At 38.8% G+C, this 272,500-nt stretch overlaps 17 protein-coding genes, 2 long non-coding RNA genes and 1 other non-coding gene across 23 annotated transcripts in view; 9 read left to right on the top strand and 11 right to left on the bottom strand.

Moving 5' to 3' along the window:
• Positions 1–16,551: 16,551 nt before the first annotated feature.
• Positions 16,552–28,804, top strand: LOC140952170 (eukaryotic translation initiation factor 3 subunit I-like). Its single transcript, XM_073401592.1, has 8 exons — positions 16,552–16,651; positions 18,728–18,908; positions 20,578–20,781; positions 21,440–21,567; positions 24,129–24,239; positions 25,227–25,316; positions 26,567–26,733; positions 28,696–28,804. Exons 1-8 carry the CDS (start codon positions 16,649–16,651, stop codon positions 28,775–28,777), a joined length of 966 nt encoding a protein of 321 aa, XP_073257693.1. The 5' UTR covers positions 16,552–16,648; the 3' UTR covers positions 28,778–28,804.
• Positions 28,805–47,919: 19,115 nt separating this feature from the next.
• On the top strand, positions 47,920–54,114 carry LOC140952846 (pinopsin-like). The gene is made up of 5 exons (XM_073402299.1): positions 47,920–48,001; positions 48,748–48,975; positions 49,951–50,190; positions 51,044–51,245; positions 53,656–54,114. The coding sequence occupies exons 2-5, from the start codon at positions 48,795–48,797 to the stop codon at positions 54,074–54,076; spliced, it is 1,044 nt and encodes a 347-aa protein (XP_073258400.1). The 5' UTR covers positions 47,920–48,001; positions 48,748–48,794; the 3' UTR covers positions 54,077–54,114.
• A 4,897-nt stretch (positions 54,115–59,011) lies between these two features.
• Positions 59,012–60,115, top strand: LOC140953300 (uncharacterized). The gene has a single exon (XM_073402795.1). It carries the CDS (start codon positions 59,012–59,014, stop codon positions 60,113–60,115), a length of 1,104 nt encoding a protein of 367 aa, XP_073258896.1.
• A 9,204-nt stretch (positions 60,116–69,319) lies between these two features.
• Positions 69,320–70,383, bottom strand: LOC140952653 (uncharacterized). The gene is made up of 2 exons (XR_012167374.1): positions 70,180–70,383; positions 69,320–69,465 (listed from the first exon to the last, which is right to left on the bottom strand). It is a non-coding gene; the product is annotated as an uncharacterized lncRNA (long non-coding RNA).
• Positions 70,384–85,726: 15,343 nt separating this feature from the next.
• LOC140951784 (flotillin-2a-like) lies at positions 85,727–89,076 on the top strand. The gene is made up of 4 exons (XM_073401133.1): positions 85,727–85,923; positions 87,390–87,483; positions 87,924–88,168; positions 88,571–89,076. The coding sequence occupies exons 1-4, from the start codon at positions 85,875–85,877 to the stop codon at positions 88,684–88,686; spliced, it is 504 nt and encodes a 167-aa protein (XP_073257234.1). The 5' UTR covers positions 85,727–85,874; the 3' UTR covers positions 88,687–89,076.
• Positions 89,077–91,490: 2,414 nt separating this feature from the next.
• On the top strand, positions 91,491–99,277 carry LOC140952335 (uncharacterized). Its single transcript, XM_073401755.1, has 7 exons — positions 91,491–91,573; positions 92,712–92,799; positions 93,707–93,775; positions 94,272–94,397; positions 95,996–96,135; positions 97,199–97,266; positions 98,342–99,277. The coding sequence occupies exons 1-7, from the start codon at positions 91,557–91,559 to the stop codon at positions 99,115–99,117; spliced, it is 1,284 nt and encodes a 427-aa protein (XP_073257856.1). The 5' UTR covers positions 91,491–91,556; the 3' UTR covers positions 99,118–99,277.
• Positions 99,278–100,097: 820 nt separating this feature from the next.
• LOC140952336 (serine racemase-like) lies at positions 100,098–105,533 on the bottom strand. The gene is made up of 6 exons (XM_073401756.1): positions 105,430–105,533; positions 105,079–105,259; positions 103,499–103,729; positions 102,813–102,935; positions 101,726–101,897; positions 100,098–100,540 (listed from the first exon to the last, which is right to left on the bottom strand). Exons 1-6 carry the CDS (start codon positions 105,504–105,506, stop codon positions 100,248–100,250), a joined length of 1,077 nt encoding a protein of 358 aa, XP_073257857.1. The 5' UTR covers positions 105,507–105,533; the 3' UTR covers positions 100,098–100,247.
• A 1,451-nt stretch (positions 105,534–106,984) lies between these two features.
• LOC140952505 (serine racemase-like) lies at positions 106,985–112,952 on the bottom strand. Its single transcript, XM_073401928.1, has 5 exons — positions 112,671–112,952; positions 109,880–110,113; positions 109,402–109,527; positions 108,645–108,816; positions 106,985–107,681 (listed from the first exon to the last, which is right to left on the bottom strand). The coding sequence occupies exons 1-5, from the start codon at positions 112,839–112,841 to the stop codon at positions 107,389–107,391; spliced, it is 996 nt and encodes a 331-aa protein (XP_073258029.1). The 5' UTR covers positions 112,842–112,952; the 3' UTR covers positions 106,985–107,388.
• Positions 108,182–108,254, top strand: Trnat-ggu (transfer RNA threonine (anticodon GGU)). The gene has a single exon. It is a non-coding gene; the product is annotated as a tRNA-Thr (tRNA).
• A 3,492-nt stretch (positions 112,953–116,444) lies between the features above and the next one.
• LOC140951615 (serine racemase-like) lies at positions 116,445–124,179 on the bottom strand. Of its 2 annotated transcripts, none has more exons than XM_073400904.1 (6): positions 124,064–124,179; positions 123,628–123,799; positions 121,083–121,316; positions 119,340–119,465; positions 118,042–118,213; positions 116,445–116,755 (listed from the first exon to the last, which is right to left on the bottom strand). In XM_073400904.1, the coding sequence occupies exons 2-6, from the start codon at positions 123,796–123,798 to the stop codon at positions 116,463–116,465; spliced, it is 996 nt and encodes a 331-aa protein (XP_073257005.1). In that variant the 5' UTR covers position 123,799; positions 124,064–124,179; the 3' UTR covers positions 116,445–116,462. The 2 variants fall into 2 exon arrangements, with proteins under 2 accessions (XP_073257005.1, XP_073257004.1); XM_073400903.1 differs by having other exon boundaries at positions 124,016–124,136.
• A 1,674-nt stretch (positions 124,180–125,853) lies between these two features.
• LOC140951614 (E3 ubiquitin-protein ligase BRE1B-like) lies at positions 125,854–146,401 on the top strand. The gene is made up of 21 exons (XM_073400902.1): positions 125,854–126,063; positions 128,521–128,688; positions 129,223–129,511; positions 130,375–130,514; positions 131,141–131,350; positions 132,466–132,591; positions 133,634–133,726; positions 134,438–134,518; positions 135,473–135,608; positions 136,254–136,297; positions 138,374–138,451; positions 139,870–140,081; positions 140,667–140,751; positions 140,841–141,023; positions 141,892–142,020; positions 142,457–142,606; positions 143,501–143,560; positions 143,695–143,766; positions 144,658–144,726; positions 144,833–144,934; positions 145,649–146,401. The coding sequence occupies exons 1-21, from the start codon at positions 125,962–125,964 to the stop codon at positions 145,820–145,822; spliced, it is 2,703 nt and encodes a 900-aa protein (XP_073257003.1). The 5' UTR covers positions 125,854–125,961; the 3' UTR covers positions 145,823–146,401.
• Positions 146,402–148,480: 2,079 nt separating this feature from the next.
• LOC140951855 (ARF GTPase-activating protein GIT2-like) lies at positions 148,481–167,468 on the top strand. Of its 2 annotated transcripts, XM_073401216.1 has the most exons (21): positions 148,481–148,669; positions 148,825–148,958; positions 150,866–150,978; positions 152,094–152,199; positions 152,873–152,959; positions 153,455–153,585; positions 154,658–154,752; positions 155,331–155,376; positions 155,747–155,798; positions 156,222–156,294; positions 156,729–156,826; positions 157,194–157,305; positions 158,213–158,325; positions 159,040–159,078; positions 159,452–159,535; positions 159,707–159,775; positions 160,517–160,621; positions 161,985–162,222; positions 163,008–163,197; positions 164,286–164,349; positions 165,409–167,468. In XM_073401216.1, exons 1-21 carry the CDS (start codon positions 148,609–148,611, stop codon positions 165,604–165,606), a joined length of 2,208 nt encoding a protein of 735 aa, XP_073257317.1. In that variant the 5' UTR covers positions 148,481–148,608; the 3' UTR covers positions 165,607–167,468. The 2 variants fall into 2 exon arrangements, with proteins under 2 accessions (XP_073257317.1, XP_073257318.1); XM_073401217.1 differs by lacking the exon at positions 164,286–164,349 and having other exon boundaries at positions 165,409–165,581.
• A 2,952-nt stretch (positions 167,469–170,420) lies between these two features.
• On the top strand, positions 170,421–184,526 carry LOC140951806 (ankyrin repeat domain-containing protein 13D-like). The gene is made up of 16 exons (XM_073401157.1): positions 170,421–170,600; positions 170,723–170,858; positions 171,689–171,813; positions 173,182–173,227; positions 173,872–173,925; positions 174,331–174,420; positions 174,807–174,876; positions 175,577–175,690; positions 176,203–176,348; positions 177,468–177,547; positions 178,085–178,184; positions 179,114–179,232; positions 179,460–179,538; positions 179,798–180,055; positions 180,593–180,734; positions 183,084–184,526. Exons 1-16 carry the CDS (start codon positions 170,457–170,459, stop codon positions 183,307–183,309), a joined length of 1,929 nt encoding a protein of 642 aa, XP_073257258.1. The 5' UTR covers positions 170,421–170,456; the 3' UTR covers positions 183,310–184,526.
• Positions 184,527–185,540: 1,014 nt separating this feature from the next.
• Positions 185,541–189,462, bottom strand: LOC140951799 (uncharacterized). The gene is made up of 2 exons (XR_012167318.1): positions 188,883–189,462; positions 185,541–188,744 (listed from the first exon to the last, which is right to left on the bottom strand). It is a non-coding gene; the product is annotated as an uncharacterized lncRNA (long non-coding RNA).
• Positions 189,463–206,184: 16,722 nt separating this feature from the next.
• Positions 206,185–210,860, bottom strand: LOC140952774 (uncharacterized). Its single transcript, XM_073402220.1, has 6 exons — positions 210,080–210,860; positions 209,786–209,881; positions 208,907–209,331; positions 208,364–208,523; positions 207,885–208,022; positions 206,185–207,267 (listed from the first exon to the last, which is right to left on the bottom strand). The coding sequence occupies exons 2-6, from the start codon at positions 209,835–209,837 to the stop codon at positions 207,131–207,133; spliced, it is 912 nt and encodes a 303-aa protein (XP_073258321.1). The 5' UTR covers positions 209,838–209,881; positions 210,080–210,860; the 3' UTR covers positions 206,185–207,130.
• A 3,158-nt stretch (positions 210,861–214,018) lies between these two features.
• LOC140953299 (uncharacterized) lies at positions 214,019–219,918 on the bottom strand. The gene is made up of 5 exons (XM_073402793.1): positions 219,515–219,918; positions 218,101–218,164; positions 217,360–217,492; positions 216,187–216,366; positions 214,019–214,514 (listed from the first exon to the last, which is right to left on the bottom strand). The coding sequence occupies exons 1-5, from the start codon at positions 219,916–219,918 to the stop codon at positions 214,438–214,440; spliced, it is 858 nt and encodes a 285-aa protein (XP_073258894.1). The 3' UTR covers positions 214,019–214,437.
• Positions 219,919–223,884: 3,966 nt separating this feature from the next.
• On the bottom strand, positions 223,885–234,006 carry LOC140952357 (uncharacterized). Its single transcript, XM_073401778.1, has 6 exons — positions 233,854–234,006; positions 229,121–229,505; positions 227,753–227,816; positions 227,023–227,155; positions 226,051–226,230; positions 223,885–224,395 (listed from the first exon to the last, which is right to left on the bottom strand). The coding sequence occupies exons 1-6, from the start codon at positions 233,912–233,914 to the stop codon at positions 224,319–224,321; spliced, it is 900 nt and encodes a 299-aa protein (XP_073257879.1). The 5' UTR covers positions 233,915–234,006; the 3' UTR covers positions 223,885–224,318.
• An 849-nt stretch (positions 234,007–234,855) lies between these two features.
• Positions 234,856–243,652, bottom strand: LOC140952290 (uncharacterized). The gene is made up of 6 exons (XM_073401717.1): positions 243,523–243,652; positions 240,114–240,498; positions 238,760–238,823; positions 238,032–238,164; positions 237,063–237,242; positions 234,856–235,317 (listed from the first exon to the last, which is right to left on the bottom strand). Exons 1-6 carry the CDS (start codon positions 243,581–243,583, stop codon positions 235,241–235,243), a joined length of 900 nt encoding a protein of 299 aa, XP_073257818.1. The 5' UTR covers positions 243,584–243,652; the 3' UTR covers positions 234,856–235,240.
• Positions 243,653–263,127: 19,475 nt separating this feature from the next.
• LOC140951936 (uncharacterized) lies at positions 263,128–269,078 on the bottom strand. 2 transcript variants are annotated; one of them, XM_073401315.1, is made up of 7 exons: positions 268,955–269,078; positions 267,010–267,119; positions 266,084–266,453; positions 265,439–265,502; positions 264,834–264,963; positions 264,309–264,485; positions 263,128–263,535 (listed from the first exon to the last, which is right to left on the bottom strand). In XM_073401315.1, the coding sequence occupies exons 2-7, from the start codon at positions 267,089–267,091 to the stop codon at positions 263,417–263,419; spliced, it is 942 nt and encodes a 313-aa protein (XP_073257416.1). In that variant the 5' UTR covers positions 267,092–267,119; positions 268,955–269,078; the 3' UTR covers positions 263,128–263,416. The 2 variants fall into 2 exon arrangements, with proteins under 2 accessions (XP_073257416.1, XP_073257417.1); XM_073401316.1 differs by lacking the exon at positions 268,955–269,078 and adding an exon at positions 268,541–268,745.
• A 2,866-nt stretch (positions 269,079–271,944) lies between these two features.
• Positions 271,945–272,500, bottom strand: part of LOC140952165 (uncharacterized) — a 15,107-nt gene continuing 14,551 nt past the window's right edge. The window contains exon 7 of the mRNA XM_073401588.1: positions 271,945–272,500. This exon is cut by the window's right edge and continues 1,128 nt beyond it. The gene's annotated coding sequence lies outside the window, so the exon portion shown is untranslated.

Here is a 272,500-nt window from a genome sequence, read left to right as displayed (position 1 = left end):
GACTGAAGTCATACGTGTGACTATAGAATTGGAAGTGCGCGCAGGGCGAGTTCATTTGACATCACATGGATGATATCGGACAAAAATTAATTGCATGACAACAAGTTCAATTACTACTTTATTACGGCCGTTTTGAATTTGCAGAATTCAGTCAGTAGCAATAGTCTATTAATACAGTTATTAGTTTGTTCAAAAGAGAAATCGGGAAAGCTTTTATTAATCTCCTTTTGTATGCAAAACCGACATGATGTGATTTAGAACAAATTGATGCGACTTAGAACAGAAAAGAATTTAGAACATGCATGATGCCATTTGGAACAGATGTGATTTAGAGCAAATTATAGTGTGATTCGTGAATAAGTCACACTGCTGAGAGCCAATCACATTGCCGCGATCACCAGCAAAGTGGATGTAATAAAGGATTTGATGAAGCCGAAACCAGTTGTAAAATTGAACACATTTTAGGCATCCAACTGCTGAATAATTATGAAAGTAATAGATATTTGCAGGAGCAACAGCTGTTTTATTCGGTTTCACTAGTCCACTTCCGGGCAAGTAGATTATTTATAGGCGAGTTCGTATCGTATAGGGAGCTCAAAGCGTAAAGCAATGTTGGGAGTTGAGGCATGTAGACGTTTGACCGGTTTCAGCAAGTCCCAACAACACGCAACGACATGCAAAAGGGTGTGTAAACGAACTCGACATGTAAAATCCAACAATGTCGGGAGTTTGGCCAACAATGCTGCTTCCGTTTGCACTGGGGTTTAAAACGGTATTTTCAAAACAGTTAGTAGTTACATGTAAGTTCTTTTCTGGAGGACTCTTGTAAATAAATACGTATACTCTCTTATAACTGGACAGCTGGAGTGGATCTGTTGTTTGTTAGGTGCGCAATGTCCAACTTTCTACTCTGTGCTTGGTTCTTAGTAATGCTTAGGAAAGCCACTTTTCTAGGTAAACTCGGTACACTAGCTCGGTACAGCCGGTTCACTGAATCTTACCAAACTAAAAAATCCCCTTGCCTGTAAAATTTTTGATACGACGATCTCCCTTATTCTAACATATAACAGTGATAAACATATAACAGGGGTGTGTTTGCCAAACCAGATTTGCCGGTACACTCGGTACAGCCGATACAGCCGGTAAAAGGGAGGAGGATTGTTTGGCATCGACAGTCTTTACTTCATACACTAACTGAAGATGGCATACAACACCTGTTCTGGTGACAGAGAAGATACGCACCAAGGGTAACAATCTGAGGAAAAGGGTCCAAAAAGTTGCTTGGCTGTAGAAAACTATGAAATTGAGTCTCATTGTGCTGCGGGAAATACTAACTAATGCAGACATGACAATTTTTCCATGAAAAAGTTCTTATTGTTCTCGCGAGCTGGCCAATCAGACAGCCGCTTTAGGATCAGGTGCAGGACGACCCATGTAATGCGTCAATAAAGCCGCCGCGAATTTACAAAAACAGCTTTTAAAATTTGAACCAATCAATAATCAAGAGAAGCCAGTGTCTTATTAATAATGTTATAAATGTCATTCGTTGACTTCAAGAAGCTCATGAGAACACTCCGTTTAAGGATTTTGTTTTCAAAATCATTTCAGGTAGAAAGCGCCAAAAACAAGAAAAATTCAAATGAGCTTCACTCTGTCAACTCGTGTGATAATGAATTAATGTTTGCTGAAACTGCAATATTTAATTTTGTTCTTTTAGTTTTGTTTATTTATTTGTTTGTTTGATATTCCTTAAAAGTTTGTTTGTTTGTTTGTTTTGTTATTATTGCTAGCCCTTTTTTGGATGCGCATTAGGCAGGTCTACATGTCATAAAATATATTAGGGGGCCGAGAGAATTCCATTCCACAGTTTTGGTACATAGGTTTGAACAACGACCTGTAACGTATGGATTTAAGTCGAAATTGCACGTAAGGTGTTTAAAATTCATATGACTTCGTGCTGTTGTAATAATGAAAAATTCAAAGCTTTCATGCTTCCTTTCTTTATCTCAGTGAGAAGTAATATTTACCATAGCAAAGTAAGTAAACTTTACCTCCGATGCGGAAAAAAATACACGACGAAAAAGGTAAGCTGTTTTGTCTGCGGTGCACAACTGAATCTAATTATTATGATGCCAGTTTTTTTTTTATCATTCTGTTTTGAAAGAAAATGATTAATTCTTTATTAGGGACGTCACAAATTCCAGCCTTAAACTCGACAGGAAATTTTAAATGGTACCTTAAATTTTTAGGTGGTGCCGGTGAGGGTTAACAATGGGTGGATTATAAAATCTGCTAATAAGGACACAGTGATATATTTTCGTTAACTAAGATTATAGATGTAGACCTGTTTCCATAATTAAACAATAGCAGTGGTTTTGGGTAATTAAAAAAAGACATATTCGTTGCCAATAAAGTTTTTAGTCATTTTGTGTCACGAGAGTGGGTTGCACGTACTGAACAGTGCGCAATTTTAAAAGTTCGAGCCTGAGGTGTCATCTGTATGTGACAGGGGTTCAAGTTTTGAGTGAACTTGCCTGCGAAACACAACTGATCGTCAATTTGCTACTGAGACACTACTGAACGCAGGCATTTATCAGCCATGCATAATCAAGGTATGGTCTTTTACTTACATGTCAACTTTTTCATGTTGAAACAGAGGTTTATAGAGTACATTAACGAGGGGAGAAGAAAAAAAGCTTAGTTTAATTGTCATGGAATGTGTATCTATTTATGTTTTCCCAACCTTACGACAGTAAACGTACGATAATTATTGTGCACGGAATGCTGACATCTTTCAATTTTGGAAGACGCAGCTGTGCGAAATACTGGATGCATGCACAGCGACAAACTTACGATGCTCGAAATCATTTTCTTTTATATTTCATCAGTCCAAAGAGAGATGGGGTAAATATTAAACAAAAATGGAAAATGGAAAGATTTCGTGAAGTTTTAATTTTTCTCTTGAATACGTTAGATGCCATTAGCAGGTTAAAAATCTGGGGAAAAACATCGAATAATCCTTCGCAACCTTTAAGACACTACACTCCACAGTTTTGACATTTTATTTAGTACCAACGAGGCACAGTATCTTGAATATAAAAAAAGGATATCAAATTTTTTTTACATCGCTGGGCCTCTGGTCAGCGTCGTTTTGCCTATAGAGGGTTTAAAATCTGGAATGGATTAAGCAAGCACCTCAGGACGTTAGTAGCTTAGACACTTTTAAACAGTGTGATTTTAGAGAATATTTAAGCGAATCATGTTAATATATTAATTAATTATTATACATTTATTATAGTAGGGAGCAACAATAAATGTCTGTATGTATATATAAAAATTGCGATTACATAATTTGTTTTTTGGCGGGGGGAGGGGCTTTTTTTGTCACATTAACTTTAAAATGCTACTCATAACCGATCGACAAGTCCACTGGTGCCAATATAGAGGGTCTTGGTTGACTGATGCCATTTAAGGAAACTTTTACGGCCGCCAAATATTTTCGTTTGGTCAATGAATTCACATTTACTCGCAATGTTTTTTTTTTTTTTTTTTTTTTCATTTTTGTGAATACTGACAAGAATTTTCGATTGCAACAAAAAACTGCATGAAAAATATTCAAACACACATCAGATTTACAAGGATATCTACGTACCGGTCTGGCTCTGCAACCCTTTTTTCCCTGGCGTTAGAGATGAACTACCAAATATCATCTCGTTCATGCATGAATGGAACATCGAAGTTAAAGCTAAAGAAATAAACAACCGATTAATCATCATCAGTGTTCACCGACTAGAAATCTGTGATGATATTTCCTTCATATTACGGACATAAAGAGTCTCTCGGGCTATAAAGACCAGTATAACCTGAACATCAGTTTTTGAAACGTGTGAGCAAGTGAGTCAAATCAGTTGCGGATTACCAACACCGCAGAGGTATAAAAAAGCCTGTTCACCATTGAGACGAATTCAGAGGGCCACGCTTAACCAGGCTTATAATTAAGCCCTTTATTATTTTCTGATAAAAGCCTGGTTTAACCCTTGGACGTACACGCAAACTCATACCCCCACAGTTGTACAACGGGGGGAGGTTGATGGAACCCCTTCCTTGGGTTTTTTATATGTTGCAGTATTTTGAAAATATTTTGCCTTCAGTGGAAAGCTTTTCATCTTCTCGCCTAGATGAGGGATATTTTATGGGTGGTGTCGCGGCTGCTAGCCTGTGACGTCACCAAACTGATATATGGTCGCCAACTTAGCCGCCATCTTGGCCCCAGAATTAGAAATTAGGCAAATTTTTTTGTGCTTGACATATCAAATAGCAAATCGATTAGTACTTTGTTTCATTTTATCCACAGGCTTTGCTTTTATTGTTGAAACAAGTTGAAAAACATGCATTTTCACTCAAAATTGTTCGATCACAAAATATACTTATTCGTTCTATCTCGTAGCCATAATATGTGATCATCACCAAACTTATCACAAAATGGGTGTGAAAGATAAACGAGCAGCTACTGACACCGTCAAGGGGTTGATGTTAGATCTTCAAGGTAGTTTCTCAGAGGTACGTCCGAGGGTTAATCGAGGTTTACAGAGTTTACGGGACCTACGTTTGTTTCTTCCTTAAATATTTACAGGCCGGCCTACTTACATAGCTAAACCTCTGTAAAACTTTTTTTTTCCAGCGCTAAATTCTCAAGCAATTAAAAGTAGGGCTCATTCCATCGAAGTGTTTTGATAAAGCAGAAATGAAAAAGTACGAAGTCAGTATGAAAACACCATCTACGCTTAATGATACAAGCGGTGCGACTCGCAAAAAAGAGGTAGAAAAGCTGGTCAAGGAATTTGGATCGTACACAACGCTACATGGCTTGCACTTCCTCTTCGAATCCTCTTCCGTAGTTCGTCGTATTTTGTGGTTAATGTTAATGGGGGTGTGCATGGTAATTTTAGCTTTTCAAGTCAGGCACAGCTACATTAAACTACGAAGATATGACAGCCTCATAACGAAAGACATCGAACGTTCAAACAGTTTGCTCTTCCCAGCGGTTACTATTTGTAATCAAAACATGTTTCTGAAGAGCAAAATACTTGGCACAGACGTACAGATATACCTGGATGAGATTGACGAACTGAAAGCCGAGAATCAGGCGAATATCATGACCCCCTTAAAAAATACATCGCGTCGGATAAGTTCTTCATTTAATATTCTTAAAGTTGCGGAAGAAGCAGGACATAATCTGACGGTCATGATGATCCTTTGCTCGTGGAGAGGACGCAAATGTGGACCGGAAAATTTTACTTCCTTTGTATCCGAAAGAGTAAGTATCAGTGGTTTCTAACTTTTCATTAGCTAGTGCATTTTCCTTATTTTTTTATCCTTTCACTCCCATAATGAGCATTTTTTGAATCCTTGATTAATTTTGAATTTGGTCACTAGTAGGAGTGTAAAGGTACGTGCAAACGGCCAACAATTTTGGGAGTTGTTGCGTCCGTGTTGGCAGTAGCGTGCAAACGCATCCAACAACACCCAACAATGTTGAAACCTGTAGTGCATCATGGGATAACCCATAAGACTTTGGAGACTAGGTGCCATGCCCGTGCGTGGTCACAACAATGCTGGAAGAGCTGTGCAAACGGATCTAACATTGTTGCGCTACGCTTCGGTGATTACGGAACAAAAGAAATGTTGTGACTTGTTTGCTCAAAATTTTGACCGGTTTCAAATTTTGCACAAAAACTCCCAACAACATGCAGCAGGGTCCAAACGGACGCAGCATGTAACACTCGGCAATGTTGGGAGTTGTTGGCCAACAATGCTGGGTCCGTTTTCACGCAGCAAGGGTCAGGAACAAAGCTGAACCTATTGTTTATTTATTTATTTATTTATTTATTTATTTATTTACTGTCTATATTGTGGGTTAGACAGTCGATTAAGCATGTATTGCTTTACGCTTCTCTCTTCTTCCAGTTTTGTTTGATTATACAAACTGAGCTCAGTGCTGAATCCAGACATTGACATAAGGGGGAGCCCGGTTATCCATACCCTGAGATAAGGAGAGGAGGGGGCGGTCTCCAAAATTTTTTTTTTTGGCCCTTCGGGCCTCAGTTTGGTCTAAAACTAAGGGGGGGCCCAGGTGCTCCCCTGAATTCACCACTGGAGCATGAGGTTCATAGTTTTATGAATATTTACATCTTTTGTTAATAATTTTTTAACATCTTTATTATAAACTTTTTCTCAAAGTCAGACAGAGTTCAGAGGCCTGTGTAGAAGCTTCCTCGCACTTAATGCCTTCCCAAATTCCCCCTCCCCAGAAAATTGTCTTCATTCGACCGGAAAATCAGTTGCTCAGCCTTTGCATCTTACATGATCTTTAAATAAACTGGACCTAGCACTGAAACTTCGAAATGGAACTTATCGATTCTGACTTGTTTTCTCTTTTCTCAGAGAGGTATGTGTTAAACTTTCAACTCGGGACAACCAGGCCATCCATTATTAAACGCCACTGCATCGGGAATAAGTCAGGCTTTGAGTCTAATACTAGATGTGCAACCCGAAGAATATTATGGCCCCTTTAGCTACGAAGCAACTGGTATCAAGCTTGTACTTCACGAGCAACATGAGTGGCCGCAGGTAGAAAACTTGGGAATTGACATCTCACCGGGCTACAACACAAATATCAGGATAAAACGAAACAAGGTGCCTGGTTTCTCTCCTCTTTACTTAAACCTTAAAGAAATGAAATACAAAGACATAACCTGTTCAGGCTAATTCTTTAAATAAAATCAGCCAGCTAACAGTATGTACGTAAGCAAACAAAATTAATTCCTTTTTTTCTGCGAAAAATATGTATGACAGTCTCTTAATATGGCTTAAAGGTCAGAGGCCTAAACCATAATTATAATAATAATATGATATCATAAAAAAAATAGTATTCGGAACTTTAAAACGGCGCGAAGTAATGTAGCACACATGAAGTATTGATACCAATGTAGAAGAAAACGCTCTAATTTTCCGAGAAACAAACTGATACAGTAGAACCTCCATACAAGGGACACCCTCGGGACCAAGGCAAGTGTTCTTTAAATAGAGTACCCAGCCTCGTCCCCAGGGCGCTTTTCCCTGGCTTTGAAGGTGGAGCAACCATTCAAAATGACAGATTGCCCGGCCGATGCCATGGCCCTTTCCCACCCCACCTCCAAAGCCAGGAAAAAAGCGCCCTCACTGGGAAACGAGGTTGTAGAGTCCCTTGAATGGAGGTTAAACCTGGGTCTCGGGACCCACAAAAAATGTCCTTTTCCCTTGGATAGAGGTGTTCCTTCGATAACAAATTAAATACAAAGATTCTTTGAACATTTCGGAACTAAATTGTGTGCCCCTTGAAGAGAGTTATCTGTTGAATAGAGGGTCCAAACAGAGGTGTCCCAAAGGAGAGGCTCCACTGTAATTTGCAAATAACATAAAGACACGTATGGTAAAAATCTCGGCCCCAGGGCTTCTCCTTTAAAAAAAAAAGTGGAGGTCCGGGGGACGAAAAGCCCCTGGAATCGCCTGGTCGCGTGTCCGCACGCACACCCTAAAATCTTTGGTTTAATAAACTACACCTGTGTGTTTAGCTCAATTATGCATAATCTCACAGCGTGCGATCGCAGGCGGTCATCTTTGACGAGTAACGAGCAGTTCTACAAGACTTTCTTGTTATAACAGACATGCCGTGGTAATTTTTTGTACATTGCCAGAAGCTTCCAAATTGTAATGGAAAATAAATGTCTCGATATGTCCAAATAGCAGCTCAGTAGAGTCGAACCTCTTGGTACGGACACCTCTATCTAATACGGACACCTCTCTACTATGGACAGTTTGCAATGTCCTGACAAAATTCTTATATATTTTCTTTAAAAATAACCTCTATAATACGGACTCTCTCTAACATGGACAACGGACACTAAATCTCGGCCCAGGGAGTAAATTCATACAAACTTAACCTCTTTATTAAGGACACCGGGGTGATTAAGTGAATCCCGAATCCCGATCAGGTGAATCATGCCGTCCTAGCTGATGAGCTATGCAACCTGATTTCAAAAGTCCAGTCGCTGTATATCAAACAACGATTTGCGAAAGGTGTACAGAGGAACATACATGTAACCGACTTTTTTTAAGGCTTAAATAACTACAGATAGCATAAAGATATTTTCTATTACATTTTGTACTCTAGTTACTGTTTACTGCACTAATTAATGCAAAATAGCGAAAGAACTTTTCAGATTTGTGCTTTTCGTTTCAACTTTTTACATGCAGCATTGCGCTGTGGCTCGTTTCGTTTTAAAACGTTGATTTGTCCACGATTATATAGTTGTACTTACTTTGTAGCTGATATATTTTGTATAATCATCATGTTGTCTACTGTACTGGAAGACAGTGTCTTTTACTGTGAATTGATAAATTTAAATGCAGTTTAAAGACGAGTGTGAGCCTGGTTTTATCAACTGAACACTTAAAACTGTAAGTGGAGTCATAATGCGGAAACTTCGCTCTGTTCCTTGTAGTGTCCGTATTCAGAGAGCTTCGACTGGATACGGTTTCTAACAGCTCCATTTTTGCATTATTTTGTTTGTTTGTTTGTTTGTTTTTTCAGTTTATCGCCCTTGAACCACCTTACCGCCCCCTTGTGGCACAAAAAAATTGATTACTTCAAATATCTACTCCTCCAGTCGGTGTTTAATGGAATGCAGCAGTAAACAGCTGATGGAAATATGTAACTGTAGCCGCCCAACATTGCCACTTGGAGGTAATAGCGGAGTGGAATTAATGGCGACTTCGCGCTCGCCAGAGGGCGGGCTAGCGTTTCTTCGCTTTCAAATTTAATTTAAAGCAATTCACGGGCTTGTCCCTATGACATTTTTGTGGTATACTGAGCTTTTGTTTTCGTCTTGATATAGCCATCATCAGGTAGCAATTCAACAACACTACACCTGCTGTAACAGTTCGAACTAATACTACCTTAAATGGGAGAGCTTTTATGAAAGCATCGCCCACGCTCTGGATCTCTCTTCCCAAAGAGCTTCGTGCAATCACGAAAAGGGGGAGATGTTGCGTGACATCCGAAAAAAATTGCTTCGAGGGAGACTAAGTCAAGAGGGATAAACATTACTCTGTAATTTCATCATTTACGCAATCTCCTGGAACATTTCATAATTTATCTAATAGATTTTATTTCATTTTACATGTAGCTAAGTTGGATGCCTCAGCGATATGCACCGCCCAGGACATAAAGAATTGTATTCTGCCCAACGCTGGTAAAGCTCTTTTTCGTTTGTCAAGAAAAACACATTGTGAGCCATTCACGTCCATTAACGATTTTCTTGCAATTTTTTGACAGGTCTTGTTGGCAGTAATGATTGTGACTGTCCAGCGGAATGTGAAAAAGTGTTATATTCGTCTTCTCACTCCACTGCATACTTCCCATCAGGTCATTACTGGGACTCTATTTTTCAAATTTTAAATACGAGTGCTAGCAATATCACCAAAGATATAAAGTCAGACCTCCAAGAGGCAATCAGGTTAGATGAATGTCTTATTGTCAATTTTAATCAGTTGTGAAACATGCAATTCGCATTCTCTTGAAATTTCCTCGAATAATACTCGGGAGCAATTATTCGAGGGAAGGCGATTATTTCAAATATTTCTCACTGGGAGTCGTGCCCTAAATATTTTCTTTTATTATCCCAATAAATCCAAAAATTATCACATCAAATAAACGGAACATGAGCTTTTAAAGTGTTCCAAATTTGGTTCCTTGATTAATTTTCAGAGCTTGAATCATCACTGATCAGTTTTGCTGGATCAGATTCCACTTCACCTTGACAGAGAGTTGATAAAAGAAACAGAAGATGGCGAGAGGGGTTGGGGGGGGGGGGGGGTGATTATTCGAGGGAGGAGATTAATCGAGGGACGGCTATTATTCGAGGAAATACGGTAGTATATCTGCCGGTCCTCGGTAAATAAACTAAGACGGAATTATCCGTTATGAAACCAATGAAGGCGTTATATTCATATTCATTTTTATATTCTTACTTTATCCTCAGGCAAGGGTTTCGTTTCTTCAAAGTTTTAATTTATGAAAGAATTTTATGAATCAATAATCAGAGCCATGCATCTCTAGTCTTAAAGTAATCAACCTGCAGTCATGTTTCATAACCCTATAATGACTGATTAATTTCGTGATCTGCTTGGCTTAACAGGAGGCGTTTATTGAGAGTGAACATTTTCTACAAAGATATGCTGACTGAAGTCACACGAACAAAACCAGCATACGAAATCTCCGACTTTGCATGTAGATTTAACCAATTCTCACAGCTTAATTTTCCTGTCTTTAAAACTTTCACGATTCGGCTCTATGGCAGGAAATATTTTTCTTGCTTTCTCACATATACGGCAGACCGCACCTTATACGGCAAAGTGCACTCTATTCGCTAAAAAAAAACAACGCTTAAGGAGCCACTCTTAAAGCTATAGCTTTTTTGCTTTTTCATGAAGACCATTCCACCTAATCTGGGCTGGTCCTGTCCACAGAAAATCTCCTCGTTTCTACTCACGAGGTGAGCTTACTAATTGTTTTCGACTGTCCACACTGAGCCAACGCACGAAAACGCACCCCTGCAGCCTCCACTTTTTATCACTTTAGATAGTGTGGACGTAAGGTTAACACATATAGCAATGAGTGACGGTTGTAAAATGTTAGTGTGGACGGGAATAAGACCATTGATTACCTCGTTGATAGAGTCAGGCTTGGTTTTTCTCCTCCGAGACCTTGGCTAGGATAAAAACCATCAAGAAAGAAAAGATTCCTTTGCCATATTTAGCAATTATTGAATTCGGCTTTCGTAGGATATGAAGAATTCTTCTTAACAAACCAATTCCACGACTAATTCGAATGTCTGTCTTTGATTGGATTTTTTTGTGCCCAATCAGAGGCCAGCATCTATCGCGCCGCTTTCGTGTTCTTCCTATACGAAGGAGTTTACCTGCAAACTCGACTGTTGGCCGCACATGTTTGGCTTGTGCAAGAGAGCTTTCTTGGAGAAGAGTTTTCAGTGAAGATAGGCCCCAAAGAACCACAGAAATTCCATAATTGGTAAAATTTCCGTATAAACTCTCATACATTTATGCATGCAGCAATTTCATACTGTTTCACACCAATTGACTATTTTCCAATTCCCCATAATACACTCTGTCTGCCCCCCAAATTTTGCATAACTTATTGTCTTAAAATGCTCTTGGGAAAATGCAATACTCCCAGGAGCATTTAAAAACAATGGTTTATGCAAAATTTGGGGGGCAAACAGAGTGTATTATGGGGAATTGGAAAATAGAGAATAGTTGATATAAATAGAGTGGAACCATGCATAGATAATAAATGTATGGATTTATACGGAAATCTTACCCCATAATTTACCATGTTAGCAAAACAAAACAAAAGGAACGAAAAATGCACCAGTTAAAGAAATCAGCCTGTGGACTGATCGAAGGTAAATTCGTAAACACCAGAGTACTTCTTGGCTTGTTCATGCAAAATCGTCAGCATGGTTATTTACGCCTTCCGGCATACTTGTCAGGCACGTGCAGGAGAAATTTTTCCGCCCTTTAAAGTTTGTAAATATGTTGTTAGAGTTTCTCCTCAGTGATATACAAGGGGATCCAATGACACAGGTGGAGTAAAATATGGGAGCTCATTTTCACCGAAAAACTCTTCTCGAATCCAAGAAAGCTCTCCTGTACGAGCCAGACCAAAAGATGGGAGACAATTTTTCACGGGCGTCGAGGAAACAGTCTAGTTTGCAGGTAAACTCTTCGTATATTAAGAAGATCACGAAAGCAGTGCGATAGATGCTGGCCTCTGACTGGGCACTAAACAATCACAGGCAACCATTAGAATAAGTCGTGGAACGGGTTCGTTAAGAGTAGTATCCCAGAGACTCTCTCACCCGTTCTTGAAAACTTTGGCCGCATTTTTTCCTGACCCAACTAACCGCCCTTTGGTCTCAGAGGATGAGTATACGTACATTTGTACTACCTAATACAACTCGTAACTAACTGAATATTTTTTTTTGTTTTACTTACTTCTCAGCTGACATGGGAGGTAGCATGGGATTGTTCCTTGGCTGCAGTTTGTTGACATTGTGTGAGTTCCTGGATTTCCTGATCATGGTTTGCATAAAATGTTTTACAAGGAAATCCAGTTCCCAAAACATGGAGTCCAGTGACAGCAATGGAATCTAAACGAAGTTTCTGACCAAAAGGGTTTTGTCAGTATTATAATTAGACGCCCCGGGAGGCCGTTCGTAACCGTTATGTAGTTTAAAAAAACTGCAATTCTTATTTGGTCTAACCTGTTCATAGACCCTCTATTTTCTCTTTAGGGATCGTCAAGCGCGCGTATACCCGCCTTAGTTCACACGCTCCGCGCTCACGTGTTCGTCGATTAGTCGAAGAAAAGAAAACAACGTCTGTGTACTATAATTCAGTCCAACGAAAATGCAGAGCTAGGAGGCGTCCACGCGGCTGGCATTGTATCTTTTTATCATCTAAGGGTGGCGTAATTGAACATATTTGTCGATTGGCTCCAAAGGAATAAGAAATAAACCCATAATATCCGAATTCGCGGTGAATTTTAAGAAATCTTTGGTTGGCACATAATCTCGGTAATGATGATATAATTTCTGTCTCTGCAAACATGTATGTTGGTTTTGCGACCTCCTCCAGGTCTGAAAACGGGTGTGGAAAATGATATTTTTGGTCTGAAATAGGGTCAGCAATTGGAGAACCGGGCAGCACAACCCCAACAAGAATTCTCATGAGTACCCACCCCCTGGGGGAGCTCCCGACAGTAATACACAATTGAAACAAAGTTAAAATTCTACTGTTGGCCAAGCGTTTAATCAGATGAACCCAGACTCGTTGAAATTTTATAGAGACCCGTGTAGATTCTACGGAAGAGAACGACTACGAGAGGATTTTCTCAGAACTAGGTAGTGGCCATGGGCGCGTGCATGAACCAGCGTCATCAATGATTTGGCGGGAAATGTGATAGACGTCGTCAGTCCGACTGTGGGTTTTAGCGTAATGTCTTATTGACGGAAACAAATGTTAACAGTTTGATCATTTTGCTCTCAGGATGGAGCTTAACCTTTTTCAAAGAAAAAAACAGTATGAACTTTTCTGCGGAAAAAGGTAAAATGAGGCTTTGCGAGGTGTCTAGTATTTCAGAATTTGGGAAAAGATTAAGGTGACTCGACCCAGTTTTTTGGGGGAGGTACCATCCTACTTTGAAGCTCTCTGGTATCCCCACCTTTACTTTTATCGTAAGTCTAACACATAGAATGGATAACATATAGATCAATCTACAATATAACATAAAATTTTTGGCGATCGGAGTAAATGTCACGTGGTTATAATGCCACGCCCCTTTGAGGTCTGAGTCGAAAATCTGCTCTTGCCGGCATTTTTTCGTGAAAATCTCTCGGCTATACATAGTGCGCATTGGTGCCTTGCGCTGAACAGAGTTTCACCAAAATCGCAAAGACCCAATTCGAGAAATTCAGCGGTTTCCAAATTTAGGTCGTAATTTATGCGAAAATGATAAGCAAACTTTACAAGGATTATATCTAATAAACTATGAGATTCATCTCTTTATTTTGGGCATCCTTATAACAGATGGGTCCTTGCAAGTCAGCAAAACAATTTAGGGCCTTGTAAATGCGCGCGATTTCGAGCAAAGCAAACATATAGAAATTGTAGTTTTCGCTATTTGTTGACATTTGTCAGCGTTTAAGAGTCAATCTCACGAAAAAATCATTTTCTTAAAAATTCGTAGTTTTTTTTCCTTCAAATTTTTTCAGGGCCACAACTGATTAACTAACTACCCGGACGCTGAATTTCATGGTCATTGAAAAACTGTGACATTACCTTCTATAAGCCCAAACTTGAGTAAACATTGAAGATTTTTAGCGTTTTGGCTGAGTTTGTGCTTTGGGAGTTGTCTATTGTTTCTAGTCTGTCATGATACAGCATTCTTGTTCAGCACGCGTGAAATGACCGCGCTTGGCTGACTTCCGAATGCTCACCTAGATATGATAATTTTGGTACAGTGATACATAGAGGTTAAACTCACAATTTTTAATCAATTCTCGTGCTTCTTGTGCCTTTGCAAAAAAATCAAGAAGTGCTACACACTAAAACTACTTACTATTAAAAAAAATATCATTTTTTCATAGGTTTAATGCAAGCCAATAATTAAAACAACTTTTGACGGGAATCCCTTCTATCTTCTTATACTAAATTATCATATCTCGGTGAGCATTCGGAAGTCAGCCAAGCGTGGTCATTGCACGCGCGCTGAACAAGAATGCTGTATAATGACAGACTAGAAACAATAGACAACTCCCAAAGCACAAACTCAGTCAAAACGCTAAAAATCTTCAATGTTTACTCAAGTTTGGGCTTATAGAAGGTAATGTCACAGTTTTTCAATGACCATGAAATTCAGAGTCCGGGTAGTTAGTTAATCAATTGTAGCCCTGAAAAAATTTGAAGGAAAAAAAACTACGAATTTTTAAGAAAATGATTTTTTTGTGAGAAGGACTCTTAAACGCTGACAAACGTCAACAAATAGCGAAAACTATAATTTGTATATGTTTGCTTTGCTCGAAATCGCGCGCATTTACAAGGCCCTAAATTGTTTTGCTGACTTGCAAGGACCCATCTGTTATAAGGATGCCCAAAATACAGAGATGAATCTCATAGTCTATTAGATATAATCCGTGTAAAGTTTGCTTATCATTTTCGCATAAATTATGAACTAAATTTGGAAACCGCTGAATTTCTCGAATTGGGTCTTTGCGATTTTGGTGAAACTCTGTCCAAGCGCAGGGCACTAATGCGCACTATGTGTAGCCGAGAGATTTTCACGAAAAAATGCCGCCAAGAGCAGGTTTTCGACTCAGACCTCAAAGGGGCGTGGCATTATAACCACGTGACATTTACTCCGATCGCCAAAAATTTTATGTTATATTGTAGATTGATCTATATGTTATCCATTCTATGTGTTAGACTTACGATAAAAGTAAAGGTGGGGATACCAGAGAGCTTCAAAGTAGGATGGTACCTCCCCAAAAAAACTGGGTCGAGTCACCTTAAGTCAAGCCCTTATAGTTGTCGAATCTAAAGATCTCATGAATATCTTAGGGAGAGGATGCACGTAAATAAATTTAATTCACTCTAGGATCTTCCTTTTAAAAAGATCATATCAGCAAAATAAAATTAATAACCTTGTGTTTATGTTTTGTGTTTTACTCTCTGTTGTCTGTTTTTCTCTTTATTGGAGTCGTTTAGAAGCCATTTTGGCGAATTCTAGAGTTCGACAGTACCTCGAAATAGAGTATGGGATGCCTGTGGGTTAATCAGTCTTATGCATATCATCGTTGGCTATATTTTCGTCTCGTTTCAGTTCGCTCAAAATGAATTGACTAATTGGCAGACTTTTGCTCTGCCTTGTAACCAAACAAAAGAAGTCGAACGTTTTAATTAGTGGTAGTCTTTTGCCTTTCACCTATGAATTTGCATTTATGTAAAATGTAATTATACAAAAAAATGAAATACCTGCAAAAAAACCTTTTTCTACGCTTTTGCTCATATCTCGTGGCTGCAAGACTGTTCATAGTCCACAGTTTTCTTTAAGGTGCAATTAAATTTTGTTTTGTTTTACTTAATTTAATTTTAGTTACTATTTAATATTAACGCGCGAGGTGGAGAGCCCGGAAAAGATGCAGATATATCGACGCGCATGGGGGAAATGGTTGTGCTCCTTCCAGTAACGCTGAAAACACATTACTGCGATTTAGCAAACACAACGTGAGGACAGTAATGACGGCGGTTGCAGATCCAAAAACCGGCTGCACTGATGGTGGAGAGACACACTTTCACTCCTCTCCGCGCGCTTTTACTTTAGAATTAATAATTTCCATGCTTGCGACCGAGTTCTCTCGCGATTTAGGGGAAAAGGAGGAGGGAAAAATGATGGGGGCGATAAAGGGAGTAAAGGGGTGATTTTTCCAGCTACCCGGCACCACCTCCGGTCCACTCGTTGGACTCTGCCCTAATAAACCATACTTTTGCAGCTCTCAGTAAAACTGAATCTCAGGGTTTGATATACGTGAAAACCGCCTGTTGCCAGTCTCTGCAGCAAGCTTTGATGACGACAGAAGCGGTTAAATTCGCGTATGCATACTCAGGGAGCCGGACTGGCGCGTCGAGAGTAGGCCATTTCCGAGTTCCAAAAAATCTCACTTTCAAAGTGAGGCTAAGTGCGAAGCCATTAATTTTTCAATATGATGCAAATAAAACTCATTTTCACAACAAAGGTTTCGCACCTAGTCTCGTTTTGAAAGTGAGATTTTTTGGAATATTATTTAGGTCTTGGTATACACTCTTAACATTACACGAGGTAGATACTCCATTTCAATCCGCTGACCAGCTGACTGGTTTGTTTGACGGCTCCAGTACGTCACCTTCAACGTGCTTTTTAGAACTTTTAAGTCCGAGGATTTGGCCTAGGTAAAATTTGGTTGCTTTTAGGGATTTTTATTACGGAACGATGGTGAGTAAAACTCTTATTGGACTATGATTTATCTTATAAAAGTAGATTTTTAGTACGTGGATGATTCTTTATTCGACTTAAGGCTGAAAATGAACGAAGCATCAAACGCACCGGTCATCGGTGCTTTGTACATTGTGTGTGTTGAAAGCTTCTTCGAACGAAATCTTCTTTTTCAAGCATTGTGCGCTTTTTCATGGTGTTACAATGAAACTAAAAGTCAAGATAGCAATTACACGTCCTTTTATGGCAGCAAGCGGCTCAGACTCAAAACGAAATTCAACTGTACCAGTTGTTATTTTTATTCGTTGTGTTTTTTAAGCAAGTGAAATGTTTTAATTTATTGAACATGATTACAAGTAAACGTCATAAGTTCAGAATACACTACCACTCAACCCCGCTGCTGAAAAATGGTGGTTGTACATGTACACGGTGAAATGAACTGCTGTACCCCCTTTCCCTTAAATTTATTCTCCTCGACTCTTGTTATCTTGGGGTTACTGATTGAAGGAAACCGAACCAAAAATCAATCAAACACAGTCAGTCAGATTGTTCTTCGATTGGTTCGGTACTTGAACATAATCAAACTGGACCTTTTCGGTGAGTTCAATAGTTATTTCAGAACTCAATTGAACCAATCGATCTCAATTGACCCGATTAGTTCGATTTTGTTCGGTAGAAAGACAAATGAAACGCATCCTGTTTCAATTGAATCAGAAAAATCTCCCTCTAGCATGCATGTAAAGCAGTTTGAAAAGTACACAAATATTTGAATTAACCCAGAATTAGCGAAAGTCTTTCTTGTTAAAGTGATTTAAAAACGGTAAATTCACAATTAATACTGGGAAACACGAACGACACAGTAAAACCATGTCTTTCCCAGGACAATGCCGACTGGGGATATTCTTAGGATACCAAAAAAGTCAAACCTTCTTCAATAAAGTTTCAATATTTAAAAAGGAACGGGGGTGCATATCATGAATTTATTTTGCATCTTTGAGAATTTTATGCGTCAAGAACACAGGATGCAGAGGTAACAAAATCACTGGAAATCATGCAATTTTATATGCTCTAAAAGGATCAAATGGGTATGAATGGATCAATCAATCAATAAACTTTATTTACCCTCGAATTTACAGTGTAGCACTCAAGTGCTAATATCTTCGAGCTAACTACATTAATAAATAATTATAATAAAAAATTACCGGTAATTCTATATAACAAATAAGATGACTAACTACCTAGACAACTAACTTGCAAATTATTATGATATAGAAAGGTTTGCAGTTCCTGCTCTTTTAAGTAAATTATTGTTTCCAGTAGATATCAGTCGTCAAAAAGAAGTAAAATCAGAAATAGTGCGGTAATGGTCTAGAAGAGAATTCCAAGATGTTGCTGCCAAGTAACTAAAGGAATTGATACCATAAGAAGCGGTCAATGGTTTGGGCAAACAGAGCATATTATGTCCTCTTAAAAAATAGGTGCTAGAGCATAAATGAAACATATCTTTTAAATATCTTGGATAATCAGAAAATGAAGACAAAAAGTCATTTAAAAATAGTAAGAATCATGTTTTGTAAACGCTTGTCCTTAAGATTTGCAGTTCCTACCTTTTGAAGTACATTATTGTACTCAGAGTTAAAATCCTTGAAAATAAATCGAAGAATGAGTTTGTTTAAATGGATGTAGGTACAATATTACTGTAAAATACATAGAGGATATTACACGGGGGCGCGAAGATATGAATTTTATTTTCGAGTGGCAAAACAATATTTTACGAACGAGCGCAGCAAGTGAGTAAAATATTGTTTTTGCCATGAGAAAGTAATATTCATATCTTCAAGCCACCGTGTAATGTTCTTTTTATTATATGGACAAAAAGACATCGATAAAAAAATAGAGGGAAATGGCCGAAATTACGTCATCGATAAACTCACATGTAAGATTATAGAAAATAAACCACTCGGGTCCTGGATGTAGTTTTTTATGAATTTTTTGAGTGGTATATTTTCCAGTAAAACAGTCATGTCTATATAATAAATCACAACACCCTGATTCTCTTGGTATTTTCTTGAGCAGAAGCCTCTTATGCTTCATGGACATGAGCGATCCATCACACAAATCAAGTACAACAGAGATGGTGACTTGCTGTTTTCCGCTGCAAAGGATACAAAACCAAATGTCTGGTACTCATTAAATGGAGAAAGACTCGGTACTTATAATGGCCATGGCGGTGCTGTTTGGTGCATTGATGTTGATTGTATCCTTGAGGAAATTACTTTGTAACAATAGCCATGGAAAGTCTAAATTTTCACTGCTTTTACTTGTACGTCTTCGTCAAGTTAGTTACAGATTGCAAGGGTGTGCAGGGGAAGGGTCCAGGGGGTCCAGACCCCCCTATCAGACCTGACGCTTGTTCAAGTTTGAAATTGTTACAATGTACATAGACAGGATCAGGTATCACTTTTTAACTTACTAGCTGATTTTTGTAATGAAGAGCGTGTTGCATTTGCCACCCACTGAACTAAATTCCAGGGGTATTCAAAAATGTAATTGTTTTTTGGTATCCTACTATGACCTTTTTTCCTCTGCTCTCAACAGCGACTGGCATTCATAGATTAAGAAACGCGTGGCCGTCTCTGTTTTCTCAGCTGGTCGACAATTATGGCGACAACTCAGCCAATAACCTCTTTCTACCAACCAGTCAATTCCAGTGAAATTGAAAATAAAATAGTTAATGCTGAAGAAGCTGAAGCCATGGAAGACGATGATAAGTTGTTTTATGCTTTTATTCCATTTCCTGAGAAATGTTAGTCACTATGGAGGGAGGAGGTGTGGGGTTGTGAGGGAGAAGTAATTTGCCACAAAAAAAGTTCAACAGTCCTTTCTGAACCAAACTTTGGACCGCCCCAATAAAAATTTCCTGGATCCGCCCCTGCCCAAGGAAGGATAGCTGTCAAGGAGCAAATAATTTTTGTCGCCTGACAGAAATTTGTAGGCCAGGCCTCCACGTGTTCTTGACAGCATTTTTGTAGTTTGGTGACAGTCAAGAAAAGTTTGGTTGGTGAAAAAAATTGTTTGCACTAGAAATGGCTTCCTGTTGACAGATTTTTTGCAAAACAATCAAAATCTTTTGTAGTGCAAAAAGGACCTACAGCGCATGAAATCTGTATGCAGTGTAGGTGTTTATGATGGCAGGTCAAAGACAAGCCATTAGATATATATATATATATATATCTAGCCCATGCACATTGGACACAAAACGTTTATTGTAAAGTTATGAAGTGTGAAATAAAACAATCAGAGAGATTTGTATCATTAATTAGTTGACCAGGAGTTTGTTTCTGAGGTAAATTCTAGTTGTTTTTCATTGGGGTTTAAAGAGGTGTACATGTGACCCATGTACTCAGGTCTATCGATTACTCATAACTTTGTTAATAAATTAAGTGAATTTTGCAACAACACATAAACACACAGGGTCCAGAGGAGTTTTGTGTGAATAAATGAATTACTTATTTTAAGTCTCACCTTGCAAAATGTCTATACCTGTCGCTTAGCATGATTAATTAGCCCAATGGGATCTTAATGAATCTACTGTAAACGATTTCTTCGCTTCTTATCTGACCAGATCAACTTTGTTGTTCGCCATTTTGAAAATGAATAACCGCAAGCCATATCCTCGCTGGCGCACGGAACGTCGCCCAAAGGGCGACCAAGGCACGAAGTGCCGAGTGTAAGCCGATCTTGCAAACCCTCAGTCTCTTGGTTTGCGGTCTATAGAATGTGTAACGAAACTGTAACGCGATCAAAATGACCCATTTTTTCAGAGGTTTTCGACGGGTTTTGATGTTCTTACAACAAACACATCTCCTCTGGACCCTGTGATAAACATGGCTGTACTTCCTTAACTTGTGACATCCTGTCCTCAGGGGAAACAAAGCATTTCATTTCAGGGTCAGCTGATAACAGCTTAAGATTCTGGGATTGTGAAACAGCCACAACGTTATCCAAATATGAAACAAAAACCGCTGTTAGGGCATGCGGCTTCTCTTTTTGTGGTAAACAAATAATGATGACAACTGACAGACAGATGGGCCATGAATGCATTCTCATGTTATACGATGTCAGAGAAGGTGAGCATGCTAATCTTGTACAGCAGGGTAAGTCCTGTTTAGTCATTAGTTGTACAATGCAACTATAATTTAGAAAATGTACAGTACCGCTCAAAAGTAAGTTACCAGTCACTTTTCATTTCCTGAGCGACAAGACCCTTGGATCGCGTGGCGTGAGAATCATTGAAGTAGCAATTTTTGGCATACATGTAACTTATTGACAACATGCCCGGCAAGAAACCAACTAATAATGTGTAGCATTGCCTTGAAAACTAAAGAAAACAGTGGGTAAATTTTGGATAAATTTAAGTTTTTATAGGTACTTATTGCACAATATTATGTTGTAACATGACCTCTTTAATTTTTTTTCATTTGGGGAATTTTGCCTCCCTTTGGTGGCATCATTGGTAAGCTGCTCACATACATGTAGCTTATGCACTGTATTGTTTCATGAAATCCAACCAATGTACGACTAGTTGTGACTTTTATTATTGTATGGAGATTCCTGGCAAACTTCGTAAATTTGCACAAAGGTGTACTCATTACCAAAAATATCAGGACCATTACTCTGTTTCTTACCATTTACCTTAGTGGTAGCAGTATACACGTTATAAGCACATGTACAGTGTACAACTGTACTTGAAACTATAACTAGGGTACGTGTACTTTTTGTCTGAAGGATCAAAAGAGCCTTATCTGAATATTCCAATTGAGGGACCAAAAGTATCTGCTGCTCTCTGGGGACCACTAGACCAGTATATAATCACAGGACATGAAAATGGAGATCTTTGTCAGTGGGATACGAAGGTAAGAATGCTACAAAAACTATGACTAAAATGGAGTGCTATCTCTACACTAGATATCACTGATTACAGTGTATTAGTTAGCGCCTCACTGTACTCATCGTAAAATACCAAAAAGTTGCACAAATAGCAATAACTGATGGTTACTGATGTGATTTATGAGAGCCACTTTCATAATAGCGCACATGAATCTGAGAATCCCTTTTAGTTCCAGTGTGAAAAAAAGGAATCACATCAGATCATGAATGTGGAAACTAAATTGAACAACACAGTAAATAAGACTCATATTTAATTCAATGTTTTTATTCACATTATTGCTTGGATATAATAAGCTTGTGAATTGTGAGGAGCAAGGAGAGGGCCATATTCTCAGGAAAATATACAATAAAAACAGTAATGCATGACATATTGTTGTTAAACAACGTTCAACCTGAAATGTATACTGTCATGACTGCATCAATCCGTGTTCATTGACCAAAGGCCATTGGGATGCAATAGGAAACATTAATTGTAACAAAAGCTTAGTTTACTACTGGAGTTTAACGCTTATTGAAGGTTTCAGATGACAAGTGAATTAACAAGCTTGGAAATATACTGTATAAAAATATAAAAACCAAGGCACACTGTATACGTAGTGTAACTTGAGTAAATTTAGTTTACATGGATTTCTAGACTTTGGCAGCTACATGTACAATGTTACACGGTGTCCAGTTCCTATTTTTTCCTATTTTTTGAGCCTATTCCTATTTTCTCCTATTTTAAACTAAAACCTCCTATTTTTCCTATTTTTTAGCTGGTAAAGCCAAAGTTTGTAACAAAATTTAAAATGGAATATGAATTATTATAGTTTTATGTGTTTTAGAGTGAGATTTATCATAGAGCAAGTAGTGTGTTCACTTTGATGTTCTAATATTAGCAAAAATAATGGTTACGTTATTATTTTACTTTTTGTATACTTTTCTAGTGCACTTACATGTGTTGTATGTAGCTTAAGTTGTTTTATAGTTCTCATGACTATTGAATAATATTGTGCATAGCCCTTTGAAACTGCATTCCACTATCTGACATGTTATAATTTATTTTTAAGTCTTGCTCGCTTTTATGTTCATCTTTTAAACTGAAAACAGGATCAAGTTGTCCTCTTATACACGGTAATTTTTAGGGAGTTATTATAACTCCAAAAGAGGAGTAAAAATTTTATGTACAGGATAACCCCTTTTTTGGGGTTACTTTAACTCCTCAATATTAAGTCCAAATCTGGGGTTGTTCTTACTCCTGAAAAAGAGTTCTTTAAACTCCCTTTTGGAGTTAAAATAACTCTGAAAAAAAATATCTCCACCATAAGAAGTTAAATTAACCCCACTGGAGGAGTTATTATAAGTCCTTGAAAATTACTTTGTAACACAGGCCAGATAAATCATCAGTCAGCTTCTTGTTTTTAAAAACCAATCACTAGCTGTATTCTGGATGCTATATGAAAAGAACAGACTCAAGTTTAGATTACGGCTCTACCTCTCTTGGTGACCGTTAACAGCTGTACCTAAGCAACTGACGAAGGATCCAATATTTTGGATGCAAAACCGGTCTTTTAGTCATAGCTAAGCAGGGAGTTACGTTCATCTTAGAATGTATATAACCATGACACACTTACAATCTGGTACCAAATAGATCAGAGTCATTTTGCGTACACCGTGGAAAGCCTGGTTGTGTCACTTAAAACTATGCGGTCTTTGACTCAAACAAGCATATTCTCAACCAGCTATCGATTGCAGATTAATGGAAGGAAAGCTTTCCATGGGACTTTTTAGTCCTAGTTCAATATCCTTCAATTACAACTCAATCGTGAGAAATTTCTATCCTAAGAAAATTTCACTCTTCAAAGCTTTTCAAAGATTGGCCGCCAACTTAGAGGAAATTTACATATGATCAGCTTTGATTATAGAACCACGCTCGACCTGTAGTCAAGCATATCATTTTACAGCATAACTGAGCCAATAAACTAAAAGTTACTGGTCATTTTCACTCTTCTAAATGTACCTGTAACACTAACACAGTCTGTATCTTACCAAAGACTCATGTGGCACTAATGTAAGCTGAGATCAGGCTCTAGTTTCATTTTCCTGGGTAAATAGATTTCTGGCGGGCAAGGCGAATCCAAAAGACTTACCTGTCTGTACTTGGATATTTATGTGTGCTTGCAAATCGAACAATGATTGCATCACTTGCATGTGCATTCACGTGATTACCGTGACATCAGACAGACCTTAAACTGAATACCAGGGCCTTCTCGGCCACATGCCTTGTATATTAGTTGGTACAACATGGGCATCCCAAGAATGTGGACAGATTTTGGAAACCTCACTTTTCAGTTTATAAAGTACTGCTGACCGAGAATAGTCTGTGGGCTCACTTTTGTTTGCTTGCAATAAATATTTTTTTATGAACAGTTATTTACTATGATTGATGTAGAGGTTGAATGTTGGCATAAACTTGCTTGAGCAATACTGTTAACTGCCTCTTACATGAGTATAAGCTCCCTTACTTGTGTATTTTTTCATTCCCCAGACAGGAAATAAGCTGTTGACTGTGCATGAGCACTCTAAACAGATTAATGATATTCAGATGTACAAAGATCAAACAATGTTTGTAACTGCTTCAAAAGATCATACAGCTAAGGTCAGTACAGTAGCAGCCACAGAGGTTCACTTTGTTCTGATATTTTGTAGCGGTGAAAGTTCCTCGTGAAAGGGAGCTACACTCTGGCCAAAATGAAGCACCTTCAGCTCTTGATTTTGGCTAACCATCAGGAGATGAGCCCCCTAGCCTCTCCCTTTGATTTGCTCATTTGTTTTACAGGGTTCGTACGTAGTCTTGAATTCTTGAAAAAGTCTAGAGTTTGCCCAGCAATTTTCCAGACCTGGAAAAAGTCTGGAAGAATAGTAAAGGTCTGGATTTTTTTTTTTTTCAAACCTACAATAAGTTACATGTACCTGTATTTGTCAACCTTGAGTCTTGAAAAAATTAATAATAGTATTGTTTTGGAAAAAGTCTGGAAAAAGTCTTGAATTTTGGATGCAAAAATCTGTATGAACCCTTTCATTAGGTTTTGGGTAGGGCATTTAGTAATTCTAAAGCTGTACACTGTAGGTCTTATGCCAAATTCCCCAATGATTTACTTAAGCAATAGACCACACTTTCTATGAGTTTACTGGCATGATAACCCATGCGGGATGTTGGGAGAACACAAGAAAAGCTTGTTCCTTGCATAAAGTCGTCTGATCAATGACTGTAAAAATTCCATACTGATGACTTGCCACTACCCAGCTCTGGGTAGTGCTGGATAGAAATGTCTTTTTCATTGCATGAAAGGGAGTCCTTTTATAATAGTGTGTCATAAAATTATTAATTTTTGGCATGTTTTTGCCTGGGTGTTTCATGACTTGATGACGGGAAAGTGCAACACAGTCCCTGTGAAATCATCTGGTTGTACCAAATTGCTTGGCCGACTTATTGTTCTGTCATTATTCTTGCCAACAGTAACAACGCTACAAGTAGACCTGGCACTCCCCACCAGTATTAGTTCCCTTTGTTTCTCAACCTTGCAAGGAGCAGATTCGTGAAAATAGCAGTGCTGACACTTGTACTCTTTCTCTACTTTTTAAGCTTTTTGACACAGATTCCCTGCGACTTATGAATACTTACAAAACAGAAAGACCTGTTAATTCAGCCTCGCTCTCTCCCATCAGAGAACATGTAAGTATAATAATTATTAATTGTTAAACTGTGCACTGTAATTTCCAATTCAAAACCAATGTGCCATTAGAATTATATTAACTCGATGTTTGCAATGTGCGCTGTACAGTGTACTGTCAACTGTCTCGTAAGTGACCACCCTTGGTGCACAACAAAGTAGTTAGGAAATGGTTGCTTATGAGAAGTGGTCGCTATGAGAGAGTTGACTGTAGCTGGTTTGCCTCTGAACATCCTGGCAGTGCTTGCAGAGTTTTTGCTCCCTTAGGGTGTTCTGGATGGCAAGCCAACATTTTTAACCCATCTACAGTCTCAGTCAAAATTGTTGGCACACTTTGCTGTCTTCTCACCCTCCCAATGTTGGAGTGCAAGATTTGGTCACTTGACTGCGATAAACAACATTGGGAGGACGAGGAGACGGGCCCGAAGTAAAAAACAGCATCGATTGGAAGTGTCCCCACTATTTTTGTCTGAGACTGTAGTTATCATTGAGGGTTGTTTGTGATGAGTTATCTAATGAAACAACCACCACACAGCCACACTGTGTTGAATGCAGCATTCAGTGTCAATATCTTTAGCTCATTAAATGTCGCTATAGCTTTGATTTGGTTGTCTGTTTTAGTGCAGTGTCCATTAGGGGTCAAATAAGGCCCGAGCCACACCCATGGTCTCCTTCAGGGGTTTAATTCTAATTTTCCAATGAAGAGCAAGATCACATTCAAATGGAAGTCCACTTTGCCCCTCTCCTCCCTCCCTCCCTCCCTCCCTCCCTCCCTCCCTTTCCCTGCCAACCATGTTCAGGGTTTGAAAAAGTCTTTAAATCTGCCCAGTAATATTATTTTCCAGACCTGGAATAAGTCTGGAAAATAGTGATAAACTCTGGAAAAAATGGTAATTAGAGGCAAAAAAGAGCTATAAACTTTTTATTACAACTGTGTATTCTATCCCGATGTACAAAATTGATCAGACAGTAATAATCATATGCATGTACATTGTACACGCAACCCTATTCTGCATGCTGTATGGCTGTTCCTATCATTGTTGGAGCATTGTACGCTAACCCCTCTCTCCTTCCCTTTCCAAATTGACTCTTAAAACCTGACATGTTAGCTCCCATGTTACCTAGGTGGGTATTAAACAAAGTTGCCTTGTCGATTCTGTGCTAAATTATTATTACGCTTTATAGAGAAATGAGGGTTCTTCAGTTTTCAAGACAAAATGGGTTTTGAAATAAATCTTGCTTGTTCTGATAGGTTGTGTTAGGAGGTGGCCAAGAGGCCATGGATGTGACAACTACGTCAGCAAGAATTGGGAAATTTGATGCTCGATTCTTCCACACGGTGTTTGAAGAGGAAATTGGGCGAGTGAAGGGGCATTTTGGTCCAATTAATAGCACTGCTTTTCATCCCGATGGGAAAAGGTAACCCTGAAATAGCTTTATATAATAGGACTTAGCCTGTAGCCTATAGCCTGTAGTTCGTATTGGTGATTTCAAAGTAACATTAAAGTTTTCGTTTAGAGACAAAAACAATGAAAAGCCTTGATGCTCTATCTAGGGAAGTAAAGGTATCATTATTTGAAACTGTAGAGAGACGTTAAAAGGGGACAGTGCCACAAAGCTCTAGTAGTAGTTGAATATCCCGTCAAAGCAAAATTAGTAAAGGAGACTGTTGGCCAGAACCTCTTTAGAACCTCTAATTTGAAAGGTTCTTGTTGGCCCAAAGCTCTATTGTTTCAGGGTTAGGTTTCATTGTTGCTGTTGTTTGGGGTAGGGCTATCTATTGTTTCCTAAACCAGTTCTATGAGCCGTTCTTAGAGCTTCCAGCCCACCCAAAGGAGACGGGTTATGAAAGGCGGCAAACATCAAAGACAAAAAACAACAGTGCTGCAGTTTATGTTGGAAGCTCCCTAACGGCGTGTACAATCCTTAGTTTTTTGCTCACAAATTGTGACGGCATAAGTTAATGTGACGTTGTCATCGGTAACTAAAATGAATCAAAAGAATGCTATTGAACCTTCAAGACTTCAAGTCCTCAAAAACATTTAACAATGGAGTCAGATGGGCGGGCGTCATGACCATAGCACTTTTTTTTACTATGGTCAAGGTTAGTGTCAGTGAATTCCAGACTTGTGCTATAAACTAGCCTGCGTAGCTGGCGGGAGTAGCGTGGGAGTGCTGTATTGTTTTGGTGGCTCTGCCGCCAAAAAAGTTCCCCGGGCACAAGAATCCCCTCAGCTATGCAGGCTAGCTCTAAACTCTTTAAGATGGGTAGAAACGAAGCCATCTCGTATTTGAGAAAAAGACAATCTCAAGCATGGTTGGTTTATTTCTGGAAGTAACATGGTATTGCTTTACAATGGTTTAAAAGTTATCTTTCTTGTCGAAAACAATTTGTGCAATAAAATGGTTACAACTGTTCATCATTAGATATTACTTGAGGAGTCCCTCAGGGCTATGTAATGTGTCAAAAAGTCTTAGAGCTGATATTATTTGCTGATGACACTAATATATATCTTCTATTCGCATATTGATGCTTCCTGTCTCGTGGAAGTTGTAAATTTAGAATTGATTTAGAAGTTATCATATTCAGACCAAGACAAAACAGGCAAACACTTGATGTAGCTTTTTATTTAATATTAGTATTTATTCGATTGATCGTGTTAAGGAAGCTACTTTTCTTGGTGTAATTTGGGATGAATATTTAATATGGAAATCGCATACAAATAATGTTGCAAGGAAAGTGTCTAAAGCATAGGTATAATTTATAAATCAAGTTTTAATAATTCCTCCTTACGGACACTTTATTATAGCCTTATCTAGCAAGTTTCCTTGATCATGAATCAAGCGCAGTTAACTGAATAATTCGGGAGACGTATTGTTGGATTGAAGTAATGACTCAGAACCTATTCAAAAAATACTTTTCCCGTGGGAAGAATTAACAGACATGGGTTGACAGTAGTGAGAACCCAGTGTCAGTTTGGTGGCCTTAGTAGATACAATTGTAGATAAATAAATGGGAACGGCAAAATTCTCATCTTTGATTTCTCCTAACCACGCCCAATCGTGTTTAGACATGATCCTGGAGATTTATTGTGAACGAAAACTGGAAGGGTGCAAATGAATTAATCACCCGTGTGTACCGGGTTCGTTTTCGTCCTACTGGCAGTTTGTTTCATGAATGTCCGGCCATTGAATTGAGCGCTTATATTTTTGTAATTTACTGACTGCGCATATCGACAGTAAGGGTACCAGCGATTGGCTGATCAAAGATGAATGCCTTAGCCGTGAGCGTGTTTGTTTTTCGGGTGTGTAACAGAGGCACAATGAGGTCGTTACTTTCATGTACTCACTGCTTGTTTTTGTTTTTTTTCTTTGTTGCAGTTACAGCAGTGGTGGCGAGGATGGTTATGTTCGTGTGCATGTGTTTGATCCTTCCTACTTTGAACTAGAATTTGAATATTAGCTTACATAAATTATCGCAAACCTCTCATCTTGTCCGGTCATTTTCTTGATGAAGAAGAGACTCTAAGGGCAGTTTACTGTGTGCACATCAACCCCCTCCCACTCTCAGAATTTTTAATTGGACATGAGTGCCTTAAACTTAACTGGTCTCGATATCGTATGAATAGCCATTCTGGACTTCCGCCTGTGAGGAATCAAACAGTTTCTATTTTCTGTATGCTGTGTTTCCCGAACCATGCTTCATTTTCATAGCAATCATCCCAAGAAGAAAGCAGCATATATGGCCCAACCTCGTACCCAGCCGTCTCTCTCTCGGTGTAAAGTTGCGCCTAAAGGAAGGCGGAAAGGAGAAAACATTTCTCTTTTTCTCCTTCCCGTGGTCCCTAGCGCTTCGTCACCAGTCACTCGTGTTTCGAGCTCGCCTTTGGTTTCGACCAAAGTGCGACAACGAAGCACCTGAGGAGTAGGTAGACGCGACCCTTTAGTCTTATAAGCGACTCGCGTACAAGCAGGAAAGCAGAAGCCATGGTTAGTTCAGTGAGATGTTGGCAAGCATATGTATGAGAAGGAAAAGTAAAAGATTGTAAATGACTTGCACCACTTCTGGGTCCTAAATCTTGCTTGTTTGTACACTAAACTCCAAACTTTAGTCTCTTCAGCGAAACCAGAAGCATAAAACCCTGAATCAGGGCTATATGCCTCTGGAGAAACCAAAAGTACCCTTAACGCTACCCTAAACATTAATATCGTCTGCCAATCCAGAATGTCACGTGTTCTACGTTAATTCGCTTGTGTAGTTGGAAGAGTCCATGTACCCGTGTCCCGCACCTGAGACTGCGTACTTACAGTTGATGTAGGGGCTCGGTTCGGAACCTCCGGTTGTTGCAGCGGTACCACTATATTGGGGGCTATTCTCCTTTTATTTCCCCCTCCCAGCATTTGATTGCGGGCTCTGATCTCTCTTGGCTGGAGGATCCTCTCGTTTCCATTGTGATTTCTCCGTCTGGCACTACCACTGAGCATGATCTTTACAGTCGATCTGAACCTTGAATTTAGAATTAAGTAAGCGAGTGGAGGACAAAGCACATTTGATTCGGCTAGCAGTTCCAATGCAAAGGCAGTAATGGTTGAATGGGGGTAATATCTCATCACCATAGCAGCAACATTTGTCACGTGATTTGGTAAATGGCTGGCAAAGAAATAGACAGTCAAGCCAATAACCATGTAGTTGATTTTTCTTCGATACAGAAGTTTGCGTCTGATAGCAATGTTTCTTGTACTCCGAGATCTTTGCCAGATTCTGCATTAACGAAAATAATAGGTGCAGTTTAATATCAATGAATTACCGATATATTTTTTCTGATTTGGAACATCATTCGTTTTGCTCAGCAAACTCAACTGGGTGTGTTCCGTCCAACAAGTCTAAGGACAAATTTTGGGGTGTTCACGCCTTGGTGTTGAGGAAACCATAGCTGGTTCGCTTTGTGTTGTGTTGTGCGTATTGTTGAGTGTCTTTTCAATCTTGTTTCACGCCATTTAGTGATTTTACCGTCCGCATAGGGAACTCAAGCAAGGACGTTTTTAACAGACGCACGTAAACCGGAAGTGGTTGATGTCGTGCACGTCAATACTGCGTTTCTTTAGTTCTCTAGTGGGTAATTAAAAAATCAAAACTCCCAAAAGTTTCTCCTTCAAAGGTATGTAGCCTGAAACAGTGATACTTTGCAGAAATACAGTGCAAATTCTTGTGACGTCACAAGTGATGACGTCACAAAATAGGCTTTTTGGTCGTGCACAGTACTAATCCAAAAAAATGAATTTGAAACAATAACGTAAGAAAATTCAATAATGAAAGGCTCCACTCAATATCTTCTATAGCTAAGAGATAGTGATAACATTCCATGCATATATATTTTTTTAAATGGAACAAATTTGTGGCCGATTTTTCGGCACTTTTTTTCCCAGCGTGCTAATTTCGAACTTGCGCTTCCTGTAGAAAAAGCATAACTGTAAGAAATACTTTACCTTAAAATGTTATATTGCATGGTTAGACAGAGCAACATTGGCAGTAGATATATTGCAAAACTACTGAAGGTATTGAAAAGGTATTCTTCAGAGAGCCAATTTAGATCACAGGTCAGATCGGATGCAGATATGCGATAGAGATCCCCAACAAAATACGATAGAGCGCCCACAAGGAGAGGATATATCCACAGTAGCAATAATAGGGCGATATTAGATCTCCTTGACACTGATTGAGGACGGCCGCCGCTACATCGAAGCATGAAGATTTCAGAGAGCACGTTCATCCCACACAAAGTTGACGAGTAAGCACAGCTGCCCCAGATGCCCACAAAAGCCGTCCACTTGCACGGGAATACCAGTGTATTATTGTTTGTTTCCCCTTTGAAGTCGATGCCCATTGAGACGGAATGGCCACAGGCTGTTAGAATTATCGAAACAATACAGATGTTGAGCATCATTGGGGCCAGAACTCTGCGGCGCATTGTAGGCCGAAACAAGGCGTAAATGGTGGAAAGGTGCAAGATTAACCCCAGTACAACAAAGGTCATAGAGATGTTAACTGATAGGACCAGTAAGGAACTGGATCGATAGCCATTGATCATTGCACTTGAGTTGTTCATTTTGAGTGCCAATCTACGAGAGTGAAAAAATGATGAGGAAAAAAATGCAAAATCAAAAGAAAAACAAAATAACCAAAAAAAGGGTTGCGTTGCTTGCATCAATTGAAATTTTCCGACCCGAAGTCCAGTTTTCCCACTATAACTACGGGTAACCCTGGCGTACAGTGAAAAACGTTGATGCGAAACTAAAATTACTTATATTTGAGAAATAATGTGATCAACATGTCACGAGCATGGGACAAAGAAAAAAATCTGAGTCCCCGACAAGAATTGAAGCTATGACCTTCAGTCACATGATATATATTTTTGTAAGGGGCTGTATCAAAGCTTTGGCAATCGCTATATATCTTCAAAGGATGCCATTTTAAGTATCGTAATTCTCTTCATAAGGCAATTATGTTATTACTGATTTTCATAAAAGCAATGCCTTAAGGTGATTCCCTGGTTTTGCACTGCGTATCTCTTACTGCGCATAACAAGATGGCCGCCGTAAAAAAAGCATGTGATGCAACATTATTAAAATGAAGTTGACTGAAGAGTAACGCTACTGGAATTTTTGCTTGCGGTTGTGTCTTGCCGAGGAAGGACTCAATATGTTGGGAATGTGCATAACGTAAGCAGTACGCGTGTTGCTGAGTTCGACTTCCTCACGGAGAACCTCGATAGTGGATGTTTAACTTGCGCTTACTCACTTTGATTTTCATTATCACATGGTGTCCTAAATGTGATATCTCGATGTAAATTCTGTAAAAACGGAGTTTTTAATACTTTCTTCCCCCATTCACAAACATTCTATTTCGAAACTCGCCCCAGTCCTCTCTCAAAAATCTGAGAAAATGCATTTGGTGCGCACTTTCTGCTGCTCTACCGCAAAAACGAGTACGGTGACCCCCATTTTATATTTCATGATTTAAATAAGGACAGTGCTTCCTTTCGATGACAAAAGAATTGGCACAAATCTATGTTCAGTCTTTTGGCAATTTTACTAAATTGTATGGATTGATCTATCACGGGTCGAATAGCGCGTGTCCAATTTAATTCTACTTTGGAGCGTAAAGTAAAAACAAGAGCATTAAAAGGCATTTTTCTGGTATGTAAGTGGATAAACAATACATTAAAGTCAAATTCTTTGCGATACCACATGCATCATCGAAAAAAATCTCTCCTTTTTGTCTAGTTTTGGGCTGCCCGTGGTTTTTGCCAAAGAATCCTAAATAGCCGTATTTGTCAGCATTGTGACGTCAAAACGAGCACGGTGACCCCCACTTTTTATTACTTTTTTATCATCTTCTTGACTTGTTACATCAGTGCACCAAGTTTCATCTACAATCTATGTTACGTTCTTTTACTAAGGAATCACCTTAAACTGAATTTAAGGTGTTGTAGTAAAACTACCCTTGGCCAGTGATTATTTCTCATGTAGATTAAGCAACTGATGCAGCTAATTAATGAAGTGGATAACTGACCCCCTTTATCAATAAGATCCCATATTTAATTCCTCAGTGTTTTACCCTGCACAGACAACTTATGGTGTTATCCTAAATTTGATGGAGAAGTTCTTTTTACAGGCTTGGATTTTTTCGGATAAGCTTTTCGTTTATGTTATCCGATGAAAGCAGTCACCGAAAAAGGAACGTAACTTCTTCAAAACTCTTTTACCGCGTAGAAATTTTTGCAACGAGACAGGTAGACAGGTGAAAACGCAAAGTTTGCGAAAACGATGACGTCACAGCCGTCTGACCTCGCGCAGAATGTATTTAAAAATGTTTCATCGCCACCTTTCCCTTCTTGAGACCTAAAGCGTATCAGTTTAGATTGTTTTCTTTAAGGGTTAAAAATGTTGAAGCTTGTCGTTTCAGAATACCACTTAGTAAGGGGAGCTTTATTTAACTGCCGGTCTCGATAATCAAATAATTAAACTACTCGACAGAGGACAACAAGCAATACACTCCAAGATTTGAGTTGGATTATTCTTACATAAACCTGATTGGCTACTCGGAGACAGCTTTATTGACCAAACATTGATCGCAGAGTGAAAAAACGTGGATTTTATTATCACTCAAAACCAATCAATGTGACCGAAATGTATACTCGACAGAAATGGATACTCGATGACGGGAGGAACGATTTGAATACGTGTGGATGTGAATTTTTTGCGCTTTCTAAAAGAATGGATACGTGAAGAGGGAGGCTTAGTTAACTTCTTTTTCGGATACTTTTATTTTTTAAGTCGAGGGAAAGGAACATTTTGTCAAACTGACGAAATATGTGCAAATGAGAGAGCCGGGGAGTAATCCAATTCATTGGCTTATCATGATTTGCCGTTATGTATTTACATCTACGTATTATAGTGATGTTCGAGAACATAATTATACGGGCTTTCGCTTGAATAATTATTCTTGAAGTAAAGTATGGCACTAGGCAGTTATACCTTTTTAGAAAAAAATAGGGTAAAAAATCTATTGAGTGGTATGCATGGTACGCACTGCTCCATTTTTTAACTATGGCTATACGTATCGACTAAGATTTAACCTTTCTGGTTGATTTTTAAAGCATACAAAAGAATTGCCCCTACCTACCTCTCTCATGTCCACAGAAACTTAGAGATGAATTCCAGTTTGTTGACGCTTATAAATCATGGTTGATTTGGCTTGTCACTTCCCAGTTCAGCTCTGTAGACATATTCACCTGTACAGACGTTCGGCTTGACTGATTGTTTGTATTAATATATGCTATACAATCTGCGTCACTCTGACGAAGACCTTCAGACTGACTTTAATATTCAGTTTTTAAGGGCACGCCCCGGATACATGCCTTGTTGTAGAAAAACAAAGACTCTCTTCTAGGTAGGTTAGACGAACACCGGCCTTGTAGGTGGAAGCGGCACACTCTAGTAATGAAAAGTAAGGTGCAGTTTAAGAAGAAAAACTGAAAGCAATTCACCTAGCGCACTGTTAAAGTAAGAGGATAAATGAAAATCACGTTTTTTTGTCCAACCGGAAACTAAGACTAGCAAAGCCAGCGGGAACCGATAAGAAACAACGCGTTTACTGGGCAAAACAACAACGCCGCACGTGAGAAATATAAGTCTTGGTGTGAGGAGAAAATAGGTTTCTAAAACCTACATAGGGCCGGGAGTGAGAGAGAGAGCAAACGAGTTGATATCTCCTAATTAGACCGTTATACGCCCAAAAATCGATCGGCTGTGAATTACACAAAATTAGACAAGTACGAGAGAGTAGGTTAGAAACCTTTTTTTTTTTTCCAGGAGTCGATCTGATTTTATCATTTAGTCTCCTATTCATAAATTCCTTTCAACGTTACGCAAGTAAAGTGCTCACTGGGAAAAAGGCAAGACGGGTTTCAAGAGAAAAATCTATACTAGTGCATATCCTTGGTATTTCTAAGGTTACGCAACAGTAACATCGTTCGCATTTCGAGCATGGCTTAACCTTACGGGGGAAATACATAATACATAGTGCATATATACATATTTTATTACATCAGCCCCACAGGCTTTTCAGAGTCAATGTTACAGTAATAATTTTAAAAACAGGAAGCTAAAAACACGAAAAATGATTAACGTACTAACTAAAGAAGGCGTCCAGAAGTGGTCGCCTAAGTTGACGCTTGTAGTCACTGATTCGCTTAGCTTGAGTGCTGGATGCAACTTATTCCAAAAGGACGTCGCTCTATATTCGAAGGACCTTTGGCCACTAGTAGTGCGGAAAAGTGGTATTCTTAACATTTCAGAGTCCCTGGTTGTCCTTGTCGAGCAAGGCGGCCGATGTCATACGAACTTCGATGTTAAGTATGCTGGAGCACATTCGTTGAGGCCTCAAATGTAATAAATGACCCTAAATGTAATAAAGGTTCGAAGTGTAATAAATTTTGGCCCTAAAGGTAATAAAAATCCTAACGGTAGTAGAATAACACTTGGCCGTCAACTTGATAAAGTCGCAGTGACTTTAATGTCATAGCCAGGCGATTTGCATTCTACGCCATGTTGAAGTCAGTTAATAATTCCACATTACCCATAATGCACGGTGTTTACCTTCCAGTATTTCGCGTATTGACCAGTACTTGTAGCTTTTCATGAGTATTATAGGTTTTCAAAGGAAACTGAAAACAAGAGTTAGGTATAAAATGTTTGCGGTAAACAATACGTAGTATTACTTAATTAGGCGATGTGAATATGGTGGATTAAACAAATTCTTAAATGATCATGATAAGTCTTGGTAAAATTTCTCTGAAACCAGATCAGAGTTCTAGACAAACCCAGCGGTGCCTGGCCTTGTTAAATCCTAGCCTGATATTAAGAAAAGACACTCAGCCTCGTCCCGTAACATTCGAAATATAAGGATTTGTATGAGGAAAAAGCTATCGTTTCTGTAACCTACAAAAATGAAAGGATTTCAATAAAAAAAAAAACAGCTTATATCTTACATAAAATGTGTGTTACGTCCTTCCTGTGCACTAAAATGCACTTTTTATTTAAGTGTCAATGTATTTAGCGCGAAAGCGCTAATTGGTGACACTATTTTTACGTCTCCTACTGGAGACGGGACCGCCTTTATACGTGGTCATCAGAGCCACGCAAAGGTCTAACCGCTTGCAGTACAAAGGCAGTACCTTCATTGCCCAGTTATTTTAAGACCCTGAGTGTTGGTCCCGGTCCCAGGAATCGAACCCGCGACCTTCCGCTCTGCAGTCAAGCGTTCTCCCTACTGAGCTAAGGTCTCTAGAGAGAGAAAACCGTTTACAGTACTAACCCATACTGAACGACCATAAATCGGCCCATGGACCACACAGGAGGGAGGTAACACACATTTTATGTAGGGTAAGCTAACTTTTATTGAAATCCTTTTATTTTCGTAGGGTTACAGAAACGATAGGTGTTTTCCCCATAAAAATCCCTATATTTCGAATGTTATGCAACAATGCCGATGCTTGCCGAGCTTGGGCTACCTTTGAACTAACCACTCAAGAAGTAGTGTGAAACACTCAACTTTGTGCAAGTCATATTTGTGCAAGTCAGACACCAAGTAGCCTGCGAAAACATCCGTTTCTCCACGCTAGTCACTGCTGGGGACGTTTCGCGCGGCGTTTCCTCCTAAATTATACATTGAAAACACTTTTTAGGCTATCCATAGTACTTTTAAATCTCTAGAAATGCTTTCTAAGCGGCACTATCAAATTTGTGTCTGTTTGGTCATCCTAGGGGAACTTGAATATCTTCGAAATTGCAAGGGGTTCAGTATTATATTCCCGAAATTTTTAGATGCAATTTAACCTATTAGGAAAGTGAGCTTTTTTACTCCTCTCTCCATCATATTTTTGAATCCGAAAATATAAGGTTTCCTTTTTTCTAAGAAAATAGCGTAACCTGGGGAGTGAAATGTGAAAAATTAAACTTCAGAAAATCGTAGGGAATTTATCAGATAAGCTTCGAAAATTGTACATGAATGGAAGGGTCATCAAGAAAGCTTTAGCCGTTCTTAAGTAATGGAAAATTCTAGGCAATATTTGCTTCTCCGAACAGATATTTTTACAGAAAACAGTCGTTGGGTGCCCCTGCCCCATGTCAAGCTTGGAGCGGGTTGTGCAGACCAATGGTTCTTAACAATATATGAGCATCTCTGACTAAAGGAAGTGTATTCATTCTTTCTCTTCTACTTCTACTTCATGTCGGATGAGACGGACAGACGGCTGAAAATGCCCCTTTTTGTTGCAGTTACTACAAATGGTGTCTCAGGCAGGGCAATACCTCCTGTCGTGGTTCTGGCTTTCGCTTACAAAAACAGGGCCGGTCATTCTGACTTGTAGGGCTCTTTCATAGATCCTCCGTTTCGGCTACGCGCAGTTTTCTTGTTTGTTGCTTGCTGCTTAAGTTAGATCACGGCTGACTAACATAATCAGCTTTCTTTTCCTTCAGTTTCTTTCCCACGGACAACGGTTCGGTTCTGTTTTGTTGCTGTGACCAATCTCGGCTTATGCGACAGCGTCCGCAAGAGTAAGGTTAGATTTAGCTTGTAAAGAGTCAGACGGTATATCATCGAGGACATCCAACAGTAATTCTGACTCTTATAGGTTCATCCTCTAGAGTTCCATACTCACAGTTTTCACCGATTCACCGGGGTTTTGTCTTCGTGGGTTGAACCGAGCTCGTTCGCGCGACGGACGTGCGCCGGGCTGAAGTTTTGAATAGCCTTGGGAGCTTGGTTTTGACTTCGTCTTAATGAGCAAGCGGTTCCTTCGTTTATGGCGTAACGTTTTGACGATGTCGTCCGAATGCGGTCCTCTATACATGGCGGCACGGCATAGAGAAATGCTCGGACCTTTGAATTTGACCCGGTTTGATTTGTTTTGAAGAGCTAAAGCGATCCGATAGCGCTAAAAGTCTCAAAGCCATTTCTGTCACATTGTCCGCTTGATTGGGATTGTTCGCTCCTTCGAATTTGCTTGGGAGCGGGAGAGGATCTACAGGCTGCAGCCCGTGCAAAAATTTAACCGAGATCTCGCCGAGATTGGCGAGATTACGGCGAGATTAATGAGATCTCGGCGAGATTTGTATTGTCGCAGAGATGTCGACGAGAGCTCGGCGAGATAAACGAGATCTCAAAGCCATTTCTGTCACATTGTCCGCTTGATTAGGATTGTTCGCTCCTTCGAACTTGCTTGGGAGCGGGAGAGGATCTACAGGCTGCATGCATAGGCAGATTTACAGGGAAGGCAGTTTTCAACTGCTGGAAGATCTTCGGTTGGTCTCCCATTCTGTTTAATGGTGTTAGATTGGTTAAAGCCACTGCTATCATGTAGTATCAGGCGAAGAGAAGAAAGGAGACTACACAAGGTTTATTCAAGATGGCCGAACAAGGATCCGAGCATGCAATGCAATGCCTAAAACAACACTGAAACTGACATTTTTTTTCTGGTGAGCAGTGGGCAGAGAGGAAGGGACAAGATTGCCAAATAGCTGCCTATAGATAAGCCACGTGGCGAAAAGCACCAAAAATGCTGTCTCTATATACCAAGTTTTAGACCACAGAGAACAGCTGACACAGATTTAATACTTGTATAAGGTGAAATTCTCAACGCAAAATGAGCTTTCAAACGATGGTTTTGGCGTTCATTGCGCAACAGATGCCTACAACATAGGGGGTGGAGAGAGGTTGCTGGGCACCACAAGATCTCTTGTCCCAGCTGCACCCCTAGGCGAGCAGCCTTACCTTGCCTTATTTATGACGACAAAATATAACTAAATGGATTTTTTCCCATTGTGCTGTTTTTTTTTGGCGGATGTTTTTTATTATTTTGTTATTACTTTATATACATACATTTTGCGCGTTTCCTTCAGTGCCGGCGCATGTACATGTAGTCCGATTGTAAGGCCACCCGCATAGGATTTTATATATGCAGAGTATGCATAATAGATTTCATCTGTTTTTCACAAGGCACAAAAGACAGGCGAAGAAAAGCAGATAAGAAGCGTATATATAAACCTCTATCCTTATTTTTTGTGGCATGACACGCTTCAACTTTCCCAGCTGTCACAATAAAATGTCGTCATGCTGGCCGACTAATCTATTGTCTCTAATAAATTAAACTTAAAGAAGACTTAATTCTATATATTAACTCAGAAGAACAATCCCTTAAGTTTGCTTACCTTAATTTTTGCTTTTAAGCTGTTTCTCCTTTTCAAAAGGTTCGGTAACGACTGCAGATATAAAATCCTGTAGTATTGCAAAAAATCATGCCTGTTGACTACAGGGAATCATTAAGAAAACAATTTAACCTGTGTAAGTAGTTATAAAACCCAACCTAATTTCATATGTTTTAATATTCATAGAGCTCTCTTTTGACTTAAATGCTTCCTTGAATTTTTATGAGTGTGAAATATGAATTCCATCCAAGTTGGCGCCCATGTTCTATGACACGTTGACCACAGCCAGTTTACACCGATCGAGGGGCTGTTTCGTAAAAAATTAATCGGTGAGTACTCTAAAATATATCACACTTTACGACGCTGTTCAATTTCATCTTGAAATAAAACGTAGTTACCACAGCGAAAAAGCCGATGGCTATAGTTCGGGATCATCTCTCGAGGGATATTTTGCCCCCACGACTGCGATTCTCTTAACCGTTTGTCACTAATTCAAAATCTGCATTCAGTTTTCTTATAAAGAAAACATATCCCAAAGAAATAAATAGAGAAAAAAAATTTTCATGCGAAGGCTAAAAAAAAACTTTCTAAAATATAAGTGTGCGAAAGATAGTGCTCTTTTTCCTAAGATTTATGAAGCCGAAAATGAGACTAATTTTGTCGGCTTTTCGGCACGATGAAAGCACTGAAGTCGAATTATGAGGATTTTAGTAAAAACGCAATTACTGCCCTTTTCCTGATAGTCATTCCTTTTCCTGTTTCCAGCTTCTTTAACATTAAAAAATCATTCGAAAGCATTTCGAAAGGTTTAACGTTTCTTCCGATTCTGGGGCGCTCGCCGACAAAGAAATAGATACGTTTTAAAAGTTTCCACGAGATTCTATTCCTCGAATGGTCTCCTTAAAGAATTTGATTCTAAATAAGTGAATTTTCGGCCAGTTTTACGAAGGCCACCTAGTTTTGTAATATTGTATGTAAAACGCCGTTCACAAACCACAAACAAAGCACTAAGCAGATTGTACTCAACTGACTTATCATCATGATTCTAAAAGCAATTTAGAAACCTTTTGCCAGTTTCTTCCGCCGCACAACGTTTTTACATCAAAAAGCCGTTCATGCCGCGTATCTGATATGGTCTGAATTAACCTCTTTGCTCATTTTAGTGAGTTGGTAGGAATTCAATTTTATTTTACTTTGTACTTCATCTTTTCTTGTACTGAGCCACAGGCTAAGTTTATTATTTATTTTTCAATATTTTTCAACAAGCCACGTATATGAGTCAAACTAAAATCATTAATTTTTGGCCGCTCCACTTCAGAAATCTATTTGGGCCTAAATGGAAAAAACACGTGGCGTTGCTGTCGTCGTTGGTTCATCTCTCTTCAGTTCGGTGTTTGTTCTACCTTGTCTTGAGGCTATGTTCTGGTAATGACGGAGAAATATTAAGTCTGGAAGAGTTAAACCAGTTTGAGTTTTTGTAGACGTACACTATTAGAAAAAAAGATCATTTAAGTGAGTAATGAATATCAGTCCCTCTTAAATAATAAATCCTTGGTTGTTATCAAAACATTCTTACTTGTTCTTCCTTGTCCTCAAATAATTTATTTCTATGAAGAATTATTACTTTAATTTTGGTCAACATGTTTATTATTGCCACAATAAAAGAGAAAGGCATTTTTTTTCTCATTTTCTTAAAGACTATGCTTCGTTTCCCTGCCGTATGCGTTTGCTTATAATCGCAAGTGAAACTTAAATGTGGCCGACTATTAACACCAATTTTAGTTAAAGGAAACTATTTGTAAATATGCTTTCAATGTACAAGTAAGAAATAAATATCTACATTTTCAAAAAAGTTTAACAAAACACTGTCTTTTTATCTGTCCTTTTTTTTATTAATACTGACAAACATTATTTCTTTATCAATTTTGTATCTTTTTGAAGTAGTGCCACTATTCGTTTGGCTTCGGGCATGCATAAACACACGTACACTTAAAAACGGAATCTAAGCTATTAAAATCTATCATAAGAGTTTTAGAACATATTACGAATATATTATATTTGGAAAAATTTCGGCTTCTTGTACCTTATGACAATAACCGTTGTAAAAGTTTTAAAGAATACATCTTTGAGTTTAGAAAAAGAAAAGTAAGGTAATGTTACCAAATTAAAATTCTTAATACAATGTACTTTTAGTATCTTAGTGTAACTTAGTACCTAAAAGTTAGCCAAGTAGTTTCAAGCCTGGGTCTAGGAGGTTTTCCTAGGAAAATGGTTTATATTGCTTTTAAAGAGGGTGTAAATGAATCTAAATTATTTAATGGTCATAGAAGGAGCTCATCGTCTTAAACAGCTTAAAATAGAAATCAAGTGAAGTTGCCAACAATTGTTAATGGAACCGAAAGCCGAAAGCTTAGTTGGAAGTGAAAACGATCCAAGAGAGATAGTACCTTAAGGTATATTGGGTTGGTGTCTGCAGTCGCCTTGCAGCAAAACGATGCGAAATGGTTGGTTGGTCAGATGGTTGATTGTTTTGAAGGTTGGGCTGTTGGATGGTTGGACAGTTGAATGATTGGATGGATGGATGGATGGATGGATGGATGGATGGTTGAATGGTTTGATAGTTGGATGGATGGACGGATGGATGGATTGAGGTTGAATGGATGGTTGGATGAATGAATGGATGGATAGATGGATGGATGGATGGATGGATGGATGGATGGATGGATGGATGGATGGATGGATGGATGAATGGATGGATGGATGGATGGATGGATGGATGTAGAGATGAACGGATGGATGGTAATGTGGTTGACGGTTGAAGAGATGGTTGGGCGGTTTGATTCTTAGATGGATGGATGATTGGTGACATGGTTAAATAGTTGGATGGATGTTTGGTGACATAATTGGATAGTTGGATGGATGGTTGATGAAACGTGGTTGGATAGATGGATGGATGGTTGGTGACATGGCTAGATGGATGGTTTTATGGTTGGATGGATGGTTGATGAGACGTGGTTAGATTGATGGATGGATGGTTGGTGACATAATTGGATAGCTGGATGGATGGTTGATGAAATCTGGTTGGATATTAAATGGACGGATGGTTGGGGAAATGGTTGGATGGATAATGAAAGGATGGTTGGTAAAATTAGTCGCTGGATGATTGATAGTGGATAATTGGGTTAGATGGTGGATGGGTGGATTAATGGGTTGATTTATTTATGGATGGGTGATTAGATTGATGGATGATTGGATACATGGTTGGATGGAATGGTTTGGATGGTTGGATGGCTGGCTGGATGAATGTGACAATCCACTTTCACGATCGGTGCGGCACAACTTCTCTCCGTTTCCGAAATCACCGCTCTTAAGTGTGAACAGAGGCTCAATCCGATATATATGGTTTTCATGTGGGCGCAAAAGTCATCCGCTATTGTGTGAACATAGCCTTAACCCTTGCTCTACAAACACACATGGCTGACAGGTACTTCAAATGATGTTCGGTTTGACAAATTATAAAAATGTAAATGACCACCACTATCTTTTGCAGGTTATAGCCTTTAGTTAAAAAGAAAAACAGATACATGGGATTAGGTTGAGGCGGAAACATATAGCGCATGAGGATGCTTTGGCATGCATCACGACATCATTGGCGACACATCACGTAATCAAAGCAACCAATCATCCCCAACCTTTTATGTGAAATAAGCAGCTCTCCTAACGGGTTCATTTTATATTTTTAAACAGTTTCATGCTTACAGTTTGACAGGTGATGGAACTCTGTCACCATATTTATCAAACTCTTAAATAGTGGGAACTGCCACCGAACTGAGTGAAACGTAAAACCAACAACTCAAAACATGAAAAGAGAAGGTATAACTAACACAGCAAATCAGGCAAAAGGAGATACAGGTGGACAATTTTCAAGAAGACTGAAACGGGTTGCAAGTGTGGTTTTTGAAAATTAGTTAACCCAACTGTTTTTCATCTTTCATTTTTTGTCGTCTGTAACGTTTGATATAATGCTTGGGAGACATGACCCGAAACTATGATTTTGTCATTCAAGTTCCATTGCGCATGCGAATAAGGATGGGTGTAACTGATAGGCCAGCATTACAAGCAATGCGGTGTACTAGCCAGTGCTGGCACAGTCCCTTAATTGACTAAGCGTTATTTCGACCACTTTTTCCTTTCTATACGTGTAGACTCGATATATGTAAGATGATAACTTCGATTCTTATTTTCGTCCAAAAGGAAGAGAAAAGGAGTGAGTATATCCCACTCGTTGAAGACTAGATATATACCGGACTGGTATTTCTGCATATGTATCTATTGAAATTAAAATCCTTCTACAGTGTGACAAGTTATTTAATACCGGTATAATTAAATTTTAAGTTCATTTTCATGCCAATAATCTAACCCCTATTATTAAAAACTGAATAATTGGATAATGCAATTCTAGAGCTCTGATTGGCTTAGCTGTCATTGTATATGAGCCATTATTCCACGCTCTCCAAATATGGTAATTGTACGCGTCCGCTCAAAATTAAAAACAAGCCGAGTATCGGTTGTTTTTACAAATAAAGTCGGGAAGAATTCTCGATATTTTGTGGGCGTTTTTAATGAGACAATTCTTCCAACGCCAACTCGTGGAATAATTGTTAAATATATCTTGTGCTCGTTTTTATACTACTGAAGCATTTTTTCCTGAAGATTTCGCAAGACTGTAAAAAGTCAATGCACACTTGCTTTGCTTAAAAAAATGCCCTTGAATACACGACCAGTGGTTCACCAGTACTAACTGCAAATTCACAACCTACTCTGCACTTCCTGCTCTGCATTCTTTTTCTGATCCGATCCGACAACGTTTTTCTCTTCTTCCTAGATACAGTATAAACAATATACACAAGTAAATTAACATCGCACCATGATTCCATTAACCGAATCAAATTAAAAAGCCTTCAAAGGGGAGTTATTCATTAAAGTACCATGCATGGGGCCAGCGCAGGAAAGAGGGCAAAACGGTTAACGCGTCTTAATTCTTTAAACATTGCCGCGCTAAATGATAACTTTAACAGCAAAATTTCGGATTCGGTTTGTTAATCGAAGCCTTAACCGTTTCATTACAGTCGAAAAGCAAAAATACTTACGGTAATGCCTTAATTTTGAACCCACCCGATTACCAACCATTTCGTATAGCATCAACCTATTTAATGTAAAAATTGATCAATACATTTCAGGGGCACCCAACTTCGTTTCCTCGTCCGAAATGCATTAAAAACACTTTTTAGGCTATCCAGAGTACTTTTAAGCCTCTAGAAATGCATTCCGGCTTTCCCTGCTAAAAATTCCGGGTAAGCGGCGCTACAAAATTTGTATCTGTTCGGTCATCCTAGGAGAACTCGAGTCTTTTCGAAATACAATTCAAGGGCTTTATGATTACATTTTCCAGAAAAATTTTAGATGCAATTTAACGTATTAGGACTGAAGTTTGGTTCCGAAAATTTTAGGTTCCTTTTTCCTACGAAAAATTGGCTAACCTGAGGAGTGAAATGGTGATGGGGTGATAAAAATGAACTTTAACAAATCGTAGGGAAATTATTTGATAAGCTTCGAAAATTGTACATGAATGGAACGGTCATCTAGAAATTTTTAGCCGTCCTCAAGTAATAGAAAATTCGACTAGGCAATATTATTTTGCTTCTCCGAACAGATATTTTACAACGAAACATGCAGTCGTTGGGTGCCCCAGCTGATATTTGGAGCCGGCAGTATGGTTTGGTTTGGTTTTCTCAATGCAATGTCTCCTAATTTCCTAGTTGACTTATAGTAGCTGGAATATATATAAGTAGTTTTGCCTTTTCATGAGCTGAAGCAATGCTTTACGATATAATCCTTGTCTTCCTCAGAAAACGTAAGGCTGCTAATCTCGACTGGTTGGTAATTCGGTGAGTTGAAAAAGATTTCTTTCATGCTGCCTTTAGGGGCATCCCACGACTGTTTTCTGTAAAATATCTGTTCAGAGAAGGAAATACTGGCTAGAATTTTCTTTTGCTTGAGGACGCCGCTAAAAATTTCTAGGTGAACGTTCAATCCATCTACAATTTTCGAAGCTTATCTAATAAATTCCCTACGATTTTCTTAAGCTTAATTTTTCGTATTTTACTAACCATAGGTTTTTTTAGGAAAAGGAAACCTAAAATTTTCGGATCGTCTAAAATGTGATGAAGAGTGGAATCAGAAACTAAAATTCTCACTTTCGTAAAACTTTAAATTGCACATAAAATTTTCAGAAAAGTAATACAGAGATAGACCCTGGTAATTTCGAAAAGCCTCAAGTTCCTCTAGGATGACCGAACAGATAAAACTTTTATAGGGCCGCTTAAAATGCATTTCTAGAGATCTAAAACACTCCGGATAGCCTAAAAAGTGTTTTCAACGTGTTTTGGGGAAAACGTCGTTGGAAGCCCCTGTGCCTTAGCTACTTGATTTAAGATTGCCTTAATCTTATAATAGAAGGCAATTTTTAATAACGGTGGTTGTTTTCATTTGTGAAATAAGATAGAAAACACATTGAACAACTGCAACATTATCGAGAAAAAACTAATGGCTGTTACGCTAATCAAAAAGGATTTCAGACAACTTGTCCTTTGTAACTAACCGTTTCTCAGCGTGCGTATTTCTGACTTTTTTACAAAAAAAAGCACTCGCTCCGCAGCCTAAAAATTACCCGTTTTCATTCTTATTAATTTATTCAAAGCACGCAGCTTTGAAAACATTCAGTGTTCACCTGCTGCAATCCTAATCACGCTTAAATAGATTTTCTAAAAAATATAATTTGTAACAAAACAAAGATAATACCGGATGAGTTATTTTCTTCCTTCCTTAAAAATCTCATTTCTTTGTTACGATCCCTTTGTTGTCTCAACTGGAGACGACTAGTGTCATTTTTTTCATCTGATTGAGACAAATAACGAGATAAACTGGGCTGAAATTCCGTCTGTTTCGTTGTGAACAAGAGGTCCTGCCTCAAGGCTATTAAAGTGCGTTCACTTTTGGACAAAGAAAAGGAAGAGATTCTGGGAAAATTACAGATTCTGAGACTGACATGTCTAAGTGCTTTTTTATTTTGCAGTTACCTCGATCGCTATCACTCTACTGAGAGCTATACGTCTGCATAACAGGGAAAAGTTTTGCGATGGAAAGCATTTACGAAAATTAGATCTGGGCATGAAGTAAAAGATGATGCGAATTTCACTTATTTTGATCAAAATAGCTCTCAAGATACTTCAGCGCTTGATAAGGCTGATGATTTTAGCGTGAGCATGTTTTGGCCACAGAGGAGGATTTTTAATTAGTAAATCTATTAATGAATAAAGTTTCTGCACAGTTTTTGTAGCTCATTTGAAGGCAAACAAGCTAGAGAAAGACTAAACTACAAATAAATGTTCTGAAAATTTTCAGCAGGGTGATTTACTGAGGGGTAATTACCGTTGAATACAAATACCCCACAGGCAAATATAAGAATTGTTACCCCAGCTCTTGCACGCGAAAAACATGAACAATTCTATTATCTTTCCTTTTTTGCCAGTTTGGTTTTTACGATCTATGTTCGTTGAACGACAATATCGTCATATCTTTTTTCATTCTATGTTTTAACCCTTTAAACCCTAATATCAAAATTTAAATCCTCATTTGTTGTCCCTATATGTTTTCAATAGAAGTTGTGGGGAGAACTTGTTGAAGTATCAATTAAATTCATCTTGTGTGATCCTGTCCTCAATTCTCATGACCACTGTGTTTTATAAAGCAGTGATAATACAAGGAGAAATTTGACACTGATCACTCTTAGGGCTAAAGGGTTAAAACTCATCACCCTTTTACTCTAAACCTTGAGCTTGGGCCACTCGCGCATTTTCAACTTATCTTGCAACGAACCTCAATTTCACATTTAAGGAACCGCCGCATACTAATGAGTAAAATCTTTTGTGAATCTGTTGGGATCACATGGATAGTTTGACTTTTCACACCGCCGTTTAAGTAGCTTCATGTCGTTTATACAAGGTGGTTTGCCGTCTGTTTCCTAGATGAAATCTTGTGCGGAAGGCTTGGATCTCTGCCGCCGGAATAAGTTCACGAATGCACGATATGTTGAATAGCCATTGGCTGTTTGAAATTTTAGCTTATTATCATTATAATAATAGTAATAATAATAACAAAAATGATAATTTTGAATAATAATAATAATAATAATAATAATAATAATAATAATAATAAATTATTGATTTATTATTGATCCAAGTGTAATATAAAATGAACGGCAGCGTGGATGATTTTCGAATTTGGGGTTTTTACATTTCTTAATTCGTCTGTTTTGAAACTCGAACAGGAAAATTGACCCTTTCATTAATTCCGCACCAATCCCGCTGAGCATCTCTATGTTTAAGAGTGGCAAATTTTGATTAAAAGCTTTCAAATCGGTTTGTGATCTGATTTTAGAAAAAGGAGATGGAGAAAAGTTCTTTACCGTAATTTGTCTGCCTTTACGATGGCAGGTAGTAGTGACAAAATGGTAATAAATAAGAAAACTAGGTTAGAAAAATTCCCTAGAAACACCGGCAGTCGTTTAACTTCATGGCAAAATATCGATAAGATACACTGAAAAGTTAAGGCATTACTTGAGAATAGAGAACCACCCAAAAGACAATTCTTTTTCCTGGTTACAGTATTTGTTTTCTTGTGCAGGATACAACGCTTTTTTAAAGTAATAAATAATATAACAAACAATGACAAGTTCTGACAAAAGGCGTCACATTTACCTACGATGCCCACACTGAACCTCGACAGTCAATTGCTGTATTCGATTCAAGGAATCCTAAAAATTAAGTGCAGTTCACTGATTAATTTAATTTTCAAGGTAAGTCTTGTAGGTAGATGTCATTTTATAGTACTTACAGTTCATCCAAATATTCTTCTACACTATCTGGTTCTAGGTTAGTATTCACCATTGGCCTCTTTGTTGCTTAAAATAAGTCTTTAAAATAGTCGTTTTCTTAATGGATCAGTTCTCCCAAAGGTGTTTATCTCCAGTTTTGTTCTATAAAACAACTCAAATGCACAATAGGCAGCGTATACTTTACAAAAGCAGGGGCCGATTTTAATTAATTTGAATCACAGTTTATAGGGGGATAAGTTAAATATGCTCTAAATGCCGTCTTTTCAAATTAGAAATAACTGTAGTCCTTGACATGATTTAGCTTGTTTCTGCGTTATTCTACTTTTCTATGATGCTTGTGAATTTGCAAAAATTAAAACACACACTGTTAAAAGTTATGCGATTCTTTGTAAGTGCCAGACGTCGTAAGTCATTGGGCATCTTTCTTTTGACAATTCTTTACATAGAGAACGGGTAGGCTTGTCTGGTTTAAGGTTATTAAATCTGCAAACGTTTGAAAATACGTGTTCGAAAAAAATAATCCAAGCCTTTCAAGTGTGCCTATTGTAATTCCGTTTTAATTTATTAACATTCATGTACTCTGCACGCTAAATGTCTATTCAAGTACGGTCCACAGCCTTTGAGTCCCTTTGGTCAAACTGATTCAGTTTGATGAACACTGATCACGACAAATTCTCCTGACCGTTGTATTCTCCTTCTTTTGCCAGAGTAAGTAAACTGACGGGACACCAGGAAACCAAAGCAGTTAAAAAACATGGCTATATCCTCTTATGAGCTTCATGGAGAGAGACCGCTTTATGCATATTATGGATCGTCTATGTTTATCATACTGACCTTGGGTCTCCTTGGCAACTCACTGACACTGATTATCTTGTTTCATCCTCACCACCGGAAAAAACGCATGACAAGTATGATGGTGAACTTGTGTGCCGCAGGTATTTCAATCAAGATATCAATTATCAAATAGAGTGCTAGATATATCTAGCCAGATTTATGAAAACCGCACTAGCTGGCTCCTCGAAGCCTCACAGCTTAAACAGACTCAACTAAAGTGTGCGAATATTCTCATGATGAATATTCTGGTCCGTTTTGAGACATGTTTTCAAAAATTCGGCTAGATATGAAAGAACAGACTGAGGGAATGCGGTATAGGCCGGCCCCTTAAGGCCTCGGTAGCTTTCTAACAAGAACTCTAACTATAGCCAGCCAAAACGAATCTACAGTGAAATTTGGCAGGATTTTTGCGACAATTCTTCGGTGGATTCTGGATTCCACGTCGTGGATTCCAGATTCCAGGAACTGTATTCCCGATTTTTTCAGTGGAACGTGGATTCCGGATTCCTGAATTCGGATTCCCTTACATTGGGCGAAACTGTGACAAAACACTAATGTCAGGGGCACCCAACGACAGTTTCCTCCTACATACATTGAAAACACTTTTTAAGCTATCCAGAGTACTTTTAGATCTTTAGAAATGCTTCATAAGCGCGCTATAAAATTTGTATCTGTTGTTTGGTCATCCTAGGGGAACTTGAGTCTTTTCGAAATTTCAAGGGCTTCAGTATTATTTTTCCGGAAAATTTTAGATGCATTTTAACGTATGTTACGAAAGAGAGAATTTTTCTGATTCCTCTCTTCAACACATTTTTGAATCAGAAAATTTTAGTGTCCTTTTTTCTACGAAAAGTAGCCTAACCTGGGGAGTGAAATGTTAAAAATGAAACTTGTACATGAATGGAACGGTCATCAAGAAATTTTTAGCCGTTCTCGAGTAATAGAAAATTCAAGGTAATATTTGTTTTCTCCGAACAGATATTTTAAAGAAAACAGTCGTTGGGTGCCCCTGTGATGTTAAAAGGTTGAACGTAAGGCTACCATTAACCTATTGAGGTACCTTTTATTATCTGCAGATCTTCTTGTGTGCCTACTAGGTTACACTGTAGCTGTCAGCTACAACACGGCAGATTTTGCCAACACTGGCGAAGCACCAGCGCTCTGCTTTTGGTTGGCCATTATAAACTGTGTCACGGGTCTGGCTTCCATCGCTTCCCTGACTACCATGGCAGTCCTGAGTTATCTGGGCATCGCGAGAAACGAGTTTTCACAGCAGAACAGAATGAGCCGTAAACTTGAGGCCTTACTTATTTCAGGTGGGTAAGAGGAGTTGTGATAGGAAATTTAGTCAAACGCAACCACCACGACCTATAGCCAGACTGCAAGCAGTCTCTTTTGCTCGAAAATCTGTGATCGAGGCCGAAATTTGAGTATGCGAGCGGCGAAGCCGCGAACAGCGAGTTGTGTGGGCGTCACCGCCGCTCGTATTAGACTCCTGCATATCGTGCTCGCTCACAGAATTTTGAGCAAAGGAGAGACTTCTTGCTTTCTAGGAACTAGCGAAAACTAAATGTAACGGCTTAAACCATTTATGAAAGGGTTAAAGAATAGAGCAAACACAAAAGATGCCAAAAAATGGGCAAAATTAAAGGCAATTAAAACGGATTACAACTTGGATTATTGAAAACTGCCCCGCTCGGCCCATTACAGTTTTTCGAAGTTTATCTCTCTTATTTGCAACTTTAAGAATAGAGCTTGGAGTACATAAGTATTGTCTGTCATGAGGCCATTATTTTGTCATCTACAAGAAATTTCCTTGCAAAACTAGTATCACAGCGAGCGCACTAGTGTGAGAAATAAGCGAAAAAAATAAAAAATAAAATCATTTTGCTGTGACACACCAAAATGAAAAAGAAAAACAGCGTCTCACCGAGCCTTAAGTATCACCAAGAGACATGCAGTACCCTGGACTTCGCTTGCTGGTAATCAAAAGTATTTCTAAGCGACATTCGAGCATTTATTGACCCTTTCAAAAACTTTCCCGCCAGGCCTTTTTCAGCACAATCGTGTTTTCATCGTTTTTAACTTAAGTCAGAAAAACGACCAAGAAGTACATACCGCAATTACAATATAGTAACACAATCTTTTTTAAATTTTTGGTTTTAAAAGGGACTTGGATATACGCGATCATGCTGACAATACCTCCAGCGTTTGGCTGGAACAGATTCATTCCCATTCCCTCGAGAATTAGCTGCCACCCAGATTGGTATTCGTCAAAACTGTCTGATCAGGCTTACATCATATACCTGACTCTGTTTGGCTTCTTTATCCCTCTGGTAGTCATCATTTTCAGCTTTACAGGAATTTACAGGTATTCAACTTTTTTGCTTGCTTTTTTACTTTAAATGCGTGTGGAATTTAATCAGTCTTACTAAACCTAGGAACTTGGCACAGTGAGGAAAAACTCATCCAAGTAACTGTGAGTTGAACCTTTTCCGGATCATTTTACGTTGCTCTGAAACTGCCCATCTACCCCTCCCATAAACCAACGTTAACACTTAGTTCTTACTTAGGGCAAAATGTTGGTTTAGGGGAGAGGTAGGTGGGCAGTTTCCCAGAAACGTAAAATGGGGCGAGTAAAACACCGAAAATATCGTTCCTCGTTGTTCCTCGGTCTTTCTTTGCTCCGAAACTACAAGGAAACGCTTGACACGCAGGCTAGAGAAGGACTACTTTCAACCCATTTTCCTCAAAATTCAACATTGTTGGGGGTAGTAGAGGGGAGGTCACTAGGTCTACTAATATCACTGGAGAGGTCCCAAGACTTTGACTTCCAGTTTAATTCCTTTCAGCGAGGTCTTACTAAAAAATTACAGGGTGTATGCAATCTGGTGTTTAGTTAAATCATTTGTTTCACTGTTACCTATCTGCCTGTTATTTCAGAGTGCGTACTGAAGTGTCAAAGCGACAGGGATAATCGAAAGGGGGCAAAAAATAAAATTAAAAAAAATCCCCAGGGCTTTTAACGAAACTTAACAAAAACACATGGACCAAAAAGTAATCACCAAAAGTCCCACGACGGATAACTGAGCCTTAAAAAGTTATCGTAAAGGAGTAAATGATAATTATAACACGCAAAGAAAACGAAATTTGAATCATTTCGGTTGTCCATTCATCATATCACATGAATTTTTCTTTTCCTCGTCTGGCAATCTAGAACTACGCGCAAGCAGTACGCACGAGGTACGACACCAATCTTCAGATTCTTTTGAATACCCAAAAAATCCTAACTGTTATGAAGGCACTCAAGAAAATGTTTGCCAAATGATCATACTTGGACTCGCCAATCCTTAGATTATCCCTGTCACTTTAACTCCGGAGCGGGGACTTGTGACGCGCCTCGTGGCGCTAAAGAGGAGGTGAGGCCTTAGCTTTAAGTTTGACTGCTTTCAAACTTTGCCTAACAACTCCCAGCAACACGCAACAACATGCAACAGTGTGGGCAAACAGACGCCACAAGTAACATCTAACAATGTTGCGTCCGTTTGCACGGGGCTTTACTCATATAAGACGTTACTGGCTCATTGAAATTGAGAAATTACTCAGTCAATCTCGCATAGAAATGATGTTGGTTTCAAGTAATATTCAAGAAAGAATTCCAAAAAGGTATCAATAAACTTTCATTTAATGATGATAAGGCTTTTTTCTATTATCTGTTTGTTTAGTTTCTTTTGATGCAACACTGGAAGTATTTGCTATGAATTTGACAGGAAACATCGGGTTCAGCTGCGCTGCAGTCAGCGTTAAGACACATAAATCACTACTTTCTATTTATCATTAAATAATAATGTTAACCCTAAAAGTATCGACCAAGTCTTATGTGTTTTGAAGCCTTTAGGGGAGAGCAACATTCTCTGTGATAGATACCAAGACTTGGCTGCAACAAGTACAAATTGATCGTTTCCAAACCCTCTGTGATGTTTCGAGATCCCACGGAAGTACTGGAGTAGAGCGAATTAAACGGGCTGTACAAATAGGTGCTGCTCTTGTAGATTTTGACTCGGTACTCATCTTTTAAAGACGTGAGACTCACTCCGGCCTACGAAGAGCCGTAACTTGTTATTTATTTGAAAATTTGTTTCATTTTTTTCTTTACATCTGGTTGCGGACGACAAGAGGAACCCGCAATCCTAATCGCCAGGTTGTTTTTACGCATGCAATCAATCAATCAATCAATCATTTATTTTAACACGTTGCGTCAAAGAGCTAAAAAAACTCGTTCAAAATACGAACGTGTATAAGTAAAATCTATAATAATCACAACTATATAATATTATTCAATTTTAAAAATAACTCAAAAAATAGATACATATAAAAAACTTGGTATTAAAAACATAAAAGATAAAAAGGTAAGACCGACTAAAAAGCCACATACTAAAAACGTGACTAGGAAAACTATAATACTCGTTCTAAAAACAGTTGAAAGCTACAATCGTGCACTATAAGACACGTGGCATGAATGTAGCCAGCATTCGTTTGGACTTCCACTAGAAAAGAATGGATTGCAAGAACGCAATTTGATCACTCGCGTTTGAACCTAGTCTATCACTCGTAATCTAATCACGCGTGTTTTGACTATCTATCACTTGAAACTTGCTCAAAGCAGAGTAGCGTTGGAGCAAAAGCGTTTTGACCTTCCATCAGTGTCGCGCGCACTCCGTAACTTTTAGTTATTACTAGGAAGTAGTTAAATAAGTACTACTTAAGTTTTATATTGTCAGGTATATCAAGAACACCTCCGTGCCTCAGGGAATGGCGGATGAATCGGCACAGGAAAGGCAAAGAAGAAGTATCAGGAAGACCCTCAAGATCGTTATTGCCATGACATTGGCTTTCTTCATCAGCTGGTTCCCATACGCTTTCTCCAGCTTGGTGGGTTCTGCACTTGGACACGAAAGTATCTCCCCCGCATATTCCATGATTCCAGAGCTGATGGCCAAAGCTTCCGTTGTCTACAACCCGATAATTTACGTGCTCCTCAACGCAAAGTTCCGGTTGACCTTGCTCAATATGCTCAGCTGCTCGTGGAATCGTGTTGGAGATAACAGCACTGACGATTCAGACCTTGATAACGGCTCCACATCGGGAGGACAGGAGATGTTCAGAAACGCAGTTGGTATGGGTCACGCAAGAGAGGCGTAGGAAGTAACAGGACCTGGAGTTGACAGGGCAGATTTTTTTTCTTTCTTAACTCTCGCACAAGCAAGCGATTTTAAGCCGGCTTTATTAGCGAGCGTGAGCACTGGCGAAGGCGGCGGTAGGAGGGACGCCCCTAAACAAGAGGTCTATGACGACTTTCTGTCTCGATTATATCACTACGTTTATACCACTATAACCATGGTTTTCAGGCCAGCACGGAAAATTATCTTAAAATGTCAAATTTAAAAAAAAATTCAGATTGTCACGGTTCGGAAAAATAAGAACAAAAACGTTAAATGGGTATAAGTACATTACTGGGAATAAAAAATGGCTATGAGGGTGGAAGTATGGGTTACTTTTTGAGATGCAGGGGTATAGAATGGTAAATTCGAGACTTCGCGAGACTGCGAAAATTTGGTTTCAAAATTTGAGATCGAGACTTTCCTTCGCGAGCCCGAGAGACAAAAACGCCAGTGGAAGCTGGCGGAGGCCCACCAATATACTGCTTTGTCTTGTTTTACTGTCTTAATCTACTGGTTCAGTTCGATAAACTTTACCCATGAACCCTGAAACATTCGACTCCTGAAGACCAAACGGAAAGAAAAAATAACAAATCCGAGACTCCGAGACCCGTCAGCAAAAAAATACGAGACTTTGAGATCCTATAAAACACGCTAACCTTCCTAGATTTCGAGATGGGGCCAAAATTTGCCGAGACCTACGTTTTTCGAGGTACCTTTCTATACTACGTGATGCTGAAGCCGTAATATAATAGCTTTATGATGAGATATAAATTATCTATACGTTATGTATTTTTCTTTTCTCTCCTGCTATTTAAAGAGTGTGAAATGTAACCACACTTGCAGAATTGAATGCAGTTTCTGGAGAACGTTAACCTGCATGCGCGGTAGTCATTATTTTTGTATTTAACTCACCGTGTATTTTAGCCGTTCCAAACAAAAAGAGCTGGAATAATTTATAGAATTCCGGAAAATAGTTTTTGCTGCCTTGACACTGTCATCACTGGAAATGTTAATGTCAAATAATCATTAGGTGAAATTGAAGTTACTGGTCTAAAGAGCAGCTCCCATGTTTCCGTTGAAAATAGAGTGGCAAAAAACTTTTAGCTAGAATTAGAGTGTTGATAAATTACTAAACAATGATTCGGAAATTAAAGGGGGGATTAAACTAATAAGAAACGGAGGTGAATAATTATTTAGTTCCCCACAGGGGAAAATTTCAGCTGTATGAAAACTGAGAAAACTGTTTAGGGTACTTTAAAATGTTATGAAATATATCCAAAACTCCAGCCATACTGCCACCCTCTACCCTGCGAAAATTGGTTTCTCCAGGCCGGACGCTACGCTACGAGCAACCGTTTGCCTCTTTGATCGAGCCGCCGTCCAGCACCAGGTAAAAGCTGTTTAAAACAAAGTTCAAGTGCATTTGCTTGTATACATGTAACTGCTGCCTTAACGCGAGCCTGCTGTGAATTTGCGCTCTTTCAGTCAGTTAACAACTTACTTTGTCCGCAAATGAAGGCGAACCCTCCAGGAGTTGAATTCCTAGGGACCATATCCAAGTTCGGGAAAAAGAAACATGCAAAATTTCGTCGTTGCTTGTTTACGTTCTTCGCAAAAGGCGAAATTAGGCATTTTCACGACGTAATTGTGCAAAACGGCAAAGAACTGTACAAAAAATGTGTGATTGGCGTGCAAAGTTGTTTTTTTGCTTGTTAAACCGATGGTTTTTTGTTTGTTTGTTTTAAAGTCCCTTATGTTTCCTACGAAACAAGAGGAAGTGATGTCATTTTACGTTTTGACGTAGGCGTCACGTGGACGCGCATGCTCGATAGAAAAGCAAAAGGTTGCTCGAAGAATTTGCTCGCAGTGGAGGGAAGCGTCCGGCTGGGGATACCACTGCTCGCAGGGTAGCCACCCCCTCACACGTGTGCAGAAGTGATACCCGGAAAGTTAAGGTTGCAAGATTGTTAAGATCAGCTCTTGAAAAAAATTTGGACTAGTTTGAGAGTTAGTAATATATCATAGTTAAATTAATGATGATGTTGTTGTTGTTGTTGATGATGATGATGATGAAGATGATGATGATGATGATGATGATGATGATGATGATGAGTAAAGGCGTTCTTTTTAACGATGTTCATGGATTTTATCCAACTGGTCTTTGTAAAACGTTTTAAAACAAAAGAAAATATGAAGCTTCCATTGTCAGTTAATTGTTCAGCATAACTGCAAGACTATTACAATGAGCTACTTCTGCAGGAGTTTTTTTCACTAAATGAAAATGACTACTGCTTCTTCTTCTTCTATTCTCTTAAAATTTACTACTAAGTTATTTTAAAATTGCTATCAACAAAAACATTAATCAGAAGTAGTAATAGTTACTTGATAAGACGCATCAAAGGAGTACGATCTTTGGTGTGTTCCTTTGTTTTGCATTATCATTAAATACCGAGTAAAGCTGTGTGCATGCTTGTAAAACACACACGATTGAAATAGTAAAGACTGGCTTGTTATCATTCCAGCCTCCATCCAGTTTTTTCCGTCAGTGAGAAGTTTTTGTCTTGTTCAGTTTCTTTATTCTTTCTGTTTATGTTTCTTTATGAACCAAAAGAAAGTGCGGACATTGTCTAGTTAGGCGATTTAACCGGATGACTCTTACGCATGCGTGAAAACCATATGGGATAGGGATTTATACTGTTCACACAACGGTGATTCGGCGCGGTTTCTGTAACTGGAGCGCCGCGCCGATCTTGGAATTGGATCGTCACATATCGGCCTAGCCTGAGAAAATAGTCGACACTATTCGCGATCCCACCACTGGTTTCCCTGCGAAATGATGTCTGGGAAACGAACGCAGAAATGTCCATACTTATGACGCGTCACAACCCAGATCTGACAAGTGCTTCGGATTGGCTGAAGCAAATTTCCCTGGCTACACGACCAATTAGAGGCACTACTCCGATCTGGGTAGTGGCAAGTTATCATTATGGAATTTCCGCGCTCGTTTCTCGAACGTCATTTCGCGGGGAAACCAAAGGTGGCCAGCTTTCTGTGTCAGTGTAACAGGGTGAACAGCTGCCTTTCCTTTAGTAGCTAAATGTAATTCTAGAAAAAGATGAGAGAGCAATTGCCTTTTGACCTTGAAAAAATGGTTTCCGTAAATGTTCTTTTTTTGTTTTATTAGCCGCCGTAAAGCCGGCAACAAACAAAGTTGGGTGAATACTGACTTCTCATTGGATAAGATTACGCAGGAATCACGCCAGACACGAGTTGCGTCATTTTCTGCAAACAAGTTTGCCTTGAGGCGGTAAAACTCGGAACATGTACAGATTTCGTTGCAAAAAGTAGAACAACTTTCTATTTCTGCAACAACTTTTCGGAACCTGCAACAACCTGATTTGTTGCACGACATGTTTGATTGTGGGTGGTAAAACGCGCTACATCGCTTTTCAACTCGTTTTACAGCAATGCTGCAAAACAAGTTGGAGGTTTTTGTTACCCGTACTTTAAGTCAAATGTCATTTTGAAAATTGAAGGGAGACGGGAACGTATTCTAGGGGGAAGGAAGGTTCACTTTTTTGCCAGTTCTTTGCAAATTAAAAGGAGCGGGTGTTTATTCCAGGGAGGGGTTTGTTAGGGCTTGGAGGTTATTCAATTGTAGAAAATACGATTGCTTAGCGATAAACGGTGACTGGGGACGGGTAAGAATGGGTTGTTACACGCGGCTTAATTATGTCTATGCTACCTTAGGGGTTTTGCAGTTGTAGCCTCGCTCACCTTAGCATTAAATTTGCCAAACTTTCGGTTCATTGCTTTACAATCGAGCTCCAGTTTTTTGCACTTCGTGAAACTTCGCCTACCGAAAGTATTACAGCACATTTCAACAGCAAATTATATTTGCCTTTCTAGCTTGTACTTCGGTCAATATTTCTGATCTTGCATTCACCCTGCTCCAGAGGTCTCATAAACCACGCGAACGCTTCCTAAGCTTCCTTTGCGCGTTGCGCTCCCTTACCGCTATCGCAGTTTCGCCGCGAACAAGTTATCAGAGGGAATAGGAATATATAATAAGAAAAAAAAACCTTTGGCATCCAAGCTATCTTGCATTTGGCCTGAGGCGCTATGTACAAAAAAGAGTCACGCGGCTCAAAGTTAAAATCAACATACCTGCGGCTGTGATGACTTTTAAATGACCAAAGTTGTTTATAATATAAGTGGACACAGCACTTAAGATTCTTCCACTTGCAACCAGATTGAAAATGAGTGGAATCAATTAACTCGGGAGTTTCGGGATATCAAATGAAATGCACTCCTGCATGATACCGTATGATATATTTTGTGTCACAAATAAGGATTTCACGATGGATTTAAACTTTAAAGTTCCGCCTGGCCTCATTCGCGTTTTTCAGCGAGTAATCTTATGTGGCCTGGAGAACGTACTATATCAGATTTTAGCATCAGAAATAAGATGTATAACTGAGATACAGAGATAACAGAAAAGAAGGGAAAGTTTTTAAACAGCCAATTCAAATCGCTTTCAAAAACTATCCATAGAATAAAAGGTTGACCAATGATCAAAGGAAGTCATCAACTTCTCATCGCTCTTCTTGGCGCACAGTGTTTTTTTGTTCTTTTTTTAGCAAATTATATAACGGGAAAACAGCTGAAGAACGACAAAAATTAATTGTTGTGTAATTACACGTAGTTGTGTTTCTTCTCCTGGCCTGGTAGCCATGGACACAAAAATGTCGTTAAAGGATATTTTAATGAATTAGTTTCCCATTTCCTGCGGCGTGCAGCACACGTCAATATCTATGCGTCTCGAAACTTCTTCTGTATATACACTCTCCTTCAGTGAAAGTCACAAACGTTGGGAACATGCAGCAATTAATTCCCTAAGACGACTTGATTGATAATGGCTGATGATTCGAACAAAAGAACAAGCGGCACATTGTCGCTTTTTCTTACTGTTCGTTTCGTTTCTGGAGTTTTCCTTGGAATACTGGCAACTCTTACGATCGTTGCAAACATCTCTCTTTTGGTAACGCTTTGGAACAAAAGGACACGAACCTTTAAGACGCCTGCGAACTTCTTTGTTCTTGGTATTGCTGTGGCTGACTTAATAACAGGAATGGTAGTCGAGCCGGCGTTTTCAATCTGTTATATGAGCAATGACTTGAACAAATGTAAGGTGGAAATCGTAGAAATAATTCAGTACCTACCGCGAATGTTCATCAACTGCTCGTTTCTGATTGTACTCCTTCAGTCTTGGAGCCATTTCCTCGCCATAATTCGTCCACACTTCTACAAACGTTTCCTGACCAAAATGCGGGTGATAGCAAAAGTAACTGGAGTATTTATGTACACGACAGGTTTTTCTTTTCTTCAGTTCGCGGGTATTTCTCATCACCTTCTTCTCATGATTGACGTTTATTTACACGCGACTTCCATTCCAGTGATCCTGATGGTGGCTTACGTATCCATGTTGGTTAATCTTCGCGCGCACATGCGCAGAAGGGATGCATTTTTTACACGTGGTCGATGTGACGTTGTCAGCGGTACTCTAGAAAATCCTACCAGCACGATTATTATAGAAGATAGCGTGGAACGTCAATTTATTCGCATGAATCTGTGCTTAACAGTAGTTTTGCTCACTTGCACGCTTCCCTCCATTGTTGTAATGCACATTGCTCTAAATGCGGCAGATGCCAGTTTTAAACAGCAAACAAATTTGGCCGTGGCGCAAAATATAGCTGAAGACATTTTATTTATCAAGTTTGCCCTAGATCCGTTCATTTTTACCTGGAATTTTCAGAAAATGGGAAACATGTGGAGGTCTATCTCTTTGAGCAGGAATTCAAGTCCAGCACTCACAAGACATAAAAGACTTGAAGCAACTTGCATTGAAGCAACCTCTTTCCCAGGTTCTCTCTCCTACCCGTCTCGCTCCGAAGGGCGGGTAGGAGAGACCCCTGGGAACGAGGTTGGCTTTGAAGACGAGTCTAAAGGATTTAAATAGCGTTTACCCCCGAGGAGGGAGGGGGTACTAAGCTATAGTACTAGGGTAGTATCCAACTTTTTACCTTCTAGGTCTATGATGAGGTTTCAGTATTGATCTTTTAGGCTATGTTCACACTATGCCGGATAACTTTTCGTGTCGGCACGAAATCGCCGTTCTCATGTGTGTACAGGAGCCCTATCCGGTAATGGTTTTCGCGCCGGCGCAAAAGCTATCCGTTATTGTACGATTGTACGCATGTGTGAACAAAGCCTTTGTTACTACTCAGATGGGGCGGCTTAATGCTCGGATGTAACTTTTCGTTATGTGCAATATATATTGAAAAATAACTGTTTTGATCCTAATAACGAGTCATTTTAAATGTGCCGGTGAATTTCCGGCTATAATTAACAACAAGGGTGAAAAAAAAAAACGGTTCACGACACTAATTCGCACTTTCCGAGAGATTTCATTACTTTCGCTTTTTTTACGTGATTGTGAGTGCCGGAATGAAGATGTTAGAAAAGAAATTAATGTCACTTCTGATTGTTTATTACATCATGTTTGAAGAAAGAAACAATTATAGTTTTTCGGTCTTGTAGTAAGACATGACGGGATGGGAAAAAGAGTGTTGGAAACCTAGAGACATTCCTCAGCCAGAAGTACATAGGAGGGAGACCAATAACATCTCAAAACCTTCAGAGACAGCTAAAAATGTAAACTGAAAGTTGGATCTAAACTTCTGATTTCTTATTGCAGTAATTACGAAGGTAACTGGGTGTCTAGGGTGTTGTTTATGGTAATTTTGTTGGATTGTTTGAAGGGATATGTATTCACAGCAGATCAGTTACCGCCTCCTGGATATACTGGAACTCGCTTTGAGGTCGTTAATGATGTTGCCGTTACTTTGGAACATCATTAGCCTTTGAAGGTGATGAAATATAATGCTTTTGGGAGAAAAAAGCTGAGACTGACACCTTTTAGGGACTTATTTACAGCTCTTTATTCATACAATGAGTGCAATATAGTAAACCATAATTCGTGTGAAAGTTTAAATAATAAATGACAATAAAACCTAATGTTACATGAATATTTTAACGCCATGAGGGAGCTCTGAGTTTGATGCAAATCCGATCCTTTTTGACCTCGTACTGAAAAACATATTTCAAGATCTCCTTCGTGTTTGTCATCATTATGTGTCGCGGTCTGTATTATAACGGTCGAATACTTTGTCATCTTCCCTTGAGTCTTTGGCCACCGCATTCACCTTACGAAAACGACCTTCCATGAACCGTTTGCGCTGAAGCATCAGTTTGTATGATGACGGCAAAGAATTCTGAAAGATAACAGTTAAAGGAATATTTTACTATTCAATTCCGCATTCAAACAGTCTGTACTTTTTTCATGATAAGATAATTTTCAGCAGTTTGCTGACCTAGGGTGAACATTTTCCCTTTTGTTGCAAAAAACGTTAACTACAGAACTTAGATAGCCTCTGTCCAGCCGCTGATTCTGATCCTTAACTAAACATTGAAAATCAAGTTGAAGTAGTTGCTATTATGGCTTTTGTGGGTGTAGAAAACTTAGCCAACAGCAAAAAACATTCTCACTGTTCAATGTGCGAAGTATTCAGTTCTTTGCCAGATGCCACCAGAAGTTCTAGGGATTCTATTCCCTTCAGTGTATAAGACCAAAACCGCAACATGTAGCGATTTTTTAAATTATTTTCTTGCATCATGGTAGGGGATTATTTTAAAGTTGACCATTATTAAGATAATAATGACCTCAAAACACAGAAATTGGGTATAACTCAATGGTGATTATTTCTTAGAATGACTCGTTATTTTTTAATTCAAAAGTTTATAATCAAAACACTCACAATCCCTATAAACACGGAGATATCCCGGTTTACTATTCCATTTTTTGTTGATTGACCAAATTCAGATGAATACAATTTCCTTCTTAATCAACAGATAAGGTTTCAATAGCTTTGATAACATCAAACTTAAACGTTTTTATATAATACTTAAAATTATGCCCTTATCGAAGAAGAGGTTCAGTTATGACACTGAATAAAGTGCATGAACATGAAAGACTTCAAGATTTATCTCCTTTATTAAAAAGATCAACATGAAGTTATTTAATTTCCTTACCGAGTCTGGCATTTGGTCACGGCCACCCAAGCGAAATCTGCGAGAGCCCGCACTGTATGTCAACTGACCCATGCTTTCTCCAAGAAACAGAACGACATACATAAGTACAACGAGACTTTTCATGGTTTTCATGGTCACTTACGACTGGAACTCTTCTATTAGCGAGTTGTGGAGTTCTGGCTGAAATTGTGGTCTTTTAATACTCCGCGGGCTTCTCTATTGTTAGTAAAAAATGCTGAATGCTGAATTGTCTTTTAATGACATCATAGCGATAAAACAAGGCATGCTTTTAGTTTTACTTCAGTCCCACTTACTATCGAACCTAATGGATGTGCTAATTAAAATGTTTTCAAAGAGATAATAACATAGAAGATACAATGATATTTTCTGGTGGAATTTGTTTTCCATCCTTTTCAGCTTTTTGTATACTATTTTGCACCTTTTGCAATTATAATTTTTACCTTGTAACACTTGGGCGACTGTGGTAAGTTCCCCAATGTAATTACCTTAAGTCCACCTTCCTATTCAATCACGAAATTCAAGGCAATTAAATAGAATAGAATACTACATCTTTTTTTTATTCTCCTAGAGGTTTGGAATTCTAATCTTTCTTTATTTCTTATTCTTTAGTGCACTTTTTTTTTTTTTTTTTTAGATCTTTAATTGTAAGGCGCATTTGAAAACTGTATAGTTGAATTTGCGCGGTATAAATAAATGTTATTATTATTACTTTGGATATCACTGACTTCAAAAATTTTTGTGAAAATCAGAGTGTTTACAAAAAACAACAACAACAAAAAAACAACTAGATCGGGGTGTACCACCCTACAAACGGTGTTGTAACTTTTCGTTGTAACTTGCGTCGTGAAAATCTATATATCCATCTTTTAATTTTCCAATTCTTAAACTTCCCATTTTCCTTTACTTTTTCCTTTAAATTTTCTGTTAAGTGACTACGAAGCTCTTTACTTTTCATGACAATAATATTTGATTTCTCTCAAGGGTTATTTAGAGTAAAGGTTTAAAAAAAAGTCTACTGTCTTGGAATACGTATAGCTAATTGCATGCCGCACAGGATTTTGAAGTTTCAATAAAATATTAATTTCACAGCTACTTTTCTAAAAGATGAGACGAAAGCCTGCTACTAAACAGTACATCAAGTATTTTGAATGGAAGGGTGAAAACGTTTCATGATATGCAGTAGAACAACTATAAACATATAGTGGTTTTAATTGTTATTTGATTATTTTAAAAAACCTAACCCACACAATTGATAAGTGCTAACAAATACTTTCTGTTTCATTTATTCTAATTTGCAGCATAGGTGGTTTTAATACTATAGACATCATTTGTCGCCTATTTTTGAATTTAATACAAAGCAAATCACGTTTTGGAAATGGAGAAAACTATTTGTATGAATTCTTTCAATAAAGACTGAATCTGAGTTGAGACAAGGAAGGCGGAGCCGGGAAACTGGGCCGGGTTTGAGTCCCCCTTTTCTTTACGAAAAAAATAGGAGACTTACTGAGAGGAGAGTCCCCTCAACCTCCCCATTTCACTGAAGTCACTAATTAGCATTCCCTCCCCCCCCCCCCCCGTCTTAATCCCTCTCGCGACGAACTTGGAAATATGTTGCGACGTTTTTAAGAGATCAAGTATCAAGTAATTTTGCTTGTTTCAATGCCATGATAATGATTTTACGAAATATACGGTACAGAATAGGTGACTGATTTGAGTGAAAAGAGGACGTTGACATGAACAAGACAAAGTGTCAGAAAAGCTTTTTAAAGATAATTCATGCACTTATGTCTTGCTTAAGTATCAAAGCTCGGACAAAGTAAACTTCCTAAGTTTTTGTTCGTTTGACCCATCAAAAGCTACTTCTTACAGTTAGTAGAAAATTTTCTCCGTCAGTGCTTAAAAACTCGACGATTTTAACGCAGAAAGTAAAACGGCGCCAGAAAAGACCGCGGTGGAGGCAGAACTGAAGATTATGTTTCCTGTGTTTCCGCGCATGAAAAGGAAAGAAGAAAGTGGTGATAAATAACAAGTTGGTTGAAAATCGTTATCTCAATAAGTGTATTATGGAAAATTTTTTTAAGTTCAGGGTCTTTTTGACAATTTTGAGCTTCCCCAAGGTCGGTTTTTGCAACGCATAAAATTGTCTAACTTGAGAAAACCTCAAAGTATTATTCGGTTAAAATACAAATCGAAAAACACAGAAGAGGATAATGTATTATAAAATATTGGGGATGGTATAGGATGGTTCATGTTGACAATGTCTTGAAGCAAAAAAATTTAGGCTGAATCTTTCGAGATGACGATAAGTGACGTTTGAGTGAGACATAATGATTCAATGGAGACTTCCGCATGGACCCCATTTTTTCTGCTTGAGTCATTAACTAATGTATAGCACGTTTAAATATACATTTTTTATTCACAAAAAATGCAATATACGATTTCCATCATTTTTCTGGGCACTCTTTTGTTTAACAAAAATGCATTGCAAGTAGTATATTATACCTGTGGCCTTCAAAACGACATTTGAACCTCTCTGTGGGTACCTGTAGACGTCGTTTTCTTCGCGCATTTTCCATCAAATCGTCAGGTTTTTAAACGAAGTCGTCGCATATCGAGAATTGTTTTGCGTGGTCAAACACTTCTAGCGAGCTCGAGCAACCTTCGACGACCACAACGGAAACGAGAAAATACTAATAAAAAAAATAGGTTCAGTAAGAAAAACAAAAACTCTGAATTTGCAGCACCCTTTTTGGCAGATTTCTTTACCGTTTAGCACGAATGAAGCAGTCGAACTTGATCGGAATGGCAATGTGATCGTCGCTTTAATCGATATCTCTAAGATCGCCGTTTGATTAATAGCGATCGTCTTGATTCCGTCGGAAATAATCAAACAGAGTCTCACGTTTCTCCCTACCTATAATTTTATTAGGCATAGGGAAGTCGCTACAAAGAGTAACAAATACTCTATATGCATGAAAAAGTTTTATCTGATTTTCAATGAGAAATATCAACCATTTCAGAAAAATAATCACGTGATATATCACGTGATAATTGAAAACTTTATAAATATGAGGCCATGAAGTCTTTGTGTCTGCCCGATATCGAACAAAATTAACGCCAGTATTTTTCTCAGGAACTCAGAGGAGAGTGAAAGTGTCAGGCTAGCAAAAGAAATGAAGACTGCAACGTAGAATGACTCTTAAATATGGGAATTGCGAAGTCATCCCTGATTTCCAAAACCTTAACTTAAAACAAGGAAGGTGGGTGGAGAAAATTAATCACCAGAGATCAGACCGCCTACTTACCCAATTCGACGCTATTAAAGTGCTTGACTACCTTTACCTTGAACTTCCTCGAAAACATATTTTCCGGCGCCAATAAAACTGTGTAAAGCACCCTTACAAAAACATATCGTTGCAAGTCAATGCAAGTTCAAAACTACCTTGCGTTTGACTTGACGCAACTCTTGCTTCCTTTGATATGGAAATTTCTCTTGGCATTACTTGAGTAGCGTATAATTTTTTTTCTAATCTTTTTTAACGAGATTTGTACAACTAATTACTCTCGCTTGGTTTCTGGGAAAGTTGAAGAATTTTACCTCCAACTGTAAGATATTGCAAAGAGAACAAAAACGTTTCCCCACAATTGTAAAGACGGCTATTCAGCGGTTTGTTTCTCAAAACTCATTTCGAAAAAAAGAAATGTCCAATTTGTGAGTCGGTGTAAATGGGTTTAACAATCATGGTTGATCTTTTTAGCTAAACGAGTTATTTGGAATATTTATTTGCAAAAAAAATATTTTGTAAGAATTATATGACAACAAAACCTTTTTCCACCCCAATTCTAATTGCTCTAATACAGAACTTGTTTGTTCGTTGTACAAATCTGATAAAACTAGGAAAATCTTTACTGTTTTCATTGCACAAGATTTTCACTGAGACTTATTTTGTATCTGATTATATTCTCGTTTTTGTTGTCGTTGTCGTTTGATGAAGCAAAAAATAGAAGACTTTTTTTTCAGGGAGAAAAAGCAGTGTCTCTATAGATACTCTTAAAAACAAAAAGCTCTCTTCAGTTATTAGGAAGACTATCATATACTTCCCCGTTTGCATTTTGTTTGTCCGAAGGCGGATCAAAATAGTTGGAATATTCCTTTTCTGGTCTCAATGCAGTGTAGGTGGAGTATACAGAAAAGGTAATGAGCTTTCGGTACACTGTGGGTACAAGATCTCAAACACAATTGCCAAAGCGACATGCGGCTGGCTCGGAAATTAATTTAAAGGGCGCGTTCACAACAAAAAGTTAATGGATCTGATAGATATCACCGCCCTGTTGGCGGTTGTGTAGAATCGTGTAGGATGTCATCATTAATTCATTAATACCTCTGTTTTGGTGATATTTGCTAACCGTTGCCTCTAGTCATCTCAAAGATCGCGGCTATGTGAATCCCGGTCAAGGCTAATTTTTTTTATCCTGACTTTGGTCGATAATAACATTTACGTCAGTGAATTGACTTTTTATTAATCATATATTCACAGTCGAAAGGTAGCTTTCAGTGCTACATTTGAATAAAAGAATTAGCTTACCGTGATAAAAGTATTTTAAAAGTTCCTGCGTCGGCAGGGAATAAACCTAGTCAGAACAATATAAGGTTAATCAGCTGACCTGATAACCCTTGGATATCCAGGCGGAATTCTCAGAACATGGGTTTCAAAACTAAAAGATTGCAAGCGCTTATTCTTGGTACGCTTGAGCCAGGGACGGCCGACTTGAAGAGCGACCGCTGAGTTATTCAATCTTCAGTTCTTTTAATACCTTTTTATATATAAATTTCCTCAAGCGCGACTCATGCAGGGGCACCTAACTGACTTACTCAATAGTCTTATTTTTTTAACAGTGAATGATAACTATCTTGCATCTTACACCCGGAAAAGCTAACATTCTTGGAAAATATACGCCCTGGGTATTTTTCATTAGATGAAATATTAATTAACACCATTTAAGAAATTTCCTTTAATCCCCTGCCTTAATCTGTACATCTTGAAAAGGCCTGAAAAAGCGGTATTTTCAAAGGATTTTGGTGCGGTGACACATAGTTTGTCATGATTTAGACTTGAACTTCATTGTACAAATTATGATCATTTATTGATTTAAATTTAAAACTGGCTCCTTTTTATCACCCAACTGAAAAATTCGCGGTTAACCCAAATTTTCTTAATTTTTAGATTTATTAGTCATTGCTAAAATCCACCTCCATGCATATTTCGAACCCTTCCAAATAAAAAAAGCTCTCGTGATGATGGTCAGCGAGTTTTAAAAGTTCAAAACAAAATGAGTGAGCTAGACCTCAACCAGTAATGCTAACAGTTGACTTCAAAGCATAATGAAATGTGGCGATACAACCTTACTATTGGACTTGCTGTATTTTGGGGGTTCTTTAGACTGTTGTCAGTTGTTAATGTTGTTGTTGTTGTTGTTTTGTGATGGTCGTTCAATGAAATCTCGCTAAATCCTGGAGATCGACTGCAAATAAACTAAGTCAACTGCAATGCGTGGTTTGTCTTGCCCAATTGCGAAATATAATAGTACAGTGCGAACTACACCCGAAATGATGCTGCTGAATATCAAATGTCTATTGGTTATAAGAAATATTAAAACCGGGTAAGCCGGCACGTGATGGCCGAGTTGTTTTCCCTCATGACGTATTCAAAGGACATTTCAAACACAAGCGTTCAATGGTACGTGATCCCGATAAGTTACTGAACTGTTATTCAACATCAAAGCAAAACCAATTAGCTGTTCAGTGATATTTGTGCGCCCTTGCTTAGTACCGAGTGCCCGGCGTAAGTAAAGTTTCTAAAGAGACTTACAATGACGTTGATTCTAAATTCAAGTTAAAGTCAAGCTGATAATTTTTAAATTAGAAAATGAGAAGACAAAACTGAATGTCCACCAAAATAATTCATACGGCATGCTTAATTTTGCAGTAATGTAGGAGCTGCTCGTAATGTGTTTCCTCACTGGTGGCAGAAAACAATAATTGAACACATCTTCATTGTTTATCATTATTTCCCATTGTTTCACGATTAGGGTATCGCCCTAATTTTGTGTAGACCGTGAACTGTAGACGACAATGAAAACGGAGGATCTTGTGCTACAAATTGACGTTTACAGTTTGCTGTTCAGCGTTTGCCGTAAACGTGTTTCTAAATCTCTCTATCATTCTCTTCCGCAGCTTTGAAGATTTCCTCCAAATAGATGTGGGAGGGGGCGAAGATTGTTTTTGTTAGCTCATGCTTAGCGTTCATGTGTCTCGTTCTCGCTCTGTGCATAACCTGATTAGTCCTAAAATGATTCTTGTTGTTCATTCATATTAGAACTCATACCAATCTTTAAAGTTTCTTGTTGTTTATTTGCATTTATCTAACTTTTATTTTCTAGTTGTTAACTTTTTATGCCTTTCTATCTGGGGCAGAACACTTTGGAAAAGTGGGTTCATCTTTGGACAGAATTGAACTGCCAGAGTGAGGGAAGGACGGACAACCAGAAAGTAATATGGGGGCGAGGTACAAAAAAAAATCATGCAAAGGAAAATTAACTGAAGAAATAAGAGAAACGTTAGCAAATAAAGTGGTTGCAGCCCAAAACTTCCCCACTTCAACCACGCCACAATTTTTCAAATGGAAGGCTACTAAAGTCGATTAGTTTTTTTAAGCAAATATTGTTTCGAGATGCAGTGATTAGTTGTCTTGTATGATTATAAATTTCATTACAAAAATTTCAATTCGTAGTTGCCTACACATTTTTTTCTTATTATTAATAATAATGTCTTTGCTTGAAAAGGGACAATCTTTATTTGGAGAGCAATCCAAATTCTAAAACGAAGATGTTTTATTACATATTATTATTTTTACTATATTTTCATTTTACATCTTTTGTTATTAACCAAACAACATTGGCGATATCACTACTCAAATCTTGTAGTTTGGATCATCATAAATTATGTACTCAGATCTTACAAGTTTTTTTTTTTTTAGTTCTCTGGATCTGATTTATTCTAAACGCTTAGGTTACATGAATGCCAACTGAGTTTTCGTCGAGTTTCTTCCGTCTTAAATACGCCGCTTGGTCCGAATGAAGCGTCTTTGCCCTTTGGATAATCGATCGGTGGATTAAAGCCTCTCTTTCAACTTCCTTCTAAAAACAAATCACACTTGTTAAAAAAACCCTGAAAATCTCAAAGATTTGACAAAATAGCCCGATCGAGAGAGCCACTGTCTCATGGCAAGGACATTTTTTCTTAACTGTACCACAAAACAGCTGCTTAGATCTTACTAAAAATATGTTAAACTATTTCAATCAATATTTTCTTTAATGTCACCACAACTGGGCGGGAAAGAGATATCAGAAATATAAAAGATTTGTGCAATTGATAATACCTTCAAAAGCGAAGAAAATTACGTGTAAATACAAGATTACGGCTTACAAAAAGAGTCAGTTCAAACTTTAAGAGGCAAAAAGTACCTAATACTATAAAATAGACTTTATCATACAGCAATTCATGAAATTAAACACCGGCGGAAATTGCAGTGAATAAAGATCACCATTTTTACACCTAGCGGAACCACTGACTTCCATTTCGGATGTTCTGTTTGGATGTCTAAAGGGAAGCCTGTTCTTTGTAACGATTTGTCAGGCAGACTACGAGCAGCGAAACTTGGACGCAAAAAAGTTTCGCCACAAAATTTTTCTACGTTTTACAACTCTGTGCGTTGCATCCTAGATAACTCTCGTGAAAGCGAAATCTGTAGGTTAACAGTTGAATGTATATTGTTGTTTTTTCAATGTTGGGGACCAAGACCTGTGCTCCGCGTTTAAAAACAACAAGCATTAAGTAGCGATAAAACTTACTTCGTTGGACGATCTTTTTCCGCCATTCCTAATATCTGACCACATAAGCTGTCCTTCTGAATTACAAATTGTACCAAGCAGATAAAGTAATGCCAGTTGGAGAAAAAGCAGGGGTAAACCTTTCATTTTAATTCCTTCTTGTCGTTGGAAATGTATGAAAGCACTCAAAAACCATCCAGTCGGCCAATAGTAGCTTGTAGAAACTTCAGAGTGCAATGAGAAAATATTTTAATTACAGCTCCTTTTTATATCACGTGTAACAAAAGTCCCACCCCCGGTGACGTACTTTACAGTGATAAAGGGCGAAACGTTTGTCCCTTTAGGAAAACAATTTGTCTGTTTGTGGGGGCGACCTAATTTAGATTCACATTCAAAGATTTGACTGGCAAGGTAGGAAACTAAAATTTTTGCAATTGGGTTAAAGGTGAGCATTAAATTCTAGACTAGTTACATTAAATGAACGTCAACTCCCCAAGATTACCTGACAGAAAACTCTGTTACGTCTTCAAGGGAATATGTTTTCAACTTATTTTGGCCGCATGAAATTAGAGGTTAATGGATATACACTTCCTATTTCCACAATGTTTGCATCCGCGCTTAAAATGATAGGTTATTTTTCTTTTGACCCAAAATTTGTTTCCTTTAAAAGCGTGTTTTTCGCCACTTTAAACCGGTGACAAAAAAAGGGGTGACGCAATTTTTTAAAATTTTTCAGTAAACGTTTCCAGCCTTTTTTTTTTTAGAAGGAACTGTATGTTCCTGAATGTTTTTTATGCATTTCATAAGCAAGTAAAAGGAAGCTTGGGTATCAAAAATATTGTACAAGGGCGCAAATGAAAACTAAAAATAAACTCAATTAAACATATATATTGAAAGGCTGATACCCAGTCAGTATTGCCACTCCATCTCAGTTTAATTTCAATGTTTTATGGGAGAATCTATTTGTTATAATATATTTTATTTTATCGTTTTTAAAGACAGTTAGCCACATGATGCATTAGGATTTACGAGAAGGAAATCGAAAGGAGAGAACGAAATATACGTACATCGTTAAAGAATGACTACTGACGAAAGAGCGTCAAGGTGATTTATCATTTGTATGGAAAGATTCTTCCGTTTATGCTTTCAGCAAATGAGTTCCGTTTTCGTACTAGAACATCCCCAAAATAACATAAGGAAGAATTAACATTATGTTTTGGATTTTTATTGAGTTTTGTATAGAATAAATGGTCGTTATGACTGCTTCTCTATGTACTCTAAAAGGATATGTAGCACACATTCTACTACTTTATTTGCCGAGTTTTTAGGTTTAATGGCCACCTGAATTTCTCAACCTTTCATTTAAGGTCTTGTCCTCTTTGGTTAATTAATTAGCTGACCCCGCGTGCAGTCTACTTTTTAGTATCCCGCCTGTAATCACACTTCGAAGAATTATCCTATTCAGGGAAACTGCACTGGTCTAAACAAAAATTACTCCGTCTGTTTGATTATCTGTAGTAAAATCGCTAATATTGCCACAGTGTCAACAACTGTTTCTTATTTCCTATTAAAAGAAACGGACATTTTCTACAATCACGTAATTCGTCGCCTTTTCTAGACGCAGTTTTTTAGATATGATTCTCCGCACGTACCTCAGGGACCGAGTAGGGGAGGGGCCAAGGGCCGTCTAGTCCCTCCTCCCCCCACTCCCTTGCTTCATTTTTCTGCGAAATAAAACATTGTGATTTTCTAAAGTTCTTTCGCTGAGGTATGTGTTCATTTTTTTAGCCTTCTTTTCTGTTCACCACAGAGAAAAAATAGAGAAGTGTAGGAAAAAGATGTACTGATTTTTGTGTTTGAGGCGATGGATTGTGCTGGAGTTTTCCGTGCGAATAAGTTTCACCAGACAAATTATTTTTTTGTTCGAAACTTTACACATAAAACTCAGGAGACATATCTGTTTGACGCAAGTGGTTATTTTATCATCTACCAGCAATTTCTTTGCTACCATTGCCTCACTTTGCAATAACGTCACAACCTCAAGTAAAAAAAATGTGACTAACGTTTACGTTTTTCTCCTCTGTCATTACCATGTCATTACCCCAACGGACCACTCACAAAACACGGGCTTTTTTCAGCGGGTTTAAAAGGTCACGTCTGTAAGTTGTAATGGGTTGATTTCGATTGATTTTGTTCATTTCTGTTTCGTGGTAATCGACAACTTTCTTTCTCGGAATTTATTGTTATTTTCCTGTCATCCGATTGGTCAACTTTGTCTTGGTAGCCCCGGTTATAGCAGTCGCACTGTAATGTGTCTGTGTAACAAAATTCGAGAATGTCCTTACGCATCATCTTGTTTTGTGGCTAATAAAATTAGACCTTATCTTTCGGCCTTTTAGTTCTCCGCAAAAAGAGGTCTTTAGAAGCTTAAAACGGATGGAAACTTTCTAAATTTTCCCAAACAACTAAATAATTTTCTTCTTCAAACATCTGTTCATCGTAGCCGAGAGTAATTTTCCGTTATGGATAGAAAAGCAACAAATATTAACCATTGAACTGTTAACCCCAAAGTTTCTCCACTCCGGTCATTGAGACTCTCTTAAACGAGCACTGCCAAGAGGGTGATCGGCTCCTGCTCCAGAATCTGACTACAATCACTGAACATGAACAGTTCTTTTTCAAATCAAGAAAACAGACTCGAACTAGCTTGCCAACAAACTCTCGGGGGAGAGGGCCAGGGGAGGGGGGGGGAAGGGCTCCCAAACCTCCTTCTGTCCCCGAGAGTATCTCGATCTTAAAAATATGTTATGTTGTCAACCAAGCTGCACATGAATTGTGTGGGCTTAAGAACAATATCTGCGATGGATATGACTTTGTGTCGGCTTAAAATAGAGAGAGATTTGTACGCATTTGCTGATGCATTACGGCAGGTGACCGGAATGCGTAGAAGCTGCTCCAGCATTGACTGACTGATCAGTTCCAAAAAAATTCCAAGCGTCCACGAATGGCGCCCGTCTGTCGGCCACACAGACACACACACACACAAAAAAAAAAGAAAAAAAGCACTTCAGGAGGTATGTTAAGTTACTTGGTGGTTAGATAATACTTCAATACAAAATGAGTTTTTGCCTCATAAATTTTCTTTCAAACTTTCATTGTATAACATTTTGAAAGAATAACAGGCACGCCTCGTCATTACCATTAGTGCTGATTTATTGAGATTAGACATCATGTACGGATTTTTCGATTCCTTTGACGTCAACAAAGCTGTCCTGCAATTTCCTGAAAACCTAAGCTTTCCTGGTCGTTTATAAATAGGCTGGTGGCTCCATTGTGGATCAACTTTATGAATTATGGCCTGCCCCTTTTATGGAAGAAAAGTGCACGTGCGACAATCCCGGAAGGTAATATGGGATATGATCAATACGCTGTTCCTGACAATGCAGCTGTCGAATCTTCTATAATAAATTGTTGCTTTTCTTTAGCATTCGCAAATATACGTCTATGGCCTCTCGTGACCGTGCCATTCGTTCAAATTTTTTGAAGAACAGTGAACTCAAAACCACCCACAATACCTTTCGGGATTGTCGTGTGCACTTTTTTCGAGAACCTTTCTCGACATAGCTGTAATTAATGGCTTATGACTTAAAAGTAACACTCCTAGGGCCGTCGAAATTTAGAAGCATGGTTTTCCATCAAGAGAGATTGATTTCCTAATTCTCTCTTGTTTTTCGTACAAATACTTCAGTGCAAATTTTTTAAATTTTTAAAGCTTCGTAAAATTTCTCCCTCTCACTCTCTTCGGTTGATTTTTACACTCTTTTCCTGTTTTCTTACAGCAATACAGGAATTCTGCTCATTTCACAACCTAGCCAATATTTAATTCAGTCCAAAATGGCTTAATAGGGCCGTCATCGGTTCAGAAATGTCCGAGAATTTTTAGATGATTTCAGCTGTGATTTTTCGAATGTTTTTTTAAGAATGGAAATTAGACGGGGATATTTAAAACAATGGTAAACTGGGAAATGTCAGTTTCAGTTTCAGTTTAAGTTTATTATTTTGCCATAAGGATGTACAAAAGACAAAATAATCTAAATATTTAAAAACCTAATGGCGAAGAAGCCCAAGGAAGCCAAATTATTACGACAAAATATTAACAGAATTATACATGCAAAAATCAATGACAGAACTACAGTAAATCTTAAAATATATTAGATAATCATATTATTCAAAGTTAGGCTAAAAAAGCAGAGGTAAAGAAAAAGAAAATAAATATTTATGATAAGAGGAATGCTTTTAGCTTACAGCAAAAGGAAGCGGTTCTTTCTGCATTTCGAATTTCAAAACTAAGAGAGTTGAAAAATTTAGGACATTAGAAACTGATAGAGAACTTTCTTATATTAGTCCTGCAATGTGGTAAATAAAAAAGCTCCGAACGTCTAGTGCCATAAGAATGCGGCTGGCTTATCACCAAAAACACATTACTGATACATAAATTTTCCTATTTGAAGTTTGTAGATACTCTCAAGATTCAGAATTCCTAAATTTTTGAATAAAGGGTCAGTGTGAACATTGAAAGCACTCCTCAACATTATTCTTACAACCTGTTTTTATATGAAATTAAGACGGAATATCCACCAGGAAATTGAGTAATTTTGATTTTCAGTGGACAAATTCTTGTACCAGAATAATTTAAAGAACATTGTATTCTTTTTACAATTTTTCAAGGGCTAAAGATGTAATAAATCATCTGTAGTAACACCAAAGAAAATTTCGCATGGAAGTCCGAGAAAATGACTGTCAAATTTCACGAGAATTGTGATTACACAGACAAAATTCTGAACATTTCATGTGTAAGATGTAATTCTGTGAAATTTAACATTCATTTTCTTGGGCTTCCATGAGAAATTTTCTTTGGTGTTACTTACAGATGATTTATTACAGCTTTAGCCCTTTCAGCCCTTTAGACACTTTCCTTGCAACATTATGTCTATGTGATTTCCATGTTAAGGTGGCCCGAACTTATATTTATATGCGCGTTGGTTATGTTTTTGAATCGCGTTTTTCGATAGGAAAGATTTAACCGATTTCTATGATGTTTGGCATCCTTAATAAAGAATGGTCGAACTTTAAGAAAATGTTATTTATCTTCTTGAAGGTATAAAAAGGTTTCAGATATCGGTATATATTTAAAACCGCATTTTTACAAAAAATGTCAATAATTTAGAAACCCTATGATAGATTTTTCTCTAACCTCAGCAAATAAGCCTAAGAGCTCTCTAGTTTTATATCTGCAAATTTGAAGTCAATCGTGACCGCAGATATATAATAAGAGTAACAGGCGACCTAACATAGAGCCCTGAGAGACTCCGCAAGTAATATCTAATGTAACCATTGTATTGCACAAATTTTTAACGTTTTCGACATAAAAGGTATCTTTTAAACCATTGTAAAGCAATAGCACGTACTCCATAATGTTCTAATTTGTCGAGCAAAATGTCATGATTTACTGTATCAAAGGCCTTGGATAGAAGTTACCTTCTTACTAGTATCAAGTACATTTGACCGTCAAATAGCGTATGTGTGTGAATTGACCAGATGGCGGAATTTCATATTGTACTCACTTTAATTTAGTGACGATATAAAATTAGTGACACTTAATTTTGGTGCATTTTAATTTAGCGATTTTAAGAAAAATCGCTAAATTCGCTAATTTAAAGTGTCGCCAAAATTTCCTGTAATAATGTAATTCAATCTCAAGCAGCCAATTGTAAATTGCCTATACGTAGTGAGATTTACAATTGTACAATCAAAAACAAAAATAAAGTTTCCATTATTATTTACATCGTTTTGCCTCGGGAGGACATCGAAAGATTAAAGAGGTTATGATGCTAATAAAAACTACCAGAGAAAGTGTCAAATTTATCGGAAGTAAAGTCTATTCAAGAGAGCTTTATAAATATGGCATAGTTATAATAGTTATCATTATGATATTATTAAAAATAGTAATAATATAATCGTAATAATAATAACAATCATAATCATAATTGCGTCTATAACAAAATGCTCGAATCTGATTGGTTTTTAAAAGCCCTTGATTTATTGCTTAATTTGGCTGCTCAACGGCACGAGAACACTCCAATTTGACCTGTCCGTTGATCAGTAGAGGCTGTTTGTAATCGTTCATGTGAAATCGGACAGTTAATCAGCCTATGAAAATCGAGCATCAAATTTTGCTAGCGAATAAGGTTTAACAAATTAGTCCATGCTAGCATATCAAAACTAATATTAAAAAGAAAACTTCAGTAAGACTGTTTCCAGCTTCAGTTTGAAACATTTGATTTTAAAAAAATGCAAATTAAAATGAGTTCATGCAATCGAGGCTTTGGAAGCTGTAAGCTGATGTAATAGGAATTTTGAATTAATTGGTCATAGGTCCTTGAGCCGTATCATTCAGAGTCTGAGAAAGACGAGTAAGACAAATTCATTTTTTCAGCCAGTCGAAAGTATAATTCTCGTCCCCTGAGTCTGTTTTTACTTTTAGTTAAGGTGCGGTGATACGGGCAGAAAATTTATGCAACTTTCCGCTTAACATTGTTGGAAATCAGTGTACCTCGTACAACTCGTTGCGAACAACCTGGCCCTCAACAATATATCTTTGTTTCAACTTGCAGTGTTTGTTACGCAAAGTCGAACTATATTAAGGGCTCTTCTACCTTATGCAAAAAATTAACTGCAACAACATCGTTCCTCGACAAGTTGAGAGCGCGGGTAGTAAAACAATAAACAGCGCTGTACAACTCGTAAGACTATAATGGTTATGCTGAGAGAAACGTTGCACCAAATTACCGCACCTCTAAGAGTGCCCTGCAACTGAGAATTGGTTCAAAAGCCCTCATCCTATAACCAGCCTCTCGCTAAGGTCTGTCGACACGATGCTTGGCTGTTCCCCGTTGAAACACTAAAGATGTACACTCATATTTTCGAAGTCGATTGACTAAAGAATAAAAATGTGCTATTTTCATTTTCTGAAAAGCCAGCTAAAAAACCAATAAACATAAATAAACTGGCGGAAGAGTTACCTCAGTACAGTGAGTGTGTAGGACTAATACTCGGGGTCTAGCATGCGAACATGCCCTCCGTTAGAAGGGGAAGGAGGGGTCCTAACCTCCCGCTTCCCACACCTTGCTTCTTCATTTCTCGCCCCTTTTTTCTTAGCTTCATCGCTTTAGCCCTTTTCCAATCGCGAAATATTAAGCATTTTCAAGAGCCATAAGGGCTCTTGGTATTTTGCATAATTCTCTGTCTATTTCTCCCGCTTCCCACTCTTTTAAAAATCCTTCCTCCCGCTTCCCGTACCCCACCCACCCCCTATTCTCCCGGTGCTCCCACCCCGCTGTCCTCTCCTGTCCTTTACATCCTCATATTTCTCTCTCTTGAAAAAAGGGCGCCTCATCTCAGGACACTCAGGGTCTGTATAATGACTAAGGAAGAAAGTAATAACTTTGTGCTGCAAACTGCCAGACCCGCCTTTGCCTTGGCTCGAATGAGCGTGATCAGTTAAACTGAGGTGGCAGGCTCCTCTTTAGAGGGTGAGGTAAAACATTTAAATAGTTTTCGCTGCATTCAACTAATAAACTGACAACGAAATAAAGTCGTTTTTATTATTCAGCTTGTTATGGATATTTTTAACTTCAATATAATCTGAGTTCTGGATTAGACACTCTCATGGAGCTGGCTTAGGTGAGAGATTGGAGGAGTTTTGTGATGAACATTAGCCGTCTTCGTGTGGCTTCGTCCGTCTCCTGTTCGCTGTGTTTGGCACTCTGGTGTTGATTTTTACAATCTCCAGCTGGAATGGCCCTTTTTCTTGTATAACTCTAAAAGATTAAATCATAAAATTCAAGTTCGGCAAATAAAATACTCAATGGGCTGTCCTGGCTGTAACAGATGACTCATATTTTAAGTAAAATGAGTTAACTGGCCAATGGGCCCTTTTCAGGTTAACATTTACTGAACACTTATATTGTTGGGCTGCAAATGACACAATGGGGCAAGAAGAACAGAACAGATAGAGAGAGAGCATCAATTGAAATGCTAATTTTCGTCTTTTTTTAAAGTCGCACAGCGACATCAATTGCGTCCTCTCAAAGTGTTTTTCTACCGTGTGACAGCGTGAAACTACAAAGGGCACATTTATTCTGCGAGCAGGCTCACTTCTGCGAATTCGAGGAATTGAATCCCCATACTGCATTTTGTGCATTTTGTTTACCCTCCCCGCCCTCCACCCCCCACCCCGAAAAAAAAAATTGCGTAAGTTTGCAGTTCTCCCAGGAAAATCAAACCCATAGCTCGTGCAAAATTCGGGGGGTGGGGGCGGGGGTAAACAGAGTGTTAAGGATTCGTAAATAGAGAATTTGCTTCTCAAGTTGACCTTATAAGGGATGACGTTTTAATCTTGCGACAGATAAGGCAAACATAAAATACAATTTCTTTAACGGATTACACCGATGAAATTAATTCTCAGTAATTTTTAAAGCTAGATTACGTTCTCGTTGTTTGTAGCCCAATCCATTTAGACAGATTCTAAACGCTAAGCGGGCACTTTTAATCCCCAAGTTCTCTTTATTTGTACTTGTACTGTATTATATTTTCCTTTTTAGAAAAAAGTATTGTTGCAACTTTATAAGGGCTCCCTCATATTTTTAAATATGCAAAACCCGTTATAGATCACAAGATCCATATAAGTAAATATATTGTACTAACAAGTGCTTAATTATGCTAAGTTCACGAGTAACACGTCAATCTTGAGTGGAGCCAAAATAATGGCGGGAAAGCGCTTCTTTAGATGCGAGTATACCGGACCCAGGGAATTGATTGGCCCGCACTTAAACAGACCGTTGTGTACTGCGTTTCGTTTTCACACGCAAAACCCGATCATAAGCCAAAAAAAGATTTACCGTTTTTCCGGCGAGTCGATACTGAATAGTTTGGTTGGTCACGTGATCGTATCAACGACAGTCTTCCCGCGTCATATAAAACATTATAAAACTAGACACATTCTTTCCCTATAAAACACAGAAGGATTTGTATCTTAGTCGGCTGGTCCGAACTAGGGCATTTTCTTTTATAATTACTGTTAAACTGAAAATTCGAATCTAATAGAATGTTTTACGTTTAAGCTGAAATCAAAAACAATTCTGACACGAACGACAGCCAAATCAAAAACAAGAATACTTCAACCATGTACGCCCTCTTTGGAAGAAGAAAAACAAGATCGGGAGAAGAAAAAGAGCATTCGCATATGCAGTTAGTATGCACATGTTGTCAAATGGTTTTTTCAAGAGACTGTGCCTCACAACATTTATTAGCGCTTTAAATTCCATTACTTCGTCACTTTTGAAATTCGAGCAGAAAAATATACTAACTTCTTTCATTTCTCAACAGGTCAGCTACAGGAACACGAATCATCAGCACCATTAATGAAAATAATTTGCTGAACAGTCCCATTTTATAAGTGACATAGTTTGATTGAAATCTTAAATTCCATACTGCCGTCTTGATAATCTGGCTGCCGGTCTCAGTCATGTAAGTCTTTGTAGAGACCCACGCCAAGAGTTTCGCTCTTGGTTTCGGCCAGCAGAAGAACTATTATGTTACCGTTGTTAGTCGATGAAAAAAAACATTGATACCCAGGACACTGTCTCAAGGAATTAGTCTGACATACTACTTGGTACAATACTTACGTTAAGTACTGAGCGTCCGGGCTTTTTTGGCAGTCTACCTCTATTCGACGGACGATTGAATTTCTTCCAGTTATAAGTAAGTTGTCCTTCTACTTGGTGGGTCTTCGCAATAAAGCATATAATTGTTGCCAGAAGAGCAAATAGGAGAAAACGAGTCATTGTCCGCTATTAAAATGACTGAACCCAGAGCAACGTAGTGTAATTCACTTGAAAAATGAATGACTTAAAACTGCGCAGCTTTTATAACACCTCAAACAATACTACGCATCGTGATGCGGCAGTTAGCATGCAAATTTAATATGTTTCGATAAGAACAATGACCTAGCGCCTCGGAAGTTGTATCTCTCCAGCTTGCTTTCTTTGGTTACACAGGGTCACTGCAACAAGTAGAAGGGACGAACGCCTTATTGACTGCGTGTTAAAGATTCTAAATAAGTGTAAACGCACTAACTAGTCCGTTTATCCTAAAAAGCGGCTTTTTAATCTCATGTCAATATTTTCAGGCCCGGTCGTTAATTTATGTCAGTTCTTGGAATTATGAATGTGGGTTGAAACGGTAGCTGTTAGAGAAGTGACAGCTCCCTAATCTACTGATAGGAAAAAGATTTTGTGTAATAATACTGCTAGTAACATGAACAGACCGAATGATTGAGAATTCGACGATCTAAGGAAGTGAGTAGATATAGTTGAGTGCCTTATATATATATATGAGTACAACAGACTGGTACTGTTGGATTCCCTTGAAATTAATATTTTCTTTGTTTGCGTGATACCATTAAAATAGTCAAACGTATTTGCACATTAATCTAATTGCTTCCTAGATGAGCTACTTAGAGGAGTAGATAAACTGAAAGGAGTGATAGTTATCTTTAAACTGTTGGTTTTTCACTTAAGGTAATCAGTACGCATTAGCTAAACAGGTGCCAACACTAACTTTATTACCCTAACGTGAACTATTCTACCGTTAATGCTTCAATAAGTATTTTAAAGATGAAGTTCTACTACGAGGACAAACAGATGCTCAAAAGCTACCTTTTTGTTAACTCCATCGACGATTTTCACAGACATCAGTTAAACTGAATCTGGAAGCTTAAATATGAGAATTTAAGCATTAGAAATTCAAATATTTCACTCGGAAGCTTAGTATTTTGCTATCTATTAAGGCTAGCAAAACGGATGTTAGAATGTTTTCTTTGGACTATACATATTCTTCCATTTATGTGTCTGTTTTGAATAATCTTTTAAGATAACCTCCGTTAATTTGTTATTTAATTTTACTGTCATCTTCAAAACGCTCGTCTTACGACTCTATTAGTATTGGTAAAAATACCTCTCCCCCAACATTCGACAAACAAGAAACATTCTTTATAGTAAATGAAAAAAAAAGCATCTTTTCTGGAGCAATGGAAAATAACTAACTTTTTTAACAATAACAAGGCAGCAGAGGCCATTTTTTGAATCTCCTTTGTTCTGTAAAGAGTACCAGAGGCAAAATATGGTACCAGAAGTAATTTTTAAACACCTTTATTTTGTATCGTCTTTTTGTGTTCTTATTAAAGTGGATCTGTTTAAAACGCGTACATCTATCTCAACTTACAGAGATCTTGTGTGGGTGATTACCCAATCACCATCTACTTGACATTAATTAATTGGAAAATAAAGCTTTAAGCAAGTAGACATTTTTTTTTCAACAAAATAAAAAAATAGGCCTTATCTGTTAGAATTGCAAACTTCGAAGTAGCTGTCTAGGATAAGATTTAATGTAACTTATCGCGTCGAGCTTTTCGTTCGGGACTAGTTTCTGTAATACTACCATTTTTGTATCTTAATTGTAAAATAAAAGTGAGTTTAGTTAAAGCTTGCAGTGCTCGGTTTTATTCTGTACTAGAAATACGCGTTTCGTAGTTCTCTTGGACGCGGAAAAAGGGCTGACAGTTGTGAATAAAGAGAAAAAACCCTAATACGAAGAATTTGTAGAGCCGCTTTTTTGGTCACTGTCTGGCGGAGAGAAGAACCAAAACTGCCCAAAACGTAGTTTTTACACGTCAAGTACTGGGCTTACTTTTGTTCCTCATGGTAACTTACAGCTTTCGAAGTTCGGGTGTTGTTGCTAGGCAACTGCAAGACACAAACACGATATTAAAGCAACCCGAGTTTTCACCTCGCTAAGCAATTAACGCGCGAAGCGAATTTCGACAATAATTCTATTCTATTGCAATATGTATCCTGGAAATAACATGATCCCAACAGTGGTATTAGTAATATCACCTTTCTACTCGCCTTTGCACAGTTAGTCTCACTTAATAGAGGCCGCTGTGGCTTATGTGGCTTTTACCTTTGGCGCGGGCCTCAGGTGGTGGAGGTCGTATTTGCCCTAAGCCAGTAATGATACTATTTTGTCTCGTGTTAAAGGCAACTTTGAGTGTCTCAAAGGTTATATCTTTGATACGAAGTACATCTTATCCCTCGTTAGGACTTTGTATTGCCTTTGCCATGCTTCGCTGTCTGATGCAGCAGGATCTGGAAGGGTATTCTTGGAACCCGGGATTTGACCGAAAAATAGAGCAAGATTCGTGAAAACGCAAAATTTCAGAAATTTATTGATGCGAACGGAATTTGGCCCTACTCGGGAGGTGGGATTCTCCAAAATCATGGCCTGGGATGCGCGCAGAACTGAGAAAGAAAACGGTATTCGGCATAAAAATGATGCGAGATTGTCGTGAAAAGGAGCGGGAATGTAGGGTCAGGAGCCCCCTTTCCAGTGTCTGATGCAGCCCAGCTTTGTCACACCTTAGCACAAAGTTGCAATTGATCAAAGGCAATTTTTCCCCGTACTATACTTGTACTAACATGAAAACTGTTTGTCAAAAAAGCTCTCTTTGGCTAAGGAAGGACAATGGAGGTAAAAAGTGGACTACAAAGGACACATCGCCTCAGTAAGGGAGTATAATCCAGTTTCCGAAATCCGGAAAATCTTTGCTTGTGAAATGGCATGTTTTTCATTTTTTTCGATTTTCACTGTTTTGGCGGGAAAATGGCGTCACAAGATTCACAGCAAAATAGAGAGGAGAAGTGTGACGTCACGTTACCATGGTAGCAAAATTTCTGGATCTCAACATTTTTTTCTTAATACGGACAGCCATTTGCGTTGTCGAACGATGTGAGAATAGTTTGAGTTACCGTTTTGTTCATGAGTGCAATCATCTACAGGAAAGTCATACGTGTCATTTTTTTTCGTTTTTTCTGCCATATTCGCAGGACCACGTTTTGATAAGATCCAGAAATTTTGCTACCATGACAACATGACGAAGCGACTTCTCCTCTCTATTTGAATTCCAACTAATGACGTAACAAATAGGTACGCTTTAAAGAGCACGACGGGATAGAAACTGAAGGTGAAAATTTTTTTCAAAAGCTCAGTTGGTTAAGTATTATTAAGCTTTGATTTTTGTACAAAAACAACATGCGATTGTTTAGCGCGTAATACAAAGTTCTCCCTTCCGCAAACTTCGAGCTCAAACGACTTAAAGCTATAAAAGTACTTGCTTGAGTGCAGTTTCAGATGTTCTGCTGCGAAGTGTCGTGACAGAGCGAAATCAGTACTTACGTTTGAACAAAACTGAATCAGCAAACACACAACATATATCAAGAATTTGATCGGTTTATATAACAGACAAACGGGCGCGGGTTTTGTTTGGTTCTGCGAACGTACCACGCAACAGATTTCAAGCTAAAGTTTCGTTCTCCATAACCTGGGACAAAAGAAACTGGGCTGCCGATTACGCAATCTGCGAACGATGTCTTTTTTCGTCTTTGGGTATTCTTTGGTGGCAAAAAGACGAGCCTATGTTGTAGGGAAACAGTTTTTTAAGGTCAAACGAGATCACATCATTCTACTTAAAAAAAAAGAGAATTGCACACTCTTAGGTAAAGTTGATAACGGGATAGATACAAAGACGTTTCATTAATGTCACACTCAGACATGAGTTTCAGTTGATGTTTGAAATGCAGAAACTTTGCTCATTTTAGCTGATTATGATGCGTATACCGTTGTATGTTTTTGAGATAACATCTTAATTACACAATACTCCCTCAAAAGCCAAATAAATATGCTTGTTATCACAAATAGTGGAGGCGGTATAATGCATTATTTCACCGGAAAGGCTTACTTGTGCTAAGTGCTTCGTTAATTTCAGTATCTCGAGGTTTGATAACTATGAGACGTTCTGTCGCAGATAATATTTCGTATTTTCATCCAGAATCTGAACTCATCCTCTTTCTACACAATAATAATTCAGCTTGAACCTTTGACAGGATAAAACTGAACAACTGCTTTAAAGCTACAGGTTACTGGAATTTTTTCCGTTTTAAAAGTTTAGTTTTAAGTTCTGTTTCGGTCTATTTGCGCTCAACGCAATTCTGCTTGGACGGAGAAAACATATGAACTTTATTATTTTGTACGAAATGAACATATCATATTGGCATTGACAACTGCTTGTAATGAATAAAATGCACAGGAAATCAAAAGTTACAGACTGGCTACACTCACAGGCGCGCTCTTGAAGTGAATTGGACGAGGGCACGTTCTTCCCTGCAGGGGCGTCGGATGTAACTCAGTGACTCATAGATTTGGCAACGTCTGCAAAATCTGAGGAAAAGGTTACATGGCTGAAAAATAATTCAAAATTACAATTAAATTTTTCGTTTTTTAATGTTTTATAAATTGAAATATAACCCTGAGTCTGAAGCTCATCAAAATGAAAAAGAAGAAGGAGTGTATGAGAGCGATAGATCCTACCAAACGCCAGCCTCTTAAAAGATGACGGTGATGAGCGACGTTTTGCTTTTTCGGTTAAAATTAAAAATTTCCTGTTATTTCGTCAGCTTGTATCAAACCAAACTATATGAAAAAATCACTCAAAATAGAAAAGTTATTTTAGTCATTGTTTACCGGAATAGAAATATAGCGTGTCACTTATGGAGCCTTATCGTCTGCGATGGAGCCTGGCAAGCAACCGACTCTTTTCGTTGGCTGATCAAGAGGCGAGAAAACAAATTGTCTTTTGAGTCTTCATTTGTATTTGCATTTTAAAGGAAGAGGAGGGGTGGCAATAAAACCTGAAGATTTAAGCCGGTAGACGTTTCATTTTGCTTCTACGGATGTTTAGTAAGAGACACGTCATGATCGCATGTCACAAAAATACATATATAGTAATAAAAAACAACAACAACAACAACACAGGGAAAATGTCACACCCAAAAAAAAATCGCTACCGAGACAAAATTTAAATTACAAAAACTCTGCTATCGAATCCACTCTCTAAGCCAAATGTTTTCTCGATTGTTTACGAAAGGGAATTGACAATGAGGCAACTTAAGCCGAGCTGGCAACTTGTAACTCTTCTGCACCATAAACTTAAATGTTCCAGGGGTCTCCATTTCTCTGTTTTTAAGAATTTGAAATAAGAATGCCAAAGAACTTGAAACGGGATTGTTGCCGTGTTATTTTTAGCGTATTGTATGTTTTTAAGGACTGACGGTTTACACGTACGTGAATGACCGGATTTACTTCAGAGAAAATTTTGACTGAAGTAAATTTTCCGCGGTCGAGAAAAGGTTAATAACTAATTTCCTTTCAAAATGTCACATTGCATTGTTGATTATTGTTGTCTTCTAAGTATGGACTGCTGTTTGTCTTAATTTGATATACCGGTCCGTAAAACCGGGGATGAACTAGTCTTTTAAGTAGCCCTTGACTCGTTCAGGAATGTCAGCTATTTCAAGGTATCACCTCGGACGTGATGACTTATAAAAGCGCATTGCATTCTCATATGATCCTAATTCTAAACGGATATTGTGATATTACCTCGAAGAACTCACCAAAAGCGCACAAACGTAGCAGTTTTTACCGTCTTCTAAGGCAAAATTATTGGTTTTTTAACAAGATATCGCTGAAGAATTCGGTGTACAATGGGTAATTGCCATATGGCGAGCGACAGAGAGGCAGTTGTCGTCTCAGGTGAGGCTTTTTATCCTCAGCTTGTTGTGTTTGCATTTTGAGAAGTCAACAAATATTCAATTCTAAATTTATTTCTTTTGGTACAAATAAATCTAAAGGTGTGCGGTTTGCTTAACTGATTAATGCCAATTCTAATATTAAATAACTACGATAATAAGCTGATACTTTTGAAAACAGGTTCAAGAGACTAAAGAATCCTAAGTGACGGAACCTTAGCTGCTCGGTTTCAAGATATTCAATTAAAGCGATTCGAGTTCCGCGATATAGTACATCGCTATTTTCTTGCTTTTGTGAGATCTTTTCGTCTCAGTTAGAACTTTTTATCAATTCCAACTATGTCTGAAATTTACATTACGAGGTCTACGAGCTGTGCTAGTACAAACCAATACAGTGTTATAGTTTTCCAGCGTTTTGGGGAACAAAAGACCTACCGTGACTTAGTGTTTGTCAATTGTCAGTGAACCCATTAACATTTAAAAAGGGGCAATAGGGCGTCGTTTGAACTGAAAACAAATAAAAATTTTTTCGAATTCGATCATGTATTAAGAATGTATGTTACGGACTAAGGGCACTTCCTTTAAGATCGTTTGAGTTTACTTAGTACGTTCCTTAGATAGATAATAAAGTTTCTTGAAATAGACTTTTGCATTCTTTACATATTTAGAGGCGATAAGTAAGTAGTACAAAGAGTGCATCAGCACAATATTGTAGCTATCGTTCTTTCAACATTGGCTTTAAGATACGCGGAGAAACCTCAGCATTGACAACATTTGTTGGATATTGTTATTAAAAGAACTTGAAAACATCTGTTGAAATAAATACTGAGTTTACACAAGGGAACAGGACCTTTATGTTCTCTTGATTGTACAATGTTCTTGTTCTGGATTTTAAGCGAATAGTTCATTTTCATTCCCTCCGTTTAGAATCACATATTTCAGATTCCTATATAAAAAGCTATATTAAAACATCTTTTGACCATAAAAAATCTGGATTCAGCGAAAAAAGGAGTTGTTCTTGCCAGATACTATCTAGCCTGCGAGCAAGCTCTCGGAGAGATACCGTGAGAAGTGACGCGCGAGCGTTACGCGAAAGGAGATGCGAGCGCGTTCTCTCGCGGCCCGTCACTTACCACTCGAAATAAAGAGGAACTTGCCCGCAGCGATGATACTTTCGCAAAAGACCCTCTGGTAAGCTGTTGCCCAGGAAAATGCTCCCAAGGGAACTGCGGAGAGAACCCTTCTTTCATTCCCCTTCTCCTGTCCCTGTCTTTTCAGGCTTTCTCGACTTTTCTCCCTCCCCTCCCCCTCCCCTCACGCCCAGATTGGTTCAGAGCCTTTTCAGAGGATGCCGTGTGCACCTTGGACCCAAGGGTCCTCTGATTTCAAGTCTGACGCTCCCAGTAATAATTTTCTGTGCTATAAACCTCTCCATTTCCTTTATTTCAAATTCATTTTTTTTCTTCACAGGAGGATGTTGTATTCCTAGGACTCAAAAATACAAGGCTGTTGCTGGAAAGTGGAAATGTTTATGGGCCTGGGCGGGTCTAAGTAAAGTCGAAAGGTATTGTATACGGGTCCTATAATACCCTCATAATAAGCAGAAAACCAGAATTCAAACAGTTACACTTTTTTTTTTCAATATCATCATGAATATTACACATTATAAATTGCTGTAAGGTATACCTCTCACAGAGCAGTCAAGTGTATAGCATTGGAATCGTTTTCAAAATTTAAATTCAATTTAATTTTACGTTCATTTCAGTTATCATGCATATGCCCTGCTAAAGTTTATAATTCTATTAATAGACAGTTGAGGTGAAGAATTGGGCTCCTTCGTTGTCTCTTGTATTCTAACTGAGGCGCCGGACCTCTTTGCAGGCTGACCAAATTCACATAGCTTGACTTATGAACAATCATGCCATCCTTGATACTACACACTAAACCGCCTTATAGCATATATATGTATTATTTCCTCTTTCACTTACAACATTATTTCCACAGGTTAACTTTGGACGTGTTAACATTTAAACACGTTTTCAAAAATGTGAGGACGGCGCAACGAAGACGTGTTTCTGTATCGATAATTGTCGATGTACAAATCATGCAGGATCTGCAACATTTTGCTCGAGCAAGCGATTATTTCCTGGGAAAAACAAAGGACGAAATAGGATCTGTTATTCTAAACGTGCTGGAGACGCATCTACAGGACATTTACGGAGAGTTGGCTGTAAAATGTATTAATGAAGGTACGAATAGAACATAATGAAATCAAAATGACCCTTTCATTCTCAAGAGTGCCCCAACAGAATAGTGACTACATTGCATTCATAGAAAATAGGGCCATTTGAGAGAACGGAGGAAACCCTGGAGTGGTACTCACACCACAAGATTTTGCCCAAGAGATAGAAACTAGAACTACGTTACAGAACAATTTAAAAAAGTAGGAATTGAAGTTAAGGCATCGGACTTTTGCGAACTTGCATCCAGCGGCAGCTTTTTTTATTGTCTTCCATTTTCGTTTCTTTTACTTACATCGCTGATCTAGCCTCATTAGATAGAGTTTATTCGTGTTAAAGCCACGACTGCAAACATTTTTGCTACAGTAGCGAAAGCTTCACATTCACAAATAAATTGCATTTTTTTTTCAGATGCCAATCACTTTGCGCCACGAGTACAAAAAGCAGCGACACCCGACATGTGGGACCTCGGAGTGTTGATTCATAACTTCTTCATTATAGATGTTACTCGGGAGGAGATGATATGAAAATAGCACTGAATCATTATTTGATGTATTGGGAAGAAGAAACTTATTTACGTTCAGTCAGTTTTCACTAATTTAAGCCTCGTTTACACTAATGCTTTTTCGTCTGAAAACGCATACATTTCGATGCGTTTAGGCCTTCTGTCGACACCAGTGCGCTGAGTGTTTTCATCGAAAACGCATCGATTTGAAAACACTCTTGAAAGTGGATCAAATGAAAACGCATACATATCTTATTAGTGTGGATGGTCGAACACGGTCGAAGACGTGCATCAAAATGAAAACGATGACCGAAAATATCGCTGGTGCGTGTGTTTGTAGCGTGCGCATAGAGTTCAACTTACGTCACGACGTGTAATTCTATTGTTTTCGAACGTTCTAGCCTGGACAGTAGAAAAGGCTTGAAATCGATAGTGTGGACCCGAATTGAATATGCGTTTACCAAAACAACGAAAACGCATGCTTTGAGAGCAGATTAGTGTGGACAGGGCCATGTGGTAAGATAGAAAGGTAGAGAGGTCAAACTGCACGACATTTCATTTCCAGCGATATGTAAAATAGTTACAAAGCCAGGAATCAAACCTGGCCATGTCTAAGCATTTCTACGCATGAATGAGCCTGTGATGTATGTGATCAACGGTGCAAGAAGTCGAGAAAAAAGTCGGGAGAAAAGTCGGGATTAAAAAGGGCGAAAAAAAACAAGAAAGGAAAAATCGAGCACAAAATTTGCGGGGCTCCGTATTAATGGGACTAAATAACCCATGCACCTTCTTGAATATCGCTACACCATTTTTCATCGCTGAAAAAAAGCGGTTTTCTTGTAGAGGAATACTAGGTTAAAAGGACGGTAGCCTCAGTTTAAACAGCAGCTCACGTATAATTATATTCGAACGTCATCTTGCATTTAGGACATCAAGTACAAATCGCCCGACGTACTACAAACCAGGTCTTTCAAAAAGATCATACAACCTTTATCCTGGATTTTTTACCATAATAATTAGCTCACTCTTGGTAAACGTCGAATCCATTATTGTGTTTTCCTTTATATTGGCCTTAAAATACAGTACTCCCGTCGATGTATATATGGAAACCAAAACGCTGACGTGCGTTTGACAAATATTTATTTTTGGCAATATGATATAACCTGTATATGTATATATTATGTATAAATTAAACCTGGAGAAAGTTATTTCTATACAAGACAATAATTTAAATATTATTATTATTACGGCAATAATCATCACGATACATGGTTGAATAAAATTCAAATGAAAAGCTTTATACAAGATCTTATCATTTTTGTGAAGAGTCATATTCTCCTGGCGCGTACTCCTAGAATTAACTTTGGTAACGTCTAATCAAGATCAGGGAGAGTGAGCTTCAGGTCTAATCACTAACTATGGTCTAATGAAGTCCTACGTTTGAGATATCAGAATAACATTGGTTAACTTTATAACTGAACTGAAAAGAAGAAGAAAGAAAAGGAAGAAAAAACGGGAATGCATAACAACAGGGCTTAAAAAAAAAGAAGAAAAAAAGTAAGATCCCATGCCTACATAGGCAGCCCAGGCTCAATGAGAGTTCGTCAGAATTTGATATTTATAGGAGAATGGGATGTATGAGAATAAACAAAATACGTTCTTAATTCCCTTTTTGAAAATATTTGAACAAAAAACTACTCACCTTTTTTTTTATCGTGAGTTTTACAGTCAGTTCGCTTCTAAAGTTTGAATCTAAAACACCGGAGGGTCAGTCAACAAAGATTTATACGGGGAGGCTCCGCCCCGAGGTCCAACAAGTTACCCTTTTATACACCATTTTTGAAAGAAAAGGTACCCCTTAATTCGTATACCGTCCATTGACAAATGGTACCCCTTTCACATACCTAGTTTAGAACTTTACACCCCTTTTAACGGCTGGAAATACACTGTCTTTAAAATGTCAAAAAATCACAAAACTAGAAAACTTTCTCGACCATATATTACTCTGTTGGCCCTTTCTGTAGCATTTTTACCGTGACAGACGAAATGACAAGTTTCCCTACCCTTTTATATAATTCAACTAGTGAAATCGCGACCCTTTCATATATCTGAACTCTGAAAAAGGTAAACCTTTCTGGCAGAGCCTCCCCGTATACGTTATAGTCCATTATAGGGAGTACCCTCCCCACCCCCCACACCCCGTCCCCCAGAGTCTAAAACTCACTAAAACGCACAAAACGGCTTCGAAATAGCCTGCGAACCGCAGATGTATTTCCGGTCGTCGCTTCTCTCCCTCCGAAATTATTTATCAGAATTATTTTTCGGAGGAGGAGAAGCGACGACCGGAAATACGTCTGCGGTTCGCAGGCTACTTCGAAATGGCTGTGCAAAAAAGGCGAACTGACGGTAAAACACAAACTAAAGAAGAGTCATTTCTATTTCGAATCTTTCAAAAAGAGGAATTTAGAACCTTTTACATTCTCTCATAAAATTCAAATTCCATTTACAGTTGTGGACTTAGTATCCTAGCCTTCGAGTGAATGTGAGTCTGACGATGACCTTGTTTTGATACAAACCTCCTTTGCTTTGTTATGGAAAGCATCCTTGAAAAATACTACAGTTGTTAGCATTAGAACAACTTGATTTACATAATGAAGCAAGAAGGTTTGTATCAAAACAAGGTCAACTCGAGCCTCGCTTCCACCTCGGCGTGATGCTGCAACGTCGTGTGTCATAAATAAGTGATTTATGTTTCGCGGCAAAGACCGCTGAATCAATATACTCGGAGAGCTCTCAAAGAAAGAGTCGACGAGTTGTAGAGTCGAGATAGGAAAGGTTTTAATAACAGTTGATAAGGGTAACCAACGAGGAGTTCAGGAAGTTGTGTGCGAGATGGGAGAACCCAAAAGGTTAGTATTTTAACAGACTGTCTTTCCTGCATGTTAGAGGTATAAAGAGAAACAAAAAAAGGTTATGTTCTGTAGCTCATTGTTGTCAGTTGTCCTTCGGTGTGAATACTCCTGGTAAGTGTGGCGGTAACGCAAGACATCCACGTTGTGAAATCTCGTGGCTTCTTTAGGATAAAATTCGAGGGCATGTGTTAAATTTGGACTAATGTTACTGCACTGATTGTCTAACCTGGCGCTTGCAAGCAATAGAAACTACTGTATTCATCCCCACAAAAAACTGCTATAAACAAAGAAGTATAATAATTTGGTAATCTTATACTTGTAATGTGCTGTAAGAATAAGTTATCAAATGCCATAGAGAAATGTCCTCAGGTTTGGTACCACCAATAGTGGTTAACCATCCTGCTAGGAGAGCCTTTCTTTCACTTCCTTGATTTTGGCGTACTTGAGAAAGACTCTGCTTGAATCAAGTACAATCATTGTTGAGCATGCGTTGGATGTTCCTATGCACTTGGTGTAGTGGGCTCAGTCATAACCATTGCTGTATCAATAAACGGATGCTACAGTCGAAAAAGCCACAAAGCAGTTTGACGAGAGAAAACAAGATTGACTAGCCCGGAAGTTTGGGCTGCGGCGACCTCAGTGGCTTGACGTGATTCAGGAAGAGCCTCCTTTTCAACCTTCTCTTTCAAGAAAACAAAAGGAGCCTGTGCTCACAGGATGGTGGCTAACAGGATAGCCAATTAAATTACCCTGATACAAATGGTGTCCTCAGAATTTACCCCTGCCTCATGTTACTTGAAACAAAATTTCATGACAAAAAAACTATGGTACATGCATGAAGTACCTGAAAATTATGTACTTTCAGCCTTAATTTCAGCATTCGTGTATTTTAAATACAGTCCACCTAGCCTGTTAGAGCAGACACCTTTTTCGGCTGTTGTTTCACTCAGTGGGTGAAAGTTTGAAATCAATGCTGGGGGAAATTAGTTGATGAAATGTGATATACTTTACCAGGTAAAGTATATTTTTAGAGCAAATGTCCTAAAAGAAACCAAGAAAGATGTGATGAAAGCAGGCTTGTATGTTATACTTTAGGTGTACTTGATTCAATTATTTATTTCACTTTGACTTCCAGGTATGGGCTCATAATTCCAAGCAAAAAGTCTGGGAACAAACCCATAAAGAAGCTAGCAGTCTTTGGGAATGACTCTAGTGATGATGAGGTATGCTTTTTGACACTTACGTAGCTTTTTTGTAACTAACAGAGTTGTGTAACAACATATACGCCAATATGTTGCTTTGGTTACCGTGCTATAAACCATAGACTGTATCCCTGTTTGGGAAAATAATAACACATGCAGCCTATCATATTCTCACAATAGACCTTATTCACGATACCCACCATCTTTGCAGGCAGTCTTTAGGATCGATGGGATAAAAGCAATGTTACATGGTATTTCAAGGGGCAAATAAGTGATAAAATTTGTAATCGTTGTAGTAATCCCTGTCGAGTTTATATATTCTATCTTTATATGAGGCAATGATTTAATAGTCATGCAAAATGTCCAGTTCATTTTTTGACAAGATTTACATCGTTGTTTGCTATAAGGACATTTACAGTCGCTTCTGCATCCAAAAAAGTAACAATGGTGACTTCCACCCATAATTTACCATTATCATCTTAAAGATGAAAAGTTCTTAATTTTCTGTTGTCTAGAATAGACAAACTCAACCATGATTTCTTGCATTCACAAATTTTTTCCCTTGTTTGTCCCCTGAGTAAAACAGGAAATTGCTTTTATCCCATCCACGTGCACAGATCGTGGATATCATGAATGAGGTCAATTACTAAAATGCTTGTGGTACTCTAATATTTCAACCACGGCCTAGGAAACCTAGACAAATTTGGAGTTTAGTGTAAATTCAGAAAGAACTTCTACAGTAGTTATTGCTCCGAACAGCCGAAAAAAGCGTACTTTTAAGTTTACATGTATTATTTTTTGTTCAAAAATATATTTCTCTGTTTCTTATTAGCTTAATAGCCTCCTAATTTTGCGCCTCCTTCTTGGATTAGTTGAACTGAAATGTTAATGTAAATATATAATTAACTGTTACGAATAATTTCCATAGGATAGCGCTCACAAAGAAGTGAATTTATCGCTAATTCAAGAGGCTCAAAAGAAGAAGCAAATGAAGCAGGTAAAGAATATATAATTGCATTCTGTTCATCTTAATGTTATTGCTAATTACTGTAAAATCCCAGTTATTTGGTTTGAAAGCAATGTATACAAGTTTTAAATAGTTTTAATACAGCAAAAAATGATCCTCTGCTTGGCTGTATTATTAATATTAAGGTGAAATTTGATTTTTTTTTCTAATTTTAAGTTTAAATCATCGTTTTCTCTTAAAAGTGTTAAATAAAATAAGATTTATTTTGAAGATTAAATTTGGCCACATCAGTGTAACATATCTCTATAATAAAGAGCAACTTAGGGGAGGGAGGGGGGCTTACAGTGTGACTACTCAAACTGGGACACTTGAAAGAAGTAATAGTTGCACTGTAAAAGACAATGGGGACTTAATAACTGTCTTCCCCTAAAATTGGGGAGGTGGGGTGCGTATCAGAGGGCTTAAAACTTGGATTTTATGCTATTACTCCTTGGAAATTGAATACATTGTTTTTCTTTGACATTAGACACAGATTGAAATCCAAAAAGCACTACGTGAAGATCCAACTGTATATGAGTACGATGCTGTTTATGATGAGATGGAAGAGAAGAAGAAAGCTGCTAACGTAAAAGTTCCAGAGAAAAACAGAAAGGTACACATGTTTATTTATTAAGCCCCAAGGCTTATATTTTTCAAAGACCCTTTTAGAGGGGCTTATCTACGGAGGGAAATTTGCGTTTCAAAACTGATTGGGCTAGCCTTATAGTTGGAAGGAAATACTGTTTTTGCTTTGTATTACTGTGTATTTGAAGGCAATTTTCCAAGTACAAACCCCAGGGGGGCTTATATTTGGAGGAGCGATTTAACGGAGGGTTTTTGCGTTACCGGTTTGGGGGGCTTATATTTGGAGGGGCTTATACTTGGAGGAGCTTATTTTGGGAATTTTACGGTATTTAATCGCGTTTACCATGATTATAATGCTAAAATAAGACTAGGAAAAAAAAATACATTTGAACAAGTCACAAAAACGAGAGACGAAGATGTGGGACACACAACAGACCGAGGCTCAAATTAAGACAGTGTTAAGCAATACGTTTAAAGTAACTAAATTGAATGAGCTTTGTGCGGCACTTGGGAATTAGTAAGTCTTGATCAGAGCTGTTGCGAGTGAGACGAATGCCTGTAGGCTTGACGTAATCATCTACATGGGTAAACGTGTAGTGGCCAGCGCGACAAAAAAATTAAGTCTTTCACTTCATGCCAGTATGTTAACGGTAGCAGATTGAGGCGAGAAAGGCGCTTGTGATAAGAAATATCCTCTTGCCACTGCGTGTTTAAGATGAATTTTGATGCCCTGCGTTGAAGACTCTCTATTTTTGTTATACTACATATCGTACTGGGAGCCCATACCTCGCAAGCATAGCCATGATATCTTACAAACGTGAGATATAGTAATCTCCTATGGTCTGTAATGAATGACATAACACTATTGCCGCGCAAAGATGCGAGCATCCTATTGGCCTTAGCTAAGATAGTGTTAATGTGAGTGTCCCATTTGAGGTCCGGCGAGATATTCACTCCGAGGTCTTTTACTTGAGTGACGTGTTTAAGTGAGTTGTTGTTGTGCATGTGCATGCATGAGGAAAATTTCATGAGGAGAAGCCAAAGAAAATCCAGTGTGGTGACATGTTTGGAACATGGTCTGATGGAAAACGTCTATTTTCTTCCTGAATGTCTCCTTTTAACTTAAAAGAGCCGTGTCACGAAAGTTATCGAATTTCAAGCAGTGGGAACTGCCACCACTATAAAGTGCCCATTGTAGAGAGGTGTAAACAAGAGTCAATGTATGGACTGTCCGCATAAAAAGTGGCCGTTGTAGAGAGCTGGCTGTTAGTGGAAGTTCGACTTAAAAAAAATTTGAGTGGTGTGAGATCTTTCGTTAGTATACAGCTGTTTCGAGCCAAAGGTTGTCGGAAAAAGTGCACGCGACAATCCCGAAGGGTATTGTGGGTGGTTTTCAGTTCACTGTTTTTCAAAGAAATTTCAAAGAATGGCAAGAAAGGCCACCTTTGTTTGCGAGTGCTAAAGGAAAGCAACAAAAGTAGGTTCGAGACCTGCAATGTCAGGAACAAGTGTATTGATCATATTCCATATTACCTTTCCTGATTGTCGCGTGCACAGTTTTTGCGACAACCTTTCTCGAAATAGCTGTAAAAATCGTTAACCTTTTGGAAATTTGCAAAACTGTAGCCAAAGTACATAGAGGGTCTGCTGAAGTCTGCTGCAGCCCGGAAAAGAGAGTATGAGCGCACAGTGGAACGACAAGTACAGAAGGAAAGAGAAAACGAAGAGGGACAATTTAACGACAAAGAAGCTTTTGTTACTGAGGCGTATCCTTTTTTTTAAAACGTTACTTACTGGCTTAGGCTACAAGCAGTGTCTTTTCTTTTGTTGTTTTCACCTCGGTAAGTTACCCTGCGAACAGAGTCTCCTTCGATCTTCCTGCTAGCAGGGTACTAGTAAGACTGTTTACAGTCCTATTTTTCTGTAAGATCGTCGAGATCGAGCGCTTTGCGTTACGGGCTGCCATCTTTCATGAGTGTCAAAACTACTTAGGGGGCAGGGGGCGGTTTGGGAGGAGCTATTTTCTCGCCTGCCTCCCCTTAGAGCTATAATCCCCGACGCCCGCTGTCTCGGTACATTTGAAAATCAAGATGGCCGACATTAACGGTAAGACGCGCTATATCTCAACGATCTCACGAAAAAATAGGGGACTGTGAACAGTCTAGCAGGATACGGTAATTTGGATAAATTGCAAAGTTCTTATCGTTAATTGTAGTTCACACGTTTGCGTTCTCGAGTATGATGCAAGAAAAGCTTCGGTAAAACGGACAACCCAAATTTAAACGTGCAACTTGTTTTGCAATATTGCTGTAAAACATTGCTGAAAAACGAGTTAAAAAGTTATGTTGCGTGTTTTACCAACCACGTTCAAACCTGTCTTGCAACAAATAGGGTTCGGACGGTCAAATGTACTTAGCATCATTAGCCCTAGTCACTGAGACTGTAAGCCTGCCTTGATTAATATCCGTAAGGCGACTTTTTATGTTGAAGATTTGCAAAGGAACGAGGGAAAAAATATCGGCTCTATTTTGTTTTTCCTTTGCCCCGGCCTATTACTCCCGCGCGCCTCAGTCTAACATCTTTCACCGCCGAAAAAAGGGAAATTGCGACTGGGCACGAGCATGAGCCAACTTAACCAACATCAAACTTCTGCCGGTCAGCCGGTATTGTTCCTTGAATGTGAAGCCTGAAGGAAACTGCACACTTGACGCCTTGTCTTCATTTGAGTTTTTTCAACGGCGTTAATGAAGGCCAAGAAATTGCAAGGAATTTATAACACTCACCTTTCTTTGTTCTCGGTTGTTTTATTCTTGACGCAATTTACTTCAGATTCCGTAAGAAAATGCAGGAACAGGCAGAGGAGGAAGAGAGACTCAAACGACAAGAGGCCATTGATGGTGAGCCTAAGTATTGATGGAAAGCGAAGCATTTTAGTGGATAATTGGGTCGGACTTTTGATCTGGAGGTCGGCCCGGTTCATGCCGATTGTTCATGTAGTATTGACACGAGATACCGTAAAATTCCGAAAATAAGCCCCTCCATGTATAAGCCCCTCCAAATATAAGCCCCCCAAACCGGTGACGCAAAAAACCCTCCGTTAAATCGCCCCTCCAAATATAAGCCCCCCGAGGGCTTGTACTTGGAATATTTCCCTCAAATACAAAGTAAAACAAAGCAAAAACGGTAAATTTACCTTCAACTGTGAGGCTAGCCCAATTGATTATGAGACGCAAATTTCCCTCCATAGATAAGCCCCTCCGAATATAAGCCCCTCCAAAAATAAGCCCCTCAAAAAGGGCCTTTGAAAAATATAAGCCCCGGGGCTTATTTTCGGGGCCCCGGGGCTTATTTTTCTCATTGCCGTCGCCATCGTCGTTGCTTAAGATCTAGAAACGTCATACTACCGAAAAGAAGCTCCCTTCACATGGGCGTCGTGACTCGAGGTGTGCCTTTAAATAACAGCTACTAAGAAAAACTAGAGAGGATGTGCAGGTGTTCGCTTTGACCTCCAGCTCAGCCACGTTTTGTTTACTTTTGTTATTTCCACTTCTGTTTCGCCCAAAGAATGAATTAGAAGGAAACATTATTATGGCCTTTGAGCTTGCGGCATATGACTCTTCGCTTCTCGCGGTCTCAAATGAAGACCTATTCTTGACCCCAGTGCCTTTCAGCCTGCCCTCTATGCGCAAAAGAGCTCTGGGGCCGACATTAAGCTCGTAGGGTAATGATTTTCTGCCACTACATAACAAAAAGTGCATATGGAAGGTCCCACGGAGACCAATCGTCAAACTTTATTTTTTAGTCATGCACAATTAGTTTCATCCTTTGGCGTGTTTTCGCAATTATAAAGAAGTTGCACTACACCCATTTCTACATTTGGCTTTTATATTTGTTGTTGATACCACGGATAGAGCTGTTCCGTGGAAACCAATTAGTCCCTGTCTTAATTTGTTGTTGTTGTTGTTGTTGTAGCTGCCAATGATGTGACGAAGCAGAAGGATTTAAGCCTATTTTATCGGAATCTTTTAAACCGGAACGTTTCACTGGGAGGCTCATTTACCGCCGACAATGCGACAAAAACAGTTTCACATGAGGAGAAAAATAACAGAGGCAAATCAAAACTCAAGGAAGGAGAGGCGACTCAAGACACATTTGATGATAAACAATCTGAAAAGCATAAAAATAAAGATGACAAAAGGCATTCAACAAGTGAGGAAAGCTCTCGTGGAAGTAAAGGACGCCCGAGTAGTCCCAGACATTCAAGACATCAAGATCATGGTAGGCGGAAACGAAGAGATAGTGAAAGCGACGAAGATGGACGAAAACAATCGTCAGATTCGCCCGAAAGGGAACGACGGCGACACAGTGACAAGGAACGGCATGATAAAGAACATCGTAAAAAGTCGAGTCATTCCGAAAGACACCGATCAAGCTACGATGATAATCGACACTCAGATCATAGTCGAACCAGCCACGATGATCGACGAGAGAGAGATCGTAAACGCGATCGTGGTGAACGGGATCGCAAAGAAATAGACTCGGCGGAAAAAACTGACAAAGAAAGCGGTAACGTCGACCAAAAACCTAAAGAATCAAAAGAAAAGGTGAAAGAAGAAACTGTTGGCAAATTCGCTAAACGAAGTACAGATGAGACTGTTATGTCTGCTAAAGAGAGATATCTCGCACGCAAACGTGCGCGTGACGCTGAAAAGACTACTATGCGAAATGACGACAGCGACATAGAATAAACTGTTGTCAAATACTTAATTTTATTTCTCGCCATACGAGTAAGGATGGACAAGGGACTAGATTTAAGAAGTCGCCACTGTAGAAAGAAAACACAACTTTTAAAAAGTTTCAAACTTGTTTTCCACCATTGGCTGTGTTTCTAGAGTCTGAGAACTAGCTGATAAAAAAAGTAGAACTGAATGAGATACGTATACATGTATACATTTGCGATGATATAATAATCCTCTTTACGTAGTCTTCATCCCTTCTTAAAGGTTTCAAATCAGCAGGTTATTTGAAAAGGTAAATTCCTTACCCGTTGGAAGGAACAATTTTCATCCTAAAATTTAATCTTGTTTAATATTTAAGTGGAAATTATCAATGGTTGTGAACAAAGCTACTTATAGAAGAATGCTTTAGATGAAAGACATTCACTTTTTCTCAATATTTGTTAGTTTTATTTTAATTAAATACCCTCGAAAGCAGGGTGCACAGAAAATCATTTTTACAGCTTGCCATTCGGGCAAGCTGAAGCTAGCATTTACTAGCTCAGGCGTCATTTCAACTAGCCCCAAAACCTTTTTGACTAGCAGAATTGACTTCACAGTTCTTCTTATTCGAATTCCTCAAAAAAGGTCACTTGCCCGTCGGGAAGTTAAAAACAGCATTCACTAGCCCGATAGCAAAATCCACAAGCCCCGGGTTATTGGACACTACTTTCTTTGCACACTGCTTGAAAGTCTCTTCGGGGAAACCGCTTACATGCGGAATGCTCCAGTACTTGGTCCTAACTGAACAAGACAATAATTCATATAAAAACTCTATTTTAATCTACTATATGAAGGAAACCTGAAAGTGTGCACTGAACCTCGCATGTGAACCTCCATAAAATAGACATTTTTCCACAAATGACAGTTCTAGCTAAACTATTTAAAATTCCTACCTCTAGAAAAGGAAACTTTCTAATGTAACTTTCTAAGTCTCTGTCCTTTGCCTTGGTGTCTATATTCATTGGATATTGTAATGTAAGCAAGATAGTTAAATGGAATCTTAAATACCTAAAGAAAAAGGTTTCATTTTGTGCATTAGTGACTTTTGCAAATGAGAGCTAGGATGAAGAAAATTTCTGTGGAAAAGCGCAAGCTAAAGGCTATTTTTTCCATGGTAAATTATCAAGGTCCACATTTCCACCACACAGTATAACAGCGACATTTTTAAGATCCTGTGCAGGAATTTGTTGGAATTTCTCTGTTAATACTGCTGCCACGCCCACTGCAGCAGAGGGCTCAATTAACAGTTTCATTCGTTCCCAGACCAGCCTCATTGCTGAGATTATTTCTTCTTCTGTTACAGTTATGACATCAGTCAGATTGTCTCTTATGATTGGCCACGTCAAGTGACCTACACTTGTTCTCAATCCATCAGCTATTGTGTCAGGAGGTCCTGTTGAGGATAAAGTTTTACATGTTTCTTTAACGTTCAAGGTCTAATTGAATTGAAGATATTCTTCACACTGTTTTTCAATATGTTTACTGCGCTTTTCACAAACATGCGAACTCTAAAGTTCAAAAGCCGCCTTCACAATTGCGTTTTTCGCTGCTGTCAATCATAATTACGATCACAAGCAATGAAACTTGAAACACACAAAACGGATCAAAATCCATTAATCACAAATCAGAAAACACATCCTTTTGAACCTGTTAAAGTATAGTTTTGTTTCCTAAGAGGTCCGTTAAGATGATTGATGGCAGCGAAGAATGCAATCGTCAGTTGACTTTTAAATTTCAGAATTCGCATGTTTTTGAAAAGATCAGTAAAATAGTAGTCATGTGGAGAATTTCCTTAAAGATCAATACCTTTTCCATGATTAAGATTTAACAGTCTGAATATAGGGTAGGGGGAAGAGGTAAGGCATCTTTTTGTTGTTGTTGTTGTTGTTTTAAAATAGAAGACCTTACTTTGGAGGTGACTGCAGGTCAGTGACTGGTGTTTACCATAAACTGCCAGTTATAAGCCCTAAGCTTATACGTATCTTTATAAGGGGTTTTACGAGGGCTTATATCTCAGGGGAACTTAAAACTAGAATAGAACAAGCGCTTTGAAGCAAGTTATAACAGTGCTAATCAAAATACATTGGTTTTTAATTATAAGCTACAAAATCTCAAAATAAACTGAATATATATTTTAACCCTTTAAACCCTAAGATCAAAATTTGAATCCTCATTTGCTGCCCCTATTCATTTGCTACAGAAGTAGTGGGGAGAAGTTGATAAATATCAAGCAAATTCATCTTGTGTGATCATGTCCGTAATTCTCATGACCACTCTGTTTTACAAAGCTTTGATGTTACAAGGAGAAATTTGATGCTGATCACCCTTAGGGCTTAAAGGGTTAATACACTTGGAGGGCGGCTTAAAATCAGATGTATTTTTTGGTTTATGGTACATAGGCCTTGAGTTAGGGGAGCTTAGAAGTTGGGGAGCTTATAACCAGCATTTTTACAGTATAGGTACTGCTTTGCTTTAAACTGACTGAATAGATCACACTTCTGCCTCTTAGAAACTCTAACTTCCTAATAAAATTATTTATTGCAGGTTATTGCTGCTACAGGTGGTTCTAAGCACACACCTGGAAGAGGAATCCTTTTCTTGGCTGCAAATGACTTTGCACAATCATCTGCATTGAGAGGCTCAGCACCATAAATCTTAATGTCAGGCTTCAGTGCTTTGGCAGCAACACATATCCCACTGAGCATTCCACCACCACTAACAGGAACCACGATGGCATCCAAGTTTTGAACCTGCCATGAGAACTTGTGATATCAAATCAGAAGACCATGCACACAGTTGCCTGACAAGAAAAGCTAAATTCTTAGAAATAAGTACCATAACGTACGATTTTCCAATGGATACATGATGTACAACGGGGTTGTAAACAAAGAATTTGGAGTCTTTAGGCACATGCATGTATACATGTATCCACATTTAACAAATCGACAACAATTTTCCATGGTCTGTACTCTTATCAACCATAGAAATGACGTTAACATGTTTAAAACGTCTGTGGAACCATGAGCCATAGGCGAGTGGTTTTACTGCAAAGTTTTAAACATTTTGACATCATTTTTTGATAGTATACACCGTGGAAAATTGTTGCCGATTTGTTTTTACCATAACATTTGATAGTTTTTTATGTCCATTTCTGTTGAAGTTTCTCGGAAAATTGCAGGTACTTGGAAGAGAAAGACAAATTGCGCAACCAACACATAATGTCCATGGTCTGTACTCTTTCCAAACATAGCTCTTGACCAATCAGCGCATGAGAAATCTCTCAGTTATTGTGAAAAAAAGATTACTCCTTCAAGTAACCTCTGATGGAAATTCATACAACACAAAAATTAGAATAAGTTCTCAGTTACTGTAACAGCGGACTCCCTATTATTTGCACCACCTGGGGAAAAGCCAATTATTGATTGAAATTATCAGGAGGTTTGAAAATTCAAGGCTAAAATTACAATGTTTGACTGGTGAAGGGAATTTACATTTGGTTCGAATTATCAGGAATTTTTCAAAAACCAAGGGCCTGAGAAATCGAGATTCTACAGATGTAAGAAAGTACCCGTACATAATTTAAAAATTATAAAGAAATGGTGGCAGCTCAGCCACTGCAGTTATAATTTAGCTAAGGCTATAGAAGCTTGATTGAAGGTTCAAACCTGATCTAGTAGTTCCACAGCAATGGTTCCCTGGCCAGCAATGATGTGAGGATGGTCAAATGGTGGAATGAGGAATGAATTAGCTGTCTCCTTTACAATTTTCTCTGCAGTTGATGCCCTATCCTGCGAATATAAAACAAAAGGCTTCAGCTATTTCATTTTACCACAAGAGACTATCTAATAATGGCATATATGTACCTTTAAAAAGTAGATTCACTCCTGACTATGGTTTTGGATTAATTAAGAAGAGACATTTCATGCATGTGAGATATTTCAACTCACATAAGCTACTAGCTTTCTGTTAACCATAATTTGTTTTGTATAGTTGACCAGTCTGCAAGGTGACTTAATTGATCAAATTACTGTTTAATCCATAACCTTTCCCCTCATGCACCTTCCTTAACCCTTCTCCCCACAAAAATTAACACTGGGGCAGTACAGACTACAATCACACATAGTGTCTATAAGTGGAGGGAGAAGAGAAAAAGAAGGAAAAGTGGTGGATTCTCTCAGCTTCAACCCCATTACCAGGAAAAGAACTCGTTATTATAAGCCATACACAGCAATGAACACCTCTTTAAGATAGACATCTCTGAAAAACAGACATTAATAATTGGTCTCCCCTGTGCATGTTCTCCCACCCTTTTTAATTAACTCTAACTAAAACTACAAATAAGAAGCAACACCTCAGCAGAGTTTCCGCAATCAACAATTGTTGCTCCATAGCCCCGAACAGCAGCTTTCTTCACTAGTGGTGCATTTAATGGCATTGCAATGTAAGCCTCAAGTCCCATAGTTTTTGCTGAAAGTGCAAGAGCTTGTGCATGATTGCCACTGCTATGAGTGACAAGAACAGGTTTATGGCCTTCAGGCAGTGAATCCAACAACTGAAGGACAGCATTCATTGCTCCTCTTATCTGGAGTGACAAAAATGTGGCAATGTTTATTTATTATTTATTTATTTGCTGATAAGGTACATACATGTAAATATAACATAAATGGAAAACAATACGACACAAAATCCCCTTCAGGGTTAAGCAAAAGCCAACCCAAAGCCAATCCCACGCCCCCCACCCCCCCCCCCCAAAAAAAAAATATATATATATATAATATTATTAAAAAGAATTTTGATCACTGATCCTAACTGAAGAAACCGATAATACAAATATGAGAGCAAATATGACAAATTTCACTTTCACATGGTGAATGTGTAGAAAAAATTTGAAGCTTCTTTGAAATGTTTGGTGGTGGAGTATAAAAGCCTAACCTTACAGTCCAATTTTTTTAAGTGCTCACCAACTATTTAGCAGCCAGTTACCATATAGTCCTGCAAGTATTGTCAGTAAAAGAAAAAATCACTGTAAACTCCAGAGGTCATAGAATTGCCTATACTCCAGTGGCATAAATACAAGGGCACCCAATGACTATTTTCTGTAAAATATCTGTTTAGAGAAGCAGGTATTGGCTAGAATTTTCTATTACTTGAGGACGGCTAATATTTCCTAGATGACTGTTGCACTCATGTACAATTTTTGAAGCTTTTCTAATAAATTCCCTACGATTTTCTGAAGTTTAATTTTCACATTTCACTTCCCAAGTTTGGCTATTTTTTTTGTAGAGAAAAGGAAAAATAAAACTTTCACACTGAAAAATGCTATGGAGAGAGAAATCAGAAAATGTCCCACTTTTGTAATACGTTAAATTGCATCTAAAATTTTTGGAAAAATAGTACCGAAGCCCTTGTAATTTTGAAAAGACTCAAGTTCCCCTAGGATGACCGAACAGATACAAATTCTATAGCTCCACTAATGCATTACTAGACATCTAAAAATACTCTGGATAGCCTAAAAAGTGTTATTAATGTATTTAGGGGGAAACCGTCGTTGGGGCCGGATACCCCTCTAATCAGGAATCATTTGGAAAACTAGAACCATAAGCTTTTCTTTTTTCTCTAGGCATCCCAGATTTCTATGATGGTTGGATTTAATCTGTGAATTTTAAATCCCCAATCCTCCAGGATTTTCCAAACATCCTGAAATGATTCAATAATTTATTTTCCACTCTCTTGAGATCTACAGTAATACTGTTCAGCATCACCTCCACCAGACCTGGGGCTTAATAGCTTATCTTAAAATCTCGCCTACCGTGTTGGTTTGGGGGGGGGGGGTGGGGTGTAGGTGAGCAGGGATATTATGTGGAATGCCATTAGACTTGCAGTTCATTTCCAGTACTTCCTGTAGATATGTAACTCACTTCAGAGTCTAACCTTGAAAGCACCAACTTTTTGGAAGAGATCGCATTTGAAATGCAGTGATCTTCCAGCCATACTGTCAAGAGTTGAGCAGGTCATTACAGGTGTTTTGTGTATATACGGTGCAATTCTTTGAGCTGCATCTTGCACATCCTGAATGGTTATTACAGCATCACTGGTTGAAGGTGAAGCCATTCTGCAAAATTCAAAAGATATGAATCATTCCAGAGTACAAAAATATTGCAAAGTTTGTATCTACTTTTTAAGGCTCAATCAAATCCAACTTCACAATTAAAGCTGTGGACTAGCCCTCGATTCCTGCAAACTTCTATAAGGCATCGAGGGTTACAAGAAATCGCTTGCTACCTGCCTAAATCTTGAACACATGAGTACGCCCTTCGAACTCTGGTTAGATTTCTAAGGACGATTACCGTCAGTACCATTCATACATTCGAATAACTCTCCTCGAGCTAAAGTCGTGGTAACGATTCACCTTCCATTCTGCTATACGAAGTAACAGTTGAAAGATTGAAAATCCACTGAAAAGAAATACCGTGGGCTTTTTATCACAGTCGAAATTTTTGACCGCGCGACTGGGCTGCGGGACTGGGTTCTTTTTCACTATATGTTCGGTATTAAAGTTCGTTTGTAGTCTTTAAATATAATGATTCGTACCTTTTTGGGGGTGAGAGAAGATCGAGGGTAGGTTGAGGCGCGCGGGGACTCATGGAGACCCCATGGAAGGGACGAAGAACAATAAAAAAATTTTCCTTCGTCCCTTTCCATCAGTCCTCGCGCGCCTAAACCTAGTAACAACCTTCTCTCACCCCCAAAACACATAAATAGCAAGTGGGTACGAGTCTGGTCTTTACAGCGGGGATTCGGGATTTTGACAAAAAAAATGTTGGCGGGGGGGAGGTGGGATTCGGGACTGAAAGTATACACGGCATGTGGGATGCCGAAAATAACCGTAGGGGTTACTGCCTTGCGTGTCTCCCTCGGGCGCGCCCGTTCTCTCCTTCACCCACTACTTCCAAGCGCCTGCTACGCAGGCTACTAGAATGCGAGCACTCTCTCTTTTGCTCGAAAATCTGTGAGCGGATGCACGGCTTTTAGCGTTTACGATGTCGTTCGGGTCGCTTGTTATTCGAGTAGTTACCGGTAGTTTGTTTTATATAACTCGGGGTAGAACCATTGCCTTCTGTCAAAGAAGGTTTATTCCCTGGATATCGTAGATCAAGAGTACGAGTGGTTTGCTGACTCAAGGTAGAGTTTAGGTTATTGGGTTCCAGGGAGCTTTCTCAGACGCCAGATCGATTTTTGTTACAGTGCTCCAAGGATCGATCCTCAGACCTCTTTTATTTGTGCTTCATGTGAACGATTTACCCACCGTTACTCGCAATTTTAATACGCTTTTGTATGCTGATGGCACTGTCTTAGTCTATTGTACAACACCCACACATTTACTAGAACATTTGAAGTACAGTAATTTAAATTTTAATTTAAATTTTAAATGAACCTGCTTTCACCCAAGTTAGCAAAAACAAGTTCTTGCATAAATGGTAATTTTTAGGACAGAATTTAGGCTATTTAAGTTCTTAGGTTCTTATTTTCTGAAGAAAAAATTAAGGTAGTTAATAGTATTTAGTGGTATGCAGCTTACTCCTTATATAACATCTGTATACCATTACATTGCAGTTAGTGCAGGGGTGATAAAACACCTATGCCTCCAAAGAGGATCCTGAATGTTCACTTATCGTTTCCCCAGGTATACAGAATCTTTAAAAGAAAAAAATGAGAACCTGATTCCAATTTTAGGTTAAATAGGTTCTTTTATAGTAGAGGATCGAGGGCTAACTGCCAAATTTTAGCCTTACAGGTTCTTAAAAACCAAGTTCTTCCAGTCTTCGCGAGTTTTTTTCTGTGTGCCTGAGAAAAACACGACTTAGTTAAAAGGTAAACCAGACGTTCTTCCACGCGAAACGTCCCAAGCGGCGAAGAGCGAGGAGAAACGGATGTTTTCGCAGGCTACTGGCTAGGATCGCATAAAACAAACAAATAATAACGACCTTCATTCAAGAAACTTGTCATAGAACTAGGAACGATAGCTTAGCTGTGAAAAAAAATTGTGTTCCCTGAATTCGTATATTTATAGCTGAAAATATGTTGTCTCCAAACTCATGCTTTCCTTTAAAACATTATCGATAAGATCAAATATTAAAACTGAGTATTAAAGATTATTTCATAAAATCGAGAGCTTTAGTGTTCTTTAAAAATAATGACAGCTAATATAAACCACTTTCTCTTGTGGATAGTTGAAAGCTGTTATTTTTTCCAGGGCAGATTGTCCAAATCTACATTTCCACCACACAGAATAATCCCAACATTCTTCAGATCTTGCGCAGGAAGAGCTTGAAATTTTTCCGATAATACCGCTGTCACGCCTACAGCAGCAGACGACTCAATCATTAGTTTCATTCGTTCCCAGACCAGCCTCCATGCAGAAATTATTTCTTCCTCTGTTACGGTTATGACGTCAGTCACGTTGTCTCGTATGATTGGCCAGGTCGTTTTAGCAATGCAGGTATCTAGGCCATCAGCAATAGTGTTAGAAGTAGCTGAGAAGAAGTCAGAAACAATGTTTTAGTCTCCGTCCACAATAATGCACCATTTTCCACCATTGACACCTTGCTATGTTCACGTGTTAGCAATGTAACATCAGTGAAGAATGATCATCGCAGTAAATTTTCCAATTCAAGCAATTGGAAAGAAGAAGCCTGAAAAAAATCAGGGCTTCAACGGGATTCGAAGCCGTGACCTCCGCGCTACCGGTGCGTTGCTCTACCAACTGAGCTATGAAGCCACACATTGGGAGCGAGGTCAATTTATTGAGTTCATATCTCCCGTGAGGAGTGAAATGATGTGAAGTATATATGAAATAATTCATTTTGAACTGCGGTTGTAGATGAAAGTGAAGAATGATCATCGCAGTAAATTTTCCAATTTAAGCAATTGGAAAGAAGAAGCCTGAAAAATGAATTATTTCATATATACTTCACATCATTTCACTCCTTACGGGAGATATGAACTCAATAAATTGACCTCGCTCCCAATGTGTGGCTTTATAGCTCAGTTGGTAGAGCAACGCACCGGTAACGCGGAGGTCACGGGTTCGAATCCCGTTGAAGCCCTGATTTTTTTTCAGGCTTCTTCTTTCCAATTGCTTAAATTGGAAAATTTACTGCGATGATCATTCTTCACTTTCATCTACAACCGCAGTTCAAAATGAATTATTTCATATATACTTCACATCAATGTAACATCATGACAATGTTCGATGTTCAAACTGAATAGTCTGAATAGTTGATTGTCACCGCATGCATTTTGTAATTGAAACGATGATTAAACAGATTTCAAAAGAGAAATGTCCTTAGATAGTGATTGTGATTTCCCATAGACTTCTTCAACTTCATATTTTTTTATTAACCTGACATACTTTTAACTACTTGCACATAAATTGAACTCAATCATTTTCCACTGCATAATGAACATTTGTTCATGTAGGTACATTTTCAACTTACTTGTAAGAGGAATCCTCTCTTTTGCAACAAACGACCTTGCACAGTCATCTGCATTTAAAGGCTCAGCAGCATAGATCTTGATGTCAGACTTTATTGCTTTGGCTGCAATACAAATCCCACTGATCATTCCACCACCGCCGACAGGAACCACAATTGCATCTAAGTCTGGGACCTGTGGACAATGCAAATACGGAAGCCCCCTGACAAATATGATTATTTCGCCGTTTCTGGATTAGCTCAAATCCATAGCTAATTACTCAAAAAATGGTGCTTATTACAATATTTGGAAGATGCGAGCAATATGCCACTGATTCGATGATATATTTGCTTGGAAAGGAAGATGAACGATGGTATATTTGCTTCGGAATTGTGTTCACGGCTATTCGAAGACGAAGTAGCTGAATTTCTGATTAACACTGCCGGAAGAATAAATGCATGCAAGAATAAGTAAAAAACATATTGCTAGATGGATGTTATCTACTTTTTGAGGAGCATCCGCAATGAAGAAAAATCATCTGTTGAAACCTCGATCTGCATAATTCTACCCATCATACTTATTGTTAAAGCGCCCAGCCTCTCCCTTAAAGATAAATAGAAGACTACTCAAGTTAAGAAGGGTTTTGTAGATTTCTTTTTACTGGCTTTGAGTTTCCAAGTTTATCGTTAATTGCTTTTATCACAAGTATATAATCGGGGGCGTCACGTTTAGCCTTGGCTTATTCTATACATTAGACTGATATTTAAAAAAGCTAGCTACCTGCTCCAGAAATTCAACAGCAATTGAACCCTGGCCTGCTATAATGTGAGGGTGATCAGATGAGGGAATAAGATATGCATTTGGGCCATGGTCTGCGATGAGTTTCTTGGTAGCTGCACACCTGGCCTGATATAAGGGAGACAAATCATTACTTGACAAACTGAATAATAACATCAACTGATCCGTGACTATAACTATAATCACCACTCTCGGGGTGATAGCTACATACGATGACTCAATCCTCGACCAATCAGAGCACACAAACCTTTATAATCACTTGAGTAATTATAATTTAGCTTGATATTAGCTGATATTGCTATCAATGCATATTATATAAGGAAGTATTCTGTAACTTAGTCAAAGTTCAGTAGATTTGTGAATCTCTTTGTAAATCCCTAACGATAACAGTTAATTATTAACAGCTAGAATATAAACATAGCTCCGTCTGGGTTAAATTTACACTTTACATTTCAAATACCTCATAGGTATTAATGAAACAATCAATAATAGTTGCTCCATATCCTCTGATAGCAGCTTTCTTCATCTTTGGTGCCCCTGACGGCATGACAATGTAAGCATCAAGTCCCATTTTCTTTGCAGTTAGTGCAAGAGCTTGACCATGATTTCCACTGCTTGCAGTGACAAGAGTAGGTTTCTGATTCCCTGGCAGAGAATTCAATAACTGAAGAACAGCATTTGTTGCTCCTCTGATCTAAACAAACAAATAAATATAATAATTTCTAATTAATTCTGTAAATAATAAAAATAATTGTTAAAATAGCCTTTTGTAAAATAATTTATCATTTTCTTACAGAGAATCAATATGGAGTAGAACTTCTTATAAATTCAAAGTAATATGATTGTAATAATAATAATACACTTTGTTTAAAGAGGGGAGCACTGAAATAGTTAGAATAACTAATAGAATTAACATAATAGTCTTAATATATAAGACGTTTGACAAGAATTTATTCTGAGAAAACAAGTTTACCACTGTCTTTACGACAAACGGACGCAGTGAAATCTTTCAAACATATGCAACTTTTGAGTTAACAGCAGACTCTTGATCATTTCATTATTTAATTGGTTTGATAATTTTAGATTAGATTATATAATTATATCTTTTATTTCTATATAGTTTAGTATCATCTATTTAGATTATGTAGCTATATCTGGCATTTTATATGGTTAAGTATTATCCATTTATTTATTTATTTATTTTTAGTATTTTCGAGTTTGTTGGTCTTTATCTTGCCTCTTATATATCTCATTAAAACCTTCTAGGTTTGCTAAATTGTTGTTCTTCAAGCAATGTCTTCTACAGGAAAAAAGAAATTTAACTCGAATTATTGTTTTCATCCTCTGGATTTGTATTTCAACGAGATTAGACATCAGACATATTTTACTTCACTCAGAGAAATGCGAGTTTATGTGGATATTTCATTAATCACTTGATCATCATCGGCTGCTAGAAAGTACATTAGTGATGGTCACAGAGTGATCATGTGGGTAAACTGCAACATAATACATCTCTATGGTACTGTCAACTCTGATCCTTATCGCTGTTCAGTGATGGCTGTCGCAACATGACCGAATTTCATCTTTTTGAAATCTTTTTTTAATAACTCATATGCATAAAAATGTTATTTTCAGGTTAATACTAGAGTGTTAATACCAATTGCTGAATACACTTGCATTATCCTCTAGAAATATGCCAAGAATGTGATGCAAATTGAAAACACGTGTTAGAGGATCCATTTCTGATGTAGACTACGAGTAGTCCCCCATTTTTCCTCAGGGATACTAGAGCGAGCGAAACGCGAGCGCGCGTGAGAATCACTCCACGCGAGCAAAGGCGACACCCGGCGGGGGGAGAGTAAACCTTTTCTCTCTCCCCGCCGCATGAAACTTATGCGGGCATAATGTATCTAACCCTAAAACCAGCTCTTTTTGGCACTCAACACAATTCTTCACTTACCACACTACCCTTCCTTCTCCTTCACAATTCAGCTATTTCGTTCCTCCTCAAATTTTATAATTTTCTCTTTTATATGTTACATAGCGAACTGCGTTGTTGCAGTTAATTTCCACCTTAGCAAATGCCACAACTTTTTTTACCGGTAATTTAAAAAAAATTAGAAGATATAAAATAAAAAGTGAAATTTATAGCAGATCGTCGTTTTTCTTGATTGTATAGCGTATTGTTAAATTGTTGTTATCACTCGCGATCGTTAGCTATCATTATTTTGTAATATGATAGTAATTAAAAACCCGGAATAGCGAACTACTCCCATGGACCCGAATCGAGTCCAATTTATCAAGCCGTAGTGCAGCCATAAAAAATTTCTACACCGAGGTCAATTGACTATTTTCCAATTGCCCATAATACACTCTGTTTGCCCCCCAAATTTTGCATAACTTATTGTCTTAAAATGCTCTTGGGAAAATGCAATACTCCCAGGAGCATTTAAAAACAATGGTTTATGCAGAATTTGGGGGCAAACAGAGTGTATTATGAGCAATTGGAAAATAGAGAATGGGCCATTTGCACGATGACGTCTTTTTACTACTAAGACCAGAATTCATTTCGTTTTTCCTGTCCTTTCATATAACAAAAGCCTTAATTTGCACAAGAAAGCAATACCCTGAAGGATTCCGGTCGTAGTAGTAAAATGATGCCATCGTGCAAATGGCCTATTACTGAGCTATGTGGCCTTACTCACATATCCTTCAAAATGTCAGGCTTGGACACCAGTTTATCATGTTTCAAAACGAGATATGAAACCGAGTATTTTAGACTTAGTGAGACATTAACTGAGATTTTATTGGAAGTAGCCTGTAAACAGGACTTAGAAGAAACTAGAAAAGCATTCCCCTGGTCGTTTTCATTCTTTCCACTGATGCTTGAGCTGTTATTAAAATACTGAGTTATTCCTTTAGTATCTGATATCTGTCCCTGGACCACAGGTGCCCGTACAATCTAAGTGTAATTGTTTATTGTAATTTGTTTACCCACGAAACACGTAGGCGTTCTTACGAACTCGTTTAAACGTGTCTGTGAGGGGCAGATCGAATTGAAATTTGGAAGTGTTGGCCGGTTCTTGCCGGCAGAGGGGAAAACTGGAGTATCTGAAAAAAAAAACCTCTCGGAGCAAGGGAGAGAACCAATATAAGGTATCGACTCCAGGATTGGAATGCGGGCCACATTGATTGGACTGTTGGAGGTGAGTGCTCTCACCAATGCGACAGCCTTGCTCCCTAAAACTTACCTTGAAGGAACCAGTTTTTTGGAAGAGTTCGCATTTGAAATGAAGCGTCCTTCCAGCCATGCTGTCAAGAGTTGAACAGGTCATTACGGGCGTCCTTTTTATGTACTGTGCGATTCTATGGGTTGCATCTAGCACTTTATCCAAGTCCACCACAATATCACTGGACGCCATCCTTTAATTTGAGTTGGGCATTCAAAATTTATTCGAATTTTTGAACGCTCTTGTGCGCCATCGATATCAATTAATCCTTGATTCAAGTATACAAAGGGGTGATTCGCTTGTTTGATGTACCGAAACAGAGCTTGGAATTTTGCGCTCTGTGAAAGCCAGGGTTAAACGCCAAGGATCGCAGAGGTGCGCATTAACAAGATCATCCGCTACATAGAGATATACATGTATACGATATCATTTGCCTTCATTTGCATTCATCCATTTTCATTGTTAAGCAAGAAAAATTTGAAGAGATGAAAAATCTTCGTAGTGCGCATGTTTTGACTAAAAATTGTTATTACAAGATTCTTCAGCTTGAAAAGTATTAATACGTGAAGGAAAATATCGTTAAAACAATTTGACTCATTTTACTTGCTGTTGCACTCCTTGGTATCGATACCGACCAAATGACATCCTCGTGAAATGAGACTGACTTGCTACCAATTCAGTGTCTTTCTTTCTGTCACATCAGCCAGTTGTGCTGTTTGCTACGCTACCGATGCATATTTGAAGTGAGTCGTTTTAAGCGTTCTTGCCGACTATCTTAGTAACTTATTTCACTACCCATAGTTTAGCTTTTAAGTCTATTCGATGATGGATAGAAAGTTTTTCCTGACATGAATTCGGAACAAGGAATATGTCCCATTTTGGTGCATCTCTGCGGTAAAACCTCTCTTGCTAATTAAGTATTTTCATTTGAATTAGTGTTTTCAGAAGAAAAAAACCTATTGTTATAAATTCTGCTCTCTGAGTTTTCCCATTACCTCCGTAGTTAATTTATGGAAAAGTTTTAGCCAATCATTCTTCGATAAAAGGCTTCATACCTCTTTGACGAAATCGGAAACATGCCAGGATTTTCAAATAAATTGTACTACTTTCCTTTCAGTTCTGTTTTTTATGAAAAGTTTTTATACGAGCAGATACCTTCGCTTAGAGTTGTTATATTGCTCCTCTTGTTTTGTGTTGGCTAGATGACAGATTAACGTAACAACCAGTTTGACAACGAGCATATGTCGAAGGTTTCATGAAAATCATTTTTTTAACCAATAAATGAAGACTTATGACAGCATTCATTCACCTTCATCCCCCTTCATCTACCCAATTAGCTTTCATTCACCTATATCCGCCTAATCTACACCCACTAACCTTCATTCATCTCCGTTCGCCTTCATATATATTCAACAACCATCATTTACCTCCATCCACCCTCATCTACCCTGATTAACCTTCATTTACCGTCATCCAGCTTTATATACCCCCTTAGCCCTCATTTAACTTCATTCACCTACATCTAACCCCATGAGTCTTCATTAAATACTGTTCAATACCTTCATCTACCCCAGTAACATTCATTCACCTTCATCCGCCTTCGATACCCGCATTAGCTTGACCAACCTTTCATTCAACTTCCGCAGTAGATATCTACATCATCCACCCACATCCGCTTTCATCTACCTTTTGCTTTTATCTACCTTCACTAACCTTCATCCACCTTCACCTGATCCCTTTTAGCTTTCATTTACCTTTATCCACCTTCATCTAACGTTGTTAGCCGTCATTTAACTTCATTTACCTCATCTACCCCCATTAGCCTTTATTTATCTACATTCATCTTCATCTACCCCCACCAACCTTAAGTTGCCTTCATTCACCTTCATTCTCCCCCATTAGCCTTCATTTAAGTTCATCGATGCCTTCGTCTTCCCCATTAGTTTTCATTTACCTTCATCCGCCTCGATCAAATTGCTCCTGTTTAAGACATTTTAAGACAAGGATCTTGGTTGCTGGTTTGACAGAAGCCTGCGAGCAGGTTCTCTTGTGCGAGTTCGTGGACGCTAGTGTCAACAAGGTTTACAATTACATTATGCGGCCTCTCATAGCTATGTGGTTGCGCAGACGATCGTCCAAACGTCGGAAGAACGAAAGTTTGGTTGCCGAGCTTTTGATTTGTTATAATATTGTGTTTAAGATACACAGATACAGACACATTTCATCACCGATAATAAACAAAAACCTCCGCAATTTCCCCTTTGTTATATTTATCAGGTTGATTCTCGTGTAACTCCGTTTAAATATTCCTACATTTTTATCGTTAACTCATTCCCTTTTTTTATTTACCTTATATACCACCTTCCTTCGTACTATGCTATGTTCAAGTGATAACAATGTGAAAATCACAACAATGTTTCAGTTTTCAATAATGTCTATCGTTGCATTCCGAACTCGCAAAAGTGAGCCAGTTTGACAGCAAACTTTATGGCTACTCATATCAACAAGGTTTGTGGGATACAAAGCATTATGCGGCCTCACAACGAAGATTGAATTTGGCGACAAAGAAAACAAAGTGGATTACTATGATTACTCTAACCTAATGATAACAGAACTTTAAAAGCGAATTGCAGGGGCGGACGGAGGATTTTGTGATAGAGGGGGCCTAGAGATATAGTATACAGTTGCAATGTGGTCGAGGTAGCGCCCATCAGGACTGGGAACGACGCACTTTTCTAGGGAGGTTCGGGTGCATGCTCCTCCGGGAAAATTTTTGAGATTGAAGTTCTCTAAGTTGCAATCTAGTACATTCTGGACGCTTAAATTTAGCAAATGTCTGGATTCCATATTGAACATATAATGCTGAAATATTAAATAAACCACAAAAGGGGGGCCGGGTCGCCCTAGGCCCACCCCTAAATCCGCCCTTGAATATTGTACCACACAAATTCAAGAATAGTTCACCATTTGTAGAAAGAATAGGTCACTAGTTGTGGGGCGGAGAAGGCCATGTGGTTTGACACATAAATAGACTGGAAAATTACAAATTAAAAAGCAGAAAAATTGAGATCAGAAGCCGGATCATTGACACAGAACTGACTCTGTAGAAAAATATACCGAACAGCAAACTGATCCGATCCTTAAGACTTCTAACTGTAGACTGTTCACAGTCCCCTATTTTTCCGTGAGATCGTCAAGATATAGCGCGTCTTACCATTAATGGCGGCTATCTTGATTTTCAAATGTATCTAGGGGGCGGGCGTCGGGCATTATAGCTCTAGTTTTGACAATCACGCAAGATGGCAGCCCGCAACGCAAAGCGCTCGATCTCGACGATCTTACGGTAAAACAGGGGACTGTGAACAGTCTATTCTAACTGAAATACTGCACTGCACTTCTTCTCTTTTCCGAAAGAATTAGTTTGATATCATATTATTTATGTCGGTCGGGAAAATTAAGTAAGCCATCTTGAAAACTTACAGTAATTATATGAGGAAATATCCAACTCAGTTAAAAGGTAACTGGCTAGTGTTAGACATGTCAAGTTTATTTTCTGTTTGAGATAACACAAATAAAAAAACAACAACGACTCTCATTATAGAAATTTGCCAAAAAAACTAGGAACGATATAATAGTTCATCTGTCAATAATAATAGTAATAATAACTTATGTGTTTTCTGAAACCGTGTATATACCGCGAAAAAATATACTCTCTTGTGAAGATCTAAAACTTTCATAAAATCAAGACTTTTTGTGTTCTCTAAACAGTTCGACATCTAACTCACTTTCTTTCAAGTGGATAAATGAAAGCTGCTATTTTTTCCAGGGCAGATTTTCCAAATCTACATTTCCACCACACAGAATAATCCCAACATTCTTCAGATCTTCGGAAGTAAGGGCTTGAAATTTCTCTGATAATACCGCTGCCACGCCTACAGCAGCAGACGACTCAATCATCAGTTTCATTCGTTCCCAGACCAGCCTCCATGCAGAGATTATTTCTTCCTCCGTTACGGTTATGACGTCAGTCACGTTGTCTCGTATGATAGGCCAAGTTTTTTTGCCCAAGCCTATTCTAAGGCCATCAGCAATAGTGTTGGGAGAAGCTGAGAGGAACAAGGAAACAGCTGTTTAGACTTCGTCCACAACAATTCGTTTTTCCAATTTGAGAACATGACACATTTTCCGGCGTTTTTCAGGCGAGCGAAGACTAGCGCGAGGGGGGACGTGGAGGGGGAGACAAGCAGGGCGGGGGACGTCCTGTACATATTTCTTTCGTGGTTTACCCCACCGCGCTTATCTCCTTTCCTCTGTCCGCGCCGTGCTGAAAGCACGCCACGCGCTTGCCTTTTCTTCCTTGACAAACGCAAAAAATAACGCCTGTTTTGTATGCTAACGTCCGAGCTTACTGTTCACATGTTAAAAATGTATTGTAAAGAGGGCACGTCTGTTTTCTCTCTCATCCACGACTCTTCACTCTTCTCTTCATACAGGTTACGAAAAAGGGATTACAGCTAACGGATTTCTGGCCTTTGAGAAACTGTCTACACTGTACTACGTCGGATAAATTTTAAACCGTGACTTTATTCTTACGGTTAGGACGACCGTTCATACAAATCCGAGCTCAAACTTTCCGAAAACACTCTTTGAAGTGGATATATTTGAAAACGCAACTTTGTGTTTAGTGTGGACATCACAACAATATTCAAGTGGGGGTTAATTATGTTCATCATTGTAATCATTGTATTCCACAATTTTGAAACCATAAATCGACAGCAGCACCCAAAGAAAGTTGTGTCCGATAGACCGGGGTTAGGGGATTTTACTATCAGGCTAGTCAATTCTTTTCTTAAATTGCCCATTGGGAAAGTTAATTTTGGGGTGGAATTCAAATTATATAAGAACTGTAAGCAATCCTGCTCATCAAAAAGTTTTTGTGGGCTACTTGTGATGACTTTTGGGCTAGTACAAGTTAGCTACATGCAGCTTGTCCGAACGGCAAGCTGTTAACTGACTATCTTTGCCTCCTGGAAAGGTCCTTAGATTGTAATAACTCCCCTCCAATTCTCATACACTTCTTCCCCTCCATATTTTACCAACGTTCACAACTATACATACCGGTAATAATAGCATTCTTTCACAGTTCAGTTGAATGGATTTCAAAAAGCGCTCAACGCTAATTCAGCAGAGGACCAAAGATAAATCCATTGAATGTAGATCAGACTGCAGAAGATATTCTTTCGTTTAATGCAGTAGTTCTGTTTCGTATGGTCAAAAGATTACCACACTCGTCGGGCAATTTATTTGAACCAATGACCCGTACATTTCAAAACTTGCGGTTATAAGCATTTAACACTGTTGCTTTGTACATAAAGGCACATTTTCAACTTACTTGTAAGAGGAATCCTCTCTTTTGCAACAAAGGACCTTGCACAGTCATCTGCATTTAAAGGCTCAGCAGCATAGATCTTGATATCAGGCTTTATCGCTTTGGCTGCGATACAAATCCCACTGAGCATTCCACCACCGCCGACAGGAACCACAATTGCATCCAAGTCTGGGACCTGTAGACAAAATAAAAATACATGTAAGAATGACTAGCAACAGGAAGACTTGATGCTGCATAAGGATTCTTACTTCAGTTTTGGTCTTGACTTTATCACAGTGCATCAACATACATCACTAGTAAGCTACGGAACCACGATGGTAGACTGCGAGCAGTCTCTCTTTTTCTTCAGATTTAGTAAGGGGAGTGCACGCGCGCGCGAGCGGCGAAGTAGCGAGACGAGCGAAACGAGGGCGGTAGCCCGAGAAGAAAGAGAGTGCCTCTCCCATCTCGCGCCATCAGTCACGCGCGTGACCATTTGCGTGTCTCGCGTTTTGCTCGACGGACTACAGGAAAAAGAGAGACTACTCGTAGTCTACCACGATGGTGACAAAATCAATAAATGATGTTGGTCAACGCGGGTACTTAATTTCGCGATTCAGGCGAGAAAGTATTTCGCGGGGTTTTATTTTTGCGATTTTAAATATGAAGAAAGGGCATTAAATTTTGCGAATCAAGCGTTCTCAACTTCATTTTGATGTTTTTAAAAAGTCTAAACCTTTTATTAGATAGACTAGAACAAGCAATGTGTGCAATCTTTGCAAATTAACATTATTTCATAATTGAAGACACAAAATGGAATTTACCAGTGAAACCAGTTCGCAATATATATATCCTGTATATGATGTTGCTATTTAACAATTACTCCTCGAGCCCGAATGGGCTGTGAGTCAATAGCCCATGAGGTCGTAGGCCGAATGGGCTATTGACTCAGAGGCCATGAGGGCGAGAGGAATAATTGTTTCAGTAAAATCCAATTAGTTGGTAAAAAATATTGAGAATAAAAAATTCTAGCTAGGTAAAAGCTAGACTTTTTTGCCGCTAAAAAGCCCGTGCTTTTCGCTACTAGTGGGCTATAACATATAGCCTAGTAGTAGCTCAACCAATCAGAGCGCAGCCTTGATAATAGACCAGTAGTTGGATTTTACTAATACATGTTTACCTCAATTTGAAATTTATATATGGGTATTATTTCTCGAGGATTTATTTTCACAGGTCTTAAATTTCGCGATTTTTTTTACAATCCCTAAAAACGTTAAATTAAGTTCCAATAAGGTATATAGATATATAAAAAAGCTAGCTACCTGCTCCAGAAATTCAACAGCAATTGAACCCTGGCCTGCTATAATGTGAGGGTGATCAGATGAGGGAATAAGATATGCATGTGGGCCATGATCTGCAATGAGTTTCTTGGTAGCTGCATCTCTTGCCTGATATTGATACAAATCATTACTTGAAAAAACACCAACAAATAAACTACAAATCGTTACATTGATTTTTATCACAAATGGGGAACAAAAACATTGCCAGTACACCGTGGACATTTTAAATAACCCATACATGGCCATGCTTTTAATTCTGTGCCTTCAAAATAATCTTCTTCCCTAAATATTGTTATCAGAAAGACTTGAATTTATCAGGACTATAGAATGTGTGGTTCCAGGCTCTTCCTAAGGGGAGAGGGTCTTAAAAGCAAACCTTTGAAACAGACAATAGGAACCTCAACCATGAAATTTTCAGAGGGGTGGGGGTCGGGGCTCAAACAAAAAATTTTCCATGAGAGGAGTATGGATATTATCTAGACAAATACATTAGGGCCATTTATACGAGGGAAAATAACACGCGAACTGTACCATTTATACGAGGATGTCTTATCTAAGACGAGAACAGCTCATATAAATGGTTCGCGTCTTATTTCTGTTCTTGACTCGTTTTCATGTGAATGTTGCCCGTAGCAACGTCAATCCAACGTGGCGCGCCAAAAATTAATGCATGCGTACTATGGGTTTGCGTCTTATGTAAGACGCGAAGGTCATTTATACGAAGTTTTTCTCGTCTTAGCTAAGACGCGTCTTATCTAAGAACAGGTGTTAAGGGCCATTCTAAAATAAGACGCGTCTTAGCTAAGCCGCGTCTTATTTTAGACGAAATGTGCCGCTTATACAAAAAGTTCGCGTCTTATTTAAGATGCGTCCTATGTAAGACGCATCTTATTTTTCCTCATATAAATGGCCCTAATGTTTTACAGTGGAAACTTGATATGACGAAGGGCCAAGGGACTGGCAAAATTAGTTTGCTATAACGAGGTAATTCATTATAACAAGGTTCTATTACTGGGGTAAAGAAAATCATTCGTTATACAGAGGACTCTGTTGTATAGAGGTTCGTTATGTCAAGGTTTCACTGTACCAGTGAATGATAGAGGAACTTTGTGTACTGGAGCAAAATGAATACTGCTTGGTGAAAGATTGTTATTGGCTGTCCAGGGATTAAAAACATGGTTTTGTTCATCAACCAACCAGGGACAACTTTAGCAACCTGACCATTTTCAACTGACACGGAAAGAAAGAACAGTCAGACATTCCCTTATTGACATTGCATTTACACGAAGATTGCAACAGTGACAGAAAGTAAAATTTTGGTATCTTCAAAGTACAGCTGTAGCTGATGTACAGTATATATCAGCCTCTATCATATTACTTCACCATAAATACAATATTTTTATATACCGCTGAACTGAAAGTTCAGTAGATATGTGAATCTGTTTGAAATGATTTAAAGCTTATAATTTCAAGACACAGGATATATGATGATGTATACTGTATGTTACCGGTCAAATTTGATCTCAGATTAAAATTTTTTCACCCAGATTTATTCTCAATTTTCTTTTTCTTCCAGAAGGGTTAAGAGACAAAGGAAATAAAACTAATAATCAATCTAGGTTAAGTCAAAATTAACCTGAAATCAAATTTGCCTGATCTGTAATATATATACAGAGCTCTAGTTTTAGCCTATTGGGTCAAATTTACAGATTATGTCTTAAATACCTCATACGCATTAGGGCCACAATCAATAATAGTTGCTCCATATCCTCTAACAGCATCTTTCTTTACTTGAGGTGCATTGGATGGCATTGCAATGTAAGCATCAAGTCCCATTTTCTTTGCAGTTAGTGCAAGAGCTTGTGCATGATTGCCACTGCTTGCAGTGACAACTATAGGTTTCTGATTCCCTGGCAGTGAACTCATTAACTGAAGAACAGCATTTGTTGCTCCTCTGATCTAAAAAATTAAATGGTAAAATAATGTGATTAATTCTGTAAATACCCAGGCCTGCCAACCCCTTATAAAGGAAAATCTGGAGACTCGTGAAAAGAAATCCAGAGTGAGATTCTATTTTTTCCCGATTTATGGTCATTGTTGTATAAACAAGATGCTGCTTTTGTTGATGATTCTACTGAGAGGTAATCACTAGTATGAAACTTATTCCAGACAAGCCAACTTTTCATGGCCAAAAATGCCAGACAAAAAGTGCAGCCATCAAGGTTCAAAGAGGCACTAACATTCCTTATTAAATTTCCATAGTTTTCATTTCAGAATGATTTTTCTCCAAAAGTTGTGAGATTGTAAGTCTTATTGTGAGGCTGTGAGAAAAGTAAAAAAATTGTGAGACTCATGGCAGAATTGCAAGAGTTAGGAGGTCTGAAATACTGGTTAGGCAGTAATTCACCATTTTTACAAAGACCATTTTTTATGCACCTTGTTTATCCCCCACCACCACCCCCCCCCCCAAAAAAAAAGTTTTTCAGAACAACTATCTTCAATTTCTCTTGGGACGACTGTAGTACCCAGGAGAGATTCGAAACAATGGTTATGCAAAATTTTGGGGGTAAAGAACGGGCATAATGATGGTACTAATCAAGCAAGGTCCATGATTTACGAACAAGAAATAAACAGGTTTGTTGACAATGGACAGAGGATCGATATGTTATGGCAGAACTTGTTATCACCACAAAGTAAAAGATGATGTTAACAGTAAAAGAACTTTGACAAGATTAAAAAGAGAAGTTCTCATTAAAACTTGCAGATTTCAGATTCATGTCTGTATGTGTATAATTTTGTGTGGGAATGAGCAGTCAATTCACACGTGAAATAAGATCCAAGTAAGTAATACAATTTTTGTCTGCCCAGTTTTCTTAAATTAATATTATATAAGTCTTTGTAGCCATGTTACCTGTTCAAAGATTTTCCAATCTGGCCAATGCAATACCAAGAGGTCATTGTGAAAAATTCACTGCTGAATTCAGGAATGTAGATTTGAATTTGATACTAACTGCAGCAGCAACATACTGAGCTGGGCTGGCATGACTTCAGTGTGAACAGACAAGCGCAGTAATTTCTTTTCTATTAAGCTATAACTAAAGTTGACTTCAGTTGAACTTCACTTTTTAGATCATTGTTTTCTAGCTTGAGATTGCTTTCAATTTGTAGGTTGTCACTTTCTAGGTAGTTGTTCTCTAGGTCGTCGTTTTCTAGGTTGTCACTTTCTAGGTCGTCATTTTCTAGGTCGTAAAGTGGGGTTCCACCAAAACATATTTTGATCAGCATTGCTATAGCTTGTTTTGATGCGCTTTTTCTATTCCAGTTACCATAAAATTCAGAAAATAAGCCCCAGGGCTTATATTTTTCAAAGGCCCTTTTCGAGGGGCTTATTTTTGGAGGGACTTTTATTCAGAGGGACTTATCTATGGAGGAGAATTTGCGTTTCAAAACCGACTGGGTTAGTCTCATAGTTGGAAGTAAGTTTACCATTTTTGCTTTGTTTTACTTTATATTTGAGGGCAAATTTCCAAGTACAAGCCCCTGGGGGGCTTATATTTGGAGGGGTGATTTAACGGAGGGTTTTTTGCATTACTGGATTGGGGGACTTATATTTGGAGGGGCTTATGCATGGAAGGGCTTATTTTCAGAATTTTACGGTATAAACCCACTCTTTTAAGCCCCTCCATTTATAAGCCCTAGCTCCTGAATACAGTGGATCCCTGTATCAACAGGGGGGCCGTATTACGAGGGTGGGGTCAAATTACATGACTAAAGGGCCACAAAGACAAATACACCATACATTCGTCCACACTTCTTGAACAACTGTTCTCTTTGTTAACAAAAAACCTAGCCTCCCACGCAAGCGTTCTTAGGGGTTCGTCACACGTTCCTGCCCCCGCAAACGGAATGTAGATATTGTGTACAGTAATTGTAAAAATTGCATGACACTTTCCTTTTGTGCATAAAACACTTTTAAAAATTAGCGGCAGTTGTCGTATCTGATATCTGTCTGTGGATCGGGACGTACATTCCATTTTTATTCCGATCCCACCCTATGGATGAGTATCCCTGGCAGACAACTTGTAGAAATCCGTTTTGAAAGGGACCAACAAAAAATGAGGGGGGTGGGAAAGGTTTTTTCACAGGGTTCCGACAAAACCGTGAGGTGGTAGAAATCTGCTCATCCATAGGGTGGGTGGGGGGAGGGGGGGGGTTTGGCAAAAAAATGGAACAGCCCATCAGACAAGCACCCATACAATCAAGAACTAACCTTGAAAGATCCAGTTTTTTGGAAGAGCTCGCATTTGAAATGTAAAGATCTTCCAGCCATGCTGTCAAGAGTTGAACAGGTCATCACAGGCGTTCTATTTATGTACTGTGCGACTCTTTTGGCAGCTTCTTGCACTTCATCCAAGTCCACCTCAATATCACTGGACGCCATCCTTCATGAAATTTGAATTGAGAATTCAAAATCTTGAGGGTTTACCTCAAAGTAAAAACCTGTGGAGTTTCTCTTTGTTTTCTAGCTATTATTTTCCTTGGCCCTATTGTGTTAACTTCTCAGTGGCGACTTTCATGAGTTTCACAGGTTTTTACACCGAGGATGAGCAAAAATTGATTAGAATTTTTGTATGCTATTGTAGGCCATCAATACCAACCTAGCCTTCATTCAGGCATTCAAATGGCGATTCGTTTGTTTACTGTACCTGCACACAGCTTAAAATTTCCTATGAAAGCCAAAGATCCTCGAAACGCCAACCAACTAGAACGCTAACCAACCAGAACAGACAAGAACAGGAAACGACTCTGTGACCCCCTTCCGCAATATCATTTTTATCGTGTCAGCGGTTGCTCGCATGATGTAATTCGAATTGACCCGAGGTCGCCTTCGTGATGGAGGTCTAAAATTACAACGTAGCATTTGCAAAATACCTCTAATCCCGAGAAAGTAACTGAAAACGTGGTCCAGGAGCCCATGCGTGGTCTCTTTGCTCGAGGTCTAGAGAAAATGCTTTAACGACTGGTTTTCTGCCTATTTTAGAGCGCACAAAACACAACGGCAGGACTTTTCCGCAGGTGGCGGGTGGCAGGTGGCAGGTGGCAGGTGGCGGGTGACGGGTGACAGGTGGCGGGTGGCGGGTGGCGGGTGGCAGGTAGCGGGTGGTGGGTAACGGGTGGCGGGTGGCGTGTGACGGGTGACGGGTGGCTAGTGACTGGTGGGAAAGAAATACTACAACTTAAAAACGAAAATAAGAGATCAAAAGTGGCAGACACGTTTTTTTAGAATAACTAAATTTTTGCTAATTTGGTTAACGTTTCCCGACTTTTAGTTTAAAATTTACAAAATGTTCATGTCGAGAAAACAAGGAGATATAATCTTTGCGTCATCTTTCCTATAACGAGACTACAGCAGATAATGACACCAAAGCTGTAAACGTTGATGGGTACCAGTGAAGGAGCTGTCAGCATGTTGGGGATGGACAAATGATAATTTGATGGACATTATATTAAAACTCAGCCCTGTCCTGGATAAAAACATCCATCAATTCATGAAAAGCGCGCTGGTGCTGATTGAAAACTGGTTAACTTTTACTAATGCGAGTGACCGCTGACATGAAAAAAAGATATTGCGGTAGGGGGAGCAATAACATACGGAGTGCTTGCACACTAGCCTGAATTTCATCCGATTACTTCGCGTCGTTATTACCTTATTATAGGAAATTAACGCTCCATGAAATTAAGGTATTGGAAATTAACGCGACGTAAATTAATGCGAATTTAATGGAGGTAGAGTTTCATAATAAAGGAAATTAACGCGATTATGACACAGTTGGTGGTGACAACTGGAACAAATTTATTTCAACACTGGTGCAAAAAAATTCAAAACTGAACAAAACTGAGCTGACATCACTTTTGACAGCGACAACGATGAAGATGAACTCGAAATATTGTAAACCTTCGCCTTAGCTTTTGTGAAAGATGAAAAATAAAGAGTAAATGGAAAGAAAGAAAGCTTGTAGTAAAATGTCAAGTTAGGTGTCAAGAATGTCCGGACAGGTTCCAAAATTGGGGTTAAAATACTGGAAATTAAGAGCGCGGAAATTAACGCTGCACTTAATGAACGTCGCGGAAATTAACGCTCAACAAAATAAACGCGACTTCTGAATTATAACGATTCGCGTTAATTTCATGGAGCGTTAATTTCCTATAATAAGGTACTCCCTCAGTAACTAGACTACGAGTAGTCCCCTATTTTTCCTCAGGGATAGTAGAGCGAGCGAAACGCGATCGCGCGTGAAAATCACCCCACGCGAGAAAAGGCGACACGCGGCGGCGTGTCGTCTTTTCTCTACTCAGTAACTTGAGAGGAGAAAAACGACTCGAAGCAATCGGATGAATTTCAGGCTACTTGGACACAAGTGATCCAAGTATTTGACGTACCTACCCTCTGGCAATAGTTAACCGCCGACTTAATACCGTGGGCTCATAATATGAAACATGTGTTGTCAAAATGGCGGCGTCCATAAGGCCTTTTCATTGGAAAAGAAAAAATGATGTACAAATCAGATGAAAAAACCTTCTGAATATACATAACGTAAATAATATGAAACGATCTCAGCCAGAGACGTCAGGGGGTCCCCCGGCGAAGAAACATGTGTCCACAAAAATTATTCCAGCGGAAAACATTGGAGCTGTTGCAAATGAGGTGAGTTGACACAAGAAACCGCTATGATCACTGGTTTGTTAAGACTAAATATACTTTTTCAAGTTCGTAAATGCACCTTTAAAGCTCTGTTACTTGTTACGTGTTAGCTATACAGTAGTAACATATTTTTGAATGAGTTGAGATTAACCAACAATAATTCAATTTCAGCAATTTTTGCAGGTTTGAATAATTCCAGGCGTAGTTAATCGATGGAAATCAATCTATATAATCGATATCAATCGATATAATCCGCCGATTGTTATCAATTGATATCGGAAATCAAAGTCAAAGAAAAAAAAATTTATTAATCATTATCAATTAAAGAAAATCAATAACAACCCATAATAAACATTAGTATATACTAAAACAGTGGATAGTGTTTTTCGCGCGCTCTGATTGGCTACTCAATCAGTGAATATCCTGCACTATTCACTGATTCACCTCCAGTTCCTCCGAGCGAGCAACGCCAAACTCGCGTAAGTTGCGAGCAAAATGCCTTCCCGGTTTGCTGCCGTAAACAAACAAAGAAATTTCACAACTAATCAAGCAAGCTGTTTCCGAAATACACGAAGACGGTGACGAAGTTCGGATTAGAAGTTTTAACAGGTAAAGCTTTGTCTTTTCGACACGAATTTATCGATAAAACCGGTGAAAAAGTTTTTGTTTACAAATGCAAATTAAGTTTAAATCTTGCCTACTTTATTTAGTTGAGTTGTTCATAAATAAGCTTAAAACTGAATTTAATAATCTTTTTTTATAGAATGATTTTAAATACAAAAAGAATTCACAACTCTTTTTGAAGAAATTTCCCCGCAAGAGCTAAACAAATGCCTTCAAAAGTTTTAATTGTCGGCAAGAAAAAGCGACGGCCGCAGCCGCCCGGTCATTAGGCGCCAAAATTGTAATCGTTGGCAACAGTATTTGAGTTAAAAATCGTCATTTTTGAGCTCAATTATCTCACGGTTTTAGTATATACTAAAACAATTATTCACCTCAGTGTCGGTGGCTAGTCGTGGATATTTACCTCACTGCTTCGCAGTTCGGTAAATATCCAGGACTAGCCACCTCCACTTCGGTGAATAATTGTTATATATTATTGGATGAGATTTTTGTGATATTTGGAATAATCAAGGTGGAGGTTAGTGTAATCAGTTGAGCCGAGGGCTGAGTTTGATAACACTCACCAAGACCTTGATTATTTAGGATATCACAAAAACCGAATCTAATAATAATTAACAATTATTGTTTTATTGTACATTGTTTTGAAGAAAATATTGACAAACACGCAAGGAACCTGGATTGATTTTGTTATTGGAAATCATGCATTGCACAAATGCAACCTACAGCTTAGTCAGTTATCTGCTAGCAGATGACTAACTGATCTGTAGGTTGCGCTGATTTCCAAAATTAGCTGTAGGTTCTTAGCCAATGAAAAGACAGATAGTGAGTTCAATGAATAATAATAAAAGTAATCATCGATAACAAGCAATAATCCTGGGGAGTATATGGTTCAGACATTCTGAGCAAGATGATGCCATTCGGGAAACAACACCAATAAGAGCAGCTTTAGTTTAACACATCATGCTACTCCTGGCATAGTCTTCATCGTGTTCCATTTGTTGTTTCTTTGGTTTACTGATTGCTGATTATTGTTTTGCTACTGGATTATTCTCTTTTTCTTGTTGATTTTAGGATTTATCCTAACATTCCTTTCATTACGTGACTCATTGAAATCACAAGAACACTGATAACTGATTTAGTATTTTATCAATTTAAAGAACTACATACTATTGTGACTCAATAATGGCTCAGTCAATTCCAAGTGTGTCCATTATCCCCCCCCCCTCTTCCTCCCCCCTTCCCCTGGGCATTTGTCAGGCATTAATTTTGTCATCTTGTTGGTGCTTGCAGTAGGGATTTGTCAGAAAACCTATACCTTTAATACTTACGCTTTAAAAAGATATGTGTGGTTTTCACTACATCACTCCACTACCCCACAGTATTTTTTGCATCTGTCACGCCATCATGATCAGTTCACATATGGAGGAGAAAAGAAATCATTTATTTATGATGGTTAATTAACCAGTAAAGAGACATTTAAACTCATTGGCAAAAAATATTATTGAAACTTTCATTCAGTAAAAAATGCACCTACCAGACAGTATTTCTCACCTTTTCATCTGTAAGTTTGTACAGGATGACCATCTAGAAAGAGTGATGTCATATTAAAACTACAGTATATTATTTTGGTGGTGTTATCAATGGTAAACATTCCATGAGATATACTGTATAATTTATGGGACCTTTTCTATGGAAACAAACTGTTGAAGTCACTGGCCCTACAGGAGTGGAAAGCAAGATTTTAGCAGTCTCTACCGACCATGAAAATTGCCAATCTTAATACTGTTACTTATTAGTTGATGTTATTTTTTGTTTTTGTTATTTTCCTTTAAATAGGATGAACTGGACTTGAAGGTTCTACAGTTTCAAAATAAAAAGCTTGGTGAAAGACTAGAGGAATTAAAGGTAGAGGAAGAGAAGTTAAAAGATCAAGTGGAAAAACTTAAGAAACAACGAGAGTCTGATATGAACATCATCTCGGTTATCAACAGACACTGGATGCAGGTATAAGTTTTCCTTTTTAAAAGAATAATTAATTTTGTGAAGGATCATAAAGCTCCTACTTGTACATATATCTTGCTATAATAAAAATTAACAAATAAGGGCCTATTAACATACCAGTACTCAAAAGTACATTGTAAGCTAACTGCATCAAAGTTTTCATGAATGACTTAAGGGTAAGAAAGTAAAATCCTTGAAGATGGGTTACCATATCAGAGAATTCAGGTAAGATTTGAAGTACAGCTGTATCAGCTAATAATCCTCATTTTGAGGGGTTGCTGTATTGGTAAATAAATAAATAAATAAATAGATGTAGACATTTTGTTTCAGTATAGACTGTATCAGCAATGCTGGGAGGAATCTTTCTTTAGTTACTTCACTTAAAGAAAAGACGTAGCTAGGATTGCTGTGAGCAAAGAAGGTGATGCTTTTCAGCAGCTGCTTTTTGAATGCACTGTACAGCCATTATGATAGTTGTTTCATTTACTTTGCTGATTTTACATGTTGGTATTGTGGATAATAATGTCTTTTTTTCAGCTTGATGAAGACATTAAAACTATACTACAAAGATATGAGGGAATTGGTGAAGAGGACTCTGAACAGACTTCCAACGAGGCTACTCTGTCATATTTAGACTACCTTGCAAATCTGGACTCAGACCAAGTTAGAGAAGAAGTGGCCAAGAGATCTACTGCAACAAAAGAACACACCAGGAAACTGTTAAGCTATGTAGAAAAGTCTGGACCTTTTGTAACTACTCCTGCACCGAAAGTCATCAAAGAGCTGTCAAATGATGAGATTGATGTAGTAGGAGAAGAGAGCAAAGGTAATGTAAATGTTACAGTATTGGTCATTTGCTGAACATGCATGATGTTGGTGTTCCTAAGATGGAATTTGTGCTTATCCCAGAGATGCCAATGTCTGGAAACCTAGCAAGGCAGTGCTTTAAAAGAATTGGTGGGAGCCCAGTGCTTGGAACCTGTGAAAGTCAGGAAGCCCAGCATTATGAGTTTTTGGAAAAGGCTAAGATTACTATGAAACCCAAGAACAAATGTTAGGCACCAGGGGCCACTAGAGCACAGCTCTTTCTACAGTAAAATCAAAAGATTGTCTCTTTTGCAGTACCCACCCCCATTATCAACCCAATGTGCCCTTGATCCACACAAATGGACCCAGTTAGCTTTAAATCGTAACGTGGATATGGCTGCAGATATTATACCTGGCCTTACGTGGAGTGCAGACCGACAGTTGCCTCCAATGGTATACATGTAATGACAGAAATAATCAAAAGTCACTTCCATGTCTATAATGACAAAACTAGTCCTTGTCAGTGATTAAAGGCATTTGAAAGTGCCCTCAGAAACCATCTTACATTGTACTAGTAACTTAAAAATCTAAAGCATTGTGGGGAAATTTGGGGCTAATTTCCAGACTACACCACAGAAGAACTAAAACAACATTTCACCAGAGAGATGTACCATAACGATCAACATGGAAGACCAGGAGATTCAGAGCCACTTTGAGCACCTAATTTTTTACATCCCTTCAATAATCATTAGTAATCAAGACAGTTTTGGTATTGTCGTTAGATTCATCAGTTTCAAAAATCTCTTGTTGCCTTTTGTGGGGCTTAAAAGGGCATACACCTGCATCTATTGTAGCTAATAACCAAAATTCATCTTCCAATAGAAGAGGAACAACAGCAACAAGAACTTACTCAAAAAACAAGTGCTGATGAACAGGAAAAACCTGATCTAGAAGCCGACAATAAACAACTTAGAGAGCTTGTCACTTCACTTCATCAAAAACAGCAAACCACATCCCTAGAGGTAATCTGTAACTGTTAATCCCCATTTACACCCCCACCACTTTTATTTTATTCTTTCTTGTAGGTATGATTGTTGTCGTCTCTGATTTTAAAGTTTCTTGATTAAATGCACACGTGTAACTGCCTGTAACAGTAATTTCTGTCCAAAAAAAAGACATCTAGCTTTTTATGTAATTAAAAGCATTTTGCTGCCCATATTGTGGAACATTTATTTTATTTATACTAAAGAACACTTTTAAGCGTTATTTAAAAGCATGTTTAGGTTTGGTTTAGATAAGATTCAGGAAAACACATTCGTTATTCTGATATTATTGTTGAGTTACCAAGTAAGGTCAGATATTGACTGTAAAAATTATTAAATAATAGCCAAGTCTGTAAGAGTACAAAGTATGAAATTAATATTATTTCATTCCGTTTGGACATGTATAAAGAGCTTGTGACTGTTTTTATGTGCCATATGTACACATGTAGGAAAGATCCACTGGGCATGGTAGCTCCATGAAGGATTGTGTGTGGATTAGACAGAAAGTTCTAAAGTTTTTATGCAGATTCCCACTAGATATTTTTGCATTTAATAAGTTACATTACATTTTGGTAAAAACGACTACCATTTACATGTATTTGTAGTTTTCAGAAATCCGAGATAAATATGCTTTAGCACAAAAGGAGATTTCCCAGCTAAACACTGAACTTCAGGATGCTTTATATGAGCTTCAAAAAGCCAATCACCGGGTTGACAATTTGGTGAAGAGGCTTAATGAACTGGAAGACGTGAATAAGAGACTGCGTGATGGAAATACAGCACCAGGAGAACAAGGGGACAGTGGGCCAGCTCAGGTAAAGTCAAAATAGTGTATGGTGCCAAACCAAACTTTGCCTTCAGGGGCAGATCCAGGATTATTTAATGGGAGGTGGATGATACCAATAAATTGGCCATCAAACTATACTGAATTTATTTTAAGTTATCTTTCGTTTGTCCCAAAACATGGCGATTTAGGAAGGGTGAAGGCTGGTTGGCTTCACAAGGTTTTTGAGACCCGCATGTTTCTTTATTTTTTAGGGACCCATGTATTTCTGTTTGTTTTTCCATGTATTATATTTTAATTGGTGAGCTGTTCTAAAGGGAGGTAGCTAGCCACCCAACCCACTCTCCCTGGATTCACCCATGGCCTACGTTTACCTACCTCTGCCTACAGCACATACAGTCAACTCTTGCCTTGTGGACACCTTGTTATAACGGACACCCGGATAATACGGACAGCAGCTAAATCCCAGGCAAAAATAAATTGCAGATATTTGACTGTAATAAACTCCCACTGTTGTGCACTGTCATGAATGAGGACACTAACTCATGTCCCTACAGTGTCCGTGGTAACAAGAGTTGACTGTACATTTAATTGTAAAGTTAGGTTTATGCTGCTGGTGTTGAATATAACAAAGTGCACAGCATGAGGGTGTCAGCACATGTATGTTGTAGTCTAATCCAGAAGTGCAAGCAGTGTTTTCTCAATTTAACATTACAGCAGCTGCATGTCTCACATCTGTATGTATATTTGCAGGAATGAGAAAGTGCTATCCTTACATGGCCAATTCACATGGCCCCCCAAATACATCTAGTAAATGTCATACAATTTCTTCCTCTATAAAACAGGCATCTCTGTAATGTGAACACATGGCTTTGTCCCTTAAGTGTTTTTAAATTGACATTACTTGGGGTAGACTTGTGTTCTTAATCTTTTCATCTTTTTGTGAATTGTCAGCGCGCACTTGACAGTGGGGCCTTTCATGTCTCCTATTCCACTGCCATCACCATGTGCTGTAAATGTGTAGTATGCACTTCTGTCATGTATATCTATAATTATCGTGTCCTGTTTAAAAAAATGATGATGATTAAAAGTTACTGGTGTATTTGTAACCCATATAACACCTGTTGCTTATAACCCTAACCACAGAATGATGAAGCATCTACTGAACTGGAGGATTTACAAGAATTATCCAAGACTAGGTTGGAAGAGTTGGAAAAACTCAATGACAATTATATCACTTCCCAACAGGAGCTGGAAAAGCTCAAGCTTGAGGTCAGTATGAGCAGCATGGTATGTCTGTTTTTAAACTGATTTGTTTGAATTGGTTGATTCTTCATGGTAAGAAATGCCTTGTTGTCACTGATTACTTTAAACCTGCATGGTTAGAGTTGTAGTGTGAGTGGGTAAAGGGCATTCAGAGCTGACAGTTAGGGCCTGGGGCTAGGATTGTTCCCTAACTATACCTAATTACTGTAAATTTGCACTTATAAAATCGTCTTTCTTCCCCACAAGACTTGGTACAAAATGGGGATACAAATTATTATCCTGTGATAAATTTTTGTCTCTGAAATTTTCTTACATGGAAGTAGGAGGAGGACGTTGGGGGACTGTCAACACCGCAATACCACAGCAAAAGATAGCAAATACCGCATCACCTCAAAAAAAGTTGAGGAAACACCAACATAGCACTTTGATTTTAGTCCTATGATTAATCTATTCTATTAATCTCCATGTAATTGGGGAAGGAGGATCTCGGAGCTGGTTTTGATTTAGTAGAGTCTCAAACTGACCTCAAGATTCTAAGAACTCTATTTCACTAATGCAGGTACAAAGAATGCATGGTGGCATGTTACGAACTTACCAAGTAGAATTTGTCTTTATGACAGTAGTTTGGATCCCCGACCTTTTTCCCTCTTCATAAAAGAGGTGACACAGCCGGTTATGCACTCTTTTGTAAGTTCAATGACCTTGATGTTGCAGCCATTGACAACACGTTTACAGGATGAACTAACCATTAAAAACATAGAGTAAATGGGAGTTTTTAATTCAAGTCTCATTGATCTTAATGTTCCTTGTTTAGTAACTATGGCCAAATAATAAACCACAGCACTGCAAAGGGTCCACAAGTTATTTTGTTTCACTGAGTACCGTTGGTATAAAATCAGAAACACTGCACACCGGTTTGAGATGACCGCAACACTGCAAGATGGTATTTTATTCAAATTAGCTACACTGCAACACTACGAATCCCCATTTTACAAAGAGGAAATGCTGGAATAATAATGTGATATATTTTTTTTCTTTTCTGCTTCAGATAACCAACATTCCTGAAAGTGCAGTTCTTCAATCTGCTCCTTACAAATGCTTACAGTCACAATTCTCTGTTTTGTATGGAGAAGTTACCCAGGTTGGTCAGAAGAACTATTAAATGAACCGATGCTTTGCAGTGTGATAGACATGGAGTGGGGTGCCCGCTTACATGATGAGCACAAAGTGGTGACATGCAGAAGGCCCCCAACTGAATTTTCAATATTTCTTCCTAAGAGAAAAACAAGCAAAAATTTGTTGTAGCAAACAGCGTCATCAAAAACTCAAATACCAGCATTACAGGGGTGCTGTCTTTAGGTTTGCCTACAGTTTTCAACGTATGTTGTTAAATCAGCAAGAGTGTCAAGTTTTCCAAACTGCTTCAAACACTCTCCTGCATGTAGATCTCTTCATTCTTTGGGGTTTGAATAATTTGGAAAAGAGAATTATAGCTAATAATTTTGCAATGTTTTCATCTTGTCTGGTTTTGAGACTCTCATAAAGTATATTACTTGCAGCATGCAAAGAAAGCAGTGTCCCATAGCCCGGGACTAGTGGATTTTACTATCTGGCTAGTGAATTCTGTTCTTAACTTGCCCAACGGGAAAGCGAAGCTTTTTGAGGAATTCAAATTACATAAGAACTGTGTAATTAATCCTGCTCATCAAAAAGTTGTTGGGGCTAGTGAAATGAATTTTGGGCGAGGACATGCTAGCTGCAATTTGCCCAAATGGCAAGCTGTAAAACTGACTTTCTCTGCACCCTGACTTGGGTATATTTTTCTTGATTTATTGTGTTTATGTTTCTGTAGCTTCGCCAACAGCTTGATGATACTCGGCGTGCTCTCAGCTCAACTAAAACACAGCATGTCCTCCAGCTGGAGCAAATTGAGGTACCTTCATTAACAATTTTTTTTTATCTCTTTTTCTTGTAAGATCACTGATCCATACTACAGTAGTTAAAAGAATACATACATGTAAGTTCAACAGGTTCCCTAATGCCCAGGAGCTGAAACAGCAAAGTCCAGTGATCCTGAGGCGATATACCAGCCCAACTCCACCAAAACGTTTAAAGTGACTTTAAGTAATTTATTGGCCTCTCTTCAAATACCTGACAAGAAATAATCCACATCAAAAGATCTATGGATTGGCACCCAAGCAACCATTTTCACAGATCAGTTTTAACTTGGGACTAGCCGACTGAGGGATGTTTTATTGAATCTAGAGCGGCATGGTGATTGAAGGAAACTCTTTGAAAGTGTACAAGCTTGTTCAACATGCTCAGTGAATCCTGTCTTAAGAGTATTCCTATGTCACCCTTGCTGGCTGTGCTTTTTAGATGTGAAAAAGAAAATCAGGGCTTCAACGGAATTGTCTCCGGCTAAAGTGAGTCGTAATCTTTCCTTTCTGAAGGAAAGTCAAGGACTCATTGATGCTATGTCTGCTTTATATGAGTGAGGTCTGTATTTGAGCCAAGTGGTTCATCACGTCGGAGCTTAACTCAGTTTCTCTAGAATAAAGTGACCAGGGATTTTTCTATTCTGCCCTGGACGTGATGCGAGTACATCGCAGAGTTACAGTGCATGAGAAAAGTCCTGTTGGTTAGTCCAGGACAAGTAGATTTTCTTCAGGCCATATTTTTACTAAGTCATAAACTAAGACAAGGAAGCAATGGTCCCAGGCAAGCTATTCCTTTTTTTTAGCTATTGGTTAATTCCTGCACTAGATTTGACAGTACCTGTTTTTAAACCTGTATGGTGTGGGGTGCACGTTATACAGGTTTTAACGTAACCTCACGTAAAGGTTCTCCATATCCCCACCTCACAGACCACTGTTTTTTTTGTCAGTCAAACAATGTTACAATGCAGAAGAAGTACAAAGCGGAGATAAGTGAACTCCATGATGCCCTGCTACAAGTGAAAAGAGACTACGACCTGCTGCGAATGGAGTTTGAGCAAAATCTCAAGGCAAATGAACAAACAGGTTTGTCTCTTTTTATTTAACTCTTGAAATTTTATCTTGCTGTTTTGATGGAGTACCATAAAATTGGAAAATAAGCCCCTGGACTATTGTCTTTCTAGATGACTTTATTTAGGGGCTTTGATATTTTCGAAGGGGCCTTATAACAGGAGGTAAATTGTCTTTCAAAAACTGGGTTGGTCGAAAAGTGGAGGAAAGTTTGAGTAAAAAAGTCTTTTATGTACAAAATGTGCTAATATTTCGAATGTGATACGTAATATTGAATTTCCATGTATGACGGTTCCAATGTCAAACAAAACCACGAAGACCCATATTTGAAATGTAATACAGCATATATTGGAGATGTCTGGCTATTAAGGAGTCATAGTTCCTACTGGTATATTTGCACTTGAGGGTCATTTCCAAACGTTAGACCCTGTAGAGAAGGTTGTTAATGGAGGACCTATTTCCGGCAATTTGCAGCTATTAAATCTTCGTAATCCCTCCTAATATCAATGAAAGGCCGGGGGCAAAAAGAGCTTAAATTTCAAGATGAATTTTCGTACGTGGATTCTAGCACTACATGTGACTGTCGGTTCACTCAAAAAACGAACGCATTGGTCAGAGAGGGGTTGAGTTGCATTCATAGCTGCATGTTTTTGGTTACAGGTCCAATGACAAAAGAGATGAGCCACATGCTTAGCAGCTTACAGGTAAATTATTGCAGGGAAACAAAAATGTCAGGCGTTTCGATACAAGTCGTTCGTTACGAACTCAAGCAGTGAAATTGCACAAGAATTTTGACCACTTCAGGTATAGTTTGTGCGTGAAAAAGAAAAAAAAAACATTTGGGGTGTATATTTTTCCTTCTTTAAGCCAAGTACTTGAAACTATTCATTTACACCTCGACTAAATAAACTTGTATCGAAACGACCGGTAACAAAAATATACAGTGCAAAAGGGCTATCATTAAGATTTCAAGTTCAGTGCCGGATACAGACCTTGAGATAAGTAGGGGTGAGGGGGGAACACCAAATTTTTCGGCCCTTTGGGCCTCAGTTTGGTCCCGAAGTAGGGGACGGGGGCGGGCTCCTCGCCTGGATCCCCCACTGAAGTTGGCATATGCAGTTAGTAGGCTGGGAATTTAAGAGCTGGAAAGTTCTCTTCGGTTCTATTCTCCTTTTGTTTCCAAGGAAACCAACCGGGGTTATGCTCCTAGTACTGTTGAGGACGCGAATACATAGCCTGCATAGCAAGCGTTTCCAATCGAGTTATTGCGCGAAAGTTAGAGGGGTAATTACTTTCTTTTGCTCTCGTCCCAACTTGTCTCGACGAACTCGTACGGAAACGCTTGCTACGCAGGCTAGCGAATACAAGACCACGACTTTCTACTTCTCTTTTAAAACTTGGACTCGTAAGGGCTTTAGGATTGAAAAATTCACCAACATTTGACAAAATGGAACGACATGGAATGGAATGAGAGTGATGAATTTTTAAACAGAGTGAACTCACTTTGTAGGGGACGTCTTGGCTATCGTCGTCGTAGTCAAAAAACAATTGGTTTTATGAGAAAAACAACAGGCCTGCACGTGCATCGCGCTTTTTAGTACATTTCTTTGTCGTCCACAGCACGACTACTACGTGAAACTTCATAATGCGACGTTTAATGCAGGAGGTGAACATACGACGACGAATTTTCCTTTCTTTTCTAATACCTGGATAAAGTCCTTAAGAATTCAACTCCAGGAAAAATCGCCTTGATTTGTCAAATTGAGTGGGTCCACGTAGACGCGACAAAGTTTGATAGGATACAAATTCATTTGTTTAGCGAGGTTTTCTCTGCCGTCTTCGTCGTCGTTACTTAAGCTCCCTACGTGTTGTGCTGAAAGTTGCTGAAAAGTGGTTCGAAATATTCATCCCCAAACAGTCCCATGGTGCAATTCAAGACAACACTGGCTCGAGCCAGTCTCTCACACGGAAGACCTTAGATAACAATTGACTATTTTCGAATTCCCCATAATACACTCTGTCTGCCCCCCAAATTTTGCATAACTTATTGTCTTAAAATGCTCCTGGGAAAATGCAATACTCCCAGGAGCATTTAAAAACAATGGTTTATGCAAAATTTGGGGGGCAAACAGAGTGTATTATGGGGAATTCGAAAATAGTCAATAGGGCCATTTATACGAGGAAAAATAAGACGCGTCTTACATAAGACGCGAACTGTACCATTTATACGAGCATGTCTTATCTAATAAGACGCGTCTTATCTAAGCCGCGTCTTATTTTAGACGAAATGTGCCGTTTATACGGAAAGTTCGCGTCCTATTTAAGACGCGTCTTTGTATGTAAGACGCGTCTTATTTTTCCTCGTATAAATGGCCCTAATGACCTCAACCAGGTTGGGCGTCCAGCGGTGTTAGTAAAAACAAGGGTTTGGGTGGGGTGCTCAGTCTCGCGGGCTCATAAAACCTGGTCTCGGTCATTTTTATTTAAGGATTTTCCTCTCACACAACCTCAAAGTGACCAACAGGCCATTTCTGAGTTGCCTCAAGCCTCTGTTTCAAATCGAGGCTAAGTGCCAAGCTATTGATACGAAAATGATTTTTTATTCTCTTGCAAATAAAACTCATTTTCACAAGAAAGGTTTTGCACTTAGCCTCGTTTTGAACGTGAGTTTTTGGACTGACTGGAAATGGAATGGCCAATTAAATCTTTCTCATTCACTACCGAGCTTAAAATTCATCGTCTTTCTCTATTGTTCACCATATGTGATCATTATTTTTCAGAGTCACAATCAGCAACTTAAGACTGAAGTGTCGAGATATAAAAGAAAATTCAGTGAAGCTCAGGTTCAAGCCACTAAGGTAAAGCAAGAGACTATAAAGGGGACAGAGAGGCCATCCCCCATATACACCCTATTCCATAGGTAATTCGTCTCGAGTTATTTTTAACACCACAGATCTCAAGGGGGATTAGACAACAGCCAATCACATAGCGCGAATGTGTTCCGCGTGGATGACCCACGCTGAGAGCCACGCGTCCTTCACGAAATGACGCAGAACAAAATGGGGGAAGACGCGGAGAGCGATTTTGCTACTCCTTTTGTCGACGAAAACGACTACAGCGAGATTTCTACGAAAGCTGTGTCAGCGAAACCGAAATTAAAAAAGAATCGCCCTTCCTCTCTTGTATAGAGCTAACAGTAGAGCAGGGAAATCCTTAACACACTGAATATTCTCTCAGGATCATTTGTAATTTACAGTTTGAAGAGAGCAATTTCTGGTTTGATGTTTATTTTTTTCAGTCTTTATAGCGATTATTCCTACCCACCTACTTTGTCAACTGTAGGCGAACCCTCCTAAAGCTGAATTTCAAGGGACCATATTCAAGCTCAGAAAGAGAAATAAAATTTCGTCGTTGCTTATTTACGTCCTCCATAAAACGCGAAATTAGGCATTTTCACGTCGTAGTCGTGCAAAAACGGTAAAGAAATGAACAAAAAAGTGTGTTGCACGTGCGAAGTTGTTGTTTTGCTAATTAAACCTATTGTTTTTTTGACGTTCTAGTTGTCGTCTGCGTCGTTGGATCTTAAACTCCCTAAATTGTACAAACGACCGGTTTCAATAGACCGGCGAAATTTCTCATTTTATTAAAGCACTGAGGTTACGACAACTTCGAGTTAAACTGATTTCACTGGTTGTCAAAGAGTCCAGCGATTCCTTTTTCCCAGATGAGCGCCGACTCATCTCGCTTCAATATTCAGCAATGCTCTCGATCTTTTTACGCTTTCATTGCCTCTCGCCCGACATGTTTTGCACGGCGTTTGGTCATGCGAAACCTCCACGAAACATCCACGCCTCGCGCGAGGTAACTTTATCCCGATTCTAAAAATAACTCGAGACGAATTACCTATGGAATAGGGTGTATATGGGGGATGGCCTCTCTGTCCCCTTTATAGTCTCTTGGGTAAAGATAACTGTAGATAGTGATCTTGTTTTTCTTTTTTAGGTAAAACAAAGATTTGCCTTTATCAAACTATTAAAGGCAAGATTTAAAATGGTACTACTCAAACAGAGAAGTGTTACCCTGTTGAAGCGCGTGAGCGCAACACGCGAAGAGGACGGGAGGCTCCTTTTCTTTTGTCCCCTCGTGCTTGCGTCCTCAAAATTTCTCCCTTGCGCGACCCCTGGTATACAGCAACCACGTAAAGGCTGTGGAACGATTCAGCTTGTGGCCAAAAATCAGTGTTTCTGATGTGCGGGTTTTACTGTATTTGCTTTAGCTATCCGAAGAGCTAAAACTTGCGAAAGAATCGCCGAAACCGTCATCCGAGGCTGAGAAGCAGGAAGACGATGAACAGGCTAAAGAACAAACAGCGACAAAGGCAACTGCTAAACCAGAAGAAGAGGGCGAGATAGATGATGGTGAGGAAACAGCAGCCTCAAGCAGTAAATCCTCTGAAGCAGAGCTAAAGGAACTACGAGCTAGTTTGAAGTGAGTGTTCCGTTAGTCTACTGTGGGAGCAGGGGTGGGGAGCAAGGAATGGCGCAGTGGTGAGAGCACTCGCCTCCACCAATGTGGTCTGGGTTCTAATCCCGGCGTCGCGCCACATGCGGGTTGAGTTTGTTATTGGTTCTCTCTCTTGCTCCGAGATGTTTTTCTCCGGGTACGCCGGTTTTCCACCCCTCAGATATCATAAGAGTACAATTTTCCATTGTTTTTAGCCTGGTAAGCGACCAAGCTCCCATAGGTGACCACTTACTCTCCGCCTTTTGAGTCGTCGGTTACGGGAGGTTCGACCGTATCAGAAGCATATGCTTATATATATGGGTTACATGCTTCTGGCCGTATATATATGTAGACTGAGAAAGGTTTGAACCCAGACTTATAGCCAAAATTTTGCAATAGAAAAACTGGAGGTTACTCGAGGGCGACGGTTTATATTGAGCTCGCATTTCACCTGGTTTTACCCTTGAGAATTTATAATTATAAAAGTAAGTTCCCTATGAATAACAAGTTGTTGCAGGATATGAAAAGTTATTTATTTATTTTTTATTTTTTTTTGCACAATTTTGGCAGAAAATCTGAAGAAAGCCAAAAAGAGATGAAGATTTTATTAGACGTGTATAAAGGCGCTGCAAAAGATCTCCGTGATAAAGTTGAGGTAAAGATCAGATAGATGAATTGTGGTAAGTATTTTTATGAACAGAGTCACGATTTTCTCTTTTTTTTTTTCCTTTGTGTGCCGTTTAGCTGATATCCGCGGAGAAAAAGCTGAAAGAGGAAATAGAAGAGCAGAAGGTTCGAATAGAGAATCTTGAAAAGGAGTTAGAAAAGTATAAAGGTGCTTTAGCTGACGAAGAAGCCATAAAGAGGCTGAAGATGGCAGATGAAACAATCGAGCAACTACAAAAAAATTTGGCGGCAACGAAACAGGTGACATATAACCACTTGTTTTCTTTCAAGAAAAATTAATTTTCCCTCAAAACCAGTCGCACCTTACGATGACACGGTCAGATGGTCTTGTCACGTTACTGCTTCTTTGTCCGAACTTTTAAATTGAAGTTGTTCGAGTTGTTAGCGCGTAGGATTTCTCATGGTTCGCTGTTAAACCTTGTCATCGCGCTGTGACCGGAGACGTAGTCAGTGAACTATAGTATGCCCCAAGACAGAAACTTTGCTTTAATTTCTATTTCTACACTCAAGTCAGTGTATCAGAAGGTACCGCCAAAATAATGCTTGGACTGACCCTTTGATGTACTCGCATTTCATCCGCGGGGATTGCTAATACTCTTGGTGCCTTATGCTTCTTAGCGTCCCACGCAGACATTCTTAGGGGTTTGTCTCGCGTTCCTTGTGGGGCAGGAACGCGTGACGAACCCCTAAGAGCGTCTGCGTGGGAGGCTAAATGATACTTTAACTGTTAAACTTTGTGGCCGTGTGGCGCACGGGTCCCTTGGCTCCTCGTGTTCATTTAGCACACACCATAAAATTATTTAGAGTCGTGAAAGAAAAACCCCAACTGGAAGATCTTTTGCCGACACAATGCACGTATTGCCCTCAGCATGACTGCCTGGAAGATAAAAGTATGAGTGCACGCTTATCCTGCGAGCAAGCTCGACATCTGGGGGGTTGCAATAAGTCACGCGAGTGCCTAGTGCAGGCTCTACATTTGTCACTAGACATGTTGTGGTCAAGATGATGGTTTTCCCATCCAAACAGTGGATTTTTTTCTTGCCTAATCTAGAAAAACTGCAGCTAACTGAATGGAGGATAACAATATTGTTGCTGTTTCCTTCTACAGGAAGAAGATGCCGTGTTGGCGGAAATGGAGTTTACAGGTCAGGCGTTTGAGGAGATGCAAGAACAGAACGTTCGGCTTCTACAGCAGCTACGAGAAAAAGACGACGCCAACCTGAAACTCATGTCGGAGGTAAGATAAACACGTCGCCAACCTGAAGTTCTCGTGTAAGGTAATTCTAAGCGAATAATAATAATGATTCCAATCATATCGATTACTTGGAATTGCCCGAAGAGAAACCAATAGTACTTTTGCATGTGATTTGTTGTGCTAACAACTATCTTGACTAGCTCCGCAAGCTAAATTTCGTCCAGCAGTGAGGGCCCAGTTGTTCGCGCTGAAACGAGGTTAAATTTTATCCAGGTTTTTTTTGTATGCAAAAAGAATTAAATTGAATTTGCTATTTAAGCTTTCATATCTGAATTCAAATTTCGCGCTAACCCTGGGTTATCTTCACCCATCTTTGACCAATCTGCGGCCCAGATGTTTTTTTTTTTTTTTTGTCTCACGCTAGTGACATGACAAAATTTTCCCATTTTCAGCTTCCTTGTTGTTTATTTTCTTTTAGCGAATAAAAGGGAATCAGATCCAAAAGCAACTGCGCGAAGAGATGGACGTGTTATCTGATCACGTGACTTCTCTCAACGCACACCGTGAGACGCAGACTCAGTATGTGAGGAAACTGGAGGAAAGGGAAAAGGCATTACAAAATGCAGCGGTAAGGAGTTATGATTAAAAGATTAAAGAGACTATGTTTAATCGGAGTCCGGCATTTAATCGAGAAAATACGGCATTGCTGTTTTTGGTCAATTCTGTGCTGAAGTTATAAATGACCCATACACAAAACGCTCCTGTAGAAGAAAGATATCAAGCAAATTTCATCAGGGAGCACCAACCATGATTTTTGGAGGCATATCATTGAAACTTCCAAAAATTTCAATCCATGTCCATCCTTGCGTTCCGACGACACGAAACAGTTTAATGTTTGAATAGAGTCTAAAATAAAAAAAACTGGACGATTATTTTTGGAGTTAAATTTATGCAAAGGCACTTTAACGGAGATTTTGTTAGCTCTGTGTCCTGCGTCCCTGACGCATAAAAATCCCCAAAGACGCAGAGATAGACTGATCGGCCTGAAGATGTTTTTTGTAGAATATTCTGTTTGTGTGATTTCTGTGGCTGTTCTTGTTGCTGTTCGGCGCATATTTCTTTTAGTCTTTGTTATGCTTGACAATAGAAGGAGTATTTTTTCTTTCAGTAAACTGCAATACAGCGTTTCGGAGTTTGTCCTTAGATTGACTTTTTGGTTACATAAAGAGCCAGGGACTCGTGTTTTTGAACGGGGACTCAATGGCCCTGAACTGAGACTCATCTAGAAGAAGAGTCCAGGACTAACCATAACTATTTGTAACAAAATCACTGCTTTAAAGCTTAAAGGTAGCAACTAGCGTGACATAGCTCTTTTAAGCGATTAAGGTAACAATGTTCAACAACAACAGCACAATAGGCTTATTATAAGCCAAAGACACGTTGCTTTGGTGTATTTGTGCCATTGAATCCATTGTATCTTCGATGTAAACCCGATTGAATTCTCCTTTGTTTCCGTTACTAGACGTCAGTGGAGAAAGAACTCAACTTGAGGCAGCAAGCAATGGAGCTGCACAAACGAAAGGTCTGTAATAGCATTGGTTGTGTGTTGTATAATAAGCTGAATATTTTAACAGTTTGTCGGTTAGTACATGACCAACTGTCCTACAATTTCAGCATTTTTTGTCAGTTTATAACGACCTCTTTTGTATCTGACAGGCGATAGAAAGTGCACAGGCCGCCCAGGACATCAAAATTCGGTTCGACTCGTTTCAACAGCAGTTTCAAGAGGTGAGATTCGCGTATGAAGTCTTTTCTCGCCACTGCGACGTGGATACCCTTTTGAACACGACACTGATGTTAGCCATTTTTAAGTTGCGCGGAATGAGACTTAGTTTGCGTTGTGTTGCATTATGGGATTCTTTTGTGACTTGAGTTTTAACACTCTTGCCCTCGCTTTAGGCCCCAGGCCCCAGTTGTTTAAAAGCTATCCACCGGATAAATCCCAGTCCACGGTATAATGCAATCGGTTTCTCTAATTCTTATCCGCAGGATAGTATGTTATCAGGGGCTAGTTGTTCAAAAGGGGGATAGCGCTATTCACTGGATATATCACTATCCGCTAGATGGCGCATTTGGTTTCCCTTATACGTATCGAGTGGATAGTGATTTATCCGGTGGATAGCGTTAGCCATCTTTTAAAACATCCGAGGCCAGCTGGCCCAAGTTTTTCAAAAGGTGGATAACTTTCTCCACTGGACAAATCTCTATCCACTGTATAGTACAATTGGTTTCCCTAATACTTATCCGCTGGATAGTGATTTTTCCTTTAGATTGCGCTATCCAACTTTTGAACAACTGGGGCCTCGGGCAATAGATTCGAATTTTTGAAAATAACCCGGTGAAGAAATCCTTTCGGCAAACTAACAAATAAATTCAAAATGTCACAACCTGATACCAGATTCTCCATATACAAAAACCTAGAAAAAAAAATTGAGTTCCAAGTGGGATCGAAACCACGGCCTTCCCCTCTCTAGTCGGATGTTCTATTAACTGACCTACTGAGGACTCTGTGGTGAGCTATTTTGCTTTGCAAAGTGATTCTTCCTTTTGGTTGCACATGACTTCAATAAGAAATCGCCCGACTTGAATTTCCTTCAAATTATGTCTCTCTTGTTTCAGGCCCAAGAAAGCTTATCCGAGCAAACCCGTGCATCGGAGGAGGAAGCATTCAAATCCCGCAGAGTTCAGGTTATATTGAGTGACAGCTTCTTTTCTTGTGTAACGTCTTTAATCACGTTTGGGGCTCCTCTGCTTTATATCTTTTTGACGCTTCTTATTCAATCTTCTATTTTAGGAGGAATGCGCAAGCCTCAGGCGCAAATTGGAAAAGGAGAAGAAAAACGTTTTGTATGGTGCGGCAGATGAAATTCTTTTGGAGGAAATTAAACAATATAAGGTAATGCTCAAGAAATGATTTTTCTCTCTTAATGTCCTGTTACAAGAGCTACGGGAGAGAGAACAGGTTCCACCCAGTGACGTTCAAGAAGGAATTTAGAGGCGCTATCCACCCTTCAAAAGTAATAGTCTTATTTTGCTCGCTTAGTGATTCGCTGAAAAGAACTCGCACCTCTTTCTCTAAACCAATTAAAATTAATCCTAAAAAAGACAATTTCTATTAGTTTTCTCGCAAACATTTTTCCCGTAAATTTGTTTTCAATTTGCAGTGATTTGCGATGAGTTTCGAAACTAATAGTCTTATTTTTCTCTGTTTGTGGTTCGCTGATAGACCTCGCGCTTCTTTCTTTAAACCAATCAAAATGATTGATCGTAAAAATGTGTTTTCAATTTTTATAGCGATTTTCAGATGAGTTTCGAAAGTAATAGTCTTATTTTGCTCGCTTTGTGATTTGCTGAAAGACCTCGCGCTTCTTTGTCTCAACCAATGAAAATTAAAACCAAAAAAAAAAATTGTCACTTGTTCGCGAGCATTTTTCCCGCGCTTGGAGCCGGCCAGCCCACATTGTGCTTGACATGACATCTGACTGGTTTATTTGAATGTCTGCACGTATTGCAATTGGCCACACTGGTTTCCATGGTTCTGGGTTGGCAACTAATTCTTAAGTTTGCTCGAAAGCGTTCTAATCATCTTATTTTGTTTTTATACTTTCAGGCAAAACTGACTTGTCCGTGCTGTAACACAAGGAAGAAGGACGCCATCTTGACTAAGTGTTTTCATGTGTTTTGTTTTGAGTGTCTAAAGACCAGATACGACACAAGGCAAAGGAAATGTCCCAAGTGTAACGCCACTTTTGGCAACAATGACTTTCATAAGATATACCTCTAAAATAGTAGAAGGCGGCAAAAAGGCTATGGGAGGCTGGCTAAATTTAGCCTCATTGGCAGGTTACTCGGCGACATAGCTTGGAGAAGGACTGGGAGGAGAAAGACGAGGAGCACTGGGAAAAGAAAGTGCGGAGAAAGTTGGACACTTCATGTGGCTTGCATGATGTAGTATTCCGTATCGTTTTTATGTAGCACTGAGCTACACCAAAAGAGAAATTCATTTGTAAGGTAGAGAACAGATTATAGGGGATAGAGCTCTGGACATTGCAAAGGATAGCCATTTGAGGACTAGCAATGTAGTTCACCTCTCGATCGGCCTTCGTTATCGTACATAACGTAACCTTGTGACTTTCTAAGAGTTTTTTACTTACTATGTAGATGCTCTCACTGAGAAGTGTCATTAAGCTTGAATAGCAGCAACGGCTCGTGTAAAGCAACAGAGTTCAAGAAGTACAGAATTAATATGTTTGTAAATAAATAAGTCTTTCTGAATAAGCAGCTTGTAAAATAATGTGTGAGTGGCCTGTGTAATCACCAATTTCCTTGTCCCTGTATGGCGTCTTCCCGGGCCTTCTCGGTCAATGCATTTTGGTGACGTAGCAGAAACGAACAGCAGTAAGACACAAACTCGCTAGGAACACCTGACCCGAAACTTTTAGTGAGGCTAGGACCAGGCGAGCAATTAACCTAGTCCCTTGGGTCCCCCGTACTCGGCCCCTGGAAGAGTGAACCCCCTCTCTCGCTCCGGGCGCCGAGTAGGAGATCAGAGGACCCTGGGATCGGACCCTAAAACCATAGCTACACTTGTAAATTAAACTTGTAAAAGTTTTATTTAATTGGCCCAAGGACTTCTGCATACGAACTGGAGAAGACCGGTTATTTCGATTGCAACCTTGCATTTTATCGGTCAAAATAAGAGTAGACTACGTTTCATTTAGCTGTCAGGGAAGACAAAGTCGCCGTCGTGTCTTTACGTCCTTCATAAATCGTCCCATAAGGAAATTTCACCTCTTGGGCGTGCAGAGACTGCAAAGATCAGAAATGCACCAAAAATCGCACCTGCAATATTTTTGTTTTGTTCATTTAAAAACTTATTGATTTTTTGAAGTTCTCGTTGCTGCCGCTGTCGTCGTTGCCGAAGTTCCCAACTTATTTTGTGACTAATCAGTACCAGACCACAAACACAATAAAAATAAAGAAACAGGTATTATGCCGAAGAGTGGCGCGCTTTTCGTAACTTAATTAGGTGGCAGGCCGGATTGGTAAACAACGCAAAACAGTTCGGTCGTCCAAGATCTTTTTCGCTGGGTAACGTATTCCTCGAAAAAGCGGGTCTCTCTAATAGGCACTCCCCATTTCCCCTTTGCAATAAGCTCCCCCGAAATTCTCCCACTTTCATTTCCGTTAGGTTTCCTAGTTATCTAGGGCGCTTTCCATCCAACCAAAGACTTAGTGGTCACCTTAGAAAAGCGAACAAATATCGTATCTTTCTGTCTCAGCCCAGATCAGGGTGATTGATCTGTTTAACCAAATGAATACAATACGATATTGGACGATGCAGACTCTGCGAATCGAAATAACTTTGTCCCATCTCAGAGCTTTACATGATGCTCTTCGCGAAACGTTTCTCAAGGTGACCAAAAACAAAATGTTAACTGCTAAACGTCACCGAAGCCAGCTTTAGGCGCGCACTAATTTCAAATAAATGTCTCTTGTTTTGAATAGAGAATTGTGGGTAGGATCGAAAAAAATGCAAAACGCGGCAAGAATCTGCAGCCGAAATGTGTTGATTTCCACGACTTTAAGCAAGAGAAGTATCCTCTCTTGCCTCAATATCAGTTCTGTATTGTCGTATTAATGCTATTAAATTTTCCCTTACTCGGAGTAAAATCCCGGGGGGGTACTCCCCCAGTTTAAGGGCTTAATGGGGACGTGCGGCCCCCCGTACCCCCCCGTACCCCCCCCCCCCCCCCGGGAGTAAAATTTACTAATTGTGAAGAAAACTTTTTTTCCGACCACTTCCTGATCGTTGACCCAGAAAGCTCGTCAGTCGGGCTTGGCAGTTCGACAATTCTGGAAGTTTAGCGATTGCACTCACAATGTGATCACTAATATCCCTAGCTTGGGACCAGGCTCCGCATTAAGGGAAAAAGAAGAAAAAATCGGCGTGGGCGAAAGAAACAATCAGCGAGCGAAGCGAGCCTGAGAGGTAGTCTGGTGAGGGGAAAGGGTGGCCTTTCCCCCTCCCCAACTGCACCGCTGGGCTTGCTTCGCTCGCTGATATTTTTCCTGTTTGACCCCGTTTTTTGCCTTTTTCTCCCCACTGCAGAGCCTGGTCCCAGGCTATAATAATCCTGGATGATAGATCGGGAGCTAAAAGAAGAAGAAAAACCTCGAATCGCGTTTCATCAAGAAATAATGGCTTTGTGGTTACGTGACGTGCCTGAAAATTGGGCAGATGTAAATAATCTCTGTTCTCGCGCCACGAATGGTCAACCTCTTTTCCTGTACATGTTGTTTCCATGTTTTACCGCACCCTTGACAGAGAAATAGCTTTGTCGGAAATTCCTCGGCTGACAGGAACCCACCCGAACGGAAACCGAACTTTAACGAGCTTAAGGGATGCTGCGCATATCCATTTCTGGCAACTGACCATTGTTACGCGGGCGTAATACTGTATGAAGAAAGAGGGAAGTGGGAAATGTGAAGGATTTGTTTGCATTCATGGAACAATATTTGTTGAGTTAGCAAGGCTGCATAGTTTCTGGCACCTTTATGGCTTGAATTATGTCTTCGAGGATGAAGCTACGTCCAACGACAGATTTTTGCGCGGATTGTAGCGCTCCAGGTGAGGAAGTTAGCAAGATATTGAGTTGAGTCATAACCCGCCATAGCGCGGTAACATGACAGTAACTTTTTGTTGATGACAGGTAACATGGATCCTTGTAGAAATCTGCCTTTAATGAGTTTAGAACTAACTGTTGATCACTGGTCTTTGAATAGGTCCAGAATGGGCATCGGTGAATCGCGGAGTATTGATTTGCGACGAATGTTGCAGTGTACATCGAAGTCTGGGCCGGCATATTTCTCAAGTGAAGCATCTTCGACATTCGTCTTGGAGTCCAACTTTACAAGCGGTACGTATATGTAATGATAAAAATGCTGCTGTCTTAAGGTACAATCCGACCTCGTGATCTTATTTAGATGCTAGATGTTGGAGCGTGTACAGTGTATTGTTGTTATTGACGCGGGAGTTTCGAGAGAGAATGGTTTCGATCAAGTAAGATGGACATCGTTGCAAACATTCACGTCTGTAATTGATTTATTGTAAAGCTTGATTTGAAGGTTACTTAACATAGAAAACTATACTGGTAAAAGTAACGTAGCTTTTCTCCAAAGTCTACTACCCCTATTATAGTTTGTTGACTAAGGGATTCAGTTCCGAAGTGTCAAAATAATGTTCCACAGACACTTCCCCTTGTATACAATAACATAACTTATCATTCTCACCGTGGGGAAATTAATCACTGCTTGAATTCTCAAATCTTTCCTAACAATGAACAGTACATACAGAAATTTACTCTTCTGTAGGATTTCTTTTGTTTTTCTTTGAACTACTGAGACCCTTTTTTAAGAGCGTACAAAAAAAATATTATTACACTACTAGATCACTGGAAAACAAATCTTAGTAAATTCTGCCAAAAAGATAAGGCATACCAATCATCCCCAAACTCGAAAGCAAATGGTCACAATTCTATTTAAGTTTTGCTTAACATGAAATTAAAGTGACAAAAACTGGATCCTGATACTTTGTAGCCATTAATTTCCTAGTGTTTTAATGGTTCAGTGGACACGGCTTATCATGGTTTGAAATAACTGTAGCTAAAATGAACATCTGAAAGGTTTCTTATCCTGTGTGAATATAAGCTTGTTATAGGCAGGTGTTTTGTGTTTTAATTAAAACAAAATCTTTCAGAAAACCTGAAGCATGTTTTCTTGTTATCAAATTTATTTTTGTTTACAATTGACATGGATTTCAAAATTAAATTCTACCATTGGAAATTATACTTTTCTCTATTAACACTTTAAATGAGTCCCTTTCCTTTTTTGTTTTTTTCATAATAACATTGGAAGGTATATATATATTATACTAAGTACCTCCTCTTCCTTAGCTTTTTGGGGGTTTCCTGTAAAACGTGAGGATTAATATATGCAAAGAATGCTGATTGATGCTAAAAATACAAAAACAGATTATAATTCTTTGTCAAAAATTGAATGATCTTTCAATTAATTTAATTGAAAGTATTGTAAAATGATAATGGATATGATGCAAAAAGGCAGCAAGGTAGGGAAGTAGGGATCAAAAGATTAATTATTTTGAAATATAGCCCTATATTGCAAATGTGTGGCATCGTTACATAATCTCATGTGATTGTATGGTATATTGGTACATTGCATCTGCCAGGGGCTTCATTTTAGCGGAGGTTTAAGGTCGCAGAGGACACCTTGGGCTCACTGTTAAACATTTATTTAAAGTATATGAACAAGGAACACAGACTTCTTTTGACAGGTTTACAAGATATTCTGGTGGGTGTCCAGGGTTTCTAGAGACTACTCGTTGATTAGCAAAAATTTAACCCAGAAATCCCTGCTAGTAACAGAAAAATCAAAGTATTTTAAAGGAGGATATTAATTGTGTCCTATTTTTTTCTCAATACTTTATTGGATGGAAACAAACTAATGCTAATAGAGCTAAAATTCTTTACTTGGTCACTCATAGTTTTTCAGGGTCCCTGAAATTAAAATTTTCCCCAGGGAAACCACCCTGATTCCTCTAATAGTGGGATAACCCACTTCCAAACCTAGCCTCACTTGTGATTGCCTTTTAATAATCTAATATCTTTTTGCCTGCTTAAATTTTTTCCCTCTTAAAATAATCCTGGGCTCTTCAGGTAATTGAGTAGTCAAGGATTTTTTTGTTTCACTGACAGAGAATGTGACATTTAAATTCTCCTTAATAATAATTACTACCTTTGTGCAACAGATGGTTAGGCAGCTTGTTACAAATGGAGCAAACTCAATATGGGAACATTCACTGTTAGATCCAAATCAAATGAAGAGTGGATTAAGGAAACCAAACCAAAAAGATCGTGTGCAGTGAGTATGCTACTTGTATTAAACTCACTGAAATCACCTAAGGGACACTGCAATCCATGTACAGCCTGTAACATACTGAAAGAAATAACACGTTTCTTGAGATACATGTGTACATGTACTTCAAACCGCCATTATAAAGTCTGCACGGCAACAGAGCCAAGATAGTGTTGGCTTTACTTTTTGATGTCTTTATACTTGTATATTCAGAGGAGTTGTTTAGGAGAGATTCTGCTGTATTAATAATCTATTGTTTAGACCTAGTATATGTCTTGTTAACTCATCAAAAATTTCTTTGGTGTTGCTAAATTTTATTTTGTAAAAGCAATCAACCAACTTATCTATTGGTTTACCAATGTAATAAGCCAACATAGAATGGGGCGGGGGGGGAGGCTTGAAAAACTTGCAAATCACGAAGGTTTGTCTACTGTGTAATCGACCCTTCCATGGTTTTTCTCAAGTTTTGATTTATAAAGACCAGTTAGTGAATATCCATTAGCAATCCTGGAAAAAGCGCCTTAAAATTAGGAAACATACCAATTTTATAGGTGATACATTAAAAGTGAGCGAAGTTATTGCTCCCCAAAGTAATATGAAAATTTTATAGTAACGTTGTTTTGTATGGTGGGGGGGCGGGGGACAAAATTACCCCCCACCATACAAACATCTGTAAAATTTGGCGACCACATTCAAACTTGGTACATCTTTAATAATATTAAGGCGTTCATTTTAGCCATGTTGATGGATTTTTGCTAGCTGGTCCCAGTCAAAAGTTGGAAAAACCATGGAAGGGTTTATTATGACGAGGATTATTCTTCGATTATTATTGCTATCCTTTGAAAAGATCCACTATAAGCATTTCACACAGAAAAATATTTTTTAGAAATGGCCCTAAGAAATGACTTTAGAAGCCAATACATATCTACGTACATACATAACTTTATTTTTTTTCTTCAGATTTTAGAGTAGCCTAAAGGCTAGTATCTCCAATGAATTACACTCACAACATCATATTAACATGATAACACAAACTGGTGGTAAAAGTAAATGTCCAATTTATGAAACTATGGTAAAATGTTGTGAATGTCTTTCAGTCTTTATTATTCTTCAATTTCTAGTCCCACTAAAGCAACCTTCATCAAAGCCAAGTACCAAAGACTTGCATTTGTTCCTCGTCTTCCATGTAAAGATGATGATACAATCACAGTTGCAGACCTCAGCCAGGTAGAATCTTGATTTTTTTTCTTTATTATAATAAATAGAACATTACATGGCTGCTTGGAGATACAAAATTTCTCCCAATCTTGCGTTGAAAATATTTCACTTGTTTGTTGTGCTCACTCACTTCACTGCTTGTGAACTACATTTTTGACGCCACTTGAATAGAAATTTCCTATCTCTGCACAGCTATGCACAGGTAAATGGAGTCTTGAAAACAAAGGCTGCTCAGACACCCAAAAAGACAGAAAGCTCAGAAACTTCAGATAATTATCATTTGAAAGTTTTAGAAGCCATAACTAATGGTGAGAAGCAGTGAAAGAAATAGTGTGGGTTCTTCTAAGACAGACAAGGTCAAGTTACAGCTACAGGGGTGACAAGCAAAGTCCAGTATTAACTTTTTTGTAACACAAACTACCTCAGAGTTAACTTTTTTTCTAATAACCTCTATATGAGATGGATGAGGCCAGATTAAACCTAGCATGTCTTCCTTCTTTTGTATAATTACACAATAGTGGAAGCTAATAACATACAATGAGCAGAGCCAGTTTTTATTATAAATACAGTTAAACCTGTATTTAGCAGACCCCATGTGGGACGGACTGCTTCGTACAGGTTTCATTGCATGTGACAATACTAGTCTTGTTGATAAGTGATACCTTTTATGTTTCCATTTTAGCAACTTCACTCGAGTGTAAGGACTGGGAATCTTGAGACATGTTTGAGACTTCTCTCTTTAGGGGCAAGAGCAAACTATTTTCATCCTGTAAGTGATAAGAAATCTTGTTAAATGAGTCAAGAGTTAAGAATTCCAATCTTGGAATGTGGAAGATGTTTAACGTCATGAAAATGAATCCAGTGGTTGCTTGAATTCGTGAGTCACAGCAGAAAATGGCCACCATTCTCAATTTTTATCCCCAGTTTTCACAGGATACCCAACAGGAAACAAAATTAGGAAGTGGTCTGTTGACCAATTTTACTCTGTTGAGCTGCTGGCTTCTTTTTGGCTTTTTGTGTTGACAACATTGTTGATTGTTTATTCACCATTTTTTTTAAATTCTGATCAGAATAAAAATTTTCAAATCAAAAACAATAATAATTAATAGTAAATAAATGAATAAATCAGGCAACCTTTACCATAAGGTTATTTAGACAATGAATTGTACATGTAAGTCAGGTTGACTTACCTGTTATTTACTGTTAAGATTAATTAGCACTGAAGTCACTTTGATGATATGCCTTGGCTGTTGTTTTCTGTCAGGAAAGAAATAATACTCCTCTTCATGTAGCAGCTAATGCAGGGCAAGCGCTTCAAGTTGAGCTTCTGATCGTACATGGTGCTGATCCCACTAAACCAGACCTGAATGGGAAAACCCCTGTGGATTGTGCTATGTAAGTGATCAACTTTAAATCTTCAGTAAAGGTCATCTTTATCACGCATGACTAGGATAGGCTTTGAGATCCAGGGCTAACATTAGTAGCGGGCAGCCGGTTTTTTGTAGCAGGCTACTGCAGTAAAAACAGCCAGCTACTCTAAGTTTGAAAATGAGTCAATATACATGTATATGTTGTGATTCAATTTTATCCTTGGGTTGATTTTAATTTTCTTTTGTTTCAAACTCATTATAATACATTATCATACCCAAAGACAAAGGAAAATAAATTTAAACCAAGGACAAAATTAAACCACAACATATACACAATGTAGGAAGAATTCAAGGCTGTTCTCTAAGACAAATTGAAGGGAGACCATTGCTCTGACTCAATGAAATCCAGGGTGCCCAGTTTGTGATTTCTATGAAAAAACTTAGATTTCCTTGTCATCTTAAAGCAAAAGTAAAGCACTATGGCTCAATGGGCACTGCTACATGTAGAGCACAGCCCTTGATTTGTGGGATAAGTAAATAGCTACTTTCCCTGAGAGACCAGCTACTCAAGATCTGAATGACAGCCCTGAAGATCTATGCATTTTTTTAAATACATAAGTTTTAAGATTTCCAAATTCATGTGGGAATATTCTTCATGAATTTTGTCCAAAAGAAAATATTACAATGTACCTTTTCAGTAAGGCACATGCATGTGCGTTACATACATGAATACAAGTTGTAACATTTTAACTGTCTTAGAGACCTCCATTCTCCATAGAAATGTGAAAAGTTGCAAACTACATGTACAGTGTAAGAGGACCTGAAGAAAATAATTTCATTCTCAGATCATGCAAAAAACTGGTCAAACTTGATGTGAATTTATTGTAAATTTCTTAGTTTCCTTTTGTAAATAAAATTCCATGCATGTACCTTATGAAGTTCTCTATTAATAATAATAATAATAATAATAATAATAATAATAATAATAATAAAAACATCAAAGGTAAGAAATTGAGTATTTTATAGATGACTGTGTAAGTCTATTTTCCTGAACATTGCAGACTTATAATCTCATGTGAACAATGTTATTTCTGCAGGGAGGCTGGCTATACAAATATTGCCCAGCGACTTATTGAAGTTCAGTTTGAACTCACAGACAGACTTACTTATTATTTATGTGGCAGACGACCTGGTAAGTGCTTTTTTCTGCTTTAATTCAGCTGTCATTTAAGTGTGCAGTGTACAACATCAATCCCTTCAACATTATCATCATCGTCATCATCATCACAATCATTGTAGCTTATAAAAATAATTATTATCATTATCATTTTCAATGTCTTGAGAGAATTTAAACCAGTAACTAAAGGTAATCATTGATTTTGGATACACGTTCATCACTTACGGCCAAGACACCCTTGATAAAATTAGTAGGGGCACCTAATTTGCAGTTGCTCAGGATAGCTCGAAAATTTCTGCCTTAGTGACACAGGAACACCTGATTAAGATGCTTTCTGACAAATGCGGTGAATGAATGAATGAATGATTGAGTGAGTGAGTGACTGATTGATTGAATGATTGAATGATTGAATGAATAAATGAATGTTTCCTTTTGTCTTGGACCATGATGATAGTCTGAAAAAAAGGAAAATTGCCACAATGAAAATCAGTACTTGTTTAAATGTGCATAACTTGTAATCTTCTGGGTGTTTTGAATGTACAATGTGCATGAAAGTTATTGTTTAAATCACGTCTTTAAATTTGTAATTTCAGACCATCAAAATGGAGTTCACTACCTTATTCCCACGATGGCAGAAAGGTACATCATTTTTGTTTCACAGAAGGACACCTTGACCTTGTTATACAAGCATGACTTTCAGACCAGTTCGAGTATAGTCTTGTCCCAGTGCTCTCATCTCTTTGTGGTTGTTATTTTACCCCTTTAAGGCCCAAAATCCACATACAAATTCTCCAGATTAGTCTCTATACATTTCCATAGTTGATCATTTTATTAATTCTCATAACCTTTTGTCTTGATTGTGTATTGGTATTGCTGAGAGGAAATTTATGTTGGTCACTCTTGGGACGGTGTCTGAAATGCACACCAGTTAATAACTTAAATAGTTTAAGAATAGTTATTCCATATCAGTGTTATGTTGTAACCATGAAATGTTTTGCTTTGCTTACAGTTGTCTGGATTTATCAGATGATGCACAAAAAGCTAAACTAAAACTACAAGCTGTAAGTTGTTTGAGGAGTATTTTTAAGCTTTTTGATGTGCATCTAGTAATTATTATTAGTCTCACTTGCTTTAGCTGCGAGACATTAAAAATGCAAGCATATTTTTGTGTGTGCACGCCAAAAGGGGGTCCCAGGTGTTCCTAGTGGAGTCCGTGGAACCTTGGGATAAGAATGGTTGCATGACAAAAGCCATGCATAGAAAGCTTACGAAATATTAATGCAAAAGATGTTGAGCTTTTCCAGAACGGGACAGTTCATGATTTCTATCACTTGAAAGCATTGATTACTTTGGAACAAGTGATTACTTCAGTGGTTGAAAAAAAGAAGAATCTTAATGAGCAAAATGATTTCCACCACATGCTTTTTTAACTTGTCAAGACAAAACTAACTTGTAATACTTGTTGACTTCTTCTTTATGAACAGTTGAGTCACCATCTGTTTGAAGAATTAGCTTCTGATGTGTATGATGAAGTAGACAGAAGAGAGTGTGATTCAGGTACACTTAACATGTACTTCATATCCTTGAATAATAGCTGTTGCTTGACTAATTGCCTGCCTCAAATAATTCTCCCCCTTTGATGGAAATTATTTAAAATAATTGTCTCCCTCAATTAATCAACCCCCCACCCCACCTCTCTCATCACTTAAAAACAGGGTTCGCACTCACTTTGAAAGTCCTTGAAATTTAAAATAAAAATTCAAGGCCTTGAAAGTCCTTGAAAATTACAGTTGGTGCTGGAAAGTCCTTGAATTTCGGTGCTAACTTTATCCAACCCAGCAAGCACTGAAAGACCTTCAGGATAATATTGCTCATGTTGCGGAGGAAATAAGAAAGACTTATACTCTAGCTTTATAAAAAACAACATTATTTTGTCTTTTTTTGTAAGCTTGCTAATTTATTTTGTCCTCTTTCTGTTCATTTGTCATTAGTTTGGCTAGCAACACAGAATCAAAGTGCTCTTTTAAGTGACACCACTACAGTACCCTTCCTTCCAGTTAATCCATCATTTTCTTCAACAAGAAATCAGGTAGGCAACCCATTGCAACTATTATTATATGATTATTATTAACAAGTGTTCATTCTTTGTGTTGATTCAGTCCAGCATTGTTGAGTCTTGCTGACACTGCAAGGATTTATTAGAACATGGTGACCAGACAAGGGAGCGTTAGTCTTCAATGTCTTAATAAATTCCAAAAGTAACTATCAGCTTTTATTTAGGTGTGGTACTTCACCAGGACACAGGGTTCACTAATTACTTTTACTGAAAAAGATGCATGAGAAGATCATTTTAATAGTTAGCTAAAGTAGGGGATTGTACACATGACTTGCAGTTATGTCATATTGGTGTACTTTCTATGTTTATTTATTATTTCTTTATTTCTTTTCATTAACAGGGTAGACAAAAGTTAGCATTGTTTAATGCCAAGGAGTTTGCAACATTAATCGTTGATATATTGAATGATGCAAGGCGGCGGGAACAAGACTCCAATCCTGATCTTACACAAGGTATGGAAATCTTACTTTCTCAATGATAACTGTCCATTGTACTGCACAGCAGAGAGGGGTTATTTTGTATGGTGGTTTGCCTCCGATAAAAAGCCTATCTACCACCTCATAGAGTTGTTCTGCTATATGCAGAGGGCAATACATTGACTTTAATATTGTCTTGTCTCATCTTGTTGTCTATTAAGTCTATTAAGAGAAATTATGTTTGGGACTTTGGTAAAGTAACCTCTGAACCCTTTAAGCCCCAATATCCACATGCAAAATCTCCAAACTGATCCCTATACATTTCCTTCAAGAATTTGTTGAGAGAATTTGCTAAAAGATTTCTCTTTGGTGATCATTTTATTAATTCTCATAATTTTATCTCTTGACAATGTATAAATATTGTTAGGAGAAAATTGATGTTGGTCACTATTGGCACTTAAAGGGTTAATACAGGTTTGACTGTATACTGTGGTTTCTATTGACCTATTCTTACTTTTATTGGCTGTACTCTTAGAGTGGTTTTCGTTTGAGTGTCGTAAAACCAAAACCAAAGTAATTACTCTGGCCAATCACATAGGACACAGACAATACATTGAACCAATCAAAACTCGAAGTAATTACATGTGGCTGACGCAAAGCGCGGGAAAATGCATGCGAGCGCGTCACAATTGGCTTTGGTTTTACTTCTGATTGGATGAAAAGGTGGCGCGAATCTTTTAAGCCAATCGCATCGTGTAGAAAGTGCAAAACCAATTACTTTTCGACACTCAAATGAAAACCACTCTAACTAACAAAATTGCAAATACACTTTATCAAAATTTTTATCCCCTTTATAAAATTGTAAATAATCAAGCAATTCAGCCTGCTGGCTGCAATTTGATTATTTCAATAAACCTATCTATCTGTCTACGTACCTTTACAGGTTTTGTTGAATCACATTCACATATTTTCCCCATTGAAGAAGGTGAATATGACCATGAATATGATGAAGTACCATCAGATGAGGAAACTGCAGACAAAGATTCAACACCAGAGGTTTGTTGAATTCTGTTGTTTATTTGTAACTTGCAGTTTTTATGATGTCATTAAGTTTGTGCTTTATTTTGCTCTATTTTTAATCAAAAATAGTGATTTTCTCAATAATAATATTGTAAACAATGGTGAATTCATATATCTCTAACAGTCAAGGCAGGTCAAGCCTACCCCCCAAAATTCTATTGATGAATTGATTATTTGAAAAATGAATCCGTTAGTTGTTCCCGTAACTAGTGTCAAATTCAAATCAGCATTCCTGCATGCGCAATGGGCAGTGAATATTTTATGAGAACTTCTCTGTATTTGGTCGGATTGAAAATCTTTGAATGGATAAAATTGCTTCAAAGATATTTACATCAATTTAGGGAAACTGAGCTGGTAGAAATTTTGCAACTGCCTTGTGTGTGATTTCACAGCTCATTACTAATGCAAAAATGCAGAGATGAATCTGAAATCTACAACTACCAGCAGATTCAACTTTGGAATAATAGTGGTTGTGACGTATGCACCTCACATATGAATTCAATACTCATTTTGTATGCAAGAATGAAGGAATGAACCTGACATTGGCAATGAGTGATGGATTCAATTTTCAAATGATGTTTAAATCCATTGAAAGAAGCTATTGCAGTAATACCCTTGACCTGGCTTGACTGTAAAAGGACTTGCGATTTGTTTTACTAGTATTGGTTATGATTCTATTTATTTTTTTAGACCCCATCACAAATAACTTCAAAAATTCAGATTGAAAAGGTGAGTATGGCCTCATTCATGTTCTGTGAAAATCTAGGACTTTTTTGCATACAAGTCGCCTTGCCCTGTTCTTAATTAAATAATAATAAATTATTTAATATTATATTTTGATGATTCTCTGCACAATGAGATACTTTTCCTTTGCAAGTAATGTACAAAAATCAGCTTAATTATTTTCCACATTTTCCTGACTTGTACTAAAGAGCAAGGATTTTTTGGTATTTTCTTCGTGTTTTTTTTTTTGTTGTTGTTGTTTTTCAACTTTTGATTAGATGCAGACATTGTTCTAAATATTTGAACTCAACGGAAATATTTGTGGAAATGAATAATTTCTGAAACGTCCTCTGTGTAAATTCGCTTCTCTCTGCTTCAGGGAACTACCACAAGCTTTCTAGAGGAAGACTCCGTACCCATGGAACGTCATATGAAAGTGGAAACTGCCTTAGCTACGGCTAATGTAAGTTTTATGATTATTCCTGTTGACAGCAATCAGATTGTAGCTGTTTCAGGTGGGAGGGGCACGAATTTTTGGACTGGGTTTTTAAAACGAAATGTGGATGAAAGGAAATTTGAAATATGATTGTATGTAGAGTGCAATGTTTTGATAAAGTCTTTGTTGTCTTTACAGGCCCGTGTACAGCAGCTCCTTCAAATCAATGCTAATCAAGTTAATGAAATTCAGAATCTTCAATCAGTGGTTAGTAGCAACTTCCAGCAGTGCTGGTCACTGTTCACTTTCACTGTTTTGTCCAAACGTCAATGATTTTCCGTGTCAGTCTTGTTTAGGATGTCGCTCACTTGGACCCTGTTATTTGATGGCTGATTGGAACTTGCGTACGAGTTGTTTCCATTTCAGCCAAGTGGAAGAGGCACAGGAGATGCGCGAAGGCATGGAAGAAAAAGGAGTGCGACGCGTCTCTTCCTCGCGCGTCCCTGTTTCCGTTACCTTTTTGTCTAGCGGAAGAAGCGCGGGAGACGCGCGAAGGCATGGAAGGAAAAGGACTTCCTCGCGCGTCTTCTGTTTCCATTACCTTTTAGCCAAGCGAAAGAGGTGCAAGAGACGCGCGAATGCTTGGAAGGAAAAGGAGTCCCACGCGTCTCTTCCTCACGCGTCTCCTGTTTTCGTTACCTTTTAGCCAAACGGAAGAGGCGTAGGAGACGCGCGAAGGCATGGAAGGAAAAGGAGTCCTACGCGTCTCTTCCTCGCGCGTCTTCTGTTTCCATTTCCTTTTAGCCAAGCGGAAAAGGCACAGGAGACGTGCGAAGGCATGGGAGGAAAAGAAGTCCCACGCGTCTCTTCCTCGCGCGTCTCCTGTTTCCACTTCCTTTTAGTCAAGCAGGAAACGACTGCCACGCCAGCTAGGCTTATTGTATTGTGTCTTTGTGTTTTTGTTCTTTTTAGTCTTAAGTGCCTGATTGTTTCTTAATTCTCGGTTAGGTTCATAAGCTACAGGATGAAAATAAGGCACTGAAAAGTCAGCTGGGAATTCCAAATGGCGGAAGTCTCACTGCCATCAGTGATGATAATGTATTCACCCCTAAGGTACGTTAATACATTTACTGCTGAGGTAATGACTCGTAGCCCGGGCTGCCTGTCTGGCTGGCATTTAAGGTGACTAAGTCACGAGCAGGTCAATTCTTTACTATCGTCATTCATTAGTACCTCTGCCAATACATAAAATGCTGCTGTAGAGTTATGAAGAAGGTAGCAAACAAATTTCATCAGGGCCGAGCAATGTCCATTATCTTTTTGGTGAGTTTGCGGCATGGCTTTAAAAGGTGAAAAAAAATGCCCTTTAGGCCATTTTCGAGTTCCAAAGACCCTACTTTCAAAACGAGGTTAAGTGCCAAACCTTTCTTGTGAAAATGAGTTTTATTTGGATGAGAATAAAATATCATTTTCATATCATTGACTTTGCATTTTGCCACGCTTTAAAGCAAGGGCTTTGCGCAACTGGGAAATGGCCTCTTTTGCTCCCTGAGAATTCATCTTCTGGAAACTTCGCCTACATTTGCATGTTAATCACGATGAAGGTAAAACAATGCCAAGGCACTCTGTATGTGCCTTTTTTTGCTGCCGTCTGCTTTCAGTGTGCAAAGAAAGTAGTGTATGATAGCCTGGGGCTAGTGGAATTTGATATCGGACTAGTGAATTCTGTCCTTAAACGACGGGCGAGTGTAGTTTTTTGGGGTAATTCTTACACAAAACCTGTACTCGGATCCGAGTCAAGTATCCCCTGAATAGAGGTTGGGCAAGGGTTTGTTAATAAATAACCAGCAAATAAAATAATTTTTTTACAAATTCTGCTTCGGAATCGTCTTCAGTCATTATTTCAAGCACTTAGATAATGTATGAACAATCGACGTTGCGACATTGTGAGTAGGATTTCTACAAATACAGTCCATCGATTTAAGTGGGATAGTTCAGAATGTTAAAGTTCACATTATTGTGATAAGTGTACACATAAAGTTATCAACCCTCTTTATGATCAGTCACGTTTTGAGTGCGTAGGTGTCCCCTGAATGGAGGTTAAACCCAGGTTTCGGGACCCAGAAAAAGTGTCCTTTCCCCTGAATAGAGATGTCCCTTCAATAGGGGTGACAGATTCAGAGATTATGTGAACACTTTTCCGGGATCACATTCTCTATCCCCTGAATGGAGGTGTCTCTTGAATAGAGGTGTCCCAAAGGAGAGGACCCACTGTAGTTTAAATGACTTTTGGGCCAGTATATGATAGCTAACGTTTGCCCGAATGGCAAGCTACAAAACTGACTTTCTTTGGACCCTGAGCCTTTCTGATGGCTCTAACTCTCTGATGCTCAACACCACAGAAACTTGTTACAAACGGCAGAGGATCGACTGCGTGGAAATATCGTTGTTTTATGATTTAACCTGTTTATTACAGGAAGAAAGTGACGACGAAGATGATAAAGTGGATATCGAGGATATTACACCATATGAAGCCCCGGGCTCTCTGCTAAGAAAACGCACTACTCAGCCCACCGCCACGGGGCATTCTCACAGTACAACTAGAAGCAAAATTGTCAATCCTTACGACAATGTGGCAGACTCGCCAGAAGAACAAGAAGAACGCAGATATCTTAATGTTGATGAGATGCGAGAACACGAGCGAATGAGTTCCTGTAAGTTTAGTCAGTTGGGTCATTTACTATACACTGAGGAACACAATTTTTAAGGGGCTAAGTTCCACAAGAACGAGCATTATTCCTGGGTTAACTATGAACAGGGTCTATGGGTTCTCTTGGTAACAAACCTTGTTTCTGCTAACCGTTCGTCAATTAACACGGCCCATAAATTAAAATTGGCAAAGCCACAGTCTTGTGTAGACAGTGACAATATATGTATGTATCTATGTATGTATGTATATGTAACAAAGACCAACTTGTACCACGCAACCAAGTGTTCATTGGCTTTTTATTAACTAGCCTGCGAAGGAAGCGTTTCTAATCGAGTTATTGGCCAAAAGTTGGAGGGAGAACAAAAACAACTCGTTCCAACTTTCTCGAAGAAATCGCGCGGAAACGCTTGCTACGTTGGCTAGTTGTTAACCGTTGATAAATCCTTACCAAAATAAGAAGAGCCATTTGCTTTTCTTTCATAAGATTTTTTTTTGGACATTTTTATCGTAATAGCCCACGTTTGATATATTAGAATTCAAACATTACTTACTTTCTATATTTGGTTCGGTTTTCTTTATTCTCAAGTCTCTTTTGGGAATTGCGAGACAATTGAGTCTTGAAAATTTTGCAATTTTGACCCTAAAGTCTCAGAGTCACGTTAGAATTTTAATATATCGAATGTTGGCTATTTAGGACATAGTCAACTTGAGTCTCACGTTTGCCGTTTGCCGTAAACGTGATTCTGAGTCAGCTCTCAAAGACTGTTTATTTTTACTTTGATTTTATAGCGGACAGTCCTTTTGATGATCCGCTAGATCAGAAAGCTGTAAAACTGATTCATGCGGTCGATGACTTGGTAAACCAAGCAACGCAAAATTCCAGACAGCCATCACAAGAGGATGTAGTGCGGTGTACAGAACAGATCACCAAGAAAATTCAAGAACTATTGCTGTCCGCACAAGCTGGGAGACATAGCTGGTAAACACACTGCTAAGTTAACAGGCGCTTCCGCCGCCATGTGTGAAAGCTTAGTTTATGAACGCTCCCGAAGGGTGTTGCTTGAACGGGGAAAAGGGGCTGGAGAACGAGTGCGGGGAATGGGAAAGAAAAAAATGGGAACAAACCAGAGAATTGGAAATGAAGTTACTGAAAGGGCTAGGGTTCAAGTTAGGTTTTTTTTTCCCAATTTCCATTTGTCCGTTCCCCGCTCCCCATTCCCCGTTCCCTGGCCCCGTTCCCCGTTCCACGTTTCCCGCTCCCCGTTCCCCGTTCCTCGTTCCTCGTTTTGGTAACCTCCCTCCCGGAGTGTCTTTAGCTCCAGGCTTGTCGCTTTTACTCTCTGTCCATGACCCGCAGAGGTAGCTGTTACTTGGTTACACTATGCAAGACGCCCTTGCTCATTAGAGTGGTTTTCGTTTGAGTGTCGTAAAACCAAAACCAAAGTAATTACTCTGGCCAATCACATAGGACACAGACAATACATTGAACCAATCAAAACTCGAAGTAATTACATGTGGCTGACGCAAAGCGCGGGAAAATGCATGCGAGCGCGTCACAATTGGCTTTGGTTTTACTTCTGATTGGATGAAAAGGTGGCGCGAATCTTTTAAGCCAATCGCATCGTGTAGAAAGTGCAAAACCAATTACTTTTCGACACTCAAATGAAAACCGCTCTAATACAGTGGTTTTTCACGAGTGTATGTTTTATATCCCCAATGAAGGTCTCAGGGGAATTTGACCCCCAGTCTTTTCATATGCACGTGAATAAGACAAAACTTGAAAGAAACAGTTTTCTGGAACATTATCACATGACCTTTATTGGGAAAACAAACACAAGCTAAAGAGGTCTATTGTCGCTTTATCTTGATAGTGTTACGCTTTGTGATTGGCTGAAAAATCTCGCGCCACTTTCTAAATAAACCAATGATGACAATCAAAGACAGTGACGTTTTCCCGCGCCAGTTCTGATTGGTTCATTAGATTGACTGTCTTTTTTATATGGGAGTAGCTGCCTTTGTTCTGTGTTCCTTTTTTAGGATCGCTAATTGACTTTGTTTTTCTTTTAGTTTTATTCCATGTTCCAGTAATATTTTCACTGCTGTTAATGATATGGCGACCTTATTTCCGGAGGTAAAGACATGATTTATTTTCAGATGTACATGTAGTTTGAATTGTATGAACCGCTTAAATTGGGCGAACCCTCGCGTTATATGTGTGTTTTATAGTTATCTGTAGTTATTTGATTTTCTCAGTCTGCAAAGAAGGATTTAATCGCCCCATGTAAGGTAATCGATGAAGTCTTGGTTTCTGGATTCCGCGCCGCGGATTCTGGATCCAGGTGCTGGATTCCAGTCTTTGTCAGTAAAAATTGGGTCTGGATTTCAATCGTTAGTGGGATTCTGGTCCAAATACCAGGATCCAAGATTCTACAAACAAAATTTTCCTGGATTCCAGAATCTGGATTCCGTTACTTTGGCGAATGTAAGGTTAAACGCACACATCTGCGAATTATGTGTGAATTTGCATGAGGTCAAGTTTTTAATAGAACTGTTATTTTTTGTCTCCATGTGCGCTACTAAATCGTTCATACTAAATTATCTACCAGGTAATCAGTTGTAAATTTATGAACTACCCCTGACTTGGCTGTTCTTACATGTCTTGCATAGACATCTAGTCTTTGTCAGGAGCTCAAAACCCAGAGCTGGCAACTTTCATGTACTTGTGTCACGGCGTTTTGACCGACCAGTTTATTTTAAGAACGATTTTGGTGCGAATTTAGAATATCTTTCAACTCCCACAAACAGTCAGGAAAAAACTACAGACCTAAAGTTGTTTTTGTTTGTTTGCTTTTTATTTTTTTAACTTTTTAATCACGGTTAGTTTTCTTCTTTCATTAGTATTTTACACTTCGAATGCGCTCATAAACGGAGCGGAACGTCCATTTTGTTGGGAAAAGGGCTCTAAAATTTATTTAAAAATAAAGCGGTCCGAGAAAACGCCGTGGTATAGACCTAGTATAGGAGTTGTTCGCTCCTGCCTGTATGCAGACGTCTCCCATTTCCATTGTTGTATGCGGAATAGTGAGCAGCAAAGGAAATAGGGGGCCTCTGCGCAGACTAAGCGACATCTTATTTTCAGCAGCTGGGCACAGCATACCCAGGAATTTCTAACACAATTTCATTGTTTTAGGACCCGGATGTGGACAGTATGCGCGTGTCACTTCAGCTGATGAAGAGCAGCGCTGCCAGGCTTCAGGTGGAATGCAAGAGTGCTGTACTACCCGGCAATACTGTAGACATGGCATTTCTTACCCAACAGGTCATACAATGCGCTTATGACATCGCCAAAGCTGCTAAACAACTTGTTACCACATTCTCAGTTGAATAGAAACTGCTCTAGATCATTTTTCGAGCCTTGCCAAAGAGCGAATAGTGCTTTTTTACGGCAGGGCGACAAATAATTTTTCTGTTTTAAAAGGACACTTGTCCGACCAAGTGTACATGTTGGTCCCACAAACCGGGAACGTTGTCAAGCAAACATTGTTTTAAAGGGGCTGTGTCCGACCGTCCATTTCACTTGTTTTGTTAATAATGTCAATAGAGAGGAGAAGTGTGACGCTACGTTACTATGGTAGCAAAATTTCTTGATCACAACAATAGGGAGTTTTTGCATTAGCAAAAAAGCAATAGGTTTAGATTGGCAAAAGAACAACTTTTCACGCTTTTTTGTACATTTCTTAGCCTTTGCACTACTGTGACATGAAACTTCCTAACTTCACTTGCCCGCTTTATCGAGTTTTTTTCTAAACTTAAGTACGGTCCTTTGGGATTCAACCCCGAGAATTTCGCCGACATTTCAGTGACAACTTAAATGAAATTATACAAGATCGGTAAATTTTGAAACAGTGCGAATCCACTTTTTAAGTGACGTTTTGATTTGTTGTCATCCAGAAATTTTGCTACCATGGCAACGTGACGTAACGCTCCTGCGCTCTATTATGCCTGCTTCAAGTGTTCACTTGAGAAATGACTTGTGAATGACAAAATCACGGCGTCGTGTTAAACAAATAATTATGTCCTCAAGCGTTATATCGAACGTTGCAAATAACAAGTTTCGCTTAATCTGGAGGCAGTTCCCACTGTTCAAATACTGATAGATTCCGTAACACAGCTCCTTTAATTTCTCCAAGTATTGTGGCAGTCTTCAGCTTCAAAATGATAGTCTCCGTTATGTTAACTGTCCGGTCATCACTCCCTACCGTAGGCGGGATTTCTTCGGACATTGGCATATTTTTCTGACTCTGTCCGATGACCGACTGTTATTTGTAGTTCTGTCTTGCGGCGTTTATCGTCCGTTTTTTTCTCGACTTGCCTTTTTAGAACTGCTTATTACAGTTAAACCGTGCGGTCGAATGTTCTTTCGTTAGAAAAAAAGACATGCAAACCAGGTAAAGGAGCTACGTCATGGTTTAGGTATCTTGAAACTAATTCATATTGATCAGCTCCATCCTAAACTATTCTTAATCCTTTATAGACTAGTGTACTATTTCCTCTTTGATGCCGGTTTTGTAATGTCTGAATGGTAGATATGAAAAGTATCTTTGAAGCAATTGTTCTTGATTACAGTGGAACCTCGATATGGTAAAAGGCCAAGGGACTGTCTAGCGAGGTTTCGTTATATTCAGGTTATTTTCCATATATTTTACTATTACTGGGGTTAAGAAAATCGTTAGTTATACCGAGGACTTCGTTATGTACAGGTTCGTTACATCGAGGTTCCTTTGTACAAAGTATTAGTTATTTTATATCACCTGTGTTTCAAATTACGTCATGCCGGAGAGACCGTGGAAAGCATTATTAGGTGATGTACGTTTTAATAGGTTTACCCACATTGAGTGTCAAGCCACAAGATTGGGTAGTCTATTAGCTTTCTTTCCAAAAATCAGCATTATTCAGAATTTGTACTATAAAGCTAAGAGTTATTGCAGCCACAGTTATTAGAAACCACTGAGTTTCATTTCTACAAAATGTTACGTATTCCAATGATCCGCGAAAGGTCTTTTTTTTTGGTAAATTTTGAAATATTATGACATTCTCTTTTCTTTTCATTCAGTATTTTCCATTGATTCAGAAAGAAATTCAGATTTATAGACTATAAATTATATATATATATATTATATAAACATTCTTAAAATATATAATTGTAGCAATACTAGGTTCAAAAGTCTGATAAATGTTTCTTAAAATGTCTGCGCCGTTGTTCAATGCGTGTTTTACGTGATAGAGTGCCGTTTGGGTGGCCTTTAACGAAGTAATTTGATTGATTTAATGGGTAATCAACCCCGTCTTCAAATCCTTTCGCTAAGCCCTGGGGACAAGGTTGGTAAATGAATGGAACAATAGCCTTACAAGCCGGGGGGGGGGGGTTCTCCCGCGAATTTTGGATAGGGGTGTGTCGCGAAGGTTCGTGAACCCTAACCCTATTTAAGGACTAAGAAAGCGAAAAGTGATACCCTTTTTAAGGCCGAAAGCCGAAAAATTATTTTAAAAAATTATTAAAATTATTTTAAAAAATTATTAATAGAATGAAAAGGAAAACTTTATTTCTTCTCTGTAACATTGGATGTATAGCATCAAGCATAAAATACTGGAATCAGCCTAGTTTTTTTAAAAAAATGTTCATTTAGGCGGGTGTTTTCACACTCTAGTATTAGATAATACAATTAAGCTACCCTACCTAAGGACCACACCAGGGACACAGAAACAAAAAGGTCAAAACAGATACCCTATTTAAGGACCGTGAACCTCAAAAACCATACCCTATTCCGCGGCACGTACCTATATGGCCCATATATGGGAGTACCCCCACCCCCGGGCTTACAAGAGATATTTTTAGCGGGAAAATAAGCGCAGCGCGTTTTATTCATTCTTTCTAAACTGACAGATGACATGAACCGACAGATGACCATGAACAGGCCGAACAAACATCACTTATATAACGAGGTTTACATGTTATTGCCCTCTTATGCTAGTATCCGTGCTTCAAGCAAGAAGTTTGAAAAGAGATATCGTCAGGAGCCTATCAATATTGATGGACTCTTATTTCATCAAATAAAGCCACGAAATACTGTCTCGCAAAAATTGTGAAATTACATGTAATTAAAAGTAACATAAGGTAGAAAGCTGGCCCTCATGGAGGTTGGGCTATATACGCTCCTCTTCTAACTCTTATCTTTTAGACTAAAGAAGGTCTGTCCAGCTGCAGTTGATGAAATATATAGTAAACATGAAATCAAAATTACAAAATGTTCATTTTTGATTCCCAAAGGCTGCAATTTCTCCCTCGTTCTCCAGCCGACCTGTAGACAATTCCCAACACCATAAGGCGCTGCTATGCTCCTGATGATCCGAGAGGGAAAAAAGTTGGTGAGCGTTCTTCGATGATCTTTTAAGCACGTACGAAGTTGTCTGATACATACCCCAAAGGTGCACCTCAAGTTTCCTTCAGCCTTGCTAGTCTGCAGAACAGGCGGTATTTTTCTTCGCGTTTTTCAGTCCAGCGAAGGCAAGCGCGAAGCTTGTTCAGAAGATATAGACCGCCTGAGATCCTACATTGCAAGTGCTGGGGCGGTAGAGAATATTAATAATAACATAAACATCAGATGACCAAAAATACCGGGTAAAATTTGACCGGAAATAAATGTAGGACAATAAAAAATGGAAGTATAGGGTCACAGATTTTTGTTTTGTTTTGTTTTTTTTTCCCAGAAGGGGGACCATGTGTTTACCAGGTAAGGAAAAGGGGAGGGCCACGATAAAATGAAAAATCCCCCAGTCCTCTCCACCCCCATTTAAAAATCTACCTTTCCTAAGAATTTGAGCAGGCCCACTCCTTCCCCGACTTCGTATTTTCTCTCATTTTTTAACATTTTATTTTTCGTTTTCAGAGTTTACAAAATGCGAACAATTTTCACAGTTTCGGACGGAGGAAGAAAAGGGAGGCTCCCCCACCTCGTTTCGGTTGAAGTAGACAGAACGCTCGTAAGGTAAAAACATTTCAATAGTTTTTTTTATATTATTATAGTTTATAGTGAAACTTTTTCTGCTGTAAAATTTCTTGTACGCCTTGCTTATTCACCCGCTTTTTAAAATACTGATACAAACAAACAAACGTGCAAAGGCACTTTCACCTACCCGAAAGGATTTCGTTTATTTTGTGCATTGTTATATCAGAGCGTTATTTACTTGCAACAATGGGCTCTCCTTGATTCCTCAGAGAGGTGCTTTATCTGCCCTAGCACCAGTTTTTTTTATCAGTGAATTGAGCCGGTGAAGTGATCAAATGAAGAAAACTACAACTTGAGTACTACTGTTTAGCCGAAAAGACGTCTGCGCTTCGAGACCAGTGACAGAACTTTGATTCCTGTCGTCTCTTTAGAAGGTTAAGGCAATGTCTACACAATAAACCTGTTCAAATGACCCGGGGGGTACTCCTATGATGGCCTATACGGGGAGGCTCCGCCCGAAAAGGGTCCCTTTTTTAGGCCTCAGGTATTTGAAAGTGTAGGGATTTCACTAGTTGAAGTATTTTAAAGGGTAGGGAAATCTGTAATTTGGGTCTGTGAAAGGGCTAACAGATGAATTTTGTGGCTTTATAAAGTCAAGAAAACGTTTTATGTTAGTGATTTATTCCTATATAAAAGATAGTGTATTTACACGGGTTAAAAGGGATGCAAAGTAGTAAACAAGGTAAGTCAGCAATTTTTCTGGAAAGTACCTACCTTCCATTACTGTAGAAAACGAAAACCTATCCATGCGATCCCTACTATACGGCATAAGGGGGTATACGAAAGGGATACCTTTTTTCCTGAAAAATGGTATATAAAAGGGTAAGGGGTTGGACCTCGGGGCGGAGCCTCCCCGTATAAACATTTGTTGAGTACCCCCCCCCCCCCCCACCACTTCTGAGTCAAATGACTGCCACGAAGAGTAGCATAGAGACCTGTCCGATATGTGACGATCCACTTTCAAGATCGGCGCGACGCAGCCTCTCTCTTCTAAAGACACCGCTTCGAGACCACTGTTTTTATGTGTGAAGAGAAGCTCTACGCGGTACGATTTTCGTGCAAAAGCGGTACTTCCCCGTACGACCCCCGTACCCGAAACAGATGGCTCTTTGGAGGACTGGAACTATCAATTGTGGTCAGCGGATACGCAAAAAATGACAACAGCGCGAAAATGGCGGCCAGTGGAGGGAAGGACGTTTTGTCCGCATCTCCTCCCAAAATCAGTAGAGATAAAATCCTGTCAGATTTCCCATTACACTGGCACATTTGGCATAAAGATTCTGCTTCGCTTGAGGAGGAACTTGCATTAAATAAGGTTGGTTTTACGACTTTGAAACCGTAAGAGAAAATATGTACGTGAATTGAAAGTAGCGATGTGTCGTTTTTTTTAAATGCATCATCGTAGACAGGTTTTGATTGCTTGCGCTTTATCTACAGCATAGTAAAGAGTTGGTAGATCCTCGCGGTAGAACACCCCTTCATTTAGCGGTAACTCTGGGGTATTTGGACTGCGTGAAGAGTCTACTTCGAAGCGGGTGTGATGCAAACGTCATCAATAAAGATGGGTGGAATGGTAAGGTTTCTAAGCTCATGTCTCTTCGACAAGTTACATGACCATTTTTCTTTTAAGTGTTCTGCGTGCAGATTTTGCTTGGGGTATGACCAACGTTGGTAATAATCTGACGTATTCTGCGTCTTTCGCAAGGCAAGTTAACAGTGATAAAGAAGTGAAATTTCGTCAGTTCGGTGCAGTTTGTTTTTTTTAGCCAGCATGTTCAGTTGCTTTTATTTTAAAGTTAAAAAAACTCTTATGTAGCCATCACAGTTTTTTTTTTTATTGATTTATCAGTTTCAATGAGTAGCTTTCCACTTAATGACATCCTGCAAATGTCCAGCAGAAAAAAAAACCATGCAAATTATGTTTTATTACAGTTGAAAGGCTTCAGGAATATGTTCATTTGCCTTTACAATATTAAACCTGGCTTGCTTAGTTCCTCTATTTTTAGAGATATATAAACAAGGATATTTAAAGTTTCAGTCAGGGTTTGCACATACCTTGAAAGTCCTTGAAAGTCCTTGAAAGTCCGTGAATTTTAGAATAAAAATCCTGAAAAAAATCTTGAAAATTGCAGTTGGTGCTGGAAAGTCCTTGAATTTCAGTGCTAACTTTATAGTTTAAGGAGAACTGCAAAGGAAAAGGAGCAGACACAGAAAGACCTTCAGGATAAAATTGGTCATGCTGTGAACAAACTAAAACAGACATAGACTCAAGGCTCTTTTTTGCACTGAATGGAGTCCTTGAAAAATGGGAAATGCTTTGTGCCATGGATTATTCTCAGTTGTCTAAACAAAAATTGCACTAGATAGAGGATATAAGTAGAATTTATTTTTTCTATCTCTTAGTATGTCATGAGGCAATCAGTACAGGAAATCCTGAAATTTTATCACTTGTCCTGCAACATCGTGATTTTCAAAGAGGAAGTCAAAGGCTTGCTGGGATTCCAGATTTACTAGATGAACTCAATGCAGTAAGAAAGTTAAAATTTCCCGTGTTCATCTTTTTTTTGCATATCATAATATTCTGATTACTGACAGCTTACTCATGGCAGTACATTTCTAACAACTACAGCATCTTCATACTGTCATTTATATGTTGTAGTTAATTTTTTATCTCAGGTAATTTTTCATTTTCTGTTGTTTCAGCTTCATGAGCATACATTACCATACCCAAAAACAAAAGAAAAAGAAAAAATTACCTAAGATAAGAAATTAACTACAACGTACATGTATAACCTTTTCAATTTGCCCAAATTATGCTGTGGGCATTTCTAATAACAACCACAAGATGAAATTACATGAAATACATTTTTGTGCTTAATTTATATCAGGGTGCAAAGAAAGTCATTTTTAAAGCTTGCCATTCGGGCAAGCTGAAGGTAGAATATACCAGCCCAAACGTCATTTCAACTAGCCCCAAAAACATTTTGATGAGCAGAATTGAAATCACAGTTCTTCTGTAATTTGAATTCCTCAAAAAACTTCACTTTCCCATTGGATAAGTTAAGAACAAAATTCACTAGCCCGATAGCAAAATCCACTAGCCCCCGGCTATCGGACACTACTTTCTTTGCACACTGCATGTTGTTTTGGAAAGTTTTGAAATTTACTTTAAGATTGATGTCATTTTGCAAGAAGTTCTAGGAAACTTAACTAATGTCTAGTAAATGACTTTAGTTTGAGAAGCACTTACATACTGTGCAACCATTTTCCCTGACCAAATGTGTCAACACTTTTGAGGAGTTTTTTATGATCTTATGCATTAAAGAAGGGATTTGAAGTAATATTATTCCATTTTGCTTAACGCTTTATGCCCCAAGAGTGACCAACATAAATTTCCTCCTAACAAGGCTAAGGCACGGATCAGTTTGTAACTATAAAATATACTACCACTTAGGGTTTTAATTATTATTTTATTGTTTATGTAACTGACCTGTAACTGCAATTCAGCTCTAAGCTGCAAACGGTGTCAATCAACAAGGCATGCATTCATCATTTATTCATTCATTCATTCATTCATTCATTTGTTTATTCCCAAGAATTTATTTATATCAATGTATAAAGTAAAGAGAAAAGGTTACAAGAATCAATTAAATAATCCTCAAAAGGGAAATGTTTTGATCTTTTGTCAAATTCTTTGAGGAAAGGTATGGAGGTCAGTCTGGAGAATTTGAAAGTGGATATTGGGTCTTGAAGGGTTAATTTGCAGGTTCAGGTGCAGTTGCAACTGAAGCGTTAGGATTTTTAATACAGGACATTTTGTCACACCTGCATGCCTGCAAATTAAACCCTCTGTAATAATACATGTACATACTTACGTTTTACCTTGTAATCTACAGACACCAGATTTCTATGTTGAAATGAAGTGGGAGTTCACTAGTTGGGGTAAGACAGCGTTAAGAGATTATTTAAATAATAAGTTTTGAATGTAAAGTCCTGGGTGAAGTGTGCATTACAGTATCTTTGGTTTAAAAAGTTCATCCAGAGAGAAGTTGTACCTTTGTTAATACAATGTATACAGTTAGTTGTGTTGTTGTTTTTCTTTTTTTGGTCTTATAGGAGCTACATCACTATTTTTTTATTATATAATCAAACCCCTAAAAACACATTAATTCAAGCAAACCGCAAAATGATGCATAAGTTTTGTTAATAATCAGGGTTTGTACAATTCATGGTAAACTTGGAAAGTCATGGAATTTAAGAATTTTATTTTCAAGGCCTGGAAAGTCATGGAATTTAAGTTTTGGTCCTTGAAAGTCATAGAACATTTAAGTTTTGTTTGGTAGATTAGTTCCTGCAGATGACAAAGCAGGGATGTAAAGAGGAGTAATTAGACAGCGCAAAACGACATGCATTTTGGTGGATACCAGAGTTTGTTTCTGTTGCACTGTTTAAGGTCAAAAAATATGCGAAAACAAGTAAAGTGACAGCTAAACCTAAGGCATGGCCATGTTTCTGGCTTTCAATGGCCAGAATGGAAACTGACTGCAATCAGGTTTTGTGATACCAGTTTTTCATCATCTTTGCAGTACCATTCATGTCAAGGATGTGCCCAAGTGATACATATAAAATATACAAGTGTGGTAAGCAATGAAGTTTGGGAATAGCTATTTAATAATAATTGATATCATTTATCATGAATGTTCCATACCTAGTTTAAGTCTGTTGTTTTTACAGACATTTGGTGTCCTTAAAACTGAGGTATTTTTGGTAGCAAGGCTTATGTATCTTGAGGGAAAATCTTCCAGTTCTACCTCTGTGTCTGCCTAACTGTCTGTAGGAAGTGTACGTGAATTTCAATAAGCCTTGTGAGGATCTTCTCTTTTTGAAATCATTTATGTTTACTGATCATAATTTTGTAAAAGATACTGTATCATCCAAATTAATTTACCACTTCTTAACACAGAGACTACAAGTAGTAAATTAAATTAATTAACAGTATAACATACAGGTGTACAGTTAATGCTGTTGACTGTTATGATATGCAGGTGCAAATGTCAGAGCAGACACTACATTGATTGGCTTTGACCAGAATGACTGGCAAAGGGGAAACAGGAGTTATGTTTTCAAGGGTGGAGGTAAAGCATACTATCCAAGCTCTTTGAACAGAAGCTCTTAAGTAGAAAGTTCTAGAACAACCTCTGTGATTTCCCATTTACATGTACGTGAATCATTCTAATACACCCTGTACAAAGGTGACCAACACTGCTTACAATGTAGTTGGAGACACGTCTTCTGCTTCCTGCTCAAAGAGGCCTGCGTAAGAGAGGTTCAACCTTTCTGTGATGGAGCATAAGGTTTTACTTTGACAGTCCATTCAAGTGTTTTTGCCCAGTAATATTTTTACTTTTAAGTATCATTTAAAGGCCTACAAATTGAAAGGGTGATAGCTGACTGCCTGTATTGGGCATCCTGGAATTATTACAAAAACATTAATGCAGTCAAATATTGTTTTTTTTATTAGTTGATGGAGGAGAATTTTTAGAAATAGACCATGATAAAAAGAGATATTTCAAGGAGACCCTTCGCATCAGGTAAATATTGATATAATGCCTGATCATTTTATTTTACCTGCAATCACTAAATGAATATTAAGATGTTTTTTAGTAAATTGTTATGAATATTTTGATTAGTGAAATTTTGCACATAACATAATTTTGATTTTATTATGTATATTTGAACAAACACCACTAAATCGTAGTCAGCAGTTTCGGGCACTGGGCACGGCAAACGACTTATTAACAGACTCAAGCAAAACTAACTACGAGAGAATGACAGGACAACTGACAATTTGACTAGTAGTGAACAACTGTTTACTGTGATAATAGATGGAATGAAATGCACCAATGACATTTCGGGTCTTCATAGCCAATAACATCCCAGCTTAACTGACAGATGACCAACAACATCGCGACTTAATAACTCTGGTTATTGACCTGATTGGTCAATTATTAATTGACTAATCAGGTCAATAACCAGAGTTAAATGCCATCAACTGATGTGATACAACTCACTTTGACACTGAAGATGACTGTAAATAACAGTCTTATTCTAGGGCTACATTTACCCAGACGATCATGAAATGACTCCTGGGTTCAAACCTTTTACAGTACTTATCTACTTTGATCAACCAAAAAATAAAGTTTATTTTGTCAAGAATATGACCTGTACTTGTATTCAGCATAGTGAAGAATACTGTTGTGATGACAAGAGTTTACCTTGTTTCATTATAAGGGATGATTTCCGTGATTTGGAAGCACTCAAGCCAAGTGATGATGCTGTGAATGTCAGACTCACAACACCATCTGTAGCAACGATGCTTAACACAGATAACATAGCATTTACAAGGTATGAATCCTTCTTACTTTATTTTTTTTGTTTTTGATTTTGAAGCCATCTGCAAGTTTTCTTGGCATCCTGTATGGCTGATGATGCTGGTAAACTTGAAGAAAACTTCATTCTTTTGCGTACTGGTAACAGTTACATGTAAAATACTTGGCCCATTCTGCTGTATCATGTGCTAGGAAGTGACTCTCATTGATTGGGGACAGACTGTTTATTATTTGAATCAGAAATTTTAATGGTCAATAACTTAAATTTCCAATGGTTTCCTGATTCAAAAGGACAAATTTCCTGTTGATTGGATTCTCAATGACATCAGTCAAACCTTCACTTGAAACAATGTTTCTAATGCTTAAAATAACTTCATGGTCAAACAACGTGATCTGAGTTTGAAGGATAAATTAGGGTACAAAAACAAGAAGTGATTTATCAGAAATTTCAAAACACCACAATGGATGATTTCCTGTGCCTTCACTTTTGAATATTATTATAATGACTTTGAGAATGTTTTACTTCAGGCACAAGACCATGTGGGGGTGGGGTGGGGACAAGACAGAAGTGGTGAATGGGTTTGAGTGTAAAGTGTTCACAGCTACTGGAGTGGAAGTACTCACTAAAACAAGAGTAGAACATTTGAATGCCGAGGATAAACAAACTGCCCAAAGTAAGTTGTAACATCTTGACATTTTAAGTCATAAACTACGGGGCCCCGGACCAGACGGTGTAGTGCAGTATTATGACCTTACTGCCTGGAAGGAACTCCCTTATCACTCTTTCTCTTGGTCTTCAGCCAGTCTTGATAGACTGTGCAATAAATGGAATTTACTGCAATTAACGATAAGGAATGTCATCTTTTGTTGTAAGTCACCAGCCTTTTTGGTGGCACAGATGCAGTCAGCCTTGCTTTCATCGTCTCTATGTGTTGTGTCTGGTACAGGGTTTCTTAGCAGCCACTGGCTTCAATAGGCATTTAGATCTTACATTAATGGCTGTACCCCCACCCTTGCCCTCTTTATTTTCCTTTTCATGATTTCTCTGTCTGGACTGGCAGCCATGATCAGGAATTTGAAGTGAAATTGTTATTTGGCTGATCAATCTGCTCTTCTTGTTTGTTGAGTAGACTATGTGAGTTATTTGCTGCTATCCAATGTTTATGAAATCATCCTTGTGTATCTACATGTATGTGTAATTAAATATCTCTTCACACTCTATTTGTTATAATCTGCCGTCTTGTAATTAACAATTACCTTTTATTTTGTAACTTGGAAAATGTAAATGTACCAGCTGGTATAAGGCCTCGACAAATAAATATTTGTCTTGTCTTGTCTTGTTGTTGAAAAGCACATTAATTTATTTTGCTTGAATTAGCATGATTATCAACTCTGTCGCTTAGTGGAGGTGGTTGCCCAGGATGTTCAGGGGCTTCCACCTTTGGCAAAGCTAGGGCCTAGACATGGCCTTCCAGCCATGAGCCAATGGAACCATTGACTTGTCAAACTGATTTATTAGTGGAAAAATGAAAGGGGTAGGGCGAGTTGGGGTAAATGCACAATCCAAAGGCTAAACGAAGCTAGTGGTTGTAAGGGTGTACTAAGCACATGGAACTGATGGACTTTATTCACCCATAGATCATTACAAAATTGAATTAGTTAGTTGTTGCTGCATTCCTGCATACATAATGACCAATGGAACTTCAACAATAACGGAAAGAGTGGAATCTCTATTAAACCCTCTCCTGTCTAATCCACTGATTTGTTACAATCATTCAATTTTCCTTCCATAGACACAAATGACACTTTTGCTGCAAATGGTCTTCAGACCCTACTTGGAATTGAGGAGGAGAATTTTTCAGCTAATGTAGAGGTGCCATACTGAGATCATAATTATATATTATAACAGATATAATCATTATTTTGAGATATACAGCATACTGGGCTGGATTGTTCAAAGCTGGGTTAAGACAACCCATAGTTAGTGCAAAATTTGAATTCAGATAGGAAATGAAAGCTTAAGAAGGAAATTCAGTTTAATCCTTTTTGACTACAATTTGATGATTAGCCTCCCCGCAGACGTCCTTTGGGGTTCGTTTGTCACGCATTCATTTTTGTGGGGGAGAAATGAATGCATGACAAACAAACCCCAAAGGACGTCTGCGGGGAGGCTATTTGATGATTGGCTGATCCTAAAAGAAAAGAGAAAATTACAGTGTGTTTGAGAAAATGCTTTTGGACAAAAGGAAGAATCTCAGAATTAAAATCTAACCCGGGGTTAACGCTAATTGACATTTGAACAACTGGGCCTTGGGCTTAATATTAACAGTTGTGCTTTTTTAAGGAATGAGTTGATTCACATTGTCCCACTATGCTTGTGTAGTTTTATTTCTTGTTGTTTTATCATCAGGAGGAACAGACGGGAGCTATTGTAGATCCTTCATCATCTAACCCTTATCATTTGAGTATTGAGGAATACTTTAACCCCTCTACAGAACAAAATACAAGAGGTATGTGTGCATACAGTGTGGGTGGTATTAGCCAGTGTACAGCTGTTATTGGGACCAATGGTATAAAAATTTACAAAAGCAGCAAAATGCAGGACTTGAAATTGCAACTGATACGGTTGCCAGTGCGACTAACCTTTTCTCCTTGGCGACTTAAAATTCTGGTTTAGTCGCCACTCTGGCCACTTTGGGGGACAGATTTCTCTATGATTTAGATTTTGATCAAAAGAGTAAAGTTAAAACAAACATTTCATCTTGTATTGCTTTGCTTTTGTCATAAAAAATGTGCCAAATCGCATAAACAAAGCCAGTTTACCTCCAAATTTGTACAGACTTCTGTCTGCAATATTTTCAATGATCAAATCTGATGGATCATGCCATACAATGAGCTGCGTCATCTATATTATACATACTGGGGGTTAAAAATTTACATGTAGCAGGCTGAGGATTTTTTTAATTTCAAGCCCTGAAATGTATAGTGCTGTAACCAAGGAATCAGGTCATCTCTCCTGATTCTTGCTAGAGTGCATTCAGTAACATGTAACTAGTATTATTTTATTAGCAGACCTACATGATGTGGCCAGAATATGCAGCACTTCTGGAAATCTTCAGATTGTTTTAAATACCCATGAAAATCCCTACTTAGATCAAACCACACACAAAAAAAAAATATAATAATACAAATTTTTATCACCCCCATGGCTTGGAATCTGGAGTACTCCCCCCTCCCAGGCTCATTATGGTTATTTCCATTTCTAAATATTTTGATGTTTGCTCCTGTATTGCTGTTATTTATTTTTTATTATTATTAGTTTTAATGTCTTATTCTTGAAGAAAAACTAATTAGAACCTTCGAAAATATTGTTACAAATACTGCACAGTGTAACTAACAGATATTTTTATTGATGAACTTGTTTCTACTGACAAAACAGATATTGGCAAGTTGAAGGAATTGTCAGTAAAGAAGCAAAAGTTTAAAGCCACCATTTCAATGGCTGATAAACACCCTTTGTCTCTTCGAGATCAAGTACTTCCTATTGTTAAATTATTGGTGAGTAATGGACATGAGACAGAGTAGATCTAGTGCCATGACCTTCGACTGTAGTACCTTGTGTGTGTGTGTGTGTGTGTGTGTGTGTGTGAACTTAGTTTACTCCCATCATCCCATCAGTGCACCAGTCAGCATATTGTTAGATCCTCTTCTTGTTTTGACCCCAGTTAACATAATAATTATTATTATTTAATGTGAGTTGTCAACAATAATGCATTGTTTTACAGGCTATCAGCAACACTCATTTTGCAAAGCTGAGGGATTTTATTGCTCTTCATTTACCAGCTGGATTCCCAGTTAAAATAGGTAAGTGTAGTATAGTATAGTATAGTATAGTATAGTGCTATCCAATGTTTGAACAACTGGGCTAGCATTCAACCGAGTCAACTCTGCCACATTCAATTGTATAGGTCTCTAACGAATACCTTGCTCTCTATTTAGATTCCTCTTGAGGATAAAGATTCTCTGTCTTTGACTTTTTATTCTATAGCTACTGTAAAGACAAATTTGTGTGTACTTACATATTGCAACAGTCAACTATTACATTTTCTACTTATTTATTTAGAAATTCCACTGTTTCATGTCCTCAATGCCAAGGTAACATTTGGTAATATTGGTGGAGGAGAATCCCCAGTGTCTGGGGTGCATGCAATAAAAGTTGATATCAAGGAGATTGATGAGAACAATGGGACCTTTGCTGCAGAACAGGATGAAGCAGAAGCAGCTGCTGTTTCAGGAATGGCTTCAAGATGTGTCATAGAGACAACTTGTTTTGATGCCCCGGTAGGGTACAGAGAGGTTAATCTGGATCAGCATCCTACAGGTAAGTATAAGTTCTAATATTATTAAAGTTATAAACAACTGCTTGGCTAGATGGAGGTTGGGTGCATGTCCAGGGTATCTGGGGCTTTGACTTGTGGCAGCCCCATAGATTGAATATTGCCCCCATGGCTGGCACAACAGTGCTACCCAGCCATAAGTCCCCATTAAAAGGAAACAAAATAGGTAGCTGTCACAGTGAAAAAAATAAGTGGAGAAAATGTAACAGTATAGGGAGGGAAGTTGGGGGGAGGGGGGAACTAGCTAAACGAAACCTTGTGGCAAGAAAACACTGCATGAAGGAAACTCTGACCATATGCCACCGAATCATGTGAAAGACGACAGTTGTAGTGAACTACCCTAAACCACTACCACTGAAGGCACTCTTGCAGTGTGGTTGTTAACTCCTTTAATCTGAATACACAACCTCAGTTGATGTTTTAACTTCACCTGGAAGACACTCATTCTCACAGTAATGGCCTTAAATTATTAATTAATATTAATATGCTGTTTCTTACTGATGATCACCTGATCTTGGCAGCTCCTCTCAGGGATGAGGAAGATGAGATGCTTCAGCTAGCAATACAGCAGAGTTTATTGGAATACCAGCAGAACCCTGAACAGAGACTGACGTTACAGGCCTTAACGGACAGTCAACAGGAAAAAGAGGATGACCTTCAACGGTAAATGTTAGGCCTACACTGTCATAAAGTGTTATGTAATAATCAAATAACACTTTTAATTATTAAAACTGTCACCTCCTAGCATAAGCGTTCTAGCCTGAACTTATTTATTTATTTATTTAATCACTTTCACCATGCATATGACTAAGATAAAATACAGATTTGAACAAATTACAAGAATGCCAGAGACAATGGTGCAGGACACACAAAGCATGGCTCCAAATTAAGTGTGCCATTAAGAATAATACACATTCAAATACTAAAATGTAAACATTTAAAACGTTGTAAGAAGTATAAACATCCTATTTCCAAGTACTATAAGAACAGTTCACTCCCGCAGCCATTAAAAAGTGTCAGCAGCAGTTGCCAGCTAATAGAAGATTAAGAGACATGCTGCATTTGCAGCAGATTGACTTCCAGGTGTTAAAGTTAGTGACGTCGTAGTGTGTACAAAAAGCAGCAGAATAGCATTGGAGTAGTGAGAATTAAACTGGTTAAGAGAGGTAAGAGTACGAATGGATTCAGGTAGAGTTTTCCAGATTTTAGTAATACAGCTAAAGTAACTAAATTGAAAGAGCTTTGTGTGGCACTTAGGAATTAGTAAGTCTCGATGAGAGCTGTGGCGAGTGGGAAGAGTGCCTTTATATGTAGGCTTGACATAATCATCTACGGGTAAGGAGTAGTAGCCACTGCAACACTTGAGATAAAAAATTAGGTCTTCCACTTCATCCTAGTTGTTAAAGGCAGCATATTGAGGTAAGAAAGACGCTCGTGATAGTCAGATACGAAATATACTCCTGCCAGTGCATGTTCAAGATGCATTTTGTTGCCCTGCATCGAAGACTCTCTATTTTTGTTATACTACCTATCGTTCTGCGAGCCAATACGTCACTAACATAGCCATTACATGATCCTACAAATAGGATCATGGTAATTCCCAATGGTCTGTAGTGAGTGATGTAACACTATTGAGCTGCAAAAATGGAAACATGCTATTTGCTTTTGCTCTAAGACAGTGTTAATGTGAGTGTCCCATGTGAGGTCTGGTGAGAAAGTCACTCCAAGGTCTTTTACACTGTACTTCAGTGACATATTTAAGTGAGTTGTTCAATTTGTAATTGTAGCGAAATGGGTGGCACTTACATGAGACGATTAGTACCTCACATTTATAGGTGTAAAACTTTAGGTGCCAAACATTGCTCCAGCAATGCAGACTGTCAAGGTCCTCTTCGGAGTGACTCACAGTCCTGTAGACTTTCAATGATGCTCATCCGCCAAGATCACATACGATTCTGAATCACCAACGGGAGATCATTCACATAAGCTAAAAACAGCAGAGGACCGAGGATGCTGCGCTGAGGAACTCCTGATGGAACTGGAGAATGGCTTGATGTGAAACCGAGGACCAAGCACTGCTGAACGCATCCACCTAGCTAAGTCTCGAATCACTGCAGAAGTTTGCCACTGACTCCATACCGGGAGAGTTTAAGAAGCAGCCTTTGGTCAGAGACACTGTCAAAGATCCAATAGACAATGTCCAACTGCAAGACTGGCCAATTTCGTGATAAAATACCAACAGCTGTGTGACCATTGAGTGACCCTGAAGAAACCCATGTTGTGCATTATGAAACAAAGGACAAAGGAATTCCTTGAAGTGCTTGAATATGCATCGTTCTAATACTTTGGATATAATGCACAAAAAGAGAGATGGGTTGCACAGCTGTGCAGAGAGATGGCTACACATTACATTGTTTTGTGTAAAATGATAGCGCCAAGCAGAGTGAATTAAATATATGGGTTATTATTCAGTGTGGTTGTTATTATTTCTGTCATTGTCACTTGAATATTTCTGAACTCTCAGTTATGACAGTAGTAATGCATAGCCAAAAGTCTGTTATATCAGTGGTTATGCATGAAACCTAGAAAATGATAATACATGTATTTTAAATGCTATTCTCAGTAGTTTTTATTTTGTTTGACGTGTATCCTGATATGATGCACATGATGCTCACAGTTTATGTATAGAAGATTTGTAAGGTCAAAAATGGTAAATAATCAGACATTTCCTAGATGGGTCCCAGCTGCTTCCTGTGAAATGTGACATTAAGGGAAACTGTTCTCTACAGTACTACATGCAGACACCAGTACACTGATAATGATGCAATCAAATAAAACGAAAAAGCCATCATCATACACCATACATCATTGCACTCGTGTAAAAAAAATGCTAAGTTATTAATATTTTTTATTTGAAATTTTTAAATCTAGCTAAAAAAAAATTTAAAAAATGTTGTATTTCTGAGGCCTGAGCCCAGTGATCAGTTGTCATTTCACTTCTTTTGTTGACAGGGCCATAAGGGAGAGCATGAGAGAAAGTGGTATTGAAGGAAATGATCAACCAGCACAAAATCTGTCTGAAAACAGACAAGATGGTGATAGAGCTGTCAGTTATGATGAAGACTTACAGTTGGCCATGGCATTGTCAGAACAACAGCTGCAAGAAGATGAGCGACTAAGAAAACAAGAGGAAGAGGAACTTGAGAAAATCATCCAGCTGTCTCTTCTAGATAAGTAAACTAAGCATCCACACTGGAGATTCTCTTTACTGTATTGATAGGTATTTTTAAAACTCTTTTTGAGAGAATTTTGATTTAAATCCTGCTTTTATATCTTTTACTTCTTATTTGAATTGTTGAAAGGTTGGGGAAGGTGTAAGTACTTCCCTCCAGTCAACTTGTTGGAAGGGTAAATTTGTTATCTTTATGGATATTTTTTTTATTTGCCCTCTGGATAAACTGTCATAATCAACAAGTTTCCACTAATTGTACATTTTATGGTGTCATTTTGAACAACAATATTATGATTTGAGGTAGGGAGGAGAGATTGTAAACACAGTCATATTTTTGTTTGTTTAATTAGATATATTTATTTGGGTCAACATTGGTTGAGTAAACCTTTACATGGAAGGTCCAGAAACACATGCAGCTGACTACATGTAGGAAAAACATTGTCAAAATACATGACAGTTTAAACCAGTCATGAATTGAATCAATTTAACAAGATATATTATTATTAAAATTTGCTGTTCTTTAAAAATTCTCAATTCAGTTAAACCAGCAGTCAAGGAGTAGCATGCCTGTTTAGTAACTTACAGTAACACTATACTATAAATTTTTGCTGCAAAACTTGTAGACTTCCATGTAATTTATTATATAATCCTTGATTGTTGGTGTAAAGAAGTGTAATTAACTTTGACTCAAGCTCTAACAGAATATTTGAAGCTGCAGCTTTTATCTCCCTATGAGGTTCAAGTAATACTCAAAATCCATTTTACTTTCAACTTGCAAAAGCAAAATATTAAATATTACGGCCTTTTAAAAATAGTTAAATTTCAGTGTACATTATGCTTTTTGTATTAAGTTATTGGTATCTTGAGCTGTCATTAGAGATGCGGTAAATGCTCTATAAATTCAGATATTGTAGAAGCATTTCACTTCACGTTAATATTAATTTATTGTGGTCGTCTGAAGTAAGATCATAATAAAAATGGTGCAACGCTAGACCAAAACTAATAGTTTCCAGTTGATTTGTTTTGGGTTTTGCTTGTGATAAATGTTAAAGTTATGAGTTGACTGACATGGAGTGAAGAATTTACAAGCGTGCGAGTACTGTACTGACAAGAAAACTTCAGCGTTACCAAGTATGTACCAAGGTTAAGTTGGTGCAAGAAATTGGCAAAAACTATAAAACTCTTTAAAACTTATGACTGATTTTCATCCAACTTCAACCACCTCAACAACCCAAGATGCAACCACATGGTTGTGAGGGTAGGAAGGCACTGTTTTGTTGTTGTTGTTGTTTTTAATTTTAAATTCTTGATCAAAACTTCCACTGAAGTTAATTATCTGATAGCAAACCCTGCTCAGCTTGAACTAGATGTACCAGTACTTTTAAAAATTTCCTTGTAGTAGTGTTATTGCCAACGAGCCATCCGAGCGAAGACGCTCAGATGGCGAGGCGGCAGTAGAATAGAGCCGCGCAAGACTGGGCAATAGGCAGAAAAATTCTCGATTGAGCTGAAAAAAGTGTATTAACCCAATGTAATGTAGATTCCCCTGAGACCAAGTGGTCAGTTGTGAACCAATCAAAAGGCAGTACCTGGTGCACAGGCTCAAGTTGAATAACAAACAAAATTTCACACACTTCCCGCCGTCGCGACTTCCTGTGTTTCTTTACCTAAATTTTTTCGTTAAACCCGGCTACCGGGTTTAAGTTTCAATCCGATAACAAAAAGACTCGGGAAATTTGAAAGGAGGTGTAAATGATTAAACTGTGCAAATATTTATCAACAATGTGAAACCGAACCGACAGTAGATTTGTAGCTGGACTTAATAATATTCCCGATCGCTTCCTCTGCAAAGCTGATTTTTATTCTTTCAAGACACTTCACACTTTTACATGGCAGGTTTGTAAAGCCACCAAACTGAATCTGAGAACTTTTCAAGAAAATAATCCTTGCAACAGGAAGCTAAGGGACCAAGAAACGTTCAAATGGGAAAAAAAGGAATTTTATTCCTAAGCAAAATAAGCATGATTTGCTCGTTGGCACTCTATCGATAGGTATACCTAGTTAATTACACAACTAAAGAAAACATGCACTGTCACAAGTTCCATACCAGGATGACTACTTGATTTCACATCAAGTTAACCTGTTAACATGGTTTTGAACTCCTCAGCCCCTCTCAAACATGCCCATCTTGGATTAACAAAAGGGGGAAATAGCCTTGAGTGACCATGACAACAAAATTCAACTCCTTTTCAAGTTTATTCTCATACAGGTACATGTATATTCTAATAATGAAAAGGTACATAAATTTTTATTAATAACAATTAACAATCTTCACATCGCCTATCTCACGTAAATATTAGACCTATTGTCAGTAAAGGTTACAAATGTTGTACTTCCATTCTTTCTGTAAACTATCATGTAATAATAATTAAAATTAAGGTGATAAACATCTGCTAGAATTATTTTAAATAGCCTAAAACTATATATGTTTATGTCTGATTTCCTCAAGATGGTTTACTAGCGTTTATTTCGTAAAACAAATGCTATTACTAAATCATTAGTGAAAAGCAAAAAAGCTCTCACTGATACTAAATAATTTGTGAAATTTGTTCTATGGATGTACTCTAGACAGAGCAAAAGCACTGTGCCCCCGTAGGTTTTCCAATGTCATGTTAAAATGTCCCAAATGAACAACATTAAATCCATTTGAATTTTGCCAACGATATACTTAAACAACAGAGGGAATAATGCAGAACTCTAAGCTCATATTCTAATAAGTTGTAAAGTCTTTTCAGGTTGGACAACTACTGCAATAGTGATATAATTATTTAAAGCACTCCTAACAGACTAGAGCGGTTTTCATTTGAGTGTCGAAAAGTAATTGGTTTTGCACTTTCTACACGATGCGATTGGCTTAAAAGATTCGCGCCACCTTTTCATCCAATCAGAAGTAAAACCAAAGCCAATTGTGACGCGCTCGCATGCATTTTCCCGCGCTTTGCGTCAGCCACATGTAATTACTTCGAGTTTTGATTGGTTCAATGTATTGTCTGTGTCCTATGTGATTGGCCAGAGTAATTACTTTGGTTTTGGTTTTACGACACTCAAAGGAAACCACTCTATGAGACCTAGACCTAAACAAGCCGATAAGGCCAGTGTTCGTCTGTAGATAAATTATTCAATAACAGTTATCAAATTAATGATCCTTTAACTCACAAAAGTCTACAATGAAAGTTAAGGAAGAATACCAAATTTCTGTTTGAAAAATACTTCAAAGTAGTACCACCATAAGACAGAACTAAAGTGTTTCATTCACTGAATAGCATAAAATCTTGATCACAAGATGTTATTATTTAACCTCAAAAATGTTTTTTGGGTTTTGACATGAACAATCCACTATCTTATATATTTCCATAATGTCCCTTGTTATGGGCCTGTGGCATGGGTGTTCATTTCACAAGGCTCTAAACACATTCTGGTGTTCATAATGTCAGTAAGAACAAAAAAAAATTTGCAACCATTCATGGCAAACATTTTTCAGTATGTTTTCAGTTCCCTTGTGGAGTTGATTTTCTGCAAAATTTCACCTATACTTTATTTTTCACACGTGCTGTTAAAATGTGTTAGCATTATTAGATACTAAGACTTAAAAAAAAGACTTTTTTGTCAATGTGTGTCACCTTCTACTGAAAAGTGAATCACGCTAATCTGTAATCTGCGTTCGCAATAGTGAACAACTTAAAATCCAAAAGGATCGTTGGTTATTGACAGAACTGTTTCTGTGAGATAAATAATGAACTTACGTAACGGGAAGGGAGAGGGAAGAAGATGGCAAACCTTGTGTGAAAGGCATGACAATAATTTTGTTTGAAATAACTTTTCGCCAAACTTCACTTTCTTTTAAACAGATCTTTTTGTAAAAGGCCAGAAAACATTGGTGTTAGTGAAGATCACCACTAAATACGCAAGAAATAGCCTTTTCACGTTCATCAAGCGCAAGTGATTTGCCGTCCTCTTCTTCCTACCGTCTTGTTGCATAAACTCACTAATATTATGTGTAGGAAGGTTGCATCTGTGAACATTGGATACTTAAAAGGATGGCTTTCAATAATATTATTAGCTTTAATTAGTTCTAAAAAATGACATCACTAAAGTGAGAGTGTGCATGTATTTGCACTTAAGGACTACCCAAGATCCCACAGTGTACAGTTCATGTTAGGCTATGTAAAATGTACTTATGTTACTAAGTAAAGCTGCACCTTGATGTAATAAATTAAACCCATCCCTCCAACTATACTACAATGATGTTATTATAGCTATGTTATAGCTTATAATAAGTTTTTACATCTTTTAATGTTACGTCTATGAACAATATAGCTCTACTTCAGACACTTAAATACCATTCAGTGTTACTCATCTAGAGTATTATACAAGTTCTCATTGAAACTAAAAAAGAATTATTACAAATTCAAGAAACTGTAAAATCAAATATATAATTAGCTATTATACAATCTCTATGATTAACAATATCATTGATTTTTGGTAATGGCTTATGTACATTGTGCATTGGTAGATTTGGTCACAAAACACTCTGCTCTCTCATTGTGCATATGTTGGATTTAGTGGTTGACGTGAAAGTATTTTTCAAAACTTGACAAAAGTCTTTGTTGAATCTAGGGAACAAAGAAAGTCAGTTATACAGCTTGCCATTCAGGCAAGCTGCAACCAGCATGTACCAGCCCAAGAGTAATTTTTATTACTAAGCCCCCCCAAAAAAATTTGATGGGCAGGATTGATTACTGTTTTTCTGTAATGTGAATTTCCTAAAAAAAATTCATTTGCCTGTTGGGCAAGTTGAGAATAGAATTCACTACCCCGATGAGAAAATCCACTAGTCCCAAGCTATCGGACACAACTTGCTTTGCACGCTGGTCTGATCTGAAACTCTTGTGTATGTACCAACTCTTGTTTGCACTCAACATATTTAAAACAGCTTTTTTCAACAATACAGTTGAAACAAGAAACTTTGAAAACAAATTCTTGAAAAAACTTGTACATTTTGTTTAAGTGAATTATTTTCAGATACATTTAAAAAAAATTTTTAGCAATGTCTTGCATGGTTTGCAACCCAAGGAAGGTTATTTTTTCCAACATTTATATCTGAGTTCAACTTACAGGACTTTCTAACAATTTAAAGGTGCAATTTTAATCTATGCATGCTAAAGTTTAATAATTTCTCTTTAAACTAAAACTGACTCCAGGCGGTAAGAATATTAATTCCACCAGATAGTTCATCAATTTATCCTGCTTCTTGGGCCTCTCTCAGACAAGTTTGGTGCCATCTTTTCTTTTTTTTAATTATACACGTTCCTCTGCTGGGCTTGTATGTCCATTCCTTGTTTCCTTTTCTGCACTGCACTTTCCATTACTTTGTACCTCACCTTAATTAATAAAAACCAAAATTAACCTATTCAGTATGTGCAGACTGTCAGTACTTATTTTATCGAAAGAACAGTCTTATGCTTTCACCCTTGGGTCTAATATTAATGTACACTGTCTGTCATAATGACTCATCTCACCTCTGTTGCCATCAACGTGATCCGAAAGGCAGCATTTTTCTCTGACTTTATATATCACACCCTGTCCTTTGGCGCACATGATCATGTCCAACACTAGCACACACAGGGCAAACAAGCCTAGGACTACTAAGCCAATCTGATAGGGGCGGACATCCACTAGAGAAGAAAAGAACAAAATTATAAATTACTAGCCATATAGTCATCTCTTTTACTAAAAAGGATTTTAAAAGTTTACTTCTATTTTTTGGTGTCTGTAATATACACTGCAGTATAAACAAAAGGGTTGCTCAGTACTGTAACCGCTATGATCAGCCCCAGAGGGGCATTTTTCCTCAGCCATTTTCAAGGGTTGGTTTATTATAGGTGCAACCCATGATAGCAGAAATTCATTTTTTTTTCCATAAGAGGTGTTACTGACAAGACAGCAATATTTTAGCGTTCTTTGTTAGCTGGTTATGGTTCTACATGTAAATTACTTGTTTTCTCAGTCAGTTGTCTTGCATCAAACCTTTGCATTATTTTGTGCTGATAAACACTAAATGTGTTTGTGTTCACTTACCGGTAATGTCATTAATGATAATTGAATGTGTGATTTAACAAGGCAGATCATGGCAATTATAGGTACAGGCATAGCTAATATGAGAGAGGAGGGTCTTTATAAATTCTGGCTGTTAAAAATGGGGTTTCATGGAGAGCAGAGGTTACTAATGTTATTTTTACTTTTAGTTATCTCAAACTACAACCTGTAGGCAAAACACTTCCAACATGCAAACTTAAGCACACAAACCTTTTTCAGTACCACCTCCTACTACTTGGGCAGTTGGTCCAGTTTTGATGCATCTACAGTTGTCTTCATCTGGCACTTCTCCCTTATCGAATTTACAATGATTTATTGCTTCGCAACTACATCCACAGTCCGTATGATTAACCATAGAGACGACTTTGTCTCCTTTGTTCTCAGAAGTAGTAGTGAGATCTGTTAAATCCAAGCTTATTTTTTGTGTTGAAGTTGCTACACATGACTTTTGACTGGGCTGTGAGTTGCCGCAGGTTCCTTCGCAACGATGCAGTTCTATATGGTGTGGTTTGAAACCCTTTTCTTTTACCGCAATTATTGTTGGTCTTAATTTGCAGGGCTGATCTTCCAGTTTTAATGATGACACACATACTGAAAAAAGAATATCCCCGAGTTAATATGAATCATTGTTTGAGAGACTCAGAGGGACAGAAAAATTAAGACCTTTAGAGAGGTCATGTTGTTTTTTGTAAACTCACACATTTGCTTCTACAGTATCATTTGCTTCTACAGTATTGTTTCATTTATAAGAACTGTGTAGTCAAGACCTGGATTTCAGGTTTTCAGGTTCCTGATTTCTAGGAAGCTTTGTAAATTGTATTGGATGGATTTGAAAAACCATTGTAATTTCTTAAGTCTTGTACAACTTTTCAAGTATTTTGAAGGGTTTCTGTAATGCCAAATTAGACAATACTGTAAACTTCCGTTTATAAGATTCATTTTTTGCGCATTTGATCATATTTACATGTATTTTGTGCAATATAAATATTAAATTATTAATCATTATTATTAAGCCCTGGGCTTATACAACTTCATAAGGGGTTTTACAAGGGCTTATAACCAGGGGGTCGTTATAACCAGACCTAAAAAAAGTGTTTCAATACAAGCTACATAACAGTGCTGATCGAAATACTTTTTGAATTTGATCACTTTTTTAAGCTTCAAAATGTTGTAAAAAGTCAAATTCATTTTAATACAAGCTAGAGGAGGGCTTAAATTCAGGGGGGCATTAAACCAGATGTATTTTTGTTTTACAGATGGATGAGCCTATAAATGGGGGTGCGAGGGGGGGGGGTTCACAGGATATTCCAACAGATATGAGATTTGGAAAACCTAGGCACAAGAAAATATTTTGAAAGTGTATTCTTTTTATGACAATATATAGAAAACTGGAATTCCCTACCGAACAATATTGTTGAGGTAGTGAAGCTTTTGTTACAAGTATTTAAACAATAGTCAGTGATCCCATAATGCAGTGACTCTGTACATATTACATCGTATCTAACATTATACAGCTGTATCTTTAGGGTGTGGGTCAGCCTTGTATGAAGATTCAGTTCTTCTCTGTTGGCCTTTTTTTGTTCATCCATGCTTTTTTTTACCACCTTTTTTATGCTTACAAAGTTGTTATGAATTATGAATGAATCATTCTGCTCCGACCTTTTAACCAGTAGAACTATTCATCTTTTGTCCATAACTATGCTAATTTTTGTCAATAATTTTATGCTTCACAATGGGGTTCCTGTGGCACATTGACAACCTCCTTTCCGAGAGAAAAGACAGGGTCGGCCAGGGTTTTTGGGTATACGGTATACAGGGGCTTTTCAAATCGGGTATACGGTATATTGCAGCTTAAATACGGGTATTCGGTATATCACTTTCTTTGAATTTCAGGTATAAAGTATACCTGGGTATAATTTTGGGTATATTTGGATGAATTTTGGGTATTTTGGCGAATATTTTTCGGGTATACTGGTATAACACTCCCCCCGCCCGACCCGGCCACCCTGAAAAGAGCTTTGTTGTGAAATTTTTCCTCTTTTTTCAAACTATTCCAGTACCTCTCGTTTTTTTAAGTTCAAGCTGTTGATTTCATTAACATTTTGCTCAAAGAACAGGTTTATCTCTGTACAGTTGACTTCCTCCCAGCGTTCTATAATGTGGTCCATAAAGAATACTATGACTACCGTAGTACATTATCTAATAGAGTTAATCAATGCATTCAAAATTTGTTTTGAAATAATCTTTCCTCTTCTTAGGGAAACTTAATTAGGTCTTAACTTGGATGGAATCCTTCTAAAAATATAACTTGTCAATTACCTTTTAAGTGATTAGAAGTCGAGCTAATTCTTGTAGCTACGGAAACGTTCGTGACTATTAAATTTTTTAATACAAATACTCAAGATATCTTGTATACTAGCTGCAGCATACTACTCAAGCATGCGGAAAACGTGGTATTTTCAATTCTCATAAAATATTTATAACGCTACGCCCACAAAGTAATTTTTGAGAGGGAATGAACAAACAAAGTTTTTAGACTTAAAATTGATATCGTCAAAGTGAAACTGTTTTCTTTGATCAGACAGTTAATGTAGCCTTTCAACGCGTCAAAACATCGAAATTTACGGGGGTATTTTAAAATATTTACGGACGCAAGAATTCTTTTCACGTTGAGTTGTAAATCAACAGAGGTTATAATCTGTCGGTCCGAAGGAACTAATGAAACGGTAACAAACATTAACTAAAGGTTAAGTCGCCAAGTCGTAAATTTGTTTGGCAAAAGATGGTGGCAAACTCCACGCATTTTTTCCCATGTTTGTACCTAAATGAATTATCATTTCGTAAGCAGAATATCAGAAAAGTTGCGAAAACCAGCCCACATAGCGACACCGTTTGCTTAGCTGACCTAAACAATCTAGAGCACGAGGTAATTTTGTTCATTTATGTGGAACAATTGAATTTCGCGACAACTTTCACGCCAAAGCTTTTAAACTGAAATCAATATGTATACCAATCGCTTAATTTAATACGAGTACACGTCCCCAGAGTTTAAAACCATCAAAACTTGATTCAAACCTACTCCGTATAGAGTGCTTCGGTAGGAGAAGAGCTTAATAAAGACGAATGACTTCAAATTGTCGGACTTTACATGTAAACGTTGAACATGATTATGCAAATCGGTTTGGTCGAACCAAGAGTTAATTCTTATGGTGAGCGGGTTTCTCACGATCAAGCGATTTAAAGCATCGCCATCTTGATCTCGACCTCTGGCGTTTGGCTAGTTGATTTCTGCTAGGCCGGTGTTTCATAGAAATCAAAGCAGAAAAAATCTCTCCACCCACCAAAACGATTGTTTCTAAAAAAATTGCCGTCTGCAGCCATTAAGAAATCACTTACTTTGTTGAAAAACAAGAGAGGCCATGATCACTGCAATTAGCACGGGTATCCTTGACATCGTTCTACAAATGCTGCACATGCCAGACTCCATGTTTCTTCTGTTTTTACGTATTACCGGGTAGATTTGGTTTCTTGACTCCTCCAAGATGCTGCAACAAGAATCGGAGACAACAAATGAATGAACTGCAACGCGATCAAGGAACTCATAGTATGTGTCATTTACGTTGATTCCCTCCCTCCGGCCTAACAACCAATCAACGAAAAGCTAGATCAAGCAAACTTCCGCTTTATGGCATCACCCAGCCGCGACAAATTGAAACGCCGGAAATGGTGAGTTACTTTCGTATTTTCTAAATTTATTTGTTAATGTTTCAGTTATTCCCCTCAACTCTGGCCCTAACAGTTAGCTTTCCGTTCTAATGATTATGAGTGGCTTAAAATCCAACACCTTTCTCTGTTGCAAATTTTAAAATGTTTTGGTTAAATCCCACGACCTTTGTTTGCCGCACCTGTGACCTCCCACAACAAAATTTTATCAGATTTATTGATCCATGTACGTGAAAACCCAGCCCATTCATTTTATTTTCCTGTATTGATTTACTCGTATTGCTTACACCGGGGCCAGGAAGTTTTTTAACAAATTAAGAGGTTATCGATCTAGTTTACGGTGGTCTATTTTCCCCAAATAAAGCTACTTATCTTGGTCTTAGTTCATCGTCTTACTTCCTTTTGTAAATGAGTAAAGTGGCCATATCTCCATTTTGAATACGTCGCTAAGTTTTTTACATCCTATTTGCAGTGTACTAAATTGCAGCAGTGTAAACGAAGACAACACGCGGAGTTCACAAAACCAAGCCCCGTTTTGATCAGTAACCTTAACTTATTAGCGGTATTTGTGCTGCGTTTGCCATTCCTGTCATTCATTTTTAATTTTTTTTTTATCTTTCTCGACTGGAAGTTTGCAAAAAATTAACGTTTAATCTAAAAAAAAGGAGAGAGCTCCGATACACAAGACCGAACGCTGCGAAAATCTATTGTGAAAATTTTATGGAAGGCTGGCCGTAATAAGTGCCTTGCTCTATTTATAATGAAGTGTGTGTTGGCTCGCGTGACTGACTGGTATTAGTATTACAAGTGTTTTTCGAGCAAAAATAATCTATACTTTTCTTTAGCGAACAAATAGGACTCGGCGGAAAAGCATGACACCTGGAGATATAAGATAACTAATTCCGTCGACTTCCTGTCTTATAATCATTAATGGTGTCTCAGTCTGCATCCTTGCGTTGTTCAGCTGTGGTGAAAAGCACGTGTCTACTGGAAAACTACGAACAAACCTTCCTTCTTCCTTGTTTTCTCGGAAAACTACTGAAGCTTTTCTTTTTACTTCCTAATCCCTTTCAATTTTATATTCATTTTACTGTCCTCCGCTATTGTAGAATTCCTTCATTAAATTTTTTTAACGAAGTTTATTTAAGAGATATTGGTTTTGTGACAGAGGAAACAATCGAGAAACAGTAACTTGTGATTGCTTTCCCTCAGTATTTTAGCACTTCAGGACAAATAACAATTGTGTCCTGTTGCGAACGCAGTTTCCGCTGAAATTGTCCAACCTTTTTTCTTTCTTTTGAAGATCTCAATTTTTAAACAAAAATATGTTTTTCATAAGACTGAAAATTAACAACCCCCGGTGATGTGTGGTGTAATTACGTGGAAAGCAATTTGTCACCCTGCACGAAGCGTTACGTGACGTCATAGCATGCCAAGTCGTCAATTCGGAGACCGGAATAATGAGGGAATATTTCATCATATTTTGTCCATCGCGCTACAAACACGTGCTTTTTAAATTGCGATCAGTTCAATATTATAGAAGGTGGCATTTTATCATGACAGTTTGACGCAAAAAAATGTACTTAGATTTAAACCACGAGGCACTTGTTCAACGAGTGGGCGATTAGGTGATAAATAATTGCAAATTCTATATATATTTTACATAAACAAAAAAACTAACTATTGAATAGTACAGACATGCATGGTCAACCATTCAAATCAAAGAGCAGTTTTCATGGCTATAAAAGGCAATGGGTAAACAAATTAAGTTTTTATGATGCGTCAGTTTTAGAATGTTTTTCTAAACGTAAGTGAACTCTAAGGTTACCATTTTTATTCACCTCAGAATGCCAAATTATTTTTCAAAACGCTGCTAATTTGCTATTTCCGAATCAATCATTTTTGAAAAGTTATTAAGCTTTTCTAACAAGGATCATAATCTTCGAAAATTGGACTTGAAAACCAGATGAAATTAACACCGACAGTCAAAAATATCGCTTTAACATATCGTGTTAAAAGAAGGTATCTGTATTGTACCCACTTTTTGCTTTTATCGGCAGCAAAGATTACTCTTTTTTACCTTGTGAAAAGAATTTCTTCTTATATCCTGATCAACGCGGTTGTGTTTTCCTAACAGCTTTCCTTGTGGTAAACAAAGCTCTATCGACTTTCACTGGTATATTATAAACGAGAGTTTTCGTTCTAATAATAAGTTATCGATATCTTTCACGCAAGTTTTATGTCATTCGGTCGGGAGATGGAATTCTATTTATGTCCGTTGTTCCGTTACGCCTAAATACTTTAGGCTTAAATTAGAACGCATGTTGACAAAGTTAGGAGTGGTATTAACAAACCTTTTTGGTCTCGGAACTCTAGAAAAGACGACAGTAAAACAAAAATGTAATCTGTTACATTCCAAAATCTGGTACACTAACGCGTTACTTCTTAGTAATCAATACTCAACATTTATTATTCAAATATCGATTAAAATGACTCTTTACCTTAATCATCATTCAATGCTGTCAGTTTAACATGATTAAAATTACACCAAAAATTCAGTTCTCATTTTGATCAGTGTCTTTTTGACAAATAAATTTTCATTAGAGTCTACAGTGCCTGTTTCGCTTTAGTGTAATCCCTAGTGATTTTGCGATAACTGTACGGCTAATGAGCTAATCCCGGCTATCTTTTTATGTTCAAGATACCGTGGAAGCAAGACAAAAAAGATTGCCGACAATTTTTAGCTACAATTGTTCAGCCATTGAATTCCTTCTGGTTTTTTCTTTATCCATTTTTGGGGAAATTTCTGTCTTAGATTTGCTTTGTTTTACTGTGTACCTTAGCTTGATTTTTTTTTCTGTGTACATTAGAGACGGTAAAAGAATAACAATCCAGAAACCTCATGCGCAAATCAAAACCACCCACACATTTAAACCGCGTGGGCTTATTTTCGTGTCGAACAAACTCAAATTAGATCCAGAGGTGTTCATCTAGCTTCCGTCTCCCCGGAACAACACGCAGCAACAGACGTCAGCAAAAATGTCTCCGATTCCGAGTCGACGAAAAATTCCGAAACGACGTCGAGCTTTTCATAAATGGTGTAAAGTCTAGGTGATGCATCTTGGGAAGATTCCAACAATTTCCGAACGAGTCGACGACTCTTGGTTCAACAAATAAGGTAATTGTCGGAATTCAACAAGGTTAATTGTTTGGAAACTAGAGGTATTTCTCTACATTTCCGTTAAGGAAACGCTTGAACAAAAATAATTTATGTGTGCCTGGAATGATTGTATAACTTCGCGTATTATTGATCTTATAAACACACACCCCACAAACACACATTCCCTGAAAAATGCTCTTTTTCCGCATGATTTGCTATAAACGGCACTCCCTAATAAGGTTAAAGCCGCAAAGTAATAATTAAAACCTAACGCTCAATGATCCAAGGGGAAAACGGGAAACATTTTTCGGGGGAGGAATCAAGGTCATTCCAATCTATATGTATAGTGTATTGGTGCATTTTTAGCATGATCCTTGAGCATATTGTACACCTGATGAAAAATAGAGCTCTTAAACTACAAAAGCACAATGATAAACATTCCTATGCTCAGGACCACAGGTTTGCTGGACTGATTACATTATTTTGTATAAGAAAAGAGCAAGAGAGTGATGAAGCAGTTTGCTCAGCAGAGAAGAAAAAGAAACAAACAGTTCAGAGTCCATTATAGATGGCTTCGATCTTCATTCTTTTACGTGCGTCTCAAAGAAAGACTTCTTGCGAGTCAGTTAATCCCTTGTCATACTCGTTGGCTTTCAAAAACTCCACAAACTGGCCAACAAATTTGATCTCATGAATTAAGTCATTTTTCTTCAATATCCCTCACAAAATCTTCACGGCAATCATCTATTTTTTGGCAATAACGAAGTATATTTTGCATGACTACTTAGTTGTTAAGAAGCGTTTGCCAAAAACGGAACCGGAATAACATGCATTGAGGATTTTTGCATTACGTTTTTGTATTAGTCTTTGAGTCAAGAACCCAGTGTAGAAATACCCTTGGATGAAGATGCCATACACATTTCCATGCGAATCTCCGAAGCCAAGCCAATACTAAATTTTGGATGATGGTAGCTGGATATTTGATAGGCAGCAAATTGTTCTGCTCTCTACGTGTACTAAAATCCAGGTGTGGAGTACGCGCGGAGGCAGTGTTCGGCAGCGCTGGGCCGAACCGAGTTCATATCACGCACTAAACGTGCTCTCCCGGCCGCCCACGCTCGCATTAGTGTCGTAAAGTGGCCCTCTGGTCTGCTCTCTGCATGTCTGTTGAGCTTTTGTAAATTATGTCATGTTTACATTTTCAACTTAAATCATTTGTTTTTGTCATGTTTGATCCGACCCACATGTCTTCCTGCTATATAATATTGCCTAGGGTATTTAAAATGGTCATTTATTTCGTTGTTTATTTATTTTTATGGCATATCCAAGCAGGATTTTGAACGGTTCTAGGCAGAAAAGTCGTATAAGGGCCTCTTTATATGAGCCCGGTTGACCGGGCTGGCTCGGTTACCGGGATGAATTTTGCCTTGAGTTCATATGAGAAATTTCAGCCCGGTTTCCGAGATGAGAAAAGGTGAAAGATCCTGGGTATGAGTTCTGGCGCCAAAATTTTGGAAACAAAGCAAACATGGCGAAACACAAAAATTTTAACTTTCAGGCCTATCTTAGCATAGGTAACTCTTAAAGCTGTATCACTGCAGTTAAATGGGATGCTTATGATGTGGAAAATACAGCAGGCAATGCAAGACGATGCCATCCGGGCCGCCAGAATTCATCCCGCCGTTCATCCCGGTTAACGGGATGAAGTGTTCATATGGCAAATTTTCCAGCCCGCTTACCGAGATCTCGGTTGGAAAAACCGAGATCTCGGGAACTGAGCCAGCCCGCCCTCTCATATGAACACATCGAAAATTTAACAAAGGATTTAGAGGTGAGGCGAGATCTCGGAAACCGGGCCAGCCCGGTCAACCGGGCTCATATGAAGAGGCCCTAGGTGTTCGTATATAGCAGTTTGTGTCAGCCGTAAAGTAATAAATACGAATTCTGGGAGGTGACGCTTCATCAGACAGAAATATTCTACTGTATCCGCAGTACATAGTATCAAAAAACGACCCGAAAAGTTTATTTTTAGCTACTTCAACATAACAAGGCAAAAAAGAGTTGACATTTATACATCATGATTATCTTCATTTAAAATCTGTTAAAATCTCGTTTAAGTTATCGTTCGCTACCTGTATGTGTCAGCTTGGATTATGCCGGATGATTCCGGCGTTGACCGTAAAATCCCCCGCAAGAGGAAATCCTCGGCTAGACAATGGTGAAGTCGTAATTGTTTTCTAATCTTATCTATAATGGCCAGCGACTGTGTTTTCCATTTCTCGTTCACTCCAAAAAATACCCAAAATCATTCCTCCAAGAATAGTTTTGTCAGTTTTCAAAGAAACAATCTCCACCTTGAAAAAGGTCCGCTATAAGGTACCCCTGAATTTTGTCAAAGGACTTTCCAGTTTAGAGTGGTTTTCGTTTGAGTGTCGTAAAACCAAAACCACAGTAATTACTCTGGCCAATCACATAGGACACAGACAAGACATTGAACCAATCAAAACTCGAAGTAATTACATGTGGCTGACGCAAAGCGCGGGAAAATGCATGCGAGCGCGTCACAATTGGCTTTGGTTTCACTTCTGATTGGATGAAAAGGTGGCGCGAATCTTTTAAGCCAATCGCATCGTGTAGAAAGTGCAAAACCAATTACTTTTCGACACTCAAATGAAAACCGCTCTATACGGGCCAGTCCGGTCAGCAGACGCAAAAGCCTGAACTCACTCTTAGCTCGGCTCTCAAGATGCCTTTATTTTAATGTGAAGAATGCATACTAGGTGATAATTTCACCTTTTATGGCCTCGTTCAACTGTTTTAACCTCGGCGAACTGAATTAAATTTGGTGTCTGAAACAACAGGTGTGCTTTTTGAACTTTGGGTCGGCCAATGTACTTAATAAATTTCAGCGTCTTATCCAGGCCTATTACTTAAAATGTATCTCTATAATCTGCCAATTCAGTAGGGGGCAGCGGGATTTGAAGCGAAGTGCTTGGCAGCGCTAGCGAAGTAATTTCAGAAATTGTCTTTTAGATACAAAGGGAGCTCAGACAATCACGAACGACCACGTGCACTGTAGTTAAAAACGTCACCAAAAAGTGAATTACCCTTCTTTCAAACTTATCGGGTTTTATATTTAGCCTCGCTCAATTTGCCAAATTCACACGATTTTTCCTAGAGTTCAATTCTTATGGACTGTATCCAAGTTACAAAGAAAGGAAAAAAAATTGTCGTCGTGTGTGTCCCACGGGGTGTGTCTACGTTCTCCATAAAAGGTGTCTTTCTGCGGTCGTCCAAGAAATGTACCAGTGATGCACGGCGTGCAGAACCGTTGTTTTGCTTATAAAATCAAATGTTTTTTGACGGTCTCCTCGCCGTCGTCGTGGTTACGTAAGCTTTCTAAGTACAAGTTATGCATTGTCTTAATTTTTGTCTCTTGCTATAGCTTGTTGTCTGGCTGTGGTCTTTTTATCATCATGGTGTCTCCAAAATACTCGCTATTAAAGTCGGTCCTATTTTCTCATGGAGAATCTGAGCTCGTATCAGAGTTCAGTACTGTGAGCCTTTAATTGCCAAGTTCTACGCCTTTTTTGAATCTCATTCCCAGGTCTCCCATGGTCGCATTTTACGGGTAGATCAGAGGATCGAGGACAGCGAAATGACGTCTGGGTACAAGACAACTTTGTATTTCATTTTCAATAGCCTGCACACGCTGACGTCTCTTATGTTTCTGTTTCCGCATACAACAAAGGAAAAAGGAGACGTCTACATTCGGGCTAATTTTTAGAAATCATTGTTCTTTAATTCCATCGTAAGTAGAAGAACTGATAACTATGGTTAAGCAGGATTAATTAACTAAGATATAGTCACTTCTCCCCCAAGCGACCACCCAGGTGGTGGTCGCTCACGAGAATCGACAAACTCGGGCAGTTTGTTCCAAGAAGAGGTCCTGCTACATCTAATTTTTGGAACACTTGATTTTACTGCATGCAATTTCTAAGTTATGCATAAGTATATTTCCCTGTTTTCACCCAAAGTTCTGAGCTCAATGCTCTGAGCGGCGTACAATACATACAGCGAACAGAGACCACATCATGTGTCAAGTGGTCGCATACAAGAGGTTAAAAAAAAAACGGAAATAATAAAACCATCAGGCCAATAAAGTGGTCGCGGTCGCTTATAACAGGTGGTCGCTTACTGGAGGTTCTGATTAAAAGGATTTTACTGGGAAAATTTTGGAGTCTTGGATAAAGGGCTCCTTATGGGAGGTGGTCGCTTACGAGTGGTGGTCGCACACAGAGATTCCACTGTATTACTATGAACTGATCGTTTTGTTTTGGTTTGTTTTTATGAAATAATAACCAAATTATGGTTCTGACTTAAGCAAAGGTTTTTTTTTTTATCGGCTCCTGCTTTACATAAACGTTTACCTCCAGATTACAGTGCAGTCGAACCTCTATATGTTAAACTATTCAGTGTCCACTCTGTATTAAGCAACCAGTCGCCAGAGGCCTGGAAAACTTGTTAATACCGCAAATCCTCTATTAAGCCCCCCACCTCTCAAATAAGCCCCCTACCTCTAATATGGTCCCCCTCATTCAGGGGAAGAAAGTTAATAAGCTTCCCCTCCCCTCCCCTAATTATTTTTCATTAATAAATGATAGACTGTATTAATCAAACACGACTGTAAAACTTCGTGTGAACTAATCTGCGGTGGTTTATTTACCAACTGGAAGTTCGGATTTGATTCTGATCCTCGGCTGAATGACCTAAAACTTTTCGTATTTGAGCTTTTCCACGTTGTATGATAGTTTTTTTTTTTTTTTTAGAACTGTTACCATCGTCGTTTCTAAATTAAATAAGCCCCCCGTCTCAGATAAGCCCCCCCCCCCCCACCCTCCCCCTCAAATGGGCTTGAAATAAATAAGCCTCCCGGGGGACTTAATAAAGGATTTAAGGTATATCACGCCAAGGAGAACCTCTAGGTATGAAACGGCCACCTTCGTGTCATCCCCGCCCAAAGAACTGATTTATTATGTGTTGTTTTATACCTCTTTCAAATGACGGGCTTGAAGTGTCTATTGTGCCTTTTTAGAATGTTGATGACGGTGAAATGCAAAAATTAAGTGAAAAATAGAAAGTTTCAGTATATTTGAAACAAAATTATTACAATTTGGAGTGAAAGGCAATTATTATGTTACTATAGATTGCGTCGGTTTTGTTTTTGGTGACCTTCTATTGGGCACTCAGTTTTAAATTTCCCTTAGCGAGTCACTTTAATCTATAAAGGTTTGAATGTAATTTGAGGATTTATCTTAAGCTTACCTTCTTCAAAACTCCTTCGATCAAATGATGTAAAGTAAAACGGGAGGGTAGGACCGAAACTCAGTGAACCGATGTTAAAAGATTTTAAAAAAATATGCTCGCAACTACAGCTTTATACTTTTACAACTTCCTACTATTTTAAGCCTTCCTTTCAGTGTTATGCGGAACTTCAAAGTTTCAGTTTCCTTTTTAGAATGTTGATGACGGTGAAATGCAAAAATTAAGTGAAAAACAGAAAGTTTCAGTATATTTGAAACAAAATTATTACAATTTGGAGTGAAAGGCAATTATTATGTTACTATAGATTGCGTCGGTTTTGTTTTCGGTGACCTTCTATTGGGCACTCAGTTTTAAATTTCCCTTAGCGAGTCAATTTAATCTATAAAGGTTTGAATGTAATTTGAGGATTTATCTTAAGCTTACCTTCTTCAAAACTCCTTCGATCAAATGATGTAAAGTAGAACGGGAGGGTAGGACCGAAACTCCGTGAACCGATGTTAAAAGATTTAAAAAAATATGCTCGCAACTACAGCTTTATACTTTTACAACTTCCTGCTATTTTAAGCCTTCCTTTCAGTGTTATGCGGAACTTCAAAGTTTCAGTGCCTCGCTTGAACTTGTATTGCCAGCCAAATATGTAAGATCTGATCCTTTCTTGTTAACAACCTTATTTGGCATTGTTTGGGTGGGTTGTGGTGGGAAAAGAAGGTGGCCACCGCATCTTAACCTCAAAATAGCCAAGAGAATTGTACGAATCCAGCTCTTTGATGTCCACAATACTTCGAATATTTTCATTAGTAAACTCGGCACAAGTCCATGATTCAAGAAACGTGCTGTAGATGTAATCCGTACTGTTCTTTCTTTTTTTTCTTCCTTTTTTTCATTTTTAAGTTTTTGTTGCTGTTGTTGTTGGTTTTGTTTCCATTGTTACCTGCCTTTACATGGTCGTTAACAGTTGACGATACGTTAATCACTGTTTACTTTACGTCACCCCATATAGTATTTACGTATTTCCTACCAATTACCTGCTAATTACGGTAGCTCTTTTCCACAGAGAGCTAAATTCATCATAATGTAGAGTAAAAAAAGTTCATCTTCTCCATATTTATCCAAATAACTATCTATATAACTTTAGTTGCTTACGATAAACATCCCAGGAATGTGACGAATGCATCGTGTTTATAATAACAAATACCCCCGGTAATAATAATAAAACAAAACTGAATGCTGGGCAGGCACTACGGCAAAGGGCTGATTTATTTTAGGCCAATATTGCGGCTAACAAAATTAGCCTTCCTTAGGGCCAGAGCTAAACCGAGAGAAAATGTCCTTTAACGGCTCCAAAAATTAAGGTGTACAGTGACACAATCTATTCTGATGGATTTTTGTGCCAAGTAAGGAAGTGAAAGATCAAGATAGAGAAATGCAAAAGTATTCAGTAATTTTCTGGCCCAGTTGTATTCCCGTTAAGAGACTTTTCCCCTCAATAATTATAAATTGAACCTCTTCCAGTTCAGCAAGGAAATGGGATGTGATTTTGTTTCAGCCCAATTACCAAATACCCTGGTTTCTTGTACGCCATTTCAGTACGTCAAGGCCAGGAGCCAAGAAACCTTTGTTTGTAGGTAAGAAATTTCGGAATTTGGTGAAAAAAAGGTATTGATATAAAGACGAAGCCACATTCAAGACACAAGATAGCTTATTAAAGTGCAAAAAATGTTTTAGCAGGAATGATCGACACCGTTATAAGTTGTGAGGAAATTATATTTTTGCTTTTGGATCAGACAAATAGGGTTTATCTATTATATTTTGGACGTTATGGAATTAATAAAATATTCTACGCAAAGGGGTACAGATACAGTCCATTCATCCACATTGCTTACTATTTTCTTTATTGTTTTAACGTATATAACAACTAAAGTTGTCCATAAATATTTCAACTTAGCATTTCCTGCGTTTTATGCGACGCACGTTTATGACTAAATAAACTGCTCCAGGCAGAAATAACTAAGTATCCTGTATATCAGGGGACCAAGCAAGCAATCCAAAGTGTGCAGCTGTCATTTCAGAGGTGGAAAGAAATCTGCAGGGCCGGAAATTTTCAAGTAAAATGCTGGTAAACTATTCCGCTCGCAAAAAACTCCTCCGAAAAAGAAAAAGAAACCCAAATCATTGGTTAATAAGTTACCGACTATTAAAGATACCATGGCCATCATTAATGCCAAATCTGCAGAATCTTCAGATACATGGAACGAAAGATCCTCAACTCCAACTGAGCAAATAATCTTAGGGGCAGAATTAAACGTAGCAAAGCAGGAGCTGAACTATCACCAGGACACCATGCAGTATGAGAAAAAACATTACTCTGTTTCAATCTTGAGTTCTGAAGTAATCAGAATGGAAACTGGTTTACCAACAAAGGAGATTTTCACAATTGTAGTAACTACCTTGTTACCAGTTAAAAACAAATAGAAATAAATGATGTGTATTCGCGCCCTTCAATGACGTCAAGAAACTGAAGTGAATCTATATTAAATAGCTACAATATTTCAGACACTGATATTGTTCTTTGGTTTGTATCAAATCTATCGAGTTGTCTTTGTCGCAAACGATATTACTGACTTTTCTATATCTAGCTTCCGGATCATGCCCTCTATATTTATCTCGGTCTGTGTCTCTCGCGGGAAGAAGGGCGTTCTTTTCCCGCTTTCTTGAAAAGAAAAAAAGGGAGTGGGGGGGCCTTACATGGAAGAGGGATATTTCGCGAGACACAAAGAAGGACCACATGTAGCCAAAGCTCGAAATATACGAAGTATGGTCCATGGGCCGATTTATGGCCGTTTTATGGGTTGTACTGTAAAAGGTTAACCCGGAGAGAAAACCGTTTACAGCACAACCTATAAAACGGCCATATGTAAATCTGCTCATGGACCACACAGGTGAGACGTAACACATTTTATGTAAGGTAAGCTGTTTTTTTTATTGAAATCCTTTCATTTTTGTAGGTTGGAGAAACAATAGGTTTTTTTCCCATACAAATCCTTACCTTTACGTCACTCTCTTTAGTGTTTACGTATTTCCTACTAATTACATGCTATGCAGCCCTTTTCCAAAGATCTAAATGATTATCATATAGGGCAAAAGATGTTTTCTATATCCATAATTATCCATATAACTCAGTATCTTGTGGATTGCTTACCATAAACATCCGGAATATGATGAATGCGTAGGAATCGTGGTTTCAGGGTCGTTGCATATATCAAAAATTAAATAAACGATACAAAAGGTACAGTGGATCTTCAAGAAACCCTTGAGGGACTCTCTAGACGTAGCAAAATCTTTACTGACGCTTATTTTTGACAAAGTATTAAAATAGCTGGAAGATCAAGTAATTTAAGATGAAATTGAGATACATTTTCCTTCCAAACCGCTGATTAGATCGATAGTCGTAGCCTCCTAAGTGGGCATTACGGTTGGTTTTTGGGAGAAATGATGTTGATTTGGGAAGGATCGGTAATAGAAAGTTAGGGTAGAAAAGGTATACACATAAACCAGTTAGTCCGCTAATGGGATCAGAGGCACCTTGTTGTGGTGGTGGACTAAATGGTAATTGTCAGACTAATTATTCACTTCATAACTGTATTTGAATTTTTAACAACCCGCAAATCCAATATATTTCCATTTCCCAAAAATTTTAAACATCTCCCTCCCTAAATTTAATACATTAAAAACGTCCGAAAAATCATCCAAAAAATTAAAAATAGTTATGGAATTAAGGACTGTAATTTAGTCGAGTCATTTTTGGACTGAATGAAATCTTGGCTAGATACTTAAGAAAAAGGTGGAAATCACTGCTTTTAACCGCTCTGCTCCCTAAATATTCGTGTAGTGAACGTGTAAATTAGCTTGGGGAGATCTTTTGAAGGCTTGGTCTTAGAAGACCAACAAAAAGCTGCGTTCTGTTTCACAAAATTAAAGCGGCTGTAGTCTTACACTTTTGCTGGGCAGATAATGCTTTGCAGAACTATCCAGGAATTTGATGGGCCCGTTCACTTCCCCATTCAAAGAGTTTTTCTCTCCGGCAACTTCAAATTGACCTCTTTCAGACAGTTTACATTAAGGGAAATATTATATGTTTTGAGCCTCTTTCGGGCGAACTACTATACGTCACTCTTTCTTGTACGTCATGTTTGTACGTCATGACTTGGGGCCCAGAGGTTGTGCTACGTCAGCTTTTTCGTAATTTCTTCTTTGGGGGGGGGGGGGGGGGGAGGGGCTTTTATAAAAGACAAAGACACATTCAAGTAAGAATACTGACAAGATAGCTTCAGTATTAAAATGCCCAGAATTGTTTTAGCATAAATGATCGACATGGTTATCAATAGTTCGGAAAATATTTTCTACCTTTGGGACTGACGAATAGGATTTGTTTATTATATTTTGGAACCTTATAAAGGTCTATATAATATCTCATAAGTAGTAAAATGTCTTTCTTTGATGACAGCAGAACAGATACATTCCATTCATAGATCATATTGCTCTCTTTATTCTCAATATTATTTTCAACGTATACAACAACTAAAGTTGTCAATAAATATTTGAACTAAGTTGTCAATAAATATTTCAACTTTGATAATTCCTGCATTTTATGCCACAAGGTTACGACGTAAGGGCCTGCTCCAAGCATAAATAAATAGGTGTCTTGGTAACTGTCATGTTACTAAATGAATTAATAAATATGAAATGAATAAATGATGTACATTTGTGCTGACTTAAACGACTTCATAAAACTGAAGTGAAGCTATAATTAGCTATACAATAAATATAGAGACTGATATTGTTATGAGGTTTGAATAAAAAATATATCTGAATTATTTTGGTAGCAAACGATTTTAATGATATCCTATCCCGGACTCGAGTCAGTTAAACGTTAGTGGTACTAAATTTGGCAAAAAATGAGACATAAATTTCTCGATTTTTCAAAATATTTATCTTAAAGGGATGTAACGTCCGCGAAAGTTGAGAATCCTTTCAGTCCCACTTTAGTTTTTGAAAAGTTTAAATCAATACTTATTGATAAATAACAGTCAAATCCTTCTTAACGTTGGACACATTATATTCAATGCACATTTTAAAAAGGTAATTCAAGGGTTTCTCGTAGTTAAATTTTGCGTCGCTAAGTTTCGCGTCAACCTAAGTTTCGCGGTTTTATTTTTTGTGAAATCGCGACAATTAGTAACGAGAAGTTTATAATCGGGGCTAACAAATCCGTGTGACGATATATTTGCATTTTTCGATCACAAGTGTTTTTAGAGAAAATTTGTTCTCTGTATTTGTTTAAGGACGTGGAGGCAAGGCAATTTTGATCTTTTTTTCTTTTTTTTTTTCTCTGAATCACGTCTCTTCCGAGTGGACTAGCGGCTTTATTGTAATTATAACTATAAAGTACAAGCTGTCTAAAAACTACACATCACTGATTGCCGCCATGTTCCTCTCTCCTGTCTGTGTGGGTGGATCTGTCATGACTACTACACTGCTGGATTGACTGAAGATGTCTTCTCTTGAATCTTCAATGTTTGAACGACTTCCAGTTATAGTTACTGTAAGAGAAAAAATGTTAAGAAACCTGTAAATTGTGAAAGCTTTGGCTCATCTACGAACTAACTTTCTCCGCTAATATATTATATATATAATATAATATTTATTTGATATAAACGAGATAGATTTTAATATTCGAGGGTCGTAAATTCAGACCTATTTCTTTGACCAATCCTAATGTGCGCAGACGCAATCGTAAGCGCGGGAAAACGTATGCGAGGTGAGGATCGGGTGGCGAAGTGGCGCGAGCCGATTTTTCAGCCAATAGAGAGATTTAGAGTCACGTTTACGCCAAACGGCAAACGTGAATCTGTACCATATGACCAAGTTTTCCCCTTAATTGTGTTTACTATTAATTCTACATAAAAAAAGCGTGGTTTCTCGCCAGTTTTATCCAAAGGAATTGTTCTGGACAGTTTTTATGTGCTTAAGTTTTCTATTTTGAGAAATTCTCACCTTGAATCTGACAAACAAAGCCAAGTGAAGCCAACGCAATCGCAAAATTGCAGTTGATATTTTAGGCTATTCATTATTTTATCGTGGTTTCAATTTGTTTGGATAATTGCTTGAGCTTTGGTATACGAAAAGGATATTGCTATAAAGTGATCAGACAAATTACCTTTATCTGCCGAACAACTTCTCGTTAGACGGTAAATTAGACCAGCTTTCTTGCGGTAAAGGATGGCATCAAACACCAAATACATGAGTACAAACTGTCCTAAGAAAAGGCCGATGTAAAATTCCTGAGGAAATCCACCTGAGAAAAAGAAAACAACAGGAACTGATTTAATTATTAATATATTGCTTCTGATTATAAAAAGTATTTTTTGCTATCAAAATAGCTCGAATTTATAGCCGGGACTTAATGGAGCCGAAACTAATCGTGGAACTGAAAACATCTTAGGTATCCTGCCGATGAACAGTGGTGACTTACAGATATTTCCAGCAACAACAATTTGCTCCGTACAAGGGTGGGGCACTTCCTAAGAAAAGAATCACGGAATGGTTTGAGCTGGTAACGTTCATTGGGTCAGTACAAGGTGATTTCATAGCTCATTCCAGGTACCTTGATAGGTGACTTTTGCAAAACATTCTTACCTTTCTGTGTGGGTTTAGTAGAGGATACTTTGTCCGTTTCTGGTTCCGGTATCGTGCTGGTACACATACATGTTTCTTCGTCTACAGAGTTTTGCATTTTTGTGCAGTTCCTAATTCTCTCTTCCGTGCAAACACACCCACACTTTTCTAAGCTCCAAACCTGAAAACACACAAGTTATACAAGACTCAGTTAGTTATACCATTTTCCTGGCGTAAATAAAAATCACTCACTTCGAATCTTGTTGACAAGAATCTCTTGCGGTGAACGAAAGACAACGTATACCATTTCCTAGCCGAGAAGCATAAAGGTGATACTACACTAGACGATTCGCAACGACGATTTTAGCACAACACAGCGCTACAATGTTGGAACAATGTTATAACCATCCGAAACAATGTCGCAACAATGTTGCAACGCTGTGTTCCGCTAAAAATCGTCGTTGCGAATCGTCTCGTGTAACATCACCTTAACAGTGTTAAGATCCGGTAACGTAAGTAGCTCGATAAAAGGCGACACTGACGCAAATTACAGAGTGATCATACCTTATTTGGTGGACATATTTCTGGCTGCTTATTACAGACACATCTGCAGTCATTTTTACTCCTGACGAGCCCATTCCCACAAGGCTTTGGTGGCTTATCACCATATTTACACCTGCATTGGCAAAGGTCTGGTTTCCAGTCCTCCCAAGTCGGGTCACACTGGCTTGGACTCAAGGTGCAGTCACATCCACAGCTAGTGTGGTTCTGCATGATAATTTTCGTCCATCTTTGTGTCCCAACTACTTGCACCGTAACAGGGACCTCAGTATACTGTGTTGGCACGCATGACCGAACTGAAGGCTGAATCTTGTCACAGGATCCACCGCACCTATGCAGATTGATGAAGTACGGAAAGAACTTGTAGTCTGGCTTGTCGATGGCTACTAGTGTAGGACGCGGTCTGCAATATTCATTTTTAACATGGACTATATATAAAGAGAAGAAAAATTCACTTCGTTATATAACTGTTTTTTTCCATTTGAACCCCTTTCGAAATTGACAGTGTACTCTTTTGTATGTCGGTTTGACAAAGTCGAGACAAAGGTAGTGGCTAACGCAAACCTTGCGTAAGACGTCAGTACTTTTTAGCGTAACTTAACTGACGACCAAAAAAACTTCACTTTAGAATCATAGTTTTAATTCCTTATTCAAAGAAGTGCCTGACAAGGTAATTTTGTACAGTAGCGGACAATCGATAGTAGTCGTGAATAGTCACATGATACGATTCAGGCACCAAGGTAAAAATTTCGAACAGTTTCACACAGTGTTAACTCCAGAGGAAAAACTGAGGTTTAAATAATAGGTGTTAAATGAGCTGAGGTTTTGATTCATAGTATACCAGGAACTCTAAGTGAATGACAGAGAAAGGAAGAAAAATACCTGAATTTCCCAGTATGGGAAGGAGAAGAATCAAAGCAAAAATTCTCTGCATGTTTCGTTCTCTTCTTTCTTTGATTATGATAATTCGCAAAATGGCTGCAATAAGTAAGAGTACTACTAATTAGACCGCACTCAAAATATTAACTCAGTCAATCACCGGCTTTGCTCTTAGTGATAGCACCATCGCCGGTTCTTTGCTGAATTGATATGACTATAAAAGATGCTTTAAGTCTACTTAATTTGATATTCTTTTAATTGACTTATGGGATAATGGTTTCAATAAGTTTAACTTACCTGATATGATATGCTTTTTTTAAAAAAGTTCGTTTTCCTTCTTTTGGATCCTTACTTGTCTAGTTGTTCCTCAGTTTGACTAAGCATCGGTCCACGATGTTCTTTATAACAGCTCAAGAACCGAGCTGAAGTTATGACAACGGATATCCTCTCCTGCTGTCACATTCCCAGACGAGCTACGCCACACGTATCACTCGAACCTTCCCGACCTCATCCCAGAAGACTCTGGAATGTTTAAAAGAACTCAAAGGCTTAACTGGATCCAAAAACCGGTTCAACTCTTGCAAAAACTTGCATTTTACTAGCCTTGCAGTTATCAGTGTGATGCTGGCGTAGTAAGACTTCAACCGCACCAATTTCTGCCCACAATCACTTAGGGCGATTTTAGTAATTTCGTCCGGAATTACGGTGGTAAGTGAGGTAAACGGAGGTAAACGAATTTATCACGCAGTTTGTTCGCAGGAAAAAGGAAGTGGCCACACAAATTCTTTGCAAGCTACATTGTAGCTGAGTCATAAGCAGTTACTGCAAAAAACTAAAATAAAACAAAGGGAAATGACATGAAAGCACTGTAACTTTTTCCTGTAATCCTGTAGATCATTGTAACTAAATCCAAAATCGAAATAAGATACAAATATCACTAGCTCAAGCAGTCAAAAATTGCGCAATATGAAACCCTTGAATCAGAGAAAAATAAACATTGGGTGTTTGGGATATCGATGTTTTTGTGTATCCACCAAAAATTCCTTTCCAAGTTTAGTGGGCGAAAAAAAATACGTGAATCTACTTATGTTGCACGCTTTCCGATAAAGGTGTCTCATGTACTGAACATAGTAACAGATTGCATGTAGTCAACGCAACTCTTCCGTGGAAACAGCAAAAACTAAAAAAAAGAAAAAGAAAAAAACAAAGAAAATGTGTGAAACATGCAACTGTTTTGCAAACACTAAATGCACGCGCCATTTCAGTACTAATCTGTAAACCTGAAGAAGGCTGGTATAGCCAGCCGAAATATTCTAGTGTTATGAAAAATAATACACGTTTTTCTGATCAGCTTTGCAGTAATCTTTGGACTTCTCGTTTTTGGTTCAATACTAATGCCTGCCTTTATTTGCTCTCAAAATGTTTTCTCGATAACCAGCGGTCTGTGAAAATGTTTGCGTTTCTTTCAAGCTGTGATTCAAGTGTCTCCGTTTTGGTTTGTTTTCGTTTTTAACTTCCTTTCTTCCGATCCGATCCTTCGGCTCGCCTATTTAACAAGGGCGCGGTGATAAGTGCCCCAAATTGACGTCACGGGATGCAGAGGGTAGCGCAGGGGTCAGTTATATTTGGCAGTACTGTCCAAATTAATTTTAGCCGATAGCCGACGCAGAGGTTTGAGGGGGCGTCGTTGAATTTATGTTGCGCGAAGTGAGTGCAGGCGCGAAAACCGAAAAAAAGGGCCAAATTTTAAGCCTTTATACTTTACGCTTTTGTTTCTCCACTAATATGCTCCACGTTAATCCTCCATTTTTCCTACTAAAATGCTCGGTAGTCCCCCAAAAAGTTACTTAAATGCTCGACAATGATCATCATATAGATTCAATTTTTAAAGCAAGGACGAGCTTACAAAAAAGAAGGACCGGATCCTATAGCTACATGTAATAAAGGATCTAATCAGCATAATGAGGCCTTTTTTTAAAATTATTTCTAAACATTTCAAGTAATATATCAAACATGAGATGCAGTGTTTCATCACCAGATGAAACACCGAGAAGAGAGTTGAAAATACGACGCGCAGCGGAGTATTTTTGACGAACTTCGAGGTGTTTCATCTGGTGATGAAACACTGTGTCGAATGTTTGATATTTCTTCTCAAACAAAATCATTTTTGAAGGAGAAATTAAGGATGCAAATACTAAGCAGTGTTTCATCCGATTTCCAAACACTCATTAAACATTAATTTCCTTTGTATTTTCTTAATGAATTATTAATGAGTTTGAGAAGGGAGGCGTAAGGCTAACAACTGAATGTATAAGTGGTATGACAACAATGTATACAAATAAATAGTTTCAATATAGAGTGGTTTTCGTTTGAGTGTCGTAAAACCAAAACCAAAGTAATTACTCTGGCCAATCACATAGGACACAGACAATACATTGAACCAATCAAAACTCGAAGTAATTACATGTGGCTGACGCAAAGCGCGGGAAAATGCATGCGAGCGCGTCACAATTGGCTTTGGTTTTACTTCTGATTGGATGAAAGAGTGGCGCGAATCTTTTAAGCCAATCGCATCGTGTAGAAAGTGCAAAACCAATTACTTTTCGATACTCAAATGAAAACCGCTCTAGCAAAAAGATCATCTACAAGGTTGTATTAAGGTAAAATTTGAATATATTTTTTTGAATTATTTTTAAAGTCGTCCTATCTCTTCAAAAATGTTTCCATTTTTCTTTTCTGTGAAAAAAAAAATTTCCGGGAAAATGCCACTAAAATGCTCGAATAACGCTTAATGCTTCACTAAAATGTTCAAATAAATGCTAGTATTATATAATCGGTACAAAGGCCCACCAAATTTTGCGCCCACTCACTCTCGTCTAGACTCGTTCGCAGCCGTCGTAACGCAACGCTCCTCCCCACTAGTTAACGAGCGTTGCGTAACGACCCTAATAACGGCTGCGAAGGAGACTAACCTTAGTCATGCCACATGAGCCTCTGCGCAGGGGAAAGTGAGACCGCTGGCAGTTTCTCTGAATTATTGCGTGGGTGAGCATGTTACGTAAAAGCGGAGGGAAATTCTCGGCTCGTTATCTCTACAGTCGAGTCTCCCGTGGAATGGGGTGGGGGAGAGAGTACCAGGGCTTGATTTATCCCTGTTGGACATTTTTCAGTTCTTAAAGCTTGCCCGAGCGTCAAGTTTTTCTAGAACAAAATTAATTATCCCTCAAGGAAGGTGGTACAGTATACATAGCGTGATGCATCCTTGGTTTTTGCAACATCAGCCGATAATTAAACGATCTTCATTGGCGGGGAGCGAGGGCACAAAAATAGCTTCCCATGATCCCACATACACGTTCTCTGAGCCTGAGCCCAAAGAACGTCTGCGTGGGAGGCCTCCACAAATACGGATCCTCCTAGATAGTTTATGATTTTTATCCCAGGGTTCAACCTCGCCAGGCACCTCTTTAAGCCATCGATCGATAAGCTAAGTACTTAGGGCAAGTACTAATCATCTACCGTCTTTCCTCGAATAAGCCCCAGCTCTAATTAGCGCTCTCGCGAAATAAGCGCCCCCCTCCAGACCCCTCACTTTTTCAAATGCTAGGGATACGGGGAAAACCAGTTTCTAAGGCTGCTTTACTTTTAACCTTTTAGCCTTCGACTTCAGCGGAATCATGGGGGAGAATAGCTGTCCTATATCCATGTGTAATTGCAGAGGTCCTTTATGTGCGCTCTTGGTAAATGCCGTAAACGTCTTGGGAACAACTAAACCATTCTCTAGTTCTTTTAAAGGAAAACGTAATAAGCGCCCCCTCGAATAAGCGACTATCCTTTTAACTGAAATTTGAAATAAGTGCCCGGGCGCTTATTCGGGGAAGTACGGTACTTTTACACAACCATAGAAACGTGATGGTGAATTTGAAGCCTGGTGAATACTTGAGTATAATAATGTCCTTAGCTTCCATAAGTCTCTCCTGGCTTATTACTGGTAGAGTATTTGGACTGGTAACCAAAAGTTCATAGGTTCGACTCCTATTGGGAACACCTGGGGTCAATTTAATAATAAAAACTTTTGCACGTGTAATTTACAAGTTTAGCTATTGTTCTCAGACTGTAAAACAATGGCTACACCTGTAAATTACAAGTGTAAAAGTTTTATTAAATTGACCCCTGAATTCTTTCTCTAACTAGGTCAGTAACTGAAAAATCATCAATCTAATTTTACTTTAAACTACTTTTATTGTAAATCTTACATTACACGGTTTTTGCTACAAAAAATAAAGTCTCTCTTCTTATTTCCTAAAAAGAGGGTACAATTTTAACGTGTTTCACAAAACACTACTTATCTCTTTTCATAGAAAAGAACTTCAGACTAACTTCAACTACGGTGCAAACTGCAGGAAATAGTTTCTACCATTTTAACATTTTTACTTAGAAACGTGTTAAGAATGTTTGCCCATAAAATCTTGAACAAGAAAACCCCATTAAAACTAACCCATCGTTCGTAAGTGATCACTTATTAAGTGATGAATACTACTTCACTGTAATTTCACAGTGTTGTTTTTTAAGAACACAACGCACTTAGAATTGTTCGGGGATTAATCTCATGTATTCTGTATGTTCCTTTCTTGTACTTGCTGCTGTGGTTTGTCTTCTTAAACATTAGTCACAACCTGAAGAGGCGATTTGATTTGGCCTTTCGAGATTTGACAGTCAGATGACCTGTCAGATTCTGCAGTTCCAAAAAAAAAGGATATATTAATGTCTAGGTAAAGGGCATAGCTGGAAATAAGTCGTCACGTCTTAAAGTATTACTTGATGGTGTTGATGTCGTGATTTGTTGGTGACGAGAAGATCGCTCATTGCCCCTGATCAGAGGCAATGACTGTTCTGCCAGACTCTGACAAATCATGACATTTTGAGAACCAAGTTCAATGATTGTTATGCTTGTTTTGTTTTGTAATTTAGTGGGGAAATGCGGGGCCGGTCGCCATCTTGTCCCTCAAAGACGGTGTCCAAACTGAGCATGCGCCCAAGCAGAGCACTGTCTGTAATGCGCATGAGGGGACAATTGTCTGTAGGCAGTTATCAGCAGTGACTTAGAGCGCTTACCATTTGTATAGAAAATTCGAGAATTTCTGTGAAAATTCAAATGGAACGTTTCATCTCTGTGGAAATTTTTCAGATAAAAGGTACACCTTCTGAGGTATTGGCTTTTTCCCGCTTTTACCGAAACGATCGAAATTTTCTATACCTTTGCGTGAGTTACCAATGTGCGATGCTTCCTCTCCTGAAAAAGTGGAAAACTGTATTTTGTAAATGGTACAACCCAATCCCGTTCCTTTTTTCTGTGCGAAAAACAAGACCGTATCTTTTTACGGAAAATTTTAGCGAACTTTTCGCGCAAATGGTAAGCGCTCTTAATGACCTCTGAACCGATCAAAACTTTTGCGTCATAAATTATGTTATTCTTGATAAAGGGCAACAAGTAGGTTATTGACATAATCCGTTATTGAGACTGTCAAGTTGATTTTATTGTTCTACAAACTGTGATGGTATTTTTCCCTGTTGTGTTTTCGTATACTTATTTTGCTTTGTTTCATGATCAAGGAGACGCCCCAACACTACAACTCAACTGCCACGGTTTCAGTTCAGGACAGTGCTCCATAAAGCGAATTTGTTGTTGTTGTTGTTTTTGTTTTGTCTTCTTGTGAGATTCTTGAAAATACAGGAGAAGCCAAAGTCAGCATGAACTTTAAAAATGTACAGAAAAGTTACCAAGCATTTTTCAGCAATAACAAAGCAGAGATGTTAACCTTTATTGAAAACTTTGTGGCAGTCTCCAGTTTTCATTTTGGACTTCATTATGTCTTTGTGTCACTTGTAAACTATTTTAAAAGCCATTTCTATACCGCACAGTGCATACCAAACTATATAAAAAGTCAGTAAGTGACTGAATGTAGCCTGTTCCAGGCTCCAAGATAGTGAGGAAAGCGGGTCGAGAAAGCTGAGCGAAAATTGCGTGGTAGTTGTGGAGAGACGGAGTAGTGGAGCATGTAATCATTTTTTCAATACCTGATTCCAGTATACCAGCTCCTGCCTAGTAGACCCTATGATTGGTCAATTGTGACAGTTTATTTCAACTCTTACTACGTCAATTATTTGACACCTTGAAACGAGAATCTGTTTTTCAGGTAGTGGCCGGGGTAGTCGGCGGTGCTAACAGGCTTCCCATTCTATCTTCCCGCCATTTTTTCTCGTTCGCTACCTCACGGCTCGCTCGCTTTTCACGCTCGTCCACCCTGTCCGAGAGCCTGGCACAGGCTAAACTAAATGAGAAAAGTACTTGAAGATGGATCAAAAGGAACCTTATCATCCCATTATTATGTCATTACTTAGATTACCTGAATCGGTCGTAGCGACTGATCCCGCGACTGATGATGTCTCAGGAGTCCCTTGAAGAGTTTGTCGTTGTTGTGAATTTGACGCTTTACATCTACGCCGGCAACAGAGTGCCAAGACGAACAACACACTAACTACTAGAACTGCCAAAAGAGTAACAATCACAATGTGGGTAATCGAACCTGTAAAAAAAAAACAAAACCAAAGGAGCTTTAAATCTTTTGTTAAAAGCAAGAGATAGATACCTAGAATTGATATCTGCAACTTAAAACTGACCAGAGATAAAACTTTATCTCAATTCTCTATTTTCCAATTCCCCATAATACACTCTGTTTGCCCCCCAAATTTTGCATAAACCATTGTTTTTAAATGCTCCTGGGAGTATTGCATTTTCTCAAGAGCATTTTAAGACAATAAGTTATGCAAAATTTGGGGGGCAGACAGAGTGTATTATGGGGAATTGGAAAATAGTCAATAGCCAGTAGTCGACGGTCTAGCTTGCTCATCAAATTGATCACGACAGGCCGTAATCCACTGTCCTCTCCCTGACAATCATTTTTTGACCTGCCCCCAACTCTCTATCTGTTTCGACATCCAAGATGGTGGGAGAGAATTCGTGTCATCGCTCGCGCTTCAAAATACGCCTGCTTTGCAGGCTATCGACTCTCTCTTAAGGAACACGTCTTTAGGACGGACACATCCCTAATGCGAGCGATTAGAGTTGGTACCTGCCTTCCTCCAGTCTGCTTCACTATAAGGCGGATACCAACTGAAGTGACGTACCCAATGTTCGTCGTTGAGCGAGGTAAGAGACAGTTAAGTGTAATACAATTTGGCAAGTCAAGTCAAGTCTGCATTTCCGTAATCTTGACCAAATAGCACATTAAACCTCATTTACGTTAAAATTTTTCGTTCCACGTTTTCCTTGGTAGTAGGTGTATATAAAATAACATACTTATACAAAATTTTCCTTGACAAGTCTCCATGTATACTGTCAGTCCGTTAGATAGTTGGTAATTTAGTTAATCTGACAATTGGTCATCGGTCAGTCAGTCAGTTAGTTAGTTAGTTAGTTAGGTAGTTGACCAGTTATACAATAGGTCAGTCAGTCAGTTCGAGAAAACGTCAAGGTTTATTGGAAATATGCAATCTTTTTAAAAAAGGCCATGACTTACTTTTAGACATTCCATGTGATGCACTACTCTCAACGCATTCACAAGTGTCAGGGTTTAGGGGAACATTTTTGTTCTCGCAGATACGCTTGTGAAACCCATTGCAGACACAGGAACATGTCTTATGGTCCAATTTCTGTAGAAGGATAAGCATATAAAAGTATTTACAGTTCATTTCACTTTTACAGTACAGTTAGTTTGATATCGGAGCAAAGGGGATCTGCATAAACGAACCTCTCTCGAGCAACAGCAACCACAGTAAAGTGTCATTGAAATGAACATCTTTGGGATCTTCTTTCGGCGTTAAGAGAGCACTTCCCGATTATAAAGAACCAATGAAAATGACCGAAGAAAGGCAGAAATAATCGCTAGTGACCGGTTATTTAGACAGGCGTCTGTCCGACCCGCCCCCGCTTGTTTCAATACAGTGCAATTGGGTCCCCGATATGATTGGTTTTAGTATTTTTACAAGACAACAATTCTGTAATCACCCGGTTGTATTCTAGTTTTCGTCTGTTGGTGTGAAGCTACCTTAATGGGTCACAAATGTTATGATGAATACTGAGCTGCTGAACAAGCAACTCCTTTGGTGTTAATAATTATTTTCAGTCGCTTAGCTTCAATGTTCATTCTACTGTGAAGATCATGTTCACTTTCCGAAATTTACTGTTATTCTGGAAGATGCAGGCCACTAAAACGAGCTTTAAGTTGTAAAATTTCTAACATTTAATAAAGCCGTCTTACCTTTTTTCGTGAGCAGGCAAATGGCGATCTATTGCATTGATATTTACAAAGGTGTTTATTCCACCTGAGGGAGGAAAAAGCACACGTCCATGAAATGAGAAGAAGGAAAAAAGGAGGAAACGATAAAAAAGGGGAGCCCCGTTTCTAATTCCAACTAGATCCACTTATGATCACTTCTCTGTAACGAATTGCCCCTAATCCTTCCATCTGGATTGGGACTGAAACTCTTGGAGCACTCGGCAACTCGAACGGGAGTGGCTAGAACGGCAACTTGAGATGAGTAGGTCAATTTCGAGCTGCCTCAACTGCGTGGTCTTAAGCTCATTTTCACACGACAGGTTTTGCAGTTGGCCTCGTTTTAAAACTAAGGAAGAGTTTTTGAAACTCGGAAATAGCTTATTTCTGGGCAAAAATGTGACCGAGCGAGAGAAAACGCTATCTTGCAAAATACTAAAAAAAAAATCTCCACAGGTGTTAGAGATAGCTTAAAATGGACACGTAGTGAAGTGGTAGAAAAAGCATGAGCGACGAGTGGGAAAGTAAAATTTAAATGCAGTAAAATCGTCTTACCGAGGGGCTTATTTATTTCAAGCCCATTTGAGGTGGGGCTAATAGACACGGGGGACATATTTGAGAGAGGAGGCTTATTTAGTTTAGCTAAGGCAATGGCATCAGTTCTCCATAAAAAAATAGGATGCAAAGTGGAAACGCTGAAGTACAAAAGGTTGAAGGTCATGCAGCCAAAGATCAAAACAAATCCAGGTGGTGAATAATTCATCCTGGATTAGTCCACACGAGGTTTTACAGTCTACAGCGAATACAGTCTATCATTTTTTTATTGAAGAATAATAGGGATGAAGAGAGGGCGGCTTAAAAGAGAGGGGGAGCTTCTTAAAGGGGGGGGGATTATTAGAGAGAGGGGCTTATTTGAGCGGGGAGCTTAATAGAGGATTTACGGTATATGAACCCAAGGTAGCCGATCCACAAGTAACTTCCTAGTGTACTTCCGTTTGTAACATAGAGTCGGTCATCCTCGCGAAATAGTTAGATGACCGCCTCTATAAAAGATGCATTCTAACAGAAGGCAACCAGTTGGTTATTTACAAGCTTAGCGGAGGATTTGAGCGCGGAACGACCGCGAACAACTCCAGCAAGTGGCGAGTGCGTGCCACGGCCACGCTGCCTCCTTCGTTTACAATATGTATGTTTTATAAGGTGTTTAACAAGTGGAATTGCTTTGTTTACCTTGTCAAAACATTGCACTATTATCCAACTAAAATTCTAGAAGGTGACCGCTCCTACCTGATGGAGATGACCACTAAATACAGGTCAAATAAACGGTGAACTTGGATTTGACAAGCGGCCGCTTAACACACAGGTAAATAGAGGTTTGACTGTATATATGAGTTCTCACCTAGAGTATTTCTTTCGTTTCATGACGTCAGGTGGTGGTGCGTCGTCAAATTCACAGTCACATTTACAGGTTTCTTCATTCCACCTCTCCACCCGAAGGTCGCATTTATCTGGGCCACCTGTCGTACACTCTGCACCGCAGCTTGTGTGGTTATACACACGACGAAATTCATATCTGTTTCTCTCAAATGAAAACACTTTTATGTTGATTTCCTTTTGAACAATGGCTGCGCACTTCTTGATTTTCGGATTGACCTCCTTCCACGAACCCTCACAACGGTGGAGTCGGACATAAAAAGGTCGGAATCTATGCTGGGAATCAACTTCTACTGTTGCGAGTACTGGCTCGTTGCATTTGACACCAGGTAGCTCAATTGACTCAGCCACTGGGAAAGGAAAAAACATAATAACTAAAAATGAGACACTACGGTAACAAAAGTGTAAAAGTGCTTCTTTTCACAGCACGTTTTTTGATCAGTGTTTTACTTGGGTCCGAATGGGTATTATTTATTATTAGGTTCGTGACTGGAGCTGAACTAAGATACTGATATTTCCCGAACAGTAGTTTGTATTTGAGCACAAAAGAAGAAGAAAAAGGAAAGAAACAGTTAAACCTTTAAAAAAAAGGATTATATTTGAGTGTCAATGTAGTATTTAGCACGGAAGAGTATTAATTGAGGATATTTTCGTCTACTAGGCTACTCGGGATCCTAGTGGAGACGCAACCGCCATTCAGCGTATTCTGCGTGGTCATCAGAGCCACTCAAAGGAATGGCGAGGAATGTCGGAAGCTCGTTGTATTTGGGTCTTAAGAAAGGTTTTGTCGTAGCCGCGATTAGCAAGGTAAACTATAAGTTCGTTAGTACGTAGTTTGTAATTGTCCGGGTTAGAGCAAATGCGACGGAGGCGAAGTGCAAGGCTAAAAGGAATAGCTCGTTTGGTATGTTGAGGGTGGCAGGATGAAACTAGTAAATACTGGTGTTTGTTCATTCAGGCTGGAAATTCGTATTGTTTTTGGTCTTCGGCCGCATGACTCCATCTTCATGTGCTGAACTTTTTCAACTTTATGCTCTAGTTTTCTGAGGAGAATTGTTACCATTTTCTTATTGTTAGAAAAAGCAGCACAGTGCCCGGTAACCACAAGTCCGTCCTCGAGAAACCTTGCTGCCGTTGATGCATTTCGCTAAATTAAATAAACGGGTTGACGGTATTTTAGTTTTGATATTCCCATCAACGCGCTTCTATTTTGCTAAAATTACTGACTTACTAACGAAAAGCGCCAACAGTAAACTTCCACTCAAATGTAATCCAATCGCATGGCAAACGCCCATTTAATTTTAAAACAAATTCTTCGCATTCATAAGGTTAACGCGATAAACACTTCATGCAATCTTCCTTACCTCGTCACGCAGTTCGTCCTCTGTTGAAGAGGATTACGTGACGAAGCAAAAAAACGATGCCAAGCCGGAATACAGTTTCCCTAAATTAAGCTTACCACAATATACAGCCAAATACGGTGCGGGCGAAATCTAAAAGAAAAACGATCTGCTCACACCTAAGATTTTTGGACTTAATCGCTTCTTAAACGTCACTGAATTGCACGTTTGTCAGAACTCAAAACAACAGTTTCATATTTCCGGCTTAAACGAATTAAAAAAAAACACTCTTGTGTGGAACCCAGGGTCTGATTGAAGCTATAATTTAAAACTATATCATTTTGACAAAAGACGATTTTGGGGATTAAATATTTTGGGGGTGGATTTTATTTGCGAGAACGCGGAGAAATCGCAAAGTGCCACAATCAGATCTTCCCATCATGCAATGACTCCACTAACAGATACCGGAAATAATATTTAGTTCCGGTACTGACCTTTGCTTCGAGTATCCTCCAAAAATCTTTACAGTTTTAGAAGCTGAAATCTCGAGTAAAAAATGCTGTAAAAATACGACTGAAATAACGTATAAATTTCAGTTTTGATTCAGTTTTTTTTTTCTTTCTTCGGTCATCATTTACCAATTTTAGAAATGTAACTCGACTGCAAGTCGCCTGGAAGTCGTTAATACCAATATAACGTTAGATTTGACGAACTAGGTATTAGGGGCTTTTTATACTTCTTATATCACGTGTGGCTGAATCGGTATTAATAATAAACGGGGAAGGGGGGGGGGGGGGGGGAGAGGGGGAGAGAGAGAAAATGGGTTTTACCCAACCGGGTTAGCTGGCCTAGCGCCGAACGCTACGAACGAATTTTTTATTTTAATAGTCTATTTTATTTTTAACAACGCTTGGGAGAGAAATGTTCATCGACGGGCTCGATGTGGACCAGGGAACACTTCCTCACATAGGCTATAGGGGAACGAGTAGAGTCTTTTTACATGGAATAATTTCTGCCCTGAACCTAACTTGAACTATAGACGGGGTCTTTATTCTAGTTTTCGTTACCACGTAATTAAAACTTTGATAAAGTAAGCCACTCTTCCTTCCTCTTCCCAAGGCCGGGGAGTATGACACTTTCATATTTTGTAGAAAATAAAAACAGTCAAGCGTGCACATGGCAAGTACCGTAGCCTGAGTATCAGGCGTTTCTGGGGAAAAGGGGAAAGATGGAAGCGAAAAAGGGAGAGAGCTGATCTAAAATCTCCTCTCTCCTAGCCCCTTAGGAAGGCCTGATACTCAGGCTACAAGTGCCGTGGCACCGGGAAAAAACACCGGAAGTGTAATGAACCTTTAAACTGAATTTGGGCCTCAGGCGGTTCGCTTTCGTTTTCTAAAATTTTTTGAAGGATTGTTACATTCAAAGCCGAAAACTCACCTTAAATTCTTCTCAAATTTCTGTTAAAGGCAATACTTGATTATCCTGGCATAATTAAAACGCTTTGATTTCTCGTCTGCTTGAAATATCTTTCAACTGAGCACGGCTAAAATCCACGTGAACAGAGGGGTTTCCCCTGTGTCTTTCGAACAAGAATGCTGTAATTATGCCTTTTCTATTTTATACAGAAAGTTTCCAAGTTTTTTTCGCCTTTTTGACTCCAACAGAAGCAACAAAAAGAAAATTTTGTGGCAAAGACTGCATCGTATAACGCAAAACTGTTAAGAGGAAGTGTGTAGTGACGAGTTTTTTAGTATTGACTGGGTGTTCATTCATTCAAAGCCGCATCGTAATTAGCGGCAAAAGTGACCGACTACAAAGTTCCACGTACATTACTTTATGATAAGTGTACATTTGAATTGATCTTGGTTGTTTTCCGAGGCAACATGCATGTAACTGCCAGCAAATAAGCGCTGCCCTCAACTCTCGTCTGCTACATACTCGTGTAACCAATGATTTTATGAATGAATGAGTGAATGTCTAATGAATAACAAGTGCTTTACTCACCCAAACCTTGTAATACGGCGAAAAAGAAACAAATGAAGCTGATTATGGTTGAATCCTTCATCTTAAAGAAGTCAACAGGACCTCTCTCTCTCTCTCTTTGACCAGGAGGCGGTTGCAGTGGCTTTAATACTCGGAAAGCCTATCCTATCGATCTGCCTGACTGGGGGCATGTAATTCAATGCTAAAAAGTGTCCGCTGTCGTTAGTATTTGACTGTCACTTATCTAAATTATGCAAATCTATATAAGAGGGTTGGTCAGTCATATGACTACAGGTGTGACAAGGAAAACAAAAGGAAAAGCAATTACAGATTTAGGCAGTGACTTCTAAAACAAAGATGGGTTTTTCCCTACTAAATTTAAAGAGCTAGCTATATATAGGCCGTGAGAAAGTTACTAGCGGCATTGAAAATGTCATTTCTGTCCTTTCTTATGACATGCAAAGAATTTATACTGAAAGTGTCAAAACAAGTAAACTGTTTGACACAAGGCAGGCGCTAGTCTGCTACAGAGCCGTTTTTAGTGTCGTCACGCAACGCTCCCCCCCCCCCCCCCCCCCCACAGCGTTGCGTGATGACACTGAAAGCGGCTGTGTATCAGACTCCGCAACGGTTCCCAAATAAGTGCCCGGGCGCTTAATCGAGGAAGTACGGTACTTTTACACAACGATGGAAACGTGATGGTGAATTTGAACCCTGGTGAATACTTGAGAATAATAATGTCCTTAGCTTCCATAAGTCTCTTGTGGCTTTATATTACTGGTAGAGCATTTGGACATTTGGACTGGTACCCAAAACTTCATAGGTTCGACTCCTATTGGAAGCATGTGGGGTCATTTTCATAAAACTTTTACACGTGTAATTTACAAGTGTAGCTGTTGTCCTCAGACTGTAAAACAATCGCTACACTTGTAAATTACAAGTGTAAAAGTTTTATTAAATTGACCCCTGAATTCTTTCTCTAACTGGGTCAGTAACTGAAAAATCATCAATCTAATTTTACTTTAAACTACTTTTATTGTAAATCTTACATTACACGGTTTTTGCTACAAAAAATAAAGTCTCTCTTCTTATTTCCTAAAAAGAGGGTCAAATTTTAACGTGTTTCACAAAACACTACTTATCCCTTTTCATAGAAAAGAACTTCAGACTAACTTCAACTACGTTACAAACTGCAGAAAATAGTTTCCACCATTTTAACGTTTTTACTTAGAAACGTGTTAAGAAAGTTCGTCCATAAGAGAACAACAACAAGGAAAACCCTTCGTTCATTAGTGATCACTTATTATTAAAGTGGTAAATACTACTTCACTGTAAATTCACAGTGTTGTTTTCTAAGAACATACAACGCACTTAAGAGTTGTGCGGGGATTAATCTCATGTATTCTGTATGTTCCTTTCTTGTACTTGCTGCTGTGGTTTGTCTTCTTAAACATTAGTCACAAACTGATGATGTGATTTGATTTGGCCTTCCGAGATTTGACAGTCAGATGACCTGTCAGATCCTGCAATTTCAAAAAGATACATTAGCGTCTAGTTAAAGGGCATGGCTGGAAATAAGTCGTCACGTCTTAAACTATTACTGGGCGGTGTTGATATCGTAATTTGTTAGTGGCGAGAAGATCGCTCATTGCCCCTGATCAGAGGCAATGACTGTTCTGCCAGACACCGACAAATCACGATTTTTTGAGAACCAAGTTCAATAATTGTTATGCTTGTTTTGGTTTGTAATTTACTGGGGAAATGCAGAGCCGGTCGCCATCTTTTTTGTTTCCTCAAAGACGGTGTCCAAACTGGGCATGCGCATAAGCAGAGCACTGTCTGTAATGCGCATGAGCGGACAATTGTCCGTAGGCAGTTATCAGCAGTGACTTAGAGCGCTTACCATTTGTATAGAACACATTTCGGTGAGAATTCAAATTGAACGTTTCATCTCCCTGGAAATTTTTCAGATAAACTGTACACCTTCTGAGGTATTGGCTTTTTCCCACTTCTACCGAAACGATCGAAATTTTCTATACCCTTGCGTGAATTACCAGTGCTAAGAGTGCCATGCTTCCTCTCGAGAAAGAGTAGACAACGGTATTTTGTAAATGGTACAACGCAATCCCGTTCCTTTTTAACTAAGCGAAAAACAAGACCTTATCTTTTTACGGAAAATTTTAGCGAACTTTCCGTGCAAATGGTAAGCGCTCTTAACGACCTCTGAACCGATCAAAACTTTTGCGTCATAAATTGTGTTATTCGTGATAAAGGGCAACAAGTAGGTTGGCATAATCCGTTATCGAGACTGTCAAGTTGATTTTATTGTTCTACAAACTATGATGTTATTTTTTCCCTGTTGTGTTTTCGTGTACTTGTTTTGCTTTGTTTCGTGATCAAGGAGACACCACAACACTACAACTCAAGAAGGAATACAGGAAAAGCCAAAGTGAGCATGAACGTTAAAAATGTACAGAAAAGTAACCAAACATTTTTCAGCGATAGAAAAGCAGAGATGTTAACCTTTATTGAAAACTTTGTGGTAGTCTCCAGTTTTCGTTTTGGACTTCATTGTGTCCCCTTGAAAGACGAGATATAAATCTTCCGCAAAGTTGTATAAAGCCGAGCAAAACTACCGCACTAGCAGAAAGTATGCATCTTGCATCTAAGCTATTTCTATACCGCACAGTGCATACCAAACTATATAAAAAGTCAGTATGTGACTGAATGTAGCCTGCTCCAGACTCCAAGATAGTGAGGAAAGCGGATCGAGAAAGCTGAGCGAAAATAATTGCGTGGGAGTTGTGGAGAGACGGAGTAGTGGAGCATGTAAGCATTTTTTTCAATACCTGATTCCAGTATACCAGCTCCTGCCTGGTACACCCTATGATTGGTCAATTGTGACAGTTTATTTCAACTCTTACTACGTCAATTATTTGACACTTTGAAACGAGAAACTGTTTTTCAGGAAATGGCGGGGGTAGTCGATGGTGCTAACAGGCTTCCCCTTCTATCTTCCCGCCATTTTTTCTCGTTCGCTACCTCACGGCTCGCTCGCTTTTCTCGCTCGTCCACCCTGTCCTAGAGCCTGGCACAGGCTAAACTAAATGAGAAAAGTACTTGAAGATGGATCAAAAGGAACCTTATCATCCGATTCTTATGTCATTACTTAGATTACCTGAATCGTTCGTAGCGACTGATCCGGCGACTGATGATGTCTCAGGAGTCCCTTGAAGAGTTTGTAGTTGTTGTGAACTTGACGCTTTGCATCTACGCCGGCAACAGAGTGCCAAGACGAACAACACAATAACTACTAGAACTGCCAAAAGAATACCAATCACAACGTAGGTAACCGAACCTGTGAAAAAAAAACAAAACCAAAGGAGCTTTAAATCGTGTGTTAAAAGCGAGAGATAGATACCTAGAATTGATATCTGCAACTTAAAAACTTTTATCTCAATAGCCAGTAGTCGACGGTCTAGCTTGCTCATCAAATTGATCACGTCAGGCCGTCACCTATTGTCCTTTCCCTGAGAATCATTTTTTGACCTGCCCCCAACTCTCTATCTGTTTCAACATCCAAAATGGTGGGAGAGCATTCGTGTCATAGCTCGTGCTGCAAAATGAGCCTGCTTTGCAGGCTATCGACTCTCTCTTAAGGAACACGTCTTTAGGACGGACACATCCCTAATGCGAGCGATTAGAGTTGGTACCTGCCTTCCTCCAGTTTGGTTCACTATAAGGCGGATACCAACTGAAGTGCCGTACCCAATGTTCGACGTTGACGGAGATAAGAGACAATTAAGTGTAATACAATTTGTCAGGTCAAGTCAAGTCTAACCATATAGCATATTAAACCTCATTTACGTTAAAATTTTTCCTTTCACGTTTTCCTTGGTAGTAGGTGTATATAAAACAACATACTTATACAAGTTTTTCCTTGATAAGTCTCCATGTATAGTGTCACCCGTTAGATAGTTGCTAATTTAGTTAATTTGACAATTAGTCATCGGTCAGTGAGTCAGTCAGTTAGTTAGTTAGGTAGTTGACCAGTTATACAGTAGGTCAGTCAATCTGTCAGTCGAGAAAACGTCAAGGTTTATTGGAAATATGCAATCTTTTAAAAAAGGCCATAGCTAATTCGACTTACTTTTAGACATTCTATGTAATGCAGGACTCTCAACGCATTCACAAGTGTCAGGGTCTAGGTGATCAATTCTTTTCTCGCAGATACGCTTGTAATACCCTTTGCAGACACAGGAACATGTCTTACGGTCCAATTCCTACAGAAGGATAAGCATGTAAAAATATTTACAGTTCATTTCACTTTTACAGTACACTGCTTAGTCTGATATCGGTGCAGAGGGGATCTGCATAAACGATCCTCACTCGAGCAACAGCAACTACAATAAAGTGTCATTGAAATGAACACCTTTAGGATCTTATTCCGGCGTTAAGAGAGGACTCCCGATAGTAAGGAACCAATGAAAATGACTGAAGAAAGGCAGAAACAATTGCTAATGACCGGTTATTTAGACAGGCGTCTGTCCGACCCGCCCCTGCTTGTTTTAATAAAGTGCAATTGGGTCCCCGTACAGATTTTGTGTGATAGCAATTCTGTAATCACCCGGTTGTATTCCAGTTTTCGTCTATTGGTGTGAAGCTACCTTAATGGGTTACAAATGTTATGATGAATACTGAGCTGCTGAACAAGCAACTCCTTTGGTGTTAATAATTATTTTCAGTCGCTTAGCTTTATTGTTCATTCTACTGTGAAGATAATGTTCACTTTCCGAAAATTTACTGTTATTCTGGAAGATGCAGGCCACTAAAACGGGTTTAAGTTGGAAAATTTCTAACACTTAATAAAGCCGTCTTACCTGTTTTGGTGAGCAGCCAGATGGCGATCGATTGCATTGATATTTACAAAGGTGTTTATTCCACCTGAGGGAGGAAAAAGCACACGTCCATGAAATGAGAAGAAGGAAAAAAGGAGGAAACGATAAAAAAGGGGAGCCCCGTTTCTAATTCCAACTAGATCCACTTATGATCACTTCTCTGTAACGAATTGCCCCTAATCCTTCCATCTGGATTGGGACTGAAACTCTTGGAGCACTCGGCAACTCGAACGGGAGTGGCTAGAACGGCAACTTGAGATGAGTAGGTCAATTTCGAGCTGCCTCAACTGCGTTGTCTTAAGCTCATTTTCACACGACAGGTTTTGCAGTTGCCTCGTTTTAAAACTAAGGAAGAGTTTTTGAAACTCCAAAATAGCTTATTTCTGGGCAAAAATGTGACCGAGCGAGAGAAAACGCTATCTTGTAAAATACTAAAACCAAAAATCTCCACAGGTGTTAGAGATAGCTTAAAATGGACACGTAGTGAAGTGGTAGAAAAAGCATGAGCGACGAGTGGGAAAGTAAAATTTAAATGCCGTAAAATCGTCTTACCGTGGGGGCTTATTTATTTCAAGCCCATTTGAGGTGGGGCTAATAGACACGGGGGGCACATTTGAGATAGGGGGCTTATTTAGTTTAGCTAAGGCAATGGCATCAGTTCTCCATAAAAAAGTAGAATGCAAAGTGGAAACGCTGAAGTACAAAAGGTTGAAGGTCATGCAGCCAAAGATCAAAACAAATCCGAGCTTCCAGGTGGTGAATAATTCATCCTGGATTAGTCCACACGAGGTTTTACAGTCTACAGTGAATAAAGTCTATCATTTTTTATTGAAGAATAATAGGGATGAAGAGAGGGGGGCTTAAAAGAGAGGGGGAGCTCCTTAAAGGGGGGGGGGGGTTATTAGAGAGAGGGGCTTATTTGAGAGGGGGGCTTAATAGAGGATTTACAGTATATGAACCCAAGGTAGCCGATCCACAAGTAACTTCCTAGTGTACTTCCGTTTGTAACATAGAGTCGGTCATCCTCGCAAAATAGTTAGATGACCGCCTCTATAAAAGATGCATTCTAACAGAAGGCAACCAGTTGGTTATTTACAAGCGTAGTGGAGGATTTGAGCTCGGAACGACCGCGAACATGTATGTTTTATAAGGTGTTTAACAAGTGGAATTGCTTTGTTTACCATGTCAAAACATTGCACTATTATCCAACTAAAATTCTAGAAGGTGACCGCTTCTACCTGATGGAGATGACCACTAAATACAGATCAAATAAACGGTGAACTTGGATTTGACAAGCGGCCGCTTAACACACAGGTAAATAGAGGTTTGGCTGTATATATGAGTTCTCACCTAGAGTATTTCTTTCGTTTCATGACGTCAGGTGGTGGTGCGTCGTCAAATTCACAGTCACATTTACAGGTTTCTTCATTCCACCTCTCCACCCGAAGGTCGCATTTATCTGGGCCACCTGTCGTACACTCTGCACCGCAGCTTGTGTGGTTATACACACGACGAAATTCATATCTGTTTCTCTCAAATGAAAACACTTTTATGTTGATTTCCCTTTGGCCAGTGGCAACGCACTTCTTGATTTTCGGGTTGACCTGCTTCCACGAACCCTCACAACGGTGGAGTCGGACATAAAAAGGTCGGAATCTATGCTGGGAATCAACTTCTACTGTTGCAAGTACTGGCTCGTTGCATTTGACACCCGGTAGCTCAGTTGACTCAGCCACTGGGAAAGGAAAAACATAATAACTGAAAATGAGACACTACGGTAACAAAAGTGTAAAAGTACTTCTTTTCACAGCACGTTTTTTGATCAGTGTTTTACTTGGGTCCGAATGGGTATTATTTAATATAGGTTCGTGACTGGAGCTGAACCCAGATACTGATATTTCCCGAACAGTAGTTTGTATTTGAGCACAAAAGAAGAAGAAAAAGGAAAGAAACAGTTAAACCTTTAAAAAAAAGGATTATATTTGAGTGTCAATGTAGTATTTAGCACGGAAGAGTATTAATTGAGGATATTTTCGTCTACTAGGCTACTCGGGATCCTAGTGGAGACGCAACCGCCATTCAGCGTATTCTGCGTGGTCATCAGAGCCACTCAAAGGAATGGCGAGGAATGTCGGAAGCTCGTTGTATTTGGGTCTTAAGAAAGGTTTTGTCGTAGCCGCGATTAGCAAGGTAAACTATAAGTTCGTTAGTACGTAGTTTGTAATTGTCCGGGTTAGAGCAAATGCGACGGAGGCGAAGTGCAAGGCTAAAAGGAATAGCTCGTTTGGTATGTTGAGGGTGGCAGGATGAAACTAGTAAATACTGGTGTTTGTTTATTCAGGCTGGAAATTCGTATTGTTTTTGGTCTTCGGCCGCATGACTCCATCTTCATGTGCTGAACTTTTTCAACTTTATGCTCTAGTTCTCTGAGGAGAATTGATACCATTTCCTTATTGTTAGAAAAACAGTATAGTGCCCGGTGACCACAAGTCCGTCCTCGAGAAACCTTGCTGCCGTTGATGCATTTCGCTAAATTAAATAAGCCCCCCGTTCTTTTAAGCCCCCACCCTCTATTAAGCCCCCCTCCCCACCCCCCTCTAAAGTGCATGAAAAAAAATAAGCCCCCCGGTGGCTTAATAGAGGATTTACGGTATTTCAACCTCGTTTCCAGGTTCTCTCTCCTACGAGTAGCGCTCCGTAGGGACGGGTAAGAGAGAACTCTGGGAACGGGGTTGACGGTATTTTAGTTTAGACATTCGCATCAACGCGCTTCTATTTTGCTAAAATTACTGACTTACTAACGAAAAGCGCCAACAGTAAACTTCCACTCAAATGTAATCCGATCCCACAGCAAACGCCCATTAAATTTTGAAACAAATTCTTCGCATTCATAAGGTTAAGGGACTGATCAAAAAGTATAGGGGGGGGGGGGGGGGTGGGCCGGAGCATTTTGAAATGTGGTTGATAAAAAACACATGACCCACCCCCTCCCTTCGGCACAAAAATGACTGACCCACCCCTAAAGCAAGGTTGGAAATTGCATGACCCACCCCCTAGTTAAAACATGGATGTTCGGTTTCCTCTTAATAATCTAATAAAACCTCGTCCTGTGCTTGACAAAATTTGTTCATACACTGCTACAACCAATATCAAAATCACAGAAATAATACGTTTCACTGAAAAGACAAATGTGAAAAATCAAAAATTTCTTGTTTCGATGGACGTTATGAGTCTTGACACAAATATACAGCAAAACGAGGGTATATTAAAATTGTCTGTCACAAAGCATATGAGAATTTCTACAAAGACAACCTATTCCTACACATTACTTGCCGGAAATGCTTAGATTAATCCTCAAAGAAAATTTCTTCCACTTCAGTGAAAGGACTACCTACAAAACCATGGAACTGCAATGGGCACAAAGACAGCAGTTTTGATTCCTTTGCCAATATTTTCATGACATATATTGAAACAACAACTCTAAGTAAAACTGTCTTTAGAACAACAGTTTGCAAATGCTACATACACGTTATCTTTTCCCTATGGGACATGAGTAAACCAGACATCGAAGCCTTCATTGAAAAAGCAAACTTCCATGACCCAACTACCGTGAATTCATGGCCGAAACCTTTGACACTGAGACTGCGTTTTTAGACACGGTTGTATACAAAGGCACAAGATTCAAGGAAAAATCTGTCCTTGATGCATAGACACATTTTAAACAAACGGAAACCTTCTTGCACACACATTTCACCACGTGTCACCTTCCAAACGTTAAAAAAGGATTTGTCAAAGGAGACGCCTTGAGAATCCTACGAAAATACTCCTCTGAAACAAACTTTGAGGAAAATAATTCAAATTAAAAAAAAAAAACGCTTGATGGACAGAGGCTACCCACAGTCTTTGATAGAAAACCTTCTACCAGAATAAAAATTCACAAAAGGGAGTCTGAACTCCTTAAACAAAACAACAAGGAGGAAAAAGAAATATTGCCATTCGTGACACAATACCAGCCCTCGGTGTCTACTATAAAGGAAGCTTGAATGAAAAAATGGAATCTTATACAAAACCAACTATAACTTCAATAAATTTTTAAAAAACCACCAATCATTTCCTTACAAATAAAGGAAAATCATTAAAGGACATGCTCGTTAGAGCCAAAAAAAAAAAAAGGTTAACAGAGGGTTCCACGCCCGTATAGATGTGCAGCCTGTCACCCTTTGTATTTTCTCGCACAACAGGTTTCTGAGTATTTTAGCAATAATTCCAGCTGGCTGTGTTTTATATAACAAGGGTAGTCAACTGTCTCGTTAGTAGTTAGTGCCTATCTATGTAATAAAATAGGGTGACCCACCCCCTAAGGGAAGCTAAAAATTGCACGACCCACCCCTTGGACAAGGCTCAAAACCTGATGACCCACCCCCTCTCTGCTCCGGCCCACCCCCCCCCCCCCTATACTTTTTGACCAGTCCCTAACGCGATAAACACTTGATGCAATCTTCCTTAGCTCGTCACACAGTTCGTCCTCTGTTGAAGAGGATTACGTGACGAAGCAAAAAAACGATGCCAAGCCGGAATACAGTTTCCCTAAATTAAGCTTACCACAATATACAGCCAAATACGGTGCGGGCGAAATCTAAAAGAAAAACGATCTGCTCACACCCAAGATTTTTGGACTTAATCGCTTCTTAAACGTCACGGAATTGCACCTTTGCTTCGATTATCCTCCAAAAATCTTTACAGTTTTAATATCATCGAAGTTGGAATCTCGAATAAAAAATGCTGTAAAAAAATACGACTGAAATAACGTATAAATCTCAGTTTTGATTCAGGTTTTTTTCTTTCTTCGGTCATCATTAACCAATTTTAGAAATGTAACTCGACTGCAAGTCGCCTGGAAGTCGTTAATACCAAAATAACGTTAGATTTGACGAACTCGGCATCAGGGGCTTTTTATACTTCTTATATCATGTGTGGCTGAATCGGTATTATTAATAAACGGGGGGGAGAGGGGGAGAGAGAGAAAATGGGTTTTACCCAAACGGGTTGGCTGGCCTAGCGCCGAACGCTACGAACGAATTTTTTATTTTAATGGTCTATTTTATTTTTAACAACGCTTGGACGAGAAATGTTCATCGACGGGCTGGATGTGGACCAGGGAACACTTCCTCACATAGGCTATAGGGGAACGAGTACAGTCTTTTTACATGGTATAATTTCTCCCCTGAATCTAACTTGAACTATGGACGGGGTCTTTATTCTAGTTTTCGTTAAAACGTAATTAAAACTTTGATGAAGTAAGCCACTCTTCCTTCCTCTTCCCAAGGCCAGGGAGTATGACACTTTCATATTTTGTAGAAAATAAAAACAGTCAAGCGTGCACATGGCAAATACCCTGGCACCGAGAAAAAACACCGGAAGTGTAGTGAACCTTTAAACTGAATTTGGGCCTCGGTAGTTCGCTTTCGTTTTCTAATATTTTAAAGGATTGTTACATCCAAAGCCGAAAACTCACCTTAAATTCTTCTCAAATGTCTGTTAAAGGCAATACTTGATTATCTTGGCATAATTAAAACGCTTTGATTTCTCGTCTGCTTAAAATATCTTTCAACTGGGCTCGGCTAAAATCCACGTGAACAGAGGGGTTTCCCCTGTGTCTTTCGAACAAGAATGCTGTAATCATGGCTTCTTTATTTTATACAGAAAGTTTCCAAGTTTTTTTTCGCCTTTTTGACTCCAACAGAAGCAACAAAAAGAAAATTTTGTGGCAAAGACTGCATCGTATAACGCAAGACTGTTAAGAGGAAGTGTGTAGTGACGAGTTTTTTAGTATAGACTGGGTGTTCATTCATTCAAAGCCGCATCGTAATTAGCGGCAAAAGTGACCGACTACAAAGTTCCACGTACATTACTTTATGATAAGTGTACATTTGGATCGATCTTGGTTGTTGTCTGAGGCAACATGCATGTAACTGCCAGCAAATAAGCGCTGCCCTCAACTCTCATCTGCTACATACTCGTGTAACCAATGATTCTATGAATGAATGAGTGAATGTCTAATGAATAACAAGTGCTTTACTCACCCAAACCTTGTAATACGGCGAAAAAGAAACAAATGAAGCTGATTATGGTTGAATCCTTCATCTTAAAGAAGTCAACAGGACCTCTCTCTCTCTCTCTCTTTGACCAGGTGGCGGATGCAGTGGCTTTAATACTCGGAAAGCCTATCCTATCGATCTGCCTGACTGGGGGCATGTAACTCAATGCTAACAAGTGTCCGCTTTCGTTAGTATTTGACTGTCACTTATCTAAATTATGCAAATCTATTAAGAGGGTTGGTCAGTCATATGACTACAGGTGTGACTGGGAAAACAAAAGGAAAAGCAATTACAGATTTAGGCAGTGACTTGTAAAACAAAGATGGGTTTTTCCCTGCTAAATTTAAAGAGCTAGGCCGTGGGAAAGTTACTAGCGGCATTGAAAATGTCATTTCTGTCCTTTCTTATGACATGCAAAGAATTTATATAAGTGTCAAAACAATTAAACGTTTGACACAAGGCAGGCGCTAGTCTGCTACACAGCCGTCTTTAGTGTCGTCACGCAACGCTCCCTCCCAGCGTTACGTGATGACACTAAAAGCGTCTGTGTATCAGACTCCACAACGGTTTCCGAATAAGTGCCCGGGCGCTTATTCGAGGAAGTACGGTACTTTTACACAACGATAGAAACGTGATGGTGTGAATTTGAAGCCTGGTGAACACTTGAGTATAATAATGTCCTTAGCTTCCTTAAGTCTCTTGTGGCTTACTACTGGTAGAGCATTTGGACTGTTAACCAAAAGTTCATAGGTTCGACTCCTAATGGGAGCACCTGGGGTCAATTTAATAAAACTTTTGCACGTGTAATTTACAAGTTTAGCTATTGTTCTCAGACTATAAAACAATGGCTACACCTGTAAATTACACGAGTAAAACTTTTATTAAATTGACCCCTGGATTCTTTCTCTTACTGGGTCAGTAACTGAAAAATCATCAATCTAATTTTACTTTAAACTACTTTTATTGTAAATCCTTACATTACACGGTTTTTGCTACAAAAAATAGTCTCTCTTCTTGTTTACTAAAAAGAGTGTAACATTTTAACGTGTTTCACAAAACACTACTTATCCCTTTTCATAGAAAAGAACTTCAGACTAACTTCAACTACGTTACAAACTGCAGAAAATAGTTTCCACCATTTTAACGTTTTTACTTAGAAACGTGTTAAGAAAGTTCGTCCATAAGAGAACAACAACAAGGAAAACCCTTCGTTCATTAGTGATCACTTATTATTAAAGTGGTAAATACTACTTCACTGTAAATTCACAGTGTTGTTTTTTAAGAACATACAACGCACTTAAGAGTTGTGCGGGGATTAATCTCATATATTCTGTATGTTCCTTTCTTGTACTTGCTGCTGTGGTTTGTCTTCTTAAACATTAGTCACAAACTGATGATGTGATTTGATTTGGCCTTCCGAGATTTGACAGTGAGATGACCTGTCAGATACTGCAATTTCAAAAAAGATACATTAGTGTCTAGTTAAAGGGCATGGCTGGAAATAAGTCGTCACGTCACTATTACTGGGCGGTGTTGATATCGTAATTTGTTAGTGACGAGAAGATCGCTCATTGCCCCTGATCAGAGGCAATGACTGTTCTGCCAGACACCGACAAATCACGATTTTTTGAGAACCAAGTTCAATAATTGTTATTCTTGTTTTGGTTTTTAATTTAGTGGGGAAATGCAGAGCCGGTCGCCATCTTTTTTGTTTCCTCAAAAACGGTGTCCAAACTGGGCATGCGCATAAGCAGAGCACTGTCTGTAATGCGCATGAGCGGACAATTGTCCGTAGGCAGTTATCAGCAGTGACTTAGAGCGCTTACCATTTGTATAGAACACTCGAAAATTTCGGTGAGAATTCAAATTGAACGTTTCATCTCCCTGGAAATTTTTCAGATAAAAGGTACACCTTCTGAGGTATTGGCTTTTTCCCACTTTTACCGAAACGATCGAAATTTTCTATACCCTTGCGTGAATTACCAGTGCTAAGAGTGCCATGCTTCCTCTCGAGAAAGAGTAGACAACGGTATTTTGTAAATGGTACAACGCAATCCCGTTCCTTTTTAACTAAGCGAAAAACAAGATCGTATCTTTTTAGGGAAAATTTTAGCGAACTTTCCGTGCAAATGGTAAGCGCTCTTAACGACCTCTGAACCGATCAAAACTTTTGCGTCATAAATTGTGTTATTCGTGATAAAGGGCAACAAGTAGGTTGGCATAATCCGTTCTCGAAACTGTCAAGTTGATTTTATTGTTCTACAAACTGTGATGTTATTTTTTCCCTGTTGTGTTTTCGTGTACTTGTTTTGCTTTGTTTCGTGATCAAGGAGACACCCCAACACTACAACTCAACTGCCACGGTTTCAGTTCAGGACAGTTCTCCATAAAACGAATTTATTGTTGTTGTTGTTGTTTTTGTTTTGTCTTCTTGCGAGGTTCTTGAGAATACAGGGAAAGCCAAAGTCAGCATGAACTTTAAAAATGTACAGAAAAGTAGCCAAACATTTTTCAGCGATAGAAAAGCAGAGATGTTAACCTTTATTGAAAACTTTGTGGTAGTCTCCTGTTTTGGTTTTGGACTTCATTGTGTCCCCTTGAAAGACGAGGTATAAATCTTCCGCAAAGTTGTATAAAGCCGAGCAAAACTACTGCACTAGCAGAAAGTATGCATCTTGCATCTAAGCCATTTCTATACCGCACAGTGCATACCAAACTATATAAAAAGTCAGTATGTGACTGAATGTAGCCTGCTCCAGACTCCAAGATAGTGAGGAAAGCGGATCGAGAAAGCTGAGCGAAAATAATTGCGTGGGAGTTGTGGAGAGACGGAGTAGTGGAGCATGTAAGCATTTTTTTCAATACCTGATTCCAGTATACCAGCTCCTGCCTGGTACACCCTATGATTGGTCAATTGTGACAGTTTATTTCAACTCTTACTACGTCAATTATTTGACACTTTGAAACGAGAAACTGTTTTTCAGGAAATGGCGGGGGTAGTCGGTGGTGCTAACAGGCTTCCCATTCTATCTTCCCGCCATTTTTTCTCGTTCGTTACCTCACTGCTCGCTCGCTTTTCTCGCTCGTCCACCCTGTCCGACAGCCTGGCACAGGCTAAACTAAATGAGAAAAGTACTTGAAGATGGATCAAAAGGAACCTTATCATCCGATTATTATGTCATTACTTAGATTACCTGAATCGTTCGTAGCGACTGATCCGGCGACTGATGATGTCTCAGGAGTCCCTTGAAGAGTTTGTAGTTGTTGTGAACTTGACGCTTTGCATCTACGCCGGCAACAGAGTGCCAAGACGAACAACACAATAACTACTAGAACTGCCAAAAGAGTACCAATCACAACGTAGGTAACCGAACCTGTGAAAAAAAAAAAAACAAAACCAAAGGAGCTTTAAATCGTGTGTTAAAAGCAAGAGATAGATAGCTAGAATTGATATCTCCAACTTATAAACTTTTATCTCAATAGCCAGTAGTCGACGGTCTAGCTTGCTCATCAAATTGATCATGTCAGGCCGTCACCTATTGTCCTTTCCCTGAGAATCATTTTTTGACCTGCCCCCAACTCTCTATCCGGTTTCAACATCCAAAATGGTGGGAGAGCATTCGTGTCATCGCTCGTGCTGCAAAATGAGCCTGCTTTGCAGGCTATCGACTCCCTCTTAAGGAACATGTCTTTAGGACGGACACATCCTTAATGCGAGCGATTAGAGTTGGTACCTGCCTTCCTCCAGTTTGGTTCACTATGAGGCGGATACCAACTGAAGTGCGGTACCCAATGTTCGACGTTGACGGAGATAAGAGACAATTAAGTGTAATACAATTTGTCAGGTCAAGTTAAGTCTAACCATAGAGCATATTAAACCTCATTTACGTTAAAATGTTTCCTTTCACGTTTTCCTTGGTAGTAGGTGTATATAAAACAACATACTTGTACAAGTTTTTCCTTGATAAGTCTCCATGTATAGTGTCACCCGTTAGATAGTTGGTAATTTAGTTAATTTGACAATTAGTCATCGGTCAGTGAGTCAGTCAGTTAGTTAGTTAGGTAGTTGACCAGTTATACAGTAGGTCAGTCAATCTGTCAGTCGAGAAAACGTCAAGGAAATATGCAATCTTTTAAAAAAGGCCATAGCTGATTCGACTTACTTTTAGACATTCTATGTGATGCAGGACTCTCAACGCATTCACAAGTGTCAGGGTCTAGGTGATCAATTCTTTTCTCGCAGATACGCTTGTAATACCCTTTGCAGACACAGGAACATGTCTTACGGTCCAATTCCTGCAGAAGGATAAGCATGTAAAAATATTTACAGTTCATTTCAATTTTACAGTACACTTAGTTTGATATCGGTGCAGAGGGGATCTGCATAAACGATCCTCACTCGAGCAACAGCAACTACAGTAAAGTGTCATTGAAATGAACACCTTTGGGATCTTATTCCGGCGTTAAGAGAGGACTCCCGATAGTAAGGAACCAATGAAAATGACTGAAGAAAGGCAGAAACAATCGCTAATGACCGGTTATTTAGAAAGGCGTCTGTCCGACCCGCCCCAGCTTGTTTTAATAAAGTGCAATTGGGTCCCCGTACAGATTTTGTGTGATAGCAATTCTGTAATCATCCGGTTGTATTCCAGTTTTCGTCTATTGGTGTGAAGCTACCTTAATGGGTTACAAATGTTATGATGAATACTGAGCTGCTGAACAAGCAACTCCTTTGGGGTTAACAATTATTTTCAGTCGCTTAGCTTCAATGTTCATTCTACTGTGAAGATCATGTTCACTTTCCGAAAATTTACTGTTATTCTGGAACATGCAGGCCACTAAAACGGGCTTTAAGTTGGAAAATTTCTAACATTTAATAAAGCCGTCTTACCTGTTTTGGTGAGCAGCCAGATGGCGATCGATTGCATTGATATTTACAAAGGTGTTTATTCCACCTGAGGGAGGAAAAAGCACACGTCCATGAAATGAGAAGAAGGAAAAAGGAGGAAACGATAAAAAAGGGGAGCCCCGTTTGTAATACCAACTAGATCCACTTATGATCACTTCTCTTTAACGAATTACCCCTAATCCTTCCATCTGGATTGGGACTGAAACTCTTGGAGCACTCGGCAACTCGAACGGGAGTGGCTAGAACGGCAACTTGAGATGAGTAGGTCAATTTCGAGCTGCCTCAACTGCGTGGTCTTAAGCTCATTTTCACACGACAGGTTTTGCAGTTGGCCTCATTTTAAAACTAAGGAAGAGTTTTTGAAACTCGGAAATAGCTTATTTCTGGGCAAAAATATGACCGAGCGAGAGAAAACGCTATCTTGTAAAATACTAAAACCAAAAATCTCCATAGGTGTTAGGACACGTAGAGAAGTGGTAGAAAACGCATGAGCGACGAGTGGGAAAGTAAAATTTAAATGCCGTAAAATCGTCTTACCGTGGGGGCTTATTTATTTCAAGCCCATTTGAGGTGGGGCTAATAGACACGGGGGGCATATTTGAGAGAGGGGGCTTATTTAGTTTAGCTAAGGCAATGGCATCAGTTCTCCATAAAAAAGTAGAATGCAAAGTGGAAACGCTGAAGTACAAAAGGTTGAAGGTCATGCAGCCAAAGATCAAAACAAATCCGAGCTTCCAGGTGGTGAATAATTCATCCTGGATCAGTCCACACGAGGTATTACAGTCTACAGTGAATAAAGTCTATCATTTTTTATTGAAGAATAATAGGGATGAAGAGAGGGCGGCTTAAAAGAGAGGGGGAGCTCCTTAAAGGGGGGGGGGGGGTTATTAGAGAGAGGGGCTTATTTGAGAGGGGGGCTTAATAGAGGATTTAGGGTATATGAACCAAAGGTAGCCGATCCACAAGTAACTTCCTAGTGTACTTCCGTTTGTAACATAGAGTCGGTCATCCTCGCGAAATAGTTAGATGACCGCCTCTATAAAACATGCATTCTAACAGAAGGCAACCAGTTGGTTATTTACAAGCGTAGTGGAGGATTTGAGCTCGGAACGACCGCGAACATGTATGTTTTATAAGGTGTTTAACAAGTGGAATTGCTTTGTTTACCTTGTCAAAACATTGCACTATTATCCAACTAAAATTCTAGAAGGTGACCGCTCCTACCTGACGGAGATGACCACTAAATACAGATCAAACAAACGGTGAACTTGGATTTGACAAGCGGCCGCTTAACACACAGGTAAATAGAGGTTTGACTGTATATATGAGTTCTCACCTAGAGTATTTCTTTCGTTTCATGACGTCACGTGGTGGTGCGTCGTCAAACTCACAGTCACATTTACAGGTTTCTTCATTCCACCTCTCCACCCGAAGGTCGCATTTATCTGGGCCACCTGTCGTACACTCTGCACCGCAGCTTGTGTGGTTATACACACGACGAAATTCATATCTGTTTCTCTCAAATGAAAACACTTTTATGTTGATTTCCTTTTGGCCAGTGGCAACGCACTTCTTGATTTTCGGGTTGACCTCCTTCCACGAACCCTCACAACGGTGGAGTCGGACATAAAAAGGTCGGAATCTATGCTGGGAATCAACTTCTACTGTTGCAAGTACTGGCTCGTTGCATTTGACACCCGGTAGCTCAGTTGACTCAGCCACTGGGAAAGGAAAAAACATAATAACTGAAAATGAGACACTACGGTAACAAAAGTGTAAAAGTACTTCTTTTTACAGCACCTTTTCTGATCAGTGTTTTACTTGGGTCCGAATGGGTATTATTTAATATAGGTTCGTGACTGGAGCTGAACCCAGATACTGATATTTCCCGAACAGTAGTTTGTATTTGAACACAAAAGAAGAAGAAAAAGGAAAGAAACAGTTAAACCTTTAAAATAAAGGATTATATTTGAGTGTCAATGTAGTATTTAGCACGGAAGAGTATTAATTGAGGATATTTTCGTCTACTAGGCTACTCGGGATCCTAGTGGAGACGAAACCGCCATTCAGCGTATTCTGCGTGGTCATCAGAGCCACTCAAAGGAATGGCGAGGAATGTCGGAAGCTCGTTGTATTTGGGTCTTAAGAAAGGTTTTGTCGTAGCCGCGATTAGTAAGGTAAACTATAAGTTCGTTAGTACGTAGTTTGTAATTGTCTGGGTTAGAGCAAATGCGACGGAGGCGAAGTGCAAGGCTTAAAGGAATAGCGCGTTTGGTATGTTGAGGGTGGCAGGATGAAACTAGTAAATACTGGTGTTTGTTTATTCAGGCTGGAAATTCGTATTGTTTTTGGTCTTCGGCCGCATGACTCCATCTTCATGTGCTGAACTTTTTCAACTTTATGCTCTAGTTCTCTGAGGAGGATTGTTACCATTTCCTTATTGTTAGAAAAAGCAGTATAGCCCGGTGACCACAAGTCCGTCCTCGAGAAACCTTGCTGCCGTTGATGCATTTCGCTAAATTAAATAAGCCTCCACCCTCTATTAAGCCCCCCCCCCCCCCTCTAAAGTGCATGAAAAAAAATAAGCCCCCCGGTGGCTTAATAGAGGATTTACGGTATTTCAACCTCGTTTCCAGGTTCTCTCTCCTACGAGTAGCGTTCCGTAGGGACGGGTAAGAGAGAACTCTGGGAACGGGGTTGACGGTATTTTAGTTTAGACATTCGCATCAGCGCGCTTCTATTTTGCTAAAATAACTGACTTACTAACGAAAAGTGCCAACAGTAAACTTCCACTCAAATGTAATCCGATCCCATAGCAAACGCCCATTTAATTTTGAAACAAATTCTTCGCATTCATAAGGTTAACGCGATAAACACTTGATGCAATCTTCCTTAGCTCGTCACGCAGTTCGTCCTCTGTTGAAGAGGATTACGTGACCGAGCAAAAAAACGATGCCAAGCCGGAATACAGTTTCCCTAAATTAAGCTTACCACAATATACAGCCAAATACGGTACGGGCGAAATCTAAAAGAAAAACGATCTGCTCACACCCAAGATTTTTGGACTTAATCGCTTCTTAAACGTCACTGAATTGCACGTTTGTCAGAACTCAAAACAACAGTTTCATATTTCCGGCTTAAACGAATTGAAAAAAAAAAAAAAACACTCTTGTGTGGAACCCAGGGTCTGATTGAAGCTATAATTTAAAATTATATCATTTTGACAAAAGACGATTTGGGGGATTAAATATTTTGGGGGTGGATTTTATTTGCGAGAACGCGGAGAAATCGCAAAGTGCCACAATCAGATCTTCCCATCATGCAATGACTCCACTAACAGATACCGGAAATAATATTTAGTTCCGGTACTGACCTTTGCTTCGATTATCCTCCAAAACTCTTTACAGTTTTAATATCATCGAAGTTGAAATCTCGAATAAAAAATGCTGTAAAAAAATACGACTGAAATAACGTATAAATCTCAGTTTTGATTCAGGTTTTTTTCTTTCTTCGGTCATCATTAACCAATTTTAGAAATGTAACTCGACTGCAAGTCGCCTGGAAGTCGTTAATACCAAAATAACGTTAGATTTGACGAACTCGGCATCAGGGGCTTTTTATACTTCTTATATCATGTGTGGCTGAATCGGTATTATTAATAAACGGGGGGAGAGGGGGAGAGAGAGAAAATGGGTTTCACCCAACCGTGTTAGCTGGCCTAGCGCCGAACGCTACGAACGAATTTTTTATTTTAATGGTCTATTTTATTTTTAACAACGCTTGGACGAGAAATGTTCATCGACGGGCTGGATGTGGACCAGGGAACACTTCCTCACATAGGCTATAGGGGAACGAGCACAGTCTTTTTACATGGTATAATTTCTCCCCTGAATCTAACTTGAACTATGGACGGGGTCTTTATTCTAGTTTTCGTTACAACGTAATTAAAACTTTGATGAAGTAAGCCACTCTTCCTTCCTCTTCCCAGGGCCAGGGAGTATGACACTTTCATATTTTGTAGAAAATAAAAACAGTCAAGCGTGCACATGGCAAGTACCGTGGCACCGGGAAAAAACACCGGAAGTGTAGTGAACCTTTAAACTGAATTGGGGCCTCGGTAGTTCGCTATCGTTTTCTAATATTTTAAAGGATTGTTACATCCAAAGCCGAAAACTCACCTTAAATTCTTCTCAAATTTCTGTTAAAGGCAATACTTGATTATCTTGGCATAATTAAAACGCTTTGATTTCTCGTCTGCTTAAAATATCTTTCAACTGGGCTCGGCTAAAATCCACGTGAACAGAGGGGTTTCCCCTGTGTCTTTCGAACAAGAATGCTGTAATCATGGCTTCTTTTTTTTTATACAGAAAGTTTCCAAGTTTTTTTTCGCCTTTTTGACTCCAACAGAAGCAACAAAAAGAAAATTTTGTGGCAAAGACTGCATCGTATAACGCAAGACTGTTAAGCGGAAGTGTGTAGTGACGAGTTTTTTAGTATTGACTGGGTGTTCATTCATTCAAAGCCGCAACGTAATTAGCGGCAAAAGTGACCGACTACAAAGTTCCACGTACATTACTTTATGATAAGTGTACATTTGAATCGACCTTGGTTGTTGTCCGAGGCAACATGCATGTAACTGCCAGCAAATAAACACTGCCCTCAACTCTCATCTGCTACATACTCGTGTAGCCAATGATTCAGCTATGAATGAATGAGTGAATGTGAATAACAAGTGCTTTACTCACCGAAACCTCGTAATGCAGCGAAAAAGAAACAAATGAAGCTGATTATGGTTGAATCCTTCATCTTAAAGAAGTCAACAGGACCTCTCTCTCTCTCTCTCTCTCTCTTTGACCAGGAGGCGGTTGCAGTGGCTTTAATACTCGGAAAGCCTATCCTATCGATCTGCCTGACTGGGGGCATGTAACTCAATGCTAAAAAGTGTCCGCTGTCGTTTAATAGTATTTGACTGTCACTTATCTAAATTATGCAAATCTATTAAGAGGGTTGGTCAGTCATATGACTACAGGTGTGACAGGGAAAACAAAAAGAAAAGCAATTACAGATTTAGGCAGTGACTTGTAAAACAAAGATGGGTTTTTCCCTGCTAAATTTAAAGAGCTAGGCCGTGGGAAAGTTACTAGCGGCATTGAAACTGTCATTTCTGTCCTTTCTTATGGCATGCAAAGAATTTATACAAGTGTCAAAACAATTAAACGTTTGACACAAGGCAGGCGCTAGTCTGCTACACAGCCGTCTTTAGTGTCGTCACGCAACGCTCCCTCCCAGCGTTGCGTGATGACACTAAAAGCGTCTGTGTATCAGACTCCACAACGGTTCCCAAATAAGTGCCCGGGCGCTTATTCGAGGAAGTACGGTACTTTTACACAACGATAGAAACGTGATGGTGAATTTGAAGCCTGGTGAATACTTGAGAATAATAATGTCCTTAGCTTCCATAAGTCTCTTGCTGCTCTTGTGGCTTATTACTGGTAGAGCATTTGGACTGTTAACCAAAAGTTCATAGGTTCGACTCCTAATGGGAGAATCTGGGGTCAATAGACAGTATTCGTATTCTCCGACAGTCCTGGGACGAGTAGGCCTTGATCATGAATGCGAGGCTCATGCACGGAACTTCTCGCCAAGAGGACAAATAAATATGAGAAAACTGCGGCTGAGTTTGCCGGATTTAAGGAAAATTTTTAACATTGTAAAGTTCCGAAGGGCTTACATACTTGAGAGATCATTATTTCAAACAACAAAAGGAAGATCTGCTCATTATTACTAAGAAAAACAGCGATCCTGACCATAATTATATTGATGAGAAGAGTGCTTGGTGAGCGAGTTTATAGTTTAGTACAAACAGAGATGTTCTCAAAATCCCCGAAGCCATTTTAATTGTAATTTTCAGTGGCCTTTAAACTTTTTGAAGAATATCTTTTATTGAAATGGACGTAATTATCGAATGCCTGCGATAAAGTTAACAGTGATGTTATCACACCTACTTTGCAGTTGAAATTTTCTAACAGAGCGAATGCAAAATCTTGAATGTGTATTTGAAGTAAACCAACGACTCATTCAGTGGATAATTACTTATCAGGACGGGGCTTAGCGTTCTGCACACAGTCCATGTGCATTTTAAGGGAGTTAAACCGGTTTGAACAAAGATGACTAGGTAAAATTTATTTTTAAATTTAAGTTACATTATCTTCGATAACAACTGTGCGAGAGTACAAAAACGTACACGCAGTTGAACACAGAGTTTGGTACAGACGATAACACTGAGCAGTTTAAACTCCACACTACAGATACACACAAGAGAAAAAGAATAATAAGAAGAATAAAATTTTATAAAAAGGATTCGAGTATTGACATTTGGACACAATATACCATTTTCTTGATTACTTCTCGTTTCTTCTTTTGGCTTCGTGGCTTTTTAACTTTTGCTGTTAGTACGACCAGCTCTTCCCACGGTTTTGTTTTTTGAAACAGATATCCCTTTAGCTTACCCGTAAGGTTTCAGCTTTTAAATCTTGCTGTTTTTTGCTGATTTCTATCGTTTTGCAGGGATTCAGCCGCGACTAACCAATGTTTGTTTGTATTTTTGCCAAAAAGTTCCCCGCTTTAGCCTCGCAATCATGCTGTGAAGTCTCTTGTCCCAGGGCCGTCGGGGAATACGAATATCGTCTATTTAATAAAACTTTTGCACATGTAATTTACAAGTGTAGCTATTGTTCTCAGACTGTAAAACAACGGCTAAACTTGTAAATTACAAGTGTAAAACTTTTATTAAATTGACCCCTGGATTCTTTCTCTAACTGGGTCAGTAACTGAAAAATCATCAATCTAATTTTACTTTAAACTACTTTTATTGTAAATCCTTACATTACACTGTTTCTGCTACAAAAAATAAAGTCTCTCTTCTTATTTACTAAAAAGAGTGTAAAATTTTAACGTGTTTCACAAAACACTACTTATCCCTTTTCATAGAAAAGAACTTCAGACTAACTTCAACTACGTTACAAACTGCAGAAAATAGTTTCCACCATTTTAACGTTTTTACTTAGAAACGTGTTAAGAAAGTTCGTCCATAAAGTCTAGAGCAAGGAAAACGCTTCGTTCGTTAGTGATCACTTATCATTAAAGTGGTAAATACTACTTCACTGTAAATTCACAGTGCTGTTTTTTAAGAACATACAACGCACTTAAGAGTTGTGCGGGGATTAATCTCATTTATTATGTATGTTCCTTTCTTGTACTTGCTGCTGTGGTTTGTCTTCTTAAACATTAGTCACAAACTGATGATGTGATTTGATTTGGCCTTCCGAGATTTGACAGTCAGATGACCTGTTAGATACTGCAATTTCAAAAAAGATACATTAGTGTCTAGTTAAAGGGCATGGCTGGAAATAAGTCGTCAGGTCTTAAAGTATTACTGGGCAGTGTTGATATCGTAATTTGTTAGTGACGAGAAGATCGCTCATTGCCCCTGATCAGAGGCAATGACTGTTCTGCCAGACACCGACAAATCACGATTTTTTGAGAACCAAGTTCAATAATTGTTATGCTTGTTTTGGTTTGTAATTTACTGGGGAAATGCAGAGCCGGTCGCCATCTTTTTGTTTCCTCAAAGACGGTGTCCAAACTGGGCATGCGCATAAGCAGAGCACTGTCTGTAATGCGCATGAGCGGACAATTGTCCGTAGGCAGTCAGATCAGCAGTGACTTTGAGCGCTTACCATTTGTATAGAACGCTTACCATTTGTATAGAACTTGTATATAATTTATTGAGCGCTTACCATTTGTATAGAACACTCGAAAATTTCGGTGAGAATTCAAATTGAACGTTTCATCTCCCTGGAAATTTTTCAGATAAAAGGTACACCTTCTGAGGTATTGGCTTTTTCCCACTTTTACCGAAACGATCGAAATTTTCTATACCCTTGCGTGAATTACCAGTGCTAAGAGTGCCATGCTTCCTCTCGAGAAAGAGTAGACAACGGTATTTTGTAAATGGTACAACGCAATCCCGTTCCTTTTTAACTAAGCGAAAAACAAGACCGTATCTTTTTAGGGAAAATTTTAGCGAACTTTCCGTGCAAATGGTAAGCGCTCTTAACGACCTCTGAACCGATCAAAACTTTTGCGTCATAAATTGTGTTATTCGTGATAAAGGGCAACAAGTAGGTTGGCATAATCCGTTCTCGAAACTGTCAAGTTGATTTTATTGTTCTACAAACTGTGATGTTATTTTTTCCCTGTTGTGTTTTCGTGTACTTGTTTTGCTTTGTTTCGTGATCAAGGAGACACCCCAACACTACAACTCAACTGCCACGGTTTCAGTTCAGGACAGTTCTCCATAAAGCGAATTTGTTGTTGTTGTTGTTGTTTTTGTTTTGTCTTCTTGCGAGGTTCTTGAAAATACAGGGAAAGCCAAAGTGAGCATGAACTTTAAAAATGTACAGAAAAGTAACCAAACATTTTTCAGCGATAACAAAGCAGAGATGTTAACCTTTATTAAAAACTTTGTCGGCAATGCCCAGTTTTCTTTTAGGACTTCATTATGTACCCTTATAAGATGAGATATAAATTTTCCGCACAGTTGTAAGTCGAGCAAAACTACCGCACGCGCAGAAAGTATGCATCTTGCACTTGTAAAGTATTTTGAAAGCCATTTTATCTACCGCACAGTGCATGCCAAACTATATAAAAAGTGAATTGGTGACTGAATGTAGCCTGTTCCAGACTCTCAGATAGTGAGGAAAGCGGATCGTGAAAAGTTGCGCGAAAACTGCGTCAGAGCTGAGGAGAGACGGAGTAGTTTTCAAGACCTTATTCCAGTATACCAGCTCCTGCCTGGTTTACCTTATGATTGGTCTATTGTGACAGTTTATTTCATCATTTGCTACGTCAATTATTTGACACGTTGAAACGAGAAACTGTTTTTTAATAAGTGGGCGGGGTCGTGGGCTACTTCACTGCTCTTTCGCTTTTCTCGCTCGTCCACACTGACGGGGAGCCTGGCACAGGCTAGACTGAATGAGAAACGTTCTTGAAGATGGATTAAAAGCGATCTTATCCGATTATTATGTCATTACTTAGATTACCTGAATAGGTGGTGGCGTCTGATGATGTCTCACGCGCCATTTGATTAGTTTTTGGTCTTTGTAAACTTGACCGTTTGCATCTACGCCGGTAACAGAGGCTCAAGACGAACAACGCAATAACCACTAGAACTGCCCCAATCACAACGTAGGTAATCGAACCTGTAAAAAAAACAAAACCAAAAGAACTTTAAATCATGTGCTGAAAGCAAGAGATAGATGCCTAGAATTGATATGTGCAACTTGAAAACTTTTATCTCAATAGCAAGTAGTCGACTGTCTAGCTTGCTCATCAAATTGATCACGTCAGGCCGCCATCCGTTGTCCTCTCCCTGAGAATCATTTTTTTACCTGCCACCAACTCTCTTAAAATTGAAGGCAAGGCTGATCGGAGAGCTAAGGTTTACAAATTTATTTGCCCAATATTTCGACTAGACAACACTTGAACCCTATATGATGAACAGACGAGATGAAATTTAATCTATGGACATATATTTTTATGTAACCTTGTTATACAAGTTTTTGTCTATTGTTTTCCGCCACCAATCGTAGTTTATTTTTCATTTTTTGTATTATTTTATATACTGTAAGTGTAACCGTTTATTCTATCCTCACTTAGCTTTTCCAGCCCCTGATGAAGACTATAGTTTTGTCTAGTCGAAATATTGGGCAAAAAAAGTCTTAGCTGTCCGATCAGCCTTGCATTCAATTTTAAGTGTTATATTGCTGATCCTGATCAACGACAAGATCCGGCTTTTCCTCGCCCCTGTTTGTCCAAGTGGTCCTTGCAAGACTTGTTCCCCAACTCTCTATATGCTTCAACATCCAAGATGATGGGAGAGCGTTTGTACCATCGCTCGCACTACAAAATACGTCTGCTTTGCAGGCTATCGACTCTCTTTTATAATGAACACGTCTGTAGGACGGACACATCCCTAAAGCGGGCGATTAGAGTTAGGGTACCTGCCTTCCTCCAGTTTGATTTACTATAAGGCGGATACCAACTGAACTGCCGTACCCAACGATGTTCGTCGTTGAGGGAGTTAAGTGACAGTTAAGCGTAATCTTAACCATATAGCCTACTAAACCTCACATATGTTAAAATTTTTCCTTCCACGTTTTCCTTGGTAGTAGGTCAGTGTATATAAAATAACATACTTATACAAATTTTTCCTTGACAAGTCTCCATGTATAGTGTCAGTCCGTTAGATAGTTGGTAATTTAGTTAATTTGACAGTTAGTTGGTTAGTTAGTTAAATTAGTTAATTAGTTAGTTATTTAGTTAGTTAGTTAGTTAGTTAGTTAGTTAGTTAACCAGTTATACAGTAGTTCAGTCAGTCAGTCAGTCATATCAGTCAGCCGAGAAAACGTCAAGGTGTATTGGAAATATGTAATCATTTTAAAAAAGGCCATAACTGAGTCGACTTACCTTTAGACATTCCATGTGATGTACGACCCTCATCGCATTCACAGGTGTCGGGGTTTAGGGGAACTTTTCTGTTCTCGCAAGCACGCTTGTAAACCCCTTTGCAGACACAGGAACATGCGTTATTGTCCAATTTCTGTAAAAGGATAAGCATATAAAAGTACTTATACCTCATTTCACTTTTACAGTACACTTAGTTTGATATCGGTGCAGAGGGGATCTGTATAAACGAACCTCTCTCGAGCAACAGCAACTACAGTAAAGTGTCATTGAAATGAACACCTTCTTTCGGCACCATCTTCTTTCGGCGTTAAGAGGGCACTTCCCGATTATAAAAACCAATGAAAATGACCGAAGAAAGGCAGAAACAATCGCTAATGACCGGTTATTTAGACAGGCGTCTGTCCGACCCGCCCCCGCTTGTTTTAATAAAGTGCAATTGGGTCTCGTACAGAATTTGTGTGATAGCAATTCTGTAATCACCCGGTTGTATTCCAGTTTTCGTCTATTGGTGTGAACCTACCTAAATGGGTTACAAATGTTAAGATGACTATTGAGCTGCTGAACAAGCAACTCCTTTGGGGTTTAAAATAATTATTTTCAGTCGCTTAGCTTCATTGTTCATTCTACTGCGAAGATCATGTTCACTTTCCGAAAATTTACTATTATTCTGGAACAAGTAGGCCACTAAAACGGGCTTTAAGTTGTAACATTTCTAACACTTAAATAAAACCGTCTTACCTGTTTTGGTGGGCAGCCAGATGGCGATCGATTGCATTGATATTTACAAAGGTCTTTATTCCACCTGAGGGAGAAAAAAGCACACGTCCATGAAAATAAAAGGAGGAAAAAAGTAGGAAACGATAAAAAAGGGGAGCCCCGTTTCTAATACCAACTAGATCCACTTATGATCACTTCTCTGTAGCGAGTTGCCTCTAATCCTTCCATCTGGATTGGGACTGAAACTCTTGGAGCACTCGGCAACTCGAACAGGAGTGGCTAGAACGGCAACTTGAGATGAGTAGGTCAATTTCGAGCTGCCTCAACTGCGTTGTCTTACATACATACATACATACATACATACATACATACATACATACATACATACATACATACATACATACATACATACATACATACATACATACATACATACATACATACATACATACATACATACATACATACATATCCTTTATTTAAAAACGATATGGTTTAAAGCTCAAAGCTTGTGGGGTCGTGTAAAAATGATTACAATTGGATAAAACTGTATAAAAATAAGAATAACATCACTTACAAAATACAACTACAATTAAAACTCTAAAAAATATTCAATAAGATTCTAACCAAAAAGTAAAGAAAGAAATAAATAAAAATAAATTTTAAAAAAATACAAGGTTAAAATGAATTTACATTGGTTACCTCTAAGTAAATTGACTACAGCATTTAAAACAAAAAATAGTTAAAAGCATTTAAAATCTTGGTAGTGCCTGGGCGGCGACTGGACCGACTGTGCGCTAAAATCAAGTTCCTTAAAATAAGAGTCCTTCTTCACTTTGCGATAAAAAACAATAAACTGGTCTGTAAAATGACTCGAGACAGCGTTCCAAAGAATAGCGCCTCTATAGCTAATAGAGTTTTTTAAGAAACTGCGAGTTAAAAGGCGGGACGATTATGTTATTACTCCTTCTGAAGTTGTATGCAGTGCATGGTTTATTTGTCAAGTATGAAAGAGCCGTAGGTGCTTCACCTATAAACACGCTATGGAGTTGTTTAATTAATCGAAGTCCTGTCGAAGTTTATAATAGAGGGTTAAAGTATTCCAGTTCGAATGTCGATAAACTTCCTCGGTAGGCATATCTCGGGGCAAGTTGTATATAATTCTGGCTGCCCAACGGTGAAGTACTTCCAGAGAATGTAGAAGATCTGCATTAGGGCAGCCGCCCCAAACGATTAGTCCATATAGAACTGAAGGTAATATTATCTTGAAGTACAAGTCCAATAGGGAGTTTCTGCTCAAGAGCGAACTCCTTTTCAGGAGGTTCACGGTTTGTTTACGAAATTCTTTTTTACATCTGTAAGGTGACGTGACCAGGAAAGCCTCTCATCGATAGTAACGCCCAAAAGACGAGAGTGTTTCACCCACTCGATCCGATCCTCTCTAATAGTCACAGAATTTAGCGGCCCGATGTGCGGTTTTCTCAATGTCTTAAGCTCATTTTCACACGACAGGTTTTGCAGTTGGCCTCGTTTTAAAACTAAGCAAGAGTTTTTGAAACTCGGAAATAGCTTATTTCTGGGCAAAAATGTGACCGAGCGAGAGAAAACGCTATCTTGTAAAATACTAAAACCAAAAATCCCCACAGGTGTTAGAGATAGCTTAAAATGGACACGTAGTGAAGTGGTAGAAAACGCATGAGTGACGAGTGGGAAAGTAAAATTTAAATGCCGTAAAGCATTTGAAATGGGGCTAATAGACACGGGGGGCATATTTGAGAGAGGGGGCTTATTTAGTTTAGCTAAGGCAATGGCATCAGTTCTCCATAAAGAACTAGAATGCAAAGTGGAAACGCTCAAGTACAAAAGGTTGAAGTTCATGCAGCCAAACAATAAAACAAATCCGAACTTCCAGGTGGTGAATAATCCATCCTGGATCAGTCCACACGAGGTTTTACAGTCTACAGTGAATAAAGTCTATCATTTTTTTTTGAAGAATAATAAGAATGAAGAGAGGGGGGATTAAAAGAGAGGGGGAGATTCTGAAAAGGGGGGGGGGGGGGTTATTAGAGAGAGGGGCTTATTTGAGAGGGGGGCTTAATAGAGGATTTACGGTATATGAACCCAAAGTAGCCGATCCAAAAGTAACTTCCTAGTGTACTTCCGTTTGTAACATACAGTCGGTCACCCTCGCGAAATAGTTAGATGACCGCCGCTATAAAAGAGGTATTCTAACAGAAGGCAACCAATTGGTTATTTACGAGCGTAGTCGCGGATTTGAGCTCGGAACGACCGCGAACAAATGCAGCAAGTGGCGAAAGCGAGCCTCGGGAAGGCCGGATTGCGAATCCAACGAGCAGGCCACTCGGCCACGCTACCTCCTTTGTTAACAATATGTATGTTTTATAAGACGTTTAACAAGTGAAATTGCCTTGTTTATCTTGTCAAAACATCGCACTATTATCCAACTAAAATTGGCCAATTGGGAAGCCTAGCTAAGGGGTGACCGCGCTTACTTGATGGAGGTGACCGCTAAATACATGTCAAATAAACGGTGAACTTGGATTTGATAAGCGGCCGCTTAATACACAGGTAAATAGAGGTTTTACTGTATATATGAGTTCTCACCTAGAGCCGTTCTTTGGTTCCATGATGTCACGTGGTGGTGCTTCGTCAAACTTACAGTCACATTTACAGGTGTCTTCATTCCACTTCTCCACGTAAGGGTCGCATTTATCTGGGCCACCTGTCGTACACTCTGCACCACACCTTGTGTGGTTATCCACATAATGAACATCATATTTGTTTGTCTCAAATGAAAACACTTTTATGTTGATATGCTGTATACCAAGAGCAACGCACCTCTTGGTTTTCGGATTGACCTCCTCCCACGAACCCTCACAACGGTGGAGTCGGACATAAAAAGGTCGGAATCTATGCTGGGAATCAACTTCTACTGTTGCAAGTACTGGTTCGTTGCATTTGACAGGCGGCAGCTCTATCGGCTCAGCAACTGAGAGAAAAAAACAGAATAACTGAAAATAAGTAACTGCGGTAACAAAAGTGTCAAAGTGCTACTTTCCCAGCGCCTTTTCTGATCGGTGCTTAATTGGGTCCGAATGGGTATTACCTTCTTGACTGGAGCTGAACGCAGGTAGACTACGTGTAGTCTAGACCGTAGGTACAGTTCTTTAACAGTATTTTATAATTGAGGACAAAAGAAAAAGTACAAGGAAAGAAACAGTCACGCCTTTAAAAACGCAACGAAAGAGTATTATTAATTGACGATTTTTTACTTCTCCTACTGGATCCTACTTATACTGGCGACGCAACCGCCATTCTCATATTGTCATCCAAGCCATGCGAAGGCCTAGCCGTTTGCAGGGCACGGGCAGTAGTTTCATTTCCCAGTTACTTCAAGACTTTGACCATGGGTATTGGTTTGGCCACGAGGATCGAAAACTCTCGAAAACTCTCAACTTTGTGTCGCAGGGAGGCTGGGGAGAGGGGAAAAGGCGCGCGGGGCACGATGGGAAGGGGAAAGAGAGGATTGCTACTTTCACTGGTACACCGTAAACTTCCGAAAATAAGCCCCGGGACTTATATTTTTCAAAGGCCCTTTATGAGGGGCTTATTTTTGGAGGGGCTTATATTCGGAGGGAAATTTTCGTTTCAAAATCGATTGGGCTAGCCTTATAGTTGGAGGTAAATTTACCGTTTTTGCTTTGTTTTACTTTGTACATATATTTGAGGGCAATTTCAAAGTACAAGCCCCTGGGGGGCTTATATTTGGTGGAGAGATTCTGCGTTGCCGTTTTGGGGGGCTTGTATTTGGAGGGGCTTGTACATGGAGGGGCTTATTTTCGGAATTTTACGGTATTCCGCGGTGATCGTACTGCGGTTCAATGCATGAAGACTGAAACTAATTGTCCGTTAAAAGGTTCTTTATGAAATGTAAATCACGAAATACATTAGCTTTGAAAAGAAGCCGTCACGTTCTCTTAGAGGTTGCGGGTTTTGGAAGAAGAAATGCTGGACTATTTTAGTTTTGACATTCGAGTCAACGAATAACGCCCATGGGCCCACAGTAAACGAATATTTCCTCCTTCGCTCCTCAACTGAAATGTAATCCGATCCCATGGCAAGCGCCCATCAAATTCTTCGCATTCACAACTGAGGTTAATCTTCCATGGCTCGTCACGCAATAATTCTTCCTTCGTTGAAACGAAGCAGGCTTACCATAGTGTACAGGGAACCAGCTAAAAACTGTGCGATTAAAATCTAAAAGAAAAACGATCTGCTCTCACCTAAGATTTTTGGACTTAATCGCTTCTTAAACGTTTGCGAGAACTCGATTTGATACTCATCTTCGGCTGAAACATCGACTGCCAGGGTCTGATTTAAGTTATAATTCTCGTCAATTTAAAACTATATCATTTTCACAAAAGACGATTTGGGGAATTGAATATTTTGGGGGCTGCGGGAAATTTTGCGAAACGCGGAGAAATCGCGAAGTGCGACACCGATCTTCCCATCATCCCGTGACTCCACTAACAGATACCGGAAATAACGTAGTAATGTAACATTTAGTTCCGGTACCGACCTTTGCTTTTGGTTTCGGTATTAAAGGCAGCTCATTTACGTTTTCGATTATCCCCCACAAATCCTTAGAGTCATTCAAACCCGTTGAAAAAACAACAACAAACTGTTGTAAAAATTAACTGGAAAACACATCATGATAATACGATAATAGATTACTGAAGTAGTTCTGATACCGTGTGTTTTCGTTTTGGTCATCATTTACAAAGTTAGAAAACGTAACTCGACTACGGGTCGTTATAATACAAAAATAACGTTGGATTTGACGAACTTGACATTAAGGGCTTTTTACTTTTTATATCGTGTGTGGCTGTATCTTCATAAGGCGGGGGAAAGAAAATGGGGTTTTACCTCAAAATGAACGCATTTTTGATTTTACCCTACTTAATCATAACTATGCTTGGGAAAGAAATGTTTATCGACGGGCCGGACCGGATGTGTCCAGGGGACACCCCCTTACACGGGCTTATACTGGAACGACAGTCTTTTCACATGGTCAGGAGCCTATCAAATGGAGCCTCCATCTCCCATACAAGCCCTTGGAGTCAACCCTTTCCCGAGTAGATTTATAATTAGAACGGTTCCCAGGGGAGACTTCGCGCGCCGACGGTGGGAAGAGCCAATCACAACGACTAAATGACACTGCTATTGTACTTCATGAAACAGCTGGAAATCCGGTGCTGACAGGCCAAACAAAATCGTAAGCTAGTGAAACGTGACTTGCGTTTTCATCCCTCAGAGATTTTCTTTCTTTTCTTTCTAGCGGGTAGATTATACTGTGGAGAGTTTTGAACTCTGACTATGTTAATCTTAATTTTGGTTGCTTGTCTCACATTTATAAGAGGCCATGAAGCTGGTCTGTTACATGCGTAATGATTAACTACTACCTGCAGTCTGTAGTTCTGACAGGATTCGTTTTCTTTAGCCAATTTTTTTGAGCGTTAAGGTTCTTATTTCGGCTAAATGACTCAGTATTAATCAAATTTCTAGTTTTTCAAGTTTTTCTCCGAAATGCGTTTGTCTGAATAAATACTGTGGTTGTTTTGTCCGTCAGTTAGTGTGATGATTCCCTGCTATGTTTTGTAACGCCGAGCCCAGCCATTGTTTTCTCGCAAAAAAGTGATCTACAGATGCGAATTCGAAGGAAAGAATTGGCCTAAACTTCTACATTAATTGCTGAGAATTCTCCTGTTAGTCAGTCATAATTCTTTGGGCGCAGACACAATCCATTTTGTTTTTCTTGAGATAAGAGGGTCTTTGGACTGGAGCGCGATGTCACAAATTCCACCGTTAGCAAATTACTTTTGATTTAGCTTCACGGTCGGGCAACTGTTGTCTTCTGTTCAACTTTCCAAGTGCTAGTTTTATCAGGCAACTCTCATGGTGATACAAGTCAGTTGTAAAGGAAGACTGCAATTTTTCTGAAGCATTCCTCCTTGGTTGCTACTTAGGTCATCGCTTTTGCACGCGGTGCTTAACTGGCGAAATCCACTCCACGGCGATAACAAAAATCAAATGATCCTGGCACTTTTTCGGCGCTGATCATCGAAGAGTTTCAAATCGTCCACAGAACGCTTACTCGTCGACTCTTTTCAAGGTGCATGCTTAAATGTGGGATGTACGACGGCAAAAAAAAAAAAAACAAACAAACACTCGCAAAGAACCTTTCCGTGATACTCAGTTCGCTGCCTTTGTCCCATCGCTTAATGCTCAGTCTCAGTCGGGTAATTCATTCACTTTTATTTCATCCCAGATCCCAGCGGCTGTAAAACTGTAAAAATGGACGTATAGTAAAAAAGGAAAACGGTCGAAAGACGGGCTTCTGAGTTCGACTTCATCCAACTTCATTTTTTTCACGGTGACATACGAGACTCACGGAAATATGACACTTTTCGCGGGAAACAAGCCGTTCTATTTATAAATCTACTCGGGAAAGGGTTGACTCAAGAAATTAATGGAGATGGAGGCTCCATTTGATGGGCTCCTGACATGGTATAATTTCTGGGCTTTATTTACCTTTTAAACCTTTAAACTTGAACTACAGACGGGGTCTTTATTTTTCCCTAGAAATTAAGACTAAGCTGAAGTAAACCACTCTTCCTTCAACTTCCCAAGGCCGAGAAGTTAAACACTTTCATATTTTACAGAAAATAAAAAGAGAAATGTGCACATGGCGAGTACCGGGCACCGGAAAAATACACCGGAAGTAATAAGGTATTTATGTTCGAGCGCTCGAGCAGTGAACTTTTGGGCGTAGGTGACTGGTTCGCTTTCGTTTTCGAATATTTTAAAGGATTGTTAAATTTTTAAGGGCATTCAGAGCCGAAAAATTTCCTTAAATTCTTCTTAGATTTCCCTTAAAGGGAGACACTTGATTATATTGGCATAATTAAGCGCTTCGATTCTTTGTCTTCTTAAAATATTTTTCAATGTGCACGGGTAAAATCCACGTGGACAGAGAGGCCGGGGTTTCCCGTCTCTTTCGAACAAGAACGCTGTAATTATGGCTTCTGTATTGTACAGAAGGTGTCTACATTTTTTTATCCTTTTCTACACTAATAGAACCAACAAAAAACAAAATTTTGTGGCAAAACCTGCACCATACAACGAAAGACTGTGGAGCGGAAGTGTGTAGAAGCTGGTGTAAAATATTGGGTCGGTTTTCATTCATTCAAGTCAAAGACGCATGGTAATTGACCGACTAAATTCTTTGTACATCACCTTATAATCAGTGTACATTTGAATCGGTCTCAGATGTTCCCCTAGGCATCATGCGCTTAATTTTGAGTAAATCAGCTCTTCCCTCAACTCTAATCTGCCGTACTCACGTAGCCGAATGATTCTGTGAATGAGTAAATAACAAGTGCTTTTAATACTCACCGTAACCTGGCAATGCGGAGAAAACGTAACAAATGAAGCAGATTATGGCAGAATCCTTCATCTTAAACAAGGTCAACAGCAGGCAGGACCTCTCTCTTTGCCCAGAAGGCGGTTGTAGTGGCTTTTTATACTCGGGAAGCAAGTCCTATCGATCGTCGCTGACTGGAAGCATGTAAAAAATGCTCAAAGCTACCGCTGTCGTGAATATATAACAGTCATTAACTCGGGAATTATCCCTAAAGAGGGTTGGTCAGTCATGCGACCACAGCGTACGACAGGGGAAACAGACAGGGGGAAACAGACAGGGGCCGTGGGAAATTACAAGTAGTATTAAATTAAGTGTCATTTCTTACGACATGCAGCGAATTTATAATACTCTAACAGTGAAACCTGTATTAAGCGGACACCCTCGGGGAAGGCTGTAGTGTCCGCTTAATACAGGGTGTCCGCCTAATACAGGTTTCGATATATAACGTCGTATGAGGTGTCAAATGCCATTCAAATGAACAATGGAAGCGTTTATAATACTCCCAGAGACTATGACGATAGACATTTGCATTAATTTCTTTATCAAAGTGAACCAATTGATCATAGTACCATAAACGTGGATTGCAACTCAAATTTGAAGAAATCAGATGAGTGAAACAAGCTCTATACAAACAAAACGAATAGAAAACAATCCTGTACTGTGAAACTAATCAAATAAGTTCATCAAGTCACGTTTTTTAATGTAAAAATCGAAAAATTTGTGGGTGGCCATTCGAGGCAATCTTTCGCATTTCCGTGTCTGGCGTGTTGGGTGGTGGAATTTAATTACAAGTGTCCGTTTAATACAGGTTGGCAACAATAGAAATGACCATTTCAGGTACTTTTTAGGTGTTCGCGTCCGCTTAATAGAGGTGTCCGCTTAATAAAGGTTTCATTTAAAGTAAATAAGGGAAATAAATTTGGGGACTTCGGCTACTGTCCGCTTAATAGAGAGTGTCCGCTTAATACGGTGTCCGCTTAATACAGGTTTCACTGTAAGTGTGACGTAAAGGACCCCTAAACATTGAACAGTTTGGTAGTCTGTTACACAGCCCTTTTTTAGAGTCGTCACACAACGCGTGACGACACTAAAAGCGGCTGTGTAGAAGAGTTACAATTTGGGTGCAACCTCGACACCTCAGCATTTCATCCAAGCAAGCAATAAAATTCTTCAAAAAGTTCTCGGTACATTTTAAATGATATTAATGGAATGAAATTGTTTAAAATCAGATCCTTATCCTGATCCTCCTTGCTCAACAGTGTTAATACAGAATTACAAACTTTTTGTTTGGTTTACATACCGAGATAGCGAGTGGAGGAATTGGATACTGATACCGATATCGGTCACTTTCAGTGCTCTACTCCAGTTTATAACGCTTTCATATATCAAGACCTAAAGGTGAATTAACCACATCCTCAATTGATAATTTCCTTATGACTTTACAAAAGCAGGCGCATTTAATTTGTCGAGTCGACTTCTCCTTCATGATCCAACAGTAAAATATTTACTCCACGCTACGTATGTTTTATGATAAACAGTCAATTGTTTTATATATCGAAGGCGTATTTCTCAGTTCATGATTCCGTTTATTCCTTGGTGTCAGTGCTAAGTTGATGGCTCTGTTAGGCTGTCGTCTGTGTCAAGAGTGTGAAGGCAAAAAAAACTGTCATAAATTTTCACTGGACGTAAGCTGTTATCTATAACATTTTTATGAGCTTCTGTAGGTATTTAATGTCAGAAGTTAAAAGGACAGCCTTTGTGTGCAAGACTGAAGAGAGCGCACGGAGACGCGTTCTACCCAGGTCTCCTCGACTATCAACACTTTAACTCGTCTCGCTTGTTCCTCGCCCGCTAGCCAGCTGGCCAATCCTTCGGGTCAAGTTTGTGTAGCAGTGACTCGTGGCTCCCACCGCTAAAAAAGAAACCACCTCCTTTGCAACATTTCAAATACGGGAAAATTTCACTCGATACATGGGAATATGGCGGCACAGGTACAATCATAATAATCACCTCAGCCCCCCTTCTTAATTTAGATATCGCTCTTGAAGGTGAGAAAGTGAAACGAATATATGATTTCTGTCCCTTTACATTTGCGTCATACTCGTGATACATATTAATAGTGCCACACAACGTACGTATTGTTCGCCTTATAGCACACATCTTATCAACAGTCTCAGTCTCAGAGATCGAAAGCTAGAAATATCACATGACAGTTACGATACCTGTGTCGCTGCTTACACCAGCTTACGTCACACGCGTTAAATACTGATTCTCTGCCGCTTGACTAATCATGGCGTCTATAGTTTACCTAGGCCAAACAATCCATACAATCACCTTAAGGTTTATTGACTTTTGCTTGATGTGGAAAACCAGATATTTCGGATTCTCCCAGTGATCGTATGCAAAATTCTGGATCTATTGAAATTTTTGTTCTGGGAGGATCCGGGGGGGGGACTCTTTATACAATGGCCTATTCTGGGAGGCACCCCCCGCACGGAAAGGGATACCTTTTCCAGGCTTCAGATGAAAGGGTAGGGGTTGAAGTATATGAAAGGGGAGGAAAGGGTAGGAAAATGATGGAGGTTTGTGAAAGGACCTAACAGGGTCAACAGGCGCATTTTATGGCTGTGAAAAATACCCGGGGGGGGGGGGGTACTGCCATATATGGGCTATATAGGTATGTGCCGCTGTGAAGGGTATGGTTTTCAAGCAGTTTACTCTAGGATAGGGGGATTTGGGGAGTTTTCTCTAGTATAGGGTATCATTTTTCAGGAAACTGATCAGTTGGTTGAAGATTTTATCTAGATTAGGTACACAGCTACTCTAGGATAGGGGGATTTGGGGAGTTTACTCTAGTATAGGGTAGCAAAATTCAGCTGAACTAGCTCTGGTAAAGGTTAAGGGTTCCAGGCTTCCAGCGGCACATCCCCACCCAGAAATTCCTAAAGTGCCCCCCCCGGGGAAAAATACTAGAAAGCTTCCCAGTTTAGTGATTTAATCATATTTAAAAGACAGAGCATTTACAGCAGTTAAAAAGGATGCATCCGTCTGAACCACGTATGTGAAAGGGGTATCATTTGTCAAAAAAAGGTATACGAAAGAGGTCCCTTTAGATCAAAAAGGGTATTTAAAAGGTAAGTGGTGAGAACTCGGGGCAAAGCCTCCCGGTACAAAATTTAGTTGTATACCAGTACCCCTGCCCCCCCCCGCCCCCATCCGCCCCAAGAGGAGTTTTTTTCTCTTTTTGGCAAAATCTGTCTTTGGATCTCTATCTTCGTTTCGATTGGAGAATCCGTATTTTGACAAAGAAAGTCTAGATCTAGCGTTCTGGAATGACAAACGAAGACGGTATATGACCTAGGAAGCATATAGAAGAATATTGCTCGCACTTTTGGAGGCGCGAGCTTGCCACGTCCACGTCCCGCCGTATAGTGATGCCAAAACTCGACAAAACACCCTTTATTCTGGTTTATTAAATTTTTAATATTAAGTTTATTTATCTATTATTTTACATCTTTGAACGATTTTTTTCAAGAAGGCTTGGAGCCACCTCAGTCGGATTCAATTTTCTAATAAATAGATGGCTTTGAAACCTTTAGATCGAGGGAAAGGAATAAAAGAGAGGAGTGGTATGACTGTAGAATTAAGACTTTTATGTCCTGCGCCTACAGAAGAGAGATATGCAGTAAGCAATATTTATCCGACCACTTGACCGGCGCCAGCCGCAAAATTATTTTAAGCAAAGGATATTCTTAGTGCATATTTCCTTATACACTGCCCATATCTATATGGGTAGAAATATTAGCTTTCCTGCCTGACCACCCTTGGTGACAAAAATCTATAGCTCGTAGGGAGACGACGAGTATTCCGATCGTTTTCATAAGGGAGGCCTCCTCCGGGTTCTTTTGCTTCAATTGAAGAGTAAAACAGTTACTACAAACTTTATTTAGTTACAGTGGAAATGTTTACTTTCGTTCTTAAAAATTAGACTAAATATGTACATCAAGTGTTATTCAACAAATAACTGCATAATTTACAATTTTGAATTCAACTAACTAATTAATTGAAGCCTACAGAGAACCTGGACAAAGATGAAATTATAACTACTGCACAATCGCACATAACTGTAGTACACTTCATATTTCAGTATTCTTCATTGTATATGAAGCTATGTGAGAAGCCCGTTTAATGATTGCTTTACATATCAGATATTTTGCTATCCGGCTAATGTGTGAGTTACCTGTATTAGGTATACAGTTTAACCTGAAATGCAAAATATGTTTGTTCTGCTCCTGGGAAGTTTCCAGTGACTCTGCATTTAGCTCTCTTAGTTTCGCCTGATCATCTACCGACCATACTTTTAGACTACTGTAGTGCCAAGTAAAAACAATTTCTTTTCCCAGAAAAGATAACGACGAATTAGCCTAATGAACTTTATTAAAGATAAAATCAAATTAGACACCCCTATTTAGAACTGAATTCCACCCCCATTGCTACCAATTAAAACCAGCTCATTAGCAAATATCTACTGGCACACGAGCAATTTGCTTCCAGAAAAAATTGATCAAGTTTCTGTTTTGTTCTTGCTTTCTGTCTTTTATAAATAAGGTAGACTATATCTTAAATGCTGTAAACGTGTGGGTGTAAACACGGAGTCAAGAGCATTATGACCTCTAGACATCATTTCCTCTCCTGAATTGACGTAACAGACAGCTCTCGGAAGAGCAGTTTTTGCCGCGTTGACGTCAAAGCAATAAAAAATGTTGAGGCTTTCCTATCATCGGTTTAATAAAGTGCTCTTTTGCTTCTTATTCTTAAAAATGTTCGAAGTAGCCACTTGCAACCAGGTGCTTTCTGTTACCATTCCGTAGTAGATTATAAATAAGACTATTAACAAATTTACAAAATATATTGTATTATGAATACTTTTATCAGTAAGACCAAAGCGTTGAGGATGCCTCGGGCTGATCACTAATTTCCACATTCCATCATCGAAAAACTTGATATGTTCACACTTAATCTCGTACCCAGATCTCCCACGGTCACTTTTCAATGTAAAACAGAGTGAGATCTGGGTACGAGATTAGTTCACACTATACCGGAAAGCTCTTGCGCCGGCACGAAAACCATACCGGAAATGGCTTCTGTTCACACATGGCAGAGAACGTAGTCTGCTACACAGCCGTTTTAGTGTACACTAAAACGGCTGTGTAGCAGACTACAGAGCCGACGGTGATGACGGCGCGGTTTCTTCAACGAAACGAAGCGAAGCTGTGCCGCGCCGATCTGTAAATTTCGTGTCTGCACGAAAAGCTATCCGTTCCCCTCGTGAATAAATCAGGGGCACCCAACGTCAATTTTTGGAAAATATCTGTTCGGTAGACGATTTGGGATCTAGACTTTTCGGAACATTTGTTATAAAATTTATTGCTTGTCTGTCTCTCCTACGATTTTCGAACATCCAAAAAATGGTATAATTGCCCATTTTTAACGGATTTTCAACCTTTGAAAGGTCACCTAGAATTTTCGGGAGCCTTTTTATGCTAAAATTTTCGAAAAGGTAAGTTTTGATCCCTATAATTTTCGGATCACAAGACTCTCAGCTAGGAAATCCGAACAGATGAAAAATTTTTAGCGGATAAAAATATGCCTATATCTACCGTTTAAATACTAAAATACGTTAAACAATGCTGTGTTTAAGTGGTTTTGAACTATATTCTCGTTGGGTGCCCCTGAATAAATAATAAGTCGATCCCAATACAAGTTAGCGAGCCATCCATGAAGACTGTTACCCCTATATGACACGATTGTTTGACACAGTGCCAGCCATAAAGTCGTTAGGCCACAATAAATGTTCCACACAGTGTGGTCAACTTTTATGGGCGCTATAAATCTGTCGTTCTTTCCTTCGGTGACAGTGGTACAGTGACGCTAAGGTTATCTGGATCCAGCTTCCTGTCCTCTAAGGACTCTGTAGATTCCGATTCCACCGCCACCTCTAAATCTGCAAGATTCAGCACAAATTTCATTCATTAGAGCATGTACCCATACGTTTATATACCCATGTGTGAATAATGCATTCATTCACACATTATGGTTTCATTCAGTCACTCACTTCTTCCATCTATCCATCCATTCGTTCATTTATCCATCCATTCATCCAATGTAATAATGCTTTAAACCATGCATGCAAACATGTACGTGATTATTCATTCATTTTTTCATTCATTCATTCCTTCCTTCCTTCCTTCCTTCCTTCCTTCCTTCCTTCCTTCCTTCCTTCCTTCCTTCCTTCCTTCCTTCCTTCCTTCCTTCCTTCCTTCCTTCATTCATTCATCCATCCATCCATTCTTTCATCCGTCCATTCATCCATCCATCCATTCATCCATCCATTCATCCATCCATTCATTCATCCATCCATTCATTCATCCATCCATCCATTCATCCATCCATTCATTCATCCGTCCATTCATTCATTCATTCATTCATTCATTCATTCATTCATTCATTCATTCATCCGTCCATTCATTCATTCATCCACCATCCATCCACTCGTTCGTTCGTTTGTTCGTTCGTTCATTCATCAATTGATTGATTCATCCTTCCTTTCTTCCTTCTATTCACGTGTTACAACAGATCACCGGCTGCTTCTTATAGGTCAATTGCCAAAGAAATCTTAGTACTGTTGTTACGGTAAATTAAGTAAAAATCGCTAAACATTTTAAAGAAGGGAAATACGTCTCAAAGGAGGCATGAGCGATTGCAAAAGATACTTACATGGTGTAGATACATCCTCGTCAGCAGTCTCGCTCGACTCTGATCTATCAAGAGGAGAATGGGCGGAGTTGCTTCGGATTCCTTTTTGTACCCAGTGCACCAGAGCGCAAACAAGAATTATAATCACTGCTGCTTGACCAATCAAAAGTGTAATGTACATGCGCTTCTTAGATTCAACTGTAGGGATAGGCACACAAAAGTTAGTTAATTTCTAATATGGCTAAGCCCTAAAAAAACGTCTATTTAATCTGTCGTATTAAGTCTTTTGGCGATCATCTGCGACTCCAGAAAACTTCATGCATTTGTGGCAAAGTGATGCCTTGTTCGCAAGGTTTTAACTTATAACGTGGTCGCCACGATAATACGAGAAAAATGTGCTTCTCGAGGATATATTTCAACATTTATAGGATGTCATCTAGATCATTTACCTCCTTCGCAATTGAAATTGAGCTTAAAAAAAAAGAAATTAGTTAGGGCCTCATATAAGGAAAAGGCACAGGTTCTTCTCTGTATGCGTGCGCTTACCTTCTGGTCCCGTACCGCTGGCCTGCACGTTTACACAATTGCATTGAACATCAATTCCCATGTTCATTTCAAGGCAACTGTTGACTGCACTGTCCTGGCACCTACAGCCACATATTTCATTGCTCCAAACCTGCGTATAAATCAGTAATGAAGCAAAATCAGTGATTCTTCGACAAGAACAACAAGATCATGTTTTTCTAGAGAAGATTCGCTTTTGAAGTTTCACAAGTGTACATAGCCAGGTACCTATGGCAGAGGGCATGACCTACTATACTCTACCCGCTAGAGAAAAATTGAAACCTGAAATTAGAACAACTTTAAACTGGATACGAGCCACTGAAATTGGAAAATGAATTGTGACGGTCAAATGTGACTTCAGCTAAGACCGCATCGGCGGTCGAGTATATTCACTGGTCTAAAAAGGTGAACGTAGATTGAAGAAAGAGAGCAATACCGAAAGTCGTGGGAGTACGCCATGTTGGATGACTCTTATTATATGCGCTACCTCTGTGCTCATCGGTATATAACAAAAGTTAAGGCTATTTATCCCGTAATCGTTATAACTTAGGAAATGACGTCGATTTCCAATGGAAAAAATGTCTTACCATTCTCAGCGGGCAGTGATCGGGTGCTCGATCACATTCGCATCTGCACCAGTGCTTGTTCCACCTGTAAAGAATAAAAACAAATGTACTTGAAGCACTGCTCATATTCAAGCATCAGGCTTACGGCAAACAGCAAACGGCAGAGATGGCAAATTATTAACGCGGCCATTTCTTCAACAACACAACAACAACAACACTTTATTTTCACTAGCTATCATGTTTTCCGTGCACGGACTAAATAGGAAGATCGAAGAGCCTATGCTCGCAGGGTATGCTTGCTGTTTCCGAATTAAAATTCTTAAACGTTTTTTTTTTCAAGTGTTTCACTGCGTGTAAGAGCTACGTTTTGATCATTGTAAGGTACATTAGCTTTTCAGCTACCCCCGGGAAATTTCACGTAAGTATGTTGAGGACCGTTAGCCCATCTCAGTGGCGCAGCGTGTAGCTTGTTTTTTGGATGACCCCAAATGGCTAGAACAAAGCAAGGAGGCGTATGAATTGGTTCTAAAAAGGTCAACTTTCTTGGACTTTCGTTCATCGCATAGATTTCTACTTTTACTATGGCTCCAAAGTCTGTCCAGGCGATCAATAATCGAAGCCTGAGGGGAAGGGACTTTGGAAGCTACCGCTGTGATTTCAACGTACCTGAACCGTTCCTTGCAAGCATGCTCTTTCGGTGGCTCATCCGGGTACATGCATTGGCAAGAGCATGATTCCTCATCCCAGTTTTCCAGGACAAGATTACACATTTCAGGGCTAGGCACACACTCGTCTGTGCAGCTCGTGTGGTTTTTAACCAAAAGATTCGTTCGCTTATAATTTTTTGCTGGTTCATATACTGGAATGTTCAATTCTTGGAAACCACTGGGCACACAGCGACGCACATTAGGACTAAGTGCACCTTTAGAGCCCATGCAGCGGTGAAGCTTGACATAAAATGGATAGTACGCATGATTTGACGGATCCAAGGCAACCACTGTCTCATGAGGTTTACCGCACAAAACTGGGGGAGGTACTGAAGAAAATGTAAAAAAATAAATCATGGTAAGTATTCCATTGATATTCTTGGTTTGCAACCAAGTTACAAAGCAGCCATGAAAAAAGAGTTAATTTCCCAGTGGAGGGAAAAGCTTTTGTTCTTTCATCCTACATGGCCACCGTGAAGTCAACCGCCAACCAGTAATTTTCGCTGCGTTTATAACGTAATCTTTATTCTTATCATCATCGTCATTATCAACATCATCATCATCACCCCCACCACCACCACCACCACCATCAACATCATTATCGTCGTCGTCGTCGTGATTGTCATCGTCATCAACGTTATTACAGCATTTATAGAAAGCCAGAATATCAAGCTTAGGTTACAGCTGTAGGATTCTTTGATAACAGGCCCGCAAGTTATTTATCTTAGCCTTGTTAATTAAATGCTTGCTGATTTGTAACAAATCTCAGCTGACAGAGGAAGAAACCTAATAATGCACCCAATATTCCCTGCACCTTGATTAGCTTATACACACAGAGTTGATTTTCTTATGCATTTTTCACTACTAAGACTACACGTAACTAACCTTTGCTGGCAGCGATATCAATCAAATCCAACAGCTCTAGCAGAATCAGAAAAGTTGAACAAATCAAAGCCTTGTTCGTCATCCTCCCTTTTCCTTTACTTCAGGCGTAACTGAAGTGAGAAAAAAAAAATCCCTTTAAGTATATTGAAACATTCTGTTAAAACGAAAAAGAGGCGAATATGACCTGCAGCATTATTATAAATAAATATGCTCACGATCCTTAGTTATTACTAGCCCTCCTGGATGAAATGTTAGTTCCGCGCTTCAATAATGCGCTCAGCTTAGCGCTACAAAGTACTAAAGATGAGGTGCTAACGTGATTCACTACATCTCCTTTTGCACAAGGCTAGGGAATCTATCGCGACATACCCGTAATTGGTTTAGACTGAACTCAACCATATACGAGTCCCGAACTTGATCAAGTTACTTGGAAAGGGGTTTGTATATCACTGAACCAAAGTATAAGTCTAGAGTTGACGTTCAAACAGATCAGCAAAACATAAAAAAGGATCTGGATCAGTAAAAAGGACAAAGATTTAACAGCAAACTGATCCCTATGGTGAAGAGAGGATTTAAAGCCAAACTAAAACGCAAGATTCTTTTATATTATTAGTGCCCGATATCTCCATATAACTTCGTCGGGGATAAAATAAAATACATGGGTTGGGCTTCCTGTTTTAACAACATCCCGGAAAAAATCACCGCCTAAAACAATATATTCAAGTAGTTTTTTGCGAAATGTTTTCTTTTATAGAGTATCTTTGGTTTCCAATTCTAAAAAGCTCAAGAATTCTGGGCGGTTTTGATATCTTTTGTAAACCATTTCCTGCGTTGAGTAGCGCCTTGTTAGCGATTCCAAAAAGAATAATACTGTACGTGGTTTCAGAGTCCTCAACTTGGAGACTTTAAGGCACATGTTCACAAACTAAGACAGATAAATTTGGTTAAATTTTTGCTTAAGCATTATTTAATGAGCCTTGAACGCGTAATAAAGAATTTCTGACTCATCCAACTTTCAGCCGACTGCAAGTCAAAGCAAAGGTTCACCGTTGTGAAATAGAGCTGCACAAAAAAATCAATTATTCTAACGTCGCTCGCTGTCATCATCATCGCATAGATTAATGAATTGATTTTAAAGTAGATTATTTTTTATCAAGACTGACAAGCATCTTTCTGCCATCTCTTGTTATCCTTGGCAGTACACGGGAATGAAGACGGCTGTATGATCATCTTTGAGGATGAACACTGAGCATGTTTTCAAGTCCGGCTTAGTCCCTACGACAGTCCTACGAATCCCCGCCGTCACGATCTGCTTGTCATATCCAACAATCTCTTGCACAATAGCAAAACTCAGTAAATGGTTCATTGCTGCTGGAAAACGCACTTTTTAAATTTCTAAAGTCTGTACTGAGTGACTTGCCGTAAGTGGGAATCGTTGGTTTGTGGAATAATTGCGGTAGATTTAAAACCTTTTCATAATGTTTGGGAATATGAGCAGGGCATTCATTATCGTGTGCCGTAAAATACATACCGTCTATATATGACCTCTACCGGCACCGTTTCTCAATTCTGAGGCAGTTTCGTCTGAAGAGATAATGTAAGGCGATGTCCTTTCTTATCTGACTCCTCCGATTACACGCTACTACAACTGTACTACACCGCTTGTTAAAGGAAAGTGGCATCGACAAAAAGAGTGATTATGAATGACACTTCTAATCTGTGTCTTTCTTTTGGCGGCGTAAAATCATTCAACTAGTCCGTGAAATTTGCATTTAAAGAAGAGCATCAATACAACATCCGATATGCATCATAAAAGACAAATGACTACGATCACAGCTTATAGTCTATAGTGGAGGTTACGCATGTGTCCGGCGTAGACTTAGTGAGTCTAAACGGTTATTATCGCGTAACATACCAAACTTAGGAGAAAATCTGCCTTACTCACCTTTATAATTCAGCGCTTAGGTAGTTTGAGAATTTCAGTAACAGGTTCTCTTTGAGTTGTAAGCCAGAATGTAAGCTTTGTTGCATGCTAAGCTGCGTTTTAGCTTATTTCATGATTATTGCTTCCGGCCCGCGATGACGTCAATGGAGACTGGATGCAAGCGCGTAAGCGTGACAGGAAGATTTGTAATACACTAGTACCAAGAGAGAATGGCTTGGATTGTATATAAACATCCACGATATACACTAGATATTAGAGATAACATCAATATCACATTTGAGATTAATTTTGAGCTAGTTCCTCAGTGACATATTATGCAGCAGCTTTACTACTCGTATCAGTAGAGTTTCTGCGTTTCTGTATCCTGTGGCTTCAATCAGCAGAGTGAAAGAAACCCTTACGCTCAAACGGATACATATCTCCCATACTTTAAAAGAACTCAGTTGTTATTCTTAGGAGTTACCCCCCCCCCCCCCCCCCGCGGGTTTAGTAACCTTCCGAATCGTATATAAAAGCTTTATACTGCAATGTAAAGTTTAAAGGGTTTGGGAAATATAATTAGTCTCAGCAAAGGATGCATAGGCAGGTAACACCCGAAAAAGTTTGTTAATTCCACGTTTTGTCGTATTTACAATAAAAAAAAGAAAGAGACAGAAAGAGAACGGAAATGCGTTAGTTTTTTATCACTTTAAGACAATTTAAGGCTTCACGGGAGACTAGATGGAACCTTCCTTTTGCCGAGCCGGAAAAAAGGTATAGCTAAATCCAGACAAAAGAAAGCCATAACAGGTAAAAAGTCTGTAAAGGTATAGCGTCTTTTTTTTACATCGGTAGCTTAAAATAACTTTCAACTCGCACTGCTGGCACGGCCTAAGGCCGACGGTGCACTCGGCATTTTACCCCCCCCCCCCCTCCCCTCTTCCCTCCATCCGTACTCCTTTATATGGGTATTGAAATCTACTTAGAGTAAAACGGAATGGAAAGAAGTCGAAACAAGGATTTGAGGTCACACCTGGGAATCAAAGTCGTGTCCTCTCGCACAGAAGGCCCGCCCAGAAACCAACTGTGACAAACTTGATATCCGCCCGGCATTCCACCAGTTTCAGACCCAAAGTACTTCGTGGCCTTCATTAGCGGCTGTCGATGGCAATGAAGTTTTTTATTAGTTTCTATTTTCATATTGTGAACATATTCAGCGTGGTGTCAGGGGCGTGCCGTTGTCGAAACATCTAAGATGGACTGAGGTTTGAATAGACTTGCCACAAGCCTACCTCATAAGTTTCAGAGTGGTGAAACGACAAGGAAGTGAGCTGTTTAGTCTATTTGAACGGCGTCCAAGGCGGACAAAACAAAACAAATTAATGCCACCCATCAGGCTTTAACAATATCCTGGCTTTGTTTCACTTGTCAAAGGTCCCAGAAATTAGTGAGAAGAGATAGTTCCGGAAGACAGTTCCTGCTTTTCTTAGAAAGGCGCCCGGGTCAGCCCTTGAAGAAATTGGCTTCCTGTGTTTGATAATTAGGAAAAGCATTGACGTCATAATCACAGCAAGAAGAGAACCAAATATTTAATGAAAAAATATATAACGATAAATATTTGTTAACTTTTTTTTAACCAAACACCGTGTGGATCCTGAAATGACACCTCATAAAGGTTTCTGTTCTTTTACCTAATAATGTCGTGAGTGTTTTATTCATGTATTTTCTACCGGAATTACGTTTCAGTGATAAAATTTATTTGCTTATATAAATAGATCACGTAGATCATTTTGCTCTTTAAGAACTCTAAAACATTCCATGCTGATTTCATGCCGAGTTTGGTTTCCTTATCTTATGAAATAAGCTAAGAAATTTTAATCACTGAATTGTGATTCCGGTTTTATTAGGCAATGAAAAAGAAATCTTTATGGAGCATATTAGAATAATTTCAATACGGTCTGAACGTAGCCTGCGCCACAGACGAAACTGTGAATAGACACGAATAGATTGGGAAACGAGCGGATGCTTTGGTTGGAAAAGACCCGGGGCATGTACTGAACCTGCGTGGATTCTCGCGCGTGCCATTTTCCCTTCCCTTTCGCGGAACCGCCTGCCACGTTGGTTTACGTAGGCAAGTTTGTGAACGTGCCAGCCTCCCCTGATAAATGTTGGCTTTTTACAGCACAAGGGTCTAATGAAAGAAGCCAGCCCTCTAGAAAAAGTTTCTTTAACAACAGCCTGTCCTTTGTAGACACTTTTGAGATACCGTAACTGCATCCAATTATACTGGGCCTATACAACTTCGTAAGGGGTTATAAACTAGGCAGCTTATATTCGGGGAGGGGGAGGGAAGGGGGAGGGGGTGGCGTTGTAACCGGACAAAAAAAAAAGTGTTTCAAAACAAGCTACATAATAGTGCTGATCAAACTCCTTTTTGAAGTTCATCGCTTTTTTAAGCTTCAAAACGTCGGGGGCGGGGGAGGAGGGCGCTTATTACTGGATGTATTTTTCTGTTTACAGGTAGATGGGCCCATATATAAATGGGAGCGGGGAGGGGGCTTATAATCGGAAATTTACGGTACACCGTAAGTTAGCATAGTCTCCACGCAGCCACTGTTTGACTGGTTGCGTTGCTGTTTCTCCTGGTCGAGCTACAAAAAACCCAGTGACGATCTGACCGAGTGGTCAGCGTTTCGGACTAGTTATCCAACGACCCCGGGTTTAAGACCCCAGTCCGTAACCACTAGCTGGATTTGTTGTTGGTTGTCCTGTGTTCCTCAGCCATGCTGGTAATTAGCTTCCTTATTTCCTACCACGTGGTACCCGACTACTAGCTTGGATTCTTAACCTTGTTATGAATTATTTCTTTCGGCGAGTATTAATTATAATAATAATATAATAAGGAATAATAATAACAATGAATTATTATAATTATTATGATTATAATTATTCTGAACTAAGTTAAACGTACACAAAATTATCTTTTTTGTACAAACGGTTTTTAATTTAAATTTTAACTTTGTTTGTAATACAAAAGGCAAAGAAGCCTCCTTTGAATTATAAAACTCTTTATGTGACATATACAATCTTAAACTTGACATATTTGAGTAACATATGGAAACACGGTTTATATTCTCGGTCACAAAACAAAGACGAAAGGAAACGAATGAAAAACCCTGCGCTGTCCTGACTCCTTGTGGCTTCCTTTCTATGTCGAGTTATGCTCAGCATCTTGAAAGTAAAACGTAACTGTAAACATCTTGGCTACTTACAAAGTTTTCTTTTAAATATATTTGTATTCATTCAGAACTGAGAGGCCGGTGATTTCTTATGCTTTTTTTACATGTAAAGAAAATTGGGAAATGCACCAGGACTCTGATCTGTTTCTACTGTTATTGATCGTAGGGGGTTACTCCTTCTTACAGCTGTATGTATAGCTACAGAGGTATCTGCCGTGTTCAAGAGTACAGTTTTTGAGACCGGAATAGGGCATCAATTTAGAGGTTTGAAAAAGGATATTGGCGAATGGGAAAGGTCTCACACGAGTGTTCAGAAAACGATTAACAT

Source organism: Porites lutea, chromosome 11 (assembly GCF_958299795.1).
Source record: "Porites lutea chromosome 11, jaPorLute2.1, whole genome shotgun sequence".
In the NCBI taxonomy this organism is placed as follows: domain Eukaryota; kingdom Metazoa; phylum Cnidaria; class Anthozoa; order Scleractinia; family Poritidae; genus Porites; species Porites lutea.
The sequence above is the reverse complement of the archived record's forward strand: the minus strand, read 5'-3'. Positions and strand labels throughout refer to the sequence as shown.

What these genes read in the sequence shown, in the direction of transcription:
- LOC140952846 (XM_073402299.1), top strand. Translation starts at nt 48,795, where the DNA reads ATGGCTATATCCTCTTATGAGCTTCATGGAGAGAGACCGCTTTATGCA. An exon ending in TGAGGCCTTACTTATTTCAG is followed by an intron (nt 50,191 to 51,043) that starts GTGGGTAAGAGG and finishes TGGTTTTAAAAG; the next exon opens with GGACTTGGATATACGCGATC. An exon ending in AGCTTTACAGGAATTTACAG is followed by an intron (nt 51,246 to 53,655) that starts GTATTCAACTTT and finishes TTATATTGTCAG; the next exon opens with GTATATCAAGAACACCTCCG.
- LOC140952505 (XM_073401928.1), bottom strand. Translation starts at nt 112,841, where the DNA reads ATGGCGTCCAGTGATATTGTGGTGGACTTGGATAAAGTGCTAGATGCA. An exon ending in AAAAAACTGGTTCCTTCAAG is followed by an intron (nt 110,114 to 112,670) that starts GTAAGTTTTAGG and finishes TTGTTTGTTTAG; the next exon opens with ATCAGAGGAGCAACAAATGC. An exon ending in GTTTCATTAATACCTATGAG is followed by an intron (nt 109,528 to 109,879) that starts GTATTTGAAATG and finishes CCCTTATATCAG; the next exon opens with GCCAGGTGTGCAGCTACCAA.
- LOC140952774 (XM_073402220.1), bottom strand. Translation starts at nt 209,837, where the DNA reads ATGCAGAGAATTTTTGCTTTGATTCTTCTCCTTCCCATACTGGGAAAT. An exon ending in TACTAAACCCACACAGAAAG is followed by an intron (nt 208,023 to 208,363) that starts GTAAGAATGTTT and finishes TCTTTTTCTCAG; the next exon opens with GTGGATTTCCTCAGGAATTT. An exon ending in AAGTTGTTCGGCAGATAAAG is followed by an intron (nt 207,268 to 207,884) that starts GTAATTTGTCTG and finishes TTTCTCTTACAG; the next exon opens with TAACTATAACTGGAAGTCGT.
- LOC140951615 (XM_073400903.1), bottom strand. An exon ending in GTGGCCCTAATGCGTATGAG is followed by an intron (nt 119,466 to 121,082) that starts GTATTTAAGACA and finishes TATCAATATCAG; the next exon opens with GCAAGAGATGCAGCTACCAA. An exon ending in AGAGAGGATTCCTCTTACAA is followed by an intron (nt 116,756 to 118,041) that starts GTAAGTTGAAAA and finishes TGTTCCTCTCAG; the next exon opens with CTTCTCCCAACACTATTGCT.
- LOC140953299 (XM_073402793.1), bottom strand. Translation starts at nt 219,918, where the DNA reads ATGTTTTTTCCTTTCCCAGTGGCTGAGTCAATTGAGCTACCTGGTGTC. An exon ending in AAACGAAAGAAATACTCTAG is followed by an intron (nt 218,165 to 219,514) that starts GTGAGAACTCAT and finishes TTCCTCCCTCAG; the next exon opens with GTGGAATAAACACCTTTGTA. An exon ending in TTGCCTGCTCACGAAAAAAG is followed by an intron (nt 217,493 to 218,100) that starts GTAAGACGGCTT and finishes ATCCTTCTACAG; the next exon opens with AAATTGGACCATAAGACATG.
- LOC140951936 (XM_073401315.1), bottom strand. Translation starts at nt 267,091, where the DNA reads ATGACGAACAAGGCTTTGATTTGTTCAACTTTTCTGATTCTGCTAGAG. An exon ending in TGATATCGCTGCCAGCAAAG is followed by an intron (nt 266,454 to 267,009) that starts GTTAGTTACGTG and finishes CATTTTCTTCAG; the next exon opens with TACCTCCCCCAGTTTTGTGC. An exon ending in GCTTGCAAGGAACGGTTCAG is followed by an intron (nt 265,503 to 266,083) that starts GTACGTTGAAAT and finishes TATTCTTTACAG; the next exon opens with GTGGAACAAGCACTGGTGCA.
- LOC140953300 (XM_073402795.1), top strand. Translation starts at nt 59,012, where the DNA reads ATGGCTGATGATTCGAACAAAAGAACAAGCGGCACATTGTCGCTTTTT.
- LOC140951806 (XM_073401157.1), top strand. Translation starts at nt 170,457, where the DNA reads ATGGCGGCCAGTGGAGGGAAGGACGTTTTGTCCGCATCTCCTCCCAAA. An exon ending in TTATGTTTTCAAGGGTGGAG is followed by an intron (nt 174,421 to 174,806) that starts GTAAAGCATACT and finishes TTTTTTTATTAG; the next exon opens with TTGATGGAGGAGAATTTTTA. An exon ending in ATTTTTCAGCTAATGTAGAG is followed by an intron (nt 177,548 to 178,084) that starts GTGCCATACTGA and finishes TTTTATCATCAG; the next exon opens with GAGGAACAGACGGGAGCTAT.
- LOC140952290 (XM_073401717.1), bottom strand. Translation starts at nt 243,583, where the DNA reads ATGAAGGATTCAACCATAATCAGCTTCATTTGTTTCTTTTTCGCTGCA. An exon ending in AAACGAAAGAAATACTCTAG is followed by an intron (nt 238,824 to 240,113) that starts GTGAGAACTCAT and finishes TTCCTCCCTCAG; the next exon opens with GTGGAATAAACACCTTTGTA. An exon ending in CTGGCTGCTCACCAAAACAG is followed by an intron (nt 238,165 to 238,759) that starts GTAAGACGGCTT and finishes ATCCTTCTGCAG; the next exon opens with GAATTGGACCGTAAGACATG.
- LOC140952336 (XM_073401756.1), bottom strand. Translation starts at nt 105,506, where the DNA reads ATGGTACTGACGGTAATCGTCCTTAGAAATCTAACCAGAGTTCGAAGG. An exon ending in TGTGTTCAAGATTTAGGCAG is followed by an intron (nt 105,260 to 105,429) that starts GTAGCAAGCGAT and finishes TGAATTTTGCAG; the next exon opens with AATGGCTTCACCTTCAACCA. An exon ending in CTGTGGAACTACTAGATCAG is followed by an intron (nt 101,898 to 102,812) that starts GTTTGAACCTTC and finishes TTCTCATGGCAG; the next exon opens with GTTCAAAACTTGGATGCCAT.
- LOC140951855 (XM_073401216.1), top strand. Translation starts at nt 148,609, where the DNA reads ATGTCTTCGAGGATGAAGCTACGTCCAACGACAGATTTTTGCGCGGAT. An exon ending in CAGTTGCAGACCTCAGCCAG is followed by an intron (nt 152,200 to 152,872) that starts GTAGAATCTTGA and finishes TTTCCATTTTAG; the next exon opens with CAACTTCACTCGAGTGTAAG. An exon ending in ATTCCCACGATGGCAGAAAG is followed by an intron (nt 155,377 to 155,746) that starts GTACATCATTTT and finishes CTTTGCTTACAG; the next exon opens with TTGTCTGGATTTATCAGATG.
- LOC140952170 (XM_073401592.1), top strand. An exon ending in TTGGTGCATTGATGTTGATT is followed by an intron (nt 18,909 to 20,577) that starts GTATCCTTGAGG and finishes TCCTGTCCTCAG; the next exon opens with GGGAAACAAAGCATTTCATT. An exon ending in CAAAAGATCATACAGCTAAG is followed by an intron (nt 24,240 to 25,226) that starts GTCAGTACAGTA and finishes CTACTTTTTAAG; the next exon opens with CTTTTTGACACAGATTCCCT.
- LOC140952335 (XM_073401755.1), top strand. An exon ending in ATGACTCTAGTGATGATGAG is followed by an intron (nt 92,800 to 93,706) that starts GTATGCTTTTTG and finishes TAATTTCCATAG; the next exon opens with GATAGCGCTCACAAAGAAGT. An exon ending in TTCCAGAGAAAAACAGAAAG is followed by an intron (nt 94,398 to 95,995) that starts GTACACATGTTT and finishes GCAAAACTGTAG; the next exon opens with CCAAAGTACATAGAGGGTCT.
- LOC140951614 (XM_073400902.1), top strand. Translation starts at nt 125,962, where the DNA reads ATGAAACGATCTCAGCCAGAGACGTCAGGGGGTCCCCCGGCGAAGAAA. An exon ending in GGGACAGTGGGCCAGCTCAG is followed by an intron (nt 131,351 to 132,465) that starts GTAAAGTCAAAA and finishes CCCTAACCACAG; the next exon opens with AATGATGAAGCATCTACTGA. An exon ending in CAAGGCAAATGAACAAACAG is followed by an intron (nt 135,609 to 136,253) that starts GTTTGTCTCTTT and finishes TTTTGGTTACAG; the next exon opens with GTCCAATGACAAAAGAGATG.
- LOC140952357 (XM_073401778.1), bottom strand. Translation starts at nt 233,914, where the DNA reads ATGAAGGATTCAACCATAATCAGCTTCATTTGTTTCTTTTTCGCCGTA. An exon ending in AAACGAAAGAAATACTCTAG is followed by an intron (nt 227,817 to 229,120) that starts GTGAGAACTCAT and finishes TTCCTCCCTCAG; the next exon opens with GTGGAATAAACACCTTTGTA. An exon ending in CTGGCTGCTCACCAAAACAG is followed by an intron (nt 227,156 to 227,752) that starts GTAAGACGGCTT and finishes ATCCTTCTGTAG; the next exon opens with GAATTGGACCGTAAGACATG.
- LOC140951784 (XM_073401133.1), top strand. Translation starts at nt 85,875, where the DNA reads ATGGGTAATTGCCATATGGCGAGCGACAGAGAGGCAGTTGTCGTCTCA. An exon ending in AGAGGCAGTTGTCGTCTCAG is followed by an intron (nt 85,924 to 87,389) that starts GTGAGGCTTTTT and finishes TTTTCTTCACAG; the next exon opens with GAGGATGTTGTATTCCTAGG. An exon ending in GGTCTAAGTAAAGTCGAAAG is followed by an intron (nt 87,484 to 87,923) that starts GTATTGTATACG and finishes TTATTTCCACAG; the next exon opens with GTTAACTTTGGACGTGTTAA.